This window comes from Ixodes scapularis, unplaced genomic scaffold (assembly GCF_016920785.2).
Source record: "Ixodes scapularis isolate PalLabHiFi unplaced genomic scaffold, ASM1692078v2 PGA_scaffold1__304_contigs__length_218370807, whole genome shotgun sequence".
Taxonomy (NCBI): domain Eukaryota; kingdom Metazoa; phylum Arthropoda; class Arachnida; order Ixodida; family Ixodidae; genus Ixodes; species Ixodes scapularis.
This window is the reverse complement of record NW_024609846.1, coordinates 108,294,046-108,543,306: the sequence shown is the minus strand read 5'-3', so window position 1 is coordinate 108,543,306 and position 249,261 is coordinate 108,294,046. Positions and strand designations below refer to the sequence as shown.

At 45.7% G+C, this 249,261-nt stretch overlaps 1 protein-coding gene and 1 pseudogene across 1 annotated transcript; both read right to left on the bottom strand.

The window, feature by feature from the left end:
* Positions 1 to 6,612: 6,612 nt before the first annotated feature.
* On the bottom strand, positions 6,613 to 14,112 carry LOC120841960. The gene is made up of 10 exons (XM_040212950.3): positions 13,942 to 14,112; positions 13,722 to 13,814; positions 12,204 to 12,579; positions 11,158 to 11,536; positions 10,913 to 11,074; positions 10,644 to 10,830; positions 9,409 to 9,651; positions 7,772 to 7,943; positions 6,855 to 7,003; positions 6,613 to 6,791 (listed from the first exon to the last, which is right to left on the bottom strand). The coding sequence occupies exons 1-10, from the start codon at positions 13,958 to 13,960 to the stop codon at positions 6,613 to 6,615; spliced, it is 1,959 nt and encodes a 652-aa protein (XP_040068884.3). The 5' UTR covers positions 13,961 to 14,112.
* Positions 14,113 to 31,369: 17,257 nt separating this feature from the next.
* On the bottom strand, positions 31,370 to 213,032 carry LOC120836259 (annotated as a pseudogene).
* Positions 213,033 to 249,261: the final 36,229 nt, after the last annotated feature.

Sequence of the window (249,261 nt, the reverse complement as noted above, 5' to 3'; positions counted from 1 at the left end):
AAACCGAAACTTTGAATGAGACAGGCAACATTGGTCTCGTGTCGTCAGAGGCATGTGCACGTTATGACGAACCACGTGGTTCGAGCCGTCACGTGAATCTCTCCACGATCGCGGACGGGCGGGCGAGCGGGGAGCAAGCGCCAGTGTCGTCTGCTCCGCACTTTTCGCCAACCTAGCTCTCTACAGCATCCAACGACGTCTTCACCACCGGGGACGAAGCTAGCGCTTCTTTACAGAAAAGGCAAGTTTTCTCAAGCGTATGTTTCGTAGGCATTTCAGAAGCTGAAATAGAGTAAACAATACATGTATATGTACTACGTACGAGCGTGCCACGGCCAATGCCCGCTGGAACAAAAGAACTGTAGTAAAATCAACAGTGTGGTGCATTCGTTTGTCCTCACGAAGTTGATACATTAGAGCTTAGTTACAACCGTCACACATCCCACGAAGCTTTGCTGTGCGAGGTGACGTGCCACATAATCGTCTTTCCGTGTCTTCGGTCACCAGCTCGCCCGTGCCCTAACTCTTCTTTCAGTTATCGTTTATGTGCCGTCGAAGGTTTGGCATCACCAGACATTTCGTCAGGAAGGGTTTTCAGCGCTGGCGAAAGCTGTGTACTCGCGCTCTAATTTTTCCGATATGCCACAAAATGTTGTCCCGGAACATAGGTCAGCTTGCATATCCCCAGTTGGCGGGTTAGAATCCCGACCGAGATGCTCGTAATTTTACGCTTGCTTATTACCGAGAAGGCGCCGTGTAACCGAGATATCGGTTGCCCGTCAAAAGATTGCGAAGTGGTCCAAATTAATAATCAGACCTCCGTTGGGACGTGCTAGGTACCCCTCGTTGGGTTGGCACGTAAACCCCCAAATTTGCGCATCTTTTCCCGAAAATGGCGAAGTTTTCTCGCCGCTTGTTTCTACAGGCGCTAGACATTTACTCGTACACACGGAAACGCCCGGCGCGTAGTGCGGCCAAGGCGGTGTGCGTTTGACTGGTTTGACCGCACATATTTCCAAATTTAGTAGCCCAATTGTGCACCTTTATAGAGCTGTACGACAGACTACACGTTTGTTGTCAATAGCAAAAGTGTCCGCGAAAATGATCAATGCTGCGATAATTACGCTTCAGTGCACATTTGTTTGTTTTCAGAGTGTAGCTAATATTTGCACGCACGTTTTTGTTTTGTTTTGTTTTGTTCTTTGTTAGAGGGTAACAGCAAATTAGTGGCATGAGCATAAGTGATCACATGTAGCCACCTATGCAAATGTCAAGGACCAAAAAAGAGGGTGCAATTATTGTTTCATTTTTTATTGATACCGTAGCTTGGTAAGAACAATCACATACACACAATTCCCACAAAACCAGCACAACAAAGTAATACACATGTGTAATTTACACAACTCAATTAAAATAACTCCTACTAAACATTCTTGTTTACAACACTTTGCCAGAGCTAATGCAACCGTCAGAGAAAAATAAATGTAACTGATCATACATAATCAAATGTTTCATTGATCCAAATGCTTTATTTTCAGTATCTATGTCCGACGACGACAGCCTGCCGCTTGGAGCAGACTTGGGAGGCCTGCAGCAAGGAGCTATATATGTACCTGATCCGTACAACTTTGATCCCCCATTGCCAGCAAGGGAACGACGTGATAGCCAGCAACAGGAAAGCCAGGAGTCCCAAGTCCAGTACGAACTACATTATGCAGATAAGAACTATTTGTGCAACTTGCATTTTCTGGGGTGACCAGAACTATAGAAAGTACAAACATAGCACCAAGGGAGTCCAGGCTGGCAGGAAGAATGTGAAGACCTAACCTCTCAGGTGGACCTCAGAACGGCGTGCTGATACTTCATTAGGAAACCTACCTTCTTCAGGGTTAGGTCTCCTGAACAAGGCAGGTCTCCTAGTGAAACGTTGGCACGCCACTCTCACATCTGCCTCAAGCTCCCTTTTCACATAAGCATAGAAGATAATTTTTCAACTGAAATGTATCCTCTTTCAGATGCACATGTGGAAATTGCCCCCAGGAGGTCGGGCAATGCTGCAGGGACATGCCAAAATCACACAAAAAAACTTGGGAAGGTGTGTCACAGAAAATGAACTTTTTCTGCTCGTATGTCTGGATGTGCGACTGCTGAACATAGCGTACGACCAGCTGAAATTTTTTCGCCCAACATATTTGGAGCCAGCAGCTCGGGATCGGAACAAGTAAGACCAGAACTTTTATAGCATATCAAATATAAATGCACTACACTGTAAGACAGTCTGTAAATCCCGCTTAGTGTATTGGCGACTCCAACAAAATCTATCGACGCTGCGTAGCGGCACCGCCGAGAAGCTCCAGAGAGGAGGTCATTTTGATTCTGTCTTCTGCTATCACAGCTTGGTTCTTGTAGGCAGCATAGAAACAAACACTGTTTCCAGTGATTATTTTTATGCTTCTGCCATGTCATTCCCATGCATTGATTAGAAGGTTTCTACTGTCGAAAAATCGTTTTGCTTTCTTATGTAACACATATGTTATGCTGCAATGCAAGATATTTATGGTGGTCCGCGTGCTGAACGATGAAAACGACGTCCTTTTGTCCGCCATTTTGCCTGACCAGCACACCCCCTAGACTAAGCTGGAGTCGCGAATATTGCAAACGTTAGTTGTGCTCATGGTACCTTGGATCGAAGAAGGCACATAGCCAGGTGTTTGTTTTGGGGGAGGGGGGAATATTGAATTACCTAAATTGTTGTGTCTACGTGTAGGTTGAGCCGAAGAAGACAATGAATAAGAATGAACGAACTGAGCTCTGAATGGGAACAGCTTGCCTTCTGTTAAACTTGCATAGACAGTCCCTATACATAACAATTGTCACAATCGACAGCTTCAACTCGATTATAAAGGTTGATTCACCCGTCTTTCCTACCATACCCAGGCGAGCCTGCGATTTCATGGAGGAATGGTACGCCAGTACACGATCCCTTCCAATGGGTCGACAATAGATAATGGCAGAACTGCCATTCTATTTAGCTCACTTGAAGCTGAGAGTCAGCGGACCTACTGCAAACTGCCGGAAGATTCTGCCTTGTCCACTGCTACCACTCATCTAAGTGCAAGTACTGCAGGAGCTACCTCCGAATCGCGCAGACCTGCATCGCCCATTTCCAGAGCCTATGATGCAGTGGCAAGAGAGTTACAAAAATTCTTGACAGTAAAACATTGGAAAGATTTATTTTTCGTTGCACACGTGGATGACCGGCCAAAACAGTACAAGAGTGTGTCACGTTCTCCGGGGCCTTGCGACAAACTGCTGGTTTGGGACAATAACAGATGAAATAATCTGCAATCAACTTGTCAATAAGACAATTCATGCCGAAGTATGAAACCGCCCACTACTAGAGCTTGAGCTACCACTCGAATCAGCTCTTGCCATCACCTAAAAAGTTCAGCGGGCGATGAAGGAGGCCAAAGTTTTTACCAAAGATGCGGGACTCAGTTTTCAAGTGGCAAAGATTCAAGCCCAAAAGAAACCAATAGTTAGGGGCAAAACACCCAATCAAAGGTCGTCCAGCATTTACTGCAGATCTGGTTCAATGTGCCACATGGCAGACTACCCTAAACGTCCTGCAAGGAATCAAGCATGCAGAAAATGAAAGATTGGACATTTTGCCTTTGTTTGCAAGCAAACAGTTTTGACAGGATCACAAGTACCAAGCATAGAACAAACTGAAATATAGCAACTCGGATATTAGCAAACTGTACCACATGCAGGATACTTGCGTTCCTTTTTATCAAACTCCTAGTAGACACAAGACCCTCGGTTTCAATCCTTCTGGAAAGCGTCTACAGAAGATGCTTCCATTCTTGTAAGTTGCAACCTACAAGTACTGCATTCATTGGCTACTCCGTAAGAAAACATTGCTATTCCAAACATTTTGGAAAAAGCCAGCTCACCAGTACAGTTGGCACAAAGTAATGGCGATTGCACATTCCACGTCGTCCGAACAAGACAGCCGTAATGGGACTATAAATGCTTTACAAGGGTTGGAAATTCAACTGGACTTTTCATCTCCTGCGGATGACAGGTGACTATCATTTCGGCAAACGACCTTCCAGAGGCCGTCAAAGGTTTCCTCCAGCTGTTCTCAGGTATGGGCCACGCCATTGGGTATGTTCACAAGGTGAAGACGAAATGTCCATCAGTCTGGTGCAACAGAATCTATGAAGGATAACTTTTGCAGTGCATGACAAAGTTCCTGTAGAGCCGGCAAAGTTGGAGCACTCCTGGGTGATCGAGCGCAATAATGCATCACAGACCACTTCCGCAAATCAAACACCTCTGTTGTTCTCAATTCACGTCCTCTTCTGTGTCCAAACGAGCTCCTTCACCAGCTTTCTGGCACCCACATCTTCAACCAGTGGGACCTCTCGTCAGCGTACCACTAGCTGAACCTGATAGAGGAGAGCGGGGACCTCATTGCGTTCGTGACTCATGAAAGTCTCTTCCTGTTCACAGTATGTTTTGGGCTGGCTTCCACTGCTCCGGCTTTTCAAAATATAAAGAACTGTATTCTTTGGGACACAACAGGCACCATTGTCAATCTATCCAGGATGATGTGCTCAACTTCAGTTGCACAACTGAAGAGCATGATGCCCGCCTAAGACAAGGCTTACCCCGCCTACAGGACGCAGGTTGGAAACCGAACAAAAACAAATGCATTTTTCAGTGCAGCAACTTCAATTTCTTGGACATAAGTTGACACCTCAGGGAATTAAGCCATGCCATGATAATGTTCAAGCCACCATGCAAGCTTCTACTCAAAGAGACATGACATCATAACCGGTCTTTGCTTGACCTGCTTACATACCGTTTCAAATTCATACCTAACTTTGCAACCATCGTGAGGCCCTTGCATGTGCATCTGCGGAAAGATGTCCCCTTATAATGGCAAAAAGCACAAGAGGTGGCATTTGCATCAGTCAAAACACGATTCGAAACTGTTCCATTTAGTTTTCGACGTGACACTGCCTGCTATCGTCACAGGTTGGAGAGAAATTTACTTGTCAGTTTTTTTTTAATTCTCCAGTTAGAATTCTACAATCGTCAGAAAGATTCATCGAATTATGGATTAGGCACAGTGCTACAGCAAAACATCCAGATGGAATTCGCACTATCCTGTTCACATCGCGATTGCTTTCCAGCGCCCAGTGCAACCGCTCTGCAGAGTTAGAGGAATAGGCGTGCCTCTGGGCCTGCGAGAAGCATCATGTTTTCCTCTTCGGTCACCATTTCATGCTCAGGATGGACCACCAGGCTCTGGTTACACTACTCTGTATTTAGGGAAACGGTCGACAACCGATAACAATTGCCGGGTGGCCATGCGTCTCCTCAAGATCACCAAAAGGGCAATGAGAATGTTGTGGCAGTCGAGCTTTCTCGTCTTCCTGCATTTAATTCCTCAGATTGCACGAAGTCATACGTCGAAAAAAGAAAATTCACTTGCCCTGTGTGCAGTCTCTGCTGAATTGACCAAGAAGAGGTACAGAAAGAGAAAGAACAAAACCCCGATTTACCTCGGGTGATAGTGTGTCAACATGGGTTGGGGTCTCAAATACCTATGGGAATCAGCACTGTCTCCCACTACAAGATACGAAAAGAACTTTCCTCTGTATATGGCTTACTGCTATACGCAAAACTGCTGGTTCCTTCTGCTTCACTCAGACGAATGGTGTGAACCAAAATACAACTATGTGAATGCTTCTGTGGTGGCCCAGAATGGATAGCGAAGCCAATACTTGTCCAAATACTGTCACGCATGTCAGACAACCGACAAGTAAGCAGCGAAAGAAGGATCACCTCTACAACCAGTGCTTTTTCCAATAAGCGCATGGAAACAGCTTGGAACAGACACTGTGGAACTATTCTACAAACTTCTCTCACCATTACCGTTTTGCAACAAACTAGTTCAGTAAGTAGCCTGGGGTTGCTTTCTGTAGTCAAGTGACAGCAGAGATTGTCTGCGACTTCCTAATAACAACATTGAGGTGAGAGGGACATCCAAACATTACTGCCTTGGACCATGGCTTACAGGTCAGGTCCCGCACAACCTGAGAGTTCCTCAGGTCGAGGGACTTCTCATCATCAGTCTGCAATTTGCAGTCCACAGGCGAATAAACGAGTTAAAAGATTTAATTGAATTTTAAAATTGTCTGTCCAGTCAATCACTCAAGAACGAGGAAACACCCATACAGGCAGTAGTGAATTTCTTCTCGATAAAAGCACACCAGAAGCAGCGGCAAAGGTTTTCACGCATGAAATTTCTAGAAATGTCTAGATATCATGGGCTTTCCAGGTTTCGAAAAGCCTTTTCCTATAGAGATGCGGCAAAAGGGTCCCCAAGTTCACAGTAAAAGTGTAGCAGATGAAGTCTTTCTAAGACTCTTACCAATTTTTCTGTTACTTTCTCAGACGGTACAGGTACACGGCATACAGCCAGTTCGTCTGGTGGATTTGGGGACGACTGGGCAGGTTTCGCCGCGTCAGGCTCCCGTGCTGTGTGGTGGCCAGGATAAGAAAAGAATTCCCATCGACCACATACACGGGCTTCCACTATGCTTGATCGAACCGGGTCCTGTGGGCCAACACCGCTGCTTCCTTGTCTGGCCTTTGTGCAACGCTGCACAGAGGTGGTCGACGAGGACGTGGCCCGTTCGCAGCCACAGCCAGCTGGTAGGTCCGGGAAGCCTTGGCCAACTCCAGGCAGGAATTGAGGAGCCTCTGGACGTAGTCTGAGTAAGAAAGTGTGATAGTCAAGCTGCAGCCAATGTCTGAATAAAAGTGTCTGTATTTACCGTACGACGCAGTCTCCATGATGGGGCTGAGGACCCATTCGCCTTTCCGTGACTTGGGAAACTTCAGACAACTTCGCTTTTTGTCGTCCTTCGTTGTGGCCTGCGCACGGTTGCTGTTCTCATTGTAGTGGAGCACCGCGACGGCAGTCCTGTGAGGGCCGCATATAAGGGGAGGAAAGACTGTAAACATGCCCCAAGCATATTTCATATTAGAACTTTTCAGAAATTTTCATACTGCACAACACATGCTAGTAACCGTATCCACACTGGCAGGCAACCTGTCGTATGCTAGCAGACCATCCTCGGGAACATGGCCCTGCATCGTTTCACACACTAGCAACCCATCGTATTCTCATTGATTGACTCACTATTATTGTGATCAAAATTAAGTCGACACTTCTCATTTACTGTAAACGACTTATTTTTCGCGGTCTCAATATTTCTTGATTTTGGTCGAAGCTCAAGCTTCGACCAAAATTCGCAGGTTCTAAGTTTTGCGACACAATGGGATCTCAATGTAGATTCTTATGTGCTTACATTCTACCAAAATTGTTTGCGGGACATATTTTTCGCAAATTGTAGGCGATTCACAAAAATTAGGCCTTCGCGAAAATTAAGTCGTTTACAGTTCAAGATGCGCTGCAATTTGCCACCATTGTGCGGACACAAGTATGTGTGAAAAATGGCTTCCCTTCGACTTACGGTAACAATGAGAAGCTCGTTAAAGACGAGGGAGATAAAGATTGTACAAATTGACGTAGGGCCTCGCTCCTAAAAACAGTATGTGCACTCGCTCATCTGCTAGTGTACATAAGTGCATCCCCAGAATTTTCTGCGTGAGTGGTGCACAGTAGAAATTTCAGAAAAGGCTCATAAATAAACAAATATCACTAGCATATATCAGGATGCCTGCTTACCGTGCCACCATGCCCTCAAAACTGAAATGACTGGATTTCGGAGTAAACCGGAGCAGCATGCTGTGGAACGACTCTAGGCGATAGGTCTGACCGTCTCCAGACACCCTTGGTATGTCCTTGAGTAGTTGCTTGGACATGACGATCTTTTCGAGAGCCACGTATGGCTCGGTCCCTGCGATAAGAGAAAGTATCGAAATAACCCTCAGGGTGTCTAGCAAGTTATTACAACTCTACAACGGTCCCTGACCATTGTAGAGGTGGTTAAATATATCAGATCATTACAACACAAGGCATTGAGCATTCAGAACTGTAACAGTACTTTCGCACGGGCTGAACCCAACTTGCATATTCCGAAATATTTGGGTTCGTCCTGTCCGGATTAAATGAGCACTTTCTTGCCCCCTGACATAGTCAGTGAAGAAGCCACTTCCAGAAACACAATAAAAACATGACGCTGAACCAGACATGTTAATAATTACGAATGGCAGCATGGCATAGCCGCCAGATGCACACTTTCGGATACTTTTGGCTTGGATTGTATTGGGGTCTGCAGCTTTCCCATTTGTTAATAATAATAAATCTAGTAGCTCTAACTGGATCTAGTCTAGTGTCGCGCCCTCAATCCAATCCAAGGCTTTTACTGGATTTGTCGGCGGTTCCCTTTGCATCGGGTATTACACTCTACATCAATTGAGCAGGGCCCGCGGGCTCCGCTCCAAGCAGAATTTATTACCTATTTTTCTGCCCACAGGTTTTCAAGTCTTTGCTCAGGGCACTCGATAGCGTTTCCGGCACATTTTCCCTGACTCGGCTCGCTCTTTGGCAATATCCCTGACAGTCCCCCGATTTTTCCTGGTAATTAAATTTCCCCTGACAATTCCCGGTTTTGCCGGTCTCTAGACACCCTGACCCTTGTAAGTGCTGAGTTTATATCGATAATGACTGAGCAGGTAAGCCAGAGCGCAGCCGAGTATACTCCTGGTGGCACCCAAAAGGTTAAACAGCAAAGCCAGTGCCCATTGCAGCCTGTCCACAAATCACTTTTTTGTGTTGTATACGTGATGCAACTGCCATTTTATTTTTTATCCATCTCTGCAGAAGCTAGATCTCTGCTCAGTAATTCTGCATAAATAATTTTCATATAATCTGCAATTTCCCTTTTTATGCGTCTTTTGCATGTTACAAGTCGGTCTTCACTTCCTCATTCTGTGTCTTTTCATGACCTCAAAAGTGGAGTGTTTTTCTTGAAATATAAGGCTAGAAACATGCAGTTTAAGCCTCTTGATGTAATTGAAATGTCCGCTCAGTACTATGAGCTGGATATGAGATGGAGTCCTCCCATTGGCAGGTCTAGAAGGGGGGGGGGGGTTTGGGATATCCTGACCCTCCTTTTGAATTCCGCAGGTGTGAAATGCAGAGCGGAAAAGGGGGGGGGAGCATACGAGTTATCCGAAACACAATCTGGTATGCTGATCCCCCATCTGGAAACACTTGCATTCATCTCCAATTCCTCCTTGTGCTATTTGATTGTAGACTGGCCAGAGCAGCCAAAGGAAGTCTGTCCTTGTTATGAAAGCTTCGCCGACAACTGGAGTGAAAAGAATGTTATGAATGTTTAAAGAATGAATCTTTTTTACCTTCCTGAAGCCACCAGCGCTCTTCGATTGGGCCATGGGTGCACGCAGGGTACAGGGGGCTGGGGTGCTGATGGACGTTGCTCACGTGTCGCATTACGGACACCCATTTTGCGAGCACCAGCGCGCCATTGTCACTGCTGGTCTGTGCACACCAGTAGACGTGTCCACGTACAGTCTTCACCCATGCATTCAAGATGCTGTTCTTCTTTGTCTTGCCTGCAGAGGCCATCTTGCTCCCAATGCCTATAAATTAGAAAGCCTCCATGATTATTAGCTCAGCACCAGTCTAGTTTGGAAAACAAGTTTTGATATTAGATACACTAAATATATGAAGCTATAGTAAAATTGCATCTAGATACTGGTGCAGCATGGACAACATCGTCAACTTTAGTATACCATATGACGTTTGAATAATGCCACGTGTATCTTGACAACAAAGCATGTTGCACTATAGTTCATTGCGCCAGCAATCATTAACTCAATCGTGATCGGGCGGTGTTACACAGCAGTGCCATCTACCATCAAGCCGCTAACGATCATTGAATTCAACTGAGCTCGCCTACCTCAGTTAACTGATGGGGGTTCACCCCAACAGAGCTAAAGATGGCAGCATTCACCACTGATAGCCAGTGCTAGCGAAGCATTTACTATTGCAGAAGAAGGTATCTATTATCAGAAGAGGTATGATACGAAGTCAGAGCTACCATTAAAACTATTGCGAAACGTCGAGGAAGTGCGGCCATTGTGATGTCGGTGGCAGTAAGACTTTCGTTGTCACTCTTGCTTTAAATTTCTGTGAAATATTCCAATTTTCGTTTTCTTTGTTCTCAAAATAAACTAAAATCTATCACTCTGAACGACTTATTTTTTACAGGCTCAATATTTTACGATTTAGGTCAAAGCTGAATTTTTGGAATAATTTGTGGGTTTTCATTTTTGCGACATGGTGGGATCTCAATATGGGCGATTCGTGAAATTTAAGTTGTTTACAGTATATGTCAAGTTAAACTTTTTTTTGTGTGTGTTTTGTGAAACATGTTACACACAATTATCCTCAATACTTTTTTTTCTATCATGTGGGTCACGTGACGTGCATCAGAACTCGGGTTATTAGGCCCATGTACCGCGTAGCACCAGGCAACTTAGTTGAGCTCAGTGAGATGTCCATGATCCTTGACTCAATGATTGTTAAAACGGCCTATGTACAGGGGTATTGGAGTTATCAATACTATTACCTTTTGCGACATGCCATGCGTCGAACCGGTGCTTCGTGTCGGGGTACCTATCTCTCATCAGGGCATTCACCCCAAAGTGCCGGTCGGTCACAAGAACATACACAGACAGCCCCATGCTCAGGAGGAAGTCCAGAGAACGTTTCAGGCCCTCCGTCTCCATGTGGTTGCTCGACTTGACTTCTGTCGACTAGGGTAGAAAAAGGTGCCGTAAAATGCATACCTGATCCATGTGATGCATTGAGGTCATCTTATATTTAGCCACTTCTTACCTGAAGAACCTCGTAGTGCATGATCTTGTTGATGCGGGTGTCAAGCAGTGTATATGTCCCATACTTGGCAGAGTAACCAGGCGAGTCAGCACGCCCATCGCCTGCAAGGTGGAGCTTGTCTTTCGTGGCTGTCAGGAGAGACTCCTGTTCAGCTTCCCAGGTCTTTGAAACAAGAAAACTCAGTGTCAGGCTCAATCAGTGAACATGTTTAATGAACGGACAATCTTGTTGTCACTTCTGCTCACCTTTGTAGCAGCAGGAAAGACCAAAGAGCTCTGCACCCGGAAGAACTGAGTCTTCTTCAAGACTTGCACGCCTATAGATCCCAGGAGGCGAAGAACGCGCGTTGGGCTGGCTCCAGAGTAGGTGATGGCAGCAGGCAGCAGGATGTTGAGGAGTGCCTTGCTGTTGATTCTGGGCTGGTTCTCCCACACAGTCTTGTGCCCTCGTGCACACGTGATGACGGCGTGCACAAGGGTCCCTCGATGTGTCAGCTTCGTCCGTGTCGGAGCCAGGCATTTGATGCAAACCGAAAACAGCAGCAGCAGCTGTGATGCAGTCACCAGGTACTTCCTCTCCTTTACCGGGTCCACTGCTGCTGAAGACGTGCTGCACCCTCCTTCACTGTTAAAAAAAGAAAAAGAATAAACCAAAAGATTATAGTGTGGAAATTTCAAAAACAGTTCTTTTTTAACGCTTCTAATTTTTTCTATTCTGCCATCATCTCTCACAGTTCTTTGCACAAAACCGGGATATCTAACAAGCTCCTCCTTTCATATTCATTGACCTTGCCAGGTTCTCCCAGACTATCTCTATTAAATTTCCTGGCCGTTATTTCAACCTGGTCCGAATAACCAAGTGTGATCGTCGTGCTTTTTATAAGATGTACTTCTAAGGCTCCTCCACTGCACCATAAACTGTATGTATGATAAAAAACACCCATGTAACCACCATACTAAAGTTTAATTTAGGAACTGGTAGTATAATAAATTAATTAATTATTCATTTAATTAGGCAATGGCTTGCACTATCGAATGATGTTTCAGGGAACATTATTGGGTGCAGCTGTGCCGATGTGCGACTGTAAAGCTTCGTTATTACTGCCGTGCCACTTCCATTTGTCATTTCTCCTGATATAGCCAACCTTTTGACTGTTTCCCTTATATTTGTCTAACTTTTGCAGGTGAAGAAAAGCCCCAGATAATTACAAGTTTTCCAGATTGGTAGACCTAGCTTAATCCTATTCATAAAATGGAGTTCTGGTTTCTGAAAAATTACAGTGGACACATACTCGACATCTGTTGCACCGTCCGAGTGCACAGAGTCGTTGGACCAGATGCTGGTGTCGGAATCCGGTTCATCATCGGAGTTGAAAGAGTTATCCGGCCTGTAACTCTCGTCCAACAGATCTGGCTCAGGGCAGATATCTTCATCGGAGTCCAGGAAGGCGGCCTCCGTGTAACTGGTGTCCGAAGGCGATGCCCCAGGTTCTGAGGGTTCGGGAGTGGCATCCCGCTCCAACGACAAGGGGCTTGGCGTCTTGTCCTCTGTAGGCGTAGAGCACCACTGGCGCAATTCTTGCTCAACGTCTGCAGAATTCTCTTGGGCTTGTTGGGGACTTCCGGGAACAGCTGGCTCGCTCCCCAAAGGGCTTTGGCCAACCATGCCTGGAAAAGATTGAATGCCAGAGCAAACATTATGGTGTCAAAACTGCTTAACATGCACAGTAACAGTGTGCATGACATGACTTGTGATGCAGTGCAGTTTTTACAATTGATGAGCAAAAATATATATCCGTCACTCTCACCCTTCCAAGTTTATTTTGACGCAATAAAAACATTAGGTCCCCACCTTTCTGCCATGCAACTGCAAATAGCCCAGGCTCAACGAAAGATGAGGGAAATGCATGAATGGCCACAGTCAAAGGTAGTGTTATGAACTGGTTGGAACCAGTTCATGCTTGGTAGCGGCAGTAACCAAACTAATATCTAGCAGGCATGCTGGAACCGAGACCAAACCACAACAAAACACAAAATCGGCGGTTCAACACCATGGTTATGATATAACGGTGGTTCTGTGTTTTCAAATAAAGCCGATGAAATCCAAAAACCATTTGCCTGTAAAACTTTTGTCAATTCGAATTCATCCGAAAAAAATAGGATTTTGAAGGTCACACCGACCGGGGAAAAGAAAAAAGCGTGCAATAAAGATCAGGTTGGATCAGTGCGAAGGGTCGTCGGTCCTGAGAAAGACGGTGGGTGTCTGGTTTTGCAGAGAACAAGGCAATGTATTTCTAGGTCACGGCAGAAATAAGGCTGTACGTCTAACGGTGCTAGCGGGTGTTCCAGTCTCAAGTTCAGACCATAGTCACCATGGACAGCATAGTTCCATCAGTGGGTGCGGGTAAAGTGACTTGAATGGGGGTGCGTGAAGCTGAAGTTGCTATACTACTATGTTGTTCAACCTGCGCTTTCACGGCACATTTCTGTGGCACCTGCAACAGCGAGGCGACATTTACTTTCATGCATATACAAACATGTGCACTTGTATTTATTACAGCAAGCTTGTAGTAAATACAAGCACACTTGCTTGTTTTGAAATGCATAGATGAGCTCATTGTAAATATTTCACACTATTAAAATTTGTTTTGATAGAAGAATGAAGTCCAAATAACACTTTCCAAATTTGACAAAAATAAACTCGGGGAAACACGGACATAATGCATCTATGTTATGTATACTATTAAAACTCTCGTCACAATTGTATTACATAGATAGCACTATATTCTTAAGCCACCACAGCTACTCACCGGAAGATGTTGGCAGTGCCGGATTTTCAGTCGAGGTCTGACAAAGCTCCTCGAAGGCTTGCACAGCTTTGTCCACAGACAGTGTCGGTGTACCTGGCACACCAAAAAACATTACATTTCAGATATAGACTCGAATAACATTGCACAAAGAGAGAGAGAGAGAGAGACTGATAAAGCTATTCTGTCATTACACGATAAGGTGAACCAAGTCACTACATACCTCTCGTTACCACACACATACAGATGTGGCAGATGGGCGGCTCCAAGTGCGGTTCAAAATGGCCATCAATTGCAGTAGTTGCTGGCACGGTGTCGCATAAAGCGGCGGTGCTGCTGTTGCACCCTGGCCCAGAAGTGGAAGCCTGGTCCCCGCTCTGTAAAAGCAGTGCGATAGTTACTACAACTGGTATACACCAACTCATGTTTACAAACAAACCGGAGCGCCCCTAGTAGACGCCACCGGCGCCGCGTATGCGCGATGGGGGTGTGGGCAAGAAGCTCACCGTCGCCCATAAACAAACCATTGAAATGCGATGTTGTCGTCGTCGGTGTAAGTTCCCGGGCTCTTTTTCGCGTTGGAATTGTTGATTCTACGTCCTCCTAACGATGTCCGACTACTTGAGCGGCGTCAGCGAAATTAACGAGGCTTGTTGCACCGCAAAACTTCGCGTGAATAATCTGACATGCGGCGATTCATTCCGCGTGGACGCCGCAGAATAGCTAGAGCCTGATTCACATGATGAGATTTCACTCGCAATTTTCAATAGCGACGTCGCTCGGACTGCAAAAGCGTGAACCGTAGCTGAGATGGTCGACGTCAATACTGAAAATCGCAAGCAGAATCTAACCAAGTGAATCAGGCCTAACAAGTCGGTGATGGCCACTGGTAACAATGATCAACATCTCCTCGTATCTACTGTTTACATCGAGCCTGCTTACCAACCTTCAAACTTAAGTCTTTTGAGGCCTGCACTTACTTCTTATCGCAAGTGCCGGGCCCACGTTTGGTCTACGGGCCGGTGTCCTCTAAAAGGGCAGACGACAAACAGAAACGTTTGAAAGAGCAGACGACAGTTCGAACGATCAGGCGACCGTTTAAACTTGAAGACGCACTGAACGCAGTTCGCAGGTGGTCCGTACAACTTGACGGTTTTCCGGCATTCATTTTGGAACAAAACAAATAAATCTGATGGCCAGAAGTATCCGTGAATTCAACCCAAAATGCTTCCCGCCCAAGCAACTGACCTTCAAACCTTTCTCGACCCTTTTGGTACAGCCCCAGTCGCAGCATTTTGACAAGAAGGCAGGTTTTTGTCTGGTTGCTTTCAAAACAACGCAGGAATACACGTCTCAGATGGGCACTTCCGCCCACAGCCCCGGACTGGAAGTGCGTCCGACGCGCCACAACCGCGCCGTGACGTAACAGAAATGAGTTTGTGTATACACGAACTCAACTCTGCGACGTCACGGCGCGGTGGTGGCGCGTCAGGCAAACGTCCGGTCTGGGGCCGTGGGCAGAAGTCCCCATGCCAGACGTGCATTCCTGCATTATTTTGAAAGAAACTAGACACAAACATGCCTTCTCGTCAAAACGCCGTGACTGGGACTGTACCAAAAGTGTTGAGAAAGGTTTGAAGGTCAGTTTTCACGTGCTCGGTTCGCCCGAGAATCTGGATATGTGCTGTGAAAAGGGAAAAGCAGACGCCGTCGGACAACGATTGCTTGGGCGGTAGGCACTTTGGGTTGAATTTGCGGATGCTTGTGGTCATCAGATTTATTTGCTTTGTTCCAACATGAACGCCAGAAAACCGTCAAGTTGTGCGGACCATGTTCAGTGCGTCTTCAAGTTCAAACGGCTGCCTGATCGTTCGAACTGTCGTCTGCTCTTTCAAACGTTTCAAGCGTCGGTGTGAGTTCCCCTGCCCTTTTTCGCGTTCGAATTGTTGCCCTGGCAATCTCCGACCACTTGAGCGGAATCAGCGAAATTAGCGAGGCTCGTTACACCGCAAAACTTCGCGTAGTGGTGGTCCGCACAACTTGACGGTTCTCCGGCGTTATGTTGGAACAAAACAAATAAAGCTGATGACTACAAGTATCCGTGATTTCAACCCAAAGCGCTTCCCGTTCAAGCAATCATGGTCCGACGGCGTCTGGTTTTCTCTTTTCACGACACATATCCATGTTCTCGGACAAACCGAGCACGTGAAAACTGACCTTCAAACCCCTCTCGACTTTTTTGGTACATCCTCAGTTGCGTCATTTTGACTAGAAGGCAGGCTTTGTGTGGTTCCTTTCAATGCAGGAATACACGTCTCGCATGGGGTCTTCCGCCCACAGCCCATACCGGAAGTGCGCCCGACGCGCCACCACCACGCCGAGACATAACAGAGTTGTGTTTGTGTACATATAGGCTGGTTTCACATGATATACCTTCTGCTCAAACCCACGGTAGAATTCTTAGTTTGTGGGCCTTAGCCCTTTGCTTTCCTGCGGGCGGAAACAATGTTTTCCAACTTGCGCAATTTTTTTTTTTTTTTTGCGTTGTGATTGGCTGCGCCAGTCAAAGAAGTCGGCAATGCAAAGGAGCGTCGGCTGGTACTCAATTTTCATACATATTGATATTTATTCGGAGCTTAGATGATCTGTTACTTGAGGAATTGGCTCACTAGTGGCCAAAATGGCCCCAGTCGGTGCTGCGGGGCCACCTTGATGGACAGAAAAGCGTAGTGAACAAAGGTATGTGAGGCCTAAGAGCGTCTTCGATGGTGCTTCTTGAGCTCTGCCGTCGGTAGAGATGCTGATTAGGTTTTGTGGGATTCACCAACACCGCAAAACTTCGCTCATAAACAAGCGCCTCCATGTAACGAATAGGGCAAATGGTAGATGCAGCCCGCGCCCCCCCCCCCCCCCCCCCCCCCCTGCACTCCGAAGTGCAATCGAAGGAAGTGAAATTTTGTTTTTTGACACCACCTTATATCAAACAATGCGAGACGCTGTTGATGATTCACTTTTTGGTTGCGGGCCAAGGACCTGCACGTTCAGTATTAGTAAACATGTTTCGTTACTCATAACAATGTTATCTCCATGCTCATGCATAAGATATGGCTAATTTGTACCAATGAAAACAAAAATACGTACTTGGCTAAGGCATGCTGTTCTGGCTTGGTTCTGACCAACAGGTTCTTCTTGAGCCACTGGTGCATCCAGCGATGACTCATATGTTGGTGCTTTGGAGTCGTCATCCCATGTAGTGACCACTGGCAAGCTACTGCTCTTCGACACTGTGCTGCTGCTGCTGTGGTCACCGCTCTGTGAAACCAATCGGTCAATATTTATTGTCTTTGATTTGTTCATAACACACCCTATAGCCTAGTTTAAGTGTAAGGGCCGCGCGAAAGTTATAAAATAATGAATGAATAAACATTATCGTAGGGATGGGTTCCAGCACCCCCAGGTGAAGCCCAAAGTCCGGGGCCTCAAAAATGGGGGCCACCAATTTGGCACGGTCCACCTGCTATTGCTGGCCAGTGGCCGCGTCATCGGTCTGCCGCTCCTCCCAGGAGGTGGGGGAGGGGTTGGGAAGAGGCGAGACAGAGGAAATGTCCTGGCATTACCAGACCACGTGGAGAAGTGTGGGAAAAGGGTTGATGTCATAGAACGCCCTGTCTGCGAGTAAGAGAAGGCTGAGGAGAATAATGTTGTTCAGTTGGTCGGATGGTGGCAACCCCATATCTTCCCCATATTCCCGGTGTGAGAGTTCTCGGGCGAGTACACAAGCACACTCATTACCAGGGACAGCTGTGTGTTCAGGGACGGCTGCGTGCCCAAACACACAGCCCAGGCACCCGCACCCAGACTAACGGGAAAGTGTGGGAGGTGGAGTATAGGAAGGAGTCGAGTAGGGACACAGTGGATAGATGCAAGGTGGTGAGAAGGAAGTGCCGGCAGGCCGTCTGGGAGTCAGCCAGAATGTTAGTGGGGAGGAAGAGGAGAGAGTGGAGGTGGAAAGAATTGCCCTGTGCTAAAATGACGATGTGCAACAAGTGTCAACATAAATACCAATTGGATGCCTATATTAGAATATCTTGGTCGCCAAACAAACGAACAGTTTTCTAGTCTAACTTGCAATAATGATCGGATATATTGTTCAGATTACTGGTTTTGAAAACAACTTGTTTGCTCTTAAATGTACTTTCTACTGGTAACAGCATAGATAATTGAAATATATTAATATTATAGTACATAACGGCGGTGTTCAGAGTTACGGTTCCCAATTTCAGGTTCGGTTCAGTCCTGGGTAAAGTTCGTACAGCCGTTTGAGCGTTTGCAAGAGCACGCCAGCCCGCGCGCGGACACGCGCACTCACTTCTACTGATATATAGCACAAAACGTTCGCGTGCGTTCACGTGCGACGTGCTCGTGAATGTCGCCTCAACAGGCTTGCAATCGCACGTGCTCGCCCGCACGAACAGAGACAAAAGCATCGGCCAGCGCGACGTGAGCGAGGAATATACGTACCCCGGTCCGACGACGCTTCACGCATGATTCGTCTGCTGTTTGGGGAGGCGAGGATCGAGGAACGAGGTACGACGACACGGCGTCCGGCGTCAGTCCGTCGGCTGTTACGGAAGGCGAGGATCCAGGATCGAGGATCGACGGCACGGCGTTTTGATCCAGACGCGCATACTTGGTTGAAAACCCAGCGTCGCAGAACAAGCGCAGATCTCGCTGGTAGCATTCGGGCAAAAAGTGGTCAGAACAGATCAATGTCCTGCTATTTGGCGACCACGGCTTCTCGGAGTTCCAACGGCGCACGATGTCTGTCCAAACAATGAGACGCGCACTGTCGCGAGGGAACTTGTGAAAAACAACTCCCGGGCTGGTCGACTGATAGTTCAAGCAGGCAGCAACACAACATCGTGAGCCTATGGCCCTTCTGCGAGGCATCGCAGCTAGGCTTCGGGGATGCTGCCCGCGCTCGAACCGTAACAAAACCACAAAACGCCGTCCTCCTACTGCTCCTACTGCAGCAGAGGCGAAACGAGGAAACGAGTGCGTCTGCTCCCAACTTGGCGCATGCGTTTTACGGTGATCATGTGGACAGAGCCAACACGCAACGCCGGGAGGAGCCACTTCCACTCACGACGTCTTCGTTCAATTTCGCCCGGAGAAGTAAAAACAACCAAAACATAGAACTGACATACGCATGCCTCTGACGTAGGTGCTCACTGTTGGCTGCGCCAGATCCGTGGTATTGACAGCGCTGTTGATTGCTCTTCACGTCGCGCGCTAGAGTTAGCAGATTTCGGCGACTTGGCTCGTTTGAAAGTTTGCTGGCCAGATTAATAAATATTTAGACGGAATTACATCGCGAAACTTGGCATGTGGTCTTCCTATATGATGCTGAAGAGGGCTACATAGTTTTCTCAATATCAAAAATGAAGCGGAGTTGCCCTTTAAGCCATTTATTTATAAATGCCACTGCGATGCAAAGGTTCCCAACATTGATGTTTAAAATTACGAAACTAACAGTGTACAGATAATTATAAATATCATAATAAAAGAATATTATATATATATATATAACGGGCATGGTGGCGGGAGGCCGAAGGCGTGGGTATATAACTGAGAAGAAAAAACCCTTAGTGAAAACAGCAACAACGGACGATTTAATCTTCGACGTTTCGGCCGTAAGGCAGTGGCAAACTGCCCTACGCTTCTCTCTCACGAAAGCTACAACCGTCACCCCGCCGAAATTTGGACTCGACCGTAGCACTGTATAAATACCACCCGCGTTCATCTGTAAAAGTTCTTCCTGACGAAGGCCGGACTCCGGCCGAAACGTCGAAGATTATATCGCCCGTTGTTGCTGTTTTCACTAAGGGTTTTTTCTTCTCAGTTATATATATATATATATATATATGAACGAATATGTGCAGATGAATGAACCGTACTTAATCCAATGAATCAAAGAATCAAAGTTTCCAGGAACCCGCCGAAAGCCAAAAATTTGCGGAGCCAGGATTTGAACTCTGGGCCTCCCAATGTTCGGTCGGGTGTGCTAACCACTACACACCCGACCGGACATTGGGAGGCCCAGAGTTCAAATCCTGGCTCCGCCAATTTTTGGCTTTCGGCGGGTTCCTGGAAACTTTGATTCTTTGATTCATTGGATTAAGTACGGTTCATTCATCTGCACATATTCGTTCATATCCTCCTCGGAGACCACGTACGATGGTGTGAAGTGCCCGTGTTGTGTATATATATATATATATATATATTGTTAGGAAGGTGAAGACGACGATGGGGCAGTGGCGCGCACGACCGTCTCGCGCCAGGCCCCACGGGCCGGCTCGGCCTCCAAAAATCATATGTGTGTTCTATCATCGTGTACTGTCCTGTCTCTTCTGCTGCCGACAGCATCACCTTAACAGTATGGTGGAGGTGCGGAGCCATACTCATCTCCTTCATTGAACATCGGCGCCGCTATGATCCTGTGAACCCGCCTCGTTGAGGCAGTCATCCGCAGCAGCAGACCAAACACCAGCCCATGGCTCCGTCGCCCAGCCCCCGTCCAGACGCCATGACAAGCCGCACCAGACGAAGCCGACAGACGGTCCCCCGCCCCTATCCCCAGCCCCCGACGTTCCGACGCTTCTCAGTGACGTGAGTCCCCCAGCCCGGACCGTGCCGTCGTGTGGCTGGTGCAGAGGTCTGTGACGCTGCGGAAGAGGCCGAAATTCAACGTATCCATCTTCATCCTCACCCTCGCTGTCGGCAGCTGTCCTTTCTTCTTCTGTTTGTGTGGCGTTGTACGTGTGCTTCATGTGTTCATTTATTCACCGGCCGGGTCGGCCGTTTTCGTCGGAGGGAGTACTGTTAGGAAGGTGAAGACGACGATGGGGCAGTGGCGCGCACGACCATCTCGCGCTAGGCCCCACGGGCCGGCTCGGCCTCCATAAATCGTATGTGTGTTCTATCATCGTGTACTGTCCTGTCTGTTCTGCTGCCGACAGCATCACCTTAACAATATATGTATATATATTCAATTCCCGGCTCCGCTGTTTATTTTGGCTTTCGGCGGGTTCGTAAAAACTTTGATTCTTTGATATATTCATCGTGCGCAAAAACATATTCGCCGTTAATCCTTCATTTGAAATTATAATGTGGGTAACACGGCTTAAAACATGACATCTTCGAACTCGCCCAGTTTTGGTTCACTTCTGGGGAGGGCAGCTTTGAATACCCTTCATAAAGCTGTCCTGTTCACACGGTATTGACATCAAAGTAGACGCTGCACGTGTTTTAGGCCAATCGATTCTCCGATTAAGGTCACGTGAATACAGTCTCGAAGCTGGTGATAACGCAGAACACGGCACTTGCCTAAAGCCGAAGGTCACACATAGCATCCACTTCACTATGAACCTTGGGTCGAACTTTCTAGAGCATACAAGTGGCACATCCTTTCGTTGTGTTCATTGTTGGGATGCCCCTGAAGATTAGTCTTTGTAATCGCACCCCCGTTCTGGCCTTGAAGGGGCTCTGCTTTCTAACTGCTCTTTTTTTCACTCTCTCCTAAGCTGAAAGCGTTGTAGAAGGTATGCACTCGCCGGACCAATAAACCGTAGACTTTTTATCACTTGACTCCGCTCTCTGTGCACAGGTAACGGAAGGAGCGTGATCACGTTGTTCGACGTATGACGCATTAGCCGTCGCCAATCCCGGAATGCCTGCTTGCGAACCTAGTTTCGCGTGTCGTGCGGCCCACGGGGCTGCTGTGGATTTCGCTTTATGGTAAAAGGTATCTCGATCGAAAAGTCCTACCCATAGGTCGGCAAGAAGCAATTTCGTCAAAACCTAAGACATTATTGTGATGCGTTCAGTGCTCGGTTCGGACAACAACTGCTCGTGCTACATCGTGGTGAATCTCCACGTATCCTTTCCTTCTCGGTTTGTGTTTTAGTGGTTGTCCTGCAGTGCGCGTGTCGACATATAGCACGGATTACATCTTTCAAGTCCGGTTTTTTCAACGTAAGTGCGCTGCAACTTATTCGGCGACAATTGACCGTTCTGCAGTGTCTATCGTCTGGGAGTAGGAAAAATGATTTTCCCGAAATTCTACAGCAGTCACCTGCAATTAGCTGCCTGAAATCATGTGAAAACTGCAGTTAGAATACTGACTTTTTAATTCTCCCTGCGTTTTGTGAAAACACGTTTGATGGACACCTTTGTTGTGAATACACGTTCCTGGACACACGTCTAATCGACACTAATGTTTCATCGACACTCGTTACACGAATTGCGCGTTGCAGGGGTATTTCATCGCGCCTACATTCCTGAGATGCGTGCTGACCGACCCAGCACACCCGTTCACACCACTTTTTGGGAAGTCTGCAGGAACTCATTACAAAAAAAAAACTATTTTGAGTTGTTTATAAAAATCTGATGTTGATAAAACGATCTGTCGATGTAACATCGTTCGTTGAACTGATTGCAGCCCCAATGAGTGGCGACTGCCAGAAGAATTTCGGGGAAAAAATTCGGTCGGCAGCCTTAAAACTTCATACTATCTAGGAATTATACTTGGTTCTTGTTTTCAGCGCAATTTTCTCAGTTCTAGAACAGTTTAGTAGTACCTTTTGATATTTTACCAATTGCTTATTTTGTAGTTTTTTTACTGAATGGGCTGTGTGTAATAAACTTCTAGGAGATTTGAAAACAATTCCTTGTGTTTCTTTACCTGACGTTTTTGTGAACACCTGGGTGAGTGAAGTTTTTAAGGGTTTCCTTTATGTTTTAAGTGGCTTGATAAAGTTTGACACGCCTTAAATGAGTTTCAGATGTTCATTCTTCTTTTACATCTAAATACAAGGTTTCGTTTCTCTTTTAAGATGTTCAGTGACAAACACTTGTTTGTTTCACCTTTCATAAGATTGCGGTAAAAATGAAAAACTACAGGCAGCTATAGGGTAAAAGGACCCCTAGGACGCGCTTTACAAGAAGCTATAGCGGACCATACAGAGAGCAATTGACGGCTAATGAAACCATAGAAAAAGCCGTAGGTTGCTATTGCAGGGTGTCTTAAAAGATTCATAGAGATCTCTATAGCAGATCATACAAGAAGCTATAGGCGGCTGAGGGAAACGAAAGAAAAGCTATAGGCGGCTATAGCATCCTTTTTATAGAGACCCATAGATTAAACCTTAGCTTCCGCTGAAAAAGCTGTAGACCTCCATAGGCGAGACCAAAGGACAAGCTACAGAAAGCCATCAAAGTGGCTATAGCTAATTGGTCCAGTTCTTTATAGCCGGCCATACAGGGAGTTTTCTATAGCCGATCATACACCATTTTTGTACGGGTGTTCCAGCTAAACAAGCTTGGCGCAGTATGGCCATCGAAGCTTTGCGCCATAAAGCCCGTAATCAACCAACCAACCACAATGTAGCGTTGGTCAGTCGCTTCAGGTTGCAATCCTTATAAAAAGATTAGAAAACGAGTTCCATCTCCTCATGTAGAGTAGCAACGCAGGTAGTCCTGTCCAACTAGGTCCTGAACTCACATTCGATGTTGAGCTGCCGTGATGGTTCGCGTGGACAGTCCGCGTTTCTCGCCCGTCTCACCAACTGGCGCAAGGCTTCGTTGCTTAGATACGGGGTACTTCGAAGACGCTGCTACACTACACTCTTAGAAAAAAGGGTACCAAAAGGAGGTAACAGACCGCCTTCAGTACCCTCCTCCCGGCCAGGGGAGAAGCGCTTCGCTTGTTACCTCCTCAGGCGCAGCAGACACTAAGAATGCGTTGCTATAAGGTGAAGTTGGCCGCGAAGGAGCAGCAACGAGGTAAGTATTATCTTCCAGAGGGTGCATCTGTTTCGGCGCTGCCAGAGCCTGGGCGCTACGATTGGCTGTGGGAAGGCGCAAACGAGTTCGCTTATTGGTCCTCGTATGACACGTCATTCTTCGCGCATGCGTGGATAGCCTGTCTCCCTTGTGTCGCAGGGAAAACTAAGTGCGGCAACGCCTGGAGGTGGCGTTGCCGAAGACGACTGAAGAGCCTCCAAGAACGCCGGAGCACTCACACTCACTCGCCGCTACGCACCACAACGACGTCCCTGGATCGGTGTCCAACAACCTAAACATTATTATCGACGGCTACGACGCATCGGCACTCGTGGACACCGTAGCAGACTACTGAGTATTGAGTGGGAAGCTCTCACGCTGCCTGCGAAGAGTGACAACGCTGTGAGAACGCCCTCAAATACGAACCGCCGGTGGGCACCTCATCACACCAGTCGGGCCATGCACTGCTCGCGTCAAGATCCACGGTGAGATGTGCCCTGTGAAGTTCGTCGTTCTGTAAGACTGTCCGAGGGACGTTATCCTCGGTATGGACTTCCTCTGCGAGTATGGCGCCGTCATCGACCTCGGAACGAACCGGTTGACGCAACGAAAACCTGTTTCACCACCAGAGGAACCCAAAGCGACGATGTCTGCGGTGCGAGCCCTCGCAAGTCACGTGAACTTACAGGCGCGGTCGAGTGTTTTCGTAATCGTCGAAATTCCCAAAGCTTTCTGCGGCGAAGTTTTGCTCGAAGGAAGCCTCCAGTTGCTTCTTGGAAGAGGAATAGGCGTCGCAAGAGTAGCTGCTCAAATTCAGGATGGCCACACTGTGGCCCTCGTGACAAAGTTCCGAAATGAAGCGCAACACCTAGCAAAAGGTGCAGCCGTGGGCCAGGTCGAGGAACTCCGAAACTCCGCCGCTATCGCCGCCATTACTGACGAATCCTCGCCACCTCAGCAAGACAGTACGTCGCCAGCGCAGCTCGACATTGACCCTAAGCTTCTGGGCCCGAAACGACGATAGCTGATTAACCTACTCGCCGAATACCGCGACTGCTTTGCCACGTCGTCGAAAGTGCTGCAAAGCAACGTTGCAAAGCACCACAAAAGAGATTCCAGGACTGACAAAAATCATTGTATGAACCCAAATTAGAATTTGAGCGGACTCTCCGAAACTGTGCGAGTTTGCCAGGCGATAATTTTATATGTTTACTGAATTTTTAACTCAAACCCACTTCTCACTTTTTTACCAGTTGGTTTTACATGTAACGCCAGAGTAGTTCGATATGGTCGTGCGTTACGCCGGTGCTGTGCAATATTTATTTGGCGAACGCTGGTTCAAACCTAGATAACCAGTTTGACTACAACAATTATCTGAAAGCTTTTATGTACCTTTGCGATGTTTAAAAGTATTCTGAAAAATCAACTTGGTGTACGTTTTGACGGCTCTGCAGATGTAATTTTAAGCGCCTTTCTAGTGTCAGGGGTTGGGCTTGTCCATTACACATGAGCTACCGTCTCATGACTGCCTCCAGTTGTTAGATACCAGACTAATTATAAGAGAAAAAAATATGTGCTAGAGTTCCAACGCTCGCGTGCAGAAGGGTATGTTGCCGTTTGACTCGACCTATTCAATAACTGTAAAGCGAGCTAAAGGCAGCGTCTGCGTAGGATCTGCTGTCAGGAAGTCATGCTCACACACAACGCAGAGCAACTATGATAATCAGGTGGCCAGACTGACGTCGGCCGGTTTCCTGCTCCAGAAAATCAAGGGGACTCGGAGAAACCGAGACGAGCAGCTGCAAAGAGCGTGCCGACCATAAGTGCTGCCCTATATACATGAAGTCTCCCACACCCTGAATAGGTAGTGAGCAGGTACAATGTGTCTATCGTGTTTTCCGCGCCACGCAAGCTTGCGGGCGCGTAAAACACGATAGGCACGATAGGTTCGAGGATTTTGTCTGAAAAATAAGAAGAGGAGACAGATGGCCCCAACAAAAAGCAGGTCAGTCCGTGTGTGGAATTTTCTACAGCAGTGGTTTGGCTTTCCCACGTGTGGAAAAGACAAACGGGAAATTTTGTCGATGACCGGCACAAGAGCATGAGCTATCGAGAAAAGATGTAGGAAATGCGCACTTGCCCATGCATTGTGGGACATGTATGTGTACGCTACGACTTCACAAGACTAGGATCCTCAGCCGGAGTAAAGACCATACCGCAAGAAAGCTGAGAAGCGTTTTATACACAGAATAAGGGAAATGCCCGAGTGAGCGACACTTGAGTTTCCTTGTTTGATACTGAATTTCAATTCTTATCTTGGTTGATACAGTGATTTCGGCACGCAGGGGATGTCTCTTGTTTCGTATGTTTTCTTACTCATTTTCTTCCTTTATAGCATGCCTAGCATGCTCGCTCCGAACCCTTCGCAGTCGCTTGGAGGCGAATAAATCTAGTTAAAAATTGCGCTTGTCCTTGTCCACACATTCGTGTTCGTTCTTTGTATTTGCGCAACAAGTATATCCAGTGCTTTGTATAGTCCGCACATGTAGATAGTCCGGAAAGTACAATAGTTGAGTTAGGGATGTCCTTGTGGAAACCTTCCCTAGCCTCTGCTCACGTCTTGAACAAAACATTTGAAGCTCTTATTCCCATTTTATTGATTACCGCTAGTATTGGTTACAGGTGAAAATACGCCGGTTAAACATGGCTCGTTGATTAGATAGTTCATATATGCTACACTTGGCACGCTGTGCATGTATCCAATCTACAATTTGGATTGGTTGTTTTCAGGGGAATCAGCTGAAATAGGTTTGGCACAGGATCGTACGTACCTCATACACGAGGAAATACGTAATAACAATTTTACTATGCCTCCGGCGTTTCATCGGCGTTTCATCGAAACTTTTGCAGACGCATCGCACAACCTTGTCTGGATGGTGAGGCCTGGGCAACTTGTCTCGGTCGTGACCTCGGGGAGCCGTGCACCTCGGAGGGCCGACCTCGGAGAGCTAAGCTGGTTTGAAAACGTGTCCTTCGTACTGTTCCTTATTGGTTTGGAATCATCCTAACCATGAAGTGTTTATCTTTCCAATCCACCTAAACCACTCTCTTGTCGGAAACTGGGTTCCATTATTCCTTCGTGGGAAGCTTGTACAGAGAACGGCGTTAGGAAGGAGAGGGGAAGGAAGTAACGGTTACAAGTCATTTTGGTGCTTTCATAAGTAATCTTATTAGGCTTGGGATTACTTTTTAATAAATTTATTCCAATGATTACAAAATTGCTCTAAAAAGTAATCGATTACAATTAATTTGATTACTTGAATCGAGTAGCGTACAGGTCTCCGTCTGGATAAGGCCCAAAAAGAGTGGAACGGCAGCTGTAACATCGCCGCTTGTTGAAAGTGTCGGGAGTTTCATTGAGCCGTAAGTTCCCTGCGTGTGGTGTTAAAAAAAAACCAAAATGATAAACAACGTTTACTATGTTACCTTGATTGTGACATCAAAATGCGACGTCCCAACCATGCATGGTGATCAGTATGCATGAGACTAAAAACCAATGCCAAGGGCACAGGCTCTGGCTTCTTGAACTCTGAAAAAAAATCTACAGCCTACTTTTCCGCACAGCACTCCATTAGCCAATCAACACGGCATACAGAGGCAGTTCGGCGAATGACGGTGCCGGTACATAGGACTAGACCAAAAACGCGGTTTGAGTGGTGACATTAAGCAATGCAAGCGTGACGTTTTGCATTGCTTAATGTCACAACTCAGACTGCGTTTTTGTGGTCTAATTATATTTTCGACATAGTCATTCGCTGAGCTGCTTCCTTAACTTGTGATGATTAGCTCTCCGAGTGTTCTGCGGGAAAGAGGACGCACGGGATTTTTTTAGAGTGTGCATCACTTGTCTAGTGTTTCAATAAAAAAAAATCGAAAATTCGCCTTATAGTGAAACGTGAGATAGAGTAAAATGACGCTACATCAACGCACACAAAATCTATTTAAATGTGATAAATCTAAAAATGCTAGAGAGCAACCCATTGTTTCATTATTGCAGCGTTCATAAAGACTGCGAGATGCTGTCCTGACTGATCAAACAGCGGATTATCGACGTCTGTTATGGCCCGCAAAGTGGGAACCTCTCTTCCCTTTTGGTTTACTTAGAGTTTTTCCTCAATATCACGAATTAAAATAAATACAACGTAGTCATGGGAGGCGATTTTAATCTCAACATGCTAATTGGAACATGTAAATTACAATACAATTTGATGCGCTCATTAATGCGAACGGATGTGAGGTTATGGTAAATACTGCAAGAAGAACTACTACTGAATCATCGAAAAAGATGGATTTATTTAATACAAGCTCGTATATCAAATCTGGCGTGGTGATAGCTTATATAAACGATCACTTGGGTATATTGTTGTGTATAAAGAAAAAGCAAACTGGGAACATAAAACATAATAATCAGTTCGCCATACCCTTTCAGATTATAACGTCTGGTAACATATACGACTTCAGACAGAAATTATCTTGTTTTGATTGGGATGATATCCTTTATAAAATGAACGCAGAGGACGCATGATATTTTTCTTAAAGTGACACCGACACCCCCCTAATTTTTTTCTTTTTTTTTTTTGCCAAACGCTTTATTATTGTGTCGGAGGACTACCCAAATAATATTTTGCAACAGAATAGCGTATTTTTTTTAACATAGCCAAAAGACGCAACTGCTCGAAACCGAAACCGAAACCCGACGGAGGTCGGAGAAGTGGAGAGAAGAGAGTGAGTGGCGGAAGTCACGTGGCTACACCCGACCGTGTTTTTTTGTTTGTTTTTTCTCCTTCCCGTAGTAGACGACATGCGACGCGTACGGGAACTGTTCGCCGTGCGATTCTTTTGCAGTTATGTATGATCCGCTCGTTCTTCTGTACTCCAAGATGAGTTGGAGATGAGTAGTGAGTGCCCGTGGTGAATTTTGATCGGCTCCGAAAAGAATACACCCAAGATGTTGCGTGAAGAGCTGGCTCACATGTCCTGCGTCCGAAACAGAAGTGGCATTGTGCAACAGAGTTTCCGAAAGATCAACGGGATCGGGACCAATGGCTGGCTGCAATTCCTGTCGACCATTCACGGGCACCTCGGAAAGCCGACGCTACCGGATTTATATGCTCCTTGCATTTTGTGGAAAGTGATTACATTGAGTTCGCAGGTGTCAAAAAGGAAATCCCAAACCATTTAATTCAGCGACGTGTCGTCCACAACATTTGTTTCTTTTTTTTTTTGTTTCTTCAGTGATAATTGTAAAAAAAAAAATGTAAACATCAAAAAACACTTATAAAAAGGTTCTACGGGGGACTGAACCCGGTCCTACCGTTTTGTGAAGCGGACGTCTTTCCCACTGAGTCACTGGGGCATATAGAAAACGGGCGATCTCTTTCCTTAGTAATACTTCAGCCGATAAACTAAGTTGGAAAGTTTGCTGCCGATTTTCCTCTAGCAAAAGCACTCCCGGGTCGAAGTCGGGATGCACCACGCATTGGCCACATTCTCACCTAGTAAAGAAATCGTACGCGTGCATATCCAACTCGAAGTAGACACGTCGTGCTTGACGTTTGCGCGAGCGATGTCTTCAGCCACGAGAAGGGAGCGACGGCTCGGCGACGTCTTCGTGCAAATCGGCTTGGTGGCCGGGCGTGTCGTACGGGGTGAATACCAATTCTTTTGATCAGTCTCAAATTTCTCTTTTAAAGGCAGACGAAATTCGCCGGTACCGCGAACGACAGTTCTGAAATAGAGGTCCCACGCCCGTCGTCCGCTGCTATCGGCTTCCGGTTGTCAATGGAACTTTTTTTTCAATCAACGTGTTTGCAGCTTTTTAGAAGCCACAAAAAATGGGTTTCATATTTTTTCTATTTTTAATATTGAGTGTGTGCCTTCAGTGACCCACGACTTTGATTAATTTTGGTGGTCGCATCGATACCTTAGAAAACGGCCCGTGACCGCGGACAAGAGAGTGAGCGAGACTCGAACCGGCCAGTTGTTGATCGGCGGTTTTCGGGCGGAAAGAAACCGAATTTCGAGCCGCAAATTCTGTTCTGGGTAGTTGAGCTCTCATATGTCACGTACAACTAAAAACCTCGGCGAGCATAAATACCTTGTCAGTGTCCCTTTAAACAAAACAGGAAAAAAGTATATGAAAGCTGCTTTCCGAAAAAGATAGGCACTATTAAAAAAGGTTGGAAACCATTGATTACAAAAGAATTACTTTTAAATCTTCGCACGAAAAATGCGTTATAAAAAAAATTTATGAAAACAAAATCAATCGAAGAACTAACAGTTTTCAGGCGTTATCGAAACCAATTAAACAAAAAATTCTGAAATGCCAAAGAAATCTATATTTTGTTACTTTTTCTTTTGTGTGATGACAGAGTCGACGTTGTGTAAAAAACACAAAAAAACTAAAACCTGTCTTGGGTGGTTCATGTTGCACAAAACAAGTGGAAGAGATCAACCACAATGGTTAAGAGCTCTGAAGACAAACATTGTCGAATGGGTTTAATGAGTACTTTATAAGTCTAATTAAAAACGTGCCGAGTAAGATGATTGCAAATATTCAATGCTCGAAATAATCAATCCATGTTTTTTAGCCTGTTAATTGTATAATTTCTTTTGGTACCTGCATCACGACTGCTAGCTTAGATTGCTCGGGGGTCGTCAAATTGTTTTCCACAGTTTTTTTTTTTGTTTTTTTTTATCTTGTCACCTTTTCAAGATGGTTTTGTTAAAAGGTACTATTTTTACATTTAATATTTTAGTAAGTGTTTGAATATGTCGGTGTGCCAGCACCAAGAACTTATAGTGGTTTCTGGGAACCAAATAGAATAATGATGCAAAAATATTATTACTATTTAATATTCTTCTTCCTATCTATTATTATTATTATATTATTAATACTATTATATTGAATATGTTACAAATTCTACCTAAAAGGTTAAGTCACACATTATCTTGTCGGCTTTGACGAACCAGATTGCTTCGTCATGAGTATAGTCCTCGATAGGAAATGTTGTATTGTGTTGTATTATTATTAATATTAATATTATGTCGCAGCGAGACTTGTGATTCCGACAACGGAAACATGGATTATGATTTTATATGCTTACAAGTTTGAGATGACCAGAGTAGTGCCTATGGTTTGCTTGGTACATAAAATTGTGAGATGGTATCGAGTAGTCAATGTTTATATCAGTTCTTAAGTACCTTATACCCTGGACTATTGTCCAGGGACTCTACACGTTTGAAATTTGACAAATTACGCGGTGTGGACTATCTACGGGTGCGGACTATTGAAGGACTTGTATTTTAATGTTGTCCAAAATCACGAGGTATTCCAGATTTTGTACTTGTCACGTTATGTTAATGATGAGTTCTGTATCATATAAGTTATTTTTTTGTTTGTGCTGATTAAACTTCCACTCTTCAGGATGCGTGGCTAATGAGAACTTCACGTGCGAACTATGCGGACTATAATTAAGAAAGTAACAAGTAGCAAGAAAATATTGAACAATATAAAAAAGCGTTTCAAACAAATGAGTTGCGTAAATCTGTCGACAAAAACCGACGTGCAAAGTAACAATTACACAAATTTATGCACTACGTGTTTTCTTAGTTTTTTTGTTTTATTGCATACTTAAAGTTTTTATATCTATAGCGTCAGTGCGCATGCGCGCCATGAGAGATCCAAAGTTGAAATTGTGGAATTTTATTCAAATCAATTTATAAATTGAGTTGTTGCCTGCGTTTGGTCACCACATTGTGCACTTGTTTGTAATAGTCATAGTCGAGTTAGGACTGCAGGAGAACGCACGTAAGAAATCTGGAGAATTTCCCATTGGAAGGTTCACCCTGGAAGAAAAAATCAATTAAAGCGGTTACTCTTTTGTAATGTCTGGATGGCTGATTTATTAGAACTGTGCTTCACATAAAAGTATGAGAGTATACTTATAAAAAAACATCAAGGCAGTAATTTTTGATCACAGAAAATATTCCGAAACAGAAAGCTTAAGGAACTGATTTATCTCATTGTACAAAAAAACACTTCCATTTCAAAAGGACATGATTTAAAACAACAGCAGGTTTTCTGTTGACTGAATACAATGTCAACGTAAAAATTGTTACCTTGTTGTAGCCTACGCTCAAATGTAAACCGAACTCCTGCCATGGAAATTTTACATCATATCATTTCGTAGGTATTCACTCATATTCACTTATCAATGATTGTGTTAAGATGCTTTGACCATTTACCTTTAACAATAAAATGAAGCACTGTTCCGGTCTAGTAGTTTTAACGCTGGTGCCACCGAGGTTGCGACTCCAGGTAACTAAAAATATAATAAAAGTTCATGAACAAAAAAAAAATCAGGCCAGAATATTTAACACAACGAGAATTTAAATGACTTCGTTGTGCACATTTTCGTGCTCTATTATCCTGGGAAGTATATTTTTTGTGTCTAGTTTTGTATTTTCAAACTCTCCAACGTTTCTTGTTAATCATAACTTCGCTTTTGTACACCCTGTTTGGCCAACGCCACCGAAACTGTATTTATTGTTTACCTAAGCTAACAGGGTTCCTAAGGACACATGCTTGCGGTACCATCAGTGGCATGTCTTTGATCGTTCTCTGCTCACTATCTTTGTCCGTAAATACCCCCGGATACCGTGATCACGGGGTGCAAGACGGACGGTTGATTGGTCTAACTAGCACGCCGATTCCAATATCCTGCCGGGTTAGAGGTATAGGGGAGGTGGTAAGGCCAGTTGGCTCGAACTTTAACGCCCTCAAAGAACGATCAAGTACTGAGACAGAGTGGAGTGGACAGAGTGCTGCGTCGGCGCGCTGCCGCAGCTCGTGTTCAATCAGTGTTTCAGTTGACGCTCCGGGTCGAAATCGCTGAGTTGATGCTGTCGTTGTGTGATTATGATTTTTAATGAGGAGGCAGTGAACGGGGATTAAGGATACTTAGTAACAACTTGCTGTGGTAGTTGGGGATACGGGACGAGCTTTCGTAGTGGCAGCAATGCTAAAAATATTAGACATATATTGTCAAGATCGACGCGATTTATAATCTCACCCGCCAACGTTTACTTCCTTTAAAGAAAATTTTCATTAAATATTGTAATTATTTAGTGTAGTGGTTCTCAACCATCGATGTTTCGCGGGCCCCTTGTGGATCGGCGGAGATGATGAAAGACTTCGTTCGTGGTGAGAGGAGGGGAATGTATAGGTTAATTTAACTTTAAAAACGCAAACACGTACTTTCCGCACAAATTCATCTGATTGCCATTGTGAAGTTGAGAATCAACTTGTTCTACCGAAGCGTTACTTTAGAGGTCAGATCCTGCGTGTATGGCGGCTTACTCTATAAATATTTTGCAAAATTATTCTTGTCTATGAGCTTCGTAATATTTTTAACTATCTAGAAACTCCGTACGTCTGCTAGTGAGGTGTTTGTTTAGTAAAAATCGTAAGGGTGCAGGCGAGCTGGTGAATATTAACTGTGTTGAAATTAACCTGAGACTGGGGGTAGACAAGAAACATCAAAACGTAGAAGGTACCAAAAATAGACAGGACGAAATCTTGAGACGTCGTCCTGTCTATTTTCTGTCCCTTCTACAGTTTGATGTTTCTTCTCTACCCCTTCCTCAGGTTAATTTCAACATGGTGTGTTTAGTGCATATGACCCATACATAACGCTAATAAAAGTAAGCTTTCAGATACTGACTTTATTGTGGCAAAGCAATGAGGCTTTTTTGAGGTCCTCGTTTAGCTGTCGCAGTCGAGAGCGCACCGACTGCGACAGTGCCCTAATGTCGCGCGCCGACATTACAGCGCTCGACATTAGGGCGCTGCGACAGTAGCGCGCGACATTAGGGCGCTGCGACAGTAGTGCGCTTGACATTAGAGCGCACGTCACGAGAGCGCAGTGCCAGTTGACCGCGCGACACGAGAGCGCACAACCATTTGAGCGAACACCGCAAAATGTGCGATGAACCCGCGGCTCCACAGACAGAACAAAATTGGGCGACTCATCGGATCGGAGCATTGGTGATTTTCGATCAATTAAATATTCCATTAATGAAAAAAAAAAAAAAATAAAACGGGTACGACTTTTTCTAACCAATTGTTTATACTGACATCTGAGAGAAACGGGGGCAAGGGAGTGGGGCATATAGGTACCGGGGATGCCTGCATTTGGGTGGAGCAGCGAGTCTAAGATTTCTTCACGATGCCGCGGTGCTCCTCTGGGATATACTATATATAGCTTACTTTTTGCTATATTTGGTCTATTCTTGACAAGCATTTGGGCTTTAATCTATTCGGTGGCTATTTAGACGTCCCTCTCATGGCTTTAAGACGTATTGTGACCTCCATTACCGTAATAAAGAAAGCTCACCGCTAAAAGCTATCAGCAAAAAATACACCGAAGGAAAGCTCAGCGCACTTTTATAGGATGCAAAGCTTTCCAGAATTTTGACGGATACAGGAAAACGTCCCCTGCAAATCTGTGAACTATATTTGCGCATATTTTTTCCAAAATCTTCATTCGTTGACGCGTTGCTTACGGTGACGTCACCTTCTGTTGTTCATAGAACAAACCTAAAGGTTGTGTTCTATGAACACATACCTTTGGGTTCTGGGACATGCCCTTTCTGCATGTCCCAGAACCTAAGGGTTCTTTAGGGTCTGGGACATGCAACCCCTTTTCTGGGACATGCCTTTTCTGCATGTCCCAGAACCTAAAGGTTCTTTAGGTTCTGGGACATGCAACCTCTTTTCTGGGACATGCCCTTTCTGCATGTCCCAGAAAAGAGCTTACAAAGAAAAAAAAAGATGAAAAGAGAAAAACAACCGCATCTCCACGTGGTGAATGATGATGATTGGGGGAAGCTCTGGTGGTGCTTGTCTGCGTAGACGCTGAGCCGCAGCATGCCGAGCCTTTCGTTCGTTTTCATCCATGTCACGCTGCGGTCAAATGCTCGAAAGCGTATATAACCATGTTCCATACCACACATTCTCTTTCTGACATGGACGAAAACGAACGAAAGGCTCGGCCTGCTGCGGCTCACCGTCTACGCAGACAAGCACTACCAGAGCTTCGCCCAAATCAACATCATTCACCACGTGGAGATGTGTTTTTTTTGTACTTTTTTGCCCTACACGAGCACGGGAGCACGTGCTCACGTGCTTGAGAGCACGAGCACACAGCGCCGGACATCGGACGGACATACGGACATGTCTAGCCCCTAAGGAGCTTCGCCCCTAAAAAATACTTGTCTATCGCTTTGTCCCTTCCTTGCATTCTACAAAACCGTAGCTTCTCCACCTTTCTTCTTAGAAAGTAGTTCAATCTTCTGGGGCCGAATTCGAGTGCTTTGATTCAGAAATATAAGGAGATCAAAGATTTCAGAAATATATGAATATCGAAGAAAAAACCGCCGCACAAACAGAAATAAAAGTTCGAGCTGAAAAGTTTTAGAGATGAATAGAAATCGAACTTGTACACAAGGATAGTGCCAAGGTAGTAAATCTAAAGGATTTATTGTAAAATTCGTAGGTCTGATTTTTTTCCGACAAAAACGTCTCCAGAGACAGAACCAATGCGTCAAGATCTCTAGCGGCCAGATTCCGAAAAGCGCGTAAGAAATAGTGTCTGCCCCACCGGATGCTGGGGGTCTCGCCCCAGCGCTCCATTCCTCCACTGCGCAGACATCAACGCATATTTCATTTTTATTGTCGGTACAGGTTCCCAGATTAAGCGTTTAGTAAAATTGTCATTTGTGACAATATGAATGGTTGGCGTATGAAACTTGGCATGAGAGCTCCTTTCCCGAAAATGATCTTGAAAACTCCGTAATACGATTAAGCATTTTACATGTTGCTTCTTAACATCTGAACGTTTTAAAATAATTTAAAATAAAAATTAGTCAGGTCGGTGGTGAACTTTATCAATTAAAATCAAACAGCTAATGAAGCTAGGTCAGGTGCGATGGGTTTTACTGCAAAAATGAACGCTACTTATATTCTTTCACTTTTTGTTCTGTTGTCCGCTTTTTGTAACACTTGTTGGTTTGTCACATGCAAAAATTTTGTCGACTCATTCGTAATGGCTTTGCTGAATTCCGCGGCATAAATCACAGCGGGTTTTAAATAAAGTCGGGCCACTCGGGTCGGGCCACTCACGCAGGACTGGTTGTGCGCTCTGATGACGGGCGCTCTAATGACACGTGCGCTACTGTCGCTGCGCTCTCGAGTCGCGCGTGCTAACGTCGTGGCGCTCTACTGTCGGCGCTCTTGTGTCGTGCGCTCTAGAGTTGTACAGCCGTCGCAGACCCTTTTTAAAGTAAGCTGTTATACGATATAAGCAAATCCAATTTAACTATCGTGGGAGGTCTGCAGGCAAGACCTCAAGAAGACGTTTGCCTGCCAACACCGACGCGAGAGGGCCGAAGACCTGCTTCGAACAAGGAGTTAAGGCCTAGATGAGAGACACACCAGCTTAGTCTAGGATGCTCTGCACCTGAACGCTCGCGCCGACGCTCAAGCCAGCAACAAAAAGAAGCTGAGGATCCTCATGTGAGGTGTGGAGGATAACATTTTCGGCGGTCTTGTTCGCAACCGCACTTCTAACATCGAATAGTTTATCACTGAGGCCATAAACATAAGACGTGCTCCTCTCGCAAGAGCCAGCCACTACCATCAACACTCGAGCGAAGCTGCTTCTTCGCTATCGTGCTACGACATCAGTTTCAGCTTCACTGGCATCCGCAACGTCATACGTGAAGTTGTCCAGGAAGAGCTGAAGAAGCTGCTGCCCGCTGCCACAGGCCCGGCACCACTTTGCATCGCCAAAGTAGTAAGAGAGGAGATTCAGCGAGCCATCCAGCCAGAGGCTCCCGTCATCGTGGCCCCATCCGAAGGGCCATTGGTGACATACGCTGCAGTAGCCCGACGGTCGCCGCCGGCTGCTCCCCTCAACCAGGCGCGACTTTGACGAGACGACCCTTCTACGCAGTATCTCCGACGCCAGGAAGATCGAGCGCACGTGCTTGGTGAACCAGTTGTGCCAAGAAAGACATACGTCTGGCGAACGGCTGACTGACGACCTGTGTGCTTCCACTGCGTTCAAGGTGGCCACGTATGTCGACAATGTGCTTGCCGTAAGATTGGACTTGTACGGTTCGTGGGAGACGCCCTGTGTCTGAGGTACGGTGTGCGACCGAGGGATATTAATTAGTTTTCGCACCGGCCACCATCCCCTGGGCAAGCTCCTCACCGAGGATCCCGCTCGCCGTCCCCGCGCCGTCCCGTGTCACCTCCTCGTCGGTCCCGTGGAAAGATCCGTTCGCCCGTTTCCCGCCGGGAAAACTAAGTGTGGCAAAGCCCGGAGGTGGCGTGGCCGGGGACGACCGAAGGACGCCGAAGCGCTCCCACTCTTCGGACTCCACGCATGGCAACGACGACGCTTCTGGAACCGTGCCCAACAACCTAGACATTGTAATCGACGGCCGCGCAGCATCAGCACTTTTGAAGATTGGGGCAGACAACTCAGACCTGAATGGGAGGCTCTCTCGATGCAGAAGGCTATGACGCACGACGGTGGACCACAAAGCCGAACCGCCGGAGGACACCTTTTTAAACCCATCGGAAAGTGCACTGCCCCAGCCAAGATTCATGGCGAGACGTGCCCTGTAAATTTCTCGTTCCACAAGACTCTGCCAGAGACGTCATTTGTGGCATGGACTTACTGTGTTAATACGGCGCCGTCATCGGCCATGAACAGAATAATTTGACGCTGCGGACACTTGTTTCGCCTCCAGAGGAACTCCAAACTCCGAGTCCTAGTCGCTGCCAACCACGTGAACATTCTGCCGGAATCAAGTGTTGTTGTACCCGTCGTGACCGATGCATCTACGTGCGGCGAAGTTGTAAGGGAAGACAACCTTCAATTGCTCCTGGGAAGAGGTATCGGCGTCCCAAGAGGTGTAGCTGAACTTTAAAATGTTCGCACTGGGGTCGTCGTGAAGAACTTCCGACAAGAAACGCAACAGCTCACGAAAGAGCAGCTATCGGTCACGTCGAGGAGCTCCCAAACTCCGCCGAAATCGGCGCGATCACAGAAGAATCCTCGCCACTTCTGCAAGACTGTACGTCACCAGCGCTGCCCGGCAATGACCCTAAGCTTCCAGGTCCGAATCGACGGCAGCGTATTAACCTCCTCTCGGAATAGAGCCACTGCTTTACGACGTCGGTGAAGGGACGCCACACCGCCGATGCAAACCACCGCATCGTTGCCAAGGACGACGCGCTCCCTGTGTATTGATCGCCGTACCGCGTCTTCGCATAAAAAGAGAGGTAATCCAGGAGCAAGTTTATGAGATGCTGAACGACGACCTAATTCAGCATTCAAGCAGTCCGTGGGCCACTCCAGTCGTACTAGTTAATAAGAAGGACGGAAAGCTTAGGTTCTGCGTGGTCTAGCGGAAACTGAAGGCGGCGATGAACAAAAAGATGTATACCCACTCCCCCCCACTCCCCCGCATTGACGACACGGTTGACCGGCTACCCCACTTTCGATACTTTTTATCGATGAACCTGAAGAGCAGCTATTGGCAGATCGAAGTCGAAGAACGGGACTGAGAGAAGACAGCTTTCGTCAGGGCGGATGGACTGTACGAGTTCAAGCTCTTCCGCTGGCTGGCAAGTTGCTGGCGCCGTGCATAGCCCTTCGGACTACGCACGGCGCCAGAAGCGTTTTAGAGTGTCATGGACAACGTACTGGCAGAACTGAATTGGCAGAGCTGCCTTGTCTAGCTGAACGATGTCGTAGTGTTTTCCGGCAACTTCGAGAAGCACTTACGACGACTCCGAGCTATTCTCCAAGCCATACGTACCGCCGGACTCTTCCTCAATCCGTCGAAGTCTCGGTTCGCCTATGATGAACTGAAATTCCTAAGTCGCGTGTTTAGTAACGAAGGCGTTTGCCCAGACCCAGAGAAGATTCGCGCCGTCGCGGAATTTACAGCGCCGAAAGACGAGAAAGCTGTGCAAAGATCCTTTGGACCATGTGCCTACGCTCGGCGCTTCGTTCAAGAATCGCAAGGATTTCCGCACCGCTCACAAACCTCAGGAAGGGCGCTGAGAAGTTCGATTGGATCGAGGAATAGCAGCAGGCACTCGACGAGCTGAAGCGAAGGCTCCAAACTCATCCTGTTCTTGGACACGACGATCAGGATGCAGAAACCGAGATTCACACGGACGCTAGAAACGAAGGACTTGAGGCGATACTGGTTCAAAAGCAAGAAGGCACCGAGCGAATCATCGCCTGCGCAAGTCGGACACTGTCCAAGGCGGAGATAATTTACTCCACGACTGAAAAATAATGTCTTGCGGTCGTCTTGTCAATCACGAAGTTTCGTAGGTACTTGTACGGGAGCCCGTTCCGCATAGTCAAGGACCACCACTTGCTCTGCTGGCTTGCAAACCTCAAGGACGACCCGTCAGGATGCCTCGCTGGATGGGGTCTCATATTACAAGAGGTTACCATGACTGGCCTAAAAGTGAGGTCGCAACCACAACGATGGCGACTGCCTGTCAAGCGCCCCGTCGAAACGCCTTCCGGTAGCAGCGAAGACGATGACGACGAGTGCGTCATAGGCGCAGTGAATACCGATGACATGGCACGACGTCAACGAGACGGTCCTGAACTGAGCGCACTAATAGAGCATATAGAAGGGCAAGGGAGTATCATGCCACGCAGTTTCTCACGAGCCCCGTCGACATTCGCATTTGAAAAAGTGTACTCTACAAGGAGAACTTCGGGGACAACAACCCGGCGTGGATGCTGGTAATCTCAACCGACCTTCGAGGGAATATCTTTCAAGCCTGCCACGACGACCCGAAGTCCGGACACCTCGGTTGCAGCCGGATACTGGCCCGTAGTTGTGAAAAGTATTCCTGCCCCACGCTTCCTAAAACCGTCTACATCTACACACGATCATGGTACGAGTGCTAGCGACGCAGGAAACCGCCGACGAAGCCGGCAGATCTGCTGCAGTCAATTCCTCCACCAACTGCTCCGCTTGAGGAGATCCGAGTGAATCTACTTGGTTGTTTTCTGCTGTCAACCATGGGAAACCGTTGGATGATCGTAACCATTGATTATGTAACACGATACGCTGAGACAAAAGCCCTTCCGTCGGGGACTTCTGTGGAACTCGCCAAGTTTTTCGTCGAGTCTGTCGTCCTACGACATTGCGCCCTCAAGTCCTTATTACAGTTCGGGGATCATCACTCATGGTGCAGCTGACGCAAGAAATTCTTCAGCTCAGCCGCACTAGCCATCGTCGCACCACGGCCTACCACCCGCAGAACAACGAGCTGACGGAGCGGCGTAACAAACTGTCACATGATCTCCTCGTACATCGACGTAGAGCGCAAGACGTGAGAGGATGAGTTGCCCTACGTCACGTTCGCCTACAACGCTGCGCTTCAAGAGACCAGCGGACGTATACATTTACAGCTGGTACATGGTCGGAAATTAACGACAATGCTCTGCGCTATGCCGCCCCACGAGTCAACTAACGATGGGAGCGACGACGCTCAGGTGGAAGCGCAACGGGCCGAAGAAGTCTGCCAGCTCGCCCTGCTCCGGATTTAAGACCAGCAACGCTACAACCTTCGTCGTCGCGACGTCCACTTTCAGCGCGGACACGAAGTGTGGGTGTGGGCACGTATTCGGCCGCCGCGGTCTCAGCACGGAGCTGTTAAAACGCTACTTCGTACCCTACAAAGTGCTTCGCCGCTTCGGGCATCTAAACTACGGTTGATGCCGGACAGAACATTGACTACATCATGCCGCCCTGCAGGACCAGAAGTCGTCCACGTCGTGCGTCTCAAACCGTACTACAGTCAATAGGACTTTGAATTGCATTCTTGTACTACGCTCGATAGGGCCGTGTTTTACAAGCTTCCGTAGTGCCCCATTATTTTGGTTTGTTTTGCTGATTTGTTTCCTGGCAAGTGGCATCGCTACGATGCGCTTTTAAAAGGGGGGAGCAATGCCACACTCGTCGCCGAACGAGCGCGTACGTGGCCTAATGGTTACCGCGCTTGGCTATCGCTCGGAGGCTCCAGATTCGATTACAGGGAGCGGACTCGTCTTTTATTTATTCTTTCATCCTGACATTCTCGTAAGTTCAAGAGCCTCGTCATCTGATAGAGTTACGAATGTTCTACGCGCTTAATGTTCTGCAACCGAATGTTCCAGAAACCCACGCTGGTACAAAAGATGCTCTGCGTGGCGGTCCGGAGTCAGTGTCACTACTGCGATCGTTCGTGTTACTCCGCCGACCTTCGACATCTGTAACGCTACTTCTTTGTATGTTTTGTTTTCGGCACAACTTTGCCAAATTAAACGTTTATTTTCTGTAGATTTGTCACATCGTCATCAGTTATTCGTGATAATATAAGCCATACAGAAGGCTAATAAAAGCAAGCCTTGAGATACAGATTTTATTGTGGCTAAGCAATGAGGATTCATTCGGCCCTTGTTAAGCTGGCTCACTCATCCCTTCTAAATTAAGCTATGTATAGATAAAACCAAACACAATTAAAAAAAGGGATTTGTAAAGTGGTTAGATGGGCGAGTTGGTAATAATTGAACATGGTTAAAATTGCGAACAAATAGAAAGGAACAGTGAAGAGGGAAGAGAAAGAAACAAGTACTTGTCTCTTCTCTCTTCCCTCTTTACTGTTCCTTTCTATTCGTGCGCAATTTTAACCATGTTCAAAAAGGATTTTTTTGAGTACATTATGCAGATTAAACGTTCAAAGCACAGATGTTTCAAAACTTGACGAAACATAACTGCATGAATACCGCTTGGAAAGCGGCTGAAAAGAGAAAATTTCCCAAAAGACTGACTATGCGATTTACTGAAACTTCGGCTGTACTATAACTATGAGTGTCTTTTCTAATACACATATATAAGAATTACTGTACACTACGAAATCCAAAATTTACGGGTGTCCCTCTACTATGTATGAAGTATAAAGCTTCTGCAATGAGGTTGAGGCAAAACTGACTTGAGACATTGAGAAGTAGAGATTATTGAGCGGTGAAGCTCGTGAGTGAGCATACTGGAAATATATGGAAACGAGGAGACGCCAAAAATGGGAAAACTATCAAAATATGGTTTGGTGCTTGTTACACTTTTTTGCGTCCCCTCGTCGCCGGGGTTTTTCAGTGTGTTCCAACTTCCAATATGTCTTGTTTTACATCTTCCCGTTTGTGAAAAACTTCAGTCGTACGATAAAAAAAACTGAATAAACTTTTGCAAACGCAACGGAGAATTTCGTGTCATTACAGTGCTTGTTATAGTGACATGTGGAATTATCTATGAGGATCTCGTTTCACTCCAACAAACATTGACTCACCGATACTTCTCAGGGCTGTGGGAGTCATATTGTATATCATATCGCAGCCTTCCTGCACTAATATTTTTGCACCGGACCTAAAAAAAAGACAACAAATATAGACGTTTGCAAATCTTTTTAACGCCGTATTAACGCTCAGCTTTTGAGGAAAAAAAGTGAAGGGTTCGGAAGGGAGTGTGTGCACCTCCTCCTCCCCCTCCGTACCTCCCCTCTTCCTGGCCTTCGGACCTCTTATTTAGCGAGAAGTCCTTTGCTATATTTCGCGCTAATGCTAACGGACAAATTCAGGAAAAAGTATTCCGCTAAATCTAGCGCGGAAATTGAATGGGTATCGAGGTCACGTGACGTGAATTTCCCCGCTAACTTTAGTGGAGAAATATCTCCGCTAAGTTGAACAGAAAAAATTTCCTTCTAAACATAGCGGGAAACTGAAATGATGATGAGGTCTCGTGACGAAAATTTCTCCGCAAAATTTAGCGGAAAAATTTCACCGGGAGATTTAGTGGGAAATATTTCCAAATTGCAACGCGCGCTATTACGCCGACGCCGACGCTGAAGCCGACGCCGACGCTGAAGCCGACGCCGACGGCTACGGAAACGCCGCTCAAACCGGAAGCGGGCGCCTAAAAGCTGTGCTCTGAAACGTAGCGAAAAACATACTGCTAATCGAAGGCTATCTTCTTCAATATATTGCGATTATTTACAGTTTTCGTTTTCTGTAAAATTTACTCTTGAGTGTCGAATTCCAAAGAGCTTCTATTGCATCTGGTATATATTTGTTCTAGAAGGTATACTTGACAATCCACAAGAATAGATCAGCTGTATGTTCAATACATCACATCTTCTCAGTCATCGGTATGTGTATAATGTTTTTTTATAGACCAGCAGATATAGTATTGTAAAAAAAAACTAATTTTGTTCTTGCATTAAAAAGGTATAATAAAAAGCATATACTTGGTTTATATGTGGAGTTAAATTATATTATATTATAATATACTTTGTATGCGATAGTGGCCAAACTAGGTAAAGGACCGCGGCAGAGTTCAACAGACTATTAAACGAAAAGTACACTTAATATGTGCTAAACGTCTTCTTAAAGTGCTTGGAGTATTCCACAGTCTACTTGTTATATATTTGAAGTTTCGTTGGTGTATTGCTCTTTGCCAAGAAACAAAAAAATCACATGAAATTCGCTTTTTATTTGTTGTCACATGGCCAAAAGGGACATGACAAAAGGGAACTCTGGCAGATAGCTCTTCGTGAGCAGCCTGACAAAGGACCCAGATCCCCATGCAGTTTGTAACAGCATTCAACAAATATGTCCTTAAAGGGCTACTCCACCGATTTTTTCATTGTCTCCGATTTGCTTGAAATTTTGCTAAACTAACTAACAAACATCGCGAAGATAGTATCCCAAATATTAGGTCAAAATATTGTTTTTTCGCGAAGTTATTGAATTTACAGTTTTGGTCCTCACCGTGTTTTTTAAGCTCGAAGTCTCTACTGGCAACAATGAAAAAGTGACGTCAGTGGAAGGCAGGGGTTCACTCTTTGGGCTGTAGATTTTGTTTTAAACTGATTCGAAGCAGCTTCATGGTGCTAAATGAATGCTTGGGAAGCTCGCTGCAGTACCCGCGCTCCAGCACGGAACAAATGATTGGCATATTCTATTTTTTGGCTGCTTGCTCGACTGGCAAGCCTGCCTGCCACTGACGTCACGGCCCTGAAAAGCGCGCGTATAGTTGAATGTTGGTTTTTGCATCATTTTCATTTGCCGATTTCGCAATAACTATTATGAATTTCGCGATTCTATATAGCATACCGGAGAGAGTAAAGGCCGGGGAGTCAGAAAATATAGTTATTTGAGGTAGCTCAAAAAATCGGTGGAGTACCGCTTTAATTGTGAAAGGAAACAGAGTGCGTAAAAATATCTGGCCTTCATATGGAAGTATGAAATGGTTTCTTTTGTGGTAATAGATATCTGTTTTTATCTTTCGACTTAACTGTAATGGCAAGGAGTTGTGCTAAAAGTCACCTTCTTCCAAGGAGTGGATATTGAAATGTGCAACTGGACCTGGCACCAAATCCTGCCGCCGAGATTAGTATTATCGACATTTGTTAAATATTATGCACTAAATGTATGAAGAATATCAAAATAAACTTACCATAGCATTTGAAAGGAAAAACAGCTGGTCTCCTGTTAAGTTTAACTCAGGAAGCACCTCGTCAGTGTCATTGAACTTTCTGAATGCCTTAAAGTAAAGGGAGAGCAAAGATCGATAAATTAATCTTAAGCTAGATATATTGACTGCACAACAAGGCTTTATTTAACTCCTCTAACTTTCTTACCAGATACGCTGCTCTTAGGCCAGAATTGTCGGCAATATTTTCACCCTGAGTATTTATTCCGTTTAGCTGAAAAAAACAAAAACAAAAAAAAACAAAACACATTTACGTTACATTATTGGAAAGAGCGTAAAATACTATAAATAATCGCTCATACTTCCAGAATCAGAATGCACATATCTCCATAACTTCAATCTATTCGCTTTACCTCGAAAGTGTAAGTACTGATCAACGAGAGCTAGGGTGCACATAAGATGAGTAAGGCAGCGATTTTCCCGAAACATTACTGGCTCACTTTGTCATACTATATTAAATGGTATGTGAATTGAAGAAAGGCATGAGCTACAGGGGAGTCAAGAAGCAGTGGGACATGGATTCACTACTTTACTCTTCCGTTGCTTTTAAATATATCATAAAACGTTCGGTATCTTTTATTTATGATAACATCACCTCTCATTCTCTCTCTTCTCGAAACTTTCTTATACATTGAGTATGGTGATCTATGTTCACATTGCTAATGAACTAGACTGTATCAAGCATGTGCTTGACGAGATTGGGGAAGTGCGGGTTAGTGGTGCAAAAAACACAATCTTGTGAAATGTTCACCACTTTTTACGAGGCAATTAATTTAACACACAAACCATCTAAACGTGTCAAGTATTTTTTTCAGAACTTTATTCCAAGAACGTTAATTATGCAGTTGTTTTCAGGTGAATGGGAATATGTTTCAACTTGTTCAAGTAGTCGAAGATTTTGTGTAATAAAGCGGTTCATCTGAGTGGTGATGTAATCATGGGCGTTGGAATGTAATCTCAAGAGAGAGAGGAAGAAAGAAATCAGTTTCCCTCATAGTTTACGGACCAATAAAGATTGGCTTTTGGGAACATTTGGCCTTGAGGCACTGACATTTTTCCTGTGCTTAAAACATGTGCGGTATTATAAAATAATAACACCAAGTGTACTTTCGCCTCAATTTGTTTTTGTTAAAGTAACTTTCTTTATATAGTTCCTTAATTAGTGACCACACGCATCTACTTGAATCAAGCTCTGGCTTCTGCCACAAAGCAATGGTTTAGTACAGCACAGGTAGCGTTTTTATTCTTTTGGAGTAACGGGGCATTTGACCTCGTGTCTCAGCAGATTATGTTCTCTATTGTAGTTTACTCTCCTAAGGCACTAATTGCTAAAGAATATCATATTTGTGAAACCGGGTGGCGAATTTTACCATATAGCAACACTCTTGCTCACAAACTTCAGTCATTTTGTTTGTCCTTTTCTTAAACGGAATGTAATTTAACGATGCGAATGCTTTGATATCAGTGAGCACGAGATCTGCCAGACCATGCAGACCACTCATTGCGCCCTCTTGTTAGTTCAGGTTACTGCTCGCCTCTAGTCTACGGCCCTCGTCCCTTTGCCCGGTGTTTACAGTTCAACTTTGAATCACGATTAGTTCAGTCTTCACGATGAGGCGTATCAACACCGAAATGACATAACTTATCTGCCGGGTAACCTGCTATTGAAAACTTCCCTTGAAACAACTGGAGCGCCGTCAACGGCAACATCAGCGGCTTCGACGACACCCTCTGCGAACGCCCTATATACGGCTGTCATCGCTGTCCAGCCTTGAGTGAGCACGGGATCTGCGAGGCCATGCAGACTACTCATTGCGTCTTTTTTTCGTCCATGCTGGTTGAAGTCTCGTGTTTAACGCGAAAAAGAAGCGATTTGTGCTTATAAAAATAATAATGACTTTATTTTCAGTGCCCAAAAACAACCACAGCGGTCTTCACTTTAAACAACCACAGCGGTCTTCACTTTGGTGCACCTGTTCAATCCTAGAAACACGTTGGTATATTACCATCACCCAAAAACAAATAAACAAACAAAATGTTATCAGTAAATTACAAGGTTATTCAACTGATGGCGGTACAATGAAATGGATGTACAGAAATCGAGGTGCTTAGGAGCAATGCTGTTGTATAATGTCTGAATCCGAGAAAGCGGTGAAGTACAACAAGATGAACGTACATCAAAGCATACGGGATGTCTAGTATGGTGTAAGTTAACATGAAAATTAACTTACTGGTGTCTTTGTGCTGACATGGGTTTTGTAAAACTAATGTGTGACTCTGCTATGTAGTGGGCCTCCTGAAGGTTTTGGAAGACGTTGAGTCAACCCCGGTCCGATGAGTGAAGCTGAACTTAAAAAAAACAAACTGAAATGCCTGATATGCTTAAAGTAGCCTGTGAACGCTCTCTCGTAAACGCTGAAACTAAGTTGGAAAGTGTGACGTCGCTTAATGATGTCAAACAAAGCCAATAGTCAATGAAAACCGCCATAACTCATGTTATAGAGAGATTGGCTGAGGTCCAAAATAAAACTTCGGCGTGACGATGCTTAACGAAGTGGTTTACATGACACGAAGTTTGATTGAAGCTCTTCAAAAAGTTAGCTGGGATCTATGTAGACCTAAACGAAGATCGTTCCCCTTGTGATAATTTAGTGATCTACAGGATTGCTGATACACTATCTGAAACCCGGCCACAAACAGACTATACAGTATTAAACTTATTTAGATGATCACTAAAGCTCTAATTAATGGATGAAGCGATTGTAAGTGCCCTCAGAATCGGTACTTACTGTCAGACTAAGTGCATACCTGTTATGGTAATGTTTGCATCATCGTAACCAAAATAAAAGATATGTTACTCTCCAGACCATTGCTAAAATTTAGTCGTGTCAGCATGAGTGAAAATTTTCGCTTAGTGCGCGTCACGCAAGTAAAAAGCTAATATAATTTGCGAAAGTAGTAAATGTCGTTTTGAAGCTTAGATACCATAGAATGTACATTAACAATTAATGCTTCATTTACGATCCGGTGATCGATACGACTGTTAAGAATGGTCCCACTACAGCATCCGTAGTTGCAGACGCACATATTTCTCTCCTTTTAGTAAACCATCAGAGGCGTTGGGATCAGAATCACAGACCGCGAAGCGTAGTGCTTGTGTTGTATCCATGTCAAATGTATCAGTCCTTTTCACTAATAATAGACGCTTTTTTAAAGAAACGAGATGAATTGTGTTCAATAGTTGAGTTTTTAAAGTCGATGTTATTCTTTTGGCAGAAACTTGGTTTTGTGTTGAGGTGCTTGACTGTGAACTATTTTGTGGAGTAATAAAATATAATATTTAGAGAAGCGACAGATGGAATTGGAGTGGTGGCGGTATATTTATTGCAGTCGCAAATGATGTAAAATATTTTTTTCTGTAAATACGATTAGCTCTTTAGAAATAATTAGGATGTGTGTTGGTCCTAACCGCAACAAAGGAATTTCGGGATAGTTTAAGACAAACCCTAGAGACTGGGGAAAGACCAAAGACAACACAACCTTATTCACAAGATTTCCCAGTTCTCCGAATTTTCTCTGGGTGACTTTAATTATCCTTCCATTGTGTGGACAAGGAGTAATCCATGTACGACCACGTATTCATCCGAATGTAATGACTTTCTTAAACTTTGCTTAGAAATTAACTTAATGCAATTAGTCACTGAACCTACGAGGGTTACCCCGTCATCAACAAATTTTTTGGATCTTGTATTGTCAAACCATCCAGATCTTGTTTCTCCAATTTACATCTACCAGGACTTAGGGAATATTGTTTTATGCCTTTAAATGTTAAAGCTTTAGTGCCCAAACCCTACGCTCGCACAAAACTAATTCGAGATTATACGAAAGCTGGGTTTGAGAATATTAAAAATGAACTAGCAACATTTCTAGATAATTTCGTGGTGGGGTTCCCACATAGATTAGCTGGAAAAAAATTGGCAGTGGCTTTAAAACAATGTGAAATCACTAACCAATCGTTACATTCCCGTAAGGACAGTTTTTGAGAATTCCCAGTCACCGTGGTTTAATAGCGCCTTCACACGTCTCTCAAATAAAAATAAACGATTATTTAGTGCTGTTAACTTCACAACGTGTAAACAACTTTGCACAAAATATCGCACAGCCGCTGAGGCGTGAAAAAAGACATTGACAATGAAAAGGTTTATTATTTTCACACGCAAACTACCGAAAATGTTATTAGGGAGTTTTAGAATAGCGCACGCTAAAGCTTTGTGTGCGCAAAGAATAGCGTCGTCGCCACTGCGCATGCTCCGAACGCAAACGAGGTTTTGCGCTTTGCGTGCGCAATTTTAGCGCGCGCTATTTCTCGGAAATAGCGTGCGTACGCAGAGTCTTTGCTCTTCTCCAACTTCTCCAAGGAGGATTCGTGATGAGAAGTTGGCTAAAGCCAAGACGAGCACAGTTAAAAAAATGGCGGCTTTCAGGATTATGTTAGCGGCTGCTTTGGCGGCGTCTTGACAGCGACGTCGGCGGCATCCTCGCGACTGCAATTTTCAATACGGGACGACATTGTACTCAGTTTGGCAGCGATCACCGGCAACTTGATGCTTGCGACGCGCAAACATTTCACGGCGAAGGAACGATGTGCGAAGGTCAGTACACGAGACCTCTCTAGCCGAGGCGACGCAAGCGGACACGACCGGTCAACCGCTCGCGTCGCGTTCTCATGTTTAAACAAATTAAAATGCTACTCTGGACCAAAAAATAGTTTTTTTTTCTAAAGTTACATCATTTTGTGTGTGAAATAAAAATTTTTACTGTATCTTGGTGGCGTCGCAAGCGCCAGATGCTTGGGTTTTTGCGTCGCGGCGGAGAAACGCTATTCTAACACTCTCTCGCGTCGCGTGCGCTAATACAAGCGCTAAATTTTGCGCTTGCGTGCGCTAAAAGTGCGTACGTTATTCTAAAACTCCCTATTAACAAACCCATAAAATTTTGAAATATTATGTAAAAAGATCCAATTCTTCAGTTGTGCTAAAAACTGAGAGCGGCACTAGTATGCCGTTGACAGCGAGCGCTAATGCTTTGAATACAGATTTTGCTAAATCTTTTTCACGTGATGATATGCAATAATGCCTAGTACTGCGGAGTTCTGAGTTTTCGCGAATGTACCACTCTGCCATATTGTGCTGGGTTTAACATCATGGTGATAGGTTAAAGTTATCTCGTTTTGGAAGAGTGGATTGTATAAATTCTAAATTAAAAAAACTAACGTATGTTCGTTAATTATACTAGACACACTGTGTCAACATTCTATCCAAAAGTATATTTTTCATTTAGAGTGGAAAGTAGCAAAAGTGGCTCCCATTACAAAACAGGTGACAAACATTCCCATCTCAATTATCGGGTAATTTTCAATACTAGTGCTTTCTGCAAAATTCTTGATCATATAATATTTTCCTACCTTGTCAGATTCTTGGAATATCATTTTTAACCCATCTCAACATGGTTTCAAAATACATTTTCATGCGAAACTCAAATTCCATCACTCACTCATGATCGTCATTCAATGTTAAACCTAGGATCCCAGGCTGCCTACACATTTTTGGTCTTTGCCAAAGCTTTCGATAACGTCTATCACAACCTTCTCATTCGTAGACTATCAAAACTTATGAGCCACTGAACAAAAAGAAATAAATTTTTTTTCCAGAAAGCAAGCAAACTTGCCAGATAGTTTGAATTATTTTCCACATTGTGGTTGGGACACGCGTGTCGAAAAATTCACTTTAAGCGAAAAAATATTTCTTTTGTGTGTGTAATATTGACGGCGCAAGATTTAATTTAAATTCTGCACGCAATGTCCATGACGTCATGAAAGGGTCATACACTCTCTCCACATCAACGTGATGGCCAAGCCGATCCACCTCTCCTCCACGTGCCCCAAATTCCGCGAGAGAAAACAAGTGGAAAGGAGGTGTCTACCGACTAAATCGCGTCTCCCGCCGTCAATGTAGCTCAATTTTCGTTTTTGGTGTTAAATTTACTTTTTGACACGCGTGTCTCAACGATAGGTCGGCATTTTGAGCAGTCCTCACTCAAACTTACGATCACCATTTTTTCCAAAATTAAAACTAACGCCCACTCACGATCACGATTTATTCAAAATAGAGTCATCACCCGGACTCACCCTCACCGTTCAACTCAAAACCAAAACTCATTCAACGTCATCATCGTGGTCGTCACGCTGACAAATCATCACGGTCATCACGCTCACAGGTCATCACGAAACATCAGACTCACAGGTCATCAGACTTACAGGTCATCAAACTTACAGGTCCTCACGGTCCTCACACTCACAGGTAATCACTGTCCTCACGGCACTCACACTCACAGGTCCTCACGGTCCTCATGGCCTTCACGACACTCACCCTCACAGCTTCTCACGGTCCTCACACTCACAGGTCATCAGGCTCATTACAATCACAGGTCATCACGGTCCTCACACTCACAGCTCCTCAAAGTCCTCACACTTACACAGGTCCCCACACTCAGCACACTCACAGGTTCTTACACTCACAGCTCATCACGCTTACAGGTTGCTTTCTTTGTGATATTCTTTTCTTCCCCGCAAGCCGTTGGTTTGTTTTCGCCGTGAGTCGTGCGGCGGGGAAACTATACCAAAACAGTGAACTTCTGAACAGCCTATCCAATTTAAAAGAAATATAATATGTTTATGTTTATGTTCCGCACATTTCTACCAAACGTGGTTAACTTGGATTAATTAAGAAAGAAATTAAATGCAAGCTGACGAACGTGTGGTATCTTGAACTTTCGCCTGTTGACAAGGGCGGCGGTAAAACAAAAACGCGTCTTCCGACTGGTTACACAGCCAACGTCGCAGTGATTAGAGCAGCGCCTCGCTGTGCACACCTCACTTATTGCACACAAACAATTACTACATATATCACCCCCGTTTCTTCTTTATCTTGTGCCACCCACACGTGCTTCTACGGAAGTTTATGCAGCATATATACGTATATGCATCGACCAAATTTTTTTCTGTTTTGAGAGGCCGGTAATATTAAGTATAGGGTGGTTTCACGTGACGTACCTCTGGTTTGAAATCCCATCATCATCCGTGTTGGCAGTGGTGTCCTTCAATCGTATGCTGCTCTACGAGCAGAGGCCGCGAAGGCTGAGTTTTCCTTCTCAGTTGAATTGCTTCTGCTTTTATTGATCGATCGTGCTTGCCGGAGTAGGCTGCGATTTAAGGAATCAACGGCAGGCATTGTTTTGCAGTCCTCCCGGCCTTTATAAAATTTCAGCATTTATTTTCGTGATACATGCAACTGTCCTTGAATTGGTTTCGTTTTGATTGATTTGGCATGGCTTTGCTTGGCTTGGTTTGGAGCGGTTTGGGGGTTCGGGGTCGTCTCCGTGTGTCTCTTTGTCGCTCTGTCGGACACGCAGGGCGCGCCACTTTCATGTGGCTAGCCGCGTCATTCTTGGCGCGCAGTTCTATAATGGGCAGTCATGCAGTTTATCGAACAAGGTTTCATTGACAGATCGTTTCAACGACACTGCGATGTTTCATCGGGCGATTATTTCTTCGACATTTGTTTCATTGATGTGCCATCCGCAGATCGTTTCTTCGACATTCCATACTCGACAGCGCTTACTACATTCGTCGACATTTTTTTCACTCGGACATCTAGACGATATTTATCGTTGTCTCTCTTTCATCGACGCGGCGTTGGCTTCTTGACGTTTCGGGCTCTTCGCGTGTTCACAGCGCACTACCGTGTCCGCTACGGACAGGGCGCAGGTGGTGCAAGCGCAAATGCTCCTCGCTCTTTGTACACAGTGCGCTGTGCGCTTACGTTGCTGGAGTGGTGCGTGCAACGTGGCGGCCTTTTGGATACTTTTGGCCGTTTGGGCGCGCGCTCGCCCTCTCTAGCGGATATTTGCTTACGTAATGAGCGTGCCCCATGCAGCTCAGGCTCGGCGCTCGGCAGCCAGACGGCTAGGCTTTATTGTTACTTTCTGTCGTACTTTAGGCTGCGTGCACACTCGAAGCTGGCGAGATGCTGAATCGTTCTAAACTTTTTCTAAAAAGGGGTTTCTTGGCGCAGTGCAGGCGTAGTATACTGCTCATTTGTTTATAGAATCATGTGAGGCTTACTTTGTACCCAGTAACGCACGCGAAATACTAAAACTGACGTTTTGCAGTCTCGTCTAGCATGTGTTCCGATATATGTAGTCATGTAGACATCAACCTGTCGGTTTTAGTAGTCTTTAAAAGTCAATGAACGAGGTATTTACATTGCTGCAGCTTCTAAAGTCGGAGCTGGCGGAGATCCATCGTCTACGTCGTCGTCATTGCTATCGGGCAGCTGACCGATTCTAAGTGCTCGAGCTCTCGCTGGAAGCGTAATCTTACTTGTATAGTATTCAACAGTGCGCATCCGTGTGTCTTGTAGTGAACATTTCAGGTCCGACCTATCAATAGTTTATTGTTATCAACCAGGATAACGCAATATCTGTAAGCACTTCCAGACAAAGAAAACAAGAGCTCGCCGTTCACTTTGACCAATAGACCGATCTCACCAACCGTCTGGAGCGTGCGTGACGCAGCCATAGTTGTACTTCACAGGAGGCAGCGGAATTGCACGAAACGGCTCGTGATCGACAGGCGGAAGCCTACAGCGGCGTTCACCTCTCGTGCGGAAAGACTGCAGTTCCCGCAATGCATTGCGCCAGAGCAGGCGTAGCGAAACTGGCGGTTAGGTGGGCCTATTACATCAAGCCAGGTTCACACATCTGTGTTCCGAGCGACAGAAATGACAGCCCTATTGGAAAGACCAGTTTGAAAATCTAACTGGTCATACTGGTATTTAAACTGGTCAAACTGGTAGGTGGACTGGTCAGACTGGTCTAACTGGAAATCAAACTGGTGGAACTGGTAGTCACACTGGTCTAACTGGTAACCATATTGATCTAACTGGTCACCAGATTGCCTTCGAACTGGTCACCAGATTGGCCTGACTGGTCACCATATTGACCTAACTGGTCACCACACTGGCTGAACTGGCAACCAGATTGACCAAACTGGTCACCAGATTGGCCAAACTGGTCCCCAGACTGGCTGAACTGGTCCAACTGGTAACCAGATTGACCAAACTGGTCACCAGACTGGCCAAACTGGTCCAACTGGTAACCAGATTGACCAAACTGGTCACCAGATTGGCCTAACTGGTTACCAGATTGATCCCTCTTTTTCACTTTATTTGTAGGGGTGTGCGAATTGGATAGCGCAGAGGCATTCGTAACCTTCACTGTGCAAAATAAAGTCGCAACAAAAGGTTTTGTTAACAGTGTTGAAGCTATTTATTTGTCATATATCTTCTACCATCTCGCGATTGTCACAGGGCGACATGGTACTACAAACAATTAATTCATTTGCAACTGAATTCATGGCATATTAATGCCCACACGAAAGGTCAGCTTTATTTATTTAGCTAGAGAACACTTCATCAATCCAAAAAAAGTAAGAGCCAACATACTTCGATATATTCTTAAAGGTTTTTTTTTTAATATTTTCTTCCCAAAAATAGGATAAACCAGTTTAAATTCTACAAAACTTGAGATAAAAACGTTAATAACTGCTGCACCATGGTTTATGTGGGTGATGGGACAAGTTTACTCGAATATAACGCGCCCTCGATTGTAACGTGCACCCTTTTCTCGAGGTCCGAAAAATGGAAAAAACGCCATGACTTCAATCGTTCCCACTTGGACTTTATAATTTTCCCGCTTTTTACCACGGCCTTTATCCACCCTGGCTTGCACCGAGAAGCCGCTCCCAGGCTCCAGCGCAAGTGCCCGAGGCCGAGGCAGGGAGCCTCTAACGTGATGTTGGAGAAGCGCGGGAAAATGTGGCAGTATGAGTCAGGCCCCTGGAATGCGCCGGTGCCCTGGGTGCCTTGCAAGGGGAGAGGTGCTCACGTGCCAGGACAGGGAGCGCGCGGTCCAATTAGCGCGGCCCTCGCGCCCGCTCGAAGCGCCAGTCGGCGTCAACGACAGCTCCGGCAACCAAAAAAAAAAAAAAAAAAAAAAACGGATTTGGCGCGACAGTTGGGCGCACGTTGGGCCGGTTGGATCTTTGTTGTTTGGGGCCGCTGTTCTGCTTGGGGAGGTTACAAGTTGTCTTCAAGCTGTGTTTGTATAAGGTAGTTACCAGGAGCCTTGAGTGCTGCCTCTGCCGATGGTTCTTGTGGCTGACGACGTCCTCCACCGGAGTTCCACTCTCTCGCGGGCGAAATGGCTGCGTCCCAGAACGGCGTGTTTGGAATTCGCTCCGTCCTCATTGCGGCGCTGGCAATGGCTGCCTCTGCCTCCGCGCCAGCGAGCCAGGTAAGCAGGCCCGACCATTTGGATTCATTTTCATAATCAGGTGCATGTGAAACTGAACGTTTCAGCAACCCGATTTGGAACAGCTATGCTAGTAATACAACCGCCAGTGTGTATGCAGCTTCAGAGATATTCTAGCATAGCGGTTGTGAGTTGCCTAGCGGACGACAGGCTGGGGAGGCAGGAAGGGGGTAACACCAGGATCTTTTCGCTCCTGGGCGTTGCTTTGCGTAAAGGCTGAACCGCATCTAAGCGATTAAGCGAACGACAGTGACAGTGACGAGAATCAGCGACGAGCGACGGAGATTTCCCACGGTCGGTCGTCGCGTCGCTCGGTTTTTGGATTTCTAGAAATCGTCGCTCATCGCCTTGGTCGCTTGCTGCCGTCGCTTTCATGCGGTATGTCTCGTCGCGCGAGTGACCGAGCGACAGCGAAGCGGATCGTCGTCGCTTCTCTTGTCGCTCGCCAAATCGCTTACATGCGGTTTATACTTAATTGCCGCTAGACTGGCACCACATGTACGGTTGGCGCACGCTTCCATATTAGCTCTCATGCTGTTTGTGATAGTGCATATTTTTTATTCGTGGCATTAGTTATACATACCGTTTTAGAACAGACGGGTGCGAATAAATCTGCCATGGCTCTAATTTCTTGTGTTTATTCTTATTTCAGATGCCTTGAGGTACTATGTTATCCACCACCGGGACCCCGACACTCCAGAAGATGTGGAAAATTTCGCCGACCGGCTTGGACTATAATGAATAATATCATGACAATTTTTTTTAAATTGTAAACACGTTTTTATGTTTATTTTTATGGTCTGAAGTATATGTATTTTTTGTGAAAAAAAGAGAATTTTATCCGTTTACGACCTGTGTTGTCAATATTACCAGTTTGACTGGTTTAACTGCTTGGAGTGAACCAGTATACGCAGTGGTACAGTATTACCAGTATACACATTTTCAGTCAGACCTGTATGCACAGTTTCACAGTAAGACCAGTATGCACAGTTTGTTTGTCCAGTTCAACCAATTTAACCAGTGGCAATAAGCCACTGGTTACCAGTTAAACCACCATGACCAGTTCAACCAGTATGACCAGTTCAACCACCATGACCAGTTCAAACTGGTCAAACTGGAGCAATATCCAAGTTTGAACCTGGTACCAGTTTGAACTGGTTACCAGTTTAAACTGGTCTTTTCAATAGGGAGAGACAGCACGAACGACATTGCACCGGGACGATTCTGTTCGCATTACAGAGCGTGACAGATAGCGCAATGAGCAGCTTTATCGAGCAATCATTAGTCATGGTTGTCCCGCTGTCATCCCGTTCGTGTCGTTTTTAACGTTCCTGTAGCTTGGAACGCAGATGTGTGAACCAGCCTTTACGAGACTACTCTGATGTTACGCTTGAACGTCACGGAAAATCGGTCTTCCCGCTTTTTCGAGGTGTCGCTACAGGTAGGAATACTAGCGGGGTCTATATAAGTGATTTCTTCGGCACACAAGCGTCAGTGCAGGTTGTGACATTGTCAACATTGCCTGAAGCCTATTCCTATTATAAAATAAAATATTGAAGGTCTCTTCATGGTTCTTTTAAGTGTGGGTGTTTGCGCGACATGAAATGTCACAGCTTTGCGACCGCAACACCTCACACGGGCACAGTGTCCCTCCTTATCAAAATTGAACCGGGCAGTGTTTTCAACTACAATATTTATCATAATTTCGCGCATTCAGTTCCCGAAAATTAGCAGCACATTCGGGAAGTTGAAGTTGAGTGGTATTCTTTTTTTTTATAATTCGCAAAAATTATGACAAACGGTCTTTCTAGTTATTTAGTCGCACATTCACAAATATATTATAATTTATGTTACACAATTATCAAACCCGAGGCGTTTTTGTGACCATCATATTGAGACAGATTCTCTGTCGCTCGGTTAACAAGTATTCATTGAACGCAGTAGCACACTTCATCGACCCAATGATCAAACTTGCCCTCTGCTACACCATTGTAAAATTTTATTACGGACCTGACTCATCGCGCTATGTGTCATGGTGTGCTACTGCGTTCAAGCGATAAGAAGTGTTTCAGAATTGAATTGTAAAATGTCGGTTATCGAATATATCCTTTTTGTTTCACAAGAAATTCTTTACTAGCTTTTAGTACCTATGCATTCAACCGTAATAACGTAAAAATGCAGCATGAATAAATAACGGGCAAAAGGAGCACAGCGTCATGCACGAAGCCCGAGAAGCCCGGGCAATTGTCGCGTCACAGTCCCGTCCAGCCGGCGCGCGGGCAACTCGGCCGTGGCCCGTGGCCCGTGGGGCAGGCGCCACGACGTTCCGGCGCCAGCGTCACCTACTTCTCAGTGTAAGCAGGCACACGGCACACAACGAATTCTACGAATCCCGATGAGTTAATAAATTCATTGGAGTGAGAGAAGTGACAGCGTCTCACAGGGGTTCATTCTAGATGCCACCTGTCTCTATGTGACGCTCTAATCGGCCCACTGAGACGTAGCTCCCACAGTTTGCTAAGTCATACTGAAACAAGCTTATAGATGTGCCCATAGGCAACCAGCAATGCAGTTTGGCACTACACTTCGCACCATCTAGCGGCTGCAAAATAAAACAAATTGGGTAGGCCATGGTGGCACGGGTAGGGGACTGCAGGCGAGCGCATTTATATAGAAACCTCGTGTGAACGTGGCATTTCGGATAGGTGTGAGCCTTTTTGGAAAAGTTCTTCGTAAAAGTAATCTCAACTTCACGTCTCTGTGACCTCGCCGGGTTCCTGTGACATCTCGTCTGCTCCTAGAGTTTACCCCCAAAATGAAAGTCGCTACTGCTGCGTGAAAGGCTGCCACTGTCGCGAAGGTGACCCAAGCGCCAAACTTTAGCGCTTCCCTTTAAGATCTTGGGAAGCGACACGACGACAAAATGGATTACTGCAGTGCGACGCATCAAGTAAGTGAATTTTACATTAATTCTTGAGGTGAACAAAGATAGATGTGCAGGTTTGGAAAGTGGTCTAACAAACTCGTTTTGCGAACTACTCGGCAAAATATCATAATTATTCAAGTTGTTTTACGAGTCTCTGTGACAACCACGTAAAGAAATATAGTAGACAAAATCAGTCCGACTGTTTTGTCGCTGTGTTGTCGAGAATCAGGTGATGAGTTCTTCAAGCGTGAGGCCCGTCGGCCCGTTGTGGCACTCGTAGCTGCAAGCGTGCATTTAGTCGCGACCGCGCGCGCCGTTCGGCATGCGCGGTCGCAACCAAAACCTGCGAGTTTTCAAATAGTGGATTTTCATAGAACAAATCTTCGTTTGTTTCGGCTACCAAATCTCATCCTGAGTACAGTAACAAATGTGACGCCGTGCAGAAAACAGGATGCAAAATATTTGTTCGGAAAAAGCTCATGCGAATCGAAAATATTCTTCGCACACGTACACTATGTTGCCTGGCGCCCTTTTACACCAGGCTTGTGTACAGCATGAAGAGTTTGGTTCTAATTATACACATTTTATTCTAGTGTCGTGGGGGTGTCCGGAGAAGAAGAAGACGGTTGAGCGAGGCGCAAGTGGAGGACAGCCGGCGAGGAAAGAGGAAGAGCGTGCTACACTAGGGCTGGGGCCGGGCAAGAACGATAGAGCCATTCTGGCTGGTCTGACCCATGGTGATCCCCGGATCATTCCACCAGCGAGATTTCGATCAAGATTGGCGGAAACGGCGAGCCCTGGCCATACCGGCCTCGGCCATGACGATCCACGAGTGGTTCTGCAGCGAGTTTTGGGCTAAGACAGCCCGGAAACCCTAGCCTACACAGCGCTGGCGTGGGAAGCACGATCCGCAGGCGTGGACACGGACTCCGACTGCAAGCTATGAACGACAGGCGACAACTAGGGTCGGCGGGTCCGGACTGCCGCCTCTCGAAAACGGGCAACCATTCCATTCGCTACCTTCTTGTTGTGTTGTGTCACTTCCCGGGAAAGGAGCGAACCACAGACCGATCGGGAGGCGATTATTATAGATGACCCCACAAGTGGTAAAGACACCTTAAACTGGTGTCCAAATGCCAACTCTAGAATATGCTTTAAACACTTCGGCCTTTCAGGGCTCCGACGGTGTGAAAAAAAAACGCATAAAAGAACCAGGGACATGGCGCGTACGTGCACACGTGGACTGTCGAAATTAGGGTCGGCGCCGCTCGCCAGGGCCCGACGGGCAGATTGTCCTCCCCATTAACAGAGAACAGAGACAGCTCCGCTTGTGGCGCTGAATGCAGCACTCTGTGGCGCCGGCTGGCTATCGTGCACTCGCGCCACCTTGCCACGAACGACACACAAAAGCATGATATCGCACAATGTGAAAGATCTCATTCGAAGCTTTGATCAATCATGACGCCGCCTTTTTTGCACTTTCTGAGTGATGACTCATTTGCGAAAGGTACAGTGAGGTGCGCGGAAAGATAAAACGGTTTGTGTGTCTGAGTGCTGATAAAGATCATGTAAGTAACTCAATTTTATCGCAGCTATGTGAAAGTTGTAGTTGACGCAATCATAAATTGCTATGGCCATTGGCACCAACTTGGCAACGGGAGCCGAAATCCACACGATCCTTTCAATACCACAGAGAGAGGAGCGCTAACCGTTTGGAGCGCTTCTTCAACTCCGACGTTACCGCGCCGCTTCGAGGCGCCATCAGTCCGTTGGCGTTTCGCCGTCTGCCGTGAATCGAAGAGCGAACGCCGAGGAGAGACGAAAGCGAACCCCGCCTTCTGTTTTGTTTACCCTCCACAGCTGGTTCAGACACTACGGAGGGCGCTGGGAAGGAGGAGGCTGCCAGAACAAGCACCCCCCTCCTACTCCTCCGCCCTCCACAGGACCCAGCGCGTTTACATGACCGAGGAGCAGGCGAGCGCCGCCCAAACCAACCCTGATCCCCGCGCAGCAGTTGTGAAGCGAGAGTCTCCTCGCCCGCTAAAATTGCCCGGGAGCTCACGTGACCAACCCAGCCAAAATAATGCCAGATCTCATGGTGACTCATGATGGCCATGGTCATCAGACTCACGTCATCACGCAGACTAATGCTATCACCGAACTCAAATCCATCCTAAGCCCCACATCTTGATTCAGGCCCATGCTCATGAGCCTCGAAGCTTACAATCACACTCAAGAGATCTCAAAACTCACCCTCATGGGTCCTCAGAACTCACGCTCACGCTCAACAGTTTTCAGAACTCAAACTCAAGCTCATGAGTTCTCGGGACTCAAATTAACACTCAAGAGTTTTCTGAACTCACGATCACACTCACTATCAAACTCACGCTCATTCGTTCGCAGAACTTACACACACACTCATGAGTTCTTAAAACTCACGATCACACTCACGGTCAGACTCACGCTCAGGACTTCTCAGGACTTACAGTCACACTCACATTCATCAGTTCACGTAACTCACTATCAAACTCGCAATCCCACTTGCAATTTTCCGAGACTCGAGGCCTCCCCTTGATCACCTTAACTCTGACGGTGAGCGTGAGTGATCGTGAGTGGTCGCACTCATGAGGGAGAATGGCTAGGTATCTCAATCAGACCGTTTTTCCTCCTTTAACATAGACTTTAGCAATCTTACATGAATTCAATCTTCCTTAACCAACAGCTCCGAATTCGTAACTATCAATCATTCGAGCCCTTCTCTCGCTACCGTTGGTTCCGGTGTTCTGCAGCGATCTGTCTTGGGACCATAGTCATTCTTAATTTATGTTAAGAATCGTCCACTTTACACCCCCCACCTATCTGTTTACTCTCTGATGACTGTTTGATTTATTGAAAAATAATTGACCATAGTGACGGCTATGTGCACTAGTCTTATATTAACAATATTGTCCAGTGGCGTGACATGTTTTATGGGCCATAATTCTAACAATTGTAAATTTATGTGCGTATAGCTAGTCCTACGAAAATTTTAGTTACCTTCCTAATACAGCGAACGTAGAAGCTGTTACATTGTACAGATATTTATACATGCACTAAACTTACAACTTCTCTTGGAAAGCTAATATTCAGTACATCAGATACAACGCTAATACCATGTTAGGTTATATTAGGTGTAATTTTTCGCTAACGCCTGTACCTTTCAAGTTAATTTTGCAGAAAACCCCAATTCGACCCAAACAAGAATATGCAGCATCTATCTGAGATCCCTGTTATGCCTTCCTCATTGATGCATCGAAAGCCATCCAAAACAGATCTGCTCGTTTCATAGTCACTAATTATCACTACACAAGTAGTGCCATAAATAGATCAAACCTTATCGCTCCCTTCCTTTATTCTACGTCGGAAACTTTCACTCCACTCCTCATTGCACAAAGTGTACTTTTATAATTCTATACTACGGAAAAAATTAATTGTACGCCCAATTAAAGTTTCCTCTCGTCTTGCTCATCAACAGAAGTTTGGCATCCCCAGCGTTAAGACAAATTACATTTCATTCATCCTTTCTTCCTCGTACATTTCAAAAATGGAATCACCTTCCCGGCTCAATTGCTTCCATAATGGACTAGGTTCATTTTAAAATCTTCGTTACCTAATTGTTAACTGGCGTTGATAACATGCCCACGTAGTCACTGGGAACATCGCCGCAAACAGAATAAACGTGGCTGGGCGCCGCCGATGACGTACCGACCATTTTCGTCTTCTGGGGAGTTGCCGGTCACCGTACAGTAGGACCGTGGCGGCAGACCAGCACTGCCCCTACCACAACCAGCTGATATGTGCTACTTCGGTTGTTCAAGAAAAAATCCATGATTATTTTGTTTAATGATCACGTATGTTAGGACGTCACTTACCTGCAAGTTCACTTCTTCTACGGTAACGTTGCTGTACTGGTCTATAAAGCATTGAGCTCTCTTTACAAATTCTTTTTTTGAGCTCTCGGTCCACCAGTTTCGCAGCTCTCCATCGCCATCAAATTGACTTCCTGATGGCAGAAGTAGACAGAGCATAAAGGTAAGCATTAAAATTTTATCTGATTTGTAGCTTAGCCAAACAATGCCGTAATAAAAACAGCTTAGACTTAATTGCGAGCTAAAAGTACGTTTCTTTCCTCTACAGCTCGTTAAAAAATTACAGGCAGGAAACATGAAGATATCTTAATCATCATAATTTCGAACTTTCCTTGTTAGCGTTTGCCGTATTAAAAAAATATTTGGCCAAAGAGCCCAAACACGTACCTGAACTCTGCTCACTTCACTTCCTTACCACACAATAATGTCTGTCTGCTATAGTCACCTTCAACATGGCAGCGAAACCTCTCCTGAATAAACATATACGCGAAAGCAGCTTCTGAAGCGAGCAATGGCCGACGTAAGCTTCCGAACACGGTCTCCGGCAATCAACGCGGCAATTCTCGCCGAAACCGAACGCGCAGGTGCTGAGGTAGAAACTGATAGCAGGACGAGCTCGACTGGTCAGCCCCAAGCGGCAAGCACGCCGCTAGGGGCTGGCCAGACGAGCATCGCTGCAAAGCGGCAGATGCGCCTGCCTTTGCATCATCGCGTGCTAGTGTTGCGTTCATTTTCAGAGGCTGCAAGACGCATTGGTCGTGATGCTTGCTCACGCTAAGCTTACTATGTGGATTTAGCAGGGATGACGTTTCGGTGGAAAGGATACAGGAAAACCGTACCCAATAGGCGTACCCACTACAGAAGACCATATCTTTTCTTCTATATTGGGCACGCGTGGTCTGTGTGGAAGCATAGATGGGAGACCCAAACTAGCGTTTTCGCGTGTACATTATTAGAAGACATTGAGAACATGGCGTCGGCTGTTGCTAGCTACCGACTGCGTTCTCGTGTGCCTCTATCCAGCAGTCGCTTCCTCTTGTAGTCACGGTGACCATAGCGTATGGTATTTACCATTTGGAAGAAGACGGCGATTTGTGAAGACCAAGTGAGCGTTTTGACTCTTTTGCAATGCTTGTCAACGGGCGGAATGTGAGGGAAGTGATTTTGAGGCAACGTTACTGTATATCGCACGTCGGGACACACCCGAAAGCGGTGATTGCTGAGAGACAAAGACGTTTATTCAAGCGCTTTAGGTTGCGACAACAGCGGGCTGGCGGCGCTGCTTGCAGCGGTTATGCGTATAATGATGCCGCTGCCCACATCTCCCTTTCTTTAATAAAAGCAAACGAGTCTGGATCTAAGGCTTTGCTCAGTCACACTTTATGTAGCGACACTATTTGCGGAGCTGCTGTGAGCTTCTCCGTAGTTCCACCGGTTGGAATCCCGAAGGCTGTGGCGTCGTCGTTGTAGGGATGTGGGAGCGGATATGCTCTCAGTTGCGACGAGGCTGTTGTCCATCTTTGTTCGCCACTATGTAGGATCAGGGTGCACGGTCGTCTGTGACTATGACCGCTGGCGACCAGTGAGAGGTCCAACAGTCGAACACGAAGACCGTCGACCCAGGGTGCCGACGCCCAAGAGTTCTTGTACGTTTCTTGTAGTAGGTCTGTTTGCCCTGGCGCATCTCCTTAAGTCTTGCAGTCACCTGCTGGGGCGGCACTGACTCAGGCTCTAAAAGCTTGCGGTGCGTAGGCAGCAATGTCCTTGTCCTTCTTCCCATCAGACGCTGGACTGGGGATTGCTGGAGCCTGTCTCTTCGCATGTTAGTCCATTCCAACAGGGCGCTGTAGAGTTCTGCCGTGTCGTAGGGAGTCGTGCTCAGTAGCTTCTTTGCCTCTTGGACGGCTAGCTCAACCATTGCGTTGGAACGGGGGTAACGTGGACTTGATGTCGCGTGGATGATGTCACACCGCTCCATGAATTCAGCAAACTTGTGTCTGTTAAACTGTGGCCCTTTGTCACTGATCAGCTTGTTGGGAAGACCATGCATAACGAAGACCTCTTCGCAGCACTTTCTGATAACAATTGCCGTTCTGCGTTTCAAGTGTCGAAGTTCGAAATAAAACGAATAAAAGACCACGATGATCACATACCCTTCTTCTGCTTGGTGGAAAAGGTCCACGTCAACTGTCTGCCAGGGCACTTCTGGGACATCATGGCTCATCAGCAGCAGCCATTGTTTCCTGGGCTTGTGTTGTCTGCAAAGCGCACATCTTTCCACTTTCTCGTGGGCGTCCGCTGATATTCCAGATCAAAACATGACGTCTCTGGCACATTGTTTCATCTGTTTTGTACTCCCATGGGCTGCATGCAGGAGGAAAATCTTCGTTCCTCATAGTGCAGGGAATGATCAGTCTGTTTAATCGGAAGAGGAGGTCGCCTTCCAAATAGACCTCATCAAGGTACGGCCAGTAGGCTCGGATTTGTTCAGAGATTACGTTTTTTCCTCTGGCCACTTCGTGCTTGCATACTCCCTCAGGATGCGGAGATCCTCATCTTGGTTCGTTGCCCGCTTGATCTGTGGAAGTCTTTCTGCAGAAACTGAAAGCTCTTGAATTACGTTCACTTGGAAGTGTTCTTCCTCTGGTACCTTCCCTTTCAATGGAAACCGATACAGGGCGTCTGTGATGAGCATCTCGTTTCCCAGCTTGTATTTATCTTAAGTGAATATTTCTGGAGAATGAGGCGCATTCTTTGCAGACGTAGCGGACGCTGGTGAAGCAGTCTCCTGATCATCGTGTCGAGAGGGCGGTGGTCACTTTGCACCAGGATGGACGGCTGAGCGAAGACGTAGTCGTGAAACCGTGAGCAGTCATGCAAAACGGCTAGAATCTCCTTTTAAATTTTTGCACATCTCTCTTGACTTCAGTCAGTGAGCAAGAAGATTAGGCCAGGGGGCGTCCTTTCTGCAGGATGACCGCTCCTAGTCCTCGTTGGCTAGCATCTACCTGCAACACAAGGGGCTGCGTCTTGTCGTAGTGTGGCAGAACCAGTGCCTGTGATAGGGCTGTTCGAAGACGCTGAAAGATCTCTTGTTGGGAGTCGGTCCAGAACCAAGCGTTGTCCTTCTTTAGCAGGTCTCGTTGAGGTGCACTTATGTCCGACGTGTTCGGAATAAACCTGGCAACGAAGTTCACCATTCCCAGAAATGTGTTCAGTTTCTTTGAATATGTTTTTATTTATGTCTGCAAATACCTGGAATCTGAACTGCAAGTATGTCCTCCGCTCTTTTCGAGTCGATCGAGAGTCTTTTGTCGGTTAGCAGAAAGCCGAGGTAGCGTACCTCCGCTTTCAAGAAGTGGCACTTGGCCAGGTTCAGCTTGAGGTTCACCTCTTGGCACCGTTGCAGGACACTTTATAGACGTCTGTCGTGCTCTTCTTTTGTGAAACTCCACACCAGTATGTCGTCCATGACCGCTTCGACGTCGTTGAGACCTTGGAGCACCTGATGCATTGCTCTATAGAAGACGTCTGGGGCAGCGGCAATTTCGAATGGCATCCGGAGCATATTATATCTTCCGTAATGCGTGCTCATGGTAGACAAATACGAGCAGGGCTTGTCAAATTGAATATGTCAAAATCCTGTGGCGTCTAATGTAGAAAAGTACTTGGCACTCTCGATGTTTCTAACGATGTCCTCCAGCGTCGGCACGTGGCAATGCTCCCTCCTGAGCGCTTTGTTGAGGTCAAATGAGTCCAAGCATATTCTTATATTGTTCTTCTTGACCACAACTACCATCTGGCTGGCCCATTCAGTCAGTTCGGTGATGGGGGTTATCATTTCATTTACATCTATTTGGTCGAGTTCAGCCTTGACCTTGTCACGGTGTGCCAGTGCGACGCTACGGGCTGGCTTAACTACACCTTGCGATCCTTTGTACAGTTTCATGTGGTACACCACCCCACGTAGTTCACCTAGACCCTTGAACGTTTCTTCAAACGGTCGTGCCGCTTTGTAGAGTTGGCCCTCTTCTGCCACTGTGGCCACAAGTGTGATGAGCCCTATCTCTTGGGGCAGTTCACTACTGAAGGTTGCTTGCACCGGCACTCGCACAGCGCAAAACGGTGCCCGAGCAGCTCCGTGTTTGCTGGACACTTGCAGAGTCACCTTTCCGGCTGCTTTTTTTTTCTGGCCGAAAAATGTGTTCAGTAGTGCGCTGCTTGGCTCCAACTCCTTGTGTGCTATCGCCTTCAGTTGCTTGAGTGAAATCACTGAACTGTTTGCTCGTGTATCCAAGTTGCGAAACCACTGGCTTTCCTTCAATGTTGATCTCGGCTTTCCGGACTCCACCTTTTTGCGTGTAGCTCGACGAGACAGCACGGAGAAAGCAGCTTGCTTCGCATTCCACGCTGTCAACTTTCCGAGTCTTCATCTGTCCGGCGCCTCTCTTGTTAGGCTTCTTTGATCGGCAGACGCTCGCGAAGTGGTTGAGCTTTCCGGACAGCTTGCATTTCTTGCCTTCTGTGGGGCAGGCTTAGTTCTTCTGGTACGCGTAACCCCACTTCGCTCACGCCTTGTTAATCTGTACGAAGTTGCCCTCTTCAGTGCCGTCCTGGTGCTTGTCGGCGTTTCCGCGGCCTACTTCGGTTGTTTTCTGTATCTCTTGTACCTGCTTGGTCGTCTCTCGCGTGCGACAAATTTTCCCGAGCTTGCGGAAATCTGGGTTCTTGTTGATCAGATGCCTTTGCAACCGCTTGTCCTTTATGCCTTGGAAGATGCCGCTCTTCAACATCCTCTCTTCGAGCTGCCCGTACTCGCAGTTCCGTACTCGCAGTTCCGCCAGCCATTCATCGAAGCGTTCTCCAGACTTTTTGTGTCTCGTGCCGAAAACGAAGTCGTGGTACGCGAGGTTAACGACGGGCTTGCAGTGCTCCTCAAATCTTTCAAATAGCTTGTCTATGTCGTCGCGATCCGCTTCCGTTTCGAAATTGAACGTGCGGAAGATCCTCCGTCCCTCTTTACCGATTAGGACCAAAAGCGTCGCCGCATGAATTTCTTTTGGCTTCGTTGCGAGCCCGGTCGTAGTCGCGTAGAGCTTGTACTCACTCGGCCAAAGTTTCCTTGCCACCCAAAGATCTTGAGACATATCCAGGGTCATCGAGACTGGTAGCAGGTATGTCACGTTTGCCGCTATCGCTGCTGTAGCCATTGCAGCAGCAGGGTTGCGCGGCTGTTCGGCGAAGGCTCAGCGTTAGGCCTTTTGAGATTAGGCCTACTTCGCCAGGTTCTTTGTGTCTTCTGACACCATGTAGACGGCGCGTAGGGACACACCCGAGCGCGGTGATTGCTGAGAGACAAAGACGTTTATTCGCGCGAATTTGGTTGCGACTACAGAGGGCTGGCGGCGCTACTTGTGCCAGTAATGCGTATAACGATGCCGCTTGCCACAGTTTTTAGGACCACTCAGTTGGGAAACTAACATAGAGCCCGCTCTGAGAAAGTGGCACCGATCCGTACTCGAGAACCAAGCTAATGAGGATCACACCGCCGTCATTTCTGCCGCAGCGGCAACACGAGGAACTCCATGGAGTACCGCCTTCTACAGCGTCCGCTGTGGCTTCTATGTTTGGTTTAATCGGCAATTTCGGTGCCCAAACAGATACGGGGGAAGTGGTTTCAGGGGTGCCACCCCCGTCTCCCAAGCGGGCGCGCCGCGAGTTACTACCGAAGTTAGGGTGCGCCAAGGTCGTGACGCGCTGCCTGAAATCACCGTGGATACATGGTTGTATAAAAACAATATTAATAGTGCCGGAAAAACTTGCGAACAAAAGATTTTTGAAAACATCACGTGCCCGTCATTTTGCGCTTAACTCTAATAAAAGTTACTACAAAAATTGTTTTTACGCAAACAGATGCTTTCTGAAAGCGCAAGGTAACCACAGAAAAGTAAAAGATTAGGAGCGGCGCTGTTGTGGTATTTAGCTCGGTCTCGGTGGATGCCAGCGGCCAAGGTTTCAACGATGAGTTCCCCAACTTAGTGTTTTAGTGACGTTGGTCTGAGGTAAGGATCTAGGGGAACGCTAATGCTTCGATGAGTTTTACCTCAAAAACATGTTTTTGGCTATCTCTCGGCCGCTTCTGTTTACTCAAACGGAGGGCTAAAGTATCAAACTTATGTGCGTACTTTGCGAGTGTGTGTGTGTGTTTCTCTCGTAACGCTCGGAAAGCGTTAAAAAGAAAAAAATCGACAACGACAAGATGTACAAGCACATGCTCGGAGATAGTGAAATTTCCGAGCTGGTCGAGAACCAGATACTCAGGAGTGCCTTCTAGGAGGGGAAAACGTTGAAGCTGTTCCCGCAAGAATTGCCCGTCAAGATGCAGGTAGTCGAGGAGTAAAACCTCATGAAGATCGCGTCCGCGTCGAACAACGTTTTTTAAGAAACTTTGGGTGTGATCAATTTCCGCCTATAGCTTTGGAACTTTGTAAAGGTGCTATCAAAAGGTTATCACTGTAAAGGCAACTATAATCAGGCGTGCCTGGAGCACGGGTTTCTCCAGAAATTGAAATTAGGGTTGGTGTTTAAATTTCTAGTGTAGGGGGTTAGGGAGGGGGCATTGAGAACGAAGGAGTTGTTGCGAATTAGGGGGGTGCCTTCTGAAAAACAAGGGTAGCGCAAGACCCCCCCCCCCCTCCCCTAGGGGGTGTGTAGGGAAATCACTGGTCTGGACCATCTTGATTCAAGAAGTTGACTAAATCAAGGCAGTCATCGAACGTGTTTGACACACATGCAGGGGCTCATTCGGAGTAATTTAACATATGTGTGACGCGGGCTTATAGAGATAAAGATGTGATCTTGCCACCCTTGACTTATCGCCATAAATACTTGTAGCGGGTTAAGCTGCATTGAACTGCATCGCAATAAGATGTCTTGTCCTGATATTGCCGCGCGCCTAGTAGGCAGTGCGGCCGTAGCCTAACGGTTATCGCGCTTGCCTCCCACGCGAAGGGCCAGGGTTCGATGCCTGGCCGCGGCTACGCATTTAGGTTGACACTGTAATGTGATGTTCTGGTGAATTCGAGAACCGTCTAGCTGATTCGAGTTTAGATTGTTCTACGCGTCGAACCTTCTATGTCGAATGCTCCAGAAGCCAACACGTGTACAAAAGCGGCTCCGCGTGGCACGCCGGAGTCTGTTTTCGCCCCAGCGTTCGACTGTGCTGCTACGCCGACTTCGACGCCCGCGAAGCTCTGTTATTATCTTTGTACCCTTTCATTTTTTTTGGCACAAGTTCGCCACATTAAACGTTTATTTCTTTCTGTTTATTTCCTGTTTCTTTGGTCACCACCCGTGATATTTTGGTGGAGGTGCGGGGTAACCGCATGCCCGTGCAGCGCTCCCCTCCGAGTTCCCGCAGTGCAAGTCCGAACACAAGCCCCCAAGAACCCAACGAAGACCAGACCGAGATCCGATTAAGTCGCCGGAACCTTGGCCTACCCCCGGAATCAGGACCCTTGCCACCCAGAACCAGGCAAACCAGGAGGACGACGATGGCCAACCAGTCGGAGATCCCGGCCGCTCCAGCCGTCATTTATTTGCCCGTCGCACCGCGCACGGCTGCTCCATTCCACGGCGAGCAATACGAAGACGTTGAAGACTGGATTGACCAGTATGAACGCGTTGCCCGCCACAATTGCTGGACCGACGAGCAGCGCCTGCACAACGTCTATTTTTCGCTTGAGGGTACCGCCAAGCACTGGTACGAGAATCATGAGTCCTCCTTAACGTCGTGGGACATTTTCAAGGCCGATCTCAAGGCTACGTTCAGCAACCACCACCGCCGAGAGAGATCCGAGGACCTACTGCGAACCAGAACCCAGGGCCCCAACGAGAGCGTCACCGGCTTCGTAGAGGACGTTCTGCGCCTGAGTGTCCGCGCCGACCCTCGGTCTACCGAAGAGAGGAAACTACGAATTCTCATGCGCGGTGTGAGACACGACATTTTCGGAGGCCTCGTCCGCAACCCGCCGGCAACCGTCGACGCCTTCGTCACCGAGGCAACAAACATCGAGCGCGCCCTCCAAGCGCGCGCTTCCCACTACCAGCGGCATCCAAGCGTCACTGCAACCGTTCTGCTTAGCGGCGAAAACGCTCCTGGTACGGACATCCGCGAAATCATCCGGGAGGTCGTCCGGGAGGAAATCCGCCGGTTGCTGCCAGCTGCAAAGCGACCAGGGACGCTCTCCATCGCCGAGGTTGTGCGGGACGAAGTTCAGAGAGCCATCCAACCAGAGGCTCCCGTCGCCGTGGCAGCCACCGAGGAGCCCACGTTGACTTACGCCGCAGTGGCCCGACGGCCACCGCCTCCTCCTCGAGCCTACGTTGCGCCGCCCCGACGTCACTCTCCTGCGCCGCAGCACGACCGACGCCCCGAAGACCAGCTCCAGTACGCCAGTCAGGAGCCCCGTACACCCCGCAAGACCGATGTGTGGCGAACGCCCGACCGACGCCCTCTGTGCTTCCACTGCGGGGAAGCAGACCACACCTACCGGCGATGCCCATACCGTCGACTCGGGCTGCGCGGGTTCCACCCGAACGACCCGCGACCCCGTTATGGTGAACGGCCTCGGGAAATCGACGAGTACCTGCGACGACCTCAGTCCCCCGAGCATGCGTCCCGTCGAGAGTTCCGGTCGCCTTCGCCACGACGTCCAGCTTCGCAGATGCACCGACCCCGACGTGAAAGCCTGTCGTCCCTCGCTCCACGTCGGCGAAACTAGGCGCGGCAACCCCTGGAGGTGGAGTTGCCGAAGACGACCGACGCCAAGATCCTCCACGAACGTCGGAGGGCCCCCACTCGAACGCTACCAGAGACCGAAACGACGCCCCTGCAGCGGTGTCCAATAACCTAAACGTCGTCATTGACGGCCACGACGCATCAGCACTCGTGGACACCGGAGCAGACTACTCGGCCTTGAGTGGGAGACTCTCCCGCCGCCTTCGAAAAGTCACCACGCCGTGGGATGGACCACGAATACGAACCGCCGGGGGGCACCTCATCACACCAGTCGGGAGATGCACTGCTCGCGTCGAGATCCACGGTGAGACAAGCCCTGTGAAGTTCGTCGTTCTGCAAGACTGTTCGAGGGGCGTTATCCTCGGAATGGACTTTCTCTGCGAGTATGGCGCCGTCATCGACCTTGGGGCAAACCGCTTGACGCTGCGAAAGCCTGTTTTACCGCCGGTGGAGACCAACACGACGTCAACCACGATCCGAGTTATCGCCGACCATGTGAACTTACCGCCGCGGTCAAGTGTTTTCGTCACCGTCATAACCGACTCAGCCATGCACGGTGAAGCTCTTCTGGAAGGCAGCGTCCAACTGCTCCTTGAGAAAGGAATTGGCGTTGAACGAGGCGTAACGGATCTCCAAGAAGGACGTACAACTGTTCTTGTGACAAACTTCCGAGAGGAGCCGCAGCACCTAACGAAGGGAACCACTGTGGGCCACATTGAGGAGTTTCAGGCGCCAGCCGTGGTCACCGCAGTCTCCGAATAAACCTCGTCGTCACAACAGAACAGCACGCCGCCGCCGCCTATCGACATCAACCCCGAGCTCCCAGCTCCTAAGCGCCGGCAACTGGTTGATCTCCTCGCAGAATACAGTGACTGTTTTGCCACGTCGTCGAAAATTCGCCAAACACCAATGGCGAAACATAGCGTTATTACCGACGACGACGCGCTCCCTGTCCATCAGTCGCCGTATCGAGTCTCTTTAAAGTAAAGGAAGGTGATTCAGGATCAAGTCCAAGAAATGCTCGACGACGACATCATTCAACCCTCAAGAAGTCCATGGGCGTCCCCAGTCGTCCTTGTAAAGAAGAAGGACGGAACCCTGCGGTTCTGCGTGGACTATCGTCGACTGAACGCTGTGACAAAGAAGGACGTCTATCCGTGACAAAGAAGGACGATACGTTAGACCGACTGCGCCACTCCCGACTATCAAGATCTTTAGATAAAACCATCAAGATCTTGATGGTTTTATCTAAAGATCTTGATGGTTTTATCTAAAGAACGGCGCGTGGTAGGCATATAATCTTAAAGTATAATTTTTTTTATGTGTGTTTTGGGTTTTTATGCTCGCTGGCGATAGTATATATTGCTTGGTTGATGATGAAATAAACTTAGTTGAAAGTAAGCGCCAGTCCTGTTGTACATGTGCCTTCTTTGTCCTTGTCAAGTTTGCGCTATTTTAATCATGTCTAGTAAGAACCAACTAGCCCAAACAAAAGTCGTCTTGTCCTGCGTTACTTGAACAGAACGCCGCTTCGCCGAAACGGTGCAATATTTCTCTTTGTTTGAGCGATATTTTTTATAACCCCGTATGCCGGCAAGAATTATGGTCGAAAAATTAAAACAATACAAATAATTGAAACAACTACTGTTCATATCCTCCGCTTTTTTTGAACAAGGCTTGTTTGGGGGGGGGGGGGGGGCTTTCTTAGCTGAGGTAAATCCTGTTTGATAGCTGTCAATAAGTGTATGAGATTTTTTTCGTACAAACGTTATTAGTATAAAGGTTTTCAAAACTCGCCTTATCGGAGTATGAGCTAGAGATAAGGAACAAACTGAACTATACTACCGTATTTTTGGTCTATAGCCCTCCCCTGCTGAATCGTCCGCAAAGGCCGATTTCAGCCGAAAAGAAAGCTTTTCCTTAGATGGTCCACACACCGTACATAGTCCACATTTGGTGCCCAACCAGAATGTAAAAATGATCATACATAGCACATCGTGACATATGCTAGCTGTATTAGTGTTCACAAAGGAGCTTCTATCATACATAAATCACCATTACTATACCACGGGCGTCCGAAAAACTTTTTTTAAGGAGAGGGAAAACCCATTTTTACTTGGGGGGGGGGGGGGTAGGTGGCAGTTCATTTTCAGATGCGCCGCTAGTCTTAGTAGAATGGGAGTCCTTGAATCGTAATAATATTCTTTTGTCGAGGGAAATAAGAGTAGCGCATACACTAAAAAAGCCCGTACGCCTATACTATCCCGCACAACACTCGGAGAACCAATCACCGACTTACGGAGGCAGCTCGGCGAATGACGATGCCAAAACATATCTTGACACCAAGAAACGAAGTCTCAGTTGTGACATTAAGCAATGCAAGCCTGACGTTTTGCATTGCTTAATGTCACAACTCACAATGAGTTTTTTGGTCTGAACATATGTTTCGGCATCGTCATACACTGAGCTGCCTCCGTAAGTTGCGGTGATGGCCTCTCCAAGTGTTCTGCAAGAAACTAGACGCACGGCTTCTTTTAGAGTGTATAGTTCGTCCCTTTGGATAGTACGCACCGGGTAAAATAGCATCTTTTAAACATGTATAGTCCGCGGACTATACACCAGAAAAGACCGCGCAATGAATTTTAATGCAAATATAATTAAAACTTACCACCGTTATCAAACCCATGTGTAATTTCATGACCTATAAACATCCCAATAGCTCCCATGTTGATTGATCTGAAGAATACAAAAAAAAAGACATTAGGCACAATATGGAAACGCACTTAAACTTTATTTTAAAAGATTGACATCATGCAGAGTTTTAGGATGTGACATTGAAGTAAATATATTTTTGTAACTATCTGACTTCAAGAACGTCCCAGGGGGCCTTCACAGGCACGGTGTTTCGAAGAATGGTGTGAAATCCAATGCTCTAACAGTACATAAGAAGAAGACCGTTCTCACAATTACTCCCGAAGACGCTGCCTCGGTGGCTCCCAACAGGCATTTGAGAAGGTGCCGCTTCGTAGAAGTTTTGTATTACAAATTTAAGGTTATTGTCACGCGAATAGAGTAGTGTGAAACCCTTAATGTTCGCGAGCCCTTAATTTTCGCGAAATTGAAAATTTGCGAAATTTAAGGGCACGCGAAAATTTTGGGCCTTAACAGTTTCAACGCAAGCGTCTGGAATTCGCAATATTTAGTTGCCGCGTTTATGTCCTTTTTAACAGATCGGCGAAAAGGAGGGGACCCGAAGATAAAGAGTTTTACAGTACACGGTACGTGGCAAAGGCATAAAGCATATTGGTGTTGTGACGTTGTAAGGTCCCCATCGTATTGTTAAACTATATGAAAAAAAGATGCAGGACACGCGATTTATGTGAACTGTTCTTTAAATGTCTTTGTTTCGGCGCTTACTGTATACAATGTTTCAGCTAACTTGTCTTAATTATTTGGATAAAGCCGTTACACATATTTAACAAATGCAGAGCTTTTCACAGTCCCAGTGAGCAAGTCAATCCATTTTTATAGTATGCCAAACTGGCTACTTAATACAAATGAAATAACTAGCTTTTTAAGTAATAACTCGCTTGCAAACCTTCCCATACGAAGTTGTAGAGAGCGTTGAGAAAGATCTCCTTGTGTGATTTACATAAAAGTAGCATTTGTGTATATAATTTTTGTAGTTTTAAGAAGAAAAAGTGAGGCACGCAACATTTAAAAACTATATTAGGTGACTGTTACCTCTAGCAAACAGCAATATTAGTGCTCTTAGACACGTGAAGTTTTTCAAATCTCGCGCGCTTCCTTGAAGGCTAAAGGAAAAATAGACGCCTCAGGACCACCTTGGTGGATACGATACAGTCGGGTTGTGAGAATCAGCCGCGCTATCTCGTGAAGGGACACAAGAATAAGTCCCACACTCGTGCTCGTTGGCTTACGCTTTTTTCTTTGCCCGTGTGCCCCGGTGTATGTGTGAACTGACGGTGCTCGTGCAGGCTAGCGCGAGATTCCTGTGTTAGGGCGACGGGGGAAGAAATACATTTATGTTGCAGCAGTTTGGCCTTGCTGCTGCCCCTAGGGAGGTATGACACCGGAAATCCAGTTCAACAAGACAAGCGTTTATTACCTTTCGGGTTCCCAGCGGCGACATCCGCTGGGCAGAGTTGGCCTGACTTTTATAGCGAGATATGCGGTGCTTTCACGCTCCCCTCCCGCTTGAGCGCGCGAGCGCCCCCACAAGGTGATGACTCTCTGTTCGATGCGGCGACCACATTATGTTCAGCACACCGAGCGTGCTTCACTCTCACGGGAATAGATGGCGCTCAACTATAAAGGGTCTTGGGAAGGCTTGTTGTATAGAGGGTTTGTGAAGGAAATTATGTATTCTTTATTCTGTCCCTGTGTACTGTGAGATGAAATGATGAATTTATGTCGGCGCATTAGCACTCATTGCCATTTCCCTCGTGCGATTGCTGTTTTTAAACGAGAACATTCCGATGATGAATCAGCTTGACAAAATACTGGTATAAATATAAAGCTTCCGGACACAATCTGCTGACTTTTTATTAAATTAGAGTAATTTAAAATAATTTCGTTAAACAGTTGGGCCGTGCTCGCATATTTTGCCCGACAATGCTTGGTAACAGTTCCTTAAATTGTTTACGCACTTTGCGTGGCTTTATCAGGGTCGGGTGATTTTTACCACCCTGCTCCTGCCTTCTTATTGAAAAAGAATAGATTCTAATGTTGTTACATATGTGGCCTAAATAATTCTTTACATCCGTAGAAGGGCATTACAAATGATTTGTACATGCGGTGTCGACTGGTACTATGGTAATAGAAACCATGTCAGTAGAAAATATTTTTATTTATGATGACATCGAGATTGAAATGAGGACAGAGTGACTGAAAATCAAACAGTAGTAGCGGTTACAGGACATAGATCACTTTTCATCTATGCACTGAGAGTATGGTGTAACACCGTCTTACTCGTAAAAAAATACCCGAGAAAATGTTTTGCTATCAAATGCATAAAAAATGCTGAACTCACTGCATACTACCAAATTACGCCATTTCCTACATCCCGTGTTTCTCGCCCACGCTCTTAAACTAAAACAAGCACTGCTTTGCTGATTTCTTATTTTCTTGAGCTTGTTTGTTCCTGCTCATGGTAATATAATTACAGTGTTTCGCGTTTGCATGCTGATGTAGTAATGGAGGAACTGGGGAATTGTTTCTTTCTGTTCAGCGCACGGAAACGTTATTGCGAATGTCTCAAGAACACCGCCGATTGTTCCCCTGCAGAGAGGCTAGTGGGTTTTATTTTCCACGAATAACTGTTCCGTTTTCTTTTCTGTAGCTGGAAAAGGTTCCTGTTGGGGTGCATAAGGCCGGCTTTGTTCGTCACGTTTGTCAGTGCTGCTTCAGCAGAAGTGTTCTTGACGATGCTGAAAGCGGATCGGCATGCCGGGCAGCCTGTAGACTTTTCATTTTCACACTCATAAACCCGGTTACATAATATAGTATGCAGTCCACAGACTTGGTTCCCTCAGCATTTTCTGTCCAGACATCTTCCGATTCCCAGTCTTTCGCAGAAATTACACTTTCAAGCTTGGTCTTCACTTAATCAACGAAATGAGGAGACAACGGGCTGTTGTACGTTCTGATCAGGGCTCTGAGATCTGACACGTCGAGCAGGAACGTAGCCACGGCAGGGGGGGGGGGGGGGGGGGGGGAGCATGGGGACCGGTCCCATCCCCCCCGAAATTTTTTCATTTTGCTGGGACCTCCTCTCCGCGCTGCCCCTCATACTGCATTTTGTCACGGTGCGCCCCCCCCCCCCCCCTAACACAGATACCGGCTACGTGCTTGACGGCAAGTAATGACCTCTCCCCTTCAACTACTCTGCAGTTGCCGAACTTCGGAGGCTTCAGGGTTGAGTAACTGCACAAGGTGGAAGAAATACCCCGAATCGCAGTTGCGATCGAAGCACGTCTTTATTATTCTTATAGCATAACTTCTTATTCGGGCTAAGGCTCATCTTCACGCACGATGGTGGCACCTGTCATCGACAGAGCACCAAAGCAAAACGCGAGGCCAGCCGCTGGCCGAACACCACCACCATACCGCGAAAAAGCGAGCTCGCTACGCCACCGACACCGTGGTCGCCGAAGAGGAACCTCATACTCATGGTGCTCATAGCTCAGCGCCCTCCGCGGCGGCGCGGAACTAACTACTCCGGGTTCGAGGCTACCGCCGAACACGATCTGGTCGCTCGCTCCCCGCGTGAAGAGCGGCCAGGGTCATCACCTAAATATATTTCTTCCACCATGGTTAAGTGTAGCCTCCTCTATATTGACAAAGCTTGGCAGATTGCCACGAGACGCTGCCGCCGAAATTGAGAACGTAGAGCGGCAGCCAATGGATGAGAGGAGAGCCACGTGACAGGCGCCCCGGTGGGGCGAGACGGCGAAACACACTTCTCCCGAGCGATGGGATATCCGCTCGTGCTCCTCGGGTTCCTCGCACTACCGCTTCTTTTCTCGTCGGGTTTGAAACCCATGTTTCGGGTCCTCGCTGCGGCAAAAGTTGTTCGCTGACGATTATGTTCCCCGAGAAATTATCTGCGCTACCAGATCCTCGAGCTCCAAATCTGTTACCGGGCATTCTATGGCTCCGTCTTCGAACTGCCATGCATTGTAAGTATAGAGGAGGCTATGGTTAAGGAAGTTGAGATGATGGGTCGGTCACGAGAGGTTCTTTTGCTTATGCAGCTCGGAAGATACCTCGAGTGTGAATAGAGGACTTCTCTTGGTCAAGTTCTGTCCACTATTTTCGAGTGGTGATTACCTACAGCCTTCGTCACCGGGTCCTGATCACGCAATCCTTAGTAAAGATACTCTTCCTCACTGGGGTGTCCTTCAAAACGCTCTAAAGTTTTTGTGCTAAATGGTTAGCGCGCTAATTAATGTCTAAAACAGTTAGGTAATTAATTTTTGTTAATTAGCCAGTTTGACTTAACACAAAATATATGTTCACTTGCTTCATAGGACTGCAAAGAATACTGCGTTGGTTCGACATGCGTTGCGGGGACAAATTTTTTTTAAGCCTTGGGACAAGCCGGTTAAACACCCTGTTTATAAAGAATTAAGCTAAGATCCATGGTCCATTTTCATCTTAACTGCTGTCACGCACTGGACGAACTCCTCTCTCACGCTGTGCTCTCTCGCGCAACTGCTGTATCGTCTGACAGAAACAATAAAATTAAATACATTTCCCACGATGATTCAAAGAAGATCCGTCGCAAGACGCATGGACTAAATCAAGAGTGGCCAGTGTGACATGGAGTTGGAACTCCAGACGAAATTACAAAAGTTCAGAGAGCCGCAGAAAGGAAATAGGAAACAGGGGCTACTTTTAATAATAAACGATACCGAAGGAACAGCCATTTCCCCAAGGGGAAAGTATAATTCTCGAATACAACAAATGACACAAGGGTCAGAACGTTTCTTTAACCACTAAGCAAAAATGAGTGCATGGTTCGCCAGTCAGCCACTGCCCCTGATGCCGGTTATGCGTTTGCAGTTTGAAATTATTTATAGAGAAATAAACGAAACACAGTCACAGGACACATCTTTGTGTCAAAAAGCAGTCCACCTGCGTGTACGTCGGACAGTACAAAGCTGTCAAGATTGAGCAATTTTTTAATGCCAGAACTCTCGTCTTGTGGACACAGGAGGGAAAGATGGCCCCGTTTACCAGGGAGCCGGGAGCCGCATTTGGACCTGCGACAAGCCGCATTTGGACCTGCGACAAGCCGCATGCGGCTCACGAACCGCCGTTTGTCAGACCCTGGACTAGATTAAGCATAATATTGAGTATCCCAAGTAAAGTTCATAAAATATATGCCACGGGGTGACATATTGAGGAGTATCAAGCAAATATAGCAAGATTCTGAAGGCTGTTATTCAACTCAATGCCAAATGGCGACCAAGTGAAGGGTGACAGAAAACTATCCGACGCACTGCCTTCGATCTTCCATAAAGGTTTTGCACACTCCTTCAATCTAGCTAGCCATAACCTGATTATGATGTCACGTAAGCTCGGAAAAAAAGATTGCCCCGGCAAAATATAGTTTGCAGTAACCTAAAAGATCTAGTGTCTTTTTGAACCCCTTCTTTATAAAAAAAAAATGTGCTGGCAGGGTGCCTACACGTGCTACCGATCCTTGAGGGACGTGGATACCCATCGCAAGTGAATTGTCTGTGTTTCAATTATTAAAGCGTCGGGAAAAAAATATGAATTATTTTTAAGTGGCTGGCGTGTCATGAGTAAGCACCTTAATGAAAGTATTATCTTTCGCAGTTTATATCGGGCATCCTTGAAAATAGATTTTAATCGGGCCATATTCGTCGAATCGTGCTAGCATTCATAATGTAAAGCAAAAGTCTCACTTAACACAAGTCACTGAGCGCTACCACATCTCTTCCTGAATTTTGTTTCCACAAAATTATGCTAAAAGTGCAGAATTTAAGACACAATAGTTTAAAGCCATTTAGCAGACATTAAACCATAGTTTCGTGGAGTGAAGAGCCTTGGTTTTTATCAATATTCCAAGTACTTTCGAGGGGGCGGATAGGGTGTTTAGGTCATGTGGTGTCAATTTCCCCGCTAAATTTAACAAGAAAATCAAACTGGTGTGAAGGGCATGTGACGTAAATTTCTTTGCTAAATTTAGTAGGAAAATTGTGATGATGTGTCACATGTGGTCAGGTCACTTGGCATGAACTTCCTTGCTAGATTTAGCGGGGAAACTGTAGGTGTTTAGGTCACGTGACATCAATTTCCCAGCCAAATTTAGAGGGGGAAGTGAGTTGGTGTATACGTCACCTGACGTCAGGTCACGTGACATCAATATCCCTGCGGACATTGGCGGGAAAACTTAATTGGCGTACAGATCACGCGACATCTGGTCACGTGACAGGAGGTCACGTGATCAGTCTTAAACACAGCAATTTAGTTTCCCCACCAAATTTATCGAGAAATTCACTGTGGATGGATTGACAAAAAAAAAATTTGGGGATTAGGGGTTCCGTTAAGCGTTTCATGATTTAAAACACACTTCTCGTCTCTGCTTATTCAGTGCTCTTTCACCCACAGTATATTTCTCTCAGGAAAAATAAGGGGACGTATCTTTCAAACAATTTGGTTATCCATACAGACACGGCTAGCTGATTTTCAGGAACTTGAGAGCTTCAACTGGATATTTGCTGGTCTCAGACTAAATTCAATTGTTTCCATGATTGCCTCGAGAACGGCTTTTTCGAGATATTATATTATCGTTGTGTTGACCACATTTCTGGATTTCGAATATTGATTAAGAAAAGAAGTCCGATCGGTCATATATTTCGTTTAAAAGAAAAATCTTGGGAGGAAATGACATTGAGGTTAGATTCTGCTCTTGGGAATCCAGGTCCTTCATTTTCCACCCTGAGTTTTTGCGTTTCGGTATTCAAGAATGGGCGGAGGCACAAAAGTGACGAACCACGTTCAAGACGTTCAAAAACGACTACCACGCAAGAAATTGTAAACCAAATCTATAAAATGTTCTAGGAACTCGCCGAATATAAGTGCGTAAAATTATAAAACCTGTGAGGGAGCGTTTATGAACGAGTAGTTTTCACTTACTCTTCCGTGTTTTCGACGTAAACCGATAAATACCAATATTTACCCCCGAGGCGGGTTCCTCCGAAACGGTGAAAACCGAAAAAGGCCAAATTTGAGTTGCTTTTGAAGGAAAAAAAAGCCAGCTTTTCGGGGAGCAACGTCTACCTTACTTTTTAATTTTTCTTTTCTTCTCATATACCTGGAACACAGCTGCACAGTATTGTTATTATATATACTTTATACTAACGTTATATAATTTGTACCATAAATTATAATTTATACTAACGTATAAATTATACTATATTCTGTGGTAATTAAAAAGTCGCTTTACTACAGAAGACCGATAAACATCGATTTCTCTCCGGCATTGAAATTAGACACCCAAAAACACCAACTCAAAGGAGAGATACTGTAGCGGTACGTTCCCGGCGAGACCGCCGAAGGTTTTTATGAGACCTGTTCTTGTAAAGTATATAAATACTACAAAAACCGAAAGCTATTGGTTGAATAAAAAAAATGAAGAAAGAACGAGAAAAACGAGGTGCTCGAGCAGAAAAGGAACGACCGCATCCACGAGCTAGGGAGCTAATCAGCACCGCTTCCATGTTTAGACTCTTCCGATAAATAAAAATGTTTTAGTTTCGTTTCTTGGCTGTTTTGTACAGTACTTGACCCGTAGGCGGGGTGAACATGCAGGAACGTCAGAATATAAACACCGATAAAAAAAAAAAAACTAATTTCAAGAAAATTAAATACCGAACACACGGAACCCTATTTATAGTTTAGATACTAAGATAAAAGTTGCCTTTATGCAATGTGGGTGTCGCATCTCCTTAATCTGGGGCAAATTAGCTGGATTTAGCAATTTCGCTGGATGAGCAAGGATTGACGGAACTGAAGTTCAAAATTCTTCCGTATCCACCGCACTTGCTTAAATTGGCTTCCTCGTACTTACACCTGGCTCCGAGATTTATAACATTTCTGACTGGTGAAAATATTGGGCCAAATGAAAGAGGCCATCGAAGCTGTCAAGTATTTTTGGGGAACCTAGAAGAAAGTCACTTCTCAAAGAGAATGGAGAAACTGGAGAAACATTGGCCCAAGTATGTTGTGATTCGAGGGATATACGACGACAAATGAAGTATAAATTAATTAAGATTTAGTTTCCTTCCATACTAATTTCGGATACCTTACATATATACGCTCAAATTGTTTTTATGCATTTTTTGGTTATTTTGGATTTATGCTACTGTGTGCGGTGCTCTGCGTATTATGTACCCATTGCACTACAATGCGCACTACACACTCAAGTTGCGAGGAAAACGAAGGCCAAAGAACGCCGCCACCCTTAAAAGCGTCAACATCAATATTTGTTTTACCAATCTCGTATAGTTGTCTTTTCAGTTTTAATTACATTTACCACACTGCTGGTGCAGTGGCCGACACGTTTTCGTATTGTAGGAAATCATTTTGAGAGCACACTCGATTGAATTTTTAAAACCACTCACGAAGGCACACCGTCTTGAAAATATGGCGGCTGAAGTATTGCAGCAGGAAAGACTGAAATATAGGAGGTATGTTTGACGTAAGTATTCAGCAAGAAGAACCACTGATGCACTAAGTAAATAGTCATTCTGATGTTAGCCTGAGACTGAGGCAGGAACTTTGAAACTTCCTCTTTTCCTGCCTCAGTCTCAGGCTAACATCAGAATGGTTAATTTCCACCAGCTCGCCTGCGCACTCACTACAATATCATTAAGTAAATAGTGTTCGTTAACATTTCCACAAATACTAAGGTAAGAACATTTCTGGAAAAAAAAACTGCAAATGATCTGTTGTGAATTTAGGAGGTGAATGCAAAAGAATGTGTTGTGAATTTAGAAGACAGTGATTAAAGGCATTCAGAAAGGTCACGCAATTACTACATGCATTATGAAGTGTCTAGAACCCTCGGTTATGTACGTCTTTTTTTTTTCTGATTTCAATTTTATTTTATAGGAAAACTTTCTGTTCCAGTTGAGCTCAGGCACGAAGAAATAATAGTTAGTAACGGTTCCTAACAGTTGGTGTTCTGGTGCAAGAAAAAAGAGAATCATAATCAAAATTAAGAAAAGAAACGTTTTTTTTATATATATATAACGTAGATCGCCAAAATGCTTTAGCAAATGATCAGTTATTACAAAATGTTAAATTGAAGAATGCGGGGGAAAAATATCGCGAGGAAAAATGACTCAAGGAGCGGTGGAGAATCTCCGAAGGAGCACGTCATTAAGCGTACTCGGTGAAATGGAATACCTTCGTTCAAATCAAGTAAATTTCAGCGCCGAGAACGCCTGCTCCACACTGACATGTGTGGCTGGTACTCAACAGCCACATGTGCTCACGTTTACAGTTCCGGTTGGTGTTTCATTTGTTTTCCCTAGATGTAAATACATTCGTGCTTCTTCGAAGGTGTCGCACCTTATTCAGCACTTCCAGCAAGCATGCCATGTCAAGTCGGCCTAGCTCGCTTGTCGAATCAAGCTAATAAAACTTCGTTTGGGTCTAGTTGGTTCATATCGATAGAAAGGTTAAAAGGCGCGAACAAACAGGACAAAAACAGAGACAAGAGGAAAAGAGAAAAAAGAAATGCCCCTGTCCGTGTCGTACGTGTCTGTTTTTTCGTCCTTTCTTCGCACCTTTATCTGAGCGTCAGCGTCAGTTTTTTTTTTCTTTTTGAAATGCGCTTTGAGAGCATATTCTGTTTCCTCTGACGTCTGCCACCTACCGACGGCTGTCACCTTCCTCGTTGTGTGGAGCAAATACTGAAGTAACTAAACATTTTCTTTAAACCAAAAAAAAAGCAAAGTTTTTGGTTTGACTCCGGAACAAGATATTAAATAACGTTTCGATCACCATCTTATTTCCGTCCAAAAATATTGTTTTTTGTTCTTTTTTGACACACTGTTATTAATGTAAAACAACGAATAAGGGAATTTAGAATATAATTTATAGCCAACTTTTATTTGAAAAACATAGAAGCAAAAGTTAAATGAACATTTAAAGGTTGAAAGTAAACGACTTACAAAATAATGGTTGAGCGCAAAAATTGCATTTAACCGTTGAAAGGATACCTGTAGTCTCCAGTGCTGCAAATTATTGTTGGGGTGAATAATAACTAAATTACACTTTCCGTTTAGTGAGAAAAATAGAACATAGTAAATACATATTACACCTTACAGAGCCAAATTTGATTGCTTTTATGAGCGGATAGTGTTTAACGGAACTACAATTTCTTAGGTATCAAATGTAAGAAAAAAAAACTTTTGTTTTTGCAAAAGATTTCCGACGCACGAAGAGCCTTTCGGGGCTTCGCTGACTGTTTGTTCCAAGTCACAAGTGAACATTTAACCTAATTGGGTACATGGATAAGCAAACGGTTAAGAACCCTTCTGTTACCTATATTTTAATAATAAAGTTATTCGAATCAATTAAGTGTAACGTTTATAATTGCTAAAACATCGAAAACACGTTAATCTAAGAAACGCTTATCGGCAGTCCCGGGCAGTGATTCAACCAAAGAGATTCCCGGAATCTCCTAGCGTCATTCAAGAAGAACCAGTAATTTGCTTTGCCGGTCGTGTTTGTCTACAATCCTTCAACTGGCTAAAACCAGTGATTTAATATTGCATCCACAGTAAGTCAAAGAAAGACAAGTCAATGTCACGGGCACAAGCTGTGCAAGTTGGCTCATTGCTTATGAATGGGGCCAGCTGAACACGAAAAACACACAAAGAAAATATTATAACATTCGCACCGCCTGGACTAGCAACACTTAATAACGCCTCTTTTTTATTTTCTGCTAATCCTTGATTCCGCTTTTCTTTTTCTTTACACTAACTTACATTTTTTTTAATTCTTTACATTGATTTAAGTTTTCGTTTTCTTTACTCTTAATTCGGAATTTTTTTTCCTGAAACGCATTGACCTTTCTGCTGTCGAAATGTTCCCATTCCTTCTCTTTTGTCTTTTTAAAGCCGATTTTAAAGAGTGGTGATGCCTCGGTTGTTACGAATTATCGTCCTGTTTCTCTGCTCTGTGGGTTTTCTAAGGTTTTCGAGATTGTTGTACATACCCGGATGCTCTTTTATTTCCGTCAAAAATTAACACCTTTGCAGCATGGGTTCCTGAGTGGTAGGTCTGTCCAGACTAATTTGTGTACTTTTCTTGATTTTTGCGCTCCATTTGTTACAAATAGGGGGCAGGTAGACACAATATACTTTGATATGACTAAAGCTTTTGATAAGGTCAGTCACAAATTACTCTTGCATAAATTATTTTTATATGGTCTATCCCCAGAGTTATGTCTGTGGTTCCAGAGTTACCTGTCACTCCGCTCGAACTCTGTTCGCGTTGTTGATAGTTATTCCCATAGTTACTTTTACACGTCAGGTGTTCCACAGGGGTCAATCCTGGGCCCTCTCTTGTTTTTAATATTTATAAATGATATAGTATCTTGTGTCCAGAGTTCCCAGTTGTTACTTTTTGCTGATGATATCAAGTTGTTTAGAATGATTCACTCTCCTGTGGACTGCGAGATTCTACAGCGTGATGTGTCCCTCATTTTTCAGTGGTGTGAACAAAATCTATTATTGCTTAATCCTGCAAAAACAAAGGTCCTATCCTTGTGCCGACGCCATGTGCCTTTCAGTTTTACTTATCATCTTGATATCATGCCAATTGAACGTGTACTGTGTGTGAAGGATCTTGGCGTGTACGTAGATAGTGCCTTGTCTTTTAGAAATCATGTATCTTTTGTGGTAGGAAGTTCTATGAGAGTTCTGGGAATCATATCACGTTTGTCGAAGAATTTCAGGAGGCCTCATTGTTTGTTACATCTTTACAAATCTTTAGTTAGGTCACGTTTGGAATTTGCCTCGGTAATATGGAACTCAATATCTAGGGCACAGGCCTTGACCATCGAAAATGTTCAAAAAAGATTGATTCGTATTGTTTACGATAGGTACTTTGAAAGGCGCTGTTATTATGACTATGAATACATACTTAGGTCATTTTCGCTTACACTCTTGTCTGAAAGGCGAACGATTCATGATTTTGTATTTTTGCATAAGGTTGTCAATGGTGTAATTGATTCGCCATCAATGCTCAGCAAAGTTAATTTTCATGTTAACTTACGCCATACTAGACATCCTGTATGCTTTGATGTACGTTCACCTTGTTGTACTTCACCACTTTCTCGGATTCAGACATTATACAACAGCATTGCTCCTAAGCACCTCGATTTCTGTACATCCATTTCATTGTACCGCCATCAGTTGAATAACCTTGTAATCTACTGATAACATTTTGTTTGTTTATTTGTTTTTGGGTGATGGTAATATACCAACGTGTTTCTAGGATTGAACAGGTGCGCCAAAGTGAAGACCGCTGTGGTTGTTTTTGGGCACTGAAAATAAATTCATTATTATTATTATCAAGTCATTATTAAAGCGATCTTGCTCTTCTTCTACCTTTGCCCGGAACTCAGGTCACTCCACAGGAAAATCTTCTGAGTTGTGTAATGCAAGAGAAGGGGCACTAACACAGTCCTCGCCTTTTTTCTTTTCTTTGATGGCTAGGGCTTCTAGCAGTTCATGGGCGAGTTGATTTTTATGTCGCCTTAGGATGTTGACGTTGCACAACACTGCCTCGCATTGGCATGCGCGATAATGCGCTGCAAGGTGTCCTGTTGCTGTCACGTTTAGTAGAGATGTGGCATTTCCACTGGTTCCCTCATTAATACAACTCCCTTTCTGCCCAATATAACACCTCCCACATGTTAATGAAATGTTATCATCATCATCATCATTATTTATTATTCCTTGAAGGCCCAGGGGGCATTACACAGCAGAGTGAACACTTCAAAAGACAAACAAATAACACAACTATTTATCGTCAAAAACACGCTGTAATCTAGTTAAGGGTTAGAAATAATAAGCTAATGATTGCAGAAAAGTGAGTAGTGTCAGTTAAGGAAACAATTACGTCAGGCTGTGAGTTCCAGTCGTCAGTGGCCAATGGTGAAACTAGTCATTTGGTGAGTGACGGTTGACGATGAAATTGGACGGAGTTTACAAGAATGGTCGAGACGAGGGAAAATGCTGTAAGGAGGCGATAGCAAACTTTGTCTGAGATGACTGGTGTAATAAAAGATCCGATAAAGAAAAGAAAGACGAGACACCCCGTTACGGTGGCAAAGAGTGTCAAGGTTAGCTGATCGCGAAATCCTGATATGCTTGCGTAAGGGGAATGGTCGGAATAAATAAAACGGAGAATTCTGCTTTGAACGGATTCTAGGCTGTTAATTAGGTATGCCTGCCACAGTGACCATATGGAAGAAACGACTTTAGTTCTGACTAAAGTAGTATAAGCCAGTTGTATTAGTGGGGATGGAGCGTCTAAAAAATCTAAAACTATGTGTATCATACATACGCTAAGGAATGAGAACATTCCGACAGCAAAAAGGTCAATGTGTTGCAGGAAAAGAAATTCCGAATTCGGTTTGTCGTCCTCGATAAAGGAAAGTACGGAGAAAGAGCCGATCAAGTCATCGCAGAAGATTTCATTCCAGTGGATCAAAAAAGAACTGCATCAATAAAAAAAGCCACCCTGAAGATACTAGAAAACAACCAGCTAGGCAGTCTTGTCACAAATATCAAAGCATCGAAGAATAACCATGTGTCGGTCTTTTTTTCTGCCAAGACACACAAAGAGGGAGTTCCGTTCTGGGCAATTGTATCAGAAAGAAATACAAGTGTCAACGTTTCTGGCCAAACAACTGTCCCAAGTGCAAGTACAAGACACTTTCAAGATTTCGAACTTAGAAAGTCTGATCTGCTTTCTGCAGGAAAATGGTTCTAACATTGCATCTGGATTTTCCCTTGATATAAATGTATGCATCCCCCATACAGGACTCCTAAACGTACTTCGAGAAACATTTGGCCATCAAGGTCTCACATGATTCCAAAGTGCGACTGGTATGGCCCTCGACAGCTTTTTGGAATTCCTAAGTGTTTACCTGAAGGGCGACGGTGGTGTCCTACCAAGATCAGCAGTATGTGCAGAAAAGGAGTGTAAGCATCGGGTCTCGAGTGGCTCCTTACTTCAGCGATGTGGTTCTCGCAACATGCGGACTTGCTATCCAACGAAGCATGAAAGATCCCCGGATTGAAGTCATCTTCCGCTACGTTGATGATTTCTTAATACTTTGTAGCACGGAGTTAGTAGAACAAAAAAACGGTTACCGCGAGTATGTCATGAGATGCTTTCAACAGAGCTGCTCAGGACTTGAGTTCACTCATGAACTATCCGAAAACAAATCTATCAGATTCCTTGATCTTGCCTTAGACTTTAAAGATGGCCATGTCTGCTGGCGATACCAAGCTCGGTCCTGCAAAGGGTGTCTTCCGTTCGAATCCGGACACTCAAAAAACGTGAAAAGTGGGTTCGCCATCACGGCACCCACATCTGCCTTATAGAAGTCATGTGAACACCAGATCCAGAAGAGTTTTGACACTCAGATATCTAGGTTACTTGATTCTGGGTATCCGGAAAAACTACTAGTATAAATAAGAGAAAAAATCTCCCAGAAGTTGAAGTGTGGAACGGAAGGCATCGAGCAAACAAGAAAGAAAAATACTGGAAATCCCGTAGTGGTGGCACCATACCTTGATGGCATCACTCCCCGACTGAAAAAGATCGCAGGCCGGCAAGGGGTACAAGTGATAAGCTCCGCGCCGAACAAGGGTTGTTCTACGTGCGGCAGGGTAAGCGAAAACCAAGGTAGGCGCCGAGAAGCATGTAACATCGCACACAATAGAAGGTACGCCCAATGTCCAAAAGAAGTCGTTTATAACATCCCATTAACATCTGGAAGGAGTTATATTGAGCAGACAGGGCGCTGTTTTAATGATATAACCAGGGAACACGCCACATCTCTGCGAAACTTGACAGCGACAGTACACCTTGCAGCCCATTGTCGCGCATGCCAATGCGAGGCAGTGTTGTGCAACGTGAACATCGTGGTGCGACATAAACATCAACTCCCCCGTGAACAGCTTGAAGACCTAGCCATCGAAGAAAACGGCGAGGACTGTGTTAGTGCCCCTTCCGTTGCACTACACAACCCAGAGAGGATTTTTCTGCGGAGTAACATGAGGTCAAGGCAAAGGTAGAAGAAGAGGAGGATAGCTTAGAGAAGACAGAAGAGAAGAAATAAAAACATTCCGAAAGCAGAAAGGTCAATGCGTTGCAGGAAAAGAAATTCCGAATTAAGTGTAAAGAAAACGAAGACCTAAATCAGGTGTGAAGAATTAAAACATTTTAAGTTATTGTAAAGTAAAAGAAAATCATCATCAAGGATTAGCAGAAAAGAAAAGAGGCGTCATCAAATGTTGCTGGTAAAGCGGTGCCAATTTTATCATATTTTCTCTGTGCGTATTTTTATGTTCAGCTGGCCCCATTCACAAGTTGATATCATCGGCATACATTTTTATAAAGCGTTTATTAGGCTAACACACAGAAAACTATCAAAATCAAATTGCTTTGGACTACATCAGATTAATATTAACAGGGTTCAATCTTGCTATTTTAAACCAGGGGTCTTCACACTTTTTGACTAAGGGGCGGGTTAGGCATCTTGCACAGTCATAAGGATGGGGAAGAAAAAGGGATTATAAACGAACAAAAACTAAATTAATAAACCCAACTAAGAATTTAAACACAAAAATGAATGCTAAAGCAAGTACAGAAAATAAAAAAACTATGTTGGATTAATACATTTATTTCAGTTTGAAATTTAATATTATAGTTAACTATGAAGTTACGCAACAATTATGACCACGAAAAGTTCCAAACATGAACCAAAACGCGTGGAAACTTCGGCAAATTTGCGCAGTGCAAAAGACTAATGAAATAAATAAAAGTAATGCTGACACGATGTACATAAGAACAAAAAGGGATTTTTACATAGTTACAAAATTGAAGCATAAATCCTGGGACTAAGAATGGTGATACTGGTGATGAAAAATTTCAGTCATGTCGAAAAAACCCCGTTGAAATGCAGTTACTTTCAGGTCAGACGTTTTCAGGACGATTGTACTACCTGTTCAACAGTAAGCTTTCCGTAACACACTTGACGGTGACAGCGCAGGAAAAATCAAACTCACACCAGACACTCAGGAAGACCAGCACACGCGCTGAGCTTACAACTCTTGCGTATTCGACTACTTCATTTTTCTCTTCACCGTCTGGGTTGTCTTTTCAGAACGTGATAATATTTTTTCTGCGCTGTCACCGTTTTCCTGCGCTGTCGCCGTCAAATATGGTTCACAAACTCGCCCAAGCTTTCATCCTATCAAATCTCCGTAACAACTAACACCCCTAAATGTATGTCTTGACCGTATAGAGGAATCGTGCTACACGTGAAATATAAAAGTACATTTTGTAAAGTTTTTATATGCCAATATTACTACGAATCGGACCTTCCATTTTTTCGATAATTCTGTGGTGACAAAGAACTGGGAATAGTGTAGGACTTCAGGTATCTCGGGGTTACCTTCCCAAAAGATTTGACTTGGAGAAAACGCATTGATACCGCCTGCTTAGCACGTAGAGGAATATATGCTAGCTAATAATCAAATTAAGGAAAGTAATCTGATAAGCTAAAACTGGCTCGTAAGGAACATACATAAACTCCATCTTAGAAGACAGTTGTGATATATGGTACCCTTATAACAAAATATTGATAAATTGATAAACAAAGGTGCAAAGGCAAGCTTCTGGCTTTATTCACTCCAACTACCGAGAATGACATCTCTAACGGAAATACTCCAATGGAGCAATCTACAACCATTTCAGACAAGGCGAGAAATCCAACGCTTAAAGTGACTTTTTTTTAAATTATTAACAGCAAGTTTAGCTTTACCCCAAATACATATATTCGCCCAGCAGATAAGAAGGGTGAGGCAGATTACACCAATCCAAAACAATCCAAACGTCCTACAATCGAACTGACCTTTTCAAGCAGTACTACTTTTTTTCTTATAAGACCGACTGAAGCCAGGAGCCGTCTGACGCACAAAATCGTGTGTGTAGAAACGGCACTCCAGCCTTTGCACATTAATCACTCAGCTGTTAACCTCTTAGAGTCACAAACTTGTACTGCGCACGTGTTAATATGTGTTAATCGTCAGCCGCTCCCTGCATTGATGTGTGCATATTTGTAACAGATACCCTTTGTGTAATCCCACTCAAGAGAGTGTTCATAGTATTTTCAAATAAATCAACAAAAACAAAATATCGAGCTTTTCTAAGCTGCTCCTGCATAGTTTCAGTCTCGTTTCGATCGGTTTACTAGGCAAACCCACAGCGCAATAAAATATTAATTTGAGCGATTCTTTAACAACGCGATCTAGTGCACCGCGATGACTGTTTTGAGCCTAAGGAAGGAAAAGGGAAAATTAAAAATGGATCTCCACTGCTCTAAAATTTATTTTTCGTTTGGGTACTTACGGATGTCGTTAGTCAAGTAACCGTGAAACGCATTTATCACTGCCGCACCTGAGAACCACCTGGACAGTTTCATAAAAAAATTTTAACTCTACACATTAGTGATGTCTATATGAAACAAATAAATCCGAGAAAGCAGGCATTGACAATACTCACTCATCTTCTTTCTTATATGGTTTTCGTAATGTCAGAAGTTCTTGAATGTAGGTATTTAAATTCAGGCCGCGCCGAACATTCAGATATGAATAGTTCAAAAAAATTGCAGGCGCCTATAAAAACAAAAAAAGAACACACACACTCACACACACATGTTCATAATTTGCATGTATCGTGGTTTTTTCTCCTTAAAATATAAACCATATTTTAGGACTACAGAGAACGAAGTATAGCTTGTTATTGTAAATGTTACGCGGTGCGGACTATCGATAAGTACGGACTACGCAAGAATTTGTTTCTCCTTGATCGTGCTTTATAACGATACATGATGGATTTTGTGAATGAAAGAATAGTTTAATGATGATTTGTGTAAGATGCAAGATCCTTCTTGAGCTTAAAAAGGAGGCATTTGTGATATGTGTACTGTGTATGAAATTATGTTTTCCCGTTTACTTGACATCAGGTGCGAACTGTGAACCGGGTGTGATTTATGCAGCAAATGCGTACAATTCAAGGAAAACATTTTTTTTTAACCAGAATTTGCCTTAAGCGGACTATGCACTGAGAGCCTACTCAAGTCTGAACATAGGGTACTCACATATAGCATATCTAAAGATAATTACATTAAATTCACTTTGCCTTCGAGTCAAGCACTTATTTATTTCAACTGTACTTTTTGAAGTATTCAGAGTTTTGATGAACACCCTCTGTATCCGGCCAGCCGCATGTACAAAGTGCTTGGTTTTGAACTCGAACATATATTTTTGTAAAAAGGAGGTGAGGGTCAGGCGAGTGCCGGTCTTCGCCCTGTTTTTATCAAGCAGAACAAAAACTATATGTGGGAATAATCGTCATGATACGTTGGCTCATTAACTATATTGTTCAATTAATTCTAAATGTTGATTTTAAGGAATACGTCTAAATTGCAGTATCGACAGAAATTTATATTACAGGACAGAACGAACGACAAGTGTAGGAATACTACATAAGTTTTTTAAGATTTAATTTATCAACTTTTAGATTTTCATTCCAATTTAAAAATGCCCCGCAAAAAGGGTGTCGCAGCTCTGCCGACAATGTCACTTGGAAGAGTGACGCAGTCGTTTCAGTCACGTTTTCACTATTTCAGCAGTGTGTTCTTGGTAGGTGCGCCGACGACACGTGTTGACGTGGCTGAAACGACCACGTCACTCTACTAAGTGTCAATGTGGGCAGGGCTGACGCCCATTTTGCTATTGCACCTTGCCATTTTTTACTGGTGTTTCCTTTTTGCAGAAATTGCCGTCAATAGGATATATACGTAGAGCCTTTCGATGTGTTTGCGTTTATCTTGAAAGTAGCGTGAAACACGCCAGTGCACAAGACTCGTTTCTCAAGCCGCCCTTAGAGGCGAATGGCGGCGGAGCACCCGCTCGTGGCACGTGTCTTGTGCGTTTCCACAACAATTATTGGCGGTACTGATAAAAACGCCTTTATCAATGAGCATATACGAAATGCGCAGAGTCATCTACTAGGCGCGAGAAGATCTAGATCCGCCATCTTAGTTAGGTCCAGAAAAGCTGCTGGACGGGTTAGTGCGCGCTGGAGTGTGCTCCACCATTTTCTTGTTCTACAGGCTAGACGTCACGAAATTGCTGTGTCCCTTTCTGCAAGCAAGGTGGCGCCAACGAAAGCAATGGGAACAAGGTATGTGTCACAAATGTATAGTTTATTCGTTTATTATTCTATTCAAGCCCTTGAGCAGTTAGCACGAGAAAACCACCGTCGGGTTTTCCTTTTTTTATTTTGACAGTTGAAATCATACCCCTACAAACTACGTTTGTCTTGAGAATAACTCTTTGGGGGAACTGAAATGGGTGGTGAAACTTTGCATTTTTTAATTTGCTGTTCGAAAATAACGCAAAAAGCGCCGGTGTCAAGTTTGCACTAACAGTCTCGCGATGTGTACAATTAGCGTGAATAAAATGATGCTATCGATCACTAATATAATGTACTGTAGAAAAGGGCAGGGCTGTTTTCACTTTACAGGATTTATGTATATCGGGGACTGCAACCTTTCAGGATATAACTGTAATGGAGCAAACCTTTTGGCTTCCTTCTCTACCGCGATGCATTCGCGACGTGTGCTTTAATTCGCGGTGAATTTCTAAGAGTGAATCACTCTATTGCTTGTAAGCTTCTTTGTTACAATTCGGTGGCTGTAAGAGCTAATAACCCACGCCGCGAAGGTACTGCTCTAACCTACATAAAGCCTCACTCACATCAAGGTGCGAGCCCGTTGTGAGCCTATGTTTCCTAATGATTTTACCGTTTCGCGTCTTTGCAACTTGTCAGTTCACTGAAGTGCCATAATGACGTCACAAGTGCAAATAAACTACAACGGCGTCTACAGCACCGCCTTTGCAGCGAGCGCGACGCTTTTGAAAGTGTCGTCTCTGCGCGAGTTTTCATGCACACAACGAATTATGCGTGTGAGCCACATCGCCATCGCGGACACCTAGTTTGTAGCAACTAGGTGTCCGCGATGGCGATGTGGCTCACATGCGAAGCCAAGTTCTCAAAATCGTCCTTTCGTGTGCGCAGAATACAATTTGTGAGATGGGATGTGCAGGGAAATGGTGTCGGCGTGCCTCAGAAGTAAATGTGGCGACTGAAATCTGAAGTAGGTTGCTCCCGATTTTAAATAAGCACGAATAGACGCGATCTGTTCGTAGATCCTGCGTTGTTTTTAAAACACACTTTTAGCAAGAGTAACTTCCTTGGTCTATGTACATATGCAACAGTACTTGCATACCTTGAATCGCAGACTTCTGTCGACACTGATGAGGGCCGCGTGCACGCTCCGACGGCAAAACGCGTACGACTTGCTCTGCTGGCGAGACGACATCGCTGGCGACGCGCACAAGCTGCGAGCGTGTCTTCAGAAAGGCCATGTAAAGCTTGTAAATTGTATCGCCGCATGCTATGGTTTGACTTCGTAAAATTCCATCGTTGCGTCAATCCTCCGGCGGCCTACATGGTTCATGAACGCGCTGAAGCGGCTCTCCGACTCTCCGAGTTCGACTTAACAAAGATGGCCGATATGAAGCATGCGCTGAATGTTGCGAGACGTGCTAGCAATTTCGCACATCCCCTCTAATGCCGTTGCAACATGACCCTAAAAAGTAATAACTAAAAAGTTCATGAACGGATTTTAGTTTAAACAGCCTGTTTACCATGACGACTTTCTCCTCAATTAATGTCATCCAAGCTTCATAAATACAATGTAAAGATGGCATTTGTCTATCTCTCACTCTGTTTAACGAGACAGTTGGAATTAAAATGAAACACCTTGTATATAAAATATCACAAAAAATGCAACCTATAGGCTGTATTGCCATATTTATGCTACCTCTGTAGATATTAAGTCTAGAACGGCTGAAAATCTCTGCAACATAGAAACAAATCTTACCATATTATGAAAGATTATTATTCTGTAATCCACGTAATATAACTTACGTATTTGTAAAGGCCATTAAGGTACGTGTCGTTAAGAATCCAAGGAGGGTAACCAATTTTCGCTACCATTTTTTGAAGCTGAAATAAATGACCTCATTAGTACAAGCCCACAAAACGGATAAGGGTCAGTACCTTCTCCATTGCTTCCTTACGTGTAGAGTCATCCATCCATGTATTGTTTTCAAGCATCTCTCCATAAGTACTCTTAAGCACACCCACTAATTTGTCCATCTGATAAAAACAAAAAGAATTTTCAATATTTTATCGCAGGAATTTTGACCTGTATAATTTATATCTTCGCCACATATTTTGTGAAATATCGCAAGATACGAAATACAACCCAGGTAGCACGCCAGAGGAATGCCCAACTTGAGCAAAGGTCTGGCAAACATATGGGCCCAACTTCGGCGCAGTTAGGTTTTTGCACCATGGCACTCATCAGTGCCAAAGTACGGTGCCTAACTATAGCCTTAGTTGGGCGATCCTAGGGCATGCCAAAGTTTGGCTCTTCTCTGGTACGCCAGAGAAGTGCCAAAGTTGGTGCCATACTTCAGCCATAACTGCCAGCGCAACGCCTAATTTGGGTATTCGGTACTGCCAAGGTTTGGCGTTTCTCTGGTCCGCCAGAGGAGGGCCAATGTTGGTGCCATACTTCAGCCATAGCTGTCAGAGTAACGCCTAATTTCGGTATTTGGGACGTGCCAAGGTTTGGTGTTTCTCTGGTCCGCCAGAGGAGCGCCAATCTTGGTGCCATACTTCAACCATAGCGGCCAGAGTAACGCCTAATTTCGGTATTTTGGACGTTTCAAAGTTTGCCTTTTCTCGGGTCCGCCAGAGGAGCGCCAAAGTTGGTGCCATACTTCAGCCATAACTGCCAGAGCAACGCCTAATTTCGGTATTTGGGACTGCCAAGGTTTGGCGCTTCTCTGGCCCGCCAGAGGAGCGCCGAAGTTGGTGCCATAATTCAGCCATAACTGCGAGAGCAACGCCTAATTTGGGTATTTCGGACACGCCAGAATTTGGCGTTTCTCTGGTTCGCCAGAGGTGTGCCGAAGTGTGCCATACTTGAGCCATAACTACCAAAGCAACGCCTAATTTCGGTATTTAGGCCTCGCCGAGTTTGGCTTTTCTCTGGACCGCCACAGTTGTGCCAAAGTAGGTGCCAGACTTGAGCCATAACTGCCGCAGTAAATCTTAATTTGTCGATTCGGGGCATGCCGAAGTTTGGCTCTTCTCTGGCTACCCACTGAAGTGCCAGATAAGTGCCAAAAATGGCAAAGAAAGCCGAGAGGCCAGCCCAAGTTTCGAATATCTTTGGTGTGTCACAGAAGTGCTCTTTCACGCATCCCAGAAGAGAAATAAATTAAATAAGCGTTGGAAATACGATGGTAAGATGTCATCACCTCCGTTCCCAAGCAGCACGGCAACACTTTGCAGTATCGTGCCAGTGCCGGCCGAAAGTCGGTTCCAATATCGCTCAACTGTCCAGTTTTTCACCACCGTTTGATACCCGGCAGGTATTGTCGTACAGCTGTTTCGCCCCGGCCTAGCGTTCGCGCAATATTGTGCGAAAACTCTACGATGCGTCTGCTTCGTATTGGCCGAACGTCGTGCAAGTATGAGTACGTTGCATGTCATTTGTTGCATATCCAATCACTTATACGGACAAACAAATTTTTTGATCGCTCCCAGAAGTTAATTAAACAACTATCATTACACACAGTGTATTCTCAACATATTTACAAAGGTCACACTTCTCTGTAAAACGAAAAGCAAATTATAAAATATAATTAACACTGTCCTCATGCCAAGCAAAACACAAAAACCGCGGAGATTGAGAGGAAAGCAGGACGACTATCAGAATCATGCTTGCAGTGCACTTACTAATAAAAGAGGGATATCATGTAATCCTTGATAGATGCATAATCCAACTCAGGCACCCCACAAACAGATTCGAGGATTCGAGGACTGACGTCTCGTCGCCGACGAAGAGCAGTTTTTGTCGAAGCGTGTCCAACAAACACATCACAAGTATTCCACGAACTCCGGTGCAAAAAGTGGCTGTTACCGAAAAATTGGCATGGACGTATTCCGACCGTTTACGACGAAAAAACACAGCCGCGTCTGCAACGCGCGAAAGCAACAGAACACTCAAGAGCAGTTCGAAAACCGGACCTACGTGGCCCGCTTATTTCTATAACTAGGCAAACGGCGAAAACGACATCCCCAGAGGTCCCATCAGCGTGACAGAGAAAGTCACGTGAACAATTTTCGCCCAAACGTTTTTGTCCTACGCGTCCTACGTAGAGAGGTCACGCTGGGTCACGCGTTTCGCTTCACCCTTTTGATTTGCTTAAAGCGGCTGTCGCGCTCGCTGGCAGCCACACGAAGACACAAAAGCAGGTGGGGAGGATTTGCAAAAAGCGAGGTCGAAGGGGAATCAACAACGCAGAAAAAGAAAGGCCGCTTCTGCCGGTGACCTTGTCGCCTTGCCTAGTCTGTCAGCGTTCGGCTTCCATTGAGGGCCTCAGAAAGATAATATCCTTTCTTGAGAGCGAAATGGACGGGGTGGTTATGTTTTTCGGGCTTGTCGCCATGCGATACGCCTCAATTATTTCTGTCCCCACTCGCTCGCAGTGGCCTCCCATAGCTGTCGTGCCGGTGAAATTAGGAGCACAAAAATATTCCAAAAGCCGGGGGAAGACATGGTAAATGTAATAACAAAAACGGCTTGACATAACAAAAATAACAATTTAATTAAACATTTCGCCTCCCATGCGGGAGGCATCTTCAGTAGAGCGCAGAGCGAGTGAGAGTCGCACAAAAAAATTCGGCTATTTAGGCATAAAGTTTGTGTACACGTCCGGCAGGGGGCCACGGTTCTTGTTTACCAGCGATGAATCACTTCCGCGTTTGTCGTTCTGGATGAACCAAGATTCCAGCAGCTTCCTCGGTCTCCAACTTTTATCCCTCGCCTTGTCAAAGTCAAATTGGTGTCCTGACGTCCATGCGTGGTCGACGAGTTCGGACTTGAAGCGGGTGGCGTTCGTGGAATTGGCGAAATCCCGTGCGTGTTCTTTTAGTCTTGTTTTTCTTTCTCGTTTCGTCCCTCCAATGTAGGAAGCGTCACATTCCTTGCACTGCACCTGGTAGATCACGACCCTTTCTGCCTCTGGCGGGGTCGGGTCTTTTGGCTTGGAAATAACATTGGTAAATGTTCTGTAGGGTCTGTGTACAGTTCGTACCCCCAACGGCCTAAGGGCGCGTCCCAATGCCTCCGAACCCCCCTTAACGTACGGGATGCACACGACATCACGTGTTCGTTCGGCTCGATCCGGGCGCCGACGGGACATTTGTTTCTTAACGCGATTGATAAACCGGTCGCGGTAGTTACGTTTCTTCAAAGCCTCCCGCACATGGCTAAGTTCTTGATTGCTAAGTGTTGAGTTAGATGATACTGTTTCTGAAAGATGAAGGCAACGATCTTACAACTGAGCTTTTGTGTTGAGTAGGGTGATGAGAGTGGTAGTCAAGAAAGTTTTGTCTGTCACATGGTTTACCATATACAGATGTCTCCATCTTAAAGAAAGATTCTCTAGTTCTATGGACACGTACATATAAAAACGGCAAGGTACTATCGGTTTCATGTTCGCAGGTGAACTGAATTGAGGGGCGGACACTATTCATATTCCGGTGAAAATCGGTTACGTTCTCTCTGTTAACTATTACAAAAGTGTCATCGACATAGCGACGGTAGAACTTCACGGGGAAATCAATGCCAGACATTACCTTTTCCTCAACATATTCCATGACGAGATTCGAGACGGTTACGGAAACTGGACTCCCCATAGGCCATCCGCTGACCTGATGATATATGTCCTCATTAAAACTAAAATTACACTGGTTGAGACAAAAACGCAAAAGGAGTATAACTTCATCAACAAGGAGGGTTGTGCGAGTGGACAACGACTGGTCTGCCAACAAACGGTCACGGGCGCATCAACCGCCAGGGCGTTGGGGACATTCGTTAATAATGAAATCACATCAAAGGATACCATAGCCTCCTGCGGTAGCAGGGTCTGAGCGCTAATAAGTTCAACAAAGTCACGGGAATTCCGGACGCTAAACTCATTGTTTCCCGTAAGAGGGCTCAGAATCATAACCAGATATTTGGAAAGGCTGTAAGTGGATTAACCAATCGGGCGTAGGGGGCAACCTGGTTTGTGAATTTCGGGGAGTCCATACATCTTGGGTGTCGCGGCGTCAAAGGAGAAGAGACGACGGTATAGGTCGTGAATGATGCGTCCTTTCTTTTTCAGCTCTCGAAGGTGCAACTAACTCTCTTTCTGACTTAGCAGCGGGATCACTTGATTGCCTCACGAAATAACGACTGTCATTTATAACTTCATACATCTTCTTCATGTAGTCATCCCTATCAAGCACAACGGTTCCTTTTCCTTTGTCGGTCTTTAAAATCATGATGGAGCTGTCTGACTTCAACTCATTAAGAGCAATGCGTTCTTGTTGATCTAAATTTGACCCGGCCGGTTTCGGATTGTTCAAAACACTGACAACGCGGTTTCTCGCGAGATTTACCCCTGTGACATCGTGCACATGTCTGAGTTTCTCTTCAATTTCAATTATTAGGTCACGTTTTGTAACGTACCGTGGAGCAAGGGCATAGTCCAGTCCTTTGGATAGCAGAAATTGCAAGCCAGGGCTGGTAATAGTAACATAAGGTACTTACGGCAGAATTCCCTGCCATAAATAAAATGATTTGGCTGACGCCAATGTAACGCGAAACAGGTGCAAAGAGTTTTGCGATAGGAAGCGTAAACCGAAAAAAAAGGAAAAAAGAAAGAAAGAAAGAAAGAAAGACTGAAGGAAAGGAGAAATAAGAAAAAAAATCTCTGGTGACGAGCACAAAAAAAAAATTCTGTTCATGTGATGTTTCTTGTCACGTGACCAAAAAAAAACGAAATAAAAAAAAGAACACGAGAAAAAAAACCATGCCATGCCCGGTTTCGAAGCTAGGCCCTCTTGATCGTGAAACTAGCGCGCTGTCCGTTGCGCCAACATAACGTTTTTTTTCTTCCTTTATTGCAAGTTGCGCCAACATCAATCTGCCTGTAATGCTCACGCATTCTCCCATCATAGGAGAAAGCTTAGTTGCCTTCGTAGTTTTTCATGCATGTGTTATTTTTATTTGTGGCAAGAGTTCACGTCCAGAATGGTTTTAGAGTTTTCGAGCAAAACGAGTTTTCTTCCTCCGAGTCACCTTCTAGAACCAGTAGACCGCACTGGGTCGTCCGGCTAATCAAGCAGCTTTTTTCAAATTCTCTGACGTGCCCGTCCTCGGATCTGAGGTCGCCGTTTGACAAGCTTAACTTTCTTCCACCTTTTAGCCGGAACCCCCAAGGCAGCTTTGTTCCGTCCCCACTCCCTCTCGAGAGGATGGCTCGCCCCGAAGCTAATCCCCTTCTCTAGACGCTCGTTCCATCCAACGCTGGCCCTTTCCCTCCCCGTCCCCCAGCTTCGGGAGAGAAGGTTCTTCTCTGCAGGACGTCCCGTTTGTGCAGCGGGCTTTAGAGCTCAGATTGTCCTGTCTGTATCGTCCCTTTTGTGTCTCCACTTTTTAATGTTTAAAAAGTATCAACACGCTAAAATAGTACAATTTCCGGGATTTTATTTTCATTCCCCAAGTGTGATGCGGGAGCCGCGCCACGGAGCCTCGGTCGTTTCCGCTCTTTGTTATCGCTAGGATTTGACAGTGCTCAATCACAATGCAAGACACGTACAGAGCCACGCTCGATTTTGCAATGCGCCGCCTAATAATGATATCTCTCGTGGAAACGTGCGTACATCCGTCTTGCGCAGTGTTAGCTTAATGGCAGCACTTTCTGTAAAGGCGGATTCACACCGGGGATGTAAGCAGTGGCGCGATCCAACTAAATCGGATCGAAAAAAAAAATACAAGTAATTAGTTGGTTAATTTGGCGTGTGCGATGAGCGAGTCCAACGCCTTCGTTGGCGAGTCGCTTCTCAAAAACTCTCGCTCCGAACGCCGTTGGTTGGCTCGGCCTCTCCGCGACTAGAGTGCACCGTAAAAAGTCGGGTCAGCAAGTGACTGCTTAAAACCCGTCACTTTTTGCCCGCGATGGTTGCTTTTGCGATGAAAGTTATGGCGCGACTAGATCGCATCGCCGGTGTGAACGCGCCATAATGTCGAACCAGTCTCAAGGCGCGTCCCAATATTGGCTTGTGTACCTACGGGCGAGTGCAACATCTGGCACAATTTGTGTTTGCAAAGCCTGCTCCAGCCGCGTCAAAACATTCAGCCAACCTTTGGACTGCAGAAATCAAGAGACACCCAAAATAAGATAAAGTTGCCAGCCGAATAAAACTTGATTTCTATTTAATTAAGATGAAGACCACCCGCGTACATCAAATACCTCATCAACCGAACTCCAAGGCAGTAAGCCTAGTTCTGGCACTTGTTTGGCAACTTTGGCCCGCAGCTGCCAGATCACAGCCAAACTATCGGGAAGCGAAGCCTAACTTGGGCGCTCGTTTGGCGACTTGGGCCCAAAGATGCCAGATCTCAACCGAACTACAAGGTAGTAAGCCTAACTCTGGCACATTTGTGACGATTTTGGCCCGAATGTGCCAGGTGACAGCCGAACTGTCAAAAAGTGAAGCCTAACTTTGGCATTAGTTTGGCGATTTTGGCCCGAAAATGCCAAAGCTCTGCCGAACTACCCGGCAGCGAAGCCTAAGTTTGGCACTTGTTTGGCGAATTAGGGCCAAGACACCCAGACTGTTGCCAAGGGAGGTCAGGTTTGGCACTACTTTGGCTTCTTCGGGCTTTTTAATGCCCTAAACTGCCAGACGCAAGCCAAGTTTTGGCCCAGAACTCGGTGCTGCCTGGGAAGTAATGTACTGTTTTTATCACAAAACAATTGGTCACTTACGCGGAACGCCAGCTCCACACATTTTTTTCTTCTTTGTACTATAATTGGCATAGCCGATCTCCTCCTCCCATGCAGTTTAACATATAGCAAAATGAACAACGCAGCATGATCCTAAAGCATTGTAAGTAGCTTACAAAACTATACATTCGAACGTTGATCAGATTACAGAAGTTGAAGTGACCCTTAAGACGATCGTCGTCGTCGTCGGCGCAGCTCGAGCTGATGGATGGAGCTCGAGCACATTCAATCTGCGATGTGATTAGCTAGAATCTAGCGATGTCTCTTCGGCCTGTCATACTGTAATAAACAGTTAAATAGTAACCGACTCACGGATTCACTACACTGGCGACAAGGGTCAAGACAAGAGCGGACTGAACAGGCGTAGATGAATTCACGCAACGAGGATGGTGGAGAATTCTACCCCTCGCTTTTATGGTCCCGAGACATTCCGCCCGACGAGGAGAACTGGAGACTGTATCATATAAAGTTCCATGCTTGTCTTGATGTCGATGAAGTTATGGTGGACGCGGACAAGAACTTATTGATCGCTTCAGTTCGTGCCGAGACATTCAAGGTGCTGAATAGCTTCTCGAATAAAGCGTATCAGGAGCTAGTAAAGAAACTAAAAAAAACGCATAACACGTAAGTAATTGAAAGAATTCAATCGGGCGAAACTGTTTTCGGCTCGTCAGGAAAGAAAAATGAAATCCTGCTTGCAGACCTCTAACATTTTGTTAGCACCTGTTCACCTGTCTTGATATTTCTGATCTTTAAATTTGCCTCGAGTGACCTTGCATTGAATGACCTTGAATTTGCATTTTTCTATTTTTATAATTCTGTTACGAAAAAAAGTGGTTTTGTATTCTTTATTTGCTTTCCCTTTTTATGAACACCATTTGATATATTTTGTTCTTTGACCCTAGTACAAACTGGTGTAGAAATCATGTGTTTTAGACTATTGGACTTTTCCGTGAAAATATTTATAATTCGTATCTTTTAGTTCGTCTTTGCTTTTGAATATTAATCATTTGGTTGTTTTTAATTTGACTAGATTTGGCTATTGAATGTATTTGAAATTTTTGTATAGTGTGTCTTTTTTGTTCTTAATGTTTATGTGGCCCGCTGAACACCCAGAAAGGGCCAATCCTTGTCAGGCAGTTGTGCATTTTGCCTTAGGCCCCTCTGTAGAAGAATCCGCAGACACAAATATACATTAAAAAGAAATAAGAATAAATGGGTCAAATACTTCATAGCAGTGCTTCGAACAATCATTTTCCAACTGCGAGTATCCACCTGAGCCCGATGCCCAATGCTGCACGCTTTTGAAAGCATTCATCGTCAGTCTCCGTGACACACGCGTCCCTGCACGACTGGTACTCGAGAGTCCAGGAGGATCTCACATTTGACGGTGCACTCCGCTTGGCCGACTCCTACTCCAACGCCAAAGCGGAGTCACAACGCCTAGACGGAGGAGACCACTCTGCGCTGCTCGTCGAATAGGACAGGCAGTTTACTTCTGCACAGTGTTGGCTAAAGTACAACTAAAGGGCACTTCCAGTAAAGTACAAAGTAAATGAGACGTGGTGTACTTCAAGTAAAGTAGTAAGTACAGTGGATGCAATGTACTTTAAGTAAAGTACTATAAATACAATGTACTTTCAAAGTAAAGTACAAATATTTTAACACAATCTTTCATGATGCCATTTCATTCCCCTATATAGTGATATTCTAACTGGTATGCATCACTCAGGGGTAATCAGGGGTGCATGACCTATTTTCAAAAGCAACGGCAAATATTTGATAAAGATACAGAATAATTTTGTTTTCAGGAACTTAGCCAAATCGAGAAGTTCCTATTCTTAAGTTGGCGTCGCTTGCGCTGGATTGTTGCACCCAAGGTGGCTGGATTGTTGCGCCCAAGGTGGTTACACTAGGGGAGAGGATGACGTCCGCCCCTAGCTTTCGCAAGCAATTTTCTTATAGAGGAATATCCTCGCAAGCAAAAGGTTTTATTTAATCATAATGCGACACCTGAGATTAGGGTGCGAGAAAATTAAGGAACTTTCAAGTCGAAGGAAAGGACAAAGAAATTGTCTCTAAACATCATGACGGTGTCCATCTGCTGTCTTTTTCCTCGACTTGAAGTTTAAATTTTCGCACCGCAGTTTCAGGCGCTACATTGTGATTAATTTTGCTTTCATAATATTTTACACCTTTTTGCTTGCGCCGACCGAACGGAGAGTAGCGAGATAAAAAAGCTACGGGAAAGCCGCCCAGAACAAACGGAGCGATGCGTAGTCTGCTCATGTTTCTGGTGAGAGTATTATATTCCTCCCAGTATCTCTTCGGAATTTACAAAATATCATTTCGTATTACAAATTTAACAAAACCATATTAAGGGAATGTGCTTTGAAGTCTGGAATTCTACTTTCCCCAGAAAGTACAAGAAAAAATAATACTTTAGGTAAAGTACTTGTCCATACTCAGACAATGTACTTCAAGTAAAGTACAAGTTTCCTAAACCTACTTGAAGTAGTACTTGAAGTACGATGTACTTGAAGTACTTCCCAACACTGCTCCTTCACTACTCAAATGTTTCTGATGACGCAATACCAACCACTCAGAATGCGCCTGACGCTTCCCAGATGAGTTCCCTACTGAAAAAAACTATTTGGCGCCTATATGAAAATAAACGGGTCCATACAGGTAACAGTTTAACCATACCGGTCACCACTTTGTCAAAGGGGTCGCCCGTATGGCTCAAAGGGGTCCCCCGTATGGGCCATAACGGTCACCTATTTGTACAAACAGGTCACTCCTTTGGCAAACGGGTCACTCGTCTGGGCAAATGGGCGACTCGTTCGGGCAAAGTTGTCGCACGTTTGCTCAAACCGGTGACCATGTTGCAAACTGTACCGGTTTAATCAAACGGCTCTCCGGAGCCCGTTTGATACTGAACGTACAGATCGGCGGCGTGGGCACGCCTAGCGTTTCAGCCGTGGCAGCCAATGTTTCCGGAAGGCTGGAAGCGCCGGTTCATCGATTTCAGATCCTCCGCGTAATGCAAGTAATTATATTTATATTTCAATTGGGCTGATGTTCGCTTATACTGCAACTAAAACTAACACCTTTTTTGTTGTTGTTTTACGTAAACGCGCGACGTTGGTGAGCCGATATTTTTGGCAGAACTTTAAAACTTTGTCCATCTTTGTTGCCTCAATTTACTTATTGAGCTCGAATCTCTCTCGCAGACGACGCGACCGCGTGAAAGAATGTACGTCTAGACTCCGTTTCACTTTAATTCAAGACTCAGCGAAGGTAGCACGCGTACACGCGGCTACAAGAACATCGAGCATTGCGAGAGCACGCCCGCCGTTGCAGCAGTCAAACTACGAGCTCGCGCTAAGAACTTTCTTCGCTAGGGCCCAAGCCGAGCTTCTGGCCGCCCCGCCGCCATTTCCAAGGTTCAAGCGTGCTAAAATGCGCGCGCGTGTTTTTTTTTTTTCTTTTTTTTTTTCGAGGTTACGAAAACACATCTCTCTGGAACGCCTGGGGAGAGGGAGAGGGGTTGTCCCTGTGGTCCTCGCCCTCTCACTCCTCTCTGGTCACCTGTCACGTGACCTGCAGCGGCGCGCGAGCTACACGCTGATAAGCATCGAGATCCGGAAGGGTGCGCCCAGCAGCCGCTTTTTTCTTTGTCTGCTTGTTGTAACTTGTCAGTTCCAGCTCGAACTTCGAGCGTTCACCTGCTTCGATCTGTCACCTAACCCTGCGGTCTTATTAGGATGTCTCTCGACAACGTATTGGATGTGCACCAACGCTATCAGTGTTCAAAAAGTCCTACGTCTATATCGGCAACAAGCGATTCTTCAAAGAAGCCAGGAATTCTTGCGGTTTGGTTGGGTTCGGCATCTGACAGCTTGTGCACCACATCGTGTTGAAACATCCAAGGAGCCGTTCCCTCTCATTTGTGTTTGTGTGGTTGTCCTGCTTTGACCGTGTCGACAAATATCACGGATTACATCTTTCAAGTCCGCTATTTTTACGGTAAGTGCACTGCAACCTACTTCTTGGCAACGATTGACCGTTCTTATACTTGTACGCTTCCAGATTATCTATATAATTATGCAGTAACTATTCTTGCGGCAGCCGGGCGAATAATTTCCCGAAAGTCTACCTTCATAGTCTATAATTACCTCGGTTCTTATTTGGTTTGCTATCTTCTCAGTTGTATAAAAGCTTAGAGTGCCTCTCACATTTCACAGATCGCTTGCACGTTTGTACTTGTCTACAGAAGTCGTAATAAACTTTGAGGAGAATTTAAAACAATTTTTTGTGTCTGTTTTCCTGTCCATTTGCAAGCACCTACGTGAGCACATTTGTTCTACGTGTTTCCTCCATGTTATAAAGAGGTTTACGAGTGACGGAACGTCTTAAATAAGTTTAAGATAACCAACCTACCACACGATCCCCGTTTAGGACTAGCGCATAATTTCCCGATTCGAATGGCACGTTTAAACGTGTGGTCACGTCCAAGGTCGAACAGGCACTTGTATCAAACGGGCAGCCGTATCAAACGGGCACCTGTATCAAATGGGTACCGTTTCAAACGGCTACCTGTATCCCATAATCACGTTTGATCCAAACGGGTCGACAAGTTTGCACCCATTTGATTTACCAGTTTGCCACCCGTTTGAATTTCAAATGTTTTTTTTCAGTATGGTTATGCATCAGATCATGATGTTTCAACCCTGAGACTCTCAAGGGAGCTTGAAGACAAATAAAAGAAACAGCATAAAAATGAGACAAGCATCTGAAACTCAGCTAATAAAATTTATTTCATGCAACGTTTTATATCCTTCTCCAAAGTCGTCCAGAGCGTAGAAAAAGAACACACCAATTTGTTTTCAATTTCACTAAATTTTAAGTCAGCTTTTATGTTGTTAACGACCTTGGCAGAAGGTTATAAAAGCGTTGTTTTAAATAAATTTTGTTTGATGAGTTTAAGACGTTTGTCTACCACCTTTCTTCAGTTTATTCTAAGTTATCTCCAAGTTGCCTCTCAGTCTCGTGGTTAAAAAATAATGATTTAAACGCACGAGCTCGCCTGGACATTGACCATTTTTTCATGAGTCATGCAATGCCTGTGTTGAAGGGTAACTGCAAAAAATGCGTTTTTTTAAGCAGACTAAATGGGAACAAGCATGTCCCAAAACAAATCTTCCGCGAATAATTTTTTTTTTTTTGCAATATTTACGTTATAGGACGTAGTTTAGTCGGAGTCAGAACCTCTTCACATTTGAAACTCCCGCTCTGTCGACCCCACGAAGAAGTACGCCCCGCCCCTAACTCTTGGTTTTGCTTTTGGATTGACTTGGCTGCGGAGTTGAAGGACGTACGCAGCGTCTCGACTTCCGGTGCGTCTTGTCGAAGATACGCCGCGGGTCGGGGGGGGGGGGGGGGGGGGGGGAGGTGCCGCCGATGTACCCTGGAAGCTAGAGCGGGTTTCCGCTCGTAGTTTTTCTTTGGTTGGAGAAAATCTGGTAACAACGTACGTTTAACATGGCGCCGATATTATTTTTGTTTGACGGAACTCGAGAAGCTCTGTGGTTTGCGAGCATATATAGCGAAGTCTTGACCACAGAAGTTCCCCTGTGATGTTTCCGAAAGACGGAAAGTATCATGCGTAACCGCCGTGTGTGCTTTAAAAGCGAAGGGCGTCACAGGGTCCAACGTTCATGACAGCGCTGCTTTGACTTCGGCGATCTCGTCGTGTTTGGTGCAACACCTCGATGCGACAAAGAACTGAAACGTTCGTGGTGTGTGGTGCGGAGCTTGGAAATAGAAACCCACACTAACACGGAGCGCAAACTGGCTGTTGCGAGGTTGCGGTTCAACGCGTTCACACTTCGTTTAGTCCCGTCGTCGTCAGCTGATTCGGTCCAGCTGGTCCGGGATGACGCAGCGGGCGTCTTTATATGTGAATCTTCCAATTCGTTCCGTTTCAAAATGTGGAAGATTTCCGACGCATACAGTGAGTAGAAAGCTGCGGGTGTTTTTAGCAAAAATTACGCCGTTTTAAATGAACAATGGACTCCGGATTTTGTCCTACATCTGCTTTTTTATGCTTTGTGTTGTTGGACTGCGTTTGCACAGCGACGTGTTTGCACAGCGACGTAGACCGCTCGAGTAGATGATTCGGTCTTGCAACCGACCGGCTATACAGAATTTTAGGGAGACATAAGTCACCACCGATATTTTAATGAAAATCTCTTGGCGAGTTTTTTGCGCACATCGTGCGGTGTGAATAAATTTTGGCAAGATTTCCTACCTGCCCACAGATGCATGAACTGAGACCAGTTTTTACATAGTAAACTTGGTGCGTCTTTAAATTCGGTAGAGGTGTTGGTGCATTTATTATGGCACAATCACTTGAGAGCTCAGAAATTTTGGAGGGCGAGCAAGCTTTCCAAACTTTATCTCTTTTCTCTCTGGCACTGCCCTAGTTCCAGGTTGCAGTTTCTGTAGGCATATCTACTAGCAGGTACAACTGCTTTAAAGCAGGCAAAGGACCCCAGGTAGCACACCATGTCGGCCGATACTGGGATTACGTCGGCCAGTACCGGGAGCTGTACGGCGGATCCCGGCCAGGGACGCCGGTAAGAAACCGATCCCGGCCGATATCGGGGACTCGTTGTCTAAACTGGCCAGCGCCAGCCGGAAAGGTCCCGATACCGGCCGACATCGTTTTCTTGCTGTAGTCACCGGCCAGTCTAGCCGTGGAGTTTCCGGTGGCTGGCCGATATCGTTTTCTTGCTGTAGTCGCTGGCCAGTCTAGCCATGGAGTTTCCGGTGACTGGCCGATATCGTTTTCTTGCTGTAGTCACCGGCCAGTCTAGCCATGGAGTTTCCGGTGACTGGCCGACCTCGTTTTCTTGCTGTAGTCACTGGCCAGTCTAGCCATGGAGTTTCCGGTGACTGGCCGACATCGTTTTCTTGCTGTAGTCAGCGGTCAGTCTAGCCATGGAGTTTCCGGCGACTGGCCGATATCGTTTTCTTTCTGTAATCACCGCCCAGTTCAGCCACGGAGTTTTCGGTGACTGACCGACAACATTTTCTCCCTGCTTTCACGTGCCATTCGAGCCATGCAAGTTTTGATATGTAACCGACATGGTTTTTTCGCTGATATAGAAACTATATGATGGTTACAAATAACCATTATGTTGGACATATGTCTTCAATATGCTAAAAGATGACACCTAATATTATCCTTGGCCTAGTATTAACGCCGCGTCATCCCTAAATCAGTTAACAAAGGCTTATTTCAGTTTTGTTAAAAAAGACGGTATCAAACATGGCTGTGGAATGAAAATTTAATTTGGTTTACATCTATTAATTTTTTAGAGAGCAGCTCTTAGACGCCCGTTTCCGGCTTGAGCGGCATCGCCGTCGCAGTCGCCGCCGCAGTCGCCGTCGGCGTAACCGCGGGTTGCATTAAGGGTAACGTCCCATAATGCAACGCGCGGGTCTTAGTTGTGACCCGCGCATTGCATTATGGGACGTTTCCCATAATGACGGCGTGTGTGACGTCATGAGGGTCCCGCGCGTTGCATTATGGGAAGCGTCCCATGATGCAACGCGCGGTCGGCGACGGCGACGCCAACATCGCCGTCGGCGTAACCGCGCGTTGCGTTATGGAAAACGTCCCATAATGCAACGCACCGTCTCATTTGTGACCCGCGCATTGCATTATGGGAAGCGTCTCATGATGCAACGCGCGGGTCGGCGACGCCAACGTCGCCGTCGGCGTAAAAACGCGTTGAGTTATGGGAAACGTCCTATAATGCAATGTGCAGTCTCATTCGTGACCCGCCCATTGCATTATGGGACATTTCCTATAATGACGTCACAATTGACGTCACGTGTGACGTCACAAGGGTTCCGCACGTTGCATTATGGAAAAAGTCCAATGATACAACACGCGGGTCACTCGTGACCCGCGCGTTGCATCGTGGCGGCGAAACTTGCTTTCGATGAGTTGGGCATTTTTACTGCGGCACTGCGCTTCCGTAAAAATTTCCTCATGTTCTCAACGGCAAGTCTCAGGGCTTACACAGGGGTTTAAAGAGCTTCTTCGACGAATGAGTACGAACGAGTAGAAAACGTGTCTTCAGCATGTTGCCACCAGCCTCCACAACGCTCCAAAAACGCGATTTTTCAACATGCAAAATCGCCGATCGGTGGCTTCACTCTCGCGCTGCAGCTGCAGCGACCAAGCGGGGATGCGCGATCCAGCCCTTTGCCCAGGCAGATGCCGAGCGCTCCGCGCAAGCGGTCGTTGAGCGGTCGGCCTCAGTAAGCGATCCACCCAGTTGCACGCGCTGCCACCGCTTTCATAGCGTCTGCCCTCGCTTTTTAACAGTTTCGGTTCAAAAATGTTGACCCCGACGTTAAGACATAATTTATTTTCCCCTACAGTTATATAAACCCGATGAATCAATGTATTGTACTTTTGAATGTATTGTACATTCGTGAAAAGTCAGATAATCGAAAACTCAAGCGGCGCATTCGGTCACGGCGTGATAGCATGAAAGGAAACTGCTCAATCGAAACCGAAACTGAGTGGCCAACTAGTTCCCAGAGGGCACTTCGTCGAAGCGTCGTGTATTTCTTCGTGCCCCCGTTTTTTTTTGTTTTTTTTTTTTTTTTATAGAGTAGCACAGTAGCACAATTATATATTTGCGACTTCGTGTTTAGACTAGAACAGACCTTATCCAGCATCGAGCCAGCTGTTGATAGACTTTGCTAGGAAGCCGATCCAGCATCCAATCCAAAGCCGGACAAGGTGAAGGTGAGCAAACACAAATGGCGAGCGGGTCGTTGGCGTAGTTCGCGGCATGGTTCAGGTACGTTGGCTCCAGGGTTGAAAAATTGTATGTGACCGTGGTGGCGAGTGAAAGCGCTGCATGTAAATCTATGCGGGACAGAAGTCGCTCGAAGTTACCGCCTGTGCTTTGATTTTGATGTTCGTGTTCTGTCGGTTTCGTCGTATGTAGGCCTAGTGAACCAACTTCCGCTCAACAACGCTTGCTGGTGGTTGACTCGACGGTGTTGACGGCCCTTCGCCGTATCCCGACGATCGTTTCGTCGGCATGTCCCGCAAGACGGAGTAGCCGTCAAGTAAGAGAAATTACGAGCAGCAGGAAAGGGATGCGGCCGCGTATTATTTCGTAGTGGCGAGCGGCGGCACTTTTCTGTTTACGTTCGCGCACGTTTTTGCATCGGCTTCTGCCCGTTCGTAGTGTAGATGCCCTTTGCCTTTCGTCGCATCGTGCTGTTTCCACGCTTCGAGCGCACCTTCGGGGCTCCCGGCCGAGTATGGACGAATGTCGCGCCGCTAGCCCGGCGAGACGGTGACCGGTCGGCAGCGGCCTCCGTGTGTTGTTGTAAGCGTTGAAGTGAAATTAAGGGGGGGGGGGGGGGGGGGGATAGAGTCAATCGTGTATGCGCGCTAGGCGCATTTGTCACTGACTTGGGTTAGGGTGAGGGGAGGAGATAGAAGTATGAGTCGGGCGTCAGGAGCGTCGTCTCACCGTCCCGCTAGCTCGTCATCCCATCGTCGCGCTTAATCCGTGAGTGAGTGAGTGAGTGAGTGAGTGAGTGAGTGAGTGTGTGTGTGTGTGCGTGCGTGCGTGCGTGCGTGTGCGTGCGTGTGTGCGTGCGTGCGTGCGTGTGTGTGTGTGTGTGGGGGGGGGGGGTGTAGCACTGGTGGCTGGCACCGCGCGGTGTCCGGTGATCAAGGCGGTCTCCGGGGGCGACCGCGCCGTGTTGGTAGAGGCATGCTAGCTCGCCGAGACGCTGCTGGCGGGGCATCGGTTTGTGCCGTCCGCGAGACGCTTGTCCGTTATTTTATTTATCCTTGCATCAGGTTTTAGATTATGGCGGTAACCTTGCATTGTTTGCCATACTTCGCAAAGTCGTAACAATTTTTCTACAGGCGACTCCTAGAGCCGCTCGTCAAATTTTGCGGCACGCAATACAACTTTTTTTTTTTTTTTTTTCGACACAACATTTTTTTTTGCATTATAACTTAGCGGTATATCGAAACTTTCTGCTCGTAGCGCAATCGCACCAATGCTGAAAAATTCCGCACGTACTGGCTAACTGTCATCTTCGTAAGCTCGGCTCGTTTTTCCGAGTTCACATCAAACAAAACTAGGTTCCTTCTATGAAAATACAGTGTACCGTTAAATACCGGGCAAGCGTGCACTCAAACTTTTGAAATAATCGCAAAAAAATGGGGGATGGGTGCTTGTTCGGTCGTCAATTTTACATATAAATGTACTGTGCGTATTTCCTCAGATCTCACAAATTTGGTAATGGGCGCTTAATGTGGAATGGGCGGATGCACGGTATTCTACGGTATGTCCAGGCAGTTAGCGGCATCCTACGCCTTGGTAAGCACAACCGCGCGTTGTGAAGTCCACCACCGGCATGGCACAGGGCCCCGTCCTTACCTAGCGTGCCGTCATATGCAAGGAATGTATACTCCGTTCGCCCCTAAGCTGAGACTAGAATCTCCGCCTTCCGTGCGAGCTCGCTGGCTTCTGCAGTGCTTTGGTTGCGCGTGCCTGCGTGATCGCACTTGTGTTAGCAAGGGCAGAAAGCTTGCGTTGAAGCTTCTAGTCTCAGCTTAAAAATGAACAGAGTATAGTCGAAACGCCATTGCCATTGCTTGAAAAACTGGATGTAAATAAGCTATTTGCACGAAACCTCGGTATCATGAAACCGTGGCAAGTAAAAAGCTACAAAGCATGGTGTAAACAGACCTTTACGCGAAATGAGCACCGTTTTTCTCTTTTACTGCTACTTTTATTACTTGGCGTATACCGGAATGCGACGCCGTTGTGTTTCATTGTGGCCGTGCATGGGGATATAGCCATGGAGTTATTATAATATATGCTAAAGGTTGCGAAGACCTGACAGTGTGAAGTAACTTGAATGAACATCATGTCTGACCACGCCTTTTATTCTAGTGAGGAGGAGTACTGTTCATCGAAGAGAATGACGAAATAACGGTGGCGTCCGTCCCTCTGTTGTGGTTCGACGTGAGTATGAAACAACGGCGGGTGGCCAAGCAAAATGCCTGGGGCGGACATCTTGTCTCGTGTGGGACCGGGCCAAGCACCAGACCCTGACTGGCCTTCGTTCAGAGCATCAAGTTTGCAGAAATGCAGTAAGTATTATTTTGTACTGTTCCTTTTCATCTAAAGTCCTGATAATGTGCTAATACACGTTTCTGATCTGCCCTCTGTTAGCATGCTTGACCAGATTAGCTTGCGTGCAGTTGCTCAATTTAGTTAGCTCCATAATCTTCGTAGTGACACATGTACAATTACAGTAGTGACTGAGTCCTTCAATACGCTACTGCTCACAAAACTTTCTCGTAATGCTGTGGGAAAGCATTGCATGCTGCCAAGAACGACCGTGGTGCTGTCCTACTCTGGAGAGGTTTTAGACGGACAGCTTAGATGCTTGTTTTTAGGTGCAGCAAGTTCGCTTCGGCGCCGTGCTGTGCAGCTTCTGTTTGTACCTTGAAATGTTGTACCAATGGCCCGATTTTGGTGTTTTGTGAGATTGAGATCTCGTCAGGCTTGTACTGAGGGAGCTGACCTTTCTTTAACAGACACGTCGCCTGCTAACGTGAGTAAATAGGGAGGGTTTGTCTGCCCTAGAGTGTCATTTGCTGCGGGAAACAAGACGCCATTGCGTCGTCTGCTACCAGAACCGAAGAAAGGTGGATATCTGTTACACACTGTATGCTGCAAGTGAAACGATAGAAAACAAAGTTGTATTGGGAACTTCTGCTATTTAACAAGGGGCGCAATTAATGACCTGTGCTTTACTTGGAAGTGCCAATTCATTCTAAAGCGTCATATGCCTAGGTGCGAGGTATCATGTGACCACAGAGCAGCCGCTTGCAGCCAATTTCGTTTTCTATACCAGGGCAAGTGTTCTTAACGGGATTCTCTCCCATTCTTAGACGGTTGGTAGTTAAAAAAAGAGGCCGTCCTGAAAGCCCAGAAAATGGCAGTTCCAACAAGGGTACAGGCACCAAGTTAGGCCTAATAGGCACGGACCTATATATCAGATTTTTAAACTGGTGCTTATCGCAGCCAAGCGCAGCGTGTCTCGCGTGCGTCGCCGACGAATCAGTATTTTTATTTCCTTTGATTGTCAAAAAACATCATAAAACTTTGTGGGAGCATTCATTTTGACCATACAAGCCAAAACTGTGAAGTTCTGAAAATTGGGGCCGTGTCTCCTTTTTAGAAAGTTTATTTGATTAACACATTTTTTTAATTAAATTTATGAATATTGCATACAAATTATAACGTCTCTTAAATTTTTACAAAAATTTGAAACACTCACTGTGTCTGGCAACTGTTCCAAAGCTACCCAAACCATCCGAAACACCTGAAGGTTCAAGCGTTCTTCTGAACCGTCCCGAAACCCAGGTTTCTGAAAAAGTTTCTTCGCATCATCAGTGCATAATGTTGATCAGCAAAATGGATAATGCTTTCTTATGCCTTGGTTACCTTGCAGCCTTCGACGCTCAGCTGCTTAGACCGTGATAGACCTGCACATCCAGAATGGGCACCTACAGCAGCAGAACAGGGAACTGCAAGTCTGTTGGGCAGGTGCTCGGGCACGTGGTGTCTTTCAAGCACCAGGGAGAGCAGGCGAGGCCCGGGGAACAGGCGACGCCCCAGGAACTGGCCAGGCCTGAACCACCCGAGCTGTTCCTGATGCCTCTCCGCAACATGGAACAGCTTAGTGCTGCAGAAGCGCAGCTGAAGAACTTCACCAACAGGACACTGCCGGTATTTATGTGTCCTCTTTTTCACAATATTGACGGGTATAAGGCTGCGATTCTTACTTTGTGGTTTAACTTGGGCCTTTTACCGTAATATTTCAAGTGGATGCCCACCCAAACTATGTTTTAAGCACAGTCGGTGGCAAATTAAAAATGAGTAAGTTGCGCTACCTTCATTACGGGCCTTCTATTATTTATAATAGCAGAGTGCATGCACAGCCAATGCACAAGGGAAGGCTATTTATTGTAAGGGGTACCCTTAAACTGAACCCTGCAATAGAATTGTGTCAAGGTGACGCAACGCCAGTTGCACGTTTTGCAAGTCAGCTTTAGTAGCCTGCGTAAAATTTTTGCAATTGTTAAACTGCGTTTCATAGAGGCTACTGAAGGGAGAAATGATAGACGGTGGCCACCAAAAATTAAATATCTGTGCATCATTACATTTTTGAACAGTTCTTTCCACCCGAAGGTCGTGTAGACAAGAGGCCTTCATGTGCATCCTCATTGAATGGCATTTTAAGTCTTTTTCAACTGCCGCTTCTTGAAATATTTTTAAGTAAAACATTTCACAACGGGGGAAGTAACATCGCCCAACACATTTGCCTTTGGGTGCTTACAATATGTCGGCCTGCAAATAATCGTAAATCATGCTGATTTGCTCTGACACTTCTGCCCGTTTTATCCTTAGAAGTTAAATTCCGCACCTGCAACAACTCTCGCCGTGAGTATGTGTGCGGAGCACGCACGAACCTGCCTGCGTGCTTTTTTGTGTTCAATGCTTGCTTGACAGAATGATCAGATTGAGATGCTGTAGTATATATTGGGCTTCTTTTGGCTTTGTTCCTGTTCTCACTTCAGGCTATAGTCAAGAGATGTAAATATTTAGGGCGATAAATTCATTGGTGCTTTCGGCATCTGCTACAGAAGTAAAGGTACTGTCGTGAGCAAAAGTCTGGATAACACGGGAGCGCCGACCGAATTGCATCGCCGCGCTCCCTGACGGCGCGGCGCCTGGTGCCGAGACCCGCGCAATGCGCACCCGCGTCCTTTCTTATCTGCTGGCCCACTCGTTCGCTCGCTTCAACGCGATGCGCTCCTGAGCGATTAAATGGGCGCTAGGTGCCGCCCCGGAACCAAGATTCCCATAGCCCCCCTCACCGCTCGGGACGAGCTCGCGTACTACGCTGCACGTGCCTTTTGCACATATCTTTCCCGCGACTCGGCGACGCGTTAAAAACTCTCGCTTCCCTCCATTCGTTATTTTTAAGCTTCCCCCTATATTTGCCCCGGCTACAATGCAAACAGCTGCTGCTCAATTTATTATGCACGCGTTGTAAAGGGTCAAGAATTCAAGAAAACAACGAGAAAAAAAAAAGTACTGGCCACAAATTCTCAGCATGGTTGTTCGCGAAGTGACCTTAAAATGTTCAGTTTGACATCAGCTGTGATGACTTGTACCGGAAGTCATAAAATAAAGCGGCTATGCAACGATTTTAGGACAATGGCCAAATACTTATGGGAGTTGTTCTCGGACACTTCTAAAGTGAAGAACAGAAAAGCGATTTAGTCTGTGTGCCCTAATTATAATTTTAAACAATAGCAAAGATTCAAGTTTCCGGCACCCCTCAACTCTCCGAATGACGTGCTCAGTGACGTCGACGTGAGGATGCACCGGTTTCCGAGCGCTCTCCTCAAGGATGTTTCTTCTATCTCTCTCTACTGCTCTTCGTGAGGCGTTGAGCTGCAGCGATCCCAGCGTCACCGTCACGGCGCGTGACGGTGACGCAGAAAGCAGAAATGGAATATTTCCATTTCTGCTTTGGGATTACACAACAGAATTGCAACATTTTGCAGGAAGGTGATGCTTTTTCGATTCTTTCTGACGCCATCAACAATAAAAAAATCACAAGCCACCCAAACTGAACCAGCGCCTCTTTTTCCTTTCGCTTTCTGTCTTGTTTTTTCTTGGGAGGGGGTTGAATAAATATTTCTTTCTTATTTGGCGTTTTCTTTTTGCTCGTCATTCACCACTTTACCACGCGTGCATGTTTTTACCAGAGTTTTTAACGCGTCGCCGAGTCGCGGGTAAAATATGCGCAAACGGCGCGTGCCGCGTAGTATGCGAGCTCGTCCCGAGCGGCGAGCGGGGCTATGGGAATCTTGGTTCCCGGGGCGGCACCTAGCGCCCACTTAATCGCTCAGGAGCGCATCGCTTTGAAGCGAGCGAACGAGTGGGCCAGCAGATAAGAAAGGACGCGCGTGCGCATTGCGCGGGTCTCGGCACCAGGCGCCGCACCGTCAGGGAGCGCGGCGAGGCAATTCGGTCGGCGCTCCCGTGTTATCCAGACTTTTGCTCACGACAGTACATGGTTGAAAATAACTTTTAGCCTGGTCTAAAATCGCTTTTGAGTGTGCCCACCATATGCGTATGCCCAAACAAATTTGTAAGGGGTTGCCAGATAAATCTTAATTAACTCCATCTTTACTTTATATTAGTAGTGCATTTCCAAAATGAGATGTTAACCAGTCCTAATTGAAGGTCACCCTATGAGAGGAAATCAAAATTTCCAAGGTGAAAGAGTAACTGTCATTGCATCTGCCACTTTATTCAGGGGGTGTGAGTGCATGCGCAGCTGTGTCTCCAGGCATAGCATACGGTAGTCGCACAAGCGATTATTACACGAGGCGAGCTTGAGCTGAGTAAGTTGGTTCATTGGCCTACAGGGCCACCACTGAGTCAGCACTAAACAAAAATATGGAAAGGTAACTACTCATACTGTGCTGCTGTTGCCATTTTTTGCAACTATCATGACGGTTTTGGTCAATTCCTGCCTTTTTATGCCTTTTTCAATTCCAGTCTTCGTAAAGTTGTAAAATAGGTGATAAATTTGCAGGGTGACTAGCCGGCAGCTAGACTAAGCTTTAACAAAGTCAAGATGTGCAGGGTCTTGAATGCACTGTTTTGAGAACCACATACATTATTAAAATTACCGAATGGATGCTGATGGGCAAAGAGGATCCATCAAAACGTTTGCACAATTTGAACGTTGCAACGAAAATGCACTGTTTTGAGAACCACATACATTGTTGAAATTACCGAGTGGATGCTGATGGGCAAAGAGGATCCATCAAAACGTTTGCACAATTTGAACGTTGCAACGAATTTGACTGACTAATGAGATTCAGCGGAGTATGGAGGGAAATATTTTAATCTTTCTGGTTTCGTCTAAGACAGGTAGAGTTGCCATATATTCTAATATTTGTTATTCTCTCTCTAGTCAATATTGTAACCTTTTGATGCATGTATAGTTTGGCTTGCTGCATTTACCTGGGCATTCACATTCTCTTACTTGAGACATGTTCATACCATTGTATCTGCATATAAATAACTTCATTGACATATTGAGAACATATTTTGTCTTTCTAGGAGGAGCAGCTCGTGTCTCTAGGAGACAGCAAGAACCTGCAGAAGGTGGTGCGAGAGGTGGTGGGACGCCTGTTCTCAAAGCACAAGTCCAGGAGCAGTTCTCCGGCCCTTCTGGGCTACCAAGGAAAGTCAAGGTTCAAGGACGCCATGATGTGTAAGGTGGTCATCGGTAATGCATATTCTTTACTAGCTATTAAATTGATGGTATCTCTATTGGGGCTCAATAGACAAGCACAATCTTTGAAATATGTTGACAATGAAAGGGAAACTGAAACACTTCTTGACAAAAAAACGAGTTATAGGTGACTTCTGGCATATTTTTGTCCTGTGAATCTGAATATCGCTTTCGTTTTCCCTGAAGGTGTAACTAGACGCGAGAAAACACGAAAAGCCTCAGAGCAGTCGTGACGTCGTACTAGGATCTTTGGGGCGCCAAGCACGTGTCGCTCGTGTGGGCGGCGCGTGCAATTGCAAGCTTGCCTGTTGTATTTTTCCACACTGACGCCAGTTGTGGCGTCTATTTCTGACCTTTTTACAAATACAAGAGTTCACGTGCATAGGTTTGACAAGAGCTGAAGATGAGCGAGAGCAGAAATTCCGAAAACTCCCAGCATGACGTCACGCCCCGGGAAGGAGGGGCTTCAGCTGTACTTTAGAAATTAATTTCTGCAGCCTCCATGCACCAGATTGAAAAAATAAACTCGATATTCGTGATCCTGGAGGCCATATCAAGACGATTTTGGTGTTCTTCCTCAAATACAGAACACCTTCAGTTTCCCGTTAAGTCTTGCGATATGCAAAATTTAAATCGTCAATTCCTGTCGTTTTTTTTTTTTTCATTTGATTTGCATTTTTTATTATGAATATCTCCTGTGTTAGCATTCTCGGAACCTTCATACTGAAAAGCAGCGTTTTGAAGGAACTGTGAAAAAAGGTTTTTGTTGGTCTTGTCTTGTTATCCTGTTAGTTTCCAGGTTGAAAATCTAATGACGACCATTTAGAGGCCTTGGTCTGCAGAGTGTCAGTTGGGGAAGATTTGCTCTTTTTTTAGCCACTCGTCTCTGCGCCCCACCCCTTCTCGCCCTCCGCCCCGTCTCGCCCCCCATTTCACATTAATAGGATGTTGCGTGAAATAGCCATATGCCTCCATAGAATCTGCACCTTAGCGTGGTAGCCAAACCCACAATCTCCACCTCTGTGGTGCTCTCTTTCTGTCACCTTTGAATTGCAGGCTAGGTGAGGGACCTATATTTACACTCAGGAAACGCTCACAAACTGCAGTGTGTGAACAGCACCTTGTGTGTAGCTAATATGCAAGATATTGGCTTCCCCTATCCCTCAACTAATCTTTGTGATCTGACAATTCTCTTTACAGGTGCCATACAAAGTTGCACTCGTGCAGCGTGGACGCGGTGCAGAAGTGGCTGACGGGCAGGGAGGCGGGCAAGGGCAAGAGAGTTAAAAAGACGGACACTCCACTGGTGGTTCCAACCGCCTTTGACGATGAGGGACATTCTGGCTGAGGAGCTAGCTGCTATGGATGCACGAGTCACAATAAAGAATGTCACGGTAAAGAAAATTTTGTATGTTCCCTTCTTGTACTACCCACAATATGCATCTGGGCGACAGATGAATGGGACATGTCGTCTCAACGAGTATACAATAATTGCCATGAGTATACTGTATACATGGAGAAAGTCAATTGTTCACACAGAATTGTTTCTTAAAATTGCACAAATACTAAACCGGCTTTTTTCAATTCAAGTCCAAAAAACATGTTAAAAACGGTCAGCACCTATAAAAGATATGAAAACCAATAAAATAGTTCGGACTGAGAAATTTAGCATTTCCACATTTAAGTCAATTTGATCTACTGAGAAGTTAGCTGTTCAAAAATGCAGTAGGATGTCATTCCTGGGCTTTAAAGCCTGACACGGCTAGCATTCTGCTGGTTCTAGGCTGGGTACACTGAATGACGTGACGCATACGCTGGTGCTGATCCGCAATTTCTCAGGCACTGACCCGCAATTACGCTGGCACTGATCTGATTTTACGTTGGGACTAATCCGCAATTGGACTGGCTCTGACCCGGAAACACGCTGGCACACTGATGGTTTCCTACCGTACCACCGGTTCCGTGCCGGGGATCTGTCTCGGGAGCTCGCTGGGAACATCCCGTATTCCCGGCATCCCGGTTTCCCAATAAGTTCCCGGTACTGGCCGGATTCCGGCATTGGGCCCGGCCGATGTCGCCCCTTGGGGCGTTTCCGGTACTGGCCGGTATCGGTATCCCGGCAGGCCAATACCGCCCCATCCCCAACCCGGCGTGTTGTGCTACTTGGGACTCGGAATTCAGGACGCTGCGGACTCCTTGTTTTGCGTTTTTCTCAAGATGACTGGAAAAGTGCTTTGGCGAGTAATGCGGAATATGCAAACAATTTTGTTATGTCCGTCGTTTGCGTCTGTCCAGCAAACCGAATAGGATGATCTACAAACGCGCAATCACAAGCCAAGATTTTCGATAACATTACACATTCAATTCAGACAACTGAACGTAAGGTGGCTCGGAAGCCGGAAAAAAATCTGTCATCTAACGCAGAATTCGGACCTCCGAAGGCTTTTGCGGATAGCTGTTACGTAACAACTAGGCGCAGGTTTTTCCCGTAACAGCTGTGTCTCAGTCGTAGACGTTCGGTGCACCCCGTGCGAATCTCGCAGGCGCCTGGAGCGGAATGACGAGAACATACCTGGACACGTTTTTTCGCTAGGCTAACGCCCGGTTGCGTCTAGCAAAATAGCATCCAGATTGTCATCTGTCGGGGCGACATGGCTGCTAGAAGACTCGCTGTCGCGATCACTCCTCTGGCAGCACTTTACACAGCAACAGCGCCGATTTAGAAAAGCTAACATCTCCAAAACGACAACACTTGCACGCGCAAGCAAAAAAAAGAAAAAAACACGCTAAGAAAGCAAAGGAGAACGAAAGTAACTAACCGCGCTCTGAAAACCAAAACCCCATGTCGCTTCAAATCACTAGCATCTGCGACAGCTGCTAAACACACACTACTTCCCTTCGGGAAGTCTCTTGCATGCAAGTGGGTAAACACGAAACACTGATCACTTCGGCGAAACGACTAGTCGAGATAGACGAGACAGGCGGAAGCAAAGACTTCGGCGGCCATAAAAGAATGGCGAAGCTTTTGTTTGTTCTGGTATGAATCCGAACGGGAGTGCTCGTCTTGTAAACCTTTTGTAAAGAATAATAACTCTCATTACATGGGTCAATCTTTAAACGTGAAATTGTGCCACTCAAAAAGAAATTACAGCACATCACAAAGGTTTAACAACCAAGATCTAAGCTGTCAATCAATCTTTAGCCAATGAGAAAGGTCGCTATCGCACGTCGTTCCGCTACGTATAGCAGCCAGTCCGTGACGTATAGCAGCCAGTCCGTGACGTAAATACCAATTTTGGGCGCGCAATTCAAAACAGTCCAAATAGCCACAAACTAAAATCAGTCTCGCGCAATAAATATCGCTGTAAGTTTTTTTTTTTATTTTTTCGCAGAAACGTTGTTTTAAGACGTGCTTGTTCCAATTAGGCTATTTAAAAAACACTTTTTTTTCGCAGTTACCTTTTAAACGAGACCACATTGCAAAGGTATGCCGATTAAGTGACCTTCGAGACACAGCTGGCAAACAAAAGGAAAAGGTGAAAATGATCACAATGTTTTCGTCACTCAAGAACCTTATGGAAAAATTGTCACCAGCAGTATACAAGGTACACTCGTGAAATTGCAGGTTGACAGAGGTACAAAGCTGAAAGTTCTTGACACGAAGTCATAGCAAATGAGTGGACGTCCCAGCCTACAAAAATGTGATGATAATGTCTTCTGGTTCAATCGGGGAATGATTACGCATCAGCAACACCCTGAGGAGCTCGAAGCGTTGGTAACTGATATGCGACAGATCAACCTGCTTGCAAAGACTTGGACCGACAAGTTGAAGCTGGGCCTCAGCAAAATGTTTGTGTGATCTGTAAAACTGGAAGATGAAACCTCGCTCCAGAGAATGCTGGCAAGGTTTCCGAGCTTGTTCACTGGTGCCTTGGGTTGTTGCACTTAAGTCGAAGTTGATCTTGGTTCAAGCCTGACGGAAACCCAAGGTTCTTCAAACTTAGCCTAATGACGTTAGCTTCGCAAGAAGCGGTAAAACGATACTTGTACAAGCAAGTCAAGAATAGAGTTTCTTCACTCGTGAACTTCTAGTGGGCAACTCCGATTCTTGTTATTCCAAAGTCGGATGGATCAGTTCAGTTACGCGGTGACTTCTGTGTTACTGTAAACTCGCAGCTCGACATTGCCCAGCGCCCACTGCTACATCGATAAGAACTGTTTGCCAAGCTCACCGAAGGCAATAAATTAAAGAAACGGATTTGTGAGAGGTGTACTTTCAGTGGGAGCTCGACTGGGACGTAAGGACAGCACTATTGATGAAAACTCACAAAGACCGATTAAAATTCAACAAGATGCCTTTTGAGGACGCATCCGCCCAGCAGTTTTCTAGCGCATAACAAACCAGGTAACTGTTGCACTGGACGATGTCGCTTGCTGCCTCGGCGACATCATCGTGACCGGAAAAAACTCTGCTCAGCATTTACGGAACCTAGAACGAGTTCTTCAGCATCTCCTACATTACGACTTCATTATCAAGAAAGTATATTCCGCCTTATTTCAAGAAAAGTTCGAATACGTCTGGCTAGTCGCATCTCAGAACGCCTTACACCATCAAGGAAAACGATGTCGTCAAATGTACATATTCCTGAGCCCAAGAGCATTGAAAAGCTAAGATCTCTGCTCGGCAAGGTGCAGTACACTGTTAGCAAAAATAAGACGCCCAGACCTGTAAACCGTTGTCCCATAGCGGACATGTCAAAACGTGTTCGTTTTACACGCAGCCATGTGTGTTATTTGTCTACACATGAGGTGCTGTGTAAACTTTGACAGATACACCGTGTATGCCTTCCGCGGAACAAGGCGAAGCGTGTTTTTCTATAAAACATGGCGGCCAGCAGCCGGGAACACGCAATGGACGAGCCCAGCGAGCCGCGCGCCGTTCCGCCTAATTGAGAGCACTCAGGACGCGTTTGTTCTCGTTCGATGTCTTTTATGCACAGTAAACAGTCTCCAAGCGGCGGACGAAGCTACGCGCAAAGGTAAGTATTTACTTGCGTTGTCGGCGGTCGTCGGCGTCGGTAGCTACGAGGCACCGCTAGACAGAAAAACGAATGCCGAACTTACCTTTATAAGTAACTCAAGCAACTATTTGGAATCGGGCGGTAACTTTCGCCATCTAGCGAGATTTCTAACAGCCTATATAAAAAAAAGTGAAAGCCGTTTACAACTCCCTGTAACACCGAATTAGAGCGCAGCTCTTGAGGAGGAGGAGGGAAGGGTACTGGGGGGTGAAGTGACCTGGGGGGGGTCACGTGACCTTGGGGAGTCACGTGACCATGCCGATGATGTCATCAGTGACGTCACTGATGACGTCATCAGTGACGATGACGATGCGGACTCCGATGACATCATCAGCGATGATGACGATGCGGATGTCGGTGACGTCATCAGTGACGTCACTGATGACGTCATCTGTGATGATGACGATGACGATGCGGATGCCCCCCGAAGTGACGTGACCCCCGCCGAGGTCACGTGACCTCCCCGAGGACGTCATCTATGACGTCACCAGCATCTGCATCGTCATCGTCATCATCACTGATGACGTCATCAGTGACGTCACTGATGACCTCACCGGCATCCGCATCGTCATCGTCATCATCACTGATGACATCATCAGTGACGTCACTGATGCCGTCAGCGGCATCCGCATCGTCATCGTCATCATCACTGATTACGTCATCAGTGACGTAACCGGCATCCGCATCGTCATCGTCATCATCACTGGTGACGTCATCAGTGACGTCACTGATGACGTTATCAGTGATGATGACGATGACGATGCGGATGCCGGTGACGTCATCGATGACGTCATCGGGGAGGTCACGTGACCTCGGCGGGGGTCACGTGACCTGGGGGTGGTCACGTGACCGGGGGGTGTCACGTGACCTCGGGGGGGGGGTCACGTGACTTTGGGTGTCACGTGACCTTGGGGGTCACGTGACCTTGGGGGTCACGTGACCTTGGGATGACCTTGGGGGCCACGTGACCTTGGGATGACCATGGTTACGCCGACGCCGACGCCGCTCAAGCCGGGAACGGGCCCCTAAGAGCTGCGCTCTAAAACAAAAACGAGTCCGTTAATACGCTGCGAGCGATCCTGAGTAGACAGCAGCCCAACATACACCTCAGACAACACGAGTACCTCGTATTACACTGCAGCGACATATACACAAACTGCGCCCGACACGTGCTTTTCTACCGGCGGCGTATATGAGCTTGACATGTGCGAGTGAGCTCTTTGGTCGCTGAGCGTTACTGATTTACAGAAGAAGACGCAAAACATGTCGCACCGGACAGCCGTATGTAAGATCTGTTTGAATTGAAAAAAAGTATGTAGCCAAAATGTATAATGTTAGTCCGGTGCGAAAAATAACGATGTATTTACAGTAAATCTTAAACCGGTCATTAAAATGTTCAAAACTTTGTTATTTTCATGATCGACCGGTGTTATGAGCAATCCGACTAGCTTGAATAAGATAGAATAACAAATTATTGGGTTTTTATCACTACCCAGGCAGCACACGATATTGGGCCAACATTGGAATTGATGGCACAAAGAATGGCCCAACTGAGCCACGTGTTAACCAATATTGGAATTACCTGGGCCATTAATGGACTATCATAGCCAATGTTTTTCCAATATTGGTGATGCACTGGAATAAGCTGTCCAATATTGGACTGTGAAAGCCAATGGCTTGCCATATTGGCTAAATGCTGGCATAACCTGTCCAATATTGGACTGTCAAAGCCAATGGTTTTCCAATATTGGATATATGCTGGCATAAGTTATCCAATATCGGACTGCCAAAGCCAATGGCTTGCCAATATTGGATATATACTGGCATAACCTTCCAATATTGGACTGTCAAAGTCAATGGTTTTCCAATATTAGATATATACTGGCATAACCTGTTTAATATTGGACTGTCAAAGCCGATAGGTTTCCGATATTGGATATATGCTGGCATAAACTGTACAATATTGGACTGTCAGAGCCAATGGCTTTCCAATATTGGATACATGCCAGCATTAGCTGTCCAATATTGGACTGTTAGAGCCAATGGCTTTCCAATATCGGATGCATGCTGGCGTAAGCTGGTCAATATTCAACTGTCAAAGCCAACAGCTTTCCAAGATCAACTCATGCTGGCATAAGCAGGTCCAATAGTGGACTGCAAAAGCCAATTTGGATTTCCAATTTTGGAAGTATGCTGACTTGTGCAGGTCATATTGCACTGCCAAGGCCAAGGGCTTTCTAATATTGAATGTATGCTGTCATATGCTGTTCAATATTGGAGTGTTAAAGCCACAATTTCCAGTTTTGGAAATACAGGGATGAAACTGGGCAAAGCAGCTTTGGAGAAACTTTGGGAGCAGAAAAAACTATTTTCATCAGCTACTTTTAGTTTTACGAGAGTCTATCGCGCAATAAAGTCATATATTAAACTCGAGTGAAGTCTCAAGAGGGTTGCTTCGACTGCCAGTGCACATGTCATCAGTGTAGGCAGAGCAACGACGTAGCAATCGCGACGCGAGAGCATACTGCGCCTCGATCTGGCCGGCCGCGCTCGCTCTGCGGAAATGTGAGCGTGGGACTCTCGAGCCCCGTTAGCTTACTGATGCTGCAAGACGCTACTTTGTTGTCGCGAATCATTTGCCCTTCGAACGGTCGCGAAGCCGTTGCGCCCGGCGTACCCAACTCAGCATATTTCAGAAACCGTTCGCGCAGCATCGCAACCTTCTTACTGCGAGCGTCGGTGATTCATCGTGTGTTGAAAGTCGGACGATGTGCTGTTCGAGGTGTCTTTTATGTGCAACTCTTTCGTAAAAAATTTGAAGTTTAAAAACGCGAACCTAACAGTGTACGAACAGTTTTAAATTTATTAATAAAAAATATATTTATATATTTATAGATATATTTGTGTACATCGTGCGCAAAAAATAGTCGCGCTTAGTTCTCCATTCTAAATTATAATGTAAGTTATACGACGCAAAACATATACTGTCGTCACACTTGCCCCGTTTAGAACCACTTTTGGACTGGACAGTTTCTTTAGAAGTTCGAAAGCTGACCTTCAAAGAGCTGTCCTGTTAAATCGGTAATGACAGCAAGGTAGACACTATGCGTGTTTAAGGCCAATCCTGTCTCCGGTTAGGGTCACGTGACTACTGTTTCAAAGCTGGCGATAAGGCAGAGCACGGAACCTGCCTAAAGCACAAGGTCACGCATAACTTCTACTGCACTATCAACCTTGGGTAGAAGTGACAAATTCTCTCGCTCCGTTCATTGTTGAGATGCCCCTGAAGATAAGCCTTTCTAAGTGCACCCCACCCCCGTTCTGAACTGCTTGCTTTGTACTCTTTTTCTCTTTTTTCTCTCTCTCCCTAAGCTGAAGGCGCGGTTGCTGTGCGTACTCGCCGGACTTGAATCCGCTCTCTGTGCGCGGGTAACGGCAGAAGTGTGATCATGTAGTTTGACGGATGACACATTACCCGTTGACAAACTCGGAATCCCTGCGTCGCAAGGACCGGACCTAGTTTCGCGCGTGATGCGGCCTGCGGGGTGCAGGCCCGCTGTGGATTTCGCTTCTGTGGTAAATGGTATCTCGTTCGAAAAGTCCTACCCGTGTCGATTTCTTCAAAGAGGCCCAAGACATTCTTGTGAACAGTTTAGTGTCCGGTTCGGCAAATGGAAGCGTGTGCTACATTGTGTTGAATCTTCACAGATCACTTCCTTGTAGTTTTTGTGTTTGAGTGGTTGTTCTGCAGTGCCCGTGTTGACATATAAGTCGGATTACATCTTTCAAGTCCAGTATTTTCAACGTAAGTGTGCTGCAACCTACTTGATGATCATTGTCCGTTCTTGTATGGGCAATCTTCCGGATAACCTCTAGAATTGGGCATTGCCTATCTCCTGGCAGCTGGGAGAATAATTTTCCCGCAATCTTACCGACAGTCGCCTGCCATTATCTGTCTGAAATAATGTCACAACCGCAGGTAGAATACTGACTTTTTTATTCTACCTGCGTTTCGCAAAAACACGTTTCGTTGCCAACTTTCTGGTCGACATTTACGTTTCATCGACATTCGTTACGCGAATTGCGCGCTGTAGGGGCATTTCGTCGCGCGTGCTCACCGAACCAGCCCACCCTTTCACGCCGCTTCATGCTAATCTGAAGCGGTTCATTGCAACAAAAAAAGAAGAAAAGAAAACATATTTTGAGTTTTTTTTATGAAACATCGCGTGTTGATGAAACGATCTGTCTATGAAATGTAGTTCGATGAACTGATTGCACCGCCAATGAGGGGCGACTAGTGGTAGAATTTTGGCGAAACAATTCTGTCAGCTGCCGGGACACTGGACACTACCCAACAATTACCCCGGTTGTTGCTTGCTTTGCAGTCTTTTTAATTGTATCACAGCTGAGTAGTACCTCTTCACATATTACGAATTGCTGAGATTGTGCTTGTCTACAGAATAAGCTGTGTGTAATAAACTGTTAGGAGATTTCAAAACAATCCCTTGTGTCTGTTTACTTTCCTTTTTGCAAACAACTTGGCGAGGGCACTTGCAAAGAGCTGGGCGAGTGCAACGATGGCCAAAAATCAGCATGACGGCCAACATTGGATCGGGTCGCGCTTCCAGTGTTGTCCAATATTACGCCGGTCTTCGCCAATGTGGGAGCACCTTGGCTGGAACCATGGTTTAGCGATGGCCCAACATTGGCACCAATGATGGGGCCGACATCGGCTGGAACGATGGCTGAACATTGGCCCAACATTGGCACCGGTCACTGGGCCAACACTGGAAAGGGTAGCGCTTCCAATATTGTCCAATATTGAGGCCGGTCTTCGCCAATGTTAGGCCAATGTCGGACCGACATTGGTGTGCTGCCTGGGTATGTATTCAATAACAAATGGAAATCATCCTTGCGCTAATCATTTTCTATATACTCTTGTGAAGGACATCCGCCCAACATTTCACTTCCGCTAGTTGCAGTACAGGAGCAGACGCCTTCACTTTTGGGGCGTTTTGATGAAGCTTTTTGTTGACTGTCGACTGGAGCGGTGGGACTTGGGAGTTTGTGACCGGTGTTAATCGTGATCGCTAATGTAACGCTGATGCATTGTTTCTCTGCTTTTTTTATACCCTTATTATTCAGAACTTTGAAGATTTACGGGCTCGTGGCACTGGATTGGCCTGAATCGCGAGCTCCTTCTCTGTTGACGTCATCTTCCTGGTACCTCTCGTGAATACTGCAAGCGTTTAAACAGTTAGCACCGTCACAGCTACAATCCAGGTAACGTACTCAATTTGTTGAAACTTACTGCTTCCGTCATTTTGGAGTACATAAGGCAGCTATCTCGCTGTTCTGGTTTCGGTTACAAAAGAAAGGCAAAACGCTCGCAGCTCCAGCCCTCAGTACACGTTGGACATCTTCCACACATTGACATCGGATAACTAGTTTGACGAGGATTTACATTTACTTCAGAGGTCACTCTCGCCGCTTCCTCACCGTCGAGCAGCAGGATCAGGTGGCGACAAGCCGCGGATGAAAGGCTTGAGCATCAACAGCCCAAGTGCACTCGGTGCCGATGTGGGCGATGTGGGTTTCTGTAAACCGGTAGGCCAGCACAAACTGTGACCGTTCCAGCTCTTCTTCATGACACGGCGTTGCAGAGAGCAGGGTAAAATACAACTAAATGGACCACCGAAGCAAACACAGTTATTGTAAATCTTGGCTTGTGATTGTGCCTTATTCATTTTGGTGAAAAGACGCGAAGGACGGGCATAACAAAATCGTTTGCATATTCCACATACCTCGCAAAAGCATGTACCCAGTCACCTTGCGAAAAGTGCGAAATACGGAGTCCGCACCGTCGTGACTTCCCCTGTCTTTCACCTGCTTTAGAGCAGTATGTACCTGCTAGGCAGGCATGCCTACAGAAACGGAAACTTGAAACTAGGGGCAGTGCCAGAGAGAAAGGGACAAAGTTGGGAAAACTTGCTGGCTCTCCCCGATTTCTCAACTCTTAAGAGATTGTACTAGAAATGCACCGACGCCTCTTCCCAACAATAAAGAAAAAGCACTTTGTTCACTGCATAAAAAATGGTCTCAGCTCATGCATCTGTGGGCAGGTTGGAAATCTTGCTTCAATTTATCCACACCGTATGATTAGCGCAACAAACTCACACGAGACTTACAGGAAAATGTCAATGGTGACTTAAATTTTCTTATAATTCTGTATAGTCGGTCGTTTACAGGACTGAATCTACTCGAGCTGTATGCTTCGCTGTGCAAACACGTCGCTGTGCAAACACAGTCCAACAACACGAGGCATAAAACCACCAGATTTCGGACAACAACCCGGAGACTATTGTTAAATCAAAGCTACGTAATTTTGTTGAAAACGGCCACAGCTTTTTACTCACGGTATGCGTCGAAAATCTTCCCCATTAGGAAACGGAACGTACAAAGATTTACTTTCAAAGACGCTCGCTGCGTCCTCCCGGACCAGCTGGACCGGATCAGCTGACGACGACGGGACTGAACCCGTTGAACCTCAATCTCACAACAGCCAATTTGCGCTCCGTGTTTGTGCGGGTTTCTACCTCCAAGCACCGCAACACACACCACGAACTTTTCAGCTGTTTGTCCCATCGCCGTGTTGCACTAAACAGAACGAGATTGCCGAAGTCAACGCAGTGCTGTCGTTAACCTTGGCTTGTGGTTGCGCACTCTTGGACCCTCTGACTCCCAGCGCTTTCCAACCACACTCGACAATTACAATTGATACTTTCCGCCTTCCGGAAACACTACAGGGGCACTTCTTCGGACACGTCTTCTTTACATATGATCGCAAACTGCGGAGATTCTCGTGTCCCGTCAAACCAAAACAACACCGGCGCCATGTTAAACGTGCGTTGTCCAGATTTTCTCCGACTAAAGAAAAACAACAAAAGCAAAACCGGCTCTAGCTTCCCACATACATCGGCGTTGTGCCGTGGCCAGATTTTTTCTGTCAGCTCTAACGTAAAGATGACCTACAGAAGGAGCAACACTAGTATAAAGTTTTATTATCGCGGCCACCACGGAGCGCCGTAAATTCTGAGGAGGGTGCATGGGAAGCGACGGTACCTTCTCTTGCGGTTGAATGGTTGAAGCCAAAACGAAACCTACTGCAATGTCACGTGCTTAAATCGAAAACACGCTTTTTACATCCATTTTAAGTGTTTAAAACGAGTAATTAGACCCCTAATTTTATTTGTGGTGTGTAAGTTACCATTATCAAGGCCCCTGAAATAAACTTAAACATGGGCGACATAAGGGAAGCCGCATTGCCATCGACGAGAATCAATGGCAGCCAGCACGGTAAGCGCAAGCTTCGCCCCGTACCGCGACATGGCGTAATTGCTTTTGGTGCATATCTGTCTGCGAGACATGCTTCTTTCCGCGGATTTTGTCTCCGCGGCCGGTCTTTTCTAGGTGTGTCCCCAAGCATTCCGGTGCTTCGGTAACCAGAAATGCTGCGGTCGCCGGGGGTGAAGCGTGTTTTTGAGGTCGGCTACGCGGTTACGCGTGTACGACCGAACCAAAACACGTTTTTTACGACCTCGCATGATTTTTAAACGGATTATCCATTACTCAACGTGTACATTTATGGTAATTTGTGTAAACAGGGTGTTTTTCACCCCAAATATTCGCCAAATGCAGGCGACCTGCTAACAGTGTACGGCGAGTTTCCTCCAATCCTGGCTGAAAGATGTGCGCCGCTAAACAAGCTACTGCGAAAAAAATGAATAAAAGCCACCTGGCGACTGCGTAGACCCGTTTAAAGACATCAAGCGACTGACGGCTACTGATGCTTTAGGCCACTTGGACCCTGATCTAACCATACACATTACGGCAGACGCATCGTCTGAAAGCGTGTGTGAAGTGATTTACTTTGAGATTGATGACAAGAACGCCCCATTGCCCATGCTTTCAGAACTTTCAACTCAGCAGTACGTGCATTTGCACCAATTGAGAAGGAAACACCTGCCAAAATATTTGCCGTCCGGAAGTCTCACCAGTATCCTTGGGGCACAAGTTTGTGTTATCTACAAACAACAGACCCCTAACAACCATATTTGATCCCTTGAAAGGTATCCCCGTCACATGTGCAGAGTCCAACGTTGGGCACTCATTTTAATGAATTGCACCTACACAATTGAGTACGTGCCGGCGGATGACTTTGGAGACGCTGATGGCTTCTCACGCTTTGGAGAAGGCACAGACGTGGGCTGCGACAAAGAAATGGCAAGCCGAGTCGTCATAATCTTTTGTGCTAACCAAGATGTTTTCGCACTTCTCGCACGAAGTTTGACAAAGTTTCCAGTGAAGGCAACGGACATCATCACAGCAACAGCGTCAGACCCTGCCTTCTCTCTGTACATTAAGAAAGGCTGGACAGAGAAGGCGACAGACAACGACACTGGTCCAAATTAACAATCTTTTCAGACACTGGTCCAAATTAACAATCTTAAACAGTTGCATCCTGTGGAATTCCCGAACTGTTGTCCTAATAAAGTTTCAACGAAGTGTCATAAATCGTCTTCATGAAGGACACGTGGGACAAACCAAGATGAAGATTCTGGCGCGGTCATACTTCTGGTGGCCACACATGGACAGGGGTTTTAAACGGATGATGCAGAAATGTGAGTTTTGCAGCAGCGTCTCTGACGACAAGATAAACGTTCCACTTCATCGCTGAGAATCTCAGGGACGACCATGGTACCGAGTTCATGCTGGCTTCGCAGAACTCTATCAGCAAATACATCTTATGGTTTTTGATGATTTTAGCAAATGGCCAGAACTTGTACAAATGTAGTCAGTAAAAGCAGCCGATACCGTCGATGTGTTGCAGGTTTTTTTCCTGACATGGGTCTTTTCACTCCTCTGTATCACCTCAAGTGAAACGGACAGGATGTGAATTTTGTAAAAACGTTAAAGACTGCTTTTATATGTTCCTCCAAAAGAGACCTGGGGGCAGGAATCTGAAAGTTCCCGATCACCCTTCACATCTTGACGGAATAACCTCGTGTCCGCTGCTCACCAGGACGACCTACCAGACAGTTGAAGCGCCAAAGGTACGGTCCCAAAAACGAAACAAACAAGAAAGACGACGGCATCCTCCCTCCTATGGTCAAGCAGGTGTGAGTAAAACATTCAGTCAGGAAATTACGCTAGGTTATAGGCGTTGTCTTTAGAAGAATTGGCAACGTCATTTAAGAAGTTTTGGATGAAGATTAGAAAACCCGTCGGATTCATGCAGATCACCTCTGGTAAGGGTGACACCAGATGATCTTCATATTTTAGCATTTCCTATGAATGTTCTCCGTTCTCACACCCAGCTGGAGCCCACATGTGTTGTAGGCATTACCGAAGAAAGTAACGATATACGTTACTCGTTATTTGGCAAATAGGGAAACGCGTTTCTGACCTACGCTAGCTCAAAAATAAAAGGAACGGGTTACCGTTATCACTAAAAAATAGCGCACGTTACGTTTGCGTCACTTGTTATTTATAAATTAATGGCAACAGCGTTTTTTTTTGTTTTTTTTCCCCGGCGACAGCGTTTTTGGACGTTTGGACAAAAGACGTGGGCGTAGAGGGTGTTTTTACAGTAGGACTTTTCGCACGGGGAAAAGACAGGCAAAATTTTGAAGGTATGTGGAATGAGTGCAATAATTAATTACTTGGCTCCTATACTTCATTTCAGCTTAAGTCCACACCCATCCGACGCTACCAGTTAATGGGACAAATCAACAGCATCAAAAGCACCACTAACTGGGCCTGTTTTTTTCATACGTCATTCAGCGATGGTAGAACACGTAACGAACCATGAAGAACACCACGATGGTGCGCCCTTGGCGCTGTCCGATTAGTCTCATCAGCTAAGCGCGCAAAAAATAACATTTGCTTTTTTCAGGTATTGGGAAGAAAATGTAGCGAGTAACGTAGCTAGGTCACCTGTTACTAGAAATAAGTAACTTAAGTACGTTACCCGTTGCTGTTTTAAAAACAAACGAGTACGTCACAACGTTACAGAAAAAAATCTGCGTTACCGTTAACGAAGTTATTGTAACATGTTGCCTCCAACACTCGAGCCCACGGACATTAAAGTGCCTGACGGCTTAGTACTGGAACCGGAAACAAGTAGGAGATATTCGACTCGCAACCCCCATGAGGTACAGTTACGGGTCTTCATAATCGGAAGGAATATGGTGACTGCTAATGAGGAATCTAGTCATCGTTGGCACATCTCGAGCTGATGACCTGCGCTTGAGCGCATTTGTTCTGTGAGCTGGTTATTTTAAAGCATGCCATGCCTCTTCGATCTTTCATACGGTAACAAATAGTTAACGAGTAAGCGCTTCACCGGATAACCAGACAAGCCACCAGAAGCCTTAAAAAAAATTCAGAGCACTCTAATCTGCTGTTTTATCTTAAGAATGAGAATAACAAAATATAAAAAGAAATACAAATATGTAATAAAACTACAATTCCTAAAGAAAAGCATGCCGTCATCGAGCATAACAGAAAAAAATAGTAATACAAAATGATTACACTAACAAATAGTTTCTTTCAATCAAGTACACTAAAACGAGGACACAGCAGAAGCACTCTGTAGCGTACCAAGCCATTTCCGCTTTTATAACGCGAAATGTCCGAAAACGTTGAAATGGTGTATTTTTGTTGAAGCGATAAAAACAGGTTTACGAAGCAGAATTACCAAGGCGATAAAAAATTGAAAAACAATTCACGATATACTTGCCTGTAATGAGATGTAAAAATAGATTTATAAAATAGCCCCGTGATGGAAGTGCTATGACAAATTTGTATATCGGTGACTATGGCTATGCGATATCAGTTGAGAGAAGGCTTTTAATTAAAAGTTGACGAATATCGGTTCGAATCGAATAACGCAGTGTCATCTCTAGATTGGACTTTGTTAAGAGAAGCGGTTTTCGTGACTTTCCGTTCCACTGTGAGGGCAATGAATGACGCAGTGCGATTCAATCCGAACCAGAATTCCCAGAACCCTACTTTTAATTTGTTGCTTATAATTTAAATATGCCACTCAGAAATTCAGTTATTTTTTTGTGATATAGAAAATTCGGAACTGAATAATTGAGCGTCTTTTTGGCGTAGTTTGTGCGTATGCTAGGCTTGCTTCTTTTGTTGTACCGGGATGCATACCGCTCACTTACTGTTCCCTCATTTAATTTGTATAGTTTCGGTTTGAATACTGTTTAAATATATTTAAAATAATATATTTTATTTGGCTTGAGGATGCTATTTTACCAAAATAATATGGCTAGAAAATTCGAATATAATTCCTTTGTACTATTCGAGCAACCGAAACACTCTCTTCTGTATAACTAAGTTTTCCGTCATTTGTATCACTTTTACCCGAATCCATGATTCCTAACACAATTCAGAATGAAGCAAATACAAGTACATTATTTTGAAAGCCAGTTAGGAATAAGAAATGTTTTCCTCTATGCAGCCAACTGATCTGCGCAAATCTGCTTTGAGTTCGGCCGCGTGTGTTGTGCACTTAATCCTCCAATTAACCCAAACCCCCTCTACCCCCCCCCCCCCCCAGAAATAGATTGTTATTTCACTTATTTTATACCTATAACTACATGTTTAGGAATAATGGGAAATCACTGGGTATATTTCTTGGTTTAAAGAGAAAGGTAATTAGTTTTATTTGAGTTTAATTGTAGCTGCTAGTTTGAAGCCAGGACGACAGATTTGTTTGATATCCGTTCTTCAGATATTCAAGAAAAGTCCCTGTCCCGACGGGAAATAATGCGCATGTATCAAAGGCGTACATTACTAGAGGAGATCCGGGATGTCTGCAATATCATGTTTATATGCTAGAAATAAAATTTGTCTCAGAATAGAGCCTCGGGGTACACCACGCTTCATTTCCTATTTGAGTGCAAAGCTCTGAATATTCCACCTCTTATAAGCTTTCAGAAAATACACATTTATGCAGCGTTCTATGTTTTTCGCGAGGAACACCATGGTTTCCATAAGACTTCATACTGGACTTTACATTAGCGTATAAGTAAGCCTTTTTAATGAACATTGTATATTTTTATTCTAATGAGCATTGTAAATTTATATTCTAATGAACACCGTAATTGATGGAGAAGACTGCGGAAAAAATCTGCCCTATGTTGCTTGAAAAGCCGTATGTGCCCCTAAAGAATACGGATTGAAATTAGTGCCCGTTGAAGTTAATTGCATTATCAGCATTAAGCAGGCGATTTTACAAAGACTCTTGCTATATGCGAACTTACAAGTCTATTATGATATACCAACTTACAGGCCTGTTAGACAAAAACGGAAGTTTCATACATTGGCTTCATGTTCCCAGGGGGAAAACAGCCGTCAGATGGCTGAAATAACGCGCTTTCTGTGAAAGGCTTGTCAAAATATTAGGCGATGAAGAAAATCGGACATCTCCGCTAAGTCCTTATCGAGATATGAAACCAAAGTACGCAGCAGTTCTTGATACACCACCGTCTCTCTCCGCACAATAAAGCCCATCTACTATAGTCTCTAAACTTCAATAGACGCGCACGCGAAGGCAGCTGCTGAGGCCAGCTACAGCCGGGCCATCTTCCGTATGCCGTCTGCTGCCAACGTGGCAGCGCTAGCTTGGGCTCCGAGTTAGGCTGTCAAACCAAATAGCACATAGCTTCGTCAATACTGGAAACTCCTCCGAAAACCCAGGGGAGGGGTGGCGAACGCGACAGTGGCTCCTCTAGCGGACTCGGAGTTCACGGAAGCAGACGACGCAATGAAATAGTATAGGCTCCGCGACGTCTTCGATCTTTGCGAGCCCCGTTTCGTCGCCTCAACAGCTGAAACAATTTATTGCGGTCAGTCTGCTTGCGAAGCATAATCCACTGATTGCAACTGCAAATAACAACGCCCGCACCAACACATATAGAGTGGCTTATTTAGCGTTCTCAATCGCCACTCAGAGGATCACACGCGATTGAAGGGCGCCTGATAAGGGGAAAAAAGGCGTTTAGCTACTCGAACTACGTCGTAAGAGGTTATTGTTGATCTGTTACAAACCATGTTGTCACAATGTCTTACCTGAATAAGTGATTATTAAAACGTGCGCAAACAACATGTTAAAATTAAAACAGCAAGCGCACCAGCCTTTGCAGCATTAAAAAACAAAAAGTAACGAGAAAAATGACCCTGCAAGCACTTTCCAAACTTTGCGGAAAAGATGGGGTTCTTATCCCAGGAGAAAATATAAGAAAATAGAGAACCGTTCTGGGCAACGGATATTGAAAGAAAGAGTTAGCAGACAATACAAAGATACAAAGCACCCTGCAAAGAGCTACTTCAACGACGACGATCGCGCAGGGAGTCGGTAGGAGCATTGAAAATGAACCGGTGGGGGTCGCTCTCGTTGTTGAGTCTACAACAAACAAACCGGAAGCAACACTATAAAACTATTAAAAAAACGAGCTTCACTTTCTTTATTTTCTTTTTTTTTTTGAGCTGCACTTACACGTTTGTTTAATTGCTTTCGCGGCGTCGCTAGGGGCTAAAAAGAAAACAGAGGAAAGGGATAACGTAGTCCAGTTCACGCCGCCCGGTAAGTCGCACGCAGCAATCTGCTACGTGCTAGCAGTGTGTCACCTTTTTTGATTTCGCATTTCTCCGCCCATTGTCTTTGGCAGGTTGTTTGCTCGGCCGCTTGACGAAGCAGATTTAAAGTATATACAAGTACTTGTTGACGTGCGTGTCCAGGCTATCCCTGCACACCGAGCCTTTGTTTCGAGTGTCGATCAGCGGCCTCAAGTACGCCTTTAGCTGGAATTTTGTTTGGTGCACTATATCAGTGAGATGTGTGTCGAAGGCACAGCTGAATGTTACCGGCTAGGTGATGAGCTAAGTTGCATAGTGGTGTCACTTTCACATGCGAGTATTTCTTGTTCTCTCGATAGAATTTCTCTCGAGGTATTCCATGTTTCTGATTGCAGTTGGACTTAGCAAGCATGACAAATTTGACTGGCAGCCCACCCGGCTACATAGGACTGAGTTTTCAGTTGTGCATCTGTTCTATTATCCGTGAAGTTTTCCGCCATCTCCGTACAATTGTCATAATCGTGTCTTGAGGCGTGAGTGCCGATTTTGAAGCCGGACTTTGATAGCTCTTCCAGTTTAATTTTAAGTAACTTAATTACTCACGTTTGTTCGGTCTTCGGAAAGCGGAAGCACGATTTTCAACCACATCTTAAAAAAATTGTTTTTGCAGTGGTAGGCAGCACATGGCATGCCTGCCATCTCCAAGTATGCGCTGGTAAATGCCCGAAGACGGCCATATAATCAACAAGGGACGACCCATAGCAGACTTCGCCGCGTATTCAAATAAAATCCGAATAGAAATGTATAACGAGCTTACACTTTTTAATATACTTATTAAGGCTCGAAAAGCACATATGAAAATTTCGGATTCGAAACTCAATTGAAGGCAAAAATAGAAGGTTATCGCAGACGATCGTAGAAAAAAAAAAGAGCAATAACAAGAAACTTGCAGCCGACCCTCCAAATGTCCTGGCCTAGAGTACCAGACGAACCGACGGGAGTAGTGAAGAAAAGAAAGTGAAAACTTTCAAGGAAAACACGCGATAGTTCGACCGTCAAGTAAACAACAGAAAAAAAAGCAAAAACAACAACATGAAAGCAGGAGGAAGAATGAACGCGGAGGCTAAGCGTCATAAAAAGAAAGTAGACTGAAGAATGAAAGGAGTTCCAGAACCGTACAACGGGTGCCGGCCTTTATAGCAAAAGTCGCAGGAGACGTTAGTCATCCCGCCGCTAACAAGCGCAATTTGTGCACCGTGTATAACATGACCGAAATCACCTTTATCAGCGGTACGACCTCTTCTATTTTTCTTCTTTTGCACGCACGAGAAGTTTGCTTTTTTATAAGTCCTTTTTTTATTAATTTCAGTATTAGCGCCATATTTGCATGCAAACAGACGACTTCTTCCAAAGCATACTGACATTGCAGTAACGTACATGGTTCAAAATTGCCTGTTCCTTCTTCATCCGGAGACAATCTTATGGGGAATAGCCAGCTCGCCTATTCGTCAAAACAATTTTAAGCAATACATTCATGAGAAGTGGGAATAGCAACAACAAAACGAATTGATAGATAAGAGCAGTAAAGTTGAAACGTAGCTATGTTCCGATATTTTTGTTCAATGCTCTTTTTCAAGAAACAGGGCGAAGGCACATTCGTGTTTTGCCTGGCTAACATAAGTTCTGACAGAAGCTTTCCGTCAGGAGAGCACTAAAATTTCACCCTGAAAGCTGTGACATCTTTCCCAAGCGAAGAAAATGTACTCATGAGGTGGCACCTACTATTTAACATTCAAAGCGGCGAACACCCGTGAAATTTTTTTCATTGGTCATTTCGCACGGAGATAATTGAAACCAATCTGTTTTGGAGAATTCGTCTGCTAGCGAATACTCCGAGCTCGCTATGGGCGCTGTGATCACATCTTTCCCGCGCTCCGCGGCAGTTGCCAGTATTGGCTTGCATGGTATTTGGTCAAACGGTGCATGCTGGCCGCACACACCCCTCACAACACTCCGCTTCGCTTGGCGAAAACTTTAATATACTCTCAGACCCCTGCGTGCGGGGTGACTCGTCATAACCGCCAAGGGTTCCCCAAGCGACCACATTCCGCTCTCAGTGTCGACCTACACAACGGCACTTCCGACTTCGGCTAGTGTCGCGGCATTCACATGAGCTGACGACTTTCTGAAGAATCTATGGCGTTGCCTGCTGCTGACTTCAGACACTGCGTTTTCGCGTTACTCAATAAACAAGAGCTTTTGCTGATAATAGCAGACGGACTTTATCGTGCGGAAGGAGACGACGAAATGACGAGATCAGTTGCGTACTTGGTCTCTTACGCCGGGCTTTTCAATTGGCGGAACGTGGCAAATCGAGTTTGAAATAAAAACTTGACGCAGATGAGTGATCTTCTCGAACACCTAACATTTTTACGATCTTTACACGAAAAATTTGTTTTACGTCGCACTTTGCGCGAAGTTTTCCCTAATGAAAAATACCCCAGGCAATACTGGTGTGAGATCAGAGAATCCTGATGTAACACGAGAAGGTCTGGTGTGCCCACAAGAAATTCTAGTGCATCGAGCACACCAGCCTGGTGTGCCCGTTAGAAATGCTGGTGTACCCTCACACCATCTTGGAGGGCACATCAAGAGACTCTGGTGTCACGCCACACGGACTCATGTGCCCACCACGCAGCCTTGTGCACCCACCACGTAGTTTGATGTGACACATGTGTTGTATCTTTATTGAGTCTTCCCCCCGTCCGCGAGCGTGTTTTTGATTAGTTTGTGTGACGCCCCTTCTCCCGACGCGGTGCCTCATTTCGTCCCGTCTTGGTGGTCTCTGGAGACCCCTCGGCGGGCTCCTTCGTGCTCAAGAAGTGCCCCCCCCCCTTCCACAGCTCTTTCCCGGGCGGCCTTGAGGCGTCTGGGGCGCTCGCCTCTTCGGGGGTTTTCCTTCCCTTTCCGCCAGTATTCTTGCTGAAGTTCGAAAAAATAAAGGATTCTTCTCTGTGAGTCGAAGCCGAAATAGTGTATGTTGGTGCACTTTCGTGACTTCCGACGCGCTTGGTCTGGTAGCAAACCAACAAAGAAAGCTAACAATTATTTGCCGCTTTTGTGCCGAAACCCGGGAATTAACGGCCAGATCATACCTACTACGAGCCAGGAGGGCGTCGACTGCCTGAACCGAAAAAGGACTCCTGCGGAACGCCAAAACAAAGATCGCCAACAAGATTGGCGTCGTGCTCGCCACGGATCCATCCGACATCGGTCAGCTCAAAGAAAAATTTGATATTCTTTGACTTAAAGTTGCTTTCCTGAAAGAGCCGGACAAGGAAATCGAGCCAATTGTCAAATATGATAAGAGGAGATAACTGGCGCGGACGTGTACGTGGAACGGATCAGCGTAACTAAGACACGAGTCAACCGCAAGTGGAAAGGCCAAGAATTGAGGAACCCCAGGGCGTCCGGTTCATCAACGCAACGCAGTGGCTCCGGGCAAGCTCCAGTTGATTACGGCCAACTGTCTACAACAGTAAAGCTTCCAAAGCTTTACTTTTGTGCTTTTTTGTTTTTTTAATAAAGTAATTATGACAGCAGCGTTGTTGTCAAACTTATTATTATACCCTTTTTTGTGAGTAAAGCAACACCCAGTCAACAGGGGCTCTGGTATCACACCACAAATAAAACCTAATGTCACACCAGAACACCAGACTGCTGATGTCACACCAGCACACCACATTTCTGGTGTTACACAAGAACACCAGATTGGTGGTGTGAAAATGTCCCCAATCACATCTGTGAAAAGTCTGGTGTCACATCAAGACACACCAGCCCTCCGCCTGGTGTACTTTTCACTAGAGTTGCACTGAGAGTGGGGCTAAACTACCGATGTGCCCACAAAACAAACAAAAATATCTGTAGAACTTCGATACCATATACTTGTTTAGACGATTATTTTGGCAATTGTGCTTGCTAAAAAGTGAGTATGGCTATGCTGCGAACAGTAGGCATAAAACCTCTATTGAAAGCTAGTTGCATGATGAAGGCTATAAACTATTTCAATGTTTGACAATCAATGCTTACCTGACCGTGCAATTACAGGTTATACATTTTGAACAAAAACTAAAACATAATTTACGTTTTAAATATTTATACTGCGAGAGCCCAGTCTGGGCTTAGAATTGGCCGAAGCAGATTCGGCTTTGTGGAGGAACAACATAGCCATTTTACTGTAACACCTGGGGTCTTTAATTTGAATCACGCAGTCGTGGTATATCTACCGCACACCGGAATGGTGCACATTGACATTGAATCAGGCAAGACAGGGAGAAAGCTAGACGGGTTCTGCAACAAGAACGTTCGGGTCATAAGCTCTTTGCTGCTGGGCGCTGCTCTAACATACTTGACCGCAGGGTGGACGTATGAACTAATGTTAGTTTAAATGGAATTTAGCGCTTCATGTCTTAGCAAGATATTTTGTACATTTGTGGCGAAGAGGTGCCCTTAGTCTAGCTTGATGTACTGAGTCAATTCGTTCATTCATTCAACTCTTTATTTCTGTGCTAAGGACAGATGCCTGAATAAAGATTGAAAACCACATTTTGTGTGCCAAAAATGTCTGCACAATTTGTATGGGTAACGAAACTGGCGAAAAGTGTATTTAACAAAACAATTGCACTAACGCTAAATAACGAGCGATACTTTCGTACTTGTATTAGTACGAAAGTAGCAAAGAACATTGTTGGCATATTTTGATAAGTTCAGAAATAACATGTTTAGTACTCACAGGAAATAGTGAAATATTAGTTGAAGGGCGCTCGAACATTCGAATACAGGAGTTGTAGATGCCGATGCTGATTGTACAGAACGTGTTATTAAAATGTTGTAATAGGTTCATCGGTCTGATTAGATTTATCTTTCAAGCTGATAAAGTGGGTGTAACTCTTAATATTAACCTCTGCATATAGAGGTCAATGTCTGACGCCAGGTTCGAATAGTCTACTAAACTTTGCAAGCATTAATGTAAAAAATGATATCGCTCTAGTTTTCTGGTGTTTAGTGCCAGAAAACCGTATCGTCGCCAAAGACTCGCATAATTGAAAGGAACAATGCGACAAAGTGGTGGAGTAAACTATAAGAAATCAAATCACTTTACTTTTATATCATTGGTTGGTTACTAGAAGCATTGCAATTCCAAAGCCCGAATCAGGCTCAAGTTTCATAGGCATGAACAAACGGTACAAACTGAATATAAAAATTAACAATAATATACCCTATTGAAAAATCCGGCAAAAACTTCCAGTGACATTCGGTGGAAACGGGTTAATTTCCACTCATTTTCACCAGAAACCAGCGTAGTTTACCAGTTTTTTGGTGCAAATATTACCGGCTGCCACTTCCAGTAACCAGATTTCGCTGGACCTTTTACCGGAGCCACTTACGGTTAAAATCCGGCAAAAACTTCCCGTGACATTCGGCGGAAACGGGTTAATTTCCACTCATTTTTACCAGAAACCAGCGTAGCCACTTTCGCTGGAAGTTATACCAGAACCACTTTCGATCCCCCGCCGCTGGAATCCTACTGGAAGCCACTCTCGTTTGCCGGACACCGAACATCACTGGAAGCCGACGCAAGGGGAACTACTAAAGTCAAGGAAGCCAAGAAGAGCAGGGGAACTGTGTTTGTAATGGCGGCCGCCAATGCAGCGGCATTCTCGTGAGTGCGTGTTTTAGCTCGAAACGACGTTGCAATTCTGCAAGAAGTGCGTGCAGCGAACTGTTTTGACGATCCAAAAAGGAGGGCACTTTCACCCCTTTTCATTCGAAACCAGTTTACCAGTCTTTGGTAGATTATTGGCCGGCAGACACATTTTACTGGAATGCCACCGGCAGCCCCTTTCGTATACCATGCAGACGACCCGGTTTTCCTAGAAATCTTACCCGAAACGGGTGACTCGCTTCCCTGTTTACCGACCTCCACTCGAAGCCGACGCGAGGGGAGGGGGAAGCCGCGACGAGCCGGCGACTGGGTGTGTACTTATGGTGCCTCGCGCCAAGGACGAGTCCCCACGCACCCTCTCTCCCTCGCATTGGGTTCGTGGGGAAAATGCAAGAGGGTCGTTCTGCTGACTTATTTTATTTTTATTTTTTCTTTGAAGACAACCGGTTTCTTTGTCCGTCAACGAGCAACGGCCGGTCAGAAACGAACGCTCAGTCTCGGCTTCGCGTTCCATGTGTTGTGACCTGTTTCTTACGCCTCTTTGTCCGTCCGTTTTCAGAAGCATCCAGCGAGCGAAAAAGACTGTGCCCAAGATTTCTCAACGTCGGCGGATGTTCGTTTCGCGCGTTCGTGGTTTTCGCTAAGCGTGCTACTGACGCCTGGTGCACCCGCGGGGACGGCATCAGGGACGACATAGTGAGTGTGCCCGGGATTTCTCAACGGCGGCGGATGTTTGTTCCGCCCGATCGTGGTTTTCGCTAAGCGTGCTGCTGACAGTATATCTGTGTGTGTCCATGTGGTGAACCTGCGCGGTTTTATAAGTTGAACTACCATGCGCCTACGACTTTACCCAGCGGCACTGTGAGTACCTTGAAAGATATTTTTTGCGGCAAAGTACTTGCATGGTTGTTCCTATTTAGTCTGATTGATTTTGTCTACAGCTGTGCAAATTGTTTTACTGGTATGGACCGTGTTAAATAAATACATAGAACCTTCAAGTCTATATGAACTAAGCACTTCAATTGTTATCGAATCGTCCAGCATCTGGTAAACATAACCAAACACTGTTCACAGGCTTCCTCCTAAGTGCCTTCGGTTGACGTCCGAAAACAGAAAAAAAAAACACGGTAAATTCCGGCATATCTGGTGATGTTCTGGTAAAGTATGGCTTTACTGGAAGTGAAAAGAGTCACATATTCTAGTAAAATAGACGTTTACTGGAAATAGACTTCCGGTAAAAACCCGGTGACATTCTGGTAAAATATTTGGTGAAATTCCGGTACGAATCCGGTAAAATTCCTGTAAAACAACCGGTGACATTCCAGTAACAAATCCGGCTCTACTGCAAGTGAAAACAGTCCCATAATCCAGTAAAATAGACTTTTACAGGAAATGACATTTTGGTAAAAAAAATAATTTTCAATAGGGTAGTTCTTGCGAAATACTATAAATAATGCCTAACGCTCGAAACGCGGCATTTTGTATTATTCCAAATACCGTAATTGAACGACAACGTTTAGTTAACATGTACTCCTAAATCTCTCTGGCACTCAGCCCTACGTAGAGGGGACGAAACTACTGTTTTATTAGAATTTAAAGTTATATTGCAGTCGCACCAATCATGCACCTCATTAACATTATTTATTAGTAGTACACAGTCGTGACTAGATGAAATCTGCCGAAACAAAATTATGTCTTCAAGATACGGTAAAAATATTTGAATGACAGATACAGAAACTCAGATCATTTATGAATACATTGAAAATAATTGGCCATATTATTTGAAGCTTTGCGGCACACTCCAGTATGATAGATAGGGTATTCGCCTCGAGATCGCACTGTGTCGCCACTGTGCGGCCGACATTGGAAACATGCGAAAGCGAGGATACCGCTGCGCGTCGTCTGCTACGGGCGCACATTCAGAAGCATGAATCTGGACGATGCAAGCCCGTTTCCGGCCGACCTGGACCCGCCTTATTCAATGTTTATGTTTTTTTATTGTTTATTCTCACTGGAGGTTCCGTTGTATCGTTTCACACAAGTTGAAATTCAGCAAAGTGATAAATATTAATTCGGATGCTTCCACAATCTTAGTGCTGTGGTTTGTAGAACCTTTTCTCACATATTTTTGTTATCTCGCACAATCCATAGCTTTCATAAAACGTTGAACCTTGATTTAAGCTGGGGGTTCTTTAAAAACTTAATCCGACTGATCATAACCCTTTTATAAACTAATAAATCAATCGATTCGTTAAATGATTATTATCCAGTCATATTACATGAAAGACGTTAAAACTACTCATTTTTAACTATTTTTACTTTGTCATAAGTGACATATTGCATTCCCATTTCAAACTTCACGTTGCGACGCCTACAGAAGTATGAACACCGGAGGGGGAGGCTTTTAAAGTGAACTAATTTTTTAAGTTATTGTTTAAGCAGTATAATCAGCCTCGATGGCATTCACAAGCTTGCTGGAGTGGTTTACCGTGCAAGCCTGTGTCCTAAAACAAACAAATACGCCAGATATATCAAAGCGGACATCTTTTACTTTTTCCCCTCTTTTTCCAGCACAAGATTCCAATTAAACTGCAACAACAAATATCGCAATTAAAGTATCACTCGAATAATCTGAACTGTAATCGACGAACTGCCCAGTCCTGATATGCGTTAAGTGTGGGCGGAGGGTGATCTGAAAATCTCGTGAGAGTCGCTTGTCCTCATCAGTAAAATTGTGTCTTAGCGGCCGATGCTGTTTGTGTCGTGGTGCGGGTCGTTTGTTGGAGTTACAGAGTCCACTATGTTTTAATAGAAGATTATTTAGCCATAAATTTATGACATTAGCCTCTTGACAGCCACTGCCCTGAACGAGAAAATTGAAGCGGGTCATCCCTTTTCCAAGCTTTCAAGCCTCCCTTGTTCATTTTCTCAATGGCATCCCTCTTCAACACACGGATATGTATAAATACCTCGGCGTTCTTTTAACTTCAAACCTCTCCTGGGAAAACCATGTTAATTCAGTTGTGAGTTCCGCTAACAAAAGCAATTTCATATCCGCCCCTTCTCAACTAAAACGGCTCCTCTATCTTGCCCTAGTCCGGTCTCATTCAGAATACGCATCTTCAATCTGGCACCTTCATCAAGCTACATTAAGAGAGTACATTGAATACGTTCAAAACCGTGCTGCCCGTTTTCTTCGGTCTGATTACTCTAGTTTTCCTAGTGTTTCCCTCATTAAATCAAATCTCTCTCTCTCCCATTGCTTTTCACCCGTCGAGAAATATAACGTCTCTGCCTTCTTCATAAAGTTTTTTATTCACCACTTTTATATCAGTCTCTTCTTTTCCCACCGACTTATCTTTTCTCCAGACTCGATCATTGCTATAAAATAGCCCGGCCAATGTGTTTTTCCACAGCACATCAGCACGCCCATCTTCCTGATGCAATTGTGGACTCGAATGACCTTCAGGAAGACATCGTCACCATTCAGGATCCCATCAGATTGCGAGAAGCAGTATCAACCCCTGTACTTAACACCCACTCCCCTCTCTAACGCCTTATGGCTCTGAGGGCATTGTAAATAAAATAAATAAATAAATAGTGTGCAGTTCTTATAGTTGGGGTGTTATTGCTCGATAACTGAAGTATCTAGTTCAAATGTGGGGTCACAGTTTTCCAGTAGCTGACATTGAGATGTTCTCTTTCCCGTGTCATTTTGCTTCTACAGAGTTTCGTATTTTTTACCACAGAATAAGCACATTTTCAGTAAGATTAGATTATAGGTCGTCCTACTAGCTCTACTATATACACTTTTGAATTACACTAGTCCTAGAAATTGCAAGGAAATCAACTACAGTGAAATAACTGGCATGTCCGTTGTACGATTACATGACCGGCAGTTTTCAGCAATTACTCATATCTTTAGCGGCGAACATACTGCCTAATGTTAGAGCACACGTCGTAATGCTTTCTGCAGAATAAATTATGAGTCTCATAAAAATGCGACTGTTCGTCTGCAGGCTGAATCAATTATGAACTATTACTTAGTGGAAATATTCCAGGCCAGGTAAACGATTACGTTTCTTGTTTTTAGCATTTGCTCTAATGGCACTACCACTTTCTTATATATTATGTTGGATAGCACTGATAACATTTAGGTTTAAAATTTGGTTTCGCCTATTTTGACTTTTTACGAATAATAATAAATAGATAACGTTCGCCTTAAATACATATATTAGAATCGTTTTATTTATTATTAAAACTAAGAATGGATATTCACAATTATTATGATTTAAATCCGGGGTACCCTATAAAACAAAGTATCGGACAAAGCATTTATATACATTTAGAAAGGGCAGGCCTTCTCAATGCAGATGAATTTTTTTTTAAAGAACTAATTATACTATTTCGAAGGTTTAGTTAACGAAACGCATATATCGGGAGCTTGAAAAGTTTTGCTTACAGTTTTCTTGGCTTCCGGATCAAACATTTTGTCCACATAAAGACGACTTATTGCGTGTGTCATTAAGTTTGATATACCGGAGAGACACTGCATCCACAGTGGTTTTTCTTTCTTTACGCCTGTTGCCTCTTTATCAAAGTCAAGGAAGAGCTTGTCAAGCTCTTTGGACCCCTCAGCACCATAACTTCGAATTGTAGTCCAGTGCGCAAAATTGTACAGCGTAGATCTGTGGAAAAAATGCACCCGATCACGTACATATTAAATGACATTTGTGATTAGGTCCCCACATTCATCCAGCATAAGTGTTCACCTCTATGTCTAAAGTTTTACTGACCGGTGCTCCTCGAAATAACCAGCAATTATAGAACAATGCCATATATACACCCAAAATATTGCCACTCGAAACTCCTAACAAGCGCGCCCATGTTTTACGTGTTTGATTCCAACACTAATGGTCCCAGGTTCGAAGCATGGGAGCCGACGCACCTTTTTGTTATTCCTGTGAATGTCGCGTTCCTGTAAATGTGCGGTGTCGTAAATGCGAGAACCCTTTTGCTATTTTGAGGACCGAGTGTGCTCCGCACCGAACCTTCTACGCCGTTTGTTCCAGAAGCCCGCGCGAGTACTGTCGGGATCAAAGGTTTGGATAAGACCGGAGCGCCTACCGAATTGCATCGCCGCGCTTCCTCACTGCGCGCTGCCTGCTGCCGAGACCGGCACAGTGCGCACGCGTGTCCTTTCTTATCTGCTGGCTTGCTTGTTTGCTCGCTTCAGCGCGAGGCGCTCCGGTTTGAATGAAAGGGCGATAGATGCTGCTCCAGCTGCGGTGATTAAACAATCTCGCTCTGAACAGCGGCTGATCGACCGACCTCGAGTGCACTGCGGCACGGGCAGTTCACGCGACTCTTTCGAGTAATTAGTGCTGAAACACGTGTTGAAACGACGTGTTGAAAACAATCGTCTCGTTTTTTTTCGTTTTTTTTTTTTAAATTTTTTATAATTTATTGAACACTTTTACTTCACCAGCCAGTTTTTTTATACCACCGGAGCCTTCGTGAATTGCGGGACTAGTCTTTTTGCACGGAGGCCAGAACTGCTGTGGTTTTGTGGGCCTGAGACCCCTAGGATGCAGGGGGAAACGCATAAGACAGCATGTGTAATTTGGTGCTCTGCTCGTGCGGACTAGCAGCGGCGTCATCGCGCGTTCCGAAAGACTGCAGCTCACACGATGCATGCCGGCAGTGGCATGCATCGTGTGAGCTGCATGACGGTAAAACCTTGTCGTCGGGACGTTCACTTACAACCCGGAGACAGGGTGTGAGTGTGGACAGGCATTCGTCCCCGCGGCTTAAGCGAGAAAATCCTGAAACGATACTTCGGACCTTATAATGTAGTTCGTCGACTGGGAGATCTGAACAACGGGGTGATGCCAGACCAAAGAAGATTATCACGCCAGAACCACGACGTGAAGTCGTCCACGTCGTGCGCTTCAAGCCGTACGCTCGATAATTCTGTAAGCTGTTACCCCGTGCAACGGTTGAGAGGACTAGGATTTACCAGCCTCCGTATTTTCCCATTCTTTTGTTTGTTTTGCTCTGCATTGCTTCCTTGCAGGTAGTGATGACAGGAGCGTCTCCGAGCGAGCGCGCCCGTGGCCGTATAGTTATCGTGCATGACTCCGACAAAAATGGGCCAAAGTTCGATGCCTGAGAGCGGACGCACCTTTTTATTTCTGTAATATGTAGCGTTGAGGTAAATTTGTTAACCCTGTTGCATGTTCGAGGACCATATTTTCTATGAACCGAAGCTTCTACGCCAATTGTTCAAGTAGCCCACGACTGTACATAAGAGGCTCCTCGTGGCTAGCCGGAGTTTGTTTCACCCCAGCACTCGATCCAACTGTTACGCCACCAGCGACACCTGTGACGCTAGCTTTATTCTATTTTGTTTCGGGCACAAGTTCGCCCCGTTAAACGTCTATTTTCCGTCAGGCATTCGTCGCCTCATCAATTGTCATTGGTGAAAATATACCCTTGACCTGTACTGCTACTGTGGCGTATGAATCTGAAATTAACAGCTATATTGTTTTGAAGTATGACCGCCCGCAACTCTATCCGGCGAGGAGCATCCAGTTGTAATATACGGTGCATCTCTGTTAACTCGTTCGCAATTAACATTTTTTTCGGGTTTTCTACTCACTTTTCTTTCTCTTTGTAAGGGCTTTGGTTTTTGTATATACGATGTGTTTTTTTCTCAGCGACGTTATGTTTTTGTGCATTTAGTTTGATGCAGATGAGTATGATCGGCGTCTCTTTTCTTTATGCCATTGCCTTCGCTGACGACCTGCGTACCACTAATAAGGTCAGCTGACTCTTTGTTGGCACCTTATGTTTATAAACTCAAATAGGAGGTTTTCAGCACGGTTCACCCGAAAGCTTCTTTTATAGCATAATTGACCTTCTTTCAAACAAGGACGACACCAAGCTGCAAAAGACTGAACTGCGTTTTCGTCCGGACCTGGAGTTGCGCTTCCTCTTCTGCTCCTCCACGACTTCTCTGAGTCGATGACAAGATTGGTGAGGAAGCGCAACTGCCCTTTCGAAATCGGGACCAACCAGTAGTTCGAACTTTGGACGCTTCGTGAGAAGCACCTGTACAACCGCTCTTCTGGAAAAACTTGGCAGCAACCTTTATCTTCGAAATCCTATAATGCGTGAAATGCAGTATTTATGGTGTGAGCGTTTAAAATCATTTAGGAGCCACCAAACTTCGGAGAGTGAAGAGCCTTTATTTTTATCAAATATCCCGCTACACTGAGAGGGGAAAATTGATACATAGGTCAAGTTGCGTCAATTTCTGCGCTCAATTTAGTTGGAAAACTAAATTGAGGTGTAGGTCACGTTACTTTAATTTTCCTGCCATATTTAGAGGGGAATTTGTATGGACGCATTGGGCACGTTTCGTCAGGTAATGCGTCGTCAATATTACCGTAACATTAGTGGGGAAACAGAAGGTGTTTAGATCACGTGACATGAGTGCTTGCGCCAAATTAAGCAGGGAAGCTTATTTGGGGTTATAGGCCACGTGACCCCAGCGGCGCGGCACTCACCAATCGCAACCGGCGGCGATCTCCCGGGCACCCAGTCCCGGTTAGTCCCACCGTGTAGATTAGACTCCCAGGTAACGTGACGTCATTTTTTTCGCTGAATGTAGGGGCAATACATATTTGGGGTATAGGTCTCTTGACGTCAGGTCACGTGCTATTACGTTTCCCTCCAAATTTAGCAGGAAAAGGGAATTGGTGCATATGTCATGCGACGTCAGGCTACGCGAAGTCAATTTTCCCGGAAAATTCAGGGGGAAAACTGATTTGGTGTATAGGTCACTTGACGCCAGATGTGCCGTGACACCAATTTCCCCGCCGAATTTGACGGAGAAACCTAACTGGTGTATATATCGCGTGACATCAGCTCACTGGAGATCAATATACATCACGTGACCTAAACACCGATTCAGTTTCGCCCTCTCAAATTAGCGATGAAATTCACGTCACGTCATCTGATATACCATGACCTAAATGCCAATTTAGTTTCTCTTTTAAGATTAGCGGGAACAATGATGTTGCGGGTCTTACACAGCAGTTCAGTTTCTCCGCTAAATTTAGCAGGGATATCGACATGACGTGTCCTGATGTAATGCGACCTATACTCCGATTCTGCTTCTCCACCAAGTTTAGCGAAACATGTAACTTCCGTGACAGCGATTACATACCTGTGTCACATAGACGAACTCGGATTGCAAATTATGTCACTCAGCACGATCGCTCACCCCGAAGAAGAAACGGCGGGCCCGTCTAGGAACAGCTATCAGATATAGGCATGCCACGCGTTAAATTATCAGATATAGGGGTTGTAAACGCTGGCGTCTGAAAACTCAGAGCATCGCTGGACGTTCGTGATGGAAGAACGTCTTGTTTTTGTCTTCACTTTTATACATGACGGTGTAACGTCTTCTAAAGATATTTAAGCGATGCCACATTAAGCACTGCAATCCATGCACTGTAAGGCCTCAAAGGTAAAGGTTTCTGATATTCTTAAATGTCGCACACGTTACAAGGTATATAAACCTAGGCGAAACGTGAACACAAATTGTTTTGAACGTAGGTTTGTGATATCTAAAGTTCCTAACAGTGTAATCGTATGCGTTGACTTACATATTTTCTTCTTCCAGAATTTTCTCAATATCTTTAATATAATCAGGCTCATATACAATCACACGTTCGCTCTCATTCAGTGTCATATTGACCAGTGCAAACTCATGATTTAATAGTTTGAGCCATTCAATCTGTAATGTCACAAGAGAAAATAATACATCAACATACAGTGAGGATTCCATTTCTGCAAAGTAATGTCTAGATGTCCACAAGGATCGAAATTATATAGCAATATACATAAAAATAAACAATATAACAGTTCGCAACTTATGCTAGCCTATGTCCTTTTCATTTAATTTCATGTTATTACCCTTAATGACCCTCCAAGGGTCATTACATAACGGGTGGGTACATAAATGGGATATACATTGATGCCAAACAATTTTAAAGCTAGACATGTCCAGTTACATTGTTCATGAATGTGAATGGGCAATTCATTGCAACAGCGTAAGATATGCAGTCCCAGCTCAGAGCTGCTCGGGGGAAAAATGGAGCAAAATATGCGACAGTGCGGGTGCATGGGCGGGAATTTGGTGTGACTGAGCGTAAAAAATCAGGTGGGTAAAAGATAAGGTGGGTAAAAGATAATGTGGGTAAAAGATAAGGTGGTTGACAAAGCGAAACATAAACAAACGCGTATTAAAAAAAACAGACGCCGGTGATACGTCGACGACTGGAGAGATGCGGGAGCCCTGATTCAACATTTAAGCTGATATGTTGATATTAAATCAACCTAAAAAATGAATGAACCGAGTAGCGCGATTTTGGGCAGCTTCAAGTGCGTTGATTAGATATATTTGGTGTACGGTCCAGGTTGCAGACGCATGTACTTGCTTTGATCAAAAAATATTTTTTTTTTTGGCAAATCGCTCAAATTATGGTAGCTTTGAAGAGCTTTGTAGGTTTTTCGAAGTTTCTAAAAGACCGAATATTTTGTTAGATCAAATGCTTCAGACCCGCGCAATGTTTCAGAATGGTGTGATGGGCATTTTGTGTCTGAAGTTTCGCTGAAGTCGACACTTAGATCGTCTTATTTTGAATATTTGACCTATTGGAAACTATATTTTTAATACTACATAAAAGGAAAGGATGTCACCACTAGTAATATTTTTAATACATCCACGCAATTTAGTTTGCAAAAGGTTGGCAAGACAGGAAATTGATCTCTAAATTTTTTCTAAGTTCTATCACCATTTAAAGACTCTTAAGATATGTAAGCACTTCCACTCCACTGCAAGTGCCTTCCGAGCTTCACCTGGTCTGTCACACAGGTAGCACAAGAGGTGGGGACCATGTGGGCCGACATGGCCCATGAACGCTCGGGCAGGCCATACGAAATCCACGCTGGTCCCACGTGGCCGCAGAGGGGGCATACCCAATATGGTGTGCTAGTGCACTACACTCGTGGTCTCCGCTACGCGAGGGCACGCCCAGCGCCGTCGTTCCCACTTCAGCTATGCGGGGGCAGAGTTAGCGCAAATAGGTTCTTCAGGGGCCAAAATATGGGCGTGCCCAGCTTTGGCTGAAGGTGCAATACAGCCGTGGATCCCACCTCGCCCATGCGGAGGCAGAGTTTGCAAAGGTACGGGCAAAGCGTGCGCATGAGGGAGTTGGGCTACTCATGTCAAAACCCCGTTGGTCCCACATCGGCCGTGCGGGAGCCAAGCTGCGGTGATTAGAGCTCCACGACGGCGAAGCGTCGGCATGCCTGACTTGGGCTGCCCACGTATAACCCACGTGGGATTCACCTCGGCTTCGCGGGGGGCCGAATGCGATGATGTGGGCTCAACGCCGGCAAAGTTTGGGCGAGCCCAACTTGGGCTGCCCATGTAAAACCCCTTTTGGGTTCCATGTCGGTTGTGGGGGACGAGGTTTGCGAAAAAAGGGGGATCCACGGCAACAAAGCGCGGGCATGCCCAACTAGGGTTGACCATTTAAGAACCTCGTGGGTACCACCTTGGTCATGCCGGGGCCAAGTTGCGATGATATGGGCTCAACAGCAGCGAAGCGTTGGCATGCCCGACATGGGTTGCCCATGTAAAACCTCCAGTGGACCCACCTCGCCTCTACCGGGGCCAAATGAGATAAGAGGTCTTCACGGCGGCAAACCGTGGGCATGCCCGAGTTGAGCTACCAATGTAAAACCCCCGTGCGTCCCACCTCGGCTCTGCAGGAACCAATTTTAGGAAGATGAGGGCACCAAGGGTGAAAAGCATGGGCTTGCCCAACTTGGACTACTTGTGCAACTATAACACTGGCACTTTCCGCTGATATTAAGAATATGTACTAGACGTTCTGGAAATTCAACAATAAATATCAGTTTAATTTATTATTAAATAATCCACGACTTCAAATTGAAGCTTGATACAAAAAGTGTTAGGTTCGCAAAATATTACTAACTTACTACTCATCTAGTAAGTTGAGGTCGTATTACATGGAGCGTAACGTTTTACAAAGAGCACTTAATTTGAAGGTGAATTCCAAGCACTCTCGTCGGAGTGTAATGTGTCTCTAGCTGGCTCAAGCTGGTTATGCACCTTTTCTGCTTGTCAACCAGGATTTTATAAAGAAGAGTGCAGATGTTTTGATACATTTCGTACAATTAAAATGCCCAATGTGCATGGTCTTGCTCAAAACGTGTTATTGATCTATCAAAACCTTATACTTTCAGTATGCACATGAAAAAAGTAAGGAATGTTGAATTTGAAATCCACTGTAATACCCCATATCGTAGGAAAAGAGGGAATTAATGTGTCAAAATTAGGTTTACCCGGGGGGGGGGGGGGGGGCTGCTGGGTTGCCAACGAAGGCTTAGTGCAAACCCTACTAAAGGGGGGGGGGGGCGCATGTGGGCTGCCCTTTTACGTCCCTTTGGCCCCGCGATGGGGGCCCTTGTGGGCTGCCCAAGTAAACCCAGGGAGGGTCCCACGAGGGAAGCGAATGTGAGCTGCCTCATATAGGACCCCTCTGGGTCCCCCGAGGGAGCCCAAATGGGCTGCCCAAGTGGACGCCACTTTGGCCGGAGTTGCAAAACCGACGTAGGGCCCCCGTTGGCAACCTTTCTGATTCTCACTTTGTGGTATTTGGGCAGCTTCACATTGCCAAGTTCCAGAGCTCACCTTTGATAATACGTCGATTTCCTAATTTAGGCTATGGTGGCTGTCTAGAATGAAGGCAACAGAGGACGGCTTGTGGTGCTCTCGGCCACCAATTATATTATCAGGCACGAAGCCTCTTAAAACGAAAACGACCAACCAAACTATAATATTCACAGGGAAGTGCTGATAAGAGCTGTTTGCGCCGTATAGCAACTACACAAAAATGCTGCACAGAGCAGTATATTATTCTGCACTCGGCGATTATAGGGAGTTTTAGTAGATCGTTTTCAAAGGCACGTTACAGCTGCGTGCGCGCGCTTCAGAGCATGCATCGAATCGGCAGTGCGAGCTCCCATTACAAATATAGTGGCACGAAAACACGAACTACTAAAGCCCTCTCATGTATATGTGCTACATTGTCGAAACTAGCGTCGTTTCTACGATACTTCCTATTAAAAAGGTTTACCTTAGTGTACGCAAATGTTTTACTTTTATTGAACAGTTCGCGAAATATAACACATAATATAGTAAAATTAATACACAACAAATAATATAGCAAACTGAGAAATGAGCAAATAACAAACTAGAAAAGCTTAATATATATTTGTGTTTTGCTTATATGGACACCTTATTCGCCAGAAAGTGTCGAAGCATGCACGTTATACACTAAAATCCGAAGTAAAATAGAAGTAAATTTGATGTATGCTGATGTATACTAACAATCCACTTGAGGCTATTTTTTTTTTTTTGTTTTATAAGTGTGGAGAAAGTGTATAAGTAATTTGCGTCACTTTTTATCAAGAGCTCCGAAGTTGACAAAGCGTTTTGCGTGGATTTGTTTAGCGTCCTTTTTCTCAAAAAAGCGCATGCGAATGAGTCGCGGGAGGAAGCTTGCTCTCAAAATCGTACTGTGCTTCTGCACGGTAGAAGATGTACTGACTTTGACAACGTGGAAAGAATAAGTTTGCGCCGAGCGTAGGTAGGGACTTCCAACTGCGAGACGCCTGACTTTTTTTTTTCTTTTTTGGTAGACCACATACCTCTTAAAAGTGCTTTGACAACTCCGATTTTTTTTTTGCCTCAAACAATTCCAGAAGGCGTGGCATAAAAATATTGAACACACGGATACATATATAGCACGCATTTTCGGCGCTTTTTTTTTTTGCCTATCTATATCAGAAAGAAAAGCCTGTAATTCATTCGCCATGTGCGTCAACGCATTTATGCCTTGACTCATATTGCCTCGAGCGTCGGCGAGCGAGCACGTGCATGGCCGAGTGGTTACCGCGCTCGACTTCCGTGCGGAGGCTCAGGGTTCGATTCCTGGGAGTTACGCGTATTTATTTATTCTCTCAGTTTAATGCTGTGGTAAGTTCGAGAACCCTGTTGCTTATTCGAAGCCCCAATGTTCTACACGCCGAACCTTCTACGCCAACCGTTCCAGAAGCCAACGCGTGTGCATAAAGAAATCCGCGTGGCGAACCGCAGTCAGTCTCGCCCGTGCGTACATACGATCCTGCTGTTACGCCAACTCCGACGCCCGAGACGCTCTATTGTTTTATTTTGTTTCTTTTCTTTTTTCTTTTGCACAAGTTCCTCCATTAAACGTTTAGCTTGTTTCAGTTTCTGTCGCTTCATCAGTCGTCATTCGGGCCAGTATGACGAATAAATTATAGAATTCTCAAGTGACATACATGTGATGAGCAGTAATGGCATTATTGAAACATATGTTTTGTTCTTCCAAATGCATCAGGCCACTTTTCTTTTCAAAATATCAAAATATCAATAGCCTTCAAGTAGCAGAGACAAGCACTCCGACCATTTCTTGTCTCGTGCAACTGTTCCAACAATGGCGACTTTCGACTGCTTATCCAGCTGTACTGCGGGTGGGCGGGAAATAAGCGGTGGCACTCCTCTTTCGTTGTTTTCGTGGCAGCTTACATAAATACTTTTGGGAATGCGTTACTCGGTGCCCGGTGAAAAGTTTTGTGAAATGCAATGATGTGTGATCGCAATAATTATTTCGGAAAGAGATGTAGACGGTGGGAGAACGAGAAAAATCGCGTACGCTATAGTGTTAGGATACTTCCGGCTCCGTGCAACAAGAGGCTGCAAAGACCCGTTTTGGAAATCATTACTTTTTATTGCTCTGAAGCGATTTCCATTATTTCAATATTGATGATAATGCCTAGGGATTAGATCCCGTCGTTTGGAGCAATACAAATAAAATGTGGGATGTCTGTGCCCCTTTAAGAAAACCCCTTGAGTTTCTTTGGCCACGTAGGTATGCCATGTGAATGTTTGCGAAGTTTGTCGGCGATATTCCTCAAAACTTTGAAATACACCAGAGTCAGTATACTGACTCTGGTTTATTTCAAAATGTTTGAAGAGAAGCAAGGACAAATTGATGAAGCTCTTGCACAGTAGTCTGTGAAAATCAAGTATCTTTTGTGGTGGGTGTCTCCATGCCTGTTCGTGCAGTGATGGTCCCGGTCATTTATTTTACATTTATGCAAACAAAAATATAAGTTAAAGTCCTGTTATTTGGAGCAACATTCCGCTATATGCGAACGCTGTAGGTAATTTTCTTCCGGAGATATATAATTTCGAAGCCCTTGGCGTAGAGATTGCCAAGGTTTCGCTATGGTAATTTGCACAGCCATCAATTTCACACCAAAGCATGCACGGAATTATTTGTTCTGCTTATTGTATGAAAGGTTTACGACGTCTGCATTAAATGTTAAATATTACAATAAACATTTTTGATGCAAGAAAACAATAAAATTCGTGTGAAATAAACATGTTTTAGTGACACATTCACAAATTACTTACCAAGGAACTACTTCAGAAAACACAAAATATATCGAAATTATCATCTTTAAATACCTTTAGCCATATATTGTCACAAATGACAAATGATAAGGCGGTGAATAACTGAATAAACCGAGTGTTTGATGGGGCGAACGTGTGCCTAAAACAAGATAAAAAAAGTTAGGATCGCAAGCGTCGATGTCGGCGAAACAGCAGTATCGAGCGCCGGGGTGAAGCTGACCTTTGCCACGCCACACGGATCCCCTATGTACACTCTTTGGCTTCTAGAACAATCGGCGTTGAAGGTCTGGCGCTTAGAACATTCGGACCTCGAACAAGCAACAGAGTGTTGAAATTTTCTAGAACATTAAACTGAAAGAATGATTAAAAGACGCGGGGAACCTCCAGCAATAGGGCCCTCGGCCTCCGCATGAAAGTTAAGCGCGATAACCACTCGGCCACCCACGCGCTCGCTCGCCGACGCGCGTGGCATTACTCCCCTCTTTAAAAAGACCATAGTCTCGATGCCAGTGAAAAAAAAAACAGAGCAAGGCAAACAGAAAAATAGGAAAATACGGAGCCTGGCAATACACAGTGCTATCAAGCGTTGCGCGGGATCAAGCGTTCAAAATATTATCGTGCATAGTACGACTTGAGGCACACGACGTGCCGACTTCAGATCGTGGTTGGCGGCGTAATGCTGTTCTTGTTCTGTCGAGCATCACCTCATAGTTCAGCTCCCCGAGGCGACGAAGTACCTTGTATGGTCCAAAGTATTATTTCAACAGTTTCTCACTGAGGCCGCGGCGACGGATGGGTGTTCACACCAACACCCTGTCTTTGGGTTGGAAATGGACGTCTTTGCGACGAAAGTTGTCGCGGCCCGCGTCGACGCGTTGCTGGTCTTGACCACCTGGGCATCGTCGCTCTCATTGTCAGCTGGCACATTGGGCAGCATCACGTCGAGCATGGTCATTGCGTTCCAACCATGTACCAGCTGGAAAGGTGTAAATCTGGTGGTCTCATGAACTGCCATGTTGTAGGCGCCTGGACCCACGTCTTGTGCTCTACGTCGACGCACATATAAATCATGTCGATTGTCTTGGGTCGCTCGTCAGCCCGTTGGTCTGCGGGCGTTACGTAGTGTTACCACGGTTGCTGGTGTGACTGAGCCGAGGTATATCTTGGGTCAGCTGTGCCATGAACGATGATCCGCGATCGTTTATCAGAACTTTGTGAGCGCCGTGCCGGAGGGAGTCGCTGAAAAATTCGCGGCTTGAACTGCAGTGCCTGAAGGAAGGGCTTTCGTTCATGTGTACCGTGTGAGATATGTGGCGACAATTATTCAACGGTTTCCCAGGGTCGGCGGGGGAAAAGGACCAAGTAGATCTATTCCGATCTGCTGGAACGGTGCAGTTAGCGGAGGAATTGACTTCTAGAGGCCTGCCGGCTTCGTCGGCGGTTTCTTGCTTCGCTGAAACTTATGGCATGATCCGGTGTAGAGGTGGACGGGTTTGGGGAGCTTGGGCCAGTAATATTTTTCACGAATACGGGTCAGTATCCGGCAGTAACCAAGGTGTCCGGACGTCGGGTCGTCATGACGTGCTTGAAAGATCTGCCCTCGAATGTCGGTAGGGATAACGAGCAGCCACGGCGAGTTGTTGTCCCCAAAGGTTTCCTTGACGAGTACACCTTGTCATTTGGCAAAGGTCGGCAGGCCTCGTGAGAAAACACGTACCACGGTACTCCCGTGCCCTTTCAGGTGCTCGATTAAGGCACGCAGCTCACGACCGTCTCATTGACGTCGTGCCATATCGTCGGTGTTCACTGCTCCTAGGAAGCACTCGTCGTCATTGTCGTCGCTGCAGCCGGAAGGGGTTTCGACGGGGGCTCTGGACAGGCAGTCGGCGTCGCTGTGCTTGCGGCCTGACTTATAGACCACTGTCATGTTGAACTCTTGTAGTCGGAGGCTCCATTGAGTGAGGTGTCGTCAAGAGTCATTGAGGTTCTCAAGCTAACAGAGCGAGTGATGGTTTGTGACAGAGCTGAACGGGCTCCCGTACAAGTACGGCAGAACTTCGTGATTGCCCACACGACCGCAAGAGATTCTTTTTCAGTTGCGGAGTAATTTTTCTCCGCCTTGGGCAGTGTCCGACTGGCGTAGGTGATGACTCGCTCGGTGCCTTGTTGCACCTAAACAAGTATCGCTTCAAGTGCTGCGTTGCTAGCCTCCGTGTGAGTCTCGGTTTCCGCATCCTGATCGAAGGGTCTAAGAACAAGATGAGTCTGAAGCCTTCGGTTCAACTTGTCGATAGCCTGCTGCTGCTCCTCGACCCAATCGAACTTCTCGGCGTCCTTCCTGAAGTTTGTGAGCGGTGCGGAAATCCTTGCAAAATCCGGTAAGACGCGTCGATAGTACGAACAAAGTCCAAAGAATCTTCGCATGGCCTTCTTGTCTGTTGTCACAGGAAATGCCCCAACGGCGAGAGTCGTCCCGGCGTCTGGGCCGAAGCCTTCGTTACTAACCACGTGACTTATGAACTTCAGTTCGTCATAGGCGAACTGACACTTTGGCGGCTTGAGAGTCAGTCCGGCGGTCTGTATGGCTTGGAGAACAGCTCGAAATCGTCGCAAGTCCTCGCCAAAGTTGCTTGAAAACACTACGACGTCGTCAAGGTAGACAAGAACGCTCTGCCATTTTAGTCCTGCCAATGCAGTATCCACGACACGGTGGAAAGTCTTCTTCCATGCATAGTAAAAAACATCACCTCAAACGCGTACAGTCCATCCGGCGTGACGAACTCTGTCTTGTCTCGGCCCGTTCGTCGACTTCGATCTTCCAGTAGCCGCTCTTCAGGTCAATCATTGAAAATTATCGAGATTGGCGCAGCCGGTCTAGCGCGTCATTTACGCAGGGAAGCACAGGGCGTCACAAAAGAAAGTTTACAGGGTCTTTTTTATCGCAAAAATAAACAAGTCTTCGGCGAACGCTCATTCTCCGCCCAAAGGTAGCGCTAGAGGTCACAACCAGATGCCAAAGTTTCAGTCCGATTCGATAACTTAATCAAACGTTATAAGTGAGTTTCTAAAAATTTCTATGGGAAAATGGCGGCCCACGGAGTTTTTGAATACACGGGACTCTACGACAACAGAAACCGAAAACGGGCAAAAATGGGCTTCATTTTCCATCCAAAATTTTAGAAAATCACTTAAAAGTTTTATTTAGGATACCAGATCGGCCTGAAAGTTTGGAATCTGGTTCTGACCTCTAGCGCTACCTTTGGGCGGAGAATAAGCGTTCGACGATGCCTAGTTTATTTTTGCGGCGAAAAAACCCTGTAAATTTTCTTTTGTGACACCCTCTAGTTAGACGTCTTTCGACGTCCCTGCGTTCAACTGCCGGTAGCACACGCAGAACCTAAGCGTTCCGTATTTCTTCTTAACCAGCACGGCTGGAGAGGCCCACTGTCTGCTTGAGAGCTGGGTTATGTCGTCGTTCAGCATTTCTTTCGCCAGCTCCTGGATGACCTCCCTTTCTTTTACTGATACTCTCTGCATGGCGATCAATGCCAAGTGACGCGTAGTCCTCGGTAATGATGCGGTGCTTCGCAACCCTGGTTTGGTGCACCTTGGACGACGTCGCGAAACTGTCGTTGTATTCGGCGAGGAGGTCACTCAGCTGTCGTCGTTTCAGGCCTGCAAGCTTGGGGTCAATGTCGAGCTGCGCTGTAGGTGTAATGTCTTAATGAGGTGGCGAGGATTCTTCAGCAATCGCGGCGATTTCGGCGGAGTTCCGGACTTTCTCGGCTTGGCTTACAGCGCCACCTTTCGTGAGGGATTGCGTTTCTTGCCGGAATTACGTCACGAGGACCACAGTTTGTCTACTCTGAAGTGGGAAAAAATTCGTGAGTCGAAAAGAGCGAGTGGCAGCAATTAAAATCAGGAGTGAGCGAGACCTAGTTAAAATTAGGTAAACATGGACTCGTCGTTTGATTTGTTCTGTAAGTCGCGCGCATACATCGAGGGTTCGAATGTAGAAGGCCACCTTGACGGTGAGTTGAATTTAGTTCACATAAATGTTTGAAGTACTCATAAGGATTGGGATCAGTTATTGCTATTATTAGGCGAGCAAATTCTAGTTTTAAATGTGCTTATTTTGAGACATGCAAATGTTGACGAGGCAGCTTGCGCTATGTTTTCCTTACAAGGCTTTCATTTGTATAACTTATGTCGAAATGGCAGAAAAGGGGGTCTTATTATTATGTATATAAATGACCATTTCTTGTCTGAAAATATTTGTGTATTTCCAACAAGCAGAGATCTGCGTTGCGACCGTTAATACAATGAATGTTTCGCTCGTCATTTGAGCGTTCTACAGTCCACCTAGTTCGAATGTAAATATATGCTGTGATAAATGGAGACAATTACTTCACAATTTCAATAACCACTAATACAGAGTTCTTGTTGCAGATTTAATATAGAGATTTTAAGCGAGACAAAGCAAGATGTATCGTATATACTTGACAGCTTCCCGCATTTTGTCGTTGCAAATATAATTAATAACTATACCCAGGAGGAATACTATGGTAATAAAATTACGAAATCATGTATAGATCACATAGTTACGAGAATCAGTAAATTACTATATTATCTGGTGTTGTTAACAAAAAGGTAGCTGATGATCGCATTACTATACTTTTAACACTAGAAAAGGTTGGTGAATATCCGGATACAGAAATGAGGTACAAGGTGATGCAGGGTAAGACAGAAATTGATAAATCAAATCATACGTATAACAGGAATTCTCTGTTACAGTACTGACAAACTTATGACAAAGTTGTGAAAACCTTTCAGAACATTTATTATATTAGTACCAGAAGAGTAAAGTTGACGAAACGGAGGCGCCAGAATCCCCAGATCAACGAAGGAATTTTCCAATTGTGTTAATATTAGGACCTGCTTTGGAATCATGGAAACACCAAGCTAAGAAATGAAATTCGTGAAACTCGTAAAAAGTGAGAACGAAATACGCTTAGCCAAAATGAAACATATTTTAAATCAGTTCATTCAATCAAGAACAAATTCGAAGGAGACATGGACCTTAGTAAACAGGTTAATTTGCCAAAAAGTTAAAATAGCGTGGATTATACGATTCATAAACATTTCCATGGGTCAAGTTCTTATGCGGCATTATCAGTGTCTTAAGAAAGTGTTCATCGACGCCGTAAAAACAGCTAAAAAATTTACTCTACTGTTAGTATCATTCCTAACACTCCACATGTCAAGTGCTCTAATTGGGCCTATTTGCCTTACATAACACAACAGTATATTTCAAAATTATAATTTCTATGCTGAAAACTAAGCCACCAGGGTTTGACAACATAAGAATCCGAGATATTAAGTATATTTTTGGTAGAGTGAAGCTGATCTCACAAATAATTATTATTGACATCCTCTATAGCGGAAGTAGTCCGAAGAGCCTAAAGGTCTTAATTATACGTGATACATATGAACATGGAAAACATCAAGTGTTTGAGATCTACCGACCAATTCCTCTTCTACCTATATTTACTCGTATAATAATCAAAATTTGTACAACTTGCGATGACTAGCTTCCGTGATGTAAATTTTTTTATTAAGTAATACTACTATGGTTTTCGAGAACAAAAACGTACTATTACACAATTAGAGGATGGTGCAGATTACGTTATCGAAGCACCGGAGAACTCGTTCAAATATCGTTTACTCGTTCAAACATCGGTGCTACATTTTATAAGAAAATGGGTACTATGATTAGAACAGATCAGAGACACGCCACATAGACCCTCATGGCGGTGTATATATAGCTGCCACCTGCGAGTCGCTTTTCGGAAGTTATCGGGAACCTTTGTCAATTCCGTCCTCCCAGCAACGGTTCGCGTTTGCGTTTCGCTGCTTTCCCATTTTCGTTGTCTCAAAGCTACACATGCGTCGCCCTTTCAATATGAAAAATACTCGTTACGTTGGCATGGGTCCTTCTGAACCGTACAAAGACGCACAATCACTAGATCGGCGTGCACTGTATCGTGCAACTGCGGCGCAGTACGAACCTGTCAAAACTCAAGTGGAACGGATTTGCTGTCAGGCCGCGTTCTTTTTCGAGTGCTTTTTTCAAATCGGGGCGCTGCTTTTATAAAGAAATGGGTATCCTCTAATAGCGCTGACAAGAGCCGCCAAACAAACCTCCGTGGTTCTCTATCGGCGGTCGCGAACCGAGGTGTGGAACGGACATGTTTAATGCTTCTCCCACAGAAGTTCGGCGTGCGGGATGTAAACGAGCGTGAGGCGTACATCTCGGCACTTTCGAGGCGCCGTTGATTGGTTCAGCCGCCACGCGACTGGGCGCCCGGTCGCAAAAATCGGCCTGAAAACGACGTCTTCAAACCTGTCGCTTTCGTGACTTGCGATTATCGCTGTTGCGACAAAAGTTCTCGCGTGACAGCTGCGACTTGCCAGTGTGAACTCTCCTTTACAGCCACCGTTGTGCGGCAAAGCCCCTGTAACGAGGGCAAGCTAGTAGGGTTGTGCAAGGTTCGAGCTGCGTCATTCGCTGCGTCATTCATAGCCTTCGCAGTGTAAGGGAAAGCGAAGACGAATAGTTCATTCAACAGTGCAGAAGCTAGGGATGACGTTGGCCTACTTAATTCGAACCACTATTCGCACAACCTTACAAGCCAGCTCAGTTTGAGTAAAGGCTTGTTGTCGTTTTTTTCTTAAAGAGATCATACGTTACTCGTTTCTTTGTGTTTTTTTTTTTGCCATCACAAGTTAGTTCAAATCACTCTGAACGAATAAGCAGAGTTTAAAGAAAATAAAAATTGGAGTCTTTTTTTTTTTAAATATTGACGTGCAGTTGTGCCACATTTAGTAGAATGTGCATGGTTTCTGCATTACTGAGATAGCTACAATAATGAATAAGCCTAATCTTTGATATATTCGTAATACTCACTTAAAGTTGATCATTCTGATAAATTTTGCTTATATTAAGTAACTCGATGGTGAATAATTGTGAATGTCATTAAAACGTGCTTGTTAGATGGGTTTCGAAAATATGTTGGCATAGAAATCTTTTATTGTTATTTTTAGTATTCCGCCTACATGTTGCATACCTCTCATAAAATAAAAAGAACAAAAATCATTACTAAGTGCATGCTTCGGCGTGAAATTGGCCGCTGTGAAATTCACCATAGCGAAACTTCAGCATTCACCACGTGTGGAGCTTTGAAATTTTGTATCTCCGGAATACAATTAGTTACTGCGTTCGCATATAACTGAATGCTCCTTCCAGGAATATGGTTTTAATCTATTTTGACATAACTATAAAAAATATGATCTGGGAGGCTATGTTCGACAAAAGTTTCGTTTCTTTTCAAAAGAAACGGAAGTAACGAAACTGACGATATCGCGTCTGATCGGTCAGAGGCTAAACTGACGAAAAGTTCCCACTTTTATTATTTGAGGCTCCAGCCAATCAGACGTTATATAGTCATTTCCGTCACATCCGCTTCATTTTCGAAGAAACGAAACAGTTGTCGGACACAGCTCCCCTGGACTATCATTTTACGATCTGACCTGGAAACACCCTGAAGTCAAGTACACGTTGCTCTGCTACATCAATATTCATGTCATGTCTGGGCGCGCGCCGCCGTTAACAGAATATCGTAGTACGGCGCATGCGCCACTAAAAGGTAAAAAGCGGTGCTCCGCTGGCTACCGCCTTCTTTTGCTCAGTTACCCCCCATCCATGAGCATGGTGGAATAAACCTGTCCTTTCGCCTTTGGAAACCTGCTTGTTCCTCGCTTCTGGCCGACACACAACAACTCGCGACGAGGTTCGGATAAGGACCGTCGGCCGAGAAAAGCAGGTGTTTCCGCAGGGGCGGACGTAGCATCGACAGCCATCATGAGCGAAGAAGCCGGGACGCACTTCGCCGGTCGAATGGGTTATCTGGAACCGTTCGACGAGTCTTCCAGCGACACTGGGCTTCTTACGACGAAAGGTTAACGTCGTTCCTGATAGTCAACGGAGTTCCAGAGAGCGACAAAGTTCACGCCTTCCTCAGCATCATCGGTCCGAAGACCTACGCGCTACTGAAGTCCCTGACTGCTCCGGAGCTGCCTTCAACGAAGAGCTTCGAGTACCTCAAGAAGGCCCTCGGCGGCCACCTGTCACCCAAGCCGTCCATCATCGGTGAGCGAGCCAAGTTTCACCGGAGAGCGCAACATGAAGGCGAGTCTATTTCCGAGCACGTCGCCGAACTTCGAAAACTGTCGCAAACGTGCGACTATGGAAGCGTTTTGGACGAGTCACTCCGCGACCGCTTCGTGTGCGGATTATTGAGGGAAGACATACAGCGCGTGCTGTTCACGGAAGACAGCAAGTTAACGTTCCAGAAAGCGGTGGAACGCGCCCAAGCCATGGAAGCTGCGAAGCAAAGCGCGGCTCAGGCTCGCGTCGGCAACGCAAGCGTCACTGACGTGCACAAGGTGCAAGCAGGGAATGAGAAGCAGAGGGACAGCTGCTATCGCTGCGGGTCGTCACGGCACCGCAGTCAAGAGTGCCCTCATCGGCAGAGTGTATGCCACAAGTGCGGCAAGAAAGGTCGCAACCAAAGGGTTTGCCGAAGCGGGACTGACGTAGGGGCAAGAAACGTCCGCCAGGAAAAAGGGTAAAAACGCTGGAAGTTGAAGGAAGACTAGCCGTCGTACGCGGCGTGTCTTCGCCCAGCCTTACCCCAGTGACGGTGCAGATGGTGATCAACGGATCTGCGGTTGAAATGGAACTAGACACAGGAGCAGCGGTAACTGTAATGTCTGCTAAACAGTTTCACCAGTCTTTTCCGTCTGTGAAACTGACGCCAACTGTAGTCAGGCTTCGCACCTACACGGGAGCCCTGGTTCGACTTCAAGGCGTTGCGACAGTCAATGTGCAACATGGTGAGGCGTCAGTACAGCTGCCACTGTACGTCGTCGATGGAGCCGGGCCGCCACTACTGGGCCGGGAGTGGCTTCGAACGATACGACTCGACTGGAATAAGATCTGGGAGCTGAATCACATCTCGAGGTCAGACGTTTTTGCTTCTAAACGTATAAAACAGAAGCTTGACTCTTTGCTGTCAAAGTACGAGCCACTGTTCAACGATGAGCTCGGAACTATAACTGAAGAACGAGCAGAACTTTTCTTCAAACCGAACGAGAAACCGAAATTTCTAAAAGCGAGAAACGTTCCGTTCGCGTTGCAAACGGCTGTTGAGGCGTAGTTGTCGAAAATGGAAAAGATGGGCATTATCACTCCGGTGACTACAGCAGAATACGCCACGGCTGTCGTGCCAGTTATCAAAAAGGACGGGGGAATTCGTCTTTGCGGCGATTATACGACCACTGTCAACCCTTGTCTTGATATTGACTGTTATCCACTTCCAAAAGTTGATGATATATTCGCGGCTCTATCAGGAGGCGAACTCTTTTCGAAGATAGATCTTAACCGAGCTTATCAGCAGGTGGTGATGTCAGAGTCGTCAAAACGCTACCTCACGCTGAACACGCACAAGGGGCTGTTCATTGTAAACAGACTTCCTTTTGGAATCTCGTCAGCACCCGGAATTTTTCAAAGAATAATGGACACCATGCTGAAAGGTTTGAGCGGCGTTTGTTGTTATCTAGATGACATTTTAGTCACGGGCAAGACTACGGAAGAACACATGGCCAACCTTGAAGCAGTGTTGAAGCGTCTGTTTGAACGAGGAGTTCGAGTCAAGAAAGAAAAATGTTCGTTTTTTCAGGCTGAACTTCGCTATCTAGGTCACAGGATCAGCGCTGACGCATCTCGACGTCGTCTGACAAGGTGGAGGCGGTGCTCCAGGCTCCCGAGCCCAAGACAAAGCAGCAGCTCCAGTCTTTTTTGGGTGTCGTCAATTACTACGCCAAGTTCGTGCCGCATCTTGCAACGACAGCCCAACCGTTTTACAGATTGCTGCGCAAGGACGAGCCATGGTGTTGGGACCAGCTTTGCCAGGAAGCCTTCAACACCATCAAGGCCGAGCTGGCGTCGCCTCCCACCTTGGCCCACTACGACCCCGACAAACCGCTAAAGCTAGCGTGTGACGCCTCTCAGTACGCGGTAGGTGCTGTAATTTTTCACGTTTACGCAGATGGCAGCGCTAAACCCATCGCTTACGCTTCGTGTACGCTATCGAACGCTGAAAAAGGGTACAGTCAGCTCGAAAAAGAGGCACTAGCCATTATTTTTGGAGTTAAGAAATTCCACTCGTATCTTTATGGTCGGCTCTTCACTTTGGTCACGGACCACAAACCACTCCAGACCATTTTAGGTTCGAAAACTGGAATTCCAACCATTGCCGCTGCGCGATTGCAGCGTTGGGCAGTCGCATTGTCGTCCTACACCTACGATCTTATCTTCAAGAGATCAAGCGAGAATGCCGAAGCAGATTTTTGCTCGCGTCTTCCACTAAAGACTGTTGGAAACGAGACTAAAGAAAATGAGGAATCATTCTACTCATTGCGACTGCAATCACTGCCGGTATTTAGTAGTGATATAGCACGTGCAACAGCGCGAGATCCAGTTTTGTGCCAAGTAAAAGAATTCACAAGCGCAGGCTGGCCCGCGTCTGTCTCTGACGAGAGACTACAGCCTTTCTTCGACAGACGCAACGAGTTGACCATTCATCAGGGCTGCATCATGCTCGGAATGCGAGTTGTCGTCCCAGGGAAACTGCAATCCCTGCTGCTGGATGAACTTCACGAGGGCCATCCGGGTATTGTGCGCAGCAAGGAGCTCGCGCGCAGTTACGTTTGGTGGCCGGGCATCGAGGCGGACCTGGAGCGCAGTGTAAAAAAACTGCGTAAGTTGTCAAGAGCAACGTAGTGCGCCTGCCAAGGCACCCCTCCATCCGTGGTCATGGCCCACAACGCCGTGGCAACGTGTTCACATAGACTTTGCTGGACCTCTTCTCCAGTCTATGTTCCTTTTTGTGGTAGATGCCCACTCCAAGTGGCCAGAAGTATTCATGATGCGCTCAACCACGACGGAAAGCACCATTAACACTTTGAGAGAACTTTTTTCTCGTTTTGGCAACCCTGAAACTATCCTGTCAGACAATGGTCCTCAGTTCACGTCACGGGAGTTTAAACAGTTCACACAGGAAATTGGCTCTCGTCACGTCCTGACAGCTCCCTATCATCCAAGTTCAAATGGTTTAGCCGAGCGCTTTGTACAGACCCTCAAGAACGCCCTCCGTAAAAACAAGGAGAGTGCGCCTTTGCATGTGAAGTTGCAGATGTTTCTGCAGAGCTACCGCAACACGGCTCACGCCACAACGAACGAGTCACCCGCCAATTTGTTTTTGGGGCGACGTTTGCGCAGTCGCCTAGACGTTGTAAAGCCTTCTGTGGGGGAAAGGGTAGCCCGCAAACAGTTCATGCAGACTGCAAGCCGGCGTGGGCACGATCGTGACTTTGCCATTGGTGATCATGTGCTCATCCGTAACTACTGTGACAAACCCATGTGGGTGCCTGGAGTGATTCTTGCGCAGCATGGCCCTGTTTCCTACCAAGTACGCGCCACCACCTCCAGAGGCAGCTTCACCTCGCGTCGGCACAAGGACCAGCTGCTAAGAACTCCAAGCCTTGCCGACGAGGACGCTGACCAGGAAGGCACAGAGTTCTTGTTGGTTCAACCGAGCGACAACGCACCCCAAACATCGTCCTCGTCACCTACTGGCGGAACTGTCCCAGCCGAAGATAATTGAATTGTACGAGTACTATATAGTTTCCTATGACTCAGAGGAGCATTGTAGTGTAGCCTAATATTACATAGATTGAGATAGCGTTAGCTCAAAAAAAGGTTGTGAAAGTTCGCGGTCTGCTTACCTTGGGATACATTTCAGACAAGGTGGAGATATTCATTTCGTTGTACATTGAGGAGAAGTTACGCCTGTCTTCTTCAGCCTTAGAGTGCTTAGAAAAAGAAAAAGAAAACAACCGAATATTGGTCGTAATATTTATATTCTCAAAACCTTCCCGATATTTTTTTTTGCGAGTTATGCTTTAGTTTTTTTTTTCTTTTTGGGATTCCATGCAAAGGGCACTAGTACCGTGTTTGTCAAGGGTGCCCAGACGTTTTAGTCTAGCTAAATTAATAGACCCGCCCGAACGTATTGGTAACAAATTAAAATTGCTGTGCGCCGGAATAATTTCCCAGGCCACTCTAAACACACGGGAATGATTGGAGTAAGTGCCAAACCCCGTTAAGATATCCTACGTTAGCCGCACTAAAATATTTTTTTTCGCCACCTTTTTGGCCATCGGGATGGTTTGTCGGCAATATTCATTTGAGTATTAATGCGAATGAAAAACTGCTTTTTCCTGAGAATTTTCCTATCTGTGATACTGTGTTCCAGGTCTTTAAAAGGGATCCTAAGTTTTATGTGGTCACCGTACTTAGCTGGTGTTTTGTAACCTGATGAATGCTCCCTTTTACTTGTCAATACACTGACTTTAAGGCCATTGAAAAATCTCGAAATTGATAAAAGTTTGATGATGCAGTGAAAAATAGTGCATGTGAAAATAAGCGAAAAATATCTTAGATTGTCAGTAAAATGATTCATAAAATACCGTCCACAGAAGAGCTTTATAATTGAGGCATAAATATATATTTTACTTTACATAGAGAAAATCTCTAAATTATATTGGCACCTCCATTAACATGTTAAGTGGGAGCGGTGAGGAATTTCATATTTGAGGACTAGTTATTTTTAACACTGTGTGACACTGCTTACACCTACACAACAACCACGCTTCGGTTTATTTTACTTAGGCCCAGCGTGAGAAGTACCATCATTTGTAACAGAGAATACTGCCCTAAATTACAGCTATTTGTTTTAAAATTGAAAATCAAATTTGAAAACAAATCGAGTTAGATTGTGAATAGCTTGTTCCCGCTAAAATGCATCGCGTTGGGTACTTGGTACTAAAACTTCAGCAATTGCACAGAAGTGAGCATTTCGTGAAATATCTCGAACACAGTAACAAATATTAACAGCATAAAATCCACCTGAGGTTTATGGAACCTGTAAACACTTTTTCAGTCATGCATAAATTCGCTTTAGCGGGGGATAAAATATGTAAGGGTGTTCGAAATACTCAGGTTCGATCTAAAATGGGTCGTAAATATCGTCGCGTTCAAGAAGCAATCTAAATGCTTCGTCAAGAGGGTATTTCACAGGTCGGTTTTATCTTCTAAGAATCCAAAGCGTAGCTCCCATTCTGTAAAAGATATGGCGAAAATGCTTGCCAGGATCAACAGTGGCCGGCGACGCAGAATAGCGAGGAGAGTAGCGGGGCGCGTTTGGCGCACGTGTTGATAGATGGCATCGGGAGCAGCGACGGGAGGTGTAGCTTACCAGCAAAAGAAAGCAAACGAAACGCAGATGAAATCCGTCGGCAGCGAGAACGCCGTTAATATGCAGCCGCGTTTTTTTTTTTCGTCTTACTTCGTTTTGCTTTTATTGTCGGCATTTATTTTTTAAACAAACGTACATTATAAAATATTGTGCTAATTTAAATAGACCACCGTCGTCGCGAGCACTCTCTAGAGAAGTCCCTATTAGTCTCGATAAGCACGTAGGGCCATCTTTCAAGACGTGCGCCTAACGGGCCCCGCGTCACACGCCTGGTTGTCTGCATCGCCGTCCGCCGTTGACCATGGCAAGTATTTTGGCCCTCTCTTTTACAGAAAGGAAGCTACGCTTTGAATTTCTACAAGATAGAAACGATTTTTGAAATACACCTTTGACAAAAACTTTATATTGCTACGTGCAGGAGCCGGTTTTTACGGACCATTTTGGATAGAGCCTGGTTATTTCAGACACGCAATACTTTAGATATACTGTTGGAATACGTTATATATTACCTTTGCCAGTTTGACCTCAAACTGTAATATATCCTCAAAAAATTGCTGTGCCTCCTCTTCAGTTAAGTTGGGTCTGAAGAACTTCGCAGCTGACGCAATAAGGTTCTTGTAGGCAGCTATTAATATTTTATTTTCTTCTGCCGTGTGGTTAATCAGTTCGTTTCGATGAACCCAGTTAAACGCTTTTTGGTCGAGCTTAAAAATAGTGCATGTTGAAATTAAATTGTTAATATTTAGTATATCACACATATACGTTTATAAACAGCATATTTCATAGTTGGTGAAACACTGGACATAAGGAATTATTGGGCATGCAGCTGAGAACAATTATGAGGTGAAGTGACTCTTTTTTGTTTTCACCTGAATCATAATATCTACATGTAAGTTTTGAAACTGAAAACCATTCGAGCCATATTTTAAGCAAATTAATAATGTTTTCATAATATGTTCTCTTTTGAGGTTGTGAGATTACGATACAACCATATTAGCCAAAATAATAAGCGTCCTTGTTTAGAATAAAGATGTGTAGTGGCTGGATAAATTCAAGAATACATCCAAACGTGAACTAAAATTAATCTCACGTCTTTTAATTCAAAACCCGCTCTTAGCGGTTGAAAATTGCCCCAATTTTTTACGGAATAACAGTGAGTGTGCAGACAATCTGGCGATAATTAATCCTAATGTAACACCTGAGATTGTGGGGCAGAAATATTAGGGAACTTTCAAGTCAGAGAAAAATATAACACTAGGAAAGGTTGTTTACTATATGTTCGTTGATTTGAAGGTTTCTTTCCCTGTATTACGCTAAGGTATTGCATTATGATTGCTTTTATATTTAAAAAAAACGTTCCCGTGACCTAAGTTGTTGACTCCCACGCCCCGATTTAGTGGTCGCTTGACTGCCAGCACAAAGACATGCTTTTTTACTACAGCTCATGCAAGAAGCGTATGCCGCCTCGCTGGCTTCGTAAATATTAATAAAGATAATAAAAAGTATCGGTTTCTCTAAGCAAAAAGCTCCGGCCTACGGATCCGCAAGTGGCGGGTTCCAATCCCGGCCGAGGTGCCCCCATTTGGCCGAGGTGTCCGTGGTCAGCTGGCGTATATGCATAAAATTGAATCAGCTTTCCAGGACTGCGGATCGAGTGCTGTTGCTAGAGGCTGCGGATGCGTATAGGATTCGGATATCTCTCAGTGTGACTCTGGATTGTTACCGAGCCCGCCGGTCAACGTGTGCGACACCAGACGCTAGAGTTAATAAGTGAGGATACTATAAGGTGCATCGTCAAATGTTTTGAAGAAACAAATAAAAAAAAATAATAATACTTTTTTTACGCCAGGATTTGATTTTTAATAAAGATTGATTTAGACTTCAATCTCGCGAGGGAAAGTGTGTTCTTCTTGTTTGGTAGGAAAAGAGCGGAAACGTTCTTCGCTCGAATGAAATTCGAACACGTTCAAGCCACAAAAAAGAAGACTCCTCGACAAGTAAAACGTGACGTGTGTGCGCATTTTCATTCTGGACAGCTGGCGTGTGGCTGCTAAGTATGTGGTTCAGAGCACACAGTTGCGGAATCGTGTTTAGAACTGAAACCAGTATGACATGTTGTCATAAATGAATATCGTCATATTTTCACAGTGATGTACCCGCTTCTTACCACGTATATACGAGTACGCTACGGTGAGTGGCCGCTTTTTTTACTGCTTTTCAGTACTTGACATAAATAAATTAACACAATGTTATTAGCTTCACCCTAATATATGTTGGCGATTGGAAAATACCTGTCTTCTTAAAGTAAGTGTTTAAAATAAATTAAACAATATTATTAATTTTTTTATCGTATTTTTTTACTAGATTGTTGCAGTTTCCGGGACCGTCTCATAACTTACATCACCTTTCCAAGGACGCGGGGTGTATCCCCTGGAAGGATGAGTGCTTATTTATAAATGGGAAAAAATTGGTATGCCATCAAATGTCTTTCAGCGTATTGCGACTCGAAGAGTTCTTTATATAAATATATGCAAACCTTGAAAAATACAATCCAGACGTTTTTCTTTTTTTTTTTTTTTTTTACTTTACGTTTTACTTTATTATACAAAGTGAATGCGAGGATTCCGGGTTGGATGTGGTTCCGAAGTTTTCAAATGCAGTTTGAGTGCGAATGCAAGGTCCGCAGATAGCGATCGGATGCGGGTGACCAAACTGTTATTCGCAAAGGGCTCTAGCTATCGGGTGTATCACTTTTCAATAAGATCACAGCGCGGCATAAAATATTTCACTTCGGCTAGTACAGATTTGCAACATATTCGAACCCATCAGTCCACTCTAATAGAATTAGGAAGTATACTTTTCCCCAAAGCAATTGGAAGAAAAAATTACCGCAATTTATGGAGATAGCTCGGCCAATGTCAAAAATAATAAGAATAAAAAAAATCTTTTGCCTTGATCATTCTAATAAACCATGGGAGCACAGAATGTGTGGTGTGTGTATTGTGATTTTCTATGCTTGGTGGTGTGGAACTTTGAGTGCTTTCGAATGCCCGGCAGACGCGACACACTCTTGTAATCTCCGGCCTCATCAGGCTGATCAAGACCATTTTTATTATATTTTTTATTTATTGATTTCATTACCCTCAGGGTCCATTGGGCGTTACAGAGGGGGTGGGTAAAATGGGTTTACAAAGTACAAATGATCAATTCATAGTACAAAAGGTAGACCACAACAACAAAACAAAAGAAAAGGTATAAATCAGCAAATCAACAAATTGCAGAGTTATAAAGGTAATCAATTAGGGCTGGTTTGAAAGCAGAAACATCTTCGATCACGGCGATGTGTGGGGGAAGGTGATTTAATTCTGAATAAGTTTTTGGCAATAATGAATAAAAAAAATATGTTAGTGCTGCAATGAGGTATGGAAAATTTGTACAGGTAATCAAGCCGGGATGAAAAGTATGAAGGCCGTTAAAAGAGTTCCTGTTTGAGCACTGGGTTATGAAAAGCTATTTTATGAAAATCAAAACGACGCCCAATTTTTCTTCGAAACATTAGTTCAGGAATACCAGCATTAGACTTCATTAGTGACACGCTAGCAAAGCCGTAATAATTAGAGTTAGGCGGGAATAATTAGAGAATTTATTCGGGAGTACAGTGGTGTCACGAGTATGTCTTAATAAAAACTTTCCGGGGGTTGTGCTTCTTTGTGGGTTTGTGTAGGGCCTTGAAATCTTAGTGCTCATGGTTTGTGAGAAGCCCCCTGTTTTAACTGATGTAATCGCGAGGCGAAGAAGCCTATCGCACCGTGGGGATCTACGTTTTGTCTGGAACCAGCTGTGCGCAGCGACGGTATCCTGCTGACTAAGCATGCTGGGCAAGGTACCAATCGCCGCCAAAAGTCGCTTGCAGACAATACTACAGCGTGGGCGAAATGGATTGAACGCACTTTAGACTGACCGCATAAATCGGGCTCTTAACTTTATCGCGCTCGGATTTACTACAGAGAAGCCTGAGGTTGGTGGAAGTTTCCGCTAAAATTGTGGAAAAATCGGCTCACCTGAGTAAATCAATAATAATCAATAACTATATTTTCTCTGTACTTCGTCTAAACATTAGACACATGTCTTACTGTGGCGCTCATTTGACCCGAATGAAGTAAAGAATAGGTAAGCCAATTCTATTTTTTTTTTAATTTTACAACCTTTTCAGTCGTAGGAAATGCCATAATGGCCTAGAAGGATTTTATGATGATTTTAAGATAAAAGTTTTACCGGTAAATGCTCCTAGACAAACCCAGTTTTAGAGCGCAGCTCTTAGGCGCCCGTTTGAGGCTTGAGCGGCGTCGCCGTCGCCGTCGGCGTAACCGCGCGTGACGTCACTGACGACGTTATCAGTGACGTCACTGATGACGTCACCGGCATCCGCATTGTCATTTTCATCGTCCCTGATGACGTCATTAGTTACGTCACTGATGACATCGGCATCCGCATCGTCATCGTCCCTGATGATGTCATCAGTGAAGTCACTGATTACGTCATCGGCGTCCGCATCGTCATCGTCACGTGACCTCATAGGGGTCACGTGTCCCCGTGAGGTCACGTGACCCCGGTGACGTCATGTGCCCCTCGTGAGGCGACGGCGACGCCGCTCGGAGGGAGGAGTAGCAGACAGGATGAATAAGGTGAGGAGGAGGGAGGAAGAATATACCTTCTCTTCGGTACCCTTCCCCTCCTCCTCAAGAGCTGCGCTCTAATTCGGCGTTACAGGGAGTTGTGAACGGCTTTCATTTTTTTATTTTCTTTCTTTTGACCCCGAATGTTTTATGTATTCACATTCTCAAGAAATATAATGCACCAGCTTCAAGCGCCTCCGTAGTAAATAACAAAGCACCAAGTTAAGAAACCGATTTGTGCGCTCCGCGGTCAGTTTAAACTGCGTTGCAACCGTTTCGCCCACGCTGTACTTATCACCCAACGCCCGAATGCAGTCGACACTATAATTTGTTGGAACAAATCAAGCAATGGCAAAAGTGCATCGTCAGGATCTTCGTACGAAGGGCGTGCGAACAGAAGTTTCTAGATATGAGGTTCCTACGAGTAGCGGCATTTTTTGAAGCGCCGACTTCGTGTCGGTGCAGATGTCAGGACGCCAATGGCGGCACACAGCAGAAGAGTGAGCTGAAAGAGGCTTTTTTGTTCCTACAGAATGGGCTTCGTTATTCGTCTGGTTGCCGTTACTTGTAAAAAGAAGCAACAACTGACTTTACGAATAGTGGTTCGAATTACATTGCGTTGCATTATATATAGCTTTCGCAGCGGTAGAGGAAACCAAGACCTACCGGTTCCTTGCAGCGTCGATGATCAGAATGACGCGGCGCTATTTGATTCGAACCACATTTGGCCCACCCTCACTTCGTACATTTGCTATTATCGACTCAATCAATCGCGCACTATGATGCGCTGTGTCCCCGCGCTTTTTTCTTGCGTGGTTGGTTGAGCCGAGGATAGCGAACCAACAATAAAAATAATCGAGTGCTGTAACGATGCACTTCTTACTTTGTCTGATTGGGTAGTTGTCTTAAATGGTTCTTGCCGTCCTGCAACGCTCTCTGCAACCCGCTAAGAAACCCGGAACCCTACAGTCAAGGCCATGGGCGCGCATTCGCAGTAGCAGCTTCTTCGTTTCGGAGGGCTCAGCGGAGGGGGAAACGCGGTCTAGGGAAATTTCCTATTGACTCCATCGGACCTTAGCGTTTGCTGCGATCGGATTCAAGTATATTTATGTCTCCCTGCCGATGATCGCCTCCAGACTAAGTATAATGAACAAAATATGACTCACTGCCGACGGTCTCCTGTAGACTAAGAATGCTGGACTAAGTATGGCTTGCCAACAACTACACGGCGGGTTTCGCAGCGTTTGCGAGACTAAATCTACGCGCTATTATTGGAGAATGATTGATTAGACCATTCTTAATTTGAGAAAGTATTCCCAGACCGAAAGTGTGCCAGGGCTATCGAGTGCATGGCGTTACTCAGTGTGTTGTAAAACATAAAAAAGGGCGAATACATAGCAACGGGTGCTGGCTTCCATACGTCACTGTGACGTAAACGCGTCGCGCCGCAGCGCCGCTCGTGTCTGGTCGCTCTAGATTGATCCAGACCTTTGCGCGCTGTGAGCCATGCGCCTAGCGCCGAGCTGCGCAAAAGCAAATATGGCAACCATTCGTTTGGTTTGTTCGGCTTGGGTTCGGTGCTGTGTTGTGCTGTGTGCAGCTCGAACGCTCTCCTAAAAATGTTCTAGCCATCTGCAAAGATATTCGAAGTCCCATGAGTGACACGGATGGTGTTTTAAAATCACAATTTTAACTAGCAACAGGCGGGTCTTCAGCAACACCAACGACAGAGCCCAGAAGTGGCATTATGACAATGAGCGAGATTGGTTTGGTGGTTTGAGTTCAAGGTGGGAAATTTGTTTGCCGAAATATTACTGCCACAGCCTATGAAGAAGTTAATACGAAGGGTTTAGAAATGATGCCGAAACGGTGCACTTTGTACAGAAGATACCTTCGGCGTCTCCAGGTTTGTCGAGCCAGCCACTGGATGCTAGCGGGGGACAAAGAAGCGAGTCGCATGTTTAGGAATTTCTCTGCTGAGTTAGTATTTTGGACTGCGTTGGATGGTATTGACTCTCATGCATATTGTTTTTATGTTGCTCGGGGACAACGCTTTGTCACTGCTCATTACAATCATCTGGGTCATAATACCTGATAATTATTTCATTCCGTGCGACTTCCTTGGCGTAAAGTGAATAAAATATCATCGTGCACTTTCGAATGAAAGTGCCAAGTGTCTCATGTAAACTGGACCTGTCTCACACAAGCAATTTGTGCTAGCCTTTTCTGTTCAGCCTGGGAAAGGAAGTTATAATAGGCAGGAGGTGGCGTCCATATCCTTCATATATAGAGCGAAGTGTAGCGGAATGATGGCGTTGCCACGAAATATATTTTTATTATCTCGGCTTTTGGGACGATCCATTTCCTGTGCCTTTTTACTTTTACAAAGTTCTCGATAGTTCTCTAGTTTGGGTAATTTTCATAACGATTAAAATACTCAGTTAACGGACACCGTCATGAAAATATGGGGCAAACATCCGTGTTGCCTCGGCATTGCCGTGGCAATGTGGTTATTTGCCCCAAAATTCCATAGCGGCGTCCGTTGAATTCAAGTCGAACAGGCTAGATTTGGAGTTCAGCACTTGCATGAGCAGTAGAAAGTCAACGTGTAGCGGATGCTCTCGACACCGCGCCGGTAGCGTTGTCTAGAGAGAGTCGTCATGGAGCGGCATTTGAAAGCGAATTTGTCGGTCGTCGTACCGGCTCGTACGCATGAACGCTGAAAATGGCACCGCGGGTTGAGAATGCCGTACAGGCCCTGCTTCCACAAGGTGTTGGTTTCCCTCGGCCACGATGAGGATGCGGGTTCGCATTGAAACTTTTTTTGGTGCGCCGACCTTATCGAATACCATGGCCGTGACAGCGAGCAGACGAAGCAGACCGCAGGCACGGAGCAGACGTGGCTAAGGCTAAAGCAGTTGACCGAGCGGCAAGCAGTCGATGAAAGCTTGATTGGATTTACGTTGGACGAGATTCCGTGGGTGCGCAATGGACGTCTGGGATTGGGTTCTTTTTTTGGCGTCGGTGACATGACGTCACGCCTGGTCCTGCCCTATTTAAACGTCCTTGAGTCTGGGCCTGTACGTCAACGAGGTAGAGGGATGTTATTTAGCGGCTGGCAAGCTGGCGTCCATCGGCTCGTGGCCATCGGCTGCGCTCGTATATAGCGGTTGAGAGCCGCGGGGCGCGAGCAGACAAACGCCAGGCTAGGAACGTGCGCCAGGCTCCATCGGCGGCTCCATCAAAATAAACCGTTTAGGCAGCCAACTGATGTTTACATCTCATATTTAACATTGGCAACGAGGGCAGACAAAAGCTTCAAAAGCGGTTCAAGAATGACTACAACACAACGAAAGCTCGAGGAAGTCCAAGGGACAGGATGGTCGGCCTGGGGGGAGCGGTTGGAATTCTTCTTCCAGGCAAACGACATGACGGACCACGGGAAGAAGAGAGCCCTGCTACTGACCCTTTCTGGCGCGGCAACCTACGACACTGTACAAGCGCTAACGGCCCCGAGGAAGCCCGGCGAAGTTGCCTTTGAAAGCATCATGTCAATGCTCCAACAACATTACGATCCACGGCCTTCGAAACTATTCAGCCGAATCAAATTCCAGCGCCCCGACCAGGCGAGTCGATCGCTGCCTATTTGGCGAAATTAAAAAAAAATTAGCCGCCAACTGCGATTTCGGCGTGCTGACAATTCTCTCGGTGGCCACAACTAGCGCCGGAGCATCAACCGCTTCAACCAGCGCTGAAGGACGAGCGGCCGTTGCCCCTTTGACATTGAATCCAACCATGCTGCCGCTCGATGTAATGCTGAGAGACCGTTTGGTGTGCGGTGTGCAAGATGAGCGTCTGCAGCAAAGACTTATTGGAGAGCAAAGGCCCACGTTCAAGCAAGCATACGACATGGCAACAGGACTGGAACGTGCGGTAAAACAGCAGCAGGAGCTCAAAACTACCAAGAGGGAACTGGATAGGGTCACTCAACCACAGGCTACGAAACAGACCTCGCATCGAGATAAAAAGCAACCGCATCTACGATGTTATTGCTGGCATGGACGGCACCGGCAAGACAGTTGCCCATTCATCAGGTTAGCTTGCCGTGTCTGTAAAAAATAGCACACATCGAAAAAGCTTGTGGAAACAAGATGAGGACTGGCACACATCGCTCAACCCATCAGATGGAATTCGGCTCAGAAGAGGACGCCCTAGAATCACAAAGTGGAGCTACTGTTAAAAGCTACGGGTGGGACATGCAAGAGCTGAACGCACAACGTGCTGCCAGTTTTGTTTTCGTTGCAAGGTACGTGGGGAGTCTCAAGGTCGACGGAAAGTAACTAGGATTCGAGGTGGGCTAAGGAACAGCATTTATGGTAATCAGTGAGGCCACCTACCGGAAGGTGTGACCGACCAGACCTCCGGACCTGCGGAAAGAAAACGTCACCGTTCGGACATGAGCCGGCGAAGGCTTGAGTGCCCTTGGCTTAGCTGAGGTGCGCGTGAGACATAATTCCAAAGACTACATTCTACCGCTGGTTGTAACAAGTGCAACAGAATGCAACTTGATGGGCAGAAATTGGTTTCCAGCGCTAAAGGCCCAGGTCAGCGGGATACACCATCGTTCGTCAGACAAAGAAGTCCAGAAGGCTTTCAGTTCACACAAAGCGGTGATTAGGTCCGGCATCACAGAGTACAACGGCCCACCCGTTCAGTTGGAAATCAAGGAGTCAGCAACGCCAAGACTCCTCAAGGCACGCCAGGTACCTTGCGCCCTGCGTGCTGTCGTGGAATGCGAACTGATGGCACTGCAATAGCAGGGCACTCTGGAAAACATCCAACATTCAACATGGGCCAGTCCCGTGGTGGTGGTTCGAAAGGCGGATGGTTCGGTGAGGCCCTGCAGGGACTACCGCAGCACGGTAAACAATACAGCGAAGCCGGTGGCTTAACCGCTGCCGACACCCACTGAAGCCTTGTCTAACCTCCGGGGTGACACAGTCTTCTGGACGCTGTACCTTGCGCGGGCTTATCAACAACTACGGGTGACAGATGACACGGCCGAGGTACTGATAATCAATGCCATCAAGAGGCTGTATCGAGTGAAGCGACTTTCTTTCGGAGTGCGGCAGCTCCCGCAACCTTCCAAAAGTCACGGATACAACATTAACGGGCATCTCAGGAGTCAGTGCGTACCTAGACGGTAATATCATCAGCGGGGAGACTGCAGAAGAACATACCTATCGACTCGATCAAGTACTGACGAAACTAGAAGATTTAGGACTAAAGCTAATGGAAACCAAGTGCCATTTCGGGGTGAGTAAAGTAAAATGTGTTGGCCACCTCATCAATGCGGACGGTATACATCCCACGCAGGACAAAATTCAGGCCGTAGTACAGGCGCCCGAGCCAAGGAACAAGACAGAGCTGCAATCCTTTCTAGGACTGTTAGTGTTTTATGACAGATTTTTAGAGAATAGAGCAACGATTCCGAAAGAGCTCTATACCCTACTGGAACGGAAAACGGAGTGGCGGTGGGAGGAAAACCTCCGCGAGGCTTTCCAGAAGTTGAAGGATCAGGTGGTGCAGTGTACAGTACTGGCAGACTATGACGAAAGAAAACCACTGCTGTTGTCCTGCGACGGTGTGGGGGCCGTACTATCACAGTTGGACTCCGACGGCCGAGAGACTCCGCTTGCGTTTGCGTTCAGGACACTCAATGGGAACCGCTGAACGCAACTACTCACAACTTGACTGAAAGGGCCTAGCCAATGTGTATAGAGTATTCTATTTTCATCAGTATGTCGCAGGGCGAAGCATGATAATTCACACAGATCATCAACCTATTCTTGGCATCCTATGAGCTGACAAGCCCGTTCCAGAAGTGTTGTCACCGCGTATAACCAGATTGTGCGTAAAACTGACCGCTTATAAGTACGAGCTGATGTACAGGCCAGGAAACCGCCATCAGAATGTGGACGCTCTAAGCCTACTCTTTATGTCAACCACGGAGGAGGAACCAGGAGTACCAGGAGAGATCCTGATGTTCGAGGCCCTGACCCGCCCTCCGCTCTGCGCAGACCAAGTAGCCAGGGAGACAGCACGTGACGCCGTCCTTGTAACCATATATACCAGGCAGTGCAAGAAGGCGCTCTGCCTCGGTATCAGTCCCCAGAGCACTCGCCGTACAGAAGTAAAGCGGCAGAGTTGTCGACACACAGAGGATGCGTAAGCTGGGGAACTCGAGTCGTGATTCCTAAGAACTTGAGAAGAGACACGATGGCCCCAATTCACTCGGGACATCGCGAAATGGTCGCGATAAAAGCTTGCGCTCGCAGCTACGTTTGGTGGCCCGAGATTGACGCCGATATTGAAGCATGCGTCGCTGCATGTAGTAGCTGCCAGATGCAAAGGAAGTCAGTTGGGAAGGAACTTATTCCTGTGTGGAATAGGCAACAGAGCCGTGGGACACTGTTCACCTGGACTTCGTAGGTCTTCATGGGTCATGTTTTTGTGGTTTTGGTTGACGCGTCCACGAAGTGGCTGCAAGAGCGCGTGGCCCGCAACATGAGGTCTGCCGCCATCAGTAAAGAATTACGGACCATTATTGCAACGTTTGGTCTACCGAGGAAGATTGTGTCGGACGATGGCACGGCGCTAATTTTTGAGATGAAATCATTTTACTGAAACAACGGGATCATCGCTGTAACAAGTGCACCGTACCATCCCGCGACTAATCGCCAGGCGGAGCGCATGCTACAGAAGCTAAAACTGGCACTCAGAAGAAAGGAAAGAAGGAGCTGAATTGTGTGCTGGCCAGGTTTTTATTCAAACGGCACACTAGCATTCACGTTGCAACGAGAGAAACGCCCGCATGGTTGCTTTATGGCAGGGAACTTCCATCAGTTCTGTAACGATTAAAAACGGTAACTTCTGAAGAGCCAGCCAGCACGGAAAGCGTCACTAACGCACGAGAACGGAGCGTGGGACAGTCGGTCTGGGCTAGGAAGTTTCCATACGGCAAAGGCTGGCTTCCTGGCGTAATTTGAACGTCAGATGGGCCTCTTTTCATGGATAGTGAACATAGATGAAGGTTCCGTACGCCGGCACGCAAACCACATACGTCAGTGATAGACAACAGTCAACACTCAACAAGAAGCGAAGACTCTGTCTCCTGTGTGGGACCTCGAGATTGACCAGAGCCCTCCTCCAACACGGGCACCATCTCCCGCTAAACATACTGCAGCTTGACTACACGCGTCACCCCAGTGATACAGTAGCAGACCGGAGTTCGCGAACCAGCGTCAGCTTCTTCGACGGCAGACGCTGGCACGTTCATTGGTACCCGGAGGGGCACTCGAGCGCGACGACAAACGTAACGCTATAAGAGCCACGACTAGTTGGAGGGGGTGTTACGTAGGGGCTGGCAAGCTGGCGCCCATCAGCTTGTGACCATCGGCTGCGCTCGCACCGAGCGTTTGAGAGCCGCGTGGAACGAGCAGACAAACGCCAGGCTCTGGAACGTAGCGCCAGGCTCCATCGGAAGCTCCATCGGCATAAACCGATTAGGCAACTTCTTAATGTCTACATCTCACATTTAACAAGGGGCTTAGGGCGACAAACTGATATTCCGGTCACTAGGCAAAAGTGGCCATCATTTGGCTGTCGCCACGCTGTACAACAATTACCACTAGCCACGTTACGGTACCAAATACTGAGGCTTTTACGCAAAAGTGAGCCGAGATTTGTATTGCGATCTCTGTAAAAAACATTAACTATTTTTTTTTCTCAATACAGTTAGCCCCAGAGCTTCAGTGTCTAGCTCCGATAAAAGCCAAAATACATCAAGCCGGCTGACAGTCTCGAGCGGAGCCATTGCGAATCTGCCCGGGTTTTTGTCGTAAAAACAGATTTTGGACTTAAAACAAACGTAACCTAACTAAACACGTCAATACTGTTATTAAGGATCAGTGACGAATTATTAGAGTTTGGTACTTCGTTAATATCTAGACGTGATACTATAATTTCACGTGTGAAGTGGTAAAAAATGTGCAACATGGTGGCGGCCAATTTGGGTTCACTTACAGATGTCAGTTTATCGCCCTAAAGCCCTTTACCTCGTTGCTCCGTGTCTACAACTTCGTAGCGTCGTTCAGGGGTCCATATATGTTCTCCGGTATCTTTTCTTCTGTCTATATAATTATTGATTAAAAAAACGATCCTTTTTTATTTCAGCTTGATTGGGTAGAAAAGAAAAGCAAACACTGCGTTGCTAGTGCTGTGAACGTACTGTCGTGAGCAAAAGTCTGGATAACACGGGAGTGCCGACCGAGTTGCATCGCCGCGCTCCCTGACGGCGCGGCGCCTGGTGCCGAGACCCGCGCAATGCGCACGCCCGTCCTTTCTTATCTGCTGGCCCACTCGTTCGCTCGCTTCAACGCGATGCGCTCCTGAGCGATTAAATGGGCGCTAGGTGCCGCCCCGGGAACCAAGATTCCGAGAGCCTCGCTCACCGCTCGGGACGAGCTCGCGTGCTCCGCGCCACACGCCGTTCGCGCATATCTTTCCCGCAACTCGGCGACGCGTTAAAACTGTCGCTTCCCTCCATTCGTTATTTTTAAGCTTCGCCCTATATTTGCCCCGGCTACAATGCAAACAGCTGCTGCTCAATTTACTATGCATGCGTTGTAAAGGGTCAAGAAGTCAAGAAAACAAGGAGAAAAAACATGGTACTGGCCACAAATTCTCAGCATGGTTGTTCGCGAAGTGACCTTAAATTTTCAGTTTGTCATCAGCTGTGATGACTTGTACCGGAAGTCATAAAATAAAGCGGCTATGCAACGATTTCCGGACAATGGCCAAATAATTATAGGAGTTGTTCTCCGACACTTCTAAAGTAAAGAACAGAAAAGCAGTTTTGTCTGTGTGCCCTAATTATAATTTTAAGCAATAGCAAAGATTCAAGTTTCCGGCACCCTTCAACTCTCTAAATGACGTGCTCAGTGACGTCGACGTGAGGATGCACCGGTTTGCGTGCGCTCTCCTCAAGGATGTTTACTCTTTCTCTCTCTACTGCTCTTCGTGAGGCGTTGAGCTGCAGCGATCCCCGCGTCACTGTCACGGCGCGTTTCCCCTTGCCGCCGCGCACGGCTGCAGAGGGGGAAATATTTCCATTTCTGCTTCGCGATTACACAACAGAATTGCAACATTTTGCAGGAAGGTGATGCTCTTTTGATTCTTTCTGACGCTGTTAACAATATAAAAATTACAAGCCACCCAAACTGAACCAGCGCCTCTTTTTCCTTCCGTTTTATTCTTGTTTTTTCTTGGGAGGGGGGTTGAATAAATATTTCTCTCTTATTTGGCGTTTTCTTTTTGCTCTTCATTCACCACTTTACCGCACGTGCATGATCACTCGGAAGGAAGCCCAAGGCTGCCTCGAGTACGCGAATACAAGTTCTACAATTCATTGCGGCTGGCTACCTCAACATAAGCGACAGTTTTTAACGCGTCGCTGAGTCGCGGGAAACATATGCGCGAACGGCGCGTGGCGCGGAGCACGCGAGCTCGTCCCGAGCGGTGAGCGAGGCTCTCGGAATCTCGGTTCCCGGGGCGGCACCTAGCGCCCATTTAATCGCTCAGGAGCGCATCGCGTTGAAGCGAGCGAACGAGTGGGCCAGCAGATAAGAAAGGACGCGCGTGCGCGTTGCGCGGGTCTCGGCCCCAGGCGCCGCGCCGTCAGGGAGCGCGGCGATGCAATTCGGTCGGCGCTCCCGTGTTATCCAGACTTTTGCTCACGACAGTACCTTTCGCGGGAATGATTTCTTCGACATTAATACAATAATAGTACTATAATGGTAGCACAAGAACATATGCGCCGGTTTTAGTTATTTTTGATTCTATTTTGAATACTTAATTTATATTTTTGGCATAAATTGTGCGTTTTAATGCGAAGTACTGCCATTCGCTTTACGGTCGTTGCCAATGATGGCCCAGCTACTACCTGCTTCGCGCGACCCCTGATTTTTTTATAAGGATTTCGTTACCGCGCTTCTCCCTCCGCGACTGCGGTCACCGGACGGCCATCTTGCATGCAAAAAAAAACGCATTTCTGGAGAGTTGCACAGGCTGGCGGCAGCAAGCTGAAGGCGTGGTTTCTGCTCGCCTGTCGTCATTCGCCGACGAAGTTTTTAAAACATTTCTGTGAAGTGTGAGAACGGCCTTTCAGAACACGTGGAGGCTTTTACGGAAGCACTGCACCGCAAGAAAAAAAAAAAAAAAAAAAACGCATCTCCACGTGGTGAATAATGTTGATTGGGGCGAAGCTCTGGTGGTGCTTGTCTGCGTAAAAGCTGAGACGCAGCATGCCGAGCGTTTTGTTCGTTTTCATCCATGTCACGCTGCGGTCAAATGCTGAAATGCGCATATAACCACGTTTTATACTACACATTCTCTTTCTGACATGAATGAAAACGAACAAAAGGTTCTGCATGCTGCGGCTCACCGTCTACGCTGACAAGCACCACCACAGCTTTGCCCCAATCAACATCATTCACCACGTGGAGATGAGGTTTTTTTTTTTGTTCTTTGTTTTGCCCTACACGAGCACGGGGGCACGTGCTCACGTGCTCGTGACCCGACGTCGGACGGACATAAGGACATGGCTAGCCCCTAGGGAGCTTCGCCCCTAAAAGGCACAAGTCGTCGAAAGCAAGTTTCACCGCTCTCGCGGCGTGCTCAAAGCTTCGTTGGTACGCCGGAGTGCTGCGTCTCTGTGCCTTCTTACGCTTGGACACCGATCAAGAATTGACGCAACGGCAAAGTTTGAAGGTCTGTCGCGCGTAGATGTCTTTGCAGCATATATCGGCCATGATGTTCCGGACCGTCCAGCTGTTCCTGCTAAAATTCCTATCAATAAAGGGAAAAAATCCGTGGTTGCTTTTATTCACTATTAACCTTGGCTATCCTCCAAATTCATTTGAATGGATCACATGGTAGCACAAATACAGCAACGCTTCGGCGCAAGGTACGTTTTAGAACACAAAAGTAAGAAACGGCGAGATAGTAAAGTACTTGAAACGTGGCCCATATGCTCGTGTGCACTCTGTCGCTGTCACCGCCCCACTGTACCCATTTCCCCTCTTCCGTCGCCACAGGCTCCTTTCTGGAGTGCGCGTGCCGCAAGTTCTTAATACATTTTTCATAGTAAAGTAAGTAATAAAGCTTTGATCACGCCGCGAGACCGGCGAAACTATCTTTCGGTGAGTTGTGCCTTTTTCTTGTGGCGCTGCGCTTTCGTAAAATGTTTGGATTGCAGCAATTGCCACTTTTGCACACTTTTAAGAAATCTTGAGGCCCTCCGGATTTCTTAACAGTGTAACAGACTTCTTTGCGAAGAATCAAGTGCTTTAATCATTTTCGAATAGGCCCTCCTGGAAAATGACGCATATGTCGCTTCTGTTGACAACACTAATAGCCGCATTTATTTATACACTCGGACATGCGACATTCCCAAGGTGCCGGTAAAATGCTTTCACGAGTGAAAAACAATCAATGAAATGATGCGATGGTATGCAGTCCGTTTTAAGATAATGTCGAAGAGAGCGAAAAAAACTGCCCTTGCAATCCGTTAGCCACGAGAGAGGACTTAGTATCTCACCAACCCCGGCCCGAAGGTTAAGGACGCTCTGCCAAATGAATGGGTACTGTTAGAAACCGTCTGTTGTGTTTCCGCCGTTAGTAACTGAGGGCCCGCGCGGCTGCATTAATGTCAGGCAACACTGCCCGCATACTAAGGAATTGTGAGGAATCAAGAGGGTTTTGAAAGAGGCTGTTTGATACTTACGTAAATCACGTTTGAATGAGTATTCTTAGAGTCCTGGTATACTGAGAAACTAACAAATGGAAGAAAAGTTGATTGGTTGAGTAGTTGAGTGTAGCTTTCATAAGGTGATTCTTGATTATTCAGTAGTGGCCACTTGGTAAAGCCATCTTCCTTAAGTAGCTGCAGCAGGTCATTAAACTTCGCTGTTTCGTCGGCAGCTGTGTGACATACAAAATAATCAAATGTGATGAGGTATATGTAAAATGTTGACAAAGCTTCCTTATATGCCAAAATTTTTTCTACGGTCTCGAAACCCAGCGATCGGGTACGGTCGTTCATCGTCGCGTCTAGGTATAAAAGTGTAGCCGCAAAACATAAATGGTGTGTAATTATACACCAATTAAATTTACACGCTAATGTAGCTGGGAGCGTTTTCCCGATAAAAATTGCGAGGAAAATAAAATTGGTTTTCTCGCACTGAGGTACTCCAATAGCACCGTGCTAGGATAGCACGACAGCGCCAAGATTTACGAATGCTGGAAAAGGAGCAAATATTCTCAGCTTATGTAGCAATACTGTTCGTTTGTCAGCATCCAGAGATAATGCTCATATTCGTAAACCCGAAAGTGCAAGAAATTGAAAAGTTTGGTCGATGCATAGGTGTACTATGCTGCATTAATTTTTCTAAAACTACGTGGCACTAAAATGAGAGGGCTTGGCGTGGGGATGTAAGAAAGGCCGTGCTTTCTCCACTCATTCCATATGTGCTTTTGTGGAAACTGTAGATACGTCGATGGACGATGGTGGGTGCGCAAAAAGCAACGTTGGCAGCATGTGAATGCCCGTGGCTCGGAGTCCCATTGAAGCAATCTTACAGCACCCCGCGCAGTCATCTCCGATTCGTGTTTTCGGAATGGCGTGCGAAGTAAGTCGACGGACACAACCTGGGTGTGCGATTGGGCCATTCGAAACACATGTTACAGCTTTGTTTTGGGTAAAGCACACAGGGATAAAAAAGAGTTGCTGGCGCCTTCGTGGCGGAAGCTATAGCATGTTCGCCGACTCATTAATCAGTGCGATCAGTGTGTCGTCACACATGAGAGCTCGTACGATTTTTTTTTTTTTACTTTCGCTATCAAAATAACTTTAAATTTATTTTGACACTCGTGACGTCACTTCTGTGATCACGTTTTCGTGACATTTCTTGACCAAGTTTTTGAGGCATCGTCTTCTAAACCTTGTACCCACTTCAAAATTTATTTTACGTGCGGGACGTCGATTCCGTGACCATGTTTTCGTGACATCGACTTCCTTACTTTGCACCTCCTTCCAAGTGCGTAAAAAGACGGAGTTCTGCGAAAAAACAAACAAACAAACAACGCACACCTAGTGTAGTATTCCCGTAATATGGCTTATTATTTGGAGCTTGTTTACCATCTTGCATGCGTAATTTTGCTTTCGAGAGAGGGCGTGGTTTTATTTTGTGAAAATGTAAATTTGCTTAGTTAAGATATATATTCTTGACCAAATCGGTTGAGAAGCTAACTACGACATAGCTTCTGCTTCAGTTTAACACCAAGGACTATAGACGTTATTTACAAATATTAAAAAGATTGACTTGGAAGACTGTGCCCTCGAGCTTTAAATCGAAATAAAACAAAATGGACAGAAGTTTGGTTGATACACGAGAGGTAGGCATATCAGCTTCAACTAAACTCTGTGAGTTTAGTCGGATGACGACCATCAGTGTCTTTGGGATGAATAACCTCGCTGGATATGATTAATAATAAAGTCATATGTTTGGATTCTATCAATGGTAAAATGTCTGTTTCCATCGGGTTCTACCAGCTTCAGCATGTTTAGAGCTGGCGCTAAATTTTCTGTTAGCAAAGTAAAAAAAGGAAGATAAAAACTGGAAATTTATTTTATTAAAAGCAGATTACTTTGATTTCAATGAGAGTAGCTAAAAATAGTGATTTTATTACTAAATATATTTTTAAACATTGCAGATTGTTTGCATAATTAGACTAGTAGCAAACAGAATAAGTTATTACTGTAAATTTAAAGTACAAGTTAATTAACAACTCTTTAATGATGTAAACTCTGTCATACTAGAACATTAAACGATTTGTAGTTTTACGCCAGTTAAATTCTCTATATGTTTTTTTTTTCTAATTCTCCCTCGCTTGCAATAGGAAATAAATTTTCTAGCATTCGTTTCCTTCCTTCTTACTTTCGTATTTTGATTCGCTGTCGATAGGACACTACGTGACAGAGGAACGGAGTGGAAGAAAGGAAGAAAGCTCAGTGCTACAAGTTGCTCAGACGAGAACTGCTTTCTGCTCGTGTTCAGCCTGATATGAATCATCCTTGCTTGATTGATTCTTTGAGTTCCGTACAAAACAGTGCGCACAGAAAGCATCACATGATAGATGAATGGTAAATAATACATATTTTCAGGATTATTTGTGCAGGAAAAGCTTGATTTAAATTGTCATCGCAAAACTGGTCTGAATTAAATCATGATTTAACCCATTCTGATTTGTGTTTTCCAAATTGCTTGTCAGTCCAAAACTTCTATTGAAACCTTAAACACCAAACAAAACATAAAAAAAGCCTAGCTTTATGTATACATTTCAAAAGCAAAACACATAACGGCACGAATATGAGATCTTTCCTTATGTCCAAGAGAACGTAAATTCGTTTCTTCATGGGCGAGAACAAAATGTGAGGCCATTTGTGCATATTTTGAAAGGGCAGGTTTCAGATCAATCCATCAGTGTGGACAATGCACTTGTTAAGAATTGACCCACAAAGCATTTGTATGTGACTAACAAATTATTTAAATTTACGGCAGTTAAAGCATTTTGCTAAATTCAGTGCGAGCGCAAAATATAATATGAAGGTTTTGATGTGCGGGATTCTTATTTCTGAAAGTGTTAAGATATCTTACGATGAGTTTGGTAATCATAATTCATAGACAAATTTATGCAACCATCATCCTAAAAAAACCCCTCAGTGAATGACAGCAGAACGCGCAATGTATATATTAAGGGCTTTAGGCTTGCTTGAAATGCCCTTGGGTTTGAATTGCTGCTGATGTCACTCATAATGCATATCTCTATGGACTAAAACGCACTGACATGAATTCGGGTGGGAGAGCAGACTCTTGCAGATCTGTCAATTCTCACTGCTAGCCATTATTAGAGACGTTACTAGTGCTCTTTAATCTATGTACAAGTATTTACAGGAGATGTGCTCTTGCAACAGACCGGGCATCGGCAGCTAGTTGGGCTAGGCCATCAGTTCCATTGCAGTGATTTGCTCGCGCGTTGTTCTCGAGACTGTCTGTTGGTTGTCGTCGTCGTTAGTCCGACACCAGACGCACACGCGCGAACAAGATGACGTCTGAGATGCAGCATTCCTCCCTCCTTAAGGTGAATATCGGTCAACAGGTTTCTTGGGTCTTGTCGACCGCCGAACAGCTGGGACGGCCTCGTCTTCCGCTGCGTCAGGCTGCGCTGGTGCGGCTGCATCTTGATGGGGTGGTTCAGGCGTCTTGCTCACCGGTGGTGCAGGTGCCGTGCTCTCTCTTGGACAAATTTGGTCCATGTGCCGTTTCAGCTCTCCTGCTGACGTCTTGACCGTGATCATGCGGGAACCCGTTGTTTCTTTAACTGTCCCCGGAAGCCACTTTTCCCCTTCCCCAAAGTTGCGTGCCCAGACGGAGTCGCCAGGGCAAAGCTTACTCGCAGTATCTCCCTCTGAGCAGAGAGGAAAAGAGACAGGAGGCGGAAGGCAGGTATCCAGGCGGGAGCGGATTTGGTATCCTAAAAGCCGCTGGGACGGAGATCTTGCATCCTCCAATGGCGTCCTACGGTAGTTGAATAGCACTTTTGCGAGGCGCATAGACAAACTACCGGTCTGAAGTTTCTTGAGACCCTCCTTGATGGTGCGTACGGCTCTCTCCGCGAGGCCGTTCGATTGTGGGTGGTACGGAGCTGTGCGCAAGTGTTTCACGTTGTTGTTGGACAAAAACATGGCAAACGCTTCGGATGTAAACTGAGTGCCATTGTCACTCACGATGGTTCTCGGTATGCCAAACCGGCTAAAAATCTCGCGTAATGCCGTGATTGTGGACTCGGTCGTGGCATGTTGCATAGCGATTGCCTCTATCCACTTCGAGTGCGAATCCACCGCAACCAAGATCATCGCACCGTTTACTGGACCAGCGAAATTCAGGTGAACACGCGACCAGTTCTCCTGAGTCAAAGGCCAATTAACAGGAGTCTTCGCCGGCGGCATCGACCTTGCTTGTACACAGGTGTGGCAATTGCTCGCCAGACGTTCGATCTCACCGTCAAGTCCAGGCCACCACACGATTGTACGTGCGACAGACTTCATTGCTGAGGCACCCTGGTGCGTCTCGTGCAGAAGCTGCAGCATCTGGTCTCGTGCGGGCTCAGGAACAATGACTCGGTGGCCCCAGTAGATAAGACCTTGGACTACGGTCATTTCTAGCCTCCTAGTAAAATACGCTTGCATGCGTGGATCAGACACTTTCCTCTCCCGAGGCCAACCTCTGAGAATGTAGGACTTCACCGTACGGAGGACCTCATCCTTCAAGGTCAGTTGGCGGAGCACTTGTGACGAAAGATGAGTATTGTCGAGCTGTTGAAGCGAATGGACATACTCAGGTAGCTCATCGGTTGCTTCCTCGGAAGTCTCCAGTGGAAGTCGACTGAGTGCGTCGGCGTTTTGGTTGTCTGGCCCAGGCTTATACCCTATCCTGTAGTTGTAAGCTCTCAGCAGCAAAGACCAGCGCTGAATCCGAGCCGCGGCCATGACTGGTGTCGGGCGGTCCTCACGAAACAGTCCAACCAAAGGCTTGTGATCTGTGACTAAAATAAACGATCGACCAAGCAGATAGTCGTGGAACCTAGACACTCCGAACACCAACGCCAATGCTTCACGCTCGAGTTGAGAGTAGTTTCTCTCGGCCTTTGACAGTCTTCGGGATCGGAACCCAATTGGCTTGTCTATGTTTCCAACGCGATGCGACAACACCGCTCCTATTCCGCACGGCGATGCGTCGCACTCCAGGCGCAATGGCTTCGCTGGGTCGAAGTGCGTGAGCATCTTTGCTTGTCGCAGTGCTTGTTTTGACTTCTCGAACGATTCTTGCTGCTCGGGACCCCAGGTCCAGCGGCGATCCTTGGCTAGAAGGTCGTAGAGTGGAGCGAGCAAAGTAGCCATGTTCGGAAGAAACTTGCTGTAGTATGTTAGAAGCCCGATGAAGGAACGTAATTCGCTTACGTTCTTAGGACTTGGAGCCTTCATCACAGCATCCAGGTTCTTCTCCAGAGACTGCAGTCCGTCGCTGCTGATCTTGTGTCCCAAGTAGAAGACTTCTGGCATCCGGAAGGTGCACTTGTCCTTCCTTAACTTGACGCCGTTTTCTCGGAAGCACCTCAGAACCGCCTTGAGGCTCTTTCCACCATCTTCTTTCTTTTCTGCCACCAGGACATCATCCAAATACGCCTGCACGCCTAGAATACCCTTCAGCATAGTCTCCATAGTACGCTGAAAAATAGCGGGCGCGGAAGACACTCCAAACGGCAGACGGTTGTAACAAAACAATCCTCGATGGGTATTGATGACCGTCAGTTTCTTAGCCTCTTCGTCAAGGGGAATCTGATTGTAAGCGTCGCGAAGATCCAGCGTGCTGTACACGTCTCCCTCGTTGAGAGCGGCGAAGAGGTCATCAATCACAGGTAGCGGATATTGCTCTGTAACAATTGTGGCGTTCACGGTTAGCTTGTAATCGCCGCAAATTCTGACTGACCCGTCCTTCTTCGTAACCGGCACGATCGGGGTTGCCCACTCTGAGTGTGAAACCGGAGACAGAACGCCGTTCTTCACTAGCCTGTCGAGCTCGTCAGAAACCTTGTCCCTCATAGCATACGAAAGAGGTCTAGCCCTGAAGAACTTTGGGACCGACCCCTCCTTGACATACAGGCGGGCGGGTGGAATCTCGAACAGTCCTAGCGTTGGCTAAAATACCTCTTCGTACTCGGTCAAGATTTTATCCAGATCCTCCCCTTTACATTGGCTTTTCGCGTTTGACACACTGAGAACAGGAGTCCCCAAGTTGTTTAGTGCTTGGATCAGGTCTCGGCCACACAAACATGGTCCTGGCCGGCGAAGTACAGTCATCGACGCTGTGACAGTCTTGTCGGCATACGAAACAGGAAGCGTGAGCTTACCGGCAATCGGCAGTGGCCCCAAGTAGCAAGACAACTTCAGGGTTGACTTCTCCAGTCTTGGCCAACTCTCCCTGTGCTGGTTGTAAACGTCCCAGGATATCACGCACACAGGTGATCCCGTGTCGATCTCCATGATAATGTCGACTCCGCCCCAACAGAACTTGCGCCGAACTGGACCGACGATCTTGTTCTCCTCGATCGGATTTTGTTTCAGGGACAGCAGGTGCGAGGAGAATGCTGTGTCGTCGTCCTCAGCGGAGTTTTCGGTTAGTGCGAACGTCCTCTGTTGTCGCTTGCCCTTAAAGCGACACATTATTGCAATGTGTCCCTTCTTTCCACACTGGAAACACTTCGCATACTTGAACGTGCAGGCCATCTCGGAGTGTTCCTTGCTGCCGCACCGTTCGCACGCTAGCGATGGTCCACGTTCTTCCTTCCTGTACTGGCGTGACGGTCCCGGTCGTTGCTTACCCGCCAGTTTGTGCAGTTCCGGCTCTGACTTCACGTCTGAAGGTTTCATGAGTTTGACACCTTGTCTCGCCGCCTCCGCCGCCAGCACGATGTTCTCAGTTTCCTGCAATGTCAACTTGGGCCTGGAAAGTAGTGCCTTCTGAACGTCGATATTTCGAATTCCGCACACTATCTTGTCTTGTAGCATGCGGTCTAACATGTCGCTGAAGTTGCATTTATCGGCCAGCTGCCGCAGTTCCACGATGAATTGCTGAGCCGACTCTTCCTCTTTCTGAACCCTCGTGAAAAATTTGAAGCTTTCAGCTATCTCGTTCGGTCTCGGTGCGTAAAATTCCTCGAGAATTTCAATCGCTTGAGAGTAGGTTAGTTCTTTAACCTTCCTTGGCGCGCAACGCCCACTCAAGATGTCGATTGCTCTTGAGCCCAGTGCCGAAACGAGAAGCGCTCTCTTCTTTACATCGTCCATGATGCCGTTTCCCTCGAAGTAGGACTCAATGCGGATAATATACGAAGTCCACTTATCTTTCGTCTCGTCGAACTGTGGTACTTGGTACGTCATCACCGCAGACTCGGAGTTGCGTCCGTTGACTTCACAGGGTGGTTCGGTACTCGTCGCCATTGCTAGACATTATTAGAGACGTTACTAGTGCTCTTTAATCTATGTACAAGTATTTACAGGAGATGTGCTCTTGCAACAGACCGGGCATCGGCAGCTAGTTGGGCTAGGCCATCAGTTCCATTGCAGTGATTTGCTCGCGCGTTGTTCTCGAGACTGTCTGTTGGTTGTCGTCGTCGTTAGTCCGACACCAGACGCACACGCGCGAACAAGATGATGTCTGAGATGCAGCACTCACCATCACTATGTAGCACGAAATGGAAACGGCGTAAAAAACACATTAGACTCTTGAGTCGCCATACAAAATAAAGGGCTAAACGATATCGGAAAAAGTAAGAATGCGGTCTATTTTCATCAGATGTGTATAGCCACCTCTTAGACTTTCCGGAGTATATTTAAAAGACAAAAATGTTTGATGATTTTCGGTGTGTATTATTTCCAGCTATGTATGTATATTTACAAAATCTTCCCAAACGACAAAAAAGCGGTGATTCTCGGTGAAGAACTAATCAAATACCAAGAGTTATTTCTTGATGGGAAGTTTTTTGACAAAAACAGTCTTAGCTAATACAAAAGATGTCTAGAAATTGATGCTTCCTAGTTTCTATAGCTTTTCTGTTTTCGACAAAAACGGTTGTTGAGAGGTGCTTTCGGTTTTTACGGGGAATGTAGTCTTGACACTAACTGATATTATTTGGTGGTTTTTATAACAAAACTGGAAAGTCTATGGCCTATTTATAGTTGGGCATCCCTGTTAAGAGGTTTATCTTTCTTCAAATTGGGGGGGGGTCATCTTAGTTTACCTCCCCACCGATTTGGCGTCGTTTATTGACAGTTTCTGGTGCAGTACCAAACAAAAATGCGGTTGATTGAGGCTAACGTTGAAAATTTCAGGCATTGGTTTGGATTACCAACGTCCAGGGAGCAGGTAAACCATTCTCTCAAAAGCGCACGCGTGTGCACCCCGCAGGCGCTTTGGATCTTTCCATTGATCTTGCCACTTTGGCGCCAATGAGGACTCGGCATCGAACAAAAAGGGAACGCGATACTCTGGCTCCGCCACACAGTTATGTTACCTTGAACAAGAAACTTACGTACTCTCACAAAGGCAGACTCTGTAGGCCAGAATAGCCTTATTAGTAGCATTCTGCGGTCCTTCTTCCTCAAGTGTAGCGTTCAATAAAATATCTGGATATAAGAAAAATATTCAAGCTTAGTTCAATGTCAACTCTATGTTGTAAAAAAGAATGTAACTTCATTCAAAATATGCTATAAGCACACTGAAATATTTAGTAGTCTTATCACGTTTTCAAAGTTTTTTCCGGGCTACAAATCACGATTGATGGCATATATTTGCCAACAGGCTCACCAGATGGCGTAGCAAGGATATCGAAAGACGCACCGATAAGTATTTTTTTTTTACATATGGCTTTTATGTGTGTATGCCCTCAATGTAAATACACATTTTCTCGATCTTGTTCTGCAGTTAACAGCCATTAGAATTTAATTATTAGGGTGTTATATCAAGGGATAACGGTAACCGGTGCTTGTAAAATAATCTGAAAAAGGATCCTCCTCGGAACCAGCAACTGGCAGCGCTAACCGCCTATGGTCGTTGACCGCTTAAGAAAAACAAAGCGCGGCTTTTGCTGTTCACGCTTCCTGTATTGGGATTATTTCTCAGTTACAATTGAAAACGAGCGTGTTGGTTAATACATACAAAACTTGAAAGTATAAAACAGAGAGGACGAGGACGGGAACAGGACATCTTTCATTTAGCAACAACATAGAATGGCACAACGATGAAACCGCCCCCCAAGGGTCTCAACGTTCTCCTTGGAACGTTGAGACCCTTGGGGGGCGGTTTTGTCGCTGTGCCATTCTATGTTGTTGCTAAATGAAAGATGTCTTGTCGCCGCCCTCGTCCTCTCTGTTTTATACTTTCAAGTTTTGTATTATTTCTCAGCGTTTTTATCGGGTGATGCCACACACTCATTGGCTGTTGAGTCCTGACCAATAACGAGAGTTCTGAGGAAGTTAGGCGGAAAGCAAATCGTCTGCTTTTTGCGCAGCGTTACGGTGACGTCAGAACGACGCCGAGAACCGATTGGCTTTGATTGGATTCAAAGGATATAGTGGGTAGACCTGAATGCTAGATGCTTTGAGGTCTACCCACTATTTGTTTTCAATCAGCCAATAAAAGCTCGGCGTCCTCACATCATCGTATCCCTGTGCAAGAAGCCGACAAACTTTCACTCCGCATTGATTTATCATTAAGATCAAAAATGGATGAAAACAAAAACAAGGCGAGAGATGACACAGAGAAGCGCTTGTCTCTCATGTCATTTCTGGTCAAGGTTGGTATGATGATTTTTAGATTACAAAACGCAGATCCAGAGTTCTTATTCCAATGCCTGTTGCCTCGTTATTTGTTATTCGGTTTTCTGAGTGGTTACTGCCTCAACCTCATGGGTTCTGGAGCGTTAATAAATTTCGATAGACATTCCATGACTGTAGAAGACTGATATTCTGGGAAAATATAAAAAGCAGAAAACAAAACTAAATTGAACGACATACTTGTTCTAAACAAGGGATTATGACGATCGACTTTATGGTTGCACTTTTATTTTCATAGTACAAGATGAAACCTCTTCCCCTTCCCCGAACAGGGGGATAAAGGAATAAAGATAGGTGTCGTTTGCGGATCGACACCCTCAGGGCAATATTTTCGTGTGTTTTTTTTTCAGTTTTAATTGAACTATTTGTAGAAAGTCATTACTTCGCGGTGTATTTTTGTCGTATTTTGCGCGCTTTTTCTAAAAATATTTGAGAGTCTGCGATTTTCATGTTGCAAATTTTTGTATTCCCTGTCGACCCTTTAACATAAAATATATTGGTTCGATCTAGATTTATTTGCTGAATTAAATACTCTCTAATAAAATTCAGTACGAAACACTAAAACTGGCTTTCGCGCTGCGGAATTCTCATTTTTTTTCATTTCATTTCATTTATTTAGATACCTTCATAACACTATAATGTGACGGGTCGGTCGAAGCCAGTAGAGGCTTGAAGGACAGAACCCAGCAAATGGAATGTCACAGATAGCACAGAAGAAGTCCGTAGAGCACACATTTAAAACATGTATCGGACTATGTGAGAAACAGAAAATAATCACTCACAATATCCCAGCAAACATATTAGATACAACATATAACACAACAATACATTTTCGCGTACGTACAACAATACATTTGCGCGTACGTTCGATGTACGTAGTCACATTTTCACGCACGGTTAAGACAGATTTATGTGCAACATATTTTTTTTCGCTGTTCGAGGTCATGCAACTACACAAACAGGTTATGTTAATAAAAGAGAGATATGCAGTGCAGAGTAAATTTGAGGCACAATATAATACTTCTATTTGAAGGCACTGTGGTAGATATTAAAAACTTGATTGTTTTCGACAAGGAGAGTCGTTGGAGTTTTAAAAGCGTATTGTTGTCGCCTACTGAAATATTTCACGAGCTTCTCGCTTAGATCCTTATTAGCGCATTAGACATGCCGAGGTGTTTGGTCGCGTTATGAGGAAAAGGAAACGACAACTCATGATTACAACTCTGGGTTTCCTAGGATTCTTAAAGCGTGTGGAATGAGCTTGCGCCATGAAACACAATTTCGAAATTCTCTGTGCCCTCCTAGATGCGTTGTCTAGTATTCTTTAGAGACACGAGATATAAAACAAGCATAATATGAAGGGCTTAGCGCCCGTAAAATTGACACCGGCCGCAGCAAAGTTTTTGCAGAATATTTCGCTTTTTCTATGCCGCTAATCAAGCGGTCAAGTCATTTTTTAAGACGAGATAAATGTTTTCAGTTGACAGCCTTAATGAAAACATACTTTTTAGGTCCATCTGAAGTTTATTATGAAGAATATGCCGATATCCGAATTTGTTCCAGTGGTCAGGTATTTAGTGCGTTTTTTTCCAGTTTCCACAGGCGTATTCATAGAAGTCAGTACAAGGATCCACGGTCTGGTTCATGCTGTGCAACATTATTTTAGCTGCAAAAAAATCAACAATAGGATTGTACCAACTATATAAACTGCGGTGGTAAAAGGAACACAAAACTCCTTTATGAGGTGCACTTGGTATGCACCCTGATCTGTAACAGAACAACAAGTATTATGCTACATAATTACTTCACTAACGAGAGAAACACAGCTCGAGGTAATCAATTAAGATAACCTAAAGGTAACAAACAGAAGAGAATATACTTTTTACGTATTCAATTCTTAACGTTTCCTTGCAAACTGTGAGTGACTTCGGAGGGCGGGGAGAGGGGGGAGCAAACAAATCACTTCATTTGAGAAAGAAAATGTAAACAATATAGAGGGGTAAGAGAAAAATATCCCTCGCCTTTCCACACCGCCACCGTCACCACCCTTCCATTTCACCTTCTCCCGAACCCAACGCCTCTGATTTGCACTAATTCCAACCCCATGTGCGATCCTGACATAACCCACAAATTCCTTGAGCTCAACAACCACTTTTTATGATGAAAATATGAGTTTACAAAGCGAAATTAACAGTAAACAAGGCAGTAGTAACGCCAGTAGTGTAATATGCCAACTCAGAAAAGAAACAAACAGAATAAATTATATAAAACTATTGTTTTAAAAGAAGGCAGAATGAACTGTACTCAATAGGTACGGCAGGTGGGGTTTCACCTTTCACTTGTGTAAACATTCAAACATTACAATCTTAATTTCTTTATTTAGTCAGGGGCAATGTTCAACCGACAGACAGGCGGGCAGCAAGCATGATAAAGGCCTAATTATGTGACAGAGCAAAACATCATTTTGTTACTTCCTCATATATATAAAATAAAATATTATTATACGATACGATAATAAGATATAAGATATCGTCTAATAAGTTATATATATATATATATATATATATATATAAAACTGAGAAGAAAAAAAACCCTTAGTGAAAACAGCAACAACGGACGATTTAATCTTCGACGTTTCGGCCGGAGTCCGGCCTTCGTCAGGAAGACTTTTTTTTTTCTTCTCAGTTTTATACCCACGCCTTCGGCCTCCCGCCACCAATATATATATATATATATATATATATATATATATATATATATATATATATATAAACTCAGGCCAAATCGCTCCTGCGAAAACTACTCACGGCAACGAAAAAAGGCTTCTGTCGTTTTGGTCCTGGGCCAGGGGCTCATTTGGGAAAATTATTAAAGTCCGACATGATTAAGTTATTAATTATTTTTGCGTAATTCACTTTTTTAATATTGTGTTTCAGGGCATGGTTTCACTTAGAAAATGGCTCAGCATCGTCGAAAAACACCAAATCAACAAATTGCAGAACGTTAGAAGGCACGCGAAGCATTTTACGGCTTTCTGAAAAACCGCACAAATTTGTGTGGTTTTTCGCCCAGGCGGTACCGCGCCCCATGGAGAGATAGTGCAACCAACCTCTGCTGCGCTGTCATCGCGCGACGCAGCAGAGGCTGGTTGCACTATCATTCCACGGGGCGCGGTGCCGCCGGTTCCCAGATGCGCTCCGATAGCAAACCGAAACTTAAAAACCCGTCAAATTTGTATATATTTACATATACAAAGTATATATTATATAAATATATAATATATTTACATATACAAACATAAATATTGTGTATATATACATATATACATATATACTAACAAACATATCAGATGAATGAACCGTACTTAATCCAATGATTCAAAGAAATAAAGTTTTCAGGAACCCCTAAATGCCAAAGTAACGGCGGAGCCAGGATTTGAACTCTGGGCCTCCCAATGTCCGGTCGGGTGTGCTAACCTCTGCACCACTCCACCTTGACTTTCTCTCGTTTCCTATCTGTCTTATTAATGCAGAAGAAACGAAATGTATCCAATCGAAGGTGTTCTGGAAACACACGCCGCCGCGTGGAACGCGGTAGCAAGCTTGGTGTCACGTGGTACGTGCTCGTTTCTGCTCCAGGAATCCTCCTAGTGTTCTGTCTCGTCCCGTGTACATGTAGTATTTTTTGTTTATGAGCTTTTAGAGACACGGTATCATCATAATCAGCGAGAATCAAGGGCCACGTTATTGAAATACAACACGAACACTTCACACCATCGTACGTCGTCTCCGAGGAGGATGTAAGCGAACATATGCAGATGAATGAACCGCCCGTTGTTGCTGTTTTCACCAAGGGTTTTTCTTTTCTCATATATATATGTCATATATATGTGTCACATATATATGTCACCATATATATATATATATATATATAACTATTTCTATAACTATATATATATATAGTTATAGAAATAACTATAGAAACAATATAAACAATAGAAATATATATATATATATATATTGTAGCAGAAGTCGGATTCAGTGATGGGGGTTTATTATTTACACGGGTATTGGAGATAGAAATCAAGATAACCTTCCGGTATATATTGCCGCTCGTTCCGTCTGTCCTTCCTCTTCCTCTTCTCCCAGGGTGGCGCGTCCCCGAAGACTCGTGCCGCTTCTCTTCGTCACAATATATCCCCTTCGCAGAGGTAGCCATCCTGGCGAGGGTGATGTTAGGGCTGGGAGATTGGCGGGCTGTAGGCTTTAAGGCGGTTCACATGAGCTATTTCACGACCACGTCGGCGGCGATCAGTAGGTGGCGAAAGGGGCTCGATTTCATAGTTGACTTCTGAAGTCTGGCGAAGCACACGGTAGGGGCCGTGGTAGTTTAAAAGCAATTTCTCACAGAGACCGGGATGGCGTTGCGGTGTCCACAACAGGACAAGATCATCCGGTTTGAATGAAAGAGGGTTGGACGCGGCATCGTGGCGGCGTTTTTGTTGTCCTTGAAGGTCGGCAGTGCGTGTCCCTGCTATCTGAGGGCATTGCTCAGCATGTTCTCGGATTTCGGTGAGTGGTGTGCATTCAGACTCCTCCGGCGAATAGGGCAACAGGCTGTCGAGCATTGAAAAGACCTCCCTCCCATAAAGAAGAAAAAAAGGGAAAAATTGTGTAGTGTTTTGAACGGCGGTATTATAAGCAAAGGTTATGAATGGAAGAACCTTGTCCCAATTTCGGTGATCAGGGGAAATATACATGGTAAGCATATCAGCGAGTGTTCGGTTGAAACGTTCAGTCATGCCGTTGGTCTGCGGATGATGTGGTCACGTTGTTCAATGAATAACGCTGCAAGCTCGTAAAACCTCTTCCACAATTTTTCAAAGGAACACAGTTCTGCGGTCGCTAAGGAGCTCTTTCGGAGCTCCATGACGGAGAACAATCTGGTTTAAGAAAAAATTGGCGACATTTTCTGCTGTCACCGAAGGTAAAGCAGCGGTTTCGACATAACGGGTGAGGTGATCAATGGCGACGATGGTCCATCGGTTTCCAGAGGAGGAATTCGGAAGGGGACCAAAAAGATCTAACCCGAAGCGCTGGAATGGTCGTTCTGGGCACGGTACGGGCTGGAGCAGACCTTGAGATGAATGGGAAGGCGACTTGCGACGTTGGCATTCGGGACATGATCTTACAAACTTTTGAACGCTGCCATAAAGCCCTGGCCGGTAGTACCGCAGACGAGCCCGAGTGTAGATCTTGAGAAGTCTTCCATGAGCACATGTTGGATTGCTGTGAAGATGTTCTAAAACCTCACGTCGTAAGTGTCGAGGGATAACGAGAAGCCAATGGAGACCTTCAGGTGAATAGTTGCGCCGGTAAAGGAGCCCATTCCGAATGCGGAAATGTTGGGACTGCCTTCGTAGTGATCGGTTTTGGGACGAGTCAGGGTCTCTCACAACTGCCAGAACTTTCGATAGCCACGGATCTCTTGCTTGTTCGAGTTGCATGTCGACAATATTTAGTGCCGACAAGGTGAGAGGGTCTTCGTCGGTGTCAAATGGATCGGGTGCGTCAGAGCGCAGGAGACATCTCGAGAGGCCGTCGGCGTCGCCATGTTTGCGGCCAGATTTATACAGAACCGCGAAGTCGTATACTTGTAGGCGCAGCATCCATCGACCAAGGCGTCCAGTGAGATCTTTTAAAGACGATAGCCAGCAAAGGGCATGATGATCGGTCACAACATTGAAACGTCGACCATAAAGGTATGGGCGAAACTTCGTGACTGCCCACACGACTGCCAAGCATTTTTTTTTGGTTCCGGTGTAATTTTTTTCGAGTTTTGAGAGAGCCCTACTAGCATAGGCGACAACGTAGTTATCAAAACCTGCTTTTGTCTGAGCGAGAACTGCTCCGACTCCAAAGCCGCTGGCATCAGTTCAGAGTTCTGTTGGAGCAGTGGGGTCCAAGTGTCGGAGTATTGGGGCGGATGTTAGAATTTCCTTGAGCTGATTGAAGGCAGCTTCACACTCAGATGTCCAAGAAGGCAGGTGGGACGATTTCTTCAAAAGGTCATGCAGGGGTGCTGCTATGGATGCGAAGCCACGCACAAAGCGTCGAAAATAGGAGCAGAGTCCAAGAAAGCTTCGCAGTTCTTTCTCCGTGGTTGGCTTTGGAATGTTGGAAACGGCCTGAAATTTCTCAGGATCCGGCTGAATGCCATCTTTGGACACGAGGTGACCCAGAACTTTTATTTGCCTCGCCGCAAATCGACACTTCTTGACATTTAGCTGGAGGCCGGCTTGGCTGAGACAGGACAATACGGTTGTTAATCGATGGAGGTGCTCCTCAAATGTTTTCAAAAATATAACTACGTCATCTAAATAACACAGACATATTTTCCATTTCAGGCCTCGCAACACGGCATCCATCATACGTTCAAACGTCGCGGGTGCGTTGCAGAGGCCGAAAGGCATGACGTTGAACTCGTACAGTCCTTCCGATGTAATGAAGGCTGTTTTGTCTCAGTCGTAGGAGGCCATGGGGATTTGCCAGTAGCCTGAACGGAGGTCTAGAGGAGAAAAATACTCGGCTCCCTGCAAGCTGTCAAGGGCATCATCGAATCTGGGAATTGGATATACGTCTTTGCGCGTGATCTTGTTCAGCCGCCGGTAGTCAACGCAAAACCTTATAGTACCATCTTTCTTCTTGACGAGGACCACTGGGGAAGCCCACGGACTCGTAGATGGCGTGATTACACCTTTGTCTAGCATGTTGTTCACTTCGTCATCTATTATTCTTCGTTCAGACGCTGAGACACGGTATGGACGTTGACGTAAGGGTTTCTCGTTGCCTGTATCAATGTGGTGGACTACAGATGTGGAACGGCCCAAAGTAGACTGTGGGCGATCAAATATGGTGTTAAATCTATGCAGAACAGACAGAATTGAGTCTTTTTGAGACGAATCGAGGTGGCCATCTACAGTGGATAACAAGAACTCGTCTTCGTCATGTCGCTGCTGAACTAATGTACACCAATATGCAGGAGAGGGAGTATCGAATGCCAAAACCTCGATGGCTTGAGATGGTTCGGCGTAGGCTACAACTTCACCGGCAGGGAGCATTATTGGGAGAGAAGACATATTGAGAGCCATAATAAATCGGTGGCCGTTGTCAAGGTTGAGCAAGGAAAAAGGAACAAGGATACCTGTCTTGCGAAAAAAAACTGCAGATGGAGATGCCATTAGGACTAGCACTTCGAGTTTAGATGACCGAATCGGGACAAACATAGAAGCAAACGCAGGAATTCTTGTGTCATCAGTTAGAAATAATTTGATCGTGTCGACAGCGCCATTTTCTTCGGGAAGCCGAATTTCAGCAAAGTTCATTTCTGCACGTTCACAGTCAATAAGGGCATTCGTTGCTTCCAAAAAGTCCCAGCCAAGAATCACGTCATGAGAGCAGGAAGAAAGCACCACAAATTCGACGCAGTAACATATATCTTGAATCACAATGCGTGCTGTGCAGACCCCGGTAGGGACAATGTTTTGCTCACCAACAGCTCTAAATGGACGTCCAACAAAAGGGGTCGTGACTTTCCTCAATCGATTACAAAGGTCAGCCCGAATGACTGATACTGCAGCGCCGGTGTCAGCTAATGCTTGAACATGCAAACCGTTAATTACGATATCAATCATATTTCGTGCAATCGGGCGAGGACTTAAGGATGTAGAAGGATTCGCAGTTCTCGCCTCTGGAACTGCTCCTAGCAGTTTCCCTCTGGAGCGGGAGATGTCGTACGTGGGCGGAGAGGAGACAGCGAGCGTCGTCTGGGAGACGGAGATCTGCTTGGTCGTTGCTGCCGTTGGTAGTCAGAGTAATCTTGGAAAGCATCACTTCGACGACTACCAGCGAAGCCTGGTCGATAGTGAGCTTGTGGTGGGGGACCATAACTTCCAGGGTACCGACGTCGACAAAATCGAGCGACATGTCCAACCAGAAGACATGAAAAGCAAATTGGTCGATTCTCCAGGGTCCTCCATATGTCGGCTCTACGTCCTTGCCAACGAGGGGGAGGAAATGGTTGCTGGGGTTGGACGAGAGGCATGGGGGGCGGACGCGCTACTATTTCGGCGTACGTAGGCGCGAGCGGCATTGGCATGGTGGGCGGTATCACAGGGTTAGGGATAGCGGATGTGACTTGCTCTTGAATAAGCGCTCTGATGGAATGTGAGACGTAGGGCTCTGGGGAAGTGGCAGGCTTTCCTAGTTGGCGAGCCACCTCGTGGCGGACGATTTCCTGAATGAGATATCGAAGGTCACCCCATTTATCGGGAGGACAGTCCGCAGTGTTATTCAAGCTAGCTAGCTCCATGGGAGGCTGCGGCTTGCGGCTGAGTGGCAAACGCTGGGTGCGCAGCTCAGAAACGTTTTGGCAAATATCGATGGCTTCAGTGACGGTCGCGGGGGCTCTGACGACGAGAATTTGAAATGCGTCTTCAGCAATTCCCTTCATGATGTTTTTCAGTTTTTCGTCTTCCGGCATCTGTGTGTCAATGCGCTTGCACAATTTTAGCACATCTTCAATGTAGCTGACGAAGCTTTCATCATTTTGTTGAACCCGTGATGCCAGGGTTCTTTTTGCTATCAGCTTTCGCTGGGCTGGCTTCCCAAATACTTCCTGAATTTTCGATTTGAACAGAGTCCAGGTCGCCAGCTCTGACTCGTGATTGGTGTACCATAATTTAGCGACATTAGTCAAATAAAAAATAACGTTATTGAGTTTCAGCACATCATCCCATTTGTTATGAAGGCTTACTCTTTCCACGGACTCCAACCAGACATCAATGTCATCGTCGCCGATCCCGCTGAAGAGCTTCGGGTCACGTTGGTGAAGTGCTCCGGCACACAGAATAGTCGTGAGTCCTTGGTTGGAGGTAGCCGATCTTGAAGCATCTGAGGTTCCTTCGCCTGGCATTGCTGATGGTAGCCGCCGATTGCGAAGTTCCAGGGTTGGGAATTATACTTGCGAGTGAGGTCCGAGTTGGGGAAGTTCGCACCTCTACCAATTGTAGCAGAAGTCGGATTCAGTGATGGGGGTTTATTATTTACACGGGTATTGGAGATAGAAATCAAGATGACCTTCCGGTATATATTGCCGCTCGTTCCCTCTGTCCTTCCTCTTCCTCTTCTCCCAGGATGGCGCGTCCCCGATGACTCGTGCCGCTTCTCTTCGTCACAATATATATATATATATATATATACATGACCACTATATATATATAAATATATAGTGGTCATGGTGGCATAGGAGCCAAGAGGCCGAAGGCGTATATATAACGAAGTGAAAAACTCACGGTGAGATGGTGAGAGACAAAAAACAGCGGAAGTTTAATCGACACTTTCGCCGTGAGACTTCCGCTGTTTGTTGTCTCTCACCGTGAGTTTTTCACTTCGCTATATATATATATATATATATATATATATTAAATGGAATAGTTCGGCAGTTAAACGTAATCTGCAAGTTTTCATTCACGAACCATTTTGTGCAGTATATTGACTTTTGCTTTTGTCTTTTACGTCCCATTTTAGTACTGTGAACAGTATCGTGTTCAATATTTAACATATTATTTTACACCTTCCTTTCAACGGTACTTTATAAAGCGCGAAACGCACGCAGTCTTCCCCTGGATGCGATATAGCAGGCCGACCACATTGTAAATAAATAAATATAAAAGATCCCACTAGATCAGAAAATTATTTCGCTTCCCTCATTGGCGACCTCTTATTGTATAGAGAAAGACCAAAGCCCCCGGATTAGAATAATAAAAATGTTTATTGTGCACTCAATCCCCAAACATTAATCTTCGTCAGCAATGGTTAGGAAGTTGAATTCTCTAACTTCCGAACTTATACATGCCCATGGGAGTAGCCCTTTAGCTTCATTTTGCAACGACGAACAAGCGCTACCGTTCTGAATTCTCATGTTATGTAAGAAAATATAAGCGAAAACTACGTAATTTGTGGAAAATTATGCGTTGTTTTTTTAGAATAAATTTACCCAACGCCATTGTGTTGGTACAGCCCTTGAGTTGCTCCTCTTTTTTGTGGTTTGGCAATGACATATTCACGTTGTGGTGGACTTTCGCCGGGAGTCTTGTCTTCTTTTCTAAGCAGTCATTCGATGCTTATATTTGGTGCCTAACTTCTTGCCATCCGTTTTTCACAATCATTATAGTTAATCTATACCAATATTTCACGTATATTGAGCCACGGTGCTACTATCTACAACAACCGGAGCGTTAGCATGAGGCGAACGTTGAGATACTCTCTGATCTTAAAGGGGTTATCCGGCGATTTTTTTTAATTACCCCAACTAGCTATAATGTCGCAATCACCTGCCTTCGGTATCGCGAAATTCAGAATAGTTATTGCGAAATCAGCCAGTGAAAATGATGTGAAAACTAACAATCAAATATACACGTGCTTTTCAAAGTCGTGACGTCAGGGGAAGGCAGGCTTGCAGGTCGAGAGGGCAGCGTAAATATGGACTATGCCGAGCATTCGCTTCCTGCTGTGGCGCGGGTGCTGAATCGAGCTTCCAAAGCATTCATTTGACACCATGAAACAGCCTGTAGTCAGCTGGAAAAAAAGTCTACAGTCCAAAGACTGAATTTCTGCCCTCCACCTACGTCACTTTTTTCTTGCTTCCAGTAGAGATTTTCACTTTAAAAAACACGGTCAGGGCCGAAATTGTGATATCAATAACTTCGCGAAAAAACGTTTTTAGCCCAATATTCGGGTTACTATTTTATCGAAGTTTGCTGATATGTTTAGGAAAACTTAAGGCAGATCTAGGGCTACGAAGAAAATGCATAAGTACCCCATTAGCAGAGGCACCAAAGTTAAAGTGTAGGCTTCTTATGATAGCGCGGTCTCCTCAGGGGTGCTTTCTCATTATTTCTAACATAAAGAGCAAGGGACCATGCAATTCTGATTTTATTGATTACCTAAATAAAATTTAGAAGGCATCAGCAAACAGCGTAAGGAATACCTAAATGACTCCCGAAATGTGTGGTATATCTAATCTATACAAGGAACGCGTTTTTTTTTTGTTAGTAATTAATTATTAAAAAAGTCGTATTGTAATTAAACTCTTTAAATTAAAATATTATTAACGTAAGGCAATATTTTTATTCAAAGCTTACACTTGTATGTGTCAGACAACATTACTATTTTATGATATTAACATATTTATTGACTTATGTATAAAAGAAAGAAAAAAGTGCTCAATTACACGTTTCAAGTTATTCAAGTAACTAAAGTAGGGTATAAAAGAGAATCACCTAGGTGCAATGGTTGATTAGAAATTTATTTATACCCGGCGACAGCGAAGTTAATTAAGTAAATACATTAAAATAAAAAAAACGCTTATCCACATGTCTTCTTTCCTCGTAAACGAGTTTTAGTCGAGTTTTCTGTGGGTAATCAGAATCAAATCTTCGAGACGCCAGCAGCAAAAAAGGAGTCTCATACAAAACACACGAATGCAGCTTATACTGGTTAGAGACCGCGTGTGCCTCCCCCTTTTTCTGCGTCTTTTTTTACTTTTAAACAAGAGTAACATCCTGAGCACTGCGTCAGCGGATGGTAGCTCCCGGCACCAGGTTGTCGACTGTCAGTTTTAATTAAAAAAAAAAACTATCATTGAAAGTACATTGCGAGCATCAATCGTACATCCTTAGAGCATTCTTTAAAAAAACATCTGATGCCAAGCTTATAGTGCGCGACATTATCCTACTTAGATGAGGGTGAAGGGGTGGAGTAGTTTTTTAATAGATGATTTCTGGAACTAGTAAAAGAGATGACAGATTTCTAAAATATTTCGAACATTAAATGTGGGAACATTTCTGGCTTGTGTAGTTCGGAAAGGTTAGGTAGGTTCTCATATAATTTAAAGCGTGCAAAGTTACGTCGTTTTATCGTTTATTTAGTTTGATTTAGTAACGATTACTAAAAACATTGGTCTGGTATTCATTTTGGAGAAATGTGTGTATCTAGCCGTCATTTTATATATTGCGAGCCTCTTCTGCCATTGGGCGACACCGAAATTGTTTGTAGTTCGGAGCTTTCTGTTTTTTCGCACCGAAAAAAGAGAATGGGCAGATAATTAAGTCTTGACATCATTTAATAGTTTCTTCATTTGATTGTATCTTTTCCAGAAATGACTCACTTGCATTGCAATTTAAGCGACCACGGTATAACACACTGTTATCTTGCAGGTTGAAAGTAGCAGGCTAAAAGACCATTATAGAAAGCCCCCCCCCCCCCTTCCTTTCCACTCTAGAAGAGCGGATGCTGAAGAGGAGGAAGCCACAAATGATGGGGAGCAGAAAGCATTTCTGGGAGTGGCTTGTCCTGCTATTCTAAACTTGCAACAGGCTATAGAGTACAAATACCTAGTCGGCAAGAGCGAAGCCCTCCAAATTGAACATACGCACTGGAAGCGGGTCTGCGGTAGCCCTATATACAAAAGTCAAGTCAAACAACAAAAAACTTCACTATTTATACCCCTGTTTGCATTTTACTTGAAATTTTAATAAACTATACCCGCCTTACTGTGCTGAAATTATCAATGAATTGTGCACCATGCGTTTTTTTTTTGTTACCATAATCAAAGAATGCATGCATGCCTTTCAAACGGAAAATTTTGTAGCGAAGTAAAAGGTCACAACGAGTACTTAGACCCATTCTTGCTTAACCATCTGCAGCTATGAGTTCTATGTGTTTCCTGCACTGAGACTTAGTTCCAATGTGTAACATATATTTGGATGGCTACCTTAGCTTTTCTAAAATACTTCGAGTTTAACTGAAGTGATTTCAAATATATTCATTTGGATTCAATAGCCCTTATGGGCAAAGTAAAAAAAATACAAGTAAAAAACAACGGAAGTTTGATTTGTGGTTAGCCGGGCTTTGTATCCCAGCCTCAAAGCATATACGCGCTTAAGTAGTTCCAGCTGCTCCAGCTTCTTGTTTCCGCTCGTGCAAATGTAGTCATGACTACTAAATTATTAAAGCGTAAATGAAGGAGAAAATATTGCGTCTACAAAGACGTGATAGTCACGTCGTCGGCACTGCGCTAGCGCCGAACGCTAACCGCGTTTTGCACTTTGCGGGCGCTATTTGAGCGTACGCTATTTTTTGGAAAGCTCGTGTGTACACAAAGAGTAATTACGCTGCACTAAAGACGAATTCGTGATAAGCGAGAAGTTGGCTAAAGCCTAGACGAGCACAGTTAGAAAATAACGGCTCCCAGGACTGCGGTGGTGGCCGCTTTGGTGGTCGTCTTCAACGCGACGTCGGCCTTATCCTCTCGACTCTAATTTTCAATACAGGACGACATTGTACAACTACGGGTGTTGCACGTCATGGACACGACTCGACGGGGGCATGCGGCGAGAGTGCGCTGTGCCATCAGCAAGAAAACACCTAGAATGGGAGTGTTCCATGTACTTCGAAGCCCGGAAACGTGCTCATAAAGAAATACCGCAAGACCAGTGGCCTTCTAGCTACGAGGAATGGATTTTTCCACCGAACGCGATGCCCAGAGTGGTGCACCTCCTGTAGAGACAACTGTACCTCTACATCAAGGTCACCGGAGATCAGGGGGCCCTACTATCACACGTTTAACCTCAGTTGCTGATGCCTTAAAACGTAAAACATTTTTGCGGCATTACTAAACCTTAACACTAAAAAATCAGTGGGGCCTGATATGATTCCAAACATATTTTTGAGAAGGTATGCTGAGTCATGTTCTAACTATTTATTGGTTCTTTTTAACAAATCAATTGAACTAGGGCAAATCCTCGATGACTGGAAAACTGCCAAAATTGTCCCTATTTTCAAAGCAGGTGATATTCGTTCCTTTACTAATTACCGACCTTTGTCTCTACTATGCAGTAGCGTAAAAGTAATTGAGCACGTTTTATACAAGCATATTGTTTCCTTTCTTGAAGAAAATGGTTTTTTTAATGCGGGGCAACATGGTTTTAGACGGGGTCTATCAACGATTACACAACTTGCGCATACGATCCACCACTTTGCAAAAACAATTGATTCAGGCCTTCAGACGGACGTAATTTTTTTAGATTTTGCGAAGGCATTCGACCGAGTATCGCACAAAAAGCTTCTTCTTAAGCTCAGAGCAATACTAAATAACGACCAGATCTTAAGATGGATAGAAGCATACTTAGGCAACAGGAAACAGTTCGTTCAAATACAAGACGCTCGTTCCTCGACAGCAGCAGTTGGATCCGGGGTACCCCAAGGATCCGTACTGGCACCACTGCTTTTCTTATTTTTATTAATGACCTAAAAGTAGACCCCTCTGTTCAAATTCGTTTATTTGCTGACGATTGTATTATTTATAAAGAAGTAAAATGTTCTAACGATCAAAATATTCTAAACAAGAGTCTCGAGATGGTTTCTACATGGTGCGACACCTGGCAAATGTCCCTTAATTGTAAGAAATGTGCTCATATGACAATAACCAGGAAAAAAAATCCACTCCCCTCCAGCTACTGCCTCCAGGGGACCGCGCTCAACACAGTACCCCAATACAAATACCTGGGACTAGTAATAACGTCTGATCTGCGTTGGAATTCACATATTGACTTCATTACTCACAAGGCAATGGGCACATTATGGACTTTAAAACGGCGACTAAAAGACTGTTCCAACAATACAAAACTAATCGCGTATAAGACATTCGTCAGGTATTTGATGGAATACGCTGATGTGGTATAGGATCCTCACACAAAGTCAAATATTAATAACTTGGAAAGAATTCAGAAAAAAGCGCTGCGATTTATTTTTAACACATGCGGTAGAAACACATCAATCTCAGAACTTGATGTCCAGAGCGGTGTCCCTTCTTTACAAAAACGTAGAAAAATTAGCCGACTGAAGTTCATTTTCAACCTATTAAATAACAATTTCAACTTGGGCTACAACAATTACCTTCATTTCAATACTAGTAGGCCAACAAGGAACAAGCACTGCAAATCTTTCACTGAAATAAGGTGTAGAACTGACTGCTTCAAATATTCCTGTTTTCTACGTACGATTCATGAATGGAACCTGCTCCCACAAGAAATCGCCTCCACAGATTGCGTATTGTTGTTCACAGCTAAGTTAAAGGAATCGGATGTTGTTAGATATTACATGCGTATGATTTGGTTTGATTGTCTGTGATTGTGCTTTTCTACTAGTCATGCTTTAGATATTCCTTTTTTTCATAGGTTTGTACTGTGTTTTCATTTTATGTTTGCGTGTGTTCTTGTGACGTGTAGTTGTAAAAGATCCTTTTGTGTAGTCATTCTTTGCATTAAAAGAATCCTATCCAGGGCATCTGTTGGCCCTTTATTCCTCTACGAGTTGTAACGCCACCACACCTATGTATTTTATTTTCAAGTGCATTTTATTGTGTATATCTCCTGCCTTGGCTGCGTATTAGCGGCCGGCAGTATCAATAAATAAAAAAAAAAAAGCATTAACATGACAAAAAACAAACAAAACAAAAAAAACGTTTAGAACAGGACAAAAAACAGGTCATGAACGGTTTGGAAGACCCAGCAAGCTGCGCAACGATCGCTGGCCACTTAGAGCTCTAACGTTTCTCGGTAAACGTAAGGTGTTCGAACGTGCCGGATGTTGGAGAATGTTGCCGAGACAACGCAAGCGGACACGAACTGTCGACCGCCCGCGTCGCATTCTCATACTTTGGTCAGGATAAAAAAAAAAAAAACATTTTTCTCTCAAGTTACATTATTTGGTGTGTGAAATAACATTTGTTACTGTGTCTTAAAGGCGGTGCAAGCACGCGATGTTTTGGGTGCTTTGGTCGCGTCGGGGAAAATATATTCCAAAACTGTCTTGCGTGGTGTGCCTTAACGCAAGCGCTAAATTTAGCGCTAACGTGAGCCTAAACTGCGCGCGTCATTCTAAATAACGCTCAATTAGGACGCATGTTGACATATTACGGACGTCTTATCAATCAGAAAATTGTTCACACACCAACGCCTAGTACTTTTACGATCGCTTCACGTAGGTGACTTCATCACTACTTTGTATAAAGCACCCAACGTGATATGCTACTCCAATAAATTGTCAGTTACGTCGTTGTACTGTTGAAAATTTGGCGAGTCCGTCATGCATTAAGGAACTAGAAAGAGTTCGAAGACGGACGAAGGGCGATAAGTGCCGTGGCACCAAAGCGTTCTCACCTCTTTCTTTGCAGGCTTCGGTTTCACACACTTTTTCGGCGGACGAATCTGGTACAATTTAATGGAATGGAATTATTCATCTTGATATAAGATATGAATGATTTTATTATTAATATTTTTAATTATTTACTTTTAGTCGTAACACGTTTGAGGTTGACAGGCATGAATTAGTCTGCAATATACGATACAAAAGGCTTCAAAGGATAATCTGACTATATTACTCACCCAATACTGATTTTGCAGCGTTCAGCTAACAGCAAAATCAAGTAGAATCCCCAGATTGCCTCCAGCTGCCGAGCATGAGGAAGCATGTACTTCTGCCTCGATGACCAAGGTGTACTCCTTTTCATGCTTTCTGAAGATCACAAAATATGTTTGTTATTCGCATTTGAAAAAGAGCTGTTTTCACAGTGAATATGTTTTTATTTAATTACATTTTGAAAGTCTTGCCATGTAAATAGTGTCCTTATTGTAGTGAATTCTACTTCTTTAGTGTTGTATAACACTTTCTGAACACTGATAAAGCCGTTATACTCCTCATTTCTTGTGGGTGGCACTAAAACACTCGCCAGACACAATATTGAATGTCGATTTTGAGCAAGGTTATTAGTTTAGTTGTGTATCAGCTTGACATGGGGAGCCAAAATTAAAGCACGAGCTTTCCGGATGAGGCTTCATTGCTGATCTTTAGCAGTCTACTTTAGAGCAAAGGTCAAACATGCTCCTTCTTTACTTGAAAGACCTAGAAACAACCTAAAAGTGCAGTGAAGCAATCGACCACAAGTCAAAATCAACGAAACGCTGGCCAATTGCCGATGAATGTGAACATCATAATCGACCGTTTTCGTCTGAATGCAGGTCATTACTTATATACTAGTTTATCCGCGTGAAACCAACAGGATCAGTAATATATTACATGGAGGTGGTAAGTAAATCACGGGTTGTTGTAATAAAATGCCACTAACACGTAAAAAGCACGACTGATTCCTTCAGCAACGTGGCGGCTCTCCCAAATGTGTCTATGGAGCAAAATTTTAATAAAAAAAACAGGAAAGTTGTTTTTCCTCGTCCGCAATCTTTCGGACTATTACCCTCTTGTGCTTTTCTCCACAATAGAACGGTTTCATAAAGGAAGAGTTTGCCTACGTGGCTGAGACCAGAGACAAGATAGGGGGGGGGGGGGTACAAAGAGACATGTCAAGTTTTACAGGTGATTTCATACGAACCAATTGCGCTAGTAACATCGAGCGATGAAAAAGGATATCACAACCTCATAATAGTAGTAAAATTTATTGTAGCCCGAATTCCTTGTCATTATTTCTACTTATATTTAACAACAGAATTTAGACCTGCTGGTAGAAAACATAATAAAATATATGCTTCTAACCAATTGCACTTAGGTAATTGGTAAGAATCAGTGTTTGGGAAGCTTGGTAACAAATTATATTCTGGAAAAAGACACAGCAATTTGCAACCTCTTGTAATTGCTCTTTCACTTCGTCAGCACTTACTCGCCAATATGGGAAAAGTCACCGCATACGCTCGATCATATTATCAAGGCTCTAGAACTCAGAAATGTTTTTACTGTAAATTGAGGAAGGCTTTTTTTAAGCTGAGGTATCTGTCTGTCATATAAAACCAGTCAATTGAACCGCCTGAAATTTAAGAGCTCGTGCGGCCGCAGTTCTTCGAAACAAAGATTAATTATACTTCACAACGGCCACTGAAAGACATACATTCATGTAGATAAATGTAACGAGATATATGACATAGTCTGTGTTAGAGTTAAAATGGTCGTAGTTGCTTTGTGAAAAGACCAGAAAGGGTACCTAAGATGTGCCAGGTAAAAATAAAACCCTATTATTTTTAATTTTTAGTACCCACACTCTAAGGGGGAAGAAAAGGAGGAAAAAGGTGGGACCTGCGCGTTTTCCTCCATTTTACTGACGCGTCCCAAAGCGAACACGAGAAGAAGGGACAAACGAGGCGTTTTTCTCCTTCTCCAGGCAGGCGAGTTACGGGTTTAACCCTACCGCCTCTCCTTCTTTCAAATTCGTTTTTCGAGCACATCGCGCTCGTTGTTTAATAAATGTTGGTAGTTCACTGTGCTTCAGCGCCAGTGAAGCACAGTGAAAACAGAACTGAACTGAGCCTTTGCTGAGTTCAGTTCACTTTTCCGATGCCGAGTGCGAACCGGCAGTCAAGGCGGTTCTGTTTTTCTGCGTGTCAGCAACATGGTAGCAACATCGCGATTGCAGTATTGTGCGTTTTGAACAGAATACTGGAATTCTCGTCTATGTGACCCTTTGTTCGCGTATCTGTAATGTAACAAGATGAGATGACGTAAACTGTCGTGCATTGATGTCGCTGGTCGGGCTGTGAACAGAGGGGGCGGTGTGTTGCAGGTTGACATTCCGCTTTACATTAATGAGCTTTAAAACCGCTTGAGGGATTACGTTTCGCTGGATCGACCTGCGGATAGTCATGCTGGAACGCTGGTCTGAACCATAGCTGCAATCGTACAGCGGCTAATGTGACTGCCGTCTGCGATCTTCTGTTGTCTCCAACCCGAGAGCGATTCCGCTCTGTGGAAAGGGCTGAACGATACGGAAATATGACGGAAAGTACGTTTATTTACAGTTTGGAAATTTAGGATTAAGAAGATATGGTAGGTAAAATCGGTCAAAAAAGGCTATTCTTTATTTTCTTGTTTAAATGTAATGCGGCTCCTGGAAAAACTGCCCTCCAAGTGGAGTGCTGCGATGAGCGATAGAAGTTTTTGAGCTCACTACGGCGTAACTCCGTAAACTTAATACCCACAGCAAGTCGCGGCTTTGACTGCATTCAATTTGATCGAAAGCGATTCTCTGTCCGTGAAGCATCGCTTACAGCTGAGTGAATACCTTCTCTACAGAGGTTAATTCAAGACGACGATTGCAGCCGCACGCGGACAACGCAAATAGAAAACTAAATAATACAGTAGAAAAACTGGCTACGACATGCCGTGCGGGAAACCAGACACACGGCTTGGGACCGGATTGGAGCGGATTGTTTTATTTGCTTTCAAATATTTGCGGTATGAGCCTTTACTTTTTAAAAAGGGTTTCATCCCATGAGAAGCGCAACAGAATCTCAAAAGTTATGACGTTGCTGACAAAAAAAAAAAAACTTTTTGCCTTTTCATTTTGGTGAAGAAGGAAGAGCAGATGAGCTGTAGCTTCTGTTTTAGGCGGCGGCTTTCGAGGCGAGCGATGTGCTTTTCTTTCGCAAGAGAATTTGAAGCGCTCGACGCAGTGAAACTCGAGGCGACAGCGGCTTCGCGGCGGTTGTGGACCCATTCGCGCTGCTGCGTACGTCGCCGCTCCTTCCGCACCCGGGCTTCTTTCCCCGAAGAAAGGGCACGCGGCCGACCCATCGTGAGTCCATATCCCAAGTGACAAGAACGTAGAAAACAGCGTGCAAAACAGACGAGGACGAGGAATAAAAGCATGAGAGGAGATTTGCGCTTGTCACGTTTGCTTCTTCTTCGTCTTCGTCTGGTTTTCGCGCTGTTTCCTGCGATGAATTCGGAAAAACCCGCCCAACTATTCATTATTCTATGGTAGCTAGAAAGGTTGCCGCCACCTATGAGCGACGGCGGTAAACAGGCTGGTTGTCTGGCTGCCGCCGTTGCTCATAGATGGCGGTAGCTGTACAGAGTTTTGTGGAGTTTTGTGATGACATTGGTTTGGTACCGGACACGAAACTGGGGAAACTTGTCCTTAACAGCTCCGCTTTAAAAATCAACCTGCTGGGAATACTGATTACTGCTTAGGTGGCCACCCAGAAATTCCGTACCTTCAATACACCGAGCATAAAAATTAAAAAAAAAAAAAAAAAAAAAAAAACGAGCTCAGAAGTAGTTATTGGGTAAGTGTCATGTTGTTTTGACGTTTGCATGTGGAGTGCATGTGTGCGCTCCACATACAGACGTACATTGAGCATGCGCTCACTGTATATGTTAAACTGATGCTTGTCGCATGCGCAATATATGTGTAGAACAAAGGTGCCCGAAGGGCTCAAAGCGCAAGGATGGCGTGAGCAAATAAACATATTTTGGTAGCACATGAATTGGGCGGCACCTAGCGCCACCTAGCCTAGCTACTTGCAATTACTCTGCTTGACCCTTCCACCTGATGGCAAGCGATTTAACCTTCTTTCACACTTCTCGATAATTCCTGGTTACCCTACAACAATGATCGACGCTGTTTCGAATTTGCTCCTTTGAGAGCGGCTTTTGGTTTCTCGAATGGTTTACCACTCCTACGGGATGTGCGGTTGACGAAAGAATTGTGGCTCGAGGAATAGTAAAGGTAAGGCTTAAAGTGTGCGAAGGAATTGGGTATGGGCTTTCTCGGTTTAACATCCCGGTGCTGATGACGAGAATACTGAAGGAGTGTGTTCGAAAGGCCAGTTTCTTTACTTAAGGGGGGGGGGGGGGGGAGTTGGTTTTGGAAATAAATACAGTTGGCGGCAAGCTCGTGTTTGAACTTTTATGTGGTGCTCCTCTCGCCCCGTACAATAGACGTAGCGTCCTCGTTAAGCCTTACAGCGCTTGATTTCCTCGATTCGGGGCCGCCATAATGAGATACAGTGGCGGAAGATTTTTGCTTCTCTGTTTTCAGGCAATTGGCCAAAATAATAATTGGTCTACTATGAACTCGCCGGCAAATTTCTGTATCAATTTGAAGCAGCAATTATTGATCAATGTTATGCCATAGCTATACGCTTGGTGTAAAACATTTTAGAGCTTTGTTATTTCAATTTTATGCACGAAACACTGATAGACTGGAAACACCTTCACGCCTTGACTGCTAACATCACTAATATTGTTTTCTTTGAAAATATGTTCACTAATATCTGCACTTTATAGTTCCTTTTATTTTTAATTATTTATTTCAAATACCCCTCAAGGTAATTACATTGTAGATCGAACGCGATGTTCGATCTACAATGTAATTACCTTGAGGGGTATTTGAAATAAATAATTCATTACGAAAATAAATTAAGAATCTAATATTGTGACTAGTGTCGCTCCCACTGGTACTCGTAGGACCCATTCAATCGAATAGAAATCGTTAATCCAGACCTTATGAGCGTTATATTGCCAAATATCCCGGGTGCAGCAAATCGGCTCTGCGAAGAATCCGAACATCCAATGTGACCATCCTTCGTTTCACCTTAAGTTGGAAAGCAACAATCGCCACGAGGCGAAAAGGCTAATCGAGCAATGCCAAACGCGCAACGTCATGGCATTCGTCATTTTTTGTGAATATATTATCTTCAGCCAAACCTATCAAGTGTAGCAGATGTGCCGGGACTATGTCTTTCAAATGTACGCGCCTTTGTTTGCGTGTTCTCTGTTCTTGAACTGCGCTCGGTCTTTGGCTCTCGTTTAATATGGTGGGAGGAAATTAACCGATTGCTTTCTTAAGATGAGATAGTGTAAAATTAATTACATGAAGAAATGAAGCACTTACTTTTTGCCCCTCTCCTTCATAATCGTGAACTATACACTTAGTGCGAGCAGTAGTGTATCCTGTCCTGAACATCATAATATATTAGAATGTCCAGGTTATGCGGAGCCACACAGATTTAAGCAAACAATCATAAGAATAGCTGCTAAAGTGAAGAGCTGCAACTAAAAAAGGGGAATGGTCGTTTGATTTATTTTTTGATAGCATTTGGTGGACACAGTGAGTTATGTTCATGGAATGATTGATCTTTACATCTCATTATTCTGTGTCTTCATTCGTGAAACAGGGACGTTGAAGACTGACTCAAACTAGAATAAATGTTGAAAGGCGTTAAAAACCTGCATGGAGTATAAATATCATCCTTGACCTTGCATGACTATCACAAAGACTAAAGGCAAAGCATTTTTTGAACTTCGAAACAGAAGTGCATGCATGACAGGCGGTGACTGACGGTTGCTCGGATGTACATACGGTAGAACAAGGGTGCCAGAATGAAAGTTGTATTTTATTTTTTACAGACATGTCTTGTCAACATGGACGCCTCCTTTCTTTGGAAATATTTTCCCAAAGAATCTATAATGTGGCTCGTCCTCAATAAGTATTCAAGGCCTAAACGCACTTATTAACAAGCTCAGCAACTGCAATAATTATTATAAGAAATGGTTGAAAAAAATCAGGTTAAAAACGGGGACGAATAAAGCGACAAGTACGACAAAACTTATCTAAGATCCCCACTAAATTTATTGCTTGAAACGTAAAAAGAAAACAAAAAGACAGCTCTAATCATATCTTCGCCAGAAAGCATCCTTACAACCAAACACTCGTTATCCCGGGTGCTCATAATCAGGCAAAACGTGATTTCACGTTGTGTCAATATTATACCGAACACTTCATTGAAGATTTTAGGAACGTCAGTCCTTTTTGGGACAACGCGACAGATGGATCGGTTAAACAGCTGGCCGCCAAATAGGAAATGTAAAAAGTCTCGATAATTTCTCTCGTGACCTCCTTCCTGTGCCCTCACAAAATCCTAAATTCAGTAAGGGCGGTCTGGCACAAACAGTCCCTAAAATGAAAAGTTAGAAAGCCGCCCACCGTTGCTTTGAGCAAATTCGTATACTCCCGGAGTATGTCGCTCAGACACCTCATTGTCTACCGAACGAAGGACTTCCCACAAAACAGGGGGATGCGCAACCCAACATACGAAACGCATGACAAAAACGGTTTTGCATGGTGTTGTTTCTTGTGCACCCGATCTTCTCACAATTTTGAGCTCTCGCACCGAGTCTAGCACAAATTTGGTAAATTTTTTGTGGGGCGAAAAAAACCATAGGAACTCGAAACCGACTTCTAACCTTTTTTCAAGTCGTGGGGAGCACCGTAGATGTGCAGGACCGCTACCATTCGCTTTTGTAAAAATCGACACTTCTCTCAATACCTTTAAACTTTTTGAAGAGAGAGCTGGGCACCACCGTCAACAATGCTTGCGGCAACTCTTACCCTTTGTCACAAGCACGTAGCCCTGGCCCCCCCCCCCCCCCCCCCCCGAAATCTTCCATTTTGCTGGGACCTCCTCTCCGCCCCCCCCCCCCCCCCCCGAAACAAAATCCTGGCTGCGCGCCTGCTTCGTCATGAGTCTCTCGACCCAAGACAAGAAAACGAAGTTCATCATATATGGGCATGACTTCGCTAGTGTTAAGCTAAGAAACGAAACGGCGATGTCATTCTTCTCCACTTTTGAATTGGCTGACATAAAGTCCAGGTCTGGCTTCTTAGACCGCTTACTAAAAGACTAACATGCATGCTCAACCACCAGGCACAATGACTGATCCAAGACCTGCAGAACGCTTTCTTTTTGATTTCTCGAATGGAAAACAGAGGCCAGTCCCAAACCTATTAGGTACATCTAAGACTAAAGCACGCGCGGTATCTCGCTCCACTATTTTAAGGACCTCTAAAAATCATTCACCTTCCGAAACACCGTTTCAAAGAATATATTTATTCGCGGGTTAAGTTTCGTCCTGTAATTTTTCTTACCTTCTTTGGCACCTTATTAAAACCCGTTTTTCATTAACCATAGTTAATTATTACCAAGTGACTCAGTATACAACTTTGTTGCAATAATTGCGTGGTTTATGTAGCTAAAAATCGCGATAAGTGGGTTTGTAGCGACCGTTGGGAGCCTACTTTTGGTCCAGTAAGTGCAAGACGTCCGCTACCTAAAGTGCAGGTTATCCCTGTTCTTCGAGCTCAAGGTAAGTGACGGCTGTTTTAAAGCGGCGGCAAGCTGTACGTTCAGTAATACGGATGGTCTCTCGTCTTCCTCGTAAGCTACTTTGGTCGGCACAAAGTTGTCTTTGAATTGACGTTTTTGAGGAGGGCATCCGCTAGAAGCTCAAGCATCTGCTGATCGGTCCACGGCTCCCAGGGGATAGCGTCCTGGTCTGTTTCCAAAAGTGCTTATGCGTCTTCACTGTTGTATTCTCCCTTCTTCTTTCATTTCAACATCTTTGACACATCTATGATTCTCGGCCACTAGATGCCACTTCGTGTTTCTGTCCTTCTCGAGCTGTTTCCTTGCGCCCTGAACAAACATCATTGGCCTGATGACGGCCGCTCAGTCACGACGTCCCTGCCGTTGCCCCGCGCTGGGACACGACATCCGTTTGTCGACGAGGGTGCTTGACGGTCCCTGCTAGCCTCCAAGTTCGTCGGGGACTGCGCGTCTTCGCCTACCTTAGTCCGCCGATCTGAGATCCTGCCGCAGCTCAATTCTAGACTCAGCGCAGTTAGACCTCACCACAGCGTTCGGACGTAGGCCTCGCTCCGAGAACATTGACGCAGCCTCCTGCTAGATCGCACCAGGACGTAAGATTGCCGGAAGCTGGTTCGCTCTTAACCGAAGATGGCTTTTTCGAACATCGCGCCACCAAAGCCATTTCTGGATGCACCTGGACTACCTCCGGTACCTTGAAACGAATGATAGAAGCGGTTCCAGCGCTTCATGGATGGAGCTGAAGCTTCCGAGTTTTCTGCCGTTCGCCGTCAATCCATCCTCATCCACAACTTGGGTGATGAAGGTCAACGTATCTATGATGCCGTCATAGTATGTCGTCTTCCACCACCCGCTTCCCCAACGCTTCCGCCGGCAACGGGGCCAGCTGTAAACGCGTCTGGAGAGGCTACGACGTCAAGTCAGTCTGTCCATATTTCAAGTCCCTCTCATGTCTGCTACGAAAAAACGGTCGCAGCATTAGCCAACCATTTCCCTGCAAACACGAGCACCATTGTAGAACGATATCGGTTTCGCCGCCGCTATCAACAAGCCAATGAATCGCTAGCAGAGTATGTCGCGGCTTTACGTCAATGTGCGACCACATGCAATTTTAGAACCCGCGTTGACGAAGACCTTCGCGAGCAGCTCAGCGCGGGAATATCCTTGTCTTCCCTTCGCGATCGAGTGTTCTACGACAAAGCCTTAACGTTCGAACGCGCCGTCGACGTCGCTCTTAACCTAGAGAAGGCCGCACAAGAAGCAAGCCCGATGCAATCACAGCCATATGCCGACTAACCTTCTATAGCATGCGAGATCAATGCAGAACCTCGTAGACCCTCCCATCGACAGCAGCGAGGTAACAAAGAACGCTCTTTCTCGCGCTAGGTGTCATGGCGTCCGCCTACGTCGGAACGACCGACTACCTCCCATGCACCACAAGATGACCAGCCTCTGTCTCGTCGAGCCTCAAATCGGAGTCTCTCCCGGACGTCCACTCATGACCAATCAGTGTCAGTATCACGCAACAACGGGAGTTGGTCCAGTACAAGACGCTCACATCCGGGCCTTGGGCACCTAGATCGCCATGGGCCAAAGTCGCCATCGACATTGTCGGTCTATTTGCTAGCATGCCTATATACCATCACTCTTGTTGATTATTTTTCTAAATGGCCAGGGGTTCAGTTCTGCCAAGACATGACAACCTTTCGAGTTAGGACATTTCTGCCACCAGTCTTCACTCGGGAGGAATATTCAGGTTTTCTCGTGTGAGACAACGGGCCACAGTTCACGTCATTACAGTTTAACGACTTCCTAAAAAACCGAGGTATAAACCACGTCTACTCGTCGGTGTACTATCAGCAAGCCAATGGGCTCGTCGAAAGGTTCAATCGAGTACAAAATAACTGCATTCTGCTCGCTGCCGCTGAGAACCGTAGTTTACAAGAAACAGTCACCGACTACCTAGGGGTATACCGGTGTACTCCACATGCCAAAACAAATCTGTCACCAGCACTCCTCCTTTACTGAAGGAAACCGAAGACGCGTCTCTGTATCCTGGGTCTGTCACCTCGGGACTTTCTTCGCAACCCAGTAAAGGAGATGAAACGTCTATGAGAACGAGTATGCCAACGGCCACAGTCAACCAAGAAATACACTGACCAGCGACGAGAAGCCAAACAACAAACATTTGTTGTTGGTCAATTCGTTCGCTACCGGCTTCCAAAAAACGCGCTACGATAAATCCAAGTTCAGCGAGCCGTTGAAAATAGTCGAACGAGTTGAATGTTGGACATTAAGCCTAGAGGACGGAAGAGCCTGGAACGCATCCAAGTTGACGCTGCGGTTCCGCTCGAGAAACAGTGGACGCCCTGAAACACGTTTCATCATCGGCCATCAGGAAGCCTGACAGTTCATTGGGTTGCTGATCGCCTCCTGTCGCGGATGACATTCTGGTTCCTGCCCAGTTTACGCCCTCGGGCGTTGTTGCACGGGATCCACCGGTCCGGCCTCAAGGGGATCTGGACACTCGCGGTTGAAGATCCACCGGTAACAGGACTGTGCATTGGAATGAAGGTGCAGCGGCTGCATCTTACACCGCCGCAACAGCGCCAGCAAGCGAGACTGTTAGACGCTCTAGACGAGAGCCGCGGAAACCTGTGAGGTTCGGATGTGCTGTGTGAATGTTGTGCATGTTAATGTTTTGTGTCACTGTGTGCGATCATTTATTGCCATTGGTCACACGCGTATCTAATAGATTCTTACAACCTGGCCCGGGACTGATTTTGGATAGTATCATTTACAAATGCCTATTATTTATTACGTTTCGTATCTTTTGTGCGTGTCAATTTTGTACAAAACTTGTAATTACTCCGTGTTTATTATTATGTACAAACCGCGCTGATTCCAATTGAGGTTATTGTACATTTATTCATTCTTGTCTATCGTACTTTGTATATTGCATTGAGTCCTATGTAATTTGAATTCCGTATGTTTTGAGTCTGCTTCTTTCGTTTTTCCCATTTCTCTTTTCCTTCTTTTCTTAACCGGGGGGGGGGGGGGGGAATGTTGCATTCTCACGTCTTCTTTCATTGCCACATCTTTGCCACATTTATAATTTTCGGCCACTAGATGCCACTTCGTCTTTCTTTCCTTCTTGACCTGGGTCCTTGCGCCCTAAATAAACATCATTGGCCTGATGACTCCTGGTCAGTCACGACGTCCCTGCCTTTGTCCCGCGCTGGGATACGGCATTCACTAAGGTTCATGTGGCCCAGCTGTTAAAGGTATGTAAACATTTTCGACGGACATCCGTCTGGTAAGAAACGATTTAAAAAACTGCAACTTGAAAATCTAGCCAAGTTTTATTAAAAGCTAAAATCCCGACGTTTCGGGACCAGCTCGGCCCCTTGACCACGGGCGTTTGTTTTTTGCTTCTGAAAGTGCTTCTCAAAGTGCTGCGAGTGGAAGATCATGCGTCTGGTCTTCTTTTTCCATAACAGTGTTGTAGATAAGAATTCCTGCTTGCCGCCAGCAGTTCACTATAATCTGAGGCGTCACCGAGTCGTACGCCCTCTTCAGCTTCTGGAGACACTACCTGAAATCCAATGTTTGTGGTTCAGTATCTTCAGCACGAACGATGTATTGTCGTAGATGTTTACTTCTGTAGTGGGCTTTAACGGACCGAATGATGCCTGCGTCCTAGGGCCGTATTTTGGCTATCACGTTGAGTGGAGGGGAGATCACTGTCAGGTCCCCACTTCGCCGGTACAAAGTGGCATGATGCATTACCAAGTTACGAAACGGCTGCCCTCTTCAAGGTTTCTAAAGCGGTAAATTTCTGTCTGAAAGCTTTTATATATCTTGCTTGTCATCCATGATTTTTTGCTTTAATTGTAGAAACAACAACAGTTTAGGTTACACTTCTCCTCAAAACACCGTGGTCGCTCCGCGTTCCCCAGAACAATCGGCTTCCACTTATGACTTCCGCTTGCGTTGCATAGTAATCGCACCGGGAGTACTTCTTTGCCTCGTTTCGCTCTAGACACATATCTAGATTCAAAGGTTAATGTAGAGCTTATTTTGTGAAAAAGTCACTTTCATCAATGTATAAATGCCCTCATGGAGAAGGCTTAGCGAATGCTTCTGCATGGCGTTTCCCATCCACTGCCTATTCAAACCACAAAAGGTTATACAAACGGTTATACAAAAAAATTGTATTTCTGAGGATTATTTTACGGGTAAAGCTTTTTTTTTTTTTAAACCACCACAACAAATCCATTGTGATTTAAACCCCTGTTTTTAATTATAATTGATATCGCGATTTGAGTCATATTTGTTTGGGTACTGCACGCTGCATAGGGTTTTTCCGAACTTGAATTATAAAGTAAATGTGAATTTTGTCTACAACGCTCCACACAACAAGCTTATCATCGAAACAAAAAAGTGAAAGCCGCTTACAACTGTAAGCGGCTTTCACGTAACGCCGTAACGCCGAATTAGAGCGCAGCTCTTGAGGAGGAGGAGGGAAGGGCACTGGGGGGGGTTCAACTAACCAGGGGGGTCACGTGACCTTGGGGATCACGTGACCCCCAAATGCCGATGATGTCATCACTGACTTCACTGATGATGTCATCAGTGACGATGACGATGCGGGTACCGATGACGTCATTAGTGACGTCACTGATGACTTCACCAGTGATGATGACGATGACGATGTGGATGCCGGTGACGACATCAGTGACGCCACTGATGACGTCATGAGTGATGATTACGATGACGATGCGGATGTCGGTAACGTCATCAGTGATGATGACGATGACGATGCGGATGCCGGTGACGTCATCAGTGATGATGACGATGACGATGCGGATGCTGGTGACGTCATCAGTGACGATGACGATGACGATGTGGATGCCGGTGACGACATCAGTGACGTCACTGATGACGTCATCAGTGATTACGATGACGATGTGGATGCCGGTGACGTCATCAGTGATGATGACGTCATCAGTGATGATGACGATGACGATGTAGATGCCGGTGACGTCATCAGTGACGATGACGTCATTGGGGGGTCACGCGACATCGGCGGGGGTCACGTGACCTCAGGGGAGTCACGTGACTTCGGGGGGTCACGTGACCTTGGGGGGGTCACGTGCCCCCCACGAGGTCACATGACCCCGGTGGGGGGCTCGCGCGGTGCATTATGGGACATTTCCCATGATGCACCGGGGTCACGTGACCTCGGGGGGTCACGAGCCCCCCCCACGAGGTCACGTGACCCCGGTGGGGGGCTCGCGCGGTGCATTATGGGACATTTCCCATGATGCACCGCGCGGTTACGCCGACGCCGACGCCGACGCCGACGCCGACGGCGACGGCGACGCCAACGGCGACGCCGACGGCGACGCCGACGCCGCTCAAGCCGGAAACGGGCCCCTAAGAGCTGCGCTCTAAAAAGGCACGGGCCTTTTAGCAGACTCTCCAAAATACTGCTATTGGTCAGTTATTCTCTAGATGTTAACAAAATAAACCTGCGACTCAGACAACTTTGTACCCTCCTCTGGCCCGAAAAGTCGTTCGTCAATACGCCTCTATGCATGAACCTAATGGTACGATGCTGTCTAGCGGTGGTGTGTTATTCTTTTAGAGCGCAGCTCTTAGGGGCCCGTTCCCGGCTTGAGCGGCGTCGGCGTCGCCGTCGCCGTCGCCATCGCCGTCGGCGTAACCAAGGTCATCCCAAGGTCACGTGGCCCCCAAGGTCATCCCAAGGTCACGTGGCCCCTAAGGTCATCCCAAGGTCACGTGACCCCAAGGTCACGTGACACCCAAAGTCACGTGATCCCCCTGAAGTCACGTGACCCCCCGAGGTCACGTGACCCCCCGAAGTCACGTGACACCCCCCAGGTCACGTGACCACCCCCAGGGTCACGTGACCCCCGCCGAGGTCACGTGACCTCCCCGATGACGTCATCGATGACGTCACCGACATCCGCATCGTCATCGTCATCATCACTGATGACGTCATCAATGATGATGACGATGACGATGCGGATGCCGGTGACGTCACTGATGACGTCATCAGTGATGATGACGATGACGCTTCGGATGCCGGTGACGTCATCAGTGACGTCACTGACGACGTCATCAGTGATGATGACGATGACGATGCGGATGCCGGTGAGGTCCTCAGCGACGTCACTGATGACGTCATCAGTGATGATGACGATGACGATGCCGATGCCGGTGACGTCATCAGTGACGATGACGTCATCATTGACGATGACGTCATCGGGGAGGTCGCGTGACCTCGGCGGGGGTCACGTGACCTGGGGGTGTCACGTGACTTCGGGGGGGGGGGGGGAATTTGCATCGTCATCGTCATCATCACAGATGACGTCATCAGTGACGTCACTGATGACGTCACCGTCATCCGCATCGTCATCGTCATCATCGCTGATGACGTCATCGGAGTCCGCATCGTCATCGTCACTAATGACGTCATCAGTGACGTCACTGATGACATCATCGGCATGGTCACGTGACTGCCCAAGGTCACGTGACCCCCCCAGGTCACTTCACCCCCCAGTACCCTTCCCTCCTCCTCCTCAAGAGCTGCGCTCTAATTCGGTGTTACAGGGAGTTGTAAACGGCTTTCACTTTTTTTAGAGCGCAGATCTTAGGGGCCCGTTCCCGGCTTGAGCGGCGTCGGCGTCGCCGTCCGCGTAACCAAGGTCGTCCCAAGGTCACGTGACCCCCAAGGTCACGTGACCCCTCCAGGTCACGTGACCCCTCCCAAGGTCATCTCAAGGTCACGTGAAGGGGGTCACGTGACCCCCAAGGACACGTGACCTTGGGGGTCACGTGGGGTCATCTTGGGATCACGTGACCCCAAGGTCACGTGACCCCTCCCAAGGTCATCTCAAGGTCACGTGACCCCAAGGTGACCCCCACGTGACCCCCAGGTCACGTGACCCCTATGAGGACGCGTGACCCCCGAAATCACGTCGTCTCCTCCCAAGGTCATCTCAAGGTCACGTGACCCCAAGGTAACCCCCACGTGACCCCCAGGTCACGTGACCCCTCTTAGGTCACGTGACCCCTCTGAGGTCACGTGACCCCTCTGAGGTCGCGTGACCCCCGAGGTCACGTGACCCCTCCAGGTCACGTGACCCCCAAGGTCGCGTGACCCCCTGAGGTCACGTGGGGGTCACTTGACCTTGAGGGGACCCCCATGTGACACCCAAGGTCACGTGACCCCCAGGTCACGCCTCCCCGAGGTCACGTGACCCCCCTCCCCGAAGTCACGTGACACCCCCCCCCCCCCGAGGTCACGTGACCCCCCCCCCCCCGGAGCATATTAAAGAATGAGGGGAGGAGGAGGAGAAGGAGGAGGGGTCTACCCTCCCCTCAGTACCCTTCACTCCTCCTCCTCAAGAGCTGCGCTCCAATTCGGCGTTACAGGGAGTTGTAAACGGCTTTCACTTTTTAGAGCGCAGCTCTTAGGGGCCCGTTTCCGGCTTGAGCGGCGTCGCCGTCGGCGTCGGCGTCGCCGTCGCCGTCGGCGTCGGCGTAACCGCGCGGTGCATCATGGGAAATGTCCCATAATGCACCGCGCGAGCCCCCCACCAAGGTCACGTGACCTCGTGGGGGGTCACGTGACCCCCCGAAGTCACGTGACTCCCCTGAGGTCACGTGGCCCCCTCCTCGAGGTCACGTGACCCCCGCCGATGTCGCGTGACCCCCCGATGACGTCATCGTCACTGATGACGTCACCGGCATCCACATCCTCATCGTCATCATCACTGATGACGTCACCGGCATCCACATCGTCATCGTCATCATCACTGATGACGTCACCGGCATCCACATCGTCATCGTCATCACTGATGACGTCACCGGCATCCGCATCGTCATCGTCATCATCACTGATGACGTCACCGGCATCCACATCGTCATCGTCATCATCACTGATGACGTCACCGGCATCCACATCGTCATCGTCATCATCACTGATGACGTCACCGGCATCCGCATCGTCATCGTCATCATCACTGATGACGTCACCGGCATCCACATCGTCATCGTCATCATCACTGATGACGTCACCGGCATCCACATCGTCATCGTCATCATCACTGATGACGTCACCGGCATCCACATCGTCATCATCATCATCACTGATGACGTCACCGACATCCGCATTGTCATCGTCATCATCACTGATGACGTCATCAGTGACGTCACTGATGTCGTCACCGGCATCCGCATCGTCATCGTCATCATCACTGATGACGTCATCAGCGACGTCACTGATGACGTCACCGACATTCGCATCGTCATCGTCATCATCACTGGTGAAGTCATCAGTGACGTCACTAATGACGTCATCGGTACCCGCATCGTCATCGTCACTGATGACGTCATCAGTGACGTCAGTGATGACATCATCGGCATTGGGGGTCACGTGACCCCCAAGGTAACGTGACCCCCCCCCCTGGTTAGTTTAACCCCCCCCCCCCAGTGCCCTTCCCTCCTCCTCCTCAAGAGCTGCGCTCTAATTCGGCGTTACAGGGAGTTGTAAGCGGCCTTCATTTTTTTTAGAGCGCAGCTCTTAGGGGCCCGTTCCCGGCTTGAGCGGCGTCGCCGTCGGCGTCGGCGTCGGCGTAACCAAGGTCATCCCAAGGTCACGTGACATTGGGGTCACGTGACCCCTCCAGGTCACGTGACCCCTCCCAAGGTCATCTCAAGGTCACGTGACCCCACGTGACCCCCTGAAGGTCACGTGACCCCCAAGGTCACGTGACCTTGGGTGTCACGTGGGGTCATCTTGGGATCACGTGACCCCCAAGGTGACGTGACCCCTCGAGGTCACGTGACCATTCCCAAGGTCATCTCAAGGTCACGTGACCCCAAGATGACCCCCACGTGACCTCAGGGGGTCACGTGACCTGGGGGTCACGTGGGACCTTGGGGTCACGTGACCTTGAGACGACCTTGGGAGGGGTCACGTGACCTTGGGGGCACGTGACCTTGGAGAGGAGACCACGTGACCTCAGAGGGGTCACGTGACGGAGGTCACGTGACCTCCAAAGGGTCACGTGGCCCCTCCCCAAGGTCACCTTGGGGGTCACGTGACCTTGAGGTGACCCCCATGTGACACCCAGGGTCACGTGACCCCCAGGTCACGCCTCCCCGAGGTCACGTGACCCCCCTCCCCGAAGTCACGTGACACCCCCCCCCCCCGAGGTCACATGACACCCCCCCCGGAGCATATTAAAGAATGAGGGGAAGAGGAGGAGAAGGAGGAGGGGTCTACCCTCCCCTCAGTACCCTTCACACCTCCTCCTCAAGAGCTGCGCTCCAATTCGGCGTTACAGGGATTTGTAAACGGCTTTTTAGAGCGCAGCTCTTAGGGGCCCGTTTCCGGCTTGAGCGGCGTCGCCGTCGGCGTCGGCGTCGCCGTCGGCGTCGGCGTCGCCGTCGGCGTCGGCGTCGCCGTCGCCGTCGGCGTCGGCGTCGGCGTAACCGCGCGGTGCATCATGGGAAATGTCCCATAATGCACCGCGCGAGCCCCCCACCAAGGTCACGTGACCTCGTGGGGGGTCACGTGACCCCCCGAAGTCACGTGACTCCCCTGAGGTCACGTGGCCCCCTCCTCGAGGTCACGTGACCCCCGCCGATGTCGCGTGACCCCCCGATGACGTCATCGTCACTGATGACGTCACCGGCATCCACATCGTCATCGTCATCATCACTGATGACGTCACCGGCATCCACATCGTCATCGTCATCATCACTGATGACGTCACCGGCATCCACATCGTCATCGTCATCACTGATGACGTCACCGGCATCCGCATCGTCATCGTCATCATCACTGATGACGTCACCGGCATCCACATCGTCATCGTCATCATCACTGATGACGTCACCGGCATCCACATTGTCATCGTCATCATCACTGATGACGTCACCGGCATCCGCATCGTCATCGTCATCATTACTGATGACGTCACCGGCATCCACATCGTCATCGTCATCATCACTGATGACGTCACCGGCATCCACATCGTCATCGTCATCATCACTGATGACGTCACCGGCATCCGCATCGTCATCGTCATCATCACTGATGACGTTACCGACATCCGCATTGTCATCGTCATCATCACTGATGACGTCATCAGTGACGTCACTGATGTCGTCACCGGCATCCGCATCGTCATCGTCATCATCACTGATGACGTCATCAGCGACGTCACTGATGACGTCACCGACATTCGCATCGTCATCGTCATCATCACTGGTGAAGTCATCAGTGACGTCACTAATGACGTCATCGGTACCCGCATCGTCATCGTCACTGATGACGTCATCAGTGACGTCAGTGATGACATCATTGGCATTGGGGGTCACGTGACCTCCAAGGTAACGTGACCACCCCCTGGTTAGTTTAACCCCCCCCCCCCCAGTGCCCTTCCCCCCTCCTCCTCAAGAGCTGCGCTCTAATTCGGCGTTACAGGGAGTTGTAAGCGGCTTTCATTTTTTCTTTACATTTTTAAAGTTATATATATATATATATACATATATACAACACGGGCACTTCACGTCATCGTACGTGGTCTCCAAGGAGGATATAAACGAATATGTGCAGATGAATGAACCGTACTTAATCCAATGAATCAAAGAATCAAAGTTTTCAGGAACCCGCCGAAAGCCAAAAAACGGCGGAGCCAGGATATGAACTCTGGGCCTCCCAATGTCCGGTCGGGTGTGCTACACCCGACCGACACTACACCACTCCACCTTGGCTTTCTGGCGTTTCCTACCTGTCTTATTAATGCACAAGAAACGAAATGTGTCCAATCGGAGGTGTTCTGGAAACACACGCCGCCGCGTGGAACGCGGTACGACGCTTAGTGTCACGTGGTACGTGCTCGTTTGTGCTCCAGAAATCCTCCCACTGTTTGTCTCGCCCCGTGTACATATAGTATTCTTTGTTGATGAGCTCTTAGAGACACGGTATCATCATCATCTGCGAGAATCAAGAGCCACGTTATTGAATATACAACACGGGCACTTCACGTCATCGTACGTGGTCTCCAAGGAGGATATAAACGAATATGTGCAGATGAATGAACCGTACTTAATCCAATGAATCAAAGAATCAGCCTGTGAAACTGAACTTTTTAATACAACCGCCGGTGTATACATTCAGCTTCGGAGATCCTCTGCCACAGTGGTTAGCCACTGTGGTGGAGGATCCTGCTGTTGTTACCCCCTTCCTGCCTCCCCAGTTTGTCGTCCGCAATGTAACTCGCAATTGCGAGTTGAATAGCGGATGACAGAGTGGAGAGGCAGGAAGGGGGTAAAACAGCAGGATATTTTCATTCCTAGGAGTTGCTTTGCGTAAAGGCTGAACCGCATGTAAGCGACTAAGCGAGCGACGAGAGTCAGCGACGAGCGGCGGAGATTTCCCACGGTCGCTTGTCGCGTTGCTCGGTTTTTGGATTTCTAGAAATCGTCGCTCATCGCCTTATTCGCTTGCTCCCGTCGCTTTAATGCGGTTTGCCGCGTCGCACGAGTGACCGAACGACAGTGAAGCGGATCGTCGTCACTCGTCTCTTCGCTCGTCAAATCGCTTACATGCGGTTTATACTTAATTGCCGCGAGACTGGCACCACATGTACGATTGGCACACACTTCCATATTCCCTCTCATTCTGCTTATGATGGTGCATATTTTTTATTCGTGGCATTAGTTACATACCGTTTTGGAACAAACGGGTGCAAATAAATCTGCCATGGTTCTAATTACTGATGTTTATTCTTATTTCAGATGAACTGGGTTACTATGTTAGCCACCACCGGAACCCCGACACTCCAGATGATGTGGAGAATCTCGCCAATCGCCTGGGACACTTGAATAATATCAAGGCAATTTTTTTGCATTGTACATAAGTTTTTATGTTTATTTTTGCGGGCTGCGGTATGTATTTCTTTCTGGAAATAAATTAAATTTTATTAATTTACGACGTGTGTTGTCATATCACTCGTTAAACTAGTTTAACTGCATGGTGAATTTTCATCGTCTAGTTAAGTTTGGCTGACCACCCGGACACTAATCTGGCCCATCCTGTATATACAATAAAGAGCAAAGCTTGGGGTACCACTGAGCTTCCCGCCTGGCCCAGGCCAGAACTCCTGCGGTGAGCCAGTCCATGGCTACACAGAGAACTGCCGGTGGACGCCAGACTGGCATACCAGGATGGCGCTGCCTAGCGCCATGGGGCAAAATAATCTAGGCCCAGTGAAACTTCCCCGGCAATCCAGTCTGGCTCAAGGTAGAGCCGGTCGTAATGTGCTGCTTGGGTTGCAACGTCTTAGGACCGAGCGCGCTGCTGCGCAGCTGGTCCTAAGACGTTGTAAGAGGATTAAAAACCGGTTTGGTCTCTCTCGGTCGTACTCGGACGTAAGAGTGTGAACTAGCCTTAAGGTTATAGTCGCAGATCCTTATGACGTGGTAAACCGAAAGACTAGAGTAACTTACGTGCCGCTAAATATGAAACGCGGTGACACCGATAATTCAGCCAGCAAAACTGGATGAGCGTGTCAACGGTTGTCGCATCTTGATGTTCCCAATTAATTTCGATATTCACGGCTAGGTTTGGGATGAAACTGTGGCGTGCTTGAGGGGCGGTTTATTTTTCGTGATTTACATTTCATAAATACTCTTTTAGTAGATTTTGCAAGCAAAGAAAGGTATATGAGTAGGGTACCTTGTTGGGCGAGTTGGTTAATCTTCGTTCTACATAAAAAATAGGGCAAAAAAGACAAGTACAAGAAGAATACAGGACAAGCGCTTATCCTGTATACTCCTTGTCCTTGTGTTTTTTGCGCTATTTTATATGCATACCTAGATGAGCGCGGCAAAGATACTCGCATTTAAATGTTCTTGAATAATTTCAAATTGCACGACTGGATTCGTGTTGAAAATGTAGCGTGCTTGGGGAATAGTTCATTTTTTTTTATTTATTTTGCATGAATGTTAATTTACTTGACAGAATGGGAAAAAGAAGTTGCGCTCCTTTGTAGTGCTTCTTTCGACACGAAAGTGATCTCGACCCTGCATATTTTTGAGAAGGCGCTCCAATGTGATGCTAATTCCGTGCCCTTCAGCTAGATCCACTGTGGTACTTGGAAAGTCTCCCCAGAAAAGGAGCTAAAAAGAGAAAGGAGGGAGACCGCAGAATAGGAAAGAGAGAAATCTTCGGTTTCATCCTACGATGGAAAGCAACGCACGCTACGAGCCATCTGAGCCAGCCTAGCGCTCCACGAGTAACACTTGACTTCACGCTCTTCGCGTCGCTACGCACGACCCAATTGTCACGTGAAACCTTCTGAGCTTTGCATATGCTGTGGTTAGTTGTAGCGTCCGGTGCGCTTCATCGTAAGGTGAAACGGAGTATAGTTCGGAGGAGATGAACTCCCCTCGTCCTTGCTCGAGGAAGCTAGAATCTGTGTTTAAGGACGAGCCGCATACTTCACGTAGAGTGCCAGCATCCGTCGAGTCTTATGTATTGAATATCCATTCACTATTTATGTAGCTGACTGTACGCACCAGTTCTGTAGCCTTGTGAGGAGGAGTGAATTAACAGCAGGGATGTGTTCTTCAAGAGACGTTTCTGCGATACTTCTGTGAAGGCTGACATTGTCACGTGTTTCAGATTGAATTTTTGTTTGCTGATACAGTCCGTATCATGTTTAAGTATTTCGCCTAAAATATTCCATTAACCTCTGCTCTTGCTCAATATTGTAATAAAAGAAATAACGTTGGCTCGCAATTTATACTAGTGCGGGACGAAAAGACAATTTGTTGCGACATTACACATTTTCTACAGCTCTCATTTGTTGAATTTACTAACCCTTAGATATGAGAATTGTTTGGTTTAAGCTAGGGAGTGTGCGCTCGTCAACTAAGACCAAGCCATCGTGCTGACGAAATAAGCGATCAAAATAACTTTGCCTAAAAAAGAATTTATACAATTCTCAGCGCCCTTGCAAAAGAAGACAACTGACCCCAAGCTCGCTCCACCACCCGCGTGGCGCGCCGTTCTTATTTCTGGGCCCCGCCAGACGTATACTAAACGCTCTTTTTAATCCTTCGCTGGTCCCCTGTTTCCCATGTGGAGTCTCTAACACAACGAAATACCTCTCAAAAACTGGTTATAAGTGTTCTTAAAAAAACAAATAACACCAAAAGTTTGCATTATGCATAAAAAAAAAAGGTAGGGTTTTAGGCATGCAAAAAAGGAGCAGACTAGTTCCGGGCTGCTTTGTGCTCCCTCCCACTAATCTCTACAATACAAAGATTGGCACAATCGTGGGATCGTGCCTTATCATGAATCCTTTTGTTTGTATGGAAACTTGCACATTACACGCGTCACTATTCAAAGCTTCGATCTCTCGCGCGTGCTCAATAAGACGGAGGCATATTGTGAAGAAGGCGCCCCAGGTAGCACCGAGTTCTGGGCCAAACTTGGCTTTTGTCTGGGAGTTTAGGGTGTTGAAAACCCCGGAGAAGCCAAAGAAGAGCCAAACCTGACCTCCCTCGGCAGCAGTCTGGGTATTTTGGCCCTAATTTGCCAAACAAGTGCCGAACTTAGGCTTTACTGCCTGGTAGTTCAGCTATCGTCTGGCAGCTACGGGCCAAAGTTGCCAAACAAGTGCCAAAACTAGGCTTACTGACTTGGAGTTCGGCTGATGAGGTATTTGATGTACGCGGGTGGTCTTCATATTAATTAAATAGAAATCAAGTTTTATTCGGGTGGCCACCTTGTCTTATTTTGGGTGTCTCTTGATTTCTCCAGTCCAAAGGTTGGCTGAATGTTTTGACGCGCCTGGACCAGGCTTGGCAAACACAAATTGTGCCGAATGTTGTACTCGCGCGTAGGTACACACGCCAACATCGGGACGCGCCGTGAGACTGGTTCGACATTAAGGCGCGTTCACACGGGCGATACGATGTAGTCGCGCGATAACTTTCATGGCGAAAGCGACCATCGCGGGCAAAAAGTGACGGGATTTGTGCAGTCGCTAGCTGACCCGACTTTTTGCGATGCGATCTAGTCGCGGAGAGGCTGAGCCAATCAACGGCGTTCGGGGCGAGAGTTTTTGAGGAGCGACTCACCAACGAAAGCGTTGAACTTGACCACTTAATTACTTTTTTTCTTGCGATGCGATTTAGTCGCATCGCGCGACTGCTTGCATCCCCGGGGTGAATGCGCCTTTACAGAAAGTGCTGCCATCAAGATAGCACTGCGCTAGACTGATGTGCACACGTCTCAACAGGTATCATTATTGGGCGGCGCATTGCAAGGGCGAGCGTGGCTCTGTGCGTGTCTTGCATTGTGATGGTACACTCTTAAATCCTAGCGATAACAAAGAGCGGAAACGACCGGGGCTCCGTGGCGCGGCTCCCGCATCACACTTTGGGAATGAAAATGAAATCCCGGAACTTGTATTGTTTTAGCTTGTTGGTACGTTTTCAACATTTAGAAAATAGAGACACAAAAGGGGCGATACAGACAGGACAATCTTTCAAATTCAACAACATTTATTTTTGGCTTCAAGCTCAAAGCCCGCCTGCTCCGTGGGAGTACCGGAAAGGGAAATCTAAGGGGAAGGAGAGGAAGCGGAGGAAGTGTACACGATCCCCCTGTCCTGCGGGGCCAGGTACATCGGGCAAACGGGGCGATGCCTCAGCGACCGACTCCGAGAACATCAAATGGACGGCGAAAAAAGCTGCTTCGGATTCTCAGCACCCGATCGTCATTCACGGGAGAAAATGTCCCGGCTGCGCTTCTAATTTCGCCGGCACGACAGCCATGGGAAGCCACTGCGAGCGAGTCCGGAGATAAATAATTGAGGCCTATCGGATGGCGACAAGCCCGGAAAACCTAAGCACCAGCTCTGTTTCGCTCTCAAGAAAGGAGATTCTCTTTCTGAGGCCCACAATGGAACCCGAACGCTGACAGACTAGCCAAGACGACATGGTCACCGGCAGAAGCGGCCTTTCCTTACATGCGTTGTTGATGCACTGACTTCGGCTTTTGGGAATCCTCCCAACCTGCTTTTGTGTCTTCGTGTGGCTGTCAGCGAGCGCTACAACCGCTTAAAGCAAAATAAAAAGGGTGGAGCGAAACGCGTGACCCGGCGTGAGCTCTCTACGTAGGACGCGTAGGACTAAAACGTTTAGACGAAAATTTGTCATGTGACTCTCTCTGTCACGCTGATGGGATCTTTGCGGCTGTTGTCGCCGTTTGCCTAGTTATAGAAATAGGCGGGCCACTTAGGTCCGGTTTTCGAAATGCGCTCTTCAGTGTCCTGTTGCTTTCGTGCGTTGCAGGCGTGGCCGTATTTTTTTCTCGTAAACGGCCGGAATACGTTCAGGGCAATTTTTCGGTACGAGCCATTTTTTCCCCGGACTTCCTGGAATTCTTGTGATAGGTTTGTTGGACACGGTTCGACAAAAACAGCTATTCGCCGACGACGAGACGTCAGTTGATTGTGCGCAACCTTCTTTCTCGAGTGTGTTCGTGGGGTGCCTGAATTGGATTATGCATCTATCAAGGATTACATGATATCGCTCTTTTATTAGTAAGCACATACACTGCAAGCATGCTTCTGGTAGTAGTCCTGCTTTCCTCTCACTCTCCGCGGTTTTTTGTGTGATGAGTTTTGCTTGGCATGAGGGCAGTGTTAATCATATTTTATCATTTGCTTTTCGTTTTACAGAGAAGTGTGACCTTTGTAAATATTTAGAGAATACCCTGTGCGTAATGATAGTGGTTTAATAAACTCTTGGGAGCGATCGCAAAAATTTTGTCCGTATATGCGATTGGATATGCAATAAATGATATAGAACATACACATACTTGCACGACGTTCGGTCAATACGGAGCAGACGCATCGTAGACTATTCGCACAGTATTGCGCGAACGCTAGGCCGGGGCGAAACGGCTGAACGGCAGTACCTGCCGTATATCAAACGGTGGTGCAAAACTGCACATTTGAATAATACTGGAACCAAATTTCGGCCGATACTGGCAAAATACTGCAAAGTATTGCCGTGCTGCTTGGTAACGGAGGTGATGACATCTGACCAGTGTGTTTCCAACGCTTATTTAATTTATTCATCTTCTGGGGCGCGCGAAAGAGCCTTTCTGTGACACACCAGAGATATTACAAATATGGACAGGCCTCTCACCTTTCTTTGCCACTTTTGGCACTTGTTTGGCACTTCAGTGGGAAGCCAGAGAAGAGCCAAACTTCGGCATTCTGCGGATCGCCAAATTAAGATTTACTGCGGCAGTTATGACTCAAGTCTGACACCTAATTTGGCAGAACTGTAGCGCACCAGTGAAAAACCAAACTTGGTGTGGCCGAAATAGCCGAATTAGGCGTTGCTTTGACAGTTAGGGTTCAAGTCTGGCACTTACTTTGGCAGAACTGTGGCAGACCAGAGAAAGGCCAAACTTCACAAGTCATAGATACCCAAATTAGGCGTGCTTTTCAGTTATGGCTCAAGTCTGCCACTTACTTTGGCGGAACTGTGTCGGACCAGAGAAAGGCCAAACTTGGCATGTCCGAAATACCCAAATTCGGCGTTGCTTTGGCAGTTATGCCACAAGTATGGCACCAACTTTGGCGCTCCTCTGGCGTACCAGAGAAGAGCCAAACTTTGGCATGCCCAAGGATCGCCCAACTAAGGCTATAGTTAGGCATCGTACTTTGGCACTGATGATTGCCATAGTGCAAAACCTAACTGCTCCAAAGTTGGGCCCTTCTGTTTGCGAGACCTTTGCCCAAGTTGGGCATTCCGCTGGCCTGCTACTTGGGGCCCTCTAACCGAGCATTCGGTTGCAAACAAAGAATCCCCATATGGTCGAAATTCATCGGTAGTCCTCCGCTGGGACGTGTCAGATCATATTGCCCTCGTCGGTTTGGCGCGTTAAAACCCTAAATTTAAGTTTAATATCTGTGCTTTGGATGTGTTATCAGTATCCTCTAGATACAAATAACTTCAACAAGGATCCCTTTTGAGGTGTTAGGATAGGAGTAGATTGGTTTATCTTTTCTTGTTTTCGTTTTTCACGACCAAACATCACCTGACTATTTACTTTTTACAAGCGTTCTTGCTTCACATTTTCTAGGTTATTTTTGTTTCATGTAACCTCTAAAATAACTATTGGCCACATATATGTTTTTGTTTAGGTAGCAATATAGTTTTTTGCATATCATTGACGGGACAAAAAAAAATTAGCGAGCGCCAACTATATATTGGTGATTTACACGTGAGGGCCTTTAAAAGAAAATAAAACACTCAGCCATGCGAGTAAGGTTAAGTTGGACTTTCTAATATAAGATAATTTTCTAAGACAACTGTGCATTGATCGGAAAATGTCTTTGCTAAAACAAGCTAACGGTGAGCCAATTTTAAGAATAAACCTTCGTTTTTTACGGGGAAAAAGTAAGCTAACGGAGTATGTGATGAAGTGTCTGACCAAAATACGAATGTGTATGATTCAGAAAGATATATCCGCCTTGATCCAATAGCTATTAAATCCATGCGGTTCGCTTGGATTTGCTTCTTCGGAAAACATTTAATAAGCAGAAACCGTTACCGATTCCTAATGTATTTGATCTATGTGATGCATAAACGTTCTCTCCTCCAATGAAAGACAAACGTAATATTGCGCGAACCTATATTTTCACTGTCTGTTGGTTTCTTTGTTCACAGGACATGACGTTCGCTGTGTGTCAACTATTTGTCCGATCTGGCTAGTTAAGAAAGCAAAGGGTTTTTCGGTTTTAGCTGGCAATCATCTTGTCTTCTGTTGTTGATGTTTTTCCGGAACGTATACAACATTTGATAAATTATAACACAAGCTGAGGAATTTAATTTGTTTTTTAACTCTTTTCAATTTGTGACATGGCAGCCATCATCTAGCTGAAAATCATGCTGAAACTCTTTATGCCTTGGGAACGTAAATATTGAAGGCAGCAAAGTTTATAAAAATCAATGTTAATTTATAGCTATTTGAAAGGTTGATGCTTCAAAGGCGCAAACATTTGTCGGTCTCTTACTTTGGCTCATTTACAAGTGACAAAAATGTTGGACATTCGTTAGTGCTGCAACAGGGAGATACCAATAGTCAAATAAGTAAGGATTATTAAAATATTTATATGTTTGTTGTTTCTTAGAGTAATATACACATAGATGATCAACATTTTACTTTACCTTACACCAACTGTATCAAAACAAATACATACATTAAAATAAAAATTACTTCGTCACAATGCATAATAGCTATGATCAAAAGGTGTATTTGCAAAGCAATCATCAAAACACTGCTAAAAAGGGTTACCATTCTTGGCGCAGTTTGTATTTATGCAGACTAACACAATTATGAAAGCTGGGAAAGTAATAAATTAAGATATTAGAAAACCAAGGCTAATAAGGAATAACGAGATAAAAAAATGGTCTCTATCATTGGTTTCAAATATTGGGTACAACCCATGTGTAAACGGATAACATTGTGTAACTTGGATTGTAAATGAATTAAAATGTTGGAAAACCCAGAATGTGATTGGCCAATATTATTGCACTAAAATGGCGTAAATTTCCATACCAGTATGAGAAATCATAATATAATATTGGGAGCAATATCAAAATACGAAATATATTGCATACCTATATTCGAATCCTGGCGTATCATTCGATACCAATATTTGAAATTTTGGGCCCTCATCAGGAACCTATATTGGAAATCATGGAGCAATACTGGTGAATATAGCGGCATATAATTGGATAATTTGAAATGCCAATATTCGATTTTGAATGGAAGTAACCCCGGATCGTCAATATTGTAAATTTAATTGGTCCAACATTGGAGCTGGTTTCGCTCTAATATTGGTTTCCTATTGCAATCCGAAACGTTGGGCCAATACTGGTGTGCGCATTGTGACGGCTTCAACTTCTGGCACACCAGCCGAAGGCGCTGCAACTCCCCCACCGCCCCCTCTGGTCGTCGTAAAGCCACGTGATCCTGGCCTCATTTCTAGCACCCTATAGCAAAAGGCACATTAGAGTGACCTCTGCGAGACGGTAAGCACCCATAATTACTGGGATGGTCCCATCATGCTCGCGAACATCATTTTGGACTTGATCGACAACGCCTGGACGTAGTCTGAAGCCCGTAAGGAAGACATTACTTCACCGCACCTCTGTGAAACCAAAACTCAAGACTTTTTCGAGTGTTATACCGGGAGCAAGCTCTAGGCAAAGTGCAAGCTGTCATCCCGGCTCGAGATATTCAGAGAGTCGTTTGTGGCCTACGTAACAGACACAATATCCGCGTGCCGGAAGGCAAGCTTTGTGTGTCCCTAAAGTGGACGATTTGAGCAGTTGCTCAAATGCCTAAAAGATGATGCCTTTTTTGTGCTCGTTATCATAGAGTGTGCAACGGTCGCCGAGGTACCGAAGGATTGCCGCAAGCGCAAGATAGCTTCGAGCCGAAGGAGTATGCAAAGATTCTTCCGGTTACGCAACACCAGACTTGTACACGTTGCTATGAAAGTAGGGAATTACATATACAATTACTCAAGGCTGAACTGTCATTATTACCAACACAATTATCCTTATACAGCAGTAGGTGCTTGTTACACGAAAAAGTAATTCGTTACTTTCCTGGCATTACTTCCAACATTACTGTCCTCCAATGAGAAGCAAAGGGAGGGCGGCTATTCAAGAGAGTATTGTTTCCACCAGTGCTTAGGTACTTTAAATAACAGTTTGCTCTCGAAAGTCTCGTCAAATATTTGCCTTATTTTTTGTGAATATATCGGCTGTCACACTGAGCACCCTTCCATCTAAGGCAGTGGATGGAATGCTTCATGCATTACAGTTTGCTTCTCCAGCGGAGCAAAGTAAGTTTTTTTTACCCTGAAGAATGAGAAAACTTGGTCGTTGAAGCAGGTGTTCGATATTGTAAGAATCGCGAAAATATAGAAGTCGGAATAAACATTTTTCGGAAAATTTGAACCCCAAAGGAAAAAAAAAAACTATTCGAGAAACAACTCATTTCCCCGGAAGTTTTGGAAACATTGTGAATAATTATCTGAGCACAACTGACCCAGCAATAATCTAGAAGACAATTACAAAAGTCATTAACGCAAGAGTGTTTTTGCAAATTCTCGTGGTGTATTAATATTTTACAATATATTCTTAGGCGTTAAGGCGAGCTTTTGTTGTTTTATAGGATTCTTCGCTACTCATCTGACCACTGTCAGCAGAACAAAACCTGACTGAAAGCGGAAATTCAGAAGAATCCAATCTGATACCCCAGCAGATCCCTTAAGCTTTGCAAACCCTGATGCACAATTTGGTTAGTTCTCGAAACACGGGAGCTACATTTTCTTTGGATATGCTTTCCGGTCCGTACCACCTAAGACACCGTTCAAAATATGAGGGTCAACATCCATGAGCTCAAGAATGGTAATAGGCCAGCTGTGTGTAGATTTTGTTGTGCCAAGTACGATGAATATTTATATATTTTATACAGTAATTACAAAGCAACTTCTTTACATATTTAGGTAGAATGATGATTGTAACTCGTCACATTTCGTTTTCAGTCACAGCGGGAACAAAAACGAGAACTTCAAAAGAAACTAAAATAGAGAATTTTGTTTGTAAATAAGCTTGATTGGAATGACACAGTCACCTGCTCTGACAAAACGCACTGCCTGGAAGTCCTCTTCAAATGCTCAAAATCATTCTTGACGCCGCCTAACACTTCGATTATTTTTTTTTGTGGTTTCACTCTTTGCAAAATTCAGCTTGCTCACCCACATCGTTGCGCGAAGCACACCTTTATAAAGATTCGGATCCTCGGTGCAAACAATATAAGGCATGCAAGCTCTTAAGGTCAAGATGTTGACTTCTAATAACAACAAAAAGAGAACTGTCGAAGTGCACGCTATTTGGTGTAACGTATGGAAGCGCCACCTGTTCTCTCCATCCCATTACTCTTTCTTTGCTTTCTAAGATGCGAAGACCAAAAACACCAAACGATAAATCGCCTCCCGAAAGCTCGAAACAATCAGCAATGTCCTCTTAGGTTATAGTGACTACGACAGTCAGTACAATGTCACAACGGCTCACTGTCACAGTACAATGTCACAACGGACGGCTCCTTCTTCCCCTGAAATAAAATGCGACACGGAAATCGACTCGAAATGTTGTTACAGCAACTGGCATGCTGCTCAAAACATATCAGCACACGTCTCATCTTTTGGAAATACGGATATTTATTTTAATCTTGTGTTGATATTCACCTATTCTTCTGAAACTCCAGGGTGCCCAAATCGCTGTCAACGTTTGTTTTACGCCAGAATTTTGTGACCAGATAAGAATGGCGATCATATTTGTTGGTGATGCCCTTCCACAAATTAAAGCACGTTGTCGATAGAATGCGTATTTTGACGAGTAACTTATATCCTTGTATTATAGTATCCGCAAACCAACTAAAATGAATATATATATATATATATATATATATATATATAGATATAGATATAGATATAGATATAGATATAGATATATATCTGTCGTCACCTTCTTAGGACGTTTTCTTAACAATGTCAAATACTAGAATCCGCACTTGACCGTCGTTAGCTGTTGCCACGTCGCAATTCGCTGCCGTTGCCTCGTCCCACATCTACCTAAAGAACATTGAGCTGTTGTGCAGCTGTTCCGTGCTACATCCGTTCTGGATTGCGTATCGGCATTCTATTCTTTTTTACCCTAGGATGTAAAGTTACAGTAACGCCGCGAAAGCAAGGGATTACCTTTTGAAGCAACGGTCACTTACTTATATAGAAGAGTAATTGTAACAGTAACAAGTTACATTTTAATATTTGGGAATTTTAAATGCAATTCTTTACTATTACTTAGTAAACTGTACAAATATTGTCACGAATGAAGGTGACGAAAAGCCGAACAGTGAACTGAAAATAAAGATTTAATGGGCGAACTTGTGCCAAACAAAAAGAAGTAACGGAAGAGCGTCGAGGCAGCAGAAAAGCGGGCGGCGATTCGGCGGCACTACAGAGCGCTAGCGAGACTGAGACCGACTCGACAAGGTCGCGGGAGCCGCTTATATACCCTGCGTCACTATCTCGAAAGTTCGGCAAAGAAGGTTGAGCGTCGCGCGCTCGGGGCGAGGATGAACTGGCACTTTCGAGAATAACAAAGCAGAGGGACAGTTACGCCTGCTGCGAGAATGACCGGGAATCTTCTAGAAGACCGTGACCCAGCGTTGCCTTCTCGGCTCTGCGGGCGGCATTATCCCCCCCTTTTAAAAGTGCATCGCCCCGATGCAAAACGAAAGGAAAACGGAAATGGCTAAAACAATTACGGCGAAACAAAACAAACATGCAGTGTCACAATCCTAACGCGCGTAGAACGGCTTGAGTCGAACTACGTGGACGACTTCGGGTCGTGGCTGGCGGCGTCCTGATGGGCGAGTTCCGTCAGGCAGCACCTCGTAGTTCAAGTCCCCAAGGCGGCGGATGACCTTGTAGGGTCCGAAGTAGCGTTTTAACAGTTTCTCGCTGAGGCCGCGGCGGCGAATGGGCGTCCACACCGCTTTTCTGCTGCCTCGACGCTCTTCCGTTACTTCTTTTTGTTTGGCACAAGTTCGCCCATTAAACCTTTATTTTCAGTTTACTCTTTTCTTTCTCGTCGCCTTAATTCGTGACATTTCTGGTGGAGGTGCGGGGTATCGATCCCCGTACCTCTCGCAGAAATGTCACGAATCCGTGTGGACCTCCGTTTCGGCTGATTGGTCGAAGTGGCCGAGAATCGGTGGTGACTGGAGCCGTCGCTTTAGTTCGTCGAATGCCTGTTGTTGTTCTTCACCCCTGCGCCGACGAAGATTCCTGCCGTCCGAAGATTCCTTGGGCCTGCCAAGATTCGCCGTCCGGAGAGGTCTCCTCTATAAAGAGAACTTCGGGGACAACAACTCGACGTGGCTCCTGGTCATTCCTGCTAGTCTTCGAGAAGAGATCTTCCAAGCCTGTCACGACGACCCAACATCTGGTCACCTTGGCTACAGTAGGACTCTTGCACGGATCCGAGAAAAATACTACTGGCCCAAGCTCCCGAAAACTGTCCACCTCTACGTCCGTTCGTGCCACGAATGCCAACGACGCAAGAAACCACCGACGAAGCCGGCAGGTCTCCTGCAACCGATCGCGCCCCCGACTGCACCATTCCAGCAGGTTGGAATGGATCTTCTCGGACCTTTCCCACCGTCGACGCAGGGAAGCCGGTGGATAATCGTGGCAATGTCACGAATTAAGGCGACGAGAAAGAAAAGTAAACTGAAAATAAAGGTTTAATGGGCGAACTTGTGCCAAACAAAAAGAAGTAACGGAAGAGCGTCGAGGCAGCAGAAAAGCGGGCGGCGATTCGGCGGCACTACAGAGCGCTAGCGAGACTGAGACTGACTCGACAAGGTCGCGGGAGCCGCTTATCTACCCTGCGTCACTATCTCGAAAGTTCGGCAAAGAAGGTTTGAGCGTCGCGCGCTCGGGGCGAGGATGAACTGGCACTTTCGAGAATAACAAAGCAGAGGGACAGTTACGCCTGCTGCGAGAATGACCGGGAATCTTCTAGAAGACCGTGACCAAGCGTTGCCTTCTCGGCTCTGCGGGCGGCATTATCCCCCCCTTTTAAAAGTGCATCGCCCCGATGCAAAACGAAAGGAAAACGGAAATGGCTAAAACAATTACGGCGAAACAAAACAAACATGCAGTGTCACAATCCTAACGCGCGTAGAACGGCTTGAGTCGAACTACGTGGACGACTTCGGGTCGTGGCTGGCGGCGTCCTGATGGGCGAGTTCCGTCAGGCAGCACCTCGTAGTTCAAGTCCCCAAGGCGGCGGATGACCTTGTAGGGTCCGAAGTAGCGTTTTAACAGTTTCTCGCTGAGGCCGCGGCGGCGAATGGGCGTCCACACCCATACCCTGTCTCCGGGCTGGAACTCCACGTCGCGGCGGCGAAGATTGTACCGGCCAGCGTCCACACGTTGCTGGTCTTTTATTCGAAGACGGGCTAGTTGGCGTACTTCTGCTCGTTGGGTGACCAGCTGGGCGTCGTCAGTGCCGTCGTCCGTCGGGTTGTGGGGCAGCATGGCGTCGAGCATCGTCGTCACCTTTCTGCCGTGCACCAGCTGAAAGGGTGTAATGCCGGTAGTTTCTTGAATCGCCGTGTTGTACGCAAACGTGACGTAGGGCAGCACTTCATCCCACGTCTTGTGTTCCACGTCAACGTACATAGAAATCATGTCGGCGATGGTCTTGTTTAGTCGCTCCGTCAACCCGTTGGTCTGCGGGTGGTATGCCGTGGTCCGGCGGTGGTCGGTGTGGCTCAGGCGGAGTATCTCTTGTGTCAGTTGCGCCATGAACGAGGATCCTCGGTCCGTAATCAGGACTTGGGGAGCGCCGTGTCGGAGGACGATAGACTCCACGAAGAATTTGGCTACTTCCACGGCGGTCCCCGACGGGAGTGCTTTTGTCTCGGTGTACCTGGTGAGATAATTCGTTGCCACGATTATCCACCGGTTTCCCTGCGTCGACGGTGGGAAAGGTCCGAGAAGATCCATTCCAACCTGCTGGAATGGTGCAGTCGGGGGCGCGATCGGTTGCAGGAGACCTGCCGGCTTCGTCGGTGGTTTCTTGCGTCGTTGGCATTCGTGGCACGAACGGACGTAGAGGTGGACAGTTTTCGGGAGCTTGGGCCAGTAGTATTTTTCTCGGATCCGTGCAAGAGTCCTACTGTAGCCAAGGTGACCAGATGTTGGGTCGTCGTGACAGGCTTGGAAGATCTCTTCTCGAAGACTAGCAGGAATGACCAGGAGCCACGGCGAGTTGTTGTCCCCGAAGTTCTCTTTATAGAGGAGACCTCTCCGGACGGCGAATCTTGGCAGGTCACGCGAGAAGGCTCGGGGAATCGTACCCCCTCGTCCCTCCAAGTGGTCGATCAATGCACGCAGCTCAGGATCGTCCCACTGGAGCGCTGCTATGCCGTGAATGCTCACCGCGCCAAGAAAGTGGTCGTCGTCGTCGTCGTCTTTGGCACATCCGGCAGCTGACTCGACAGGGGCTCTGGACAGGCAGTCGGCGTCGCTGTGTTTTCGGCCTGACTTGTAGACCACGGTTACGTCGTACTCTTGCAGTCGTAGGCTCCATCGAGCGAGGCGTCCCGATGGGTCCTTCAGGCTCGCTAACCAACACAGCGAATGGTGGTCGGTGACCACCCGAAAAGGAGTCCCGTACAGGTATGGGCGGAATTTCGTGATAGCCCAGACGACGGCCAGACATTCCTTCTCGGTCGTCGAGTAATCGCGTTCCGCGTTCGACAGCGTCCGGCTAGCGTATGCGATCACGCGCTCCGCACCGTCTTGTCGTTGGACCAGTACCGCACCGAGTCCTGTATTACTGGCGTCCGTGTGGACCTCCGTTTCGGCTGATTGGTCGAAGTGGCCGAGAATCGGTGGTGACTGGAGCCGTCGCTTTAGTTCGTCGAATGCCTGTTGTTGTTCTTCACCCCAGTCGAAGTTCACGGCGTCCTTCGTAAGGTGCGTTAGCGGCGCAGAAAGCTTGGCGAAATCCTGAACGAATCGCCGGTAGTATGCGCAAAGCCCAAGGAATCTTCGGACGGCAGGAATCTTCGTCGGCGCAGGGGTGAAGAACAACAACAGGCATTCGACGAACTAAAGCGACGGCTCCAGTCACCACCGATTCTCGGCCACTTCGACCAATCAGCCGAAACGGAGGTCCACACGGATTCGTGACATTTCTGCGAGAGGTACGGGGATCGATACCCCGCACCTCCACCAGAAATGTCACGAATTAAGGCGACGAGAAAGAAAAGAGTAAACTGAAAATAAAGGTTTAATGGGCGAACTTGTGCCAAACAAAAAGAAGTAACGGAAGAGCGTCGAGGCAGCAGAAAAGCGGGCGGCGATTCGGCGGCACTACAGAGCGCTAGCGAGACTGAGACTGACTCGACAAGGTCGCGGGAGCCGCTTATCTACCCTGCGTCACTATCTCGAAAGTTCGGCAAAGAAGGTTTGAGCGTCGCGCGCTCGGGGCGAGGATGAACTGGCACTTTCGAGAATAACAAAGCAGAGGGACAGTTACGCCTGCTGCGAGAATGACCGGGAATCTTCTAGAAGACCGTGACCAAGCGTTGCCTTCTCGGCTCTGCGGGCGGCAATATCATCAAGTAAAAAATGAAAAAAAAAATATTCAGCCCAAGGATCACCACGTCTACCGTATCTTCGGCATTATACAGAAAGTTAAGTATGGTTGCAACACCAGTCCTGAGTGAAGACAGTCTTAACGTTACGCTCAAATACCAGGTATTGTGATATTTGAATGGCTAAGTTACTGACGCGTGCGTGACAGAGTTAGCATCGCGGATGCTTTGAAGGCGATACGCTGTTCAAACTTCAAGGGCTCAGTTTTTTTTGTTATTTTACGAAAAGTGTTTTTTGCTGGTATTCTAAGGTTAGTGCATATATAAAAGAGGATGTAACGCCCTTTTCCGGGTTAGTCGCCATTCTGTCAGAAGATTTAGGTACCTGTTTTTATTAGTTACAATAGTGAGTTCATATGTTTGTTGAGTTTTGCATTCATGCCCATTTTTATTAATGAGAATAGGTCATTGAACGTCAGCTGTTGTTCCCTTCTGCGTGTTGTTTGCAACCTATTACACATGAGTAAATCTTGCATCTCCTTCGGGCCTATTGGCTTCCGAAGTTACATATAGTTTAATGCAAAACAATACACGGACAAAAAACGACTTGTTATGTATAATATTCCAGTTCAATTTACTTTATATTCACTGAGTATTTAGGAATGTACTCACATTAAGGATTTGTGGGGCAATTAAACACAATACTCACCACGGGTCTTCAAAAGTCTGGTTGAAATCTTCTGCTCCAATCTACTGTTTTCACGAACGAAAAAATAGTCATTTTATAGAGAAGATACAACTCCCGACCTTTTCAAGAACAAAGCTCCTTAGGAATGAATGGAAACGCGCTTCCACTCTGACATTATCTTGAGCGTCGGATTTCTCTACATCTGTGTACACTCATGTATGCTGACCATGAGCTTGCGTGGGCTATAGCTGTGTTTTGCCTTATGCCGCGAGATTAGTGAGCGAGGTTGTTCCATGTTCCTCGCCTTCATTTTGGAAGGCCCGAAATGACAAGAAAAATTATGTCCGGCGCTGCGTTTCTGCTAGAGTAGCTACATTGCTTGTTTGCTATTTTTGACTTAAAGAGGCAATAGGCTTTTCGTGGAAACTCCCATACACCACGCGTGATGTCCAGCACGAGTGTCTTTATTTGTCCGTGCGCATATTCCACCTGACACTGTGGTGAGCGGGAGAAGTAAAGAAGGCGGCAAAGTCAATATTATCTAGATAGGAAGGGAGGCATTCAAAATGTCGATAATTAATATGGCGAATTATCTACACGCGGAAAATCTAAACACTGTAAAACTAGAAAGCCGAAAAAATAAAACGCCAAAAACTCGCATGGCAGAAAGATGAAGAAAAAAAAAACGGAAATTCAATTGGCTGAACACTACTGCACAAAATATAGAAAATTACAAAATATGACGTTGAATACCAACCCTCCTGGTTTC

What these genes read in the sequence shown, in the direction of transcription:
- LOC120841960 (XM_040212950.3), bottom strand. An exon ending in TCTTTCCTGCTGCTACAAAG is followed by an intron (nt 11,075 to 11,157) that starts GTGAGCAGAAGT and finishes CTTGTTTCAAAG; the next exon opens with ACCTGGGAAGCTGAACAGGA. An exon ending in TGCACTACGAGGTTCTTCAG is followed by an intron (nt 10,831 to 10,912) that starts GTAAGAAGTGGC and finishes TTTCTACCCTAG; the next exon opens with TCGACAGAAGTCAAGTCGAG.